The 288358-nt window shown below is 42.0% G+C and overlaps 4 protein-coding genes across 4 annotated transcripts; all 4 read left to right on the forward strand.

Moving 5' to 3' along the window:
- Positions 1–9895: 9895 nt before the first annotated feature.
- gabrr2a (gamma-aminobutyric acid type A receptor subunit rho2a) lies at positions 9896–65046 on the forward strand (the record flags this gene model as incomplete). The annotated part of the gene is made up of 9 exons (XM_083998963.1): positions 9896–10017; positions 13339–13445; positions 36534–36601; positions 41903–42126; positions 49267–49349; positions 55133–55273; positions 56544–56696; positions 58973–59181; positions 64711–65046. The coding sequence occupies 9 exons, from the start codon at positions 9896–9898 to the stop codon at positions 65044–65046; spliced, it is 1443 nt and encodes a 480-aa protein (XP_083855089.1).
- A 7814-nt stretch (positions 65047–72860) lies between these two features.
- On the forward strand, positions 72861–136869 carry syne3 (spectrin repeat containing, nuclear envelope family member 3). The gene is made up of 18 exons (XM_083997614.1): positions 72861–72920; positions 74315–74472; positions 77279–77451; positions 78410–78719; positions 82136–82291; positions 83513–83878; positions 92432–92568; positions 96186–96360; positions 100097–100279; positions 102616–102759; positions 103237–103371; positions 105219–105380; positions 109033–109205; positions 114535–115153; positions 117655–117798; positions 122923–123108; positions 123566–123616; positions 132257–136869. Exons 2-18 carry the CDS (start codon positions 74329–74331, stop codon positions 132437–132439), a joined length of 3441 nt encoding a protein of 1146 aa, XP_083853740.1. The 5' UTR covers positions 72861–72920; positions 74315–74328; the 3' UTR covers positions 132440–136869.
- A 14587-nt stretch (positions 136870–151456) lies between these two features.
- Positions 151457–202506, forward strand: clmna (calmin a). Its single transcript, XM_083998249.1, has 13 exons — positions 151457–151972; positions 187359–187420; positions 190166–190261; positions 190379–190462; positions 190547–190639; positions 191692–191888; positions 192443–192636; positions 193132–193214; positions 193303–195468; positions 197215–197393; positions 199257–199350; positions 199464–199525; positions 200331–202506. Exons 1-13 carry the CDS (start codon positions 151888–151890, stop codon positions 200452–200454), a joined length of 3519 nt encoding a protein of 1172 aa, XP_083854375.1. The 5' UTR covers positions 151457–151887; the 3' UTR covers positions 200455–202506.
- Positions 202507–207253: 4747 nt separating this feature from the next.
- dicer1 (dicer 1, ribonuclease type III) lies at positions 207254–235897 on the forward strand. Its single transcript, XM_083997895.1, has 30 exons — positions 207254–207376; positions 212047–212094; positions 212246–212353; positions 213257–213459; positions 213565–213727; positions 213826–213956; positions 214447–214581; positions 214703–214863; positions 215631–215799; positions 216976–217448; positions 217609–217741; positions 217836–218078; positions 218455–218609; positions 218710–218842; positions 219005–219080; positions 219172–219311; positions 219851–220030; positions 220131–220344; positions 220923–221076; positions 221191–221373; positions 221860–221965; positions 222350–222525; positions 224047–224815; positions 225867–226019; positions 227825–228466; positions 230105–230366; positions 232091–232359; positions 233624–233786; positions 233961–234036; positions 235562–235897. The coding sequence occupies exons 4-30, from the start codon at positions 213346–213348 to the stop codon at positions 235725–235727; spliced, it is 5739 nt and encodes a 1912-aa protein (XP_083854021.1). The 5' UTR covers positions 207254–207376; positions 212047–212094; positions 212246–212353; positions 213257–213345; the 3' UTR covers positions 235728–235897.
- The last annotated feature ends 52461 nt before the right edge of the window (positions 235898–288358 follow it).

Here is a 288358-nt window from a genome sequence, read left to right on the forward strand (position 1 = left end):
GTTTGGCTTTGAGCAGAGGTCCAGCAGAAACATGTGTTGTGTAAGAGTCAATAATTCAGCATCTATGAGGTCAGATTCCTCCTGTCATTGCAGCATGTCAACATAAAAATTGAAGTATTCTGAGGATTACCACCACCACACAATCATGACAGGTGACTTTCACATCACATTTTACATCAGCTGAAAGTTCAAGACATGTTACCAATGAAAAGCACTGATTTTCTGAAATTCATGCCAGGAAGGTAAAATCCAATATGGGAAATGCATTTCATATGTTTTTAAGTCACAAAAGAAGGGGAACCTCCTCAGCTGCTAACCAGCTATTCAAGGAGGAGGAGGAGCTCTGAAGCATCCTGGGAAAGACTGACCAGGATGAAAATGCATTGACAGGTGCACAGTTATCACACATGGACGGAGTGACCTTTTCCACTATCGAGTTGAAGCACACTGTATTGTGAGTTAAACCCAACACGTATGATTGTGTGTGTGATGGAGGGGAGAGTGTGTCTTTGAAGGTGCTGTGCTAGTCTTGAGTAGTGTATCTGCATCTGTCAGCTTGTATTTGTTTGACAGGCATAATCTCATCCAAAAGCAATTCAAATGCTTCTTAGAGTGATGACACGATTGGGTAAACTCTGAAAGCAAATGCAGACAAATAAAAAAAACAAAGTGAAAGCTAAACTTAGTCTTGAATTAATAATTTACGGCATGGTTCAAAAAGACAAGGGTCTTTGGAGGTGATTCAAAACTGTGGAGAAGATCTATTTGTGAATGAGAACTATCACATAATATTCAGCCAAAAATGGAAAAGTCTTCATCACCTTTTAATTTACGGCTGCATTGAGTGGTCAGCGGATCTGAGCCTGGTGGGACAGGGGATGAGCAGAGGGGACCTGGTGCCAGACAATGTAGTGCTCCAAATGAGTTCAATAGGAGCCAGCACAGAGGAGATAGGCTCTCTTTTCATGGTTTTCATGCATTTTGAACTAGCTGCAGGCAGTGTAGGGGCTGGACGGCTGAGTGACACATAGAGAGAAGTACAATGGTTGAGGCGAGAGGGAACAAAAGCTTTAACTATAGTCTGCAAATCTTAAACAGACAGGAATGATTTTAACTTTGCAGGTGATTTAAGATGAAAGAAGGCAGTGCTGACAACTGACTTGATTTGTTTATCCAACTTTAATCTAGAATCAAAGAGACTTCTTTAAGGAGAATTAACATCCAATGATGGAGGCCCAACAGCATTGTTGTGGAAGACTGGAGCCTCAATTTTTTCATGGTTTAGCTGAAGGAAGATTTGTTTTTCTTTTTTGCTGTCTGGGGTTTTACCTCCTCAATGCAATTTAGAAGGGAGCTAACACTGCATGGATCACAAGGTATCATAACAATGGGATGATGGGTTATCAGATAAATCAAGTAGAACCTTATACATTACATGAAGCCTGACTGCACTCCCCAGAAGATGGGTACAGAAATTAGCAGGGGCCACATCAACAAACTGTCGGCCCTTTGAATCAATGGTGCTTATTGTAAAGAGTGATTTTCTACAGGACACCAGGTGACCAGTAGTAGTAGTAAAATGAAAAACTTGAATATCATAATATCATATACAGGGTGAAGTGTGCATTAAAGCTTTCAACATTCAACAAGAACCATTCACCATTTAGAGTGCTGCCTTTTTCTGTGATGCAGTATGTGGCTAATGTAGTGATGCACTGAGCTGTTGGTGCCTAATGACTTTGTTCTCAAACAAGTTTTACCTTCACCTTTTTACTTGTTTCACAAATTTTGTCATGGTATCATGTAGCTACCTTTCCTCAGTGAGAGGTTTTACCTTGATCCTGATGCAACACAATACAACAAGCTGTTGAGGACAACGTCAGGTGAACATCTCCGATCATCTTATTTATAAAGCTGTGGGCATCCTTAAAAAATGTAAAGGTATTTGTTACATAATAGGCTACAGCTTGCACAGTGAGATTCTTTCTCTGCATTTAACCCATCCTTAAGGAGCAGGGGCAGCCACGATGCGGCGTCTGGGTACCAACTCCAGATCTTGAGCCAGTGCCTTTGGTCAGGGATGCTGACTGGAGGATTAACCTAACATGACATGTTTCATTCACACACAGTGATAATGTAAATGATGTTCTCAAGCTGGGGTAATTCATGAGTCATAGATAAATCCAAGTGGTATCCATCCAGGCATGATATGTTTAGTGGCTGTTACTCAAACACAACCCCTCATTCAGGACATAATTAGCATTGATGGAGGCTCATCCTTCTGAATGGAGTGTCATTCAGCTGCACATAGATTGAGCCTGCCACACACATAATTATAAGCAGAGTTTGTCAGGGCGAGTGGCAGGTTTGGATGAGCGCAGACCACTGCGGATCGTGTTGAAAGCACTTGAAAGAGAAAATGAGCGAGAGAGCAGCCCTCTCTGAGAGGGAACACAGCACTGCTGGTAAACAAAGAAGACGGGTTCTTACACTCCAGTTGCACTTTGATGGTGGGCAATCTGAAAAGGCTCCGAGTACTCATTAATGCAAGTTAAAGATAATTCAAACTTAAGTGTTGGGAACACAGAATTGAGAAAGTCTTTCATGTGGGAATTTTGCATGTCAAAAATGCTAATCAAGCCAAATGCAAAATCAAAGCGTGTTGGTTGTTTAATTATGTGAGACTTGGCTGTGGAGAAGCATGAACCTTAATTTCTTTCCATTGTGTATGCTTGTCAGTTTTTTTCCCATTCTTAGTATTCTTTTTAAAAATCCATTGTATTGTATAAGACATAACAAGTCTTCCCTGATTCATCCTTTTTTCTTTCTATATTTTTGGCAAATTGCAAAATTAGCAAAGTGTAGCTTGCTTTTCTGCAAGTGGGATTCAATTTAATAGATGTTTGTCAGAACTTTCACAACTTAATGTGAACAGCTCAATGAAAAGGTCAAGTCAGAATTGGAAGTCATTAACCACCATACCTGTTTCTAATAAGCCACAGTGGTTTATAACAGAACTTAAAAGTAATAGCAAATCATTTATTCAGCAGATTCGAATCTTTTCCAACTCACAGTCCACTTGAAATTCTCAAAAAAAAAAAAAAATAGCAACAGAGGCCAAGCACTTGCAGTACTATTTCAAAAATCATGGTGTAGAGCAGCCACTAACAACTATTAACTATTCTATCACTGATCAGCTATCACACAAGGATGTGGTCAATAAGCCCAGATTCTGTCTGAACATTTTCTAAAAACACTTATAGCTTGCTTCTCCCTCCATTTGTGTGTGTGCTCTGCTCCTTGCAGCTGTGTGTGTCTTCAATCCAAACAGAAAAGGTAAATGGTCAATCGGCACAGTACCTGCTGATTTGAAAAAGGTTAAAGAAGAACCTTAGCCAGCTTTTATTATCTTCATACCATAGCCCCTGAAGGTGCATGACCTGACTTCCACAAAAATCCAACTACTTCATAAAGAGAAATACCAGGTGTCAGAAACGCTGTGCGGCTGTGCCTGGAGTCAGCCCAGCAACTTAACTTGAAGAGTTACCCGAGTATGCTGCAGGAAAAAGCTAGTCCTTCTGCAATATTTCTAGGAAGCTTTGTGAAGCTTCCCTGTGTTTCAATACTCCTGTTCTGTTTCCCACTGTGACCCACGGTTCGATTTTCTGTTTTCATATCCATCGTGTGTCCCCAATGTCTCTGTGTTTTCATTGTAGGACTTACAGTAGTTCCCAGACCTGGTTTGTTTCTAGTCTACAGGGTGAGCACAGGTGAGACATTGGGGCAAAGAGGGAAAACAGAAGAAAGACAGGAAGTGAAATAAAAAAAGAGGAAATAAACCAAAAAGTCCAAACAGAGAATCAGCACCCTGTCAGGGTAGAACACAATAACAAGCATGTGGAAGTTTCCTCGGCTTCATTCAGCCATTCAGGATTTGACGGTTTCAAAAGATCTTAAAAGATCTTTATACAGGGATTAAAGGTGGACGTCTTGTAATCGGTGACTAAACACAAGCATATTGAAAATACAGTCAGACCTAAAATGAAGCCATCTATTAATAAGATACAGATATTAGTGATTGAGACCAACCATGTCAAAAGCAGCAATAGTCCAAAGATGGTAGTAAGTCTTTTTTTGACTCATGAAATGATTGTTGTCCTAGAGAAAAAAGTTACAATTGTTTCTATCCAAAAGACAATTTTTTGGATAAAAACAATAATTTTGGGTTGTGTCTTCAAACAAGCACAGTGTTAAAGACTTCCACATAAATATGTATAGTGATGAGCAACATGTCCACTGCTCCTTTTGTTGTAGCTTTTGTTCACCCATGACGAACCCTGTTGACAACAAGAGAATGGCCGCAGTGGGCACCTGGAGCTTTGCAGCTAAATTAACCTGAAGGATTCATCAAATTTTATTATGGAGATGCCAGACCAAAGTTTTTACATAATTCATTCCATCCCATTGGCAGTGCTGGCAACAAGCCAGATCATGCAGTGGTCGACTGAGGGGGAGCTGCCTGGCGTTTGGCAGGGAAATCCAGGATAAGCTGCATTTCTCAGAAGCTGCACAGTGGGTGCTGGGGGAGAGCGTGATGATGCAAATAGGATGATGACTCTGTGATTGTTAGGTGAGTCGTAAACATTGCGAAGCATGTGCACCCGGGGCTGCATGTGGAGCTCCTGCTGCGCTGCCATCAGGGTGGTGTGTGAGTGCGCTAGGTGGGCAATAAGGGAAAACGGGAAGTGATTAAATAGTGTATTAAATGAATATTTATTAATGAAAATGAATGAACAGTTTTCATATAAATTAAATCATCTTCATGTAAATGTTCAGAAATCAATGTATGTGTGTGTGTGTGTGTGTGTATTTTACCTTTTTTTGGGAGCAAATCATATTAATAGAGTTGGGTAAAGCTATACGTCCACACAATATCAGGTGTAACACAGTTTTATCTTTGTATCTTTGGCATGAATTAAGCATTCAGTGTTTATTTGACATTATTATCTTGAGCATTGACTCGCTGAAGAGTGTTAATCAATATAGATTAATGAATCTTTTAGCACAAGTTCAATGTGTCTCATCATTGCTGAGGCTACACCTCACCACCATTATCCAATGAGTTCACCCAGTTCACAGATCAGCTGCACCCCATGAGCATTTAACAGGACTGGAGCCTACAGTATGTTGCTTTGCTCTTCTAATCTTTCTGGATTCTGCCTATAACCCCGCATCACAGCTCAGAATTTCACAGATCCTCCTTCACCTTCAGCTGATCTTAAACTTCATTGAATACCTGCTGTTGATAGCTGTATCTGCATCTCAGCCTCAGATGATCGCCCCCAACAACCTGAGACTGGATACGTATAAACTCTGAATTCTGCTCATGCTCATTCCCTTTAAACAGAGATCTATCATCACTCCTTCCTTTCCCCTGATTCTCCTTCCTCCTTCAAAATCCACTCCCACAGCCTGGTCAATACTCTGCTCCGCTAAACTCGGGGCGGCTGCCTCAGCAGCAATGTGAACTCTGTCCTTGCCTCTGTACCAGTTTGGGTATCGGTCTTCTTTAGCGTTTTCTTCACATACAGTATTTGTCCAGACCAACGAACTATCATCACTGCCCAGCGATCTCTGATACAAACTGGCGAGTGTCATGCATCTAACTAGTGGTAGTGACATGTTATTTCCTCCCTTTTATTGTCTTAATGCAGGACATACTGTATGTATAGCATAAAAACATACTCTGGGTTGGCCAGGAGTTGAACGTATTGAAGTTCTGTTGCAGCTCACCACTTTTCATTTGTGTCTTTTAACCAAATAGAGGTTTTTGTCAAAATAGAGGCAGAATGGCACCAAGGTTAAATCTGGTAACCACTGTGTTCTCCGGTGATTCTTCTGTTCTGAGACTTTCTGGTCATCCAATAATCGTCTTAAAATGAAAGACATTATTAGTCTGTGATCCTTCTCACAACTTCACCTCTCAATCAACGTCCACCACCAGTGTCAAGGCACCATCTGGAGATCTCAAGGCTCTATCTTCTTTCATCAGTCATTGCCAAAATCTTTATTCAGTTAAGTTTCTCCTTTCACGTTCAGGGCTGACTCAACCATTTTATGCAGCATTTCTCTAACTTGTGAATGCCTTTTGAACATATGAAAGTACAAGAAATCATGCGACAGATTATTTTTTCGGGTGGGGTCATCTCTGTCTCGACTGTTGCAGGATTATATTTTCATATTTTTTGGTTATGCAATTTAGTCTTGGTAAAGATGATTATAATAAGAATACAGATAGATGATGTATATCCCTGTTTGCTTGGTTTAATGGCTTGGTGATCTCATGGTAAAACATTGGCTACAGTAGGTAGATTGAAAATTCATATTCATATTTTTTTCATACTCTCGTCAGATCACAGCACAGTTTTCCTATATCATTTTAGTCCACTTTAAATGAGCTGGCAGCAGAATTTCAGAAGTGAAAACAGCAACAATCTGTGACTTTCACCGTTCACTTCATTTTTTTTAACTTGTTGCTGAATATTCACAAAAGTGAACCCCTCCCCCTCTTTACTTCAGAAAGACTCGGCCTCTCTTTGATGCTCTTTTTATACCCAGTCATGTTACTAGCCTGTTGCCAGGTAACTAATTAATTGTGAGATGCTCCACCAGGTGTTTTCTTTTAGAGTTTCATTTCCCCTGTGTGTTTTTTTTTTTTTTTTTTTTACCACTGTCCCAACTTCCTTTTAATTGAAGATTATCATGTTCTGCAGGTGATGTGTGATAACTTCTGCTAGCGTGACAGCAACTAGTCCACTGCAAATCTCACATCATTAATAATTTAGTTCAAGTGGAGTGGAGTGTTGTGACAGCTCTTGCTTGGAACTGAACCAAAGAAGTGGTGGTGGTGACCTTTTCAAACAGGTGGAGGGAAGTGGCAGCAGCTTCCACCACAAAGATACAATGGGGAGCCAATACAAGCACTGTAGCTGGGCACCATCTTTGACTGCCAACTGAAATCCTCCTCAGGCACCAAGGAGATTCTCAGGAGATGTCAGCAGCTGCAATCCCTTCTGAAGAAAGTGAAGTCTTTTGGTGTCAGCAGGAACATCCCTCCATTTTCTACCACTACCACTACTACTACTACTGACAGCATCGTCACCTGCTCCATCACCTGCTGGGTTTACTCCATGAGCCTCCATAAGAGAAACCAGTGCAGAGTGTTGTCACAGTCTGCTCTAAGATCATCGGACTTCCCCTAAGACCACTCATTAACATCTCTGAGCAGGTGGTGTTTGAATGCAGGCTGGCTGTGCTGCCCCGGCTGCAGAACTCGGAGGAGAAAGACAACCTTTGATCTCGCGGCTGTTCAGCTCCTCATCTCCCCCACAGACACACACTAAAGTCACACACAATGGCACTGTCCCCCCTTGCCCAGGCAGAGATGCTGACTCACACACCAACCCAATACAGAGTTTTAAGCCAATGAACACTTTTACACATTTATTGTTTTTATTTATTCTATTCTCAATGCACTACCTTTTACTATTTTATGTTTTGCTGTTGAATGATTGTTTATTTATTGTGCAGCTGAGAAACTTAATTTCCTTCGGGATAAATAAAGTATCTATCTATCTATCTATCTATCTATCTATCTATCTATCTATCTATCTATCTATCTATCTATCCATCTGCTGCTATAGTTATTTATCTTTTACTTATCTACTGCAGCCTAAATATATATATTCATTCTTCACAATAGGCTTATAATATTCATATACAGCTACTTGGTCCTGTCTGTTTATCCCTTTAACTGTACATAGTGTTTGAAATGTATTTCTTACCTGCTGATTCCTGGACCAATATATGTTTTGTTTGCTTTTCAGCTATATTCAGAATTTTATTCAACTGCACTGTTTTAACTGTATGTTTTTTTTTTACTAGGCTATTATTTTAATCTAAATTTGAAAATGGTTAGTTAAATTGAAAACATTACAATAAAACATACAAGATAACAGGTCAATAATGGCAACTGGTCCTGAAACTGAGTGTTGGGAATACATTGTGTATGTTTTGTGAATTGATAAACACAATTGAAAGTGGACTTATTTTTTGATAAAATGTTTGTATTTGATTTGGCACTGATATATAAAACAGAAACTAGCTCTTGCTGTCAGCAGCTAAATTGGCTGTGATAAAATTGGCTGGTTCTTAAATTTACCATAAGTGTCTCCACAAGGCGAAGGGGGACCTGAGCCCTGAGGACGGAGCCAGTGATGTGAGTGAGACAGGCAGACAAGATGATCAACTGGTGTCAAGGCTAAGAAATGGTATGATCCAGTGAGGCTATATTAAAAGGCTATTGACATGTTTCAACCCCAACAGTTGTCCATACCTGTTTTGGGTGAGTCCATCTTATCAGCAGGGTCAGACTACTCAATCAGTCCTATTAATTCCAACAATGAGAGCTGCTGCTGAAAATGGAAGTTAATGAGTTAACTTAAATTCGGGAGCAGGGCCACACCTCAACCACACCTCTAATCACTGGTCAAGCCTACAAATACCTGGTCAACCCCTTCCTTCCTCTGTTGGTTTGCCTCGATTTCTCGACCCACCCTCCCTTCTTCCCCTTGTCTAAGCGCCTCCTGGATCATCCTCACTCTCATCCCTCCGTCCTTCCCTCCCTTCCTCCATCCCTTTCTTCTTAACCAACGCATTCCCTTTCAGTTCTCCTCCAAGGCATCGTCTGGGGGGCATGAATCCAGCTCGGGCGGAACAACGCAGAGACGGAACCCCCACTCTGAGTCTCCCTCCGCCGGTCTCCAGTTCATCCTCCCAGACGAGACGCGATGACATCAACCTTCCCGCACCTTTACCACTCTGTACAATATCATTCATTCATGTTCATCATTTCATCCCATTAAATCATCTAATGGCACATTGTTGTGGCGTGGTCCTTGCTAGTGAAATGGTCACAACAAAACACACTTATTCCCTATGTAAAGGTAAATTGCTGAACCTTACAATAAAATTAATTTACAAGCTGTCTTTAAAGACTTAAGGCCTGGGGACCCATAAGCTTGGGATCTAAAAATAGGATAGAGGAGATGTTCTGAACCAACACACTGCATGCTGACAGCAGGAAAATACAGAATATTTACACAATCCTTAAAAAGATATAGCCTATTAGTTTTATAGATACAGCGACAACATTCTGCAGACTGCTTAAAATAACACACTCAGACTTCGTCCTGAGAGAAAGTGCTGAGTGCTCAGCGGCTGCCAAAGCAGCAGTAGAAACTCAGCATCAGTGTATTGCTCAAGGACACTCTGACATTCTGAAAGTGGAACTGGGAATCGAACCAGCAACAGCAGCAGCCAAATGCATCCTCTGCTCCTGGACTAAGTGAAAATGGGGGTTGTGTTTAAACTGCTCCATCAAGTCCCTGAGTAGAGTGAAACGTGATTCCTATGATGGAGGTTTTATTTACAAGAGGGAGGAATAATCTGCCTCTCTTGTTGTGTCATGCCAGGCTGCAAATAATAATCCCTGTGTGTGTATGTGTGTGTGTGTGTTTTCCCTTGGAGCATGTAGGCTACAGATGTTCAGCCCCTCTCTCCCACCCCCTCCTCTCTCTCTCTCCCTCTCTCTCTCTCTCTGTGTATGTGTGTGTCTCGTGAGGGGATAGGTGCAGACAGTGAATAGGATCGCAGACACACACACATACACACACACGTTCCTCTCCCGCAGCCTCGCGTGGCAGAGAGTCTGATGCCATGACCGAGGACGCGTCCCTCCTCTGCTGAGAACCATGCGCTGCCGGCTGACCCCTGCTGGAATGAACCGACGGAAGGGGGCTTTCAAGGGACTCACCTGTGGATTTGCGCCGACACGATGCCTTATTTGACCAAACCTCTGATCTTACTTCTGTGTCTGCTCGTTACCGGTGAATGCCGTAAGCACGGCCACCGGGTGCGGAGATGGACCGGTACCGTGGAGACCCAGAAGCACGGCACGTAAGTGCATGGTTTCAGGGCACATGGGAGGGAATGCAAAGAACATCTAGTATATGACAGATAATTTAACATTTGAATTGTCATTATATGTATAATGTTTAGCTGATGCATCAGGCAAGAGGTGGGTGATCTGGGTGATGACAGGGTGAACTGAGCGGGAGGAGAGGGGGGTAGGAGAAGGAGGAGGAGGAGGGGGTAATGTGCTGAAGAAAAGCCCAAGGATGTTGCCAAATTTATTTTTAATTGTATCAAATAATTCCACAATACAACAATTAGTAGGCTAAACAAACTGAAGTCAGAAGAAACGTTGAAATTGAGTCAAAACTGAAAACGGGTAAAGATCAATTGTGGAGTCAAATGCTTTGTTAAAATACATGGAACAGAACTTTTTTGACACCTTTGATTTCTAAGTTGTAAGAACCTTTGCTTTGTTAGAGGAAACAAGTGAAGTGTGAAGTTGAGGTGTGGTCAGGAGGGATTTGTTCTGCTCTGGCTGCTGCCGAAAAGCAACAGTTGGTTAAAGCCTTTTCAACTCCATATACGAGATAATAAACCATTGTTTCCAACAGGAGAGAAGTCATAAAATAGAAAAAAAAAACGTTAAAATGAAAAATTACAACAGTAGTTTTAAAGGTAAATTTACTGCAGCTCTGTCTGTGAACAGTGCCCTGGCTGCCACACATTCACCCACACACATCCATCCATTCATCCATCCATCCATCCATCCATCCATTGGTGAGCTGATGGTGTGGGTCTGCCTGAGACACTGACCTCCTCCTCAGGGTGGAGGTGTGGGATCAGGACACTTTGAGGAGGTTCTCCTCAGAACAGCTGCGGCATCTGCCTCAAGCGACCAGACAAAGACCTCTAGTGGCTGAAGGGATTATGACCAGTGTGTGTCAGGAGAGAGGTGGAGGTAACGTGCTGCTGATGTGGTGCCTCAGGGTGGATGAGTGGCTTCACAGATGTGGTGACATGTAGGCCTACTTCCTGAGAATTTGAGCTAAAACCTCAACCGAGAACTTCTTTGTACATGTGTGGTCATTATAGAAATAATGTTGATTTGTGATGTAACAGTTGCATATCTCTTAAGGCTAAGGCAGCGACTTCTGCAGGAAAAAAAACGCATATTTTTACGTTGACTTAGTGAGGCCCTCTAGTGGACGTGTCGATTTTGTGGTTGTAGTTTAGTAGTTGTGTGTGTTTTCACTCTTTTCTGACATGAGTGCAGGAGTTACGTAGGTAGTGACGCTGCTGTAGGGACACACAGTCTACAGAGGGAGGAACAGGCGGTGGGGAGGTGGATAGAAACTGTCAAACTGTGCAAAAGTGCCTCAAAGAAATGACTGTAATTCACTGTATATACCACTAAATTGTTTTTCCAATGACACTGTGCCGAGTAAAGAAGCTGTGTATGTACCACACACACACACACACAGACGCAGAGAAGATGAGGGCACAACTTGATCCTGGATTCTGTCTTCAGTGTTTAGAAACAGAAATGGTTTGCAGCCTGCAGTCACCATCAACAGACACTGTGATGCAAAGAAAAACATTTCACCATCCATTCATGTTTTTTTTTAAATTGACACAGCACAGTTATGAATGCACTGTTTCTGTACAGTGATGTTAAATTAATAAAACTGGGGTTTCTCTCCTCATGATACATTTGGTATTTAACTAAATGTGATGATGACGACATCTGATGGGCCTGTTGATGGAGAGGAAACCCCCTCATCTGGCAGCGGCTGTGTATAAAGGATTTGTGGGAGATAATAGTCTGTAATGTTTTTGGATGTCATGTGACTTGCTTTGTGTGCAAGTGTGGAAAACACAACTGAGTGTTAGAGCGAGAAATGCTTTTGAGAGTTTTGATTTCATTCTCAATGTGTTTCCATTAACAGTTTACAATTGTGCATTTAGCAGGTTAAAGAGACACTGAGGAGTTTGCTTTTGGTTATAAAAGAGTATCATATTAATGTGGATTAATCTACATTACACACACTTGTTAATGGGTCCATTTTCAATAAATATATTGTTTTGTTGTTATAGTTATTTTGATATTATTATTTAGTGGTCGACTTGCCCAGCATTTCCTACTTTTGGTTTCCCAGCGCTGCCCAGCGGGTCATGGGAATAACGCTGCCGGATCGCCGTTTATGGTCGGAACTACGACGGTATCTTATTATATTATTAATGAAAACATTCTTGGCAAATGCTTTCGCTTTCGTCCGTCTTGTGCCGGACCAAGAATTGGTGCTGAATACAAGTTTACTGAATTTGAGCAGCGCAGGGATCAACTCTCACACAAAATACAGTGCCACTGTCTGCGTCTGTCTCACCACCCACAAAGTTTCTTTTCTGAGCCAAACCAAAATCTTAACCAGTGTTGTCATGTCAGTGAAGGCTAATATTAATTCATTTTGTAAGGTTCATATTGATTATGTACAGTGGCCCTGAAGCTCAATGCAGTGTAAATTAAGAAAACACCGAAGTAGCAAGAGACAGCAGCAGACGCTGTATCCACTTTGTCAGCTTTTCACACTTCAGCTCAATGCTTTGTGATACTTGAGGAAAAATGCATTGAACACAGTAAATGGGGATGCGTACATTTTATTAAGGATTAAAGTTGTATGACAAGGGTGTGGCGAGTGACAGGTAGGAGAGCGTACTTGACACAAATTGATATACTCCAAAGGCTCAGCTCCACACACGGCCCACCTCTGCGCCCGTTTTATGGACTAGCTGGGGAGTTAGTTTGGAGTCAGGAGCTGCCTGGTCAGTGATGGAGGAGCAGCTCGCTGTGAGGGTCAGTGTAGTCATGTAACGTGTGATAAAAGGTCTCGTATCCGTCTGCTGTGGTTCTGCCAGGTCAAGCCCACCTGAACCACAGAGGTAATCACACTCGGCATCTGGTCTCAGCAGCCTCACCACACACACACACACACACACACACACACGCGCACACAGCCCCCAGCATCCCGTCTGCAGTCAAGGGGGCTGTGCTGCTGGAACACAGGGTCTGATCTCAAACTCTCTGAAACACATTCATATTTTCTCCCCCCATCGCATAACGGTCGGTCTAACATTTCATGTGTGGAAACTGTGAAGAGAGACACTTTGATCTCACTTGAATAAGTGAAGGTGAGAAAAAGAAAGGCTGCATATAAATGATCAGTTGACACTGTTCTTGTTCTCGGCGGTGTCAGCAGATTGAATCAGTATTCCCCTGTGTTGGTGCGTTGCCCTTTTATCTCTTTAAAAAACAGTAAAAGTCTCGGAGTTGCTCATCCTCTGACAGCGAGTGTCCTCTTCCTGCAGCTCCCTGGCAAAGAAGCCTCCAGATGTGACCAAGTCTCGCAAAATGAAGACGGAGCATCTTCTCCAAGTAGATGATCATGACTTCACCATGAGGCCGGCGTTTGGAGGTAGGTGTGGAGACGTGACATCTCCCATTACACACATTATGATTTTAAGAACAGGTGTTTACGATCACAAAGAGGCAGTATTTGTGACAGCTCACTTGGTCTGTTTGTATGTATGTTGGTTTGTATTATAGGGCATATTGTAAATGTGACTTCATTTTATGAAGCTTGGCTCTTTTTGTTCTGCTCCATGTTGAATGTTTTGATATGCAGGTTTATTGAGAGTATAAAACAAACAGACTCAAACCCCTCGTATGTGTTCAGATGCGTGACTGACAAAAAACCATGACGGTAGACAAAGTTTCAAATGTGGATGTTGCTGCAACCACACCAGTCGAGTGCCGAAAGCAAAGGAAACTCACGCACCAAAGCTTCTTCACAGCCGAGTAAAGGCTCCTTATGGAGATTTATGATGAATATAAGGAGTGTACAACAAGAAAATGAAACAATGCTGCTGTTAACAAGATATCAGAAGAGGTCTGGGACAATATGACTGACAGGATCAATGAACGAGTGACACAAAGTTCCTTCTATTTAGGCATCATACTGTATGTATCAATGAACTAGGTTTGTCTTATACTTATAGAGCGGAGGCTGAGAAGTGTTTTAGTGAGTCCGAGTTTGAATCCCCCACTGCTCCTTTTCTGTGTGTTCCTCTCACTCCTCGTTTCCCGTCTCTCTCCATCTGTCCTCTTGAAATAAAGTTGTAGAAGTCCAAAAAGATACTTTAAAACCCTCATCAAAAGGTATAAAGTGAATGTAAATAGTGAAATTTAGCCCAAGACAAATACACAAAATGTATTCATTTTAACAAGTGATATTTAGGCTATCACATTCATCAACTATTTCATACTGTATGATTCATCACATTTATCACACAATTGACTGTAGAAAATCATAAATACCAAATCCATCAATTCAAGGAGACGAGGTGATAGTGAATAGTCGTTTTAAATGCCCCAGCTTCATTTTATTATTCTTTAATTAGTTTCATTTTATCTTTAGGCTACATGATTTTATTTTACTTTTTAATAGTAAACGTTTTTTCACGTATTACATTATTTTATATATTATCATTTTATCATTACGACGGTGAGTGTGTAGGCTATAAGCACCAGCAGAACTGTCTTTTGGACATTTTTTGAACATGAATGGAGTTAATCTTCACCTTAATCCTGCTCCAGACCAGAATTGCCCGGCAGCACGAGTCACCATGGTTACAAGGCTGGCATTCGACTGTGATGGAACGGAGTTGAGGCTCAGGTTGATGGAACGGAAAGTCTGAGCTTAGTCGAAGTGTCAGGCTTAGCCAGAGCCATGGTTTCCATGGTTACTGAGGTGGAGCTTATCTTAGCCACGTTGATAGAACCAAACTTATGCTAAAATAAGCCAGACTCGGCCATTTAAACCAGACTTTGAGCTAAGCGAGCTTGATGAAATACCTCCCAGCTTTTGTTTGTTACAAAGCAGAAGTCAGGGTGTTTTCATGTTCAGTACCTGCAGCTCCAAACTGAATGTGAGATCTAAGCAGCAGAACATACCAACCTTTGACCAGACGTGTCTCTTTGAAACAGCCTCAGGTGACACCTTCACATTATACAGGACTTCTTTTTGATTATTGTCTTTAAAAAAAACGTAATTCTCCCATAACTCATTCAAAAAGATCAAATGAACATTGATTTTGCTTTACATTTACTATGAAAAACACACATAACCACTCAATGTTTGATTGTAGTGTAAAAGCCGTTACTTCTTTTGCAGATATACTGGCTAATACGTGACAAGAAATGTCACCGATTTATTTGTCTGTGGAAATAGTTCATGCATCACAGAGCTGTGATTTTTTTTACTCTGTGAAAAAATCATAAATACAACAAAAGGTGAATGACAAAAGCAGCAGCAAGCTTTTCCTTCACAACAGCAGCATTTCTCCTACAGACAAATGTCAGCAGCCAATATGTTTTGCAGGAAAAGAAGTTGTTACTGGATCACACTGTTAATGTTATTTTTCCATTTCTATATTTTGGAAGTCTCTAATTCTTTGACACCGCACACAGCACTAAAATATTCACAACACAGGCAACGTGTTGAGAATATCTGATCTTGTAGTGACTCAGTTTATTCATAGTTCTGATCAGACTTTTCTCTCTTGGTTCAGGTTTTGGTTTCATACAGAAAAAGTTCACAGCCTGTTTATTTACATTTACCCCATCAGTATCAGTCTTTACTGATCCTCAACTGAAAAAATGTTGTCTAAACCCAGAGGGATTCCAGCTGTGAGCCTTGGCCACTGGTGTCCAAACCTCTCCTTTGGAATCTAAATGTCTGGTTCAGTCCTGTATTCAAAGGAAACATGCTGCCTCTGAATGTAACCAGTAAAAACGTATTTGCTATAAAAACATTTGCTGCAGTTTAGTTTGTAAATAGAGTTTCTAGGAGATAGGACCGGATCATATGTTGAGATCAGGGATCCACTGGGGCTAGACCATCTGCTGCAGCACTCTGGTCCGTCTGCTCTGACTCTAGTTGTATTTGCACAGGCAGGATGAACGTGGACCAATCAGATGCCTCTTCATGGTGCTGATGGCTAAGAATCTGAGAGAGTTTTACACAGTGCTGTGTATAAAGGCTGGTTCGATTTTCCTGATCAGTAAAGTGACCTAAAATCGGTGAACTTTTAACCTTGGTTTGGATGTGATGCCTGGACCCAGAGGCGAGCTGCATTGGGACAGCGATGGGAGGGGGTGGGGGTGTAGAAGGGAATGTCTGTCTGAGATGAGCTGTGTCACCTCTTCGCCCTCCAGCTTCAGGAACCAGTTGCATGTCTCCATCTGCCCTCATGTCCTCATAATTGATTGGTCTTTGGTGTCCCAGAGCCACTGACATGTTGGGCTCTTTGATGTTAAACCATTTTGAAGTATCCGTCTGCCTCCTGTAATCATCACGCAGAGCATGAAACATCTTTTCACATTAACCCTGCTCCATCAGCGGGGCCGGTTCGCACCGTGGAGAAGAGAGATGTTTTTTTTTTGTTCTGCTGGATCACAGGAGCAGCTTCATGTGAAGCTTTTGTTCGTCACTAATCTCTCATTCTGGCTTTTTAAGATAAGTCTTTCAGTGCGGCAGATGCTTGAGCATTGAGAAGTTGTTTCCTAACTTATAAGGCTTTTCTGACATCCCCCTGGTCCTGTTCAGAGTCCAATCTAAAGACCACAGTTCAGTGGATGGTTTATACCCATACATTGAATGCCTTCATATCTTTTCCAGGCTTGGGTTAAATGTAAAGACAGAAGTATTGTATCACTGGACTTCTTCAGAAAGTAGCTCAAGGCTAAGTCTTTGTTGGTTTCTTAAGTGTTTGGGCCTCTTATGTCTCTTTTGAGCGATCAAGTGACACTTATTGGATCTGCTGAGAACTCGACTGAGACTTTTAAAAAAGACACTTTGAGACTAAGATACGCCCACACAACTTCTCTGAAACACAATGGAAGAAGAATAAAAATCTTCCTTTGAGTCTTCTGGAGTTCTACTTTGATGGAGAAGACAATGAAACAGCAATTAAGAGAGTTAGTGGCTTCTCCGCAGTCACAGTGTTTAGCAGGAGGTCACAGTGGAAATGGCACTAAAAATAACAGTCACAGAGTCCCAACAGAGGATACATAGCTGCAGTCATATTAGTATAAAGAGTCTCACCCCGCATCCCTCCACAGGGTTGCTGCCTCCAGATGTGTTTAAAGCCTCAGCCTTTTCTATATTTAATAGCACTTTAACATGGATTTTACAGCCAAACAAACAAGTAACTGCATGAGCTGCATCAGAGCGGAAGAGGCTGGAAATTGAAAAAGCCCCCAACACCCCCAATAACCGACTCAGAGCCCAAACAGCTGCTGTTATCCAAATGACAGACTTGATGTGTCAGTTTAAATATAAACTTAAATAGATGAAGGATTTCTGACTTTGCTCTCGCAGCATGAAATGTGCTGCAGAATCAGTCTTCAAATAAATACCAAAATCATCTTCAACTTTGACCTTGAGTACGATTACTGAGCCATTACTTTGGGGTTTATGGGTTCTATTTTTGAGCTGTGCTGTTGATATATTTGACATTGTGATTGTGTTCTAAGTTGGGGTGTGCAATCATGCAAATAACATCTTATATGACAAGATTTTTTTGTGTAGAATCACAATCCATGCTGTGTCTGTTTTGACTTGTACAAGTCACGACTGGAAGTTGGGATTCATATCTTTCCACACTTGAATTATTTTATTCTGTTTGCTTGCTCGCCTTAATACTTACAAATTGTGTCTTTTTATCCAGTCCATATGAAGTATTTGCGTGCCCATTGCTGGAGTTCATTTATGAGGAGCTATATTCTATGTAAATATTTTAATTAGAAAGTTAAGACGCCACTTCCTGTTTCCCTGCATGCATCAGGTCTCTAGCCCTGCAGGCGGATTGTAACCACTGTGTTGGACTGCAGCTGGTGACGGTTGCTTTGTTCTTGTGGAGCTGCATCAAACTCACGGGAGCTGCAGGGCAGAACAAAGACTGCTGTCTCAGCTGCAGTGAGCAGCATAGATCTTAAACAGTTAACATGGGCAGTGTAGTTTTTCACATTGAATATTGTTCTCTTATAATGAGGTGATCTGTATGATTTCATCTGAAAAGCAGATCAAATGCTTGAGTAAGATTGTCCATGAAATGAGATTGTCAGTTCACCCCTTGTTCTGCTGATGGTGTTACCTTTGGATGTGCTTTCTGTTACAGTCACAGCTGACAGGTACTCATAAACTGTTGAGGCCCATTCAGGAGTGACAAGTGCCCGTGGGTGTCTGGAGTTTTCACAATAACACAGGGCCAGCAGAATTTCTGTAAGTCTCAGGAGTGAACGTCACAAAAGAGATGAGTTAAGACTAAAAACACGTTAGTGTGGATACAGCCTGAGGCTCGGTTTTTGCACTCATCCATATCACCAGCTTTGCTTTGAATGAACAAAACTAACAGGTGTGTGTGACTTTACACCAAATAGTATTTTTAAGGGGGCACATTAACATACCTTGAATTAAGTATTAAGCAAAGTATTTAACTGAACAGTGAAAGTTTGAACAGACATGTGAAAGATTACTCCAAGGCCAGGTCTGCAATTCTTGATTGACACAATCCAATTGACTTGAATGTGCTGTGGATATGGTTTTGGAATACCTCTCTCAAGGTCTGTGAGCCAATCAGAAGAGAATTAAACATTCAGAAACCAAATATTGCAAGGTTAATAGTGGGTCTAGTTGGCAGGGTTTTGGGCAGGGCTTAGAAAGATGACTGTTTTGTTGTGACATCACCACAACGTTAAAGATGACGGCTTGTTTTAAGGCTCAGTCTCTGAATACAGTCTGTGTACATTTCTCTTTGGACTGAAGCTTTGATATTTCCACAGTATTAGTGTAGCACAGGGACCAGTTGTATCATCAAAGTACATATGGACATCTACCTTTACACCATATGAGACCTTTAAGTCTTGCATAATTTTCTGGTAAATTATGCAGCTCTAGTGCAGATCAAAGCTGTATTTTGATCTTTCCAAGTTTGTCTTTTCATCCTGTGAGATTTTTTGAAACAGTGCCTTTCCCTTTATTATTGCTTTTACTAGCAGTTGTTACTTATAAATATTTAGTGCAGAGCTCAGCAGCAATAACCAGTGTTAATGGTGAAATTGGAGGCATTGTAGCAAATGGTGAATGATGCATTTGAAAAAGCACAGAGCACAAGTGGGACACAATAAGGTTTGTCATTTATTTTCACAAACACATGGTGGTGCAGTGGTTTGCATTGTTGCCTTACACCAAGAAGCTTCTCTGGACAGTCGACCCTTTGTTGGCTGTTTCCAGGTTCACCAGCTCCTCCCACAGTCCCACAGGGATGTGACCATGCCCCATAGGTGCGAATAAGAGTGCGTGAGATCGTTGGTCTCTATCAGACTGGAGACCTGTCCTGAAACAACCCTGCCCTCATCCAAAGTCAGCAGATATCACACAGTGTATCTGCAGAGAAAAACTCTGTATTGTTTTGAAAGTAACAGGTTCCCTCAAAATTGCTGCTCCCAAGGGGTACAGACACACAAATACACAAATCCTCTCAACAGAATGACACTGTGTTCACCAAAGTTATATCGAGACCTTCGAATGCAGCGAGAGAAGTCCAGTGGGGGCCGGAAAAACAAGCTTTTACAAGATCAAACAAACAGTTTATCCACATCATCTGGCCCACTTTATTTGGAGGTCAGACAGAAACTGATTGCACTCGTAATGTCACTAATAATCCCTCATTGAGCAGGAAAACGGGGTGGACCCAGCTCTGACGTGCAGTCTGTACATTATGAGTGGCTCAGTTTCTTTTTTTTCTCTTCTGAACTAGTCAAATGTCTCTTGGTTAATTTGTTTGACTGCTTGTGTTCTTTCCTTTTCACTGCACTCTTGTCGAGTCAGTGATTATGTCTTTCCATCAACAATAAAAACCAATCACAGGAACCACAGAAATCTATAATATTTGAATAAACGCTAGTTTTCTGTCAGCTTTTATCTCTTTGAGGTTGTAGTCAATACATCAGGGAAAACAATGATGCCACATAGTCAGTGCTGCATGTTCATGAAAGGGTTCATCCAACAAATTGAGCCTCAGTGTTCAATATGAAGTTGTTGTCCAGTTGCATATGGAGGCTATACGTTATGTACACTGAACTCATCCCAGGAGCTCTTCGAGAGAAATTGCTTCTCATTTAGCACAAAGATGCATTTGGACTCAAGATTTTGCTGGTCACAGATGCTCTGAAAAGACTTCAGCCACAACAAGACTTTTCACTGCAATTATGAACAGCATTAGGGTCAGTGAATTAAGGCTTGTCAAGATGAGCAAATCAGAAATATTTTTTTTTTTTAAGTTTTAAAAGCATCAGATTTGTTAAAACGTGCTATTTGTGTAAGTTTTCTGTCATTTTAACCATTTCTTTTAACAAAAGTAAGACTGAATGCCCTGAAAATGTCAAATGGTGTAACCACAAAAGAATGGTAACTATTAAATATTTGATCCACCTACAGTGGATTTAAATGTACTTTCTTCTGAAAACATTAAATTGGAATAGATTGTCTTTTTTTGCTTTGCTTTCTATATTTGAATTTTAATTCATTTTGGCAATACTGAGCCAGACATATTCTAAAAACACTGCCTTTTTTCTAAATATGTGATAAATTATGTAAAGACGAAAAAGTGAATTACATTTATTTAACATTTGAGTCAAGATTTATTATCCTGTATCGTGTCAAATTTTTATGAAAAAAAATACAGATTACACCACTTGACATTGCGTTGCATCACATCATTGACCCATAAACAAGGATGCAATCTGGTCAGTCCGACCTTTTTCTCCTGGTATCAGGAGAATTAGAGATTCTTTTCATGAAAATCTGTTTGTGATAGGGAGTTTATGACCCAGTGATGGTGCCAGCTGAATCCAACAGAATAATACAGATTTTATAGGGGGCCATGAATCTCTGCACAGGCCTGTGTTTGTCGACATCAAACATCTTATTCAGGATTCAGTGTTGGTCAGTGAATGATGCATATCTCCATCATCAGGACCTGCAAAGCTTAGATTCAAGGTTCGACACCCCTTGAAATTACTTTTTATGTTTATCAGTGGCTCTCTACCATATCTGTTCTCTTATGCAGCCAGTAGCATCTTTACAGTAGCCTACCCCCCTCCCCCAGTTGTAACCATCCATGTCTTTCATATCAAGCACCCCTGGTTTGTGAGCTGGAGCCGAGATAACCTCCGATTACACTATCAGCAGCACTAACGAGTAACGGCTGCCTGCGCTTCAAGATTATTACAGATCTACACTGTACATGGTTTCACTCACACATTTAAAAAGATCTGGATCAAAGTCAGAGGCTTCACATCTCTGAGTGAACAGAGGGGGGTGACGGTGGCTCGTGTGTGGGGTGTATTATTGCTCTTAATCCGCAGTAAAATAACACATTAAGCTTGTTGTTAATCCATGCAGAAGGGGAAGAGAGAGAAAGCCTGTCAGCCAAATCATTTGATGTATGGGCTCTGAGCGACTCATGTTATGATCTGTTAACTGCGAACCAAAGCCACTGTGTGCTTTTCAGAAAATGTGGTGGCTTAGTGGTGTTGTGGATTTACCACAGGTCACAAAGTCAGAGGTAGGGACTGTTTCATGCAGCCTGGTTCTTCTGTCCAGCTGATTCAGTGAATGTCGGTCTGACTCAGGCTGGAAAATATCCAGTGAAACGAACTGCAGAATCCTTCATTTAAGAGCTAGTGATCAATATTCCCATTATTGGGACAGGTCAGATTCCTGTTTCAACATAGATGCTTAGCCAGTCATATCATGAGTCGCTTTGCTCTGGAACAACTGAGCCAATGGAGTAGAAAGATGCTTCTTCAGAAAGTCATGTGGTCTGGAGGTTGCAGGGGGGCATGATGGGAACAGATCTGCAGCTAGAGATTTATATGCCTCTATGATTTCATCAACCTGATGCTATAACTAACACACACACACACACACCGACACATTTCAAGTGGCCAATCAACCTAGTATGCTTTTGCACTGTGGGAGGAAGCGTATCCAGAGAGAACCCACACAGCTCATATTGACATCCAAATGTCTTGATTGATTTCCAAATCTTAGAGAAGAGGCCACAGGCAAATTTAGTCAGCTCTGACAAAGCAGAGGAATGTACAGTAATCACATGTTGACCGGTGAAGAGAAATGAGCCGTGTTGTCCACGACAAACTCAGACCTGCTTTGACAAGAGTTCCAGAGAGAAGCTGAGAAGGAGATATAAAACTTCACTGAGATGAGTTTTAGGTCTGAAGAACACAAAAAGATCTTCTTATGGATCGATACCTTTTAAGGTTTAGGTTTCAGTTTGTTCCGCTGTCCCCAAGTGTTTAATAAAAATCTACTAATGCATCATTAACTATACGCGTCTGATTGAAAGCCAAAGGACAGACTGGGTGTCCTCCACATGGTCCAGTCTGTAGGTAAAACTCCTACAGATAAGAAGACTTTAGGACTTTCTTGGTCTTTATTAAGCCAGAGGGGAATGAACAGAGCTCTGGGTCTTTTCCAGAGATCCCGTGCAGCACCGTCGTCCACACTGGGAGCTCTGCCACTGATCAGTTTCTAATCTCTTAGTCTTGATGTAGAGGTCAAAGGGCAACTGGTGCATCACTGAAATGCACAGAGAGCCATAACAATTTCTGCTTTTTCTCGACCAGGGGGCTCTTCAGTGAAGTGATTGAATACCGTCCCCCCGCCAGTCTTAAAATAAAGCGGCGCTATTACAGTATACACTAAAGCTGTGACTGCTGCTGCTGGAGTTTGATGTCAGGACTGTGTAGATTCAATTAGAAGATTGTATCAATCCTGCTACATCAAAGCACATTGTAATATCTCATTGATTTTAGGCTCAGCACTACTTTTATTATTTCAAATCAAATTAAATGCCGTCTTTTATATGTGAAGGGATTTTTGTTTTGGCACAAGACGGAGATCAGCTTATGAAATATCACGAACAGCAGAAACTTGTCATTTGCTTTATCCCCAAGCACCGAAGTGACATGCTCTCCCCCGTGTGAGGCGGGGGACATGAGCCCAGGGGAACATCCCAGTAATCACGACAGTTTTTTTTTTTTGTTTTTTTTGTTGTCATTTTCTTTTTTTGGAGCAGTGCTCGTTGATGGCGGGGTTAGTCGCACCCAGATACCATCTGGAGAGGCTTAATTTGAGGTGACTGGAATATAGCTTCAGCCACCAGCTCTGCCCAGTGTAATTCAGCTTGCCTGTAGTGTCAGTTTAGCCTCAGCTCTGCATAGCTGCATAGCAGACTCCATTCCATCAGTGGAGATCAGATTAAGCTGGCAGCAGTTCCTCCTGCTTACAGCGTAGATTAGCACAGGCACCGGTCTGTTACGCCATCGGACAGCTGTTACCCCGCAAATGACACTTTGTCCAGACTCATGCCGAGATGAGAAACGGTCCAAAAGTGACTGTAAAAGTACATCAAAGTGTTGGCTACCGTACAGATTTATTAATCTGCGTGCGATTCATATTTTTGGCTAACATTTTTTTTTGTTTTTGGGGAGGGAGTGCCTTTATTTGATATGACAGATTGACAGGGATGGAGAGCAGGGAATGACATGCATTATAGAGTCTCATCAGGAATCCAACTAGGGACCTGCTGCTCGGGCATTAGCTTGCACCATAGATGGCAAATAAAAATGAATATAGACTCAATGATGAGTGAGCTGCTTCACCATTGGCTCACTGTTGGAGCCTGGTGGTCATTGGAGGAACTGCAGGGATGGATTCTCCTGTGTTGGCTTCAGAAGGTTGCTGCTGTGTGCAAATGGTGTTTCCCCACCATTTCACGAAGAGGTTGTTTTTTTCACTACATGTTTCCTCTTGAACTTTAGTGAGCACCCAGAAGATGAGGGTTTTCCAGGATCTTGTTCCTGTGTTCACTTTTTTTTTTTAGGGGTCAGTGTACAAACCCAAATGCAGCACAACTCAGAGAAGCAATAAACTTAAATGCATTTTTGAAACACAGCAGGGTTTTACTGTAGATAGACAGATAGGCTGCAGATTTCAGGTGGGTAACTGGCAACAAGTACAGGAAGGGCTCAGGTAAGTGAAGGCAGATCTGTTCTGTGGTTGTCAAATGATAGGGATGAGCGGGAGGAGAGCAGTAAAACCAGAAGGAGCAGGCAGATAAGGGTTGCCGTGCCAGCAGATAAAGTCAGGCCTGTGGCATGCACGGACATAGGGGACGGCTTGTATGCTGGCTTGATTACTGATGTAGTTCAGGTGGGAACAACAGGTGGAGATGATGGCTGACAAGGAGGTGTGGCAGGTGGAGTAAGGAGGCGGGGCAGGAGGGATTTTCACAGCAGCAGGGAGGGAAAACTTTCTGTCAAGCTTAAGTTTAAAAAAAAAAAAAAAAAAACCTTTCACATCACACCTTGATCAAACATTCTCACCGGAGTGTCTCCCAAACGTCTTCAAACTAGGCAGATGTAAATTATTACCCTTATTTATAGTAAAAAAAAAAAAAGACAAACAATATACTGTAGTTCAGCTCAGCTCTCAGACTTTTCTGTTCTGAGTGATACTGAGAAACTAATGCATGTTTTATATCCAGCAGACTTGACGACTGTAACGCTCTCCTACCCAAGAATATTATACTTCTGCTCTTGTTGACTCTGTTGAATCTGTTGGTAAGGTAAGGTTGAGAAGGACCAGAAATACAGAACATATCACAGCTGCTCTAAAATTCTTGCACTGGTTAACCGTCAGTTTCCTTCTTGGTTTTTAGGAGGTAGTCTTTTTTTTCCTTTGTCGTTGTTGTTTTTTACATCACTTTACACGGCCTTGCACCAGCATAGGCCTACACAGTATGTCTCACATGCTTACAGTGTGTGAACCATTACAGCTCCTCAGGTCTTTGGCACAAGCTGTTAATTGTTTTAAAGTGCATGAGTCAAACCTTCAGTGAAAAGCTTTCAGCCTCTATGCTCCGAGCCAATGAACCAGCCTCCCAGAGGAAGTGAAAACTACAAACATAAACTCAAGACATATTTCTCCAGCATGGCTTTTATTACACATAGTGTTTTAGTTATTTTACCTATGGGCTCTTTTGACATAATTCTGCACACAGTTATAAAGGAAAGCACTTTATGATAGAACAACATCAAGATTAACATAATAATAATAATACATTTTATTTAAAGGCGCCTTTCTCGTACCCAGAGTCCATACCAAATGTAATCAGTTACAGTTGACATGACTGAAGGACCTTGAGGACAGTGCTCCAGGGGGGTATTCCATAAACCGGAATAAAGGAAAAGACTTGCATATTAGTCTCGCTAATTTAATTAGGAGTTCCATTCCATCAATATGGATTATACGACTCCCCGCTGAGTTACCATGGTAACGTATGCCGGTGAACAAGTCTGCTGTCAACTGTCAAGCTTAGTTTAGCTGTGTGTCAAAGAATATCCGATAGGTAGAAACAGACTCTGAAAAGGGCCTTGAGTCAGGTGACTTCCTGTGCTCACATCTCTCGTTTTAACTCTAACCCTAACCCAAATCCACCAAAACAACCAAACAAATTTCCAAACAAACATCATGAACAAACTTGGAAAAAAATGTTGTCAGTTTAGTATAATCTGACGACACATTTGAAGTCTTAACAGTCACTTCTTCACCTCAAAAATAATCAAAACCTTATGAAATAGTAAGTGTTTCTGGGATAAGGGCCCGTTTGGTTTCCTTGAGGCCTTGAAGTCTAACTTTTTAGCCCAGGAAACATGTTGGGAGACACACAAAGTCCGACTGGACAATGTCACTGGTGTAAATCGTGAGGTTTGTCATCATACTGATCACAAACATGACTCAAGTTGAATGATTATGTTGCCCTGAGTGCTACATGGAAATAAAGAACTGTTAGTTAAGAAGCTCAATATGTATTACATTGCAACTTTCTTTCTTCAGTCATGTGTGTTTCTTCCACTCGCTGCTCTCCCATCATTCCCACCTGCACTGCAGTAAAACAATTACCCACAGCCACTCTCTCACCTGTTAACCATCACCTCATTAGTGCTTGCTCCAGTAATTCCCTGGTAGACTGTCCACCATGCTGCCTCTGCTGTTACATTCTAGCCAGTTTTTAAAGTCAGTCAGTCTTTGCCCTGTGTGCTGTGTTGGTTTGTGAATCTTACCTGCCTCACTTCTCCCCTGGCTTTTCCCCCTTTGGTTGTTTTTTGTCAGCAAAGTTTAAGCGTAGTCAGAACTTTAAGTCTCTGAGTAGTGCAGGCCATTGCCCTGACAGAATCGAACAGGTATTAAGATGGTCCCAGAGATGCAGGGCATTTAAACCCAAGCTTTTTTCTTTCTTCCATGATTTTTTTTGTTGAATTGGAAAAAAATATTCAGGCAACCCATAGACTTACACACCAGAGACCAGAGTTTTTATTTGACAGCCACAGGTCATACACAATAAGTCAGTCAGCATAACAAACTGTCAGGTTTAGGATACCAAGGGCCCAAAAGCAGACTCTGACTTTTCTTTTAAAGTAAAAAACACAAAGTTTCGCCACAGGGATAATGTGAGAATAGCAGGAACTTTAAGGCTGTCTTTACACTACAAGTCTTGATGCCCAATTCTGATTTGTTGCCTATATCCGTTATTTCTGATATCAGAAGTGACTCATATCTGATATCTGCTTTGCTTGCGTGAAACAACCCACTGAAGAGAAAATAAGCTAGTCAACTTTTTTAAAGATGGGAGATGTATTAGGTCACTGGTATAATTCCATAATAATTATTTATGAAGGTGAGTCTGGTGCTCAGAGTTTATTGTTGCTTGTTTCAGTTTTTGCCAATAGGCAAATGTGAAATCTGGTGTTTTTCTCTCGCGCTCTCTCTTTCACACTCCCTCACTTGCCCTCAAGCCACACAGAAATTAATGTTATATGAAAACAAGAACTAGTGTGGAAAAACAACAAATGTGTGGACACCATGAAAATGTAACACTGTAATAATTCTTGTGACAGTGACCACAGCTGGCCATGGTAGTCCAGGTCAGCCCCACGTGTCAATCACGGGCAACAGAGGTTCAGCAAAATGTGTGGGCATGGGAATAAATATTATCATTGATGATGTACAACACCATTGCCAGGGAAGATCCGATCTCTCTGTTTAGACTACAGACCTATTGGCAGATATCTGATTTATATCTGAATCTAATCTGACAATATCCGATTCTATGCGGGTTTTTTTTTTCCCTTTTACACGTTCATGTTACAGATCTGATCTGTGCCACTTGGAGGAAAAAATCGGAATTGGGCCACTTGAACGATGCCAAGCCTTAATCAACACAAAGGACACAAGTGTAACACATTTGGTCAGAGCAAACAAGACAGTGTGCCGCACTGACCGCACTGACCTTAGGGTCCTGGATACAGCTGCCAACCACAGTCAAACATGGAACAATACCATCTGGATGTTTTCTCTTTCAAAAAGGGGCCTATTCTGATGGGGGGAAAACACATCACTAACTAGGGCCTAGAAGACATTTGGGTTGTTGATTGTGGGTGGCAGAACCAGGGATATAGCTACTGCATGAATATTAAATCTGCAATTATTTTCACAAAACAGCACGCTATCTGCTGGACCACAGAGATGGGACTGAGGATGTACAACTGTTAGCACTATACCACATAAGCAATTTGCTCACTTTTGATCAAGTGTCTTAATTACTACACTGCTGTCATGTCTTGATTTATTTCCATCTTGGACTTGGCAAATGGAGATGAGTGAGTCTTTAGTTTCTGGGCTTGTTTTATTTGGTGTAGGTGGAGATGCAGCATTTCCAAGTGGTGAGACAAATTTGTGGAGCTGCATATTTTGCAGGTAACTGGTGTTATAGTTCAACATCTCCCATGTGATGTGAAGCCACTGCCAGATGATGGAAATGCCAAGTGAATTTCATGCCAAACTGCACTGCACCCTCACTTTAGTGTTTGGTGGAATCCTGTGCATGAACAGATCGGGAGCATCGGTCATGTTGTTACAAGATTCTTCCATCACACTAAAACCTCTGTGTATCACAGCACAGTTTGATTCATAGCAGTTGACATTTTATTTTTCTAACTCATCATTGCTTCCTATATGATATGGCTGGATGGCCCTCATTAACAATTAGAGAAGAAGCATCATTGTATTCATTGATAACTTCCTCTATCTCTGCTGTCTGCATTTATTTAAACACAGTGCTCACAAGAAAACTGACAGTATAAGTCATTATATAAATCGCACATATTTGATCAGTGCCTTTTGATTCAGTAAGTAATTTCAGTAAGATTATATGCAACATAGTTTTCACTGGACAGCAACAGACAACCCAGAAAAACCCATCAAGGAAATAAAAACAGCTTTATCTCTCCACAGAGACCATCAACAGCATGACAATCAGCTGCACTGATAACTCAAAAAACTGACCATGGCCCAATGTTAAAGAAATCTAATCATTAAAGTGAAAACAAGTTGTTCAATGTTCCAACTGATCCAAATCATAAAACAAGTCTAGAGCATGACTGAGGCAAGGATGTAACCCCCTGGCTCTTCTTGCACTGTCCTGCCCCGTCCTCTCCCACTCATGCATTTCATACATGCCCATGCATAGCCACAATAGTCAAACACTCACTTCTCTGAGGACTCAAATATAAAGTGACAATGACTGTTGCCAGTAATTACTGCACCTAAGTCTCATTGTCGCTCCAGTAAATACCATGACCTGCACCTCAGTTACTTTTGCATTTAGTTCTCTTTTTGTCACACTTGTAATTACCTGTGTTTTTGTGCCTTTTTTGCACACACGCATTATGCGCGCACACACACACACACACAGAAACACAGAGAGAGAGAGAGAGAGAGAGAGAGAGGACATAAGCAACCACTTTTCAGACCCAGAATAATTCTTTCAAAATGTCATTAAAGTTTCAATGGAATACTTATTGAACTAGTTCTCTGAAAATTACCTCATTGATTTAATATAAGAAACAAAACTCAGAATCTGATGACAGTCATCACAACGTACTCACTTATTCTCTATTCAGTTGGCTCAAACACTGAAAATCCAACTTTTTTCATGATCTTTTTTTCCTTTGTTTCAAAAAAGCATCTTAAGCCACCCAGTAGTAACAGAGGATGACTCTGTCACAGTTATTGATCCATCATTAGACAGTGTATCTGGCAGCTCACTGAAACCATGAATCCTTTCATGAACGATTCTGGTCTTGGTGATAGTTTGCAACAGCAGCCCCTAGCTAGAAGAGTTTTTCTTTTCAGATTTAAAAATCTCCCCCTTCCTTACCAGTGACCATGGCCCTGTAATGTTCACATATAAGATTCAGTCTTCACATAATGCAACACCAAATGGCACATTAGCACATCTCTCCTCAATGCTATTGACCTGAGTGAGGCCATCTCATTAGGAGACTGCAGGCTTCCTTCCTCTTCCTCTTTTTTTCTTAAAGTATAATTTGGGGGCTTTTTCACCTTTAATGGACAGAGAGAGAGACAGGAAATGGGAGGCAGAGAGGGGGGGAATGACACGCAGGGGCCCGCCTGCAGTGAGGACTGTAGCCTCAACACATGGTGCTCTACCAACTGAGCTAAACACCGCCCCTTCCGTCCTCTTCCTTGATATCAAGCCTTCTCTTAATTCATCACCAATCCTTTTATGGGAAAAAGGTTAAACAATTTGAAGATTTAATTTAATTCTCTGTTTACAAAAAACAGAAAATAAAAAGAGCAAGAAGCTGAACTGGAACAAAAAATAAATAGACATACAGTAAATAAAATCTTACATCTCTGATACAATATAGAGATATTTATCACAAAAGGAACCAAACATGAATTAATTTCTCAACAGTATGGACCTACCACAGCTCAGTAAAAAACAAGCAGACATGCTCAACACTGTTTAGTTTTCCTTTTTTTCTTTTCCAAGACAAGAAGTTGGTGTTACGGAGGTCTGTCACGCCTCCTGCTGTCGGGTTGCTCCTGTCAAACCTGGCAGGAAGGTCACGCCTCCGTAATACCAGCTGATAGGGCACGTCACCGTCTGACATCACGGTGACAGTTCTGAAGAAGGCGGAAGAACACGCCGAAACTGTTAACACGGTATGAGAAACAACTTCTTGTCTTGGAAAAGAAAAAAGGAAAACTAAATACTACATTCGGACATAATGAACTTCCACAATATAATAACACTCGGTGAACTTTGTGCTGCCTCCAAACTGATGCCCAACAACAAAGCACCAGGCTCTAACGGCTTCCCCACTGAGTTTTATAAGAACTTCTGGTCCATCTTAATTGCCATTCTCAAACTCCACAAAAAGCCAACAGGTCTAGATAATGATACTCTCCCTCCCTCCCTATTGATGTCATGTATTGAACCATTGGCAGCAGCTATTCATCAGAATGCCCACATTACAGGAATCCAAACCTCCAGCACACACCACATGGTAAATCTATATGCAGATGATATATTATTGTACCTACAAAGGCATGGAACAGTAAAACACACAATTGACTACCCTACACAGCTATGGCAGCCTACACAATACCCCATTTATACACAGGTCACATCACATTATTATTCCCCCCTGGTTGACCTGGTTCACCCCATTACTAGAAACAATAAATGATGACCCCCACATGAACCACCCACTCACCATTACGGGAAGAATAGCCCCTGCAAAAATGATAGTACTCCCCAATGTAAGTGATTTATTCACAGTGACCCCTTCTCAACCCTGGATCATCCAGTTTACATCACTAGACACAATAATTTAAAGTACTACTGGAAAAACAAGACAACAACAATTAAATTAGTGCCTCAGAATTACCGTTTATACTGTAAGCTAATATGTCAGACTTCATTCTTGATGACCTTCAGACTCAGACTCAACTTGGTTGCACTTTGAAAATGAATAATTTGCACAAATGGTGATGCATGGAACTGAATCTGCAAAAGCATCTAATGACAACTGGTGCAATATATTGGGCAAAAGATGTTTAGCACGGGGCTCTCTCTCAGAAATGTATTCACGCTGTACACAAAAAAACCCTGACAACTATATTCATGCCATCTGGCACTGCACACCCATCAAACACTTAGGAAGGAAATCATAGAGACACTATCCGTTTTTTCTGGCTGCCACATCCCATCAGCCCCTGCACTCAGCCTACTAGGAGACATTTCAACCATGAACCTGAACAAATCAAATAGCTGATTACTCTGTCTATCGCCAAGAAGACTACCCTCATGCATCTTGACATGCATATTGCCCACTTGAAAAACTTACTCATGGATTATGAATAACAATATAAATATGACTACATGAATCCATTCAATGGATATTTAAAATATCTGACCTTCTTTTGCCTGACAGTGAATTATCTGTGCATAATATAGATAGTTAAATTAAAAATGCATTCATAATACATACACCACACACATAAGAGGGAAAAATGGATGAATGAAGGTCTAGGATAGGAAAAACAATGCTGATAATAACATGTTATTCTATGACACAAATACATAACTAACGTTAATTACATTAACATCTTATTATCCAAGTTGAAATTACTTGATAAAGGAAAAAAGGCCTGTACTTTCTACCATGATCACTTTCATTCATGTGCATGCAAACAGTGAGGATTAATAGTTCTGCTGCTGACATGAAACCAACCACAGCCAAGTGGCTGGGCTTTTAAAGCCATGAAACAACACAACTTCATATATAAGCAGTGGCACAACAACTCTTTTGATAACATCTTTGATTCGCTGTGTCGAAAACATAAAATCATAGAGTTGGTGGCAACAGAAATACTTTAGCTGTGTTAGTGAGAACAAGAAAAAAGTAAGGGAAACAGACAAACATCATTTAAATTTTTTTTGTTTCATCAGATTCTTGCAAAACACTCAAACCCCTATAATCAACGCTGAAGCACTGGCATTTTTCTTGCTTTGCCCAAAACCAAACACCATTCAAAATCTGGCAGTAAAAGCAATTTCACTGTGCTGTATATATGCCATGAAATATTAATTATGTCCAAAACATCATTATGCAGAAGAGATTAATGCAGTTTTGCATATTTTAAGTCCCCTCTGATAACAAATAAGTGTTAAAGGAGACACATTATGCCCCTTTTCCACAAATTAGTTCCCAGGTATCTTAAAGACATATCTGCGACTTGCTTTAGTCAAAATACCCCAAGGATCAAACATCACAGCTTTTTTCATCCTCTCAAAACAGCCCTGTTCAGAACGGCTGGTTTCAGTGTCTGCCCCTTTAAATGCAAATGATGTTGAATGATAATGATGATTTGCCCCGCCCCCTCTACCAGTACCTGTACTCACAGGTTAGGGTGGGATTAAAGGGACAACGAGGAGTTTTGGAAAAGCGAAGCGTTTTCACACTACATTTATGAGCCTCCGCGCACACCGTGCATTTCTTTGACCGGGCGCAAGACGGACTCATGTTTTCATTCATCAATAATTAAAGTCAGAGGTTCAAAGAGGTTCACATACCACCGTAGTTCCGACCATAAACGGCGATTCAGCTGCGTTATTCTCATGATTCGCAACGAAGGAAACGCTGGTCGGCTCGACCAGCACTTCCGCCACCACTAATAATAACAAAATAACGATAGAGACAGAACGATATATTTATCGAAAATGGGCCCATTAACAAGTGTGGGTAGCGGAGATTCATCCACATTAACGTGAGACTTTTTTATAACCGAATAGAAACTCCTCGTTGTCCCTTTAAATTAAATAAAAAAATAATGACATCACTGTCAGACAACCGAGGGAACAGCTCATGGATTTCAACCTAGGGAGCCTTTTTTTTTGTCAATTCTCACATTTTGGGGGCAGGAAGGCAAGTTAAATATTAATAAATAAATATTCAGGCTTTATGATGATTTTGAAAAAATTGACATTTATAATGTCAAAATTTGGCGGCCATCTTGAATTTGAAGGTCAAAAATAGATCAAATCAATAATAAAATATATAATATAATAATAATCTTCATCATTTATGAATTTCTTGACCCTAATAGTCTCAGAAAACATGGATTATGCAGCACTGTGGGCCAAACCATTAAAAACTTAATTTCCAGCTTGCCTGACGGTAGCCATTTTGGATATAGGGCTCTCAAAATTTGAATTATTTTCTTTTACCTTTATAGATGACAAATGGTGAGAAATGAATGTTTGCTCTCCCCGGTCACGGAACTGCTATAAATGACCCAACTACAAAGAGCCTTCAAAATATTTCCATAATATTATGTCCCCTTTAAACCATGTCAACATCCATATGATGTTTAATATAATGCAACACATTATGAGTGAAATAATCTGTTAATAGCTACCATTAATAAACCATAAACCTCGTCAGTATAAAATATGACTTTAAATAGATCTCAGGGAATGTGGACCAGCTGTTTAAAGGAGAGTTGTAGGTGTGTAGGTGTCACAAAGGCAGCTAGTGTGCTGCTCTACTATCATGGAGCTTGGATCAGTCATGATCTGTTATCTGACAGTTAGCCAGTGAGTGAAAGCAGCAGTCACAGAACATGTTCATAATGTTGGTAACAGCACCTTAGCCAATGGCATCATCTCTACTATCGCCATCACTAATGCAAACAGATGTGGAACATTATGAGCCATCAAGTTAGTGACACATGGAGGAGAGAAATAAACTGTTCTGAGTCCAGCTGGAGCCTTCAGCCGCTATTAGGGTTTTCCTCTCTCCGAACCAGGCCAGCATCAGCACCACAGTCGGGCTGGGAGAGAAATTCAGCTTTGGACTGACTAACTGTTTACAGCTACACAAATGATGCTGATGGAGCTGGAAAAGAACATTAGGATGTTTGGATGGTCCACCGTATTTGGCCAATCCACATGTGCTCTTATCTCATGCCTTTATGTAGATATGACCAGCCTTGCGATCAAGAAAAAGAGGGAAGAAACTACATGATTACACACAAGAGATTACAGCACATAGCAGATTACATCACACACAGAGAGTGTGTGATTTATGCTGCGTTCAAAACAAGTCGGAACTCGGATCTTTCCGACCTCCGACCTCGAACGGCACCTCAAGTCGGAACTCCAGCTTGGGGAAGTCAGAGAAACAAATCTACCCCGACTTCGCCGAGAATCAGTTGTCTGACGTCACATAGCCACACCTTTGTAATGTTTTCATTCCCTACGCGAAGCACTTTGAATGCAAAGTCTGTCCCGGTCAGCCATGTTTTTGGTGTGGTACGTCTCAAATGCTTTTTTAGTTCTGACTTGTCTTGAACGCAGCATTAGTTCTCTGTTCATGACGCTGCTGTATTTTTGTTTAAAAAAATATTTACAGAACATTTAAATACAACTTTGAGGTTCTTTAACTTTTCCCAACATTTAGTTGACAATGTTAAGATGAACATTTTAGAAAATGGTTTTTAAATTCAACACATTATACTTCTACCACTGATCCTACCAGGGCAGAGGAGACAGGTGGTGGAACAGTTACCTCAGTTGATACAGCAATTTTCTGTGCAGGAAAAACACAATGTATCTTTGTTTAGAACCGTGTGTGTTCTCAGGTTATGGTGCCACTTTCGGAGGAGCACACACACACACACACATAGAGCTGTTCAATTATCAGACTATAGAGGGTTTGGTGTAACTCTGGACTCTTGCTTTATGTTGAATTAGTCAGACATTAGCTGAGGAGGTCAATGTTAGAACAGAAAACCATCTAAGCCTAATGTAACAAGTAATGCAACACACTGGATGCTATTGTTCCAGTTAGTGAGGAATAATCCCAAACACAGAGATCCCTCCACAGACCCTCATCTGAGGGGCTTTGGTGTCTCTTATCTAGAATTCAGCATCTCTGTGAATCTCTGGATTAGAGGCTCTATAGATGCAAAGTGGTTTAAATCGCCTTTAACCCCCCCACCCTCTATGCTAAATGTCACATAACACTGTTAGCCTTGTGTAGAGGTCAGAGGTCATGACAGAAATGACAAACAGATGTCACACATTCACAGATATCCAGGTAATGTAAAGCTAGAGTGAGACAGTAAATATATGACTGGCACCTCCTATGGGATCATGTCATGTACTGTTAAGGGATGAGGTGTTCAGTGAATCAATCAGGGAAAAGAACCAGCTTGTACAATAAAAATCAAACAAGCAAACAAAAACCATACAACAGAGGATACCCCAGCAGCACTTTCTCTACAGAGGCACACATTTCTCTGAAAACGCTGAGAGTTGTTGGTTTCTATCAGAGATCTCCACCCATACACACCCAACAAAGCTGTGAAACTATTAATAATACAGTACATGTGGGATAATGGACACTGGTCCTTTTAAAACAGTCTCTTGTCATTTCCCTCTATTCTCAAGTCATGAAACCAATGTGATGTCGTGCTTAAAGCTCTTGTAAAAAAAAATGATGAAAACTTACTGGAGAGTGGTTAAGTGGAGTTAATCCCCTGAGGGGTCATGGGTGTGAGTACAAAACAGAGGATTAACAAAAGCATTAGGATTCATTCATATTGTAAAAGTACAGTAGTTATTCTGATGCCATACACCATGGTTTCTCTGTGGCACCTGGATGATGGTGCCGTAGAGAACGTCTGTCTGTGGGTCACCACAGACGTAAAGAACTACTGACTGCAAATGATGAATAACCATGAAACTCTTAGCAGCAGATGCTGCAATTTCTTGCTCTGGGCCCAAGAGCTAGGCTGATGATGGACAAACATTTCCATCCACAGCACCTGAACAAAATGGAAATGTAAATCACAGCCTGCAGTTCCTCAGAGGGCCGACGGCTTGGTTATTGTTTAATCTCGTAAACAGTTTAACACAACATCAGCAGATTTGCATGTTTCCAGTGGGAATTATATGAAATGCAAAGACTTTGCCTCACCTTAGTTTGGGTTTGGACAAACAGAGAGTGTTTGACACAGCCATCAGAAATGGCTGCAGGAGAAGATACATTTTATTAAGCTTTGGCTGTTCTAGGTTCAGAATATTATAATGTACAGTATATTAAACTTTTTTCTATCTATCTATCTATCTATCTATCTATCTATCTATCTATCTATCTATCTATCTATCTATCTATCTATCTATCTATCTATCTATCTATCTATCTATCTATCTATCTATCTATCTATCTATCTATCTATCTAGTCTATGGTGAATTGTCACACTGATTGTTACGAATAAAAGTTTAATGCAAGTCCATTATTAATGCACAGAATATAAAGAATGTGATATATACCCAATTTCAAAACACTGACTGAGCTGAATGGAGGGGGGCAGCTGGTAAAATCCAGACAGCAGCTTGGCAGCAGTTTCGCCTCTGTTATATAACGCCTCACTTTCGCATGCATTGAGTTCATGATATACTCATTTGTTCGCAGGCCCTGCAATCCCCGTTGGAGTGGATGTTCAGGTGGAGAGCTTGGACAGCATCTCTGAAGTTGATATGGTAAGACAGCCGGTATTCATCCTCTCCTAATGGAAAAATGACCCTATAGGTTGTTTGTGCAATTGGCTCTCTAGGTCCAATTCTGTTGACAGTTTTTCTCAGTTTCTCACTTTGGTGCATTTCTCGCATCACTATTACGTAAAGCAGAAGTAAGCGATCCGGTCGTTTTGGCTAACTTCTTGTCAGCCGATGGAGTTAGCAGTACCCGCCCTCGTCCCTACGTCACCACATTCACGCGCATCCCTTGGCTGCACACACAGAGAGGACCGCCCCTTTATGCCGTTCTCTCTCCTCATTGGATAAAGGTTGTAGGATACAAGGAAAGTTTTCTCCTCGGCTTACAGCTGAGCAGAGTGACTGACAGACAGACCCGTGTTTCGGACCAAACACTCTATGTAAGTGATTGCTGTCGGAAGATATAACTATTTAAGACTTATATTAACACAAATATTCCGCTTACTTCTGCTTTAACATTTGCACAACAGTTTGTGCATTTCTCAGAACAATTAGTACAAACTGCAAAACCTATTTGATAAGCTGCAAAAGCGTGTCACTTGCTCAAAATAGATAGTTCATCCCTCAAATGCAAGTAGCCTATTCATGTCAATGAAACTGTCAGTGTCGATAAGTCCTGACACCGTTGATTATGAATGAGATAGTCAAATGGCTTTGTCATGTTTTTATTATGATAGTTTATTCTGTTTTCCAATGCTCTTTGCAATTCTAATTTGTTCACAGCGTTGTGCAAAAGAAAATACACTACAGTCACATATCTACAACAAACATAAGAAACAAGCTTTAGGTAGAGCTGTGTACAATAATGTGTAAACAATATTGCAGTACATATTGTAACTGAACATACAGAATACTGTAAATCATTCCGGCACATGGTTGGATGGATGGGTGGATAGATAGATGGATGGATGGATGGACAGGTGCATTTCATTCATGACCAGCATTAACCTTTAACAGCCTCTACAGAGCAAAATCTGTATTGATTATAATTATAAGACCTGTTAGTTAAGAGTTTCAGTGGTTGAAATCCTCAAGCTGGTCTTGGACCCACGAAATGGCGCCTTGTGGAAAGGAACAAAGAGTCAAATAAAACCAAACAGACTGCCTGCTGACATTAAAGCCAAACCGCAGCATTCTTCAATCAATAACATCAAGTGATTTATAAAATGCTCACATTTTTGTTTGAGCTCGTAATATTGAAGAACACAGAGCATTTTACGTTTCCATCATTTTATTATTGGTGTCCACAAAAAATTAGGTTTACAGTACATGCTTCAGTTTTCTAGACAAACTTTTTTTGAATACTGTACGTACATCTTGTACTGTACTCTGTTTACTCTGAGCCCAGCCCACTTCAAGGTCTCCTTTCCCCTCTGAAGCTCACCAATCACTGGATTCTGATTGTCCAGCTACACTTTTACACATATCTTTTGGATATTGAAGGCAATACACAAGTGTTAAGACACTAATGTACGATGGTAAGAGGTACATACTGAGGCAAGCCAGAAACTTTGAGGACCAACATACACTTATCCTTTCTGATGGTTCAATGTGAATTATAATTTCTAGTAAAGACTGAAAGAGAAGCAGTTTCGGAGTTTTACCAGTCATTTATATCACATCAGAAAGTGTTACTATACGAAGACAGAAGAAAAATAAATGATTCATACTGTCTATTACTTCATCAAAGAAAGTACAAACATTATGATCAAACTTGAACCTTCGTCATGTATCTTGAAAGACATACTTTCTTAAATGCTTTGAAGTCACAGTTCTTTTGTTTTTTAAGATGAAAGTAACTTTAAAAAGTTATTGCATTCTAGGCTGAATTCCTTTTTGAATCGCACAGAAAATAAAATGTGAGTAAAAAAGACATGAATAACCTTGTTTGGGAAATTATGTCCATTTATCATTAGTAGAGGGAGTTGAAAGAAGCTCTAGTACTTTTAGTGGAATCATTTCATTTGATTGCAATACTTGGAAATCAAACTTCATATAAAGAAAGAAGTTGCCAAAGTCAGTTTAATAAGTGCTTGACAGCCCAAACAATTTTACCCAAGCAGTCCTTGAAGAATAAAGCTGTGCTATTTCTAAAGAGAATGACTCTGCATTTCCAGACGGGATAATTTAGTAGGTAGTTTATGTATTGAAAAGTCACAACAGAAGAAAAGTGGATTTCATTAATCATTTAAAAAGAGTCTGTTGCTATAGAGTCTTCACCATTTGCAAGGTAGTAGGTATCACTTCTTAAATCTTTTTTTTTTTTAACCAAATGAAGTTAGAAATGTATGGGCTTATAAGTGATACTGTTGGAGAACATCAAAGTCACAGGCAGATCATCAGAACTTAGAAGTGCTCTTGCTAAATTTTGATGCGGTGTCGCTCCTTTGGCAATAGAAACTGGTAGATACACAAACACCCCAGTGGAGAGATGTTACTATATTTTATGTGATTCTGGCTCCATTGAATCAGAAGCCCGTGCTCTTTTGCACTGTGTTACTTATGGACATTCGCGCTGATCTATTTAGTACACTTTCTAAGTCCTATTTTAAAGCAGAAGTGAGTGATATATTTGTGTTAATATAAGTCTTAAATAGTTATATCTTCCGACAGCAATCACTTACATAGAGTGTTTGGACCGAAACACGGGTCTGTCAGTCACTCTGCTCTGCTCTGAGCCGAGGAGAAAACATTTATCGTATCCTACAGTTTTTATCCAATGAGGAGAGAGAACGGCATGCAGGGCTGTGTGTGCAGCCAAGGAACGCCGTGAATGTGGTGACGTAGCGACGAGGACTGTTATGGTGCGTTCAAGGAAACTCGTATTTTTCCGACCGTGAAGTGGTACCAGTTCGATCTGGTACGAGTTCACCGGTCGGAAGTTACGAGTGGCCGTTATAGTGACTTTCACCGGTAAAACAGGTCGGAAAAACACGAGTGGGTTGCCTGAAACGCTACAAAGTCGTAAGTTGTGACTTGAAGCTGTAATTTACGATTTCAAAAGCCTGCCTGGAACGCAGCATTAGCGAAAACGACCGGACCACTCACTTCTGCTTTAATTTTAATGAGCTTGATGATATGAATAAATTGTGTGTAATTTTAGCTGGCAAACATTGCATTAACGAATGTGCCAAAGCCTGCCACCTCATCCTCAATAGAAGACTGTCTCTCATGAGTTCCAGTTCATAAAACAACTCTTTTTTGTTTTGTTTCTATGGTACCATAATGTACGTTTTTATTCGTGATAAGTTGGTGTCTCACAACTCTCTTTTTGATCTATCTATCTATCAGTCTCACACTAATTTTGTGATAGAACAATTTTAGTTTGCTTAAAAATAATTGATTTATTGTAGATCATATTATCGTATTATCATTCGGTTCTAAAGGTGTTGGTGCCTATTTCTTTCTGTTTGGATATTGGTGAAAAACAAATCAATTTCATATCAGAAAGTCTTTATTGTCATTGTACGAGTGCAACAGAAGTAATAGAAACACCTGGATGCAGCAGTTATCAATCCCCCTGTCTGCTAACCAGTATCAGAATCAGCCCCGGAAACAAACCAAACAACAAAAGCCTAATTGAAAATCTACAGAAACATACTGCACCACACACAGCTCATACAGAAACAGCTGAGAGCACAGCACAAATACAGTAATTTGTGGAAAACCAACAGGTTCCTCCTTCAGGCTCTATGACTGATGAAGAGGAAGTAGCTCAGACTGGGCTTTTCAAATCAGTTTTATAACAAATTGGCACCTGTAAAGATTTTTTTTAACCCAATCACATAATCAGTTCATATTGTTTTTTGTCAGGACTTTGTTTTTGTTTTTCATGTCTAATAAAAGACCACTACAGTTGTCCAAACATGATTAAATGAATCATGCATGATCTAACAGTAGTTTTCTGAAGTTCACAATTAAAGAGATTCTGGCAGTATTCTTCAGATGTAGAAGTAAAGACAGAGTAACTCTGGTGTCTAATGTAAGTTGAGGCTGGAAGGGAACATCAGCCTTCTGACGGAATATTAGATATTTTCGACAGAATCTGTGTGTGATGGTCAATTGGATGAAAGAAGTCAATGTAAAACTGTTTTCACCACCATCTATACAGTCTATATATTATATCTATACTTAATGTGCAATGAGGAGTAAAATAACTTTTAGTGGGCCTGAATTCATTTTCTGGCTTTAAGTGAGTTCAAATCCAGAACAACTGATTTTTTATTCATTTAACATTTGAATAACTTGCTGTCTGTGGTCTTTCAGTTTAAGAATGTGCAGAGCTCAGGAGCTTTGAAAGGCTGAAATTGTTTTTGTTTGTTGGGCGGTTGCCAGGCAGACTAAAACTACTCATGATATGAAGTCAGTAGGAAGGGAAACAGGAAGCTGAGCAAATCTCATTAAATGCTGACAACTGAGCAGTGAGTCAGTGGCCAGCTTCCCAGCTGCTGGACTGTTTGTTGGTTCACACAGCAGCCACATTCAGCCGACTGTGCAGCTCCTGTCAGTCATATCTCACACCGCCTGACTGCAGCCTTCCTGGTTTTGGTGCATGTTAATGGATATGGATATTACACATTTCTACGACTTAATTGTTAAATTATCTCTATTTCTCAATCATGCATTAACCACATACAGTCCACAGTTTGCATAAAGCGAGTCTGTGTATGTTCATACAGATGAAATATAGCATAAGAATAATAAGTACACTGCCAAGAAGGGAAAATAAATGAAAAACAGACCAAACAAATGACATGTGAAAACACAACAACAAAAAAATGAAAGGCCTGGTAAATGGTCAATTGTTCACAGTCATATTAGTTATAAAAGAAAACCATTATGTGAGATTGTAAATACTTGAGAAAATAAGTAACACATGTTTCCCTTGTAGAAATGAATAGTTGAATTCTTCACCTGAGGTCTTGAGCGTCAAGGAGGTTGTAATCACGTGGATCAGTGATGCACTTTTCCTTAGAATTGATTTTATTCAAGCTGTTTGTGAAAGTTTGCCACGAAAGAGATGCCTGTCTTTTAACTTTTCAAAGATCGATGGCTTCCGTGTCTCATAAGTTGAAATAAAATTACTTCTTCTGTCTAATATCTTCCTATGGGAGGATGCTCAAATTTATCAATCAGGAGTTCCTGTGCCATTCAGTCAGGTCAGGGGAGAGAGATAAAAAACATCCAGGGTGCCTCGAAGTCATCGTAGAATAAGGAATAGTTTGGCAGGTAAGCAGGGAGAATCTTGTTGTCTTATTGCTGTCTGTCCTCTGCCGTCTCCACCAGGACTTCACCATGACCCTGTACCTGAGGCACTACTGGAAGGACGAGCGCCTGTCGTTCACCAGCAGCACCAACAAGAGCATGACGTTCGATGGTCGCCTGGTGAAGAAAATCTGGGTCCCCGACGTCTTCTTCGTCCACTCCAAGAGGTCCTTCATCCACGACACCACTACAGACAACATCATGCTGCGTGTCTTTCCTGATGGACACGTCCTCTACAGCCTGAGGTCTGTAAATGTTAGCATCATTTTAGCAAACTTCCTCTGCCCATGACATTTATGTACACATTTATTATTGTTGTAGGTCGTTGCATACATTTATCTTGTCTCGATTTGAAGTAAAAAAAAAAAAAAATGGATTACCTCATCCAGTGGGAAATATCAACTGCTGTGATGTGTTTGAAATGTGTTTCATCAGGGAAAAGGTTGTCAGCTCGAGGAGTGGCACAGGGAGTGCAGTGGTGCCATTGCGGTTTATATTGGGTTCCCCATAATCTGAATGCACAGTCTCCTCATCCCACTGTCCATTCAGGAAATGTGTGCGTTGGTTTGAGTAATTTAAAAGATCATTTCTCCACATTATTTATTAATGTCACAATTCACACGCTGGTTTATTTGTTTATTTGACATTTAGCTTTAAATGACATTTGAAGTCGTGATGGGACATAAATCACCTTCAATTTGTGAAGTGACACCCTGTTAATTCAGTGACTCACCGTGACATTAGGACAGAGAATTGATACAGATCAGATGGTCCAGTGCAAATTTGACATTCAGGGATGTTTACTAATCATCACATTCGAAGTTGAGAGAGCCACAAGCAGGCCTTACTGTATTTTTGCTTGCAGCAGGCAAACATTCAGAGACATATGTGTATTTATTTTTTGTTAAAATGGTTGTTTTATTTTTTTGAGCATATACATACATTAATGTAGGCTAGTTGTTCAATCTAGACCCAGAGTTAGATGACTTAAATGTGTTGTCTGTGTTTATGGCCATTTTTAAGGCAGAATTCAGCAGAAAGCTGAACATCACATACATTTCATTAAGCTGTTTTGGTTGATATGTCGCCATAATGTTCCCATTTACACATCCAGCAGACTCAGACCAACATTAGCATTCCTTTGAAATTTTACTGTCCTTGTAGCTCTGTGTTTGGTCTGCTCTCTGATTGTGTCTTTCTGCTGTTTACTGCAGAGCAGGTAGAGGATGGTGGGTTTATTACATCTTTTAGCTGCAGTTTTAACAAACTCAGTTCAACCTGAACTTTGTCTTGTTTAATACAGTGAATGTGTTGAATGAAAAATACTATACTCAACCATGGCAACAGGAAAATAAAGAGCAAAGCAATGAAGATGATATTAGATAAAGAGTCAGTGAAAGGGTGCAGTGTGCAGTGCACACACGGTGATATTAGCTCCCAGCAATTCTAATGAAACAACATTTCAGTCTGCAGGGATCTCTTTCAGGCTATACAACATACGTCAAAAGAACAACATTTTTACACATCTGTTTTCGACTTCAGTCTTTGCTCACAGTATGAGAAATTATCATAGATTAGACCAGTAATGCACAGTAAATGGTTTGGTGCATTGGAAACAACTGAAACAAGTTGTTTTCATCACAGAATCATGGGGTTATAAAGGTGGACGGTGAATAGATTTGATCTGAGCTGATGATGCGATGCTGTCTCTGTTCTGACATCGATTCATCACAGAGGATGTAAAGTTGGTAAAGATATGCCACGGTAACAAAGTGATATCCAACCAGGACTTTGATCTGCACCCAACATAAATGATTGTGTTGCCATATCCACTCTCCACTTTGATATTGACTGTATGGATGAGGAAATGCAGGGCTGTATCAGACAGAAATCTTTCTCAGCCCCAGCAGAAGAAAACCTGCCAGAGCTGGTTTTAAGTTAGGATTAGTCAGTCAACTCTAGATGAACAAACTCAAGACATTTACCTGAGGCAAACCGAAGGCCTGCAACTTTGATATTTAAAGCAGAAGTAAGCGATCCGGTCGTTTTGGCTAACTTCTTGTCAGTTGATGGAGTTAGCAGTCCCCGCCCTCGTCCCTACGTCACCACATTCACGCGGATCCCTTGGCTGCACACACAGAGAGGACCGCCCCTTTATGCCGTTCTCTCTCCTCATTGGATTAAGGTTGTAGGATACAAGGAAAGTTTTCTCCTCGGCTTAAAGCAGAGCAGAGTGACTGACAGATCCGTGTTTCAGACCAAACACTCTATGTAAGTGATTGCCGTCGGAAGATAGAACTATTTAAGACTTATATCAACACAAAAATTCCACTTACTTCTGCTTTAACAATTGTTTGGCTAAAATATAATGTAAAGTTACCATAATCTCTTGTTTATGACAGATTATTATTATTATTATTATATTATTATTATATTAACTATACAAATATATACCTTGTAACATTGCATATGTTATAACGTTATCTACCGCTCTATTGATTGTTTTCTAGGGTTAGCAAAACAGCAGAAAATTGACCAGACTTACATTGTTCCTCTTTAACACACATGGTTCTTTCGCTTTTCTGTCGCACTCTGATGTCATCTCTCCTGTGTTTGTATCTGACTCACTATGTGTGGTGTCAGAGACTGTAATAGCTAATTAGTTAATTAGTTAACAGTCAATAATTTACAGTACAGTATAGATTAGCAGTCTGAGCCTGGATAGCGACCTTTCACCCAGACATTAGAATAGCCCTTCAAGGCAGCTCTGCTCTTCCTCTCAGGTCAGCCTCTGGGCTAGCTGGTTAGCAAACTAACATCAGTCCATGTCTTTGCAACACAATACACAGATGTGTTTGAGTTTATCTCTTCACATTCTGTTGATAACTTTTTCTTCTTTCCACTGGAATTTGTTTGACCATCCACCCAGCTCCACAACATGAAGCTGACCTGGAGCTCAGTGGGTGGTCACAGATTCACATCTATTAACAGCCTGTTATTGGGAAAAGTGTCCTGGTTTCCCAGGGTCACTGTAGGATCTGGACTGAATTCAAAAGCCAATACTGAGGCACAGCAGGTTTCATCAGATGGGTTTACAATCAATCATCTGCGCAACTGACCAGATTTAGTCCATACAGACCTTTTTTATCTGGGGCTGTGAATAACTAAATGACTCGTGATTTCACATGTTTCTACAAGTCAACCTGTCTGATCACCACGGTCAGCAGCTGCAGCTCAGGATATCAAGGTACAGTACCTGAAAAATACTACAATTACTTTCATTTGCATAAAAGTCTAACTCTTTGTTGGCATTATGCACAGCCAAATTTCAACATAGTTTATAATAGTTTTGTATTCAGTTTCTTGACACAATATGTCTGATCAAGAGAAAATAAAAGTCCTAAGAATCCTCACCTTTACCTCTGTTTAGTCTGACTGTGATCTGTACACCTGTGTGGCACATCGGAGCAGCTAAAAGCAGTTTTCCTCTGAGGCAAGTGTCATAACATCAGACTTGAACGATCCCAAAGAAGGAAAATGAATTTAGTGGAGCTGACCTTTTGTTTTTATCAAGGTTTTACTGAATCTTCTTTGAAGAAGAACTGAAGGCCACTTCACCCTGGGCCTTATTTTTGCTTTTATTGCCATCATAAATCAGTTTTAAGCATGCTACCTTCAGCGAGACCTGAAAGCTGAGAGAAATCAATTTTCCACTTCCTCAATCTTTTATGTGAGGTGTTGTTCTGTAAGAAAATGTATTTATATGGTTTTAAGAACCAAAACCATTTCAATGTGGTTTCATTTCCCCTCTACAGACCTTTGCTAACAAAAGGACAGTGTCAGCCAATCAGGTGAGAGGAGACTCTGAGCCTCTCCTCTGATTGGATTATTGTTTTCTGAGGGATTCAATCAAAATCCAGCAGACCTCACAGGTAAATACTGAGAGAAACTAAATCCTGCAGTCCTGGGTACAGGTGGTGGTATTGGCTAAGTATAATATGTATGTATCCAACTGTTAAATTAGTATTCAAATGCAACTATTACAGCACACAAAGTCGCTACTGATGCTGTGCAGCCTTTAAATCAATGTCCAGTCATTTCTGTATCTGCTGCAGCCAGAGGAATCAGTGTGTCTGTCTCTTTTCGTGGATTACCTCATCCACGTATTTACTCCCAAACTTGTTTTGCTCAGATTTCTGTGTAATTACGTTCATATTCCTCAACTTGTCAGACTGTTGCGCGTGTGTGATGCAGCTGAGGACACAATGTTGAGAGTAGATACGTCTTCTGCAGATGTCTGAAGTTCTGTTTGTAGTTCTGATCGAGTCCAAAATCCCCAAAATCGTTGACGTGGAACATCATGAATTATTTTTTCAGACACTCCATGAGTCATACGGGAAGCTCACTTTAATGAACACTGAGCGCACACCAACCTCCTGGAAGCTCCTTTAGATCGGGAATGTTTGCAGTTAAGAGATTAACTGATTATAATCCAGAGCGTCACACAGCTCCATTTACATATTGTCAAACTCACAGCAGCCTGTAGCACGGTGTCTCATTCTATGACAGATTATTAGGGGGGAAAAAACATGAGGTGGATGGATTAAGATGTAACTAGTTTACTAGAGTCTGATTCTGGGTCAGACTTTAGACTTTTTTTAAGGACAGATTGGAGGCGGAGGAGGAGGAGGGGGATATGTTAGAAAACAGCAGAATGAGGAAATCCATATAAACACTGAGAGTGAAAACATTTGGTAGCATATTTATTTTGCATAAATTGGATATCTTGTCAACAACACTGCATCTGAAATGCCATCATTACATCCTAAAAGACAGAATTCCACATTCAGTAAACATTTCCTCCTTAAAATGTCTCATAACATCTGGATTTAGATTTTGTCCCCAGTGTTTAAATTGATCATCCAAGCAGAGAAATCTGAAATCTGTGATCTTAATCCCGGTGACGGTCCGTTTCGCTGGTCGCCTCTCAGTGACATCATATCCTCTATGATCATTTGTCGGTGTTAATTTTGTTTGACAGAAGCTCAACATTGACTTTGATCTAAATTCAAAGCATAAACATTTTTAACACCTTTTGTTTTTGACTTCATATTTGAACCAGATGAAGGATTTTCATCAGTGTGTCATCAGAGAAACAAGCTGAATAAATGTTAGACAGCTCGGCTCCCAGCTGCTGGAGACGTCCTGTTCTGTGTCCACTGAAGTGAATCTCAGATTTTAATCCTCTGTTCTGTTTGTTATGGAGAGAAGGAGGAGGAGCAGGAGGATGAGGAGGAGGAGGAGGACACCTCTGTGGAGAATTTGTTTAGATTACAAGTTTAAATCAGAGAAACAAGCTGAGCCAGCTCTCCCCTGACATCTCTGTCCTCTGTGCTGCATCAGTTAAACACTGAAGGAATCCTAACAGGGAGAAGCTCACAGCAGGAGAGCGGGGTAAAATGAGCCACTTCTCATTATTCAGGATCACTACATCAAGACAGCTGTTGCTAATTAATGTATCTACATATATTTCAGGATGTCGTGCACCCCTACAAACAAACAAATTAGTGTAAATGTAACTGTTTTGAAATTATACCGTGTACAAAATAAGTGGTCTCATGGCACAACACAGTTGAGCATAGGAGCAAGTTGATCCACCCCCCTCCTTCTCTTCCATCCATCTCCCACCTCCCCATTTACTCAATATTCCACCTATAGCGGTTACAGATTAACACAAACTGCTGGGACCTGCTGCTGAGTTACTAACTCAGTGAGGTTTGGGGAGTTTTGTGATTCCATTGCATCTTTCTCTTTGAAAGTAAAGCTTTGCTTATCATAAACAGCTTTACCTGTTCCCTGGAACTTACTTACGGTAATCGTAAACATCCAAAAATCTTAATTAAATAATTAGGGCATACAGCCAAAATAAACTCAGGAAGTATATCAGGCAGGTGGCTCAACTTACCCCAGAGCTACTGTACCATATTGACTTTATTAGTCCCCACAGTTAAAATGGTGCACTTTAATGCTGAGTTTACTACGTCATGTTGTAACTCATAGATACCACAACTCTTTTGGTCTAAACACAATTCTCATGAAACTTGTGATCGACTGAATTCACTTTCAAGAGTGAAAAATGTTTTTTTGGACATAAATGTCTAATCATTCTACCCATGTTGTTCTTACTATCATAGACTCCATGAAATGATGCCTTCCTTCTAAATCATCAGGATAAACAAGCGTCTATGTAAACAAGTGGTCCGCCAGCACGAGGCAAAACAATACAGGCGTGACAATATGTTGTCATGGTGATGTCGTATTGTTTACCTGACCCATGTTTGTCTTTCTCTCGTCGAGTAAAAAACAGTATAAGAGAAAAAAAAGGGGAAAAAAACAGTATAGTATTGGTAACAATAACAGTATTGGTTGTCAGTGAGAGTCCAGAGGGTTTGGATTGCCACTGAAATAAGCCAACAATATACACACATACACACACTATTCACCCTTGGGGTCACTGACATAATGTGTTGGTTTGCCGACGGCGTCATTCAGTGAGAGTCACATGCTCAATTTTTCTTGTGGTTTGCTAGTAACATGGGATGGCTCTTGCCCCTAAGCTCAATTTATCCCAATCTCCCCTAATGGTGGTGAAGACAACAACTCACCATTTATTGTGATTCTCTCCTCTGAAATGTTTTTCTGACAGCATGCGTCATATTTCCCTGTTAGGGAACCTATAGAAGCTATAAATAGTGTCAGGAACATTACAAGGATGTTATCAACAAAACATTGGGTGTCACACAGGGGATGAAGATGTTTTTGTTGCCATGACGATGGTTTGGTATAGGCTACTGTTTGCATTTTGCACATACTCCTATGGTTGCTGTATCCAATGTTAGGGACAAGTATGTTGTGTAGTTGAAGGAACTGATGCTACATCATGTTTGTCCACCTGGCATCGCCTCATTAATTATTCAACAAATCGTAGCATCGTGGGAATGTAACTTCAACTTGTAGCATCAACTGTGCACAGTAAATACCTTTCCTCCACTTCCTCCAGTGTTTTTTCAGCTGGTGCGTGAGAACAGTCTCAACTCTGATGAAATAGTAGAAATACTCAGTTAACTCAACACAAGCAGAGAGATCATCCAAATGATCCAAGGCGCAGTATGTACAGGTCAACCTGAAATGTTGTGAATCATCCACATGTCTGTTCTTTCCTTTCAAACCTCCACAAGTGACTGGTGTGCACTGTGCACCAGTGCTCTGTGTGATCATGTCTTTAGAAGAACCGCAGAATGCCCAACATATCACATGCCTCTATGAATTAGTTCCCCGCAAAATAAGTGATGATAAATATTATGTGTCTCTCTCTTGTTGACCAGGGTGACAGTGACAGCAGCCTGTAACATGGACTTCAGCCGCTTCCCGCTGGATTCGCAGACCTGCTCACTGGAGCTGGAGAGCTGTGAGTAAACGTCTAATCACATTGAAAGACAAAATGAAATGAGTCAAATTATCACACGGTTACTGCACCTGATGCTCTATGTCAAACACCTGATTCATGCAGGAAGCTTACCCACCAGAACACACAAAACCCCTATGACAGCAAAGCTCAACATTGCTGGAGATACATGTATATGTATAATCAATCTATCAAACAAACTATATTTCTATAGCACTTTGCATGCATTTGAAATGCAACACAAAGTGCTTTCCATAATAAAAACATCCTATCCCTCCCAACACACATAGCCTGCCTGATATGAGGTTGGAAATTGAGGTCTGAGTCAAAGATGACTCCGAGGTTTTTTATCTGTTGACATGGGTTTAGTGCCACTGATTGCAGTTTCCAACTGAATTCCGCTCTCACAGCTTCAGAACCGAAAACTGAAATTTCAGTTTTGTCCTGGTTTAGCTGCAAAAAACTCACTGCCATTCATAATTTGATGTCTTTAAGACAGTTTTGACAGGGCATTGATTGGACCTGGGTCATCAGGAAGGAGACACTGCAACTGTGTATCGTCAGCATACGTAGCTGTGGAATTTGATGCTGTGCCTCCTGATGACGTTCCCCAGCATATAAAGAAAAAGAGTATAGGACCTAAAATTGAACCTTGGGGAACACCACAGGTCATTGGGTGGTTCTTCGATGAAGATTCATCAATGCTTACTAAAAATGATCTGTCAGACGGGTAAGATTTAAACCAGTTAGAAACAGTACCAGATATGCCAATGCAACAAAGATCCTAGAGCTGAGACACACTGTGCAGGGAACTAATTAAGATACTAAGGAGACACATTTTATTCATGTGACACACATTAGATATTCATGGGCACACATGGAGGACACCAGGTCGCAGAGCAGTGTCCAGTGAGGCCAACCAATCCTCAAACCTGAATTGTCTCATACAACCCACTGATGTGTCAACTAGAATAGCGTGTCTATGGTAGCAAGCGTGCCACACCTTTACTAAACATGCAATTTACCTTATGGCTTGGTTGGGTTTTAGAAAAACATTACAGTTTAGGTTGTCGCCTAATAACAAAACTTAACTATGGGTCACAATAGCTGCTGCACAGACAACCTGTGGGCTCATTGTCGTATATGAGATAATTCGAGAGGTACATATTTAAAAGCTCAAAAGTCCTCATTCCCTGTCAAGACTGTGCTCAAACTCAAGATTTTGCTGGTTAACAGGAAGAGGTCTGAGCTTAATGCACCGTGACTCTGTAAAACTTCTCGCTAACAGAGGAAGCTTGTTTGAAAAAAATTTCCTTCGGAAACTGAGCGAGTCAGCACAAAGGAAGACTGATTTGGATTTCCTCCACAATAATAGAGTCGAGCTCCTGTGAGAGCTATTCCCAGATGAGGGCAGTGCCAGATGTAATGTGCACAAAACCTATAGCTGTCTCCTCCACGTGACACGGCGTGGAGAAAACCCAGGATAAAACACATGAAGGTAACAGGACGTGTGCTCATTCTGTTAGCCTTCCGCATCAGACCGTGACTCCTGTCCCCGGTCCCCAGCTCCCTCTCCCACACGCCTTTAATGCTGCCAGTGGTGGATGTGTTCAGGAACTGTCGTCTTGCATCAAGGTGGGACATGAATTTTTCATTGAGGCAAAACTCTTAACAGAAATGAGCAGAACGTATTAGCTTCAGGGAGGTGTAGATTGTTGGTGAAATGTCTAATCTGCTGAATCCTGATGCCTGAGTCTCACCAGCAGTGAAGCTCTCAAGGCTTTGTTTTGTGTGTTGAGGGACCTGGCCTTCCTGTGAATGTTACATCATGTTTTCCAATTTTTGATCATGAGAATTAATTTTATATTTGCTTTGTCCTGAATAGACCCTGAAATCTGTTTGTTTTTTTACTTTACACAATGGACTTTAAAGCCCCAGTATGTAACTTATTTGGCTTTTTATTAGCAAAAATCAAATATTGCTTTTCATAAATACGTATTTCACTGAAGTTGAATCACACCCGCATACAAATGAAAGCTTTCTCGTACCTTAGAATTAGTTGTTACAAATCGTTACAAATATACAAGGGGGGGCGCACTGAACCGAGGCCATGTTTCATCGCCATTTTTTACATTCAGGAGCAGCGTAACCACAGAAACTCACCGGAGCTGTCGGCTCGGGGAGAAAGTTTTCCAGGTAGCGCCTGTTAAAACTGTCACCACTGTGTAGTGTGAGGAAGGACGGAGGCACTGATGTTGCATTCAGGTGCAGTCTGGCACCTGAATGACGCCATCGGCAAACCAACACATTATGTCAGTGACCCCAAGGGTGAATAGTGTGTGTATGTGTGTATGTGTGTATGTGTGTATGTGTGTATGTGTGTATGGTGTTGGCTTATTTTAGTGGCAATCCAAACCCTCTGGACTCTCACTGACAACCGACGCTCCCTATACTGCCATTTTACTCAACGAGGGAAAGACGGTAAAATGTGGGTCAGGTAAACAATACGACATCACCATGACAACATATTGTCACGCCTGTATTGTTTTGCCTCGTGCTGGCAGACCACTTGTTTACATAGACGCTTGTTTATCCTGTTACAGTACATGCAGCGTCTGTTGTCTGTCTGACGTCTGCCCGATTTCACGTGAATGCAACATCAAGAATACGTTCCGATATGCAACCGCATGGGGGTAATTCCTACATACTATACCTTTAAACGGATATAAGATATATAAACAAGGATGAGCTGTAGACTTTAAACAAGGCAGAGGTGCACCATCAGGAGAGGCAAGGTAAATGCTCAACTGTAACCCCCTGCTGCACTTCTGCTGTTCCAAAACACCCAGAAGCATAGCCCCCTGCTGATGCTCCACCTTGCTCCACATACTGTATGTGGCATAGGGAGTGTCTGAGAGTCCAGAGGGTTAGGATTGCCACTGAAATAAGCCACACATATACCCACTTCACCCTTGGGGTCACTGACATAATGTGTTCGCTGCCCTCCTCCAAACATACACAGACAGAAAAGAAAACCGTCTTTAATGTGGGGTCAAAGTTTCAGTGAATCCAGATAGAATGTTGACAAAGGTGAATGAGAACCCGGAGGAGGGAGACCTCAGCGGGTCACCTTCCACACACTGAGCAGACGACCGCTAACGCTTAGGTGAGCTCATCACGCTGAGGTCAGTTCAATGCAGTCAAAACTTTTTTCACAGCGACATAGATTTCAGACAGAGTATCACAACACAGTGTCTCAGTGCTTCACTGCAACACGTCAGTCACTGCATGACAGTCAAGCAAGGCCGACCTCATTATGTCACACGTGCTACCAGGGACGTGTCACACTTGTACTCTTCACAGGGAGGTCTGACAGTTTGTCGCGCCGCTTAAAGGAGGCAAAGGTGCTTATGGGTAATCTGAGGTAGAGACAAAAAACACTGCCTACAACAGTCCTAAATCAGATACACAGAAGCAGTCACTACCACATGCTCCCAGATAAACAAACATATAAGCTAAGTGTAGTGTTAGTTCTTGCTTATTGTATTTATTCTAATTTAATTAGTTTAATTTACAAAGTTTTGGACAAGCAGAAAAGTTACTCAGTGAAATGTGATGTATTTTTAATATGTTGCAACCGCCCCGGATCTGTTTCAACTGTCCTCAGGGTTGAGCTTTCACTGCATCTAAATTATTTCATTCAAATATTATGAAAGATGACGGGTAATTAGCAGACAGATGTAAGTTTAATATTTAACAGTTTGGTTGGTCCCTGAGGGTAAGAGTAACTGAGGAAAAAGAGCAAAGCGTTGCTTCTGTTTCCCCGCGTAACCCCAGTGCTGAGGTGTATTCAGGCGACACACCTGAGCCATCGAGGGGAGGAGGGGTGAGCCAGCGAGAGGGACTTCACTTCCTTTATTTTGGAGACATCAAAGATATTCGCAGGAAGGGCCTGGCACACTCTTGGGGGCCACTTCACAAAGGGTCCCCATACATTTAGTTCAGAGGTGTAAAAAGGTGCAAGCTTTGCTGTTTCATCACTGGACTGTGAACTTTGAGCAGCTTCAAACATCAACAGCAAGTGGGAAAGACATTTGGCCATTTGGGGCTGCAATCAGGCTCTATTCAGAAATAACAGAGTGTAAAGATAGAAGTTTTTCACAAAGCCTCCGAAAAGGCTCGGAGGAGCTGCTCACAGCAGGGGTCGGAGCTTCCAGAAAGTTTAGTGTAGGATCATTAATCATAGAAGAGGAGCTCAGACTACATCCACAATTCTACACTTTCATTTACAAAGAGTTGTAGAATAAAAACAATTTCTCTCCAAACAAGCGCTTCAGCTTTGTAGCAGAAATCCCTGTGTGTGAACCAGCAGTACTGAAGACACATGATCATCCACACACAGTGGACATGTTTGAGCCTCTGAAAACAAGAAGCAGATCATCTACTCTGTGGTAATTTAGTGACACAAAACACTACGAACGAGGAACAACATTAGAATGCAGAATGTGACCGAACAACAGCTGCTAACAAAGACAACAAGGTCAGAAACACTCGTAATCATTGTCATCCATTATCATTAATCCTCTGGTGCAGATGTTCACACCTCACCCTGGTAAACAACCAGATCATCCCCTGTGTTTCTCTGCTTGATACAAACGTCAACTGAATATCCTCACAATCAAGACTTTGGGAAACTTGTTAGAGCATCTTGAATTAGTAAATACAGGGTGAGGCTGGTGTTTAACATCTATCAATACGGTTTGATGCCCCTGGGCTCCAATACATCTCCTTACTGGATCCATTGCCCAGAAACTGGTTGTGTTGATGCAGTTACAGATCAGCAGCAACATTTCACATCTTCTGCTACACAGATCATTTTCAGCTTTGATTATTTAAACTAAGTCATTGATTTTGCTGATTTATTTAGTTGCTATCGCTACAAACTCCAAATATTTAGTTATTTAGAATAAAATTATATTTATAATAATCAGTGATCCAGTCAACCTGACCACTGATATCAGACAGGAAAGAGTGCAACCTTGGCACTGGCAGCTCCTCTCAGCCCGGTCTTTATACTCTGATTTTGCCTTTGATTATAAAGACAGTAAATTAATGTTTGATTTCTTTCCAATATCCAAAAGGTTTTCCGAGCAAAAGAGAGAAAAGGGGAGAGAAAACTTTGCAAATGACATAATATAATTTGAGACTTCATCTCATGCACTTGTGTGTATTTTCAAAATATGTCCATGACTGACTGTTCATATTTCCACCATTCACTGTTGTGCTTTCAAAATAAATGAACAGAGTTTCTATGAGAAGTGCATTCACAGCCTGCAGTGTTGCCAACATAGTGCATTTGAAGTTGCATAACAAACTGAGATCACCTCTTGAGATGCGCTTCAAATCTGTGGTACTTTTCATTTTCACATTATACTGTGAACACAAAACAGTCCAGGTTAGCTTGTCCTTTACACATTGTGTTACAGTGCTACTGCCGACAGATCACATTCTGTTGCACTGGGACGCTCCGAAAAACATATTGACAGAATCATGGCTGCCAGCGCTGACTGACCCCCATGAGCAGAGAGAGTAGGAGAGAAACCAGCTGGCGCTAGGCTGAATGTAGATGTAGCCCAGCTCACTTCAGACTTACTAAAGTACTGGTACAAGGTCCTGACCTGGTCTTGTCCCAGGTGTTCGTGTATTTGTGTGCTTGGATAACTTGATTTGATTTAAAGTTTTGTTGAGCCTGTTTTAATGTGAACGCTGTGTGTCATGTCTGACAGACGCCTACACGGATGAAGACCTGATGCTGTACTGGAAGAGTGGCGACGAATCCCTCAGCACCGATGATCGCATCTCCTTATCTCAGTTCCTCATCCAGAAGTTCCACACCACGTCTCGTCTGGCCTTCTACAGCAGCACAGGTACAGTAAACAAGCATCGTATTCTATGAAACCTCAACAATGCTGCTTTGCTCTCTCTCTTTCAATGATAATTTGAGAGATAACAAAAACTGTTAAAACTAAATTGCATTCACAAATAATGTGCTAATTTATACTACAAATAATAATAAGTTACTGTGTTACTAGGAAAACAAATCAAATATCACCTTGGCAAGGTCGTTGTCCATTGATCCAACCCCACAGACCATGAACCTTTTAGATTTGAATGACATGACTGCTAAAAATCAAAAGTAATTAAATCAAGAAATTCCTGTCGCACATTTTGATGGGGCAACTACTCAAAGGCCCATGGACTCTGAGGGGCATGCCTGTGGGGGCAGGAGAGGTGTGGGGGATGGGCATGAAAGAGGAAACAGGAGCAGAGTCTGCACCAGAAGTGAATAGATGGTTTGATAAATCCCAGGGCCTTCAAACAGTGGGAGGCTTGGACTGATATTTAATTATTTGGAATATTCAAATAAGTTCAGCATCAGTAAGCACTTTCTTTCTGGACATAAGAGACTTTAAATTATTAACTGTGAAAACAGCAATTCAAATGGACTTGGAGACTTTAACACAGAGTGCAGCAGGTAAAAAAGACAAATACTAGATACTGTATAAAGCAATTTCAGACACTGGCGACCTATGGGCCCCAAACTTATCTTAAAATGTCAGATTTCCAGTCTCATGTTCAATGTGCCCTTCGCTGCATGTCATTCCCCCTCTCTCTGCCTCCCTATTTCCTGTCTACTGTATCTCTACGATTAAAGGCAAAAGCCCCAAAAACTACTAAAAAAATAAGAAAATAAAGAAATAAACCCTAAATAGAGAATCTGCCCACACCTGAGGACAATTATTAAACATTTCATTTTTTCTTATGACTGCTCTATTTGCTCTATTTCGTGACTGTGTGATATGCAAAACAATAATTATTTTGGCAAATATTGTTATTTGCAATTTCAGTTGCACGCTGAATAACGCTGGAAAATGCTGAAAAACACTGAAATACTTCACAATGTTGCGGATGTGATTTTTGCAGCTCCTTGATTTGGCACTTGGCCATATATTGTGACTGTGATTATATTTTGATGAATTGTGCAGCCCTGGTTTATTTCAAGGCATTGTGAACTTTTACTTTAAAAAGTTCTGACAGTTCCAAAGGTTCTGTCACTACATTGATAAAAACAAAAAAAAAGTGTCTTATCCTGGACTGTTCCACGACGTGTGAGCCTCCCTCTGTCTGTGTTCACAGGCTGGTACAATCGACTCTACATCAACTTCACGTTGCGACGCCACATCTTCTTCTTCTTGCTGCAGACGTACTTTCCTGCCACGCTCATGGTGATGCTTTCATGGGTGTCGTTCTGGATCGACCGCCGGGCTGTGCCGGCCAGAGTCTCCCTGGGTAAAACAAAAAGAAAAGAAAAACACAACCCATTTGAAATGTCCTTTGAAGAGATTGTGCCTGAGGAAAATCTGTCTGTAAGAAATGATGAAAGCTAGCTGTGACATGGCTCCACCAGTTGAGAACACACACATGCATGTGTGAATACACAAACCTCCCACACTCCACCACTCTTACTTTTCTTCTGATTTGTTTTCTGCATTGAGGCTGTTGCAGCACTTGTCATGCAGGCGTCTGCTTTCCCTCACTGAGCTCCTCTTATTGCTCTTATTACATTCAGCTGATATGATGGGATGATTGTACAAACCCCTCTGACAGGCTTTTATTCCTCGACTACAGAGTGTGTGCTGGGTCTCTTCTTCTCTGTGCATCGTATATATGGATGTTCCACAACATTTTTCCTCACATAAACTTTAGTTTCGACTCACACAGAGTACAGATCCAATACCACTGCTTTAAATTCATATTTTAACAGCTATATATATTTATATTTATGTATTATTATTCTGTGTCATAGCTGTCATTCCTATTCGGTATGGCATGGGGTAAAGGTCCAGTATTTGATTCTTCGTCTGTGCTTAAATTTAGTGTTGATCCATAAGAAGATATATTTTTGGTTGTAGGGACTAAAAACCATCTCAGTGTAATTTTACATCTCCTCTCTCAGGCATCTCTCTGGAGCTCTAGTAATAACAGGTCAGTGAGCCAATCAGACGAGAGGAGGCTCTGAGCCTCGAGTTCCCTTTTTCACTGGTTAGACTTCTCAGCGTAACACTTTGCCAAATTTGCTGACGTTCTGCTAACGGCTATTTATCAGAATCAATCCCACTGTAACAGAAGCTGCCAGTGGCTGCACAGCCCAGTTTTCTGTGTTTTACAGTGGTGAAGGGGAATATTGATTTCTGTGAAACTTCAAAGTTCATCAATAAATTACATGGTCTCAGGTTGGTGCATAAATGTATTTTAGACAGTCCTGATACTCCACTACATTTCTATGAAGTACTCTTACTTTGAAGCAGACCTTTGGTTCACTATTCCCAAATTTAAAAAAAGAATTGTTGATTGAGTTGTGTTTTTATGGCTCTCTTTACAGGCTTTGGACATAATTTCTGAACATAACACTTCTCCCTCTACAGGCTCTATTCAATCAGTCAGTCAGGGTCAATAAGTTCTCTACATGTGAGAAAGTAAAGTGTTTGGCATGAAGGATGTACCCTTGAATACCATAGTGGTTTTCAAATCCAATACATTAATACTTGTATTGGTGCTTTATTTTACCAGGAGACATACTGTGACTCTTACTGTATAATGGAACTACACAGACAAATATTATACACAGACGAATCCTGCTATTGAAATTAATTCAATTCGGAGATAAAGAGAGAGAGAGAGAGAACATGTAGGAAGTTACTCAACCAAAATGAATTTATGACCTTTAGTTTTAGGTGTTAGCTGTTGATTTATTAGAAAATTAGACCCATTAACCTTCATCAGTGAAGATGTTTTAGAGCCTCGCATCCAAGGAGTTGTTGTCATCAAGTTAATTGAATCACACTAAAAACAAACTTAATGTTTTATGACTCAAAAACATCATTAAATGTTTCATTGATCAGTATTCAGACATGCAGTCCCCTCAGTAATCCACAATCCCTTTCTTTCATCATCTGGGCCCAAAAAATATTAACATGAACAGCATCACATGTTGTTCTTTCAGTGTTTTAGATTAACTCCAGCACTCCATTACATTTTGTGTACTTTTGACTACACTACAAGTATTTTTATTGGATTAGAACAAAATATAAGGAATATATAAATTGTGATTTATTTTTAGAAAACATAGTGTAGTAGAATATGCAGTATTAATTAATAATTAGCTTTACCTTCCTCAGCAATAAAGTGATTATGGCGATCAATAATAACAAAGATTGCACATAATTGTGATCTAATATCAAATACCAAGTAGTCACTTGAACTTTATTTTGATGTTAATAAGTAAAATTAGATTTCTACACTGAGTCCTCGCCTGCTGATCTCAGACTGCCTGCTGGCTGCAGGTTTTACAGGACTATACGTTGCAGGGCTGTCAGGCAACATTGCATCATATTTTATAAGTGGTCATGTTATTGCTTCCACCCCCCCACAGCTTTAGCTGCCCAGTGCCGCCTTAGGTCCCTGGTTCAGTCTAGTGCACTATGTCTTCACTGAACACACTAAAAATACAGTTAGTAGAGCTACAACATTGTGTAGTCTGACCACATTGTGTTTCCTGTGTTTAGGCATCACCACGGTGCTGACCATGTCCACCATCATCACCGGAGTGAATGCGTCCATGCCCCGAGTGTCCTACATCAAAGCCGTGGACATTTATCTCTGGGTCAGCTTCGTATTTGTCTTCTTGTCTGTGTTGGAGTACGCAGCCGTCAACTACCTGTCCACCGTCCAGGACCGCAGAGAGCGCAAGATGAGGGAGAGGGCGCGGTCTCAGGTTGGTTTCTGCTGCTTGGTGCTGTTCATACACTGTTTTACAACCTCAATAGTAAGAGCCATCATTTCCTGCTCAGTAGGTGGAGGAGACCAAACCAGAGCTTCATGTCAGGCAACATAACATTCAGCTGGTGGACACAAACTTGATGATGGATGTGTACAGTATATAGGCAGCTCATCTGTTTGCTAACTTTTTAACATCAGCTTTCTAACATGGAATCAGGGTCAGTGTTGTTGTGCTGCCACCAAGTGGTCACACATATGACATAAAGCTGCTCTAACAATCAAACCATTGACTCTGAAATGGGCGTTGTTGTCTCATGCACACTGACCTACTGACTCTAAACCCTGGAACAGACGTCAGCACAAATCAATCAGTCAATGCACTTGTTCCAAGAGTTGGAGACACAGGACAAAACATACCCTGGAGAAATCGGGGAAATGAAAATAAACACCTCTAAAAAAAAAAAAAAAATTGATGAATAAAGACGATAATATCACAGAATACCAACAGTTTATGATCTAGAGCAGTGGTTCCCAAACTTTTTTGGCTCGTGACCCCATTTTGACATCACAAATTTCGGGCAACCCCGTCAATCAAGAGAATCAGATATTTTTATATGCTGCATTTTATTTGAACTCAATTTATATTTGAAAAACTGAAAGTATAGAATACAGTTGTTTAAGATTGTCTGTGGTGTTTCTAATTATAATTTTAAAAAGAATAATATTTAGTTAAAAAAATATTTTTATAAGTAATTTTTTTTTTATCAAGGCGACCCCATTTGAATTCCAGGCAACCCCACATAGACCGAGTTGGCAAGCAAGGAAACGTCACTTCCGGTCAGGGCCGTGGGGGAAACAAACCGTTTTCCCCATACACACTCATGCAAAAAGGCGGTATTTTAAACCTTTGTCAAACGCTTGTCCGCTGTCATTTCTTGGTTTGAATCACTTGTATATGCTGTCAAAGGGCTATATATTAAAAAACTTATCATGATCGGGTCGATTGTTGTCCGTATATTTATATTTATATTTATATTACGACAACAATCGACCCGATCATGATAAGTTTTTTAATATATAGCCCTTTGACAGCATATACAAGTGATTCAAACCAAGAAATGACAGCGGACAAGCGTTTGACAAAGGTTTAAAATACCGCCTTTTTGCATGAGTGTGTATGGGGAAAACGGTTTGTTTTCCCCCACGGCCCTGACCGGAAGTGACGTTTCCTTGCTTGCCGACTCGGTCTATGGGGTCCCCGACCCCAAGGTTGAAAAACACTGATCTAGAGTATGTTGTAGTACGTGTACGTTGCTGTGGTATCAAACATTTTTTGTCTAACGGACTCTAGTGTGAGAGTCAGAAGATAGTTCTGCATCACTGGATACAGGAAATGGAGCAACGGTCTCCGGAGCAACCACAGGAGACCACTGCTCATTTCCTGCTCAAATCTTATATGACGCACGTTTATTTTGTTTCAACAACTGTAACCATGACAACAAGGCTCTTCTAACCCAATAATAAGAATTCAATCCAACGTAAATTTCCCTGAACTTAAACAAGGATTTTAGTTCTAAACGAATCCACTCTATATCCACACGTTTGAACACATTTATCTGAGGAAGCAGTTATGTGTTAGAATGACCTACTTATACTTCTTACTCATTTTTAACTTTAGTCTTTTCTCCCAGTTCAGACTAAAGCGTGAGGGGAACTCCCCCCATGGAGGAAATCCAGTCTTTTCTCTGTTTTGTAAAAACTGAATCATTCCATATCTGGGCCCTGGAGAATCTTCTCATACGGAGCATAGCCTAGACTTTTCATCACACTGACAGGTTTAGTTTCCGCAGGATCATCTTCACTAATGAGCCACTTAATGAGGTACAGTCCGCAGTAGCAAAGAGCTAATGTTTGTCAATAAACCAACTGTACCACATGATGTCAACGTCACCTGAACTTCAGCTTGTAGTTCGATTTAGCTGAAGCCATTCCTCTGAGTTGGCATATTATAGGCCTACAGGAGCAAATAGGTAGCACCCAGCTGAGTCTAACAAGAAAAGGAGTGTGAGCTCCTCTCTCTCACACACACAACATACACACACAAAGAGGCAGAGGAGTCTCTGAGATATAAATGAGGACCAGCTCCTCGCCTGTGATCACAGGAACAGCGAAGTCAACTCGTCAAACCAGACACAGACCTGGAGGCAGAAACTAGCAAGAGCAATCTCACCTTTCTCACTGCTTTCAAGGCTCAGAAACATCATAATCAGCAAATACAGCAATGGTAAAAATAAAAAATAAAAATAAAAAAAGAAGAGAAAAGAAAAGAAATCCAAGCCACTGCATATACTTCAACAAAGTTTATACATTTATGGTCCAGACTTAGATGCTGGAGTAAGAAAGAAAAAACCCTCTGACTGTGAACTGTTATCTGCAGGGAGAGGGGCTGCAGCCACCTCTGAGGTATTATCAGTTTTCTTTTTCTCCAAGACAAACTGCCTGGGCAGAGAGCAGTCTGCTGTTTCCGTAGAGACAGTCAACAGGTTGTCAGCATCTCTGTGGGGCCTTTATCACGAAAAACACACAGACACTGATCAACCTGAGAATCAATAAGTTTATTATCAGGATTATAAGGGCACATGGAACAAAATCACTCCCTGTGCCAGAATCTAGAACAGACTAAACCTATTTATAGAAAAAGAATAAGGGACAAAGATATGGACACGAGGAGAAGAGAGGCTTCTTCACCCAATAATGAGAGCTCATTCATTTCTAATCACACAATCAGCAGAGAAATACATGAATGAATGGGTGATCAGCTGAATGCCTGAGAACAATCAGATTTCTATAGTCTGTGTTAAAATGATTAAGTAACCTTTTCTTCTTCTGTGACTGTCACTCTCTGGTTTTTATACATGTCCTCATCAGTTCAATCTTTTATTTTTCCTTTTGCTAAATAATAACTAAATGTCTGACTTTTCCAAGTGTCACTGAATCAGAGTTTGACAGATCCTCTCATCAGACTGACCTCTGCCCACAGATACACATTCATTTGAGGTAATCTAATTTCATTAGAGAGGAAAACACAAACCTATTCTGTTAAAAAGTATAATCTCTGGCTGGATCATGTTCAAAAGGAAACGTGTTCAGTGAATGAATGAAGCAGCTCATTTATCGTCAGGAGGTAAGAGTCCTCTCACACTGCGCAACACTGCCTTGCATGTGTAGGTCTGCTGCATTGCTGCTAATAAATGTCCTACAAAAGATATTTGCTGTTGCATTTAAAGGGATAGTTCAACATTTTGGCAAATTGGCCCATTGCCATAATCCCTATAGTCATAGCAGTGCGAGCTATTTTTAGAACGGCTGAACCGAGCCACGAGCTGTTATGCTAATGTGATTTCTCTGTTTCCTTCATCAAACTCAGCAACAACTCCAAAACACTCTCGTGGACAAGTTGTGACCTGCACATTCACCACGCTATGAGATAATAATGGAACATTACGAGGCGGAGTTGTTCTTGAGGCAAATGCAGAGATAAGATAAGAGATAAGACTGCTTGCCGGAAAATTGCCCCTAGCAGGACGCGCATCGCTCTTTTGCATGAATTTACCTCGAACGCAACTCCGTCTTGTAACGTTCCGTTATTATCTCATAGCGTGCTGAATGTGCAGGTCACAACTTTTTGAGTTGTTGGAATGTGTATTCGATGAGTTTGATGAGGGAAACCAAGAAATCCCATTAGCCTCCGTAGTGTAGCTCTGCGGCTCGGTTCGGCCATTCTAAAAATAGCTTACACCGACAGTCAAAGGTAACGAACCTACTGTACTGCTATGACTATAGGGATTATGGCAATGGGCCAATTTGCCAAAATGTTGAACTATCCCTTTGGTTGGAACACAAAGTTCAATGTGATCTGCAGTGGACTTGAGATGTGCCTCTATGAAAAATGTATCAAACTATGATTCCCAACCAGGGTCCAGATGGTCCTGACATAAAAGTGTTGTCAATGTCATGCATTACCTTTGTATGACTAGAACAGAGTAACACAGTGTTCAACAGGAAGAGCAGTCAGCTTCAAAAGACATTTAGCTGAGCAGAGTAGTGCAGAATAGAGTAATGACCGGGTTATCTGGGGACGTCGGAACATAACTGAAGTTCTGGCAGCATCACTGAATCAATGTCCACTGACCCTCCCACACTGATCCTCTGTCTGATGTCTGTGCTGCCGGGGAGTGAGCCAACTCATTATATCGACTGCACACTAACTGCTTCTAAAATGCTTTGTCTGTGGTTTTTTTTTTTTATTATTATTCATTTTAATTGATCAAAGAGCTCCAAAAAAGTGAGTGTAAGAAGTCTTGAATTATTAAGGGAGAGCAAACTGAATTTGTATGGGCTTTGTCGCTCTCTTTTTTTTAAAAAAAGTTTTAAAAGCAGCAAATACATGCTTATTTATCACAAAGTCTCAGAGTCTCTGAGTTAATAAAGCCAAAATGAATTAGGGCTTTTGATGGATCAGGCTGTCAGCTCAGATCAGCTGTAGTTGAAGCATCTGACATGTAGAGCAGACGTGCAGCCAACAGTGTTAAGATTTTTAAAGAAACCAGAGTCGGAGAGGGAGGTGAATAAAACAGGTAAGAACTTGCCTAAATGAAGATAAAACAGCTAAGGAATCAACAACTACTGATAAACACACTTCACCTCAGCATACCTATACCACAAGCCCCTCCCTCTCAGGAGTCTGCGGGTCCCCCATTAGATTTTTCTGCCCTTGACAAATGCAATCCTTTGTGAGCCTTGGGGCATTTTCCAGAAGCTCACACTGAGTTGAGACGGGTAAAAACTGGATTTAGAAACTGGAGATTGTAGGCTTAGGTGAAGCTGTAGGTAGGTAAGGCAGCTCTAAACAACACATAACTTGCTCTCTGTCTAAATTGAAAGCTTACAGGGAAAGCCATGGTCCAGACTCATGTCACTGTGTTAAACCAGATGGCGATGCTTAGAATATGGATACTGTGAAGAGAAACCATCAGCATGTTGGGGGGGGACACAGCAACACTGGTAGGAATGTTGACCCATTGACGGACCACATAGTCATTTCAGTTATATATAAGTATCCTTTAGGGAGAGTGACACAGCATCCCTGCCTGTAAGCAACCAGTAGATCAATTACTGCCATCATCCGCCCAACTGTTCATGAATAATAACAATTCATATAGTCTATAATAACGATTAATATATTCATATGTGGTAATTATCCACAGCAGGTCTCATCAAAAGGGTTGTCAGAAGTACCTTTTCATGGACAAACATGTTAAATGGGATTATCCTCTGGGGACTAAAGTATTGAAGCAACCAAAATGAGCAATTACAACAAGCACACATCCTGCCAAAGACATTGATGAGTTTTGATGCCTTGTCATCCAGCACAGAATGCATGATAATGTCCTTTCATTTTAATGTTCATCCTTAAATATCCCAACAATTGTAATGATTATATTGTGTATCTCTTCCCTGTCAGTCGCTGCCCTGCACCTGTGGCATCTCCCAGACACGAACCATGACCATGTTGGACGGCACCTACAGCGAGGCGGACACCAACAGCCTAGCTGGATACACCGAGGAGCCCATGGTCCCTGAGGTGGAACACGAAGAGATGCACGAGGTTCCGGAGAAACCCGAACACATGGTGGTCCACCTGTCGGTGAGCAGCGAGTCCACCACCACCAAGAAGAAGAAGAGCCTGCGCGGTCTCAACATCATCCAGAATACGCATGCCATTGACAAATACTCCCGGATGATCTTCCCTGGTTCATACATCTTCTTCAACCTTATCTATTGGTCCGTCTACTGCTGAGAGACACCTCCGAGTCAGGACTGCGGCAAAGAGAGAGTGACACAGTGACAGTATGAATGCTGCATCAATATGGGATATTTCTGGACAAATCATAAGAGCCATGTTGTACTGTATGTGTGGTGCTGGTAGATCATTATGTTTAAGGCCTTGGACGGTGAAAGAAAAAAAAAAAGCTCAGATGGAGACTTTGGGACTGATTGGACCACCCCTTTTTGATTTTTTTTTCCACATGCAGCACTTTGAATGTTCAGTAATGCTCTAAACAAAAACATAGACAGTAATCATTTATTAAGTGTTTTGAAGCTACTGATGCTAATTCTCAGTTATTTTCTCTTTGTCATCTGCTGTATAAAAGTTCTCCGTCCTCATTACTGCTGTTCCTGAAATAGTTCCTACTCACTTTTTGTATTTTACATGCAACATTTTGCATCATGCTGTTACTCAGTTAGGTTTCTGTAAATATGTCTCTGAAATGATCGTCAAGCTGAAAATCACTGATCGATTATGAAGGTTTTTGACCCATCGGTCAGCATGACTTTGTATGAACAGTAATTACTGTTTAATACCAAGGTAACAAACTCTGAAAATATTTTTAAGCCTGTTATGTCAGAAAATAACATTATCGGAGACTTTAAGTTGCTCTGTGACATTGTTTTTAGTGGTAGCCCTACTTTGAGCCAAATGCTAACAAAAGTAGGCCTAGGCTATCCTGTGCTAGCTTGTTTGTGTTCTAAATATCCAAAGTGTAGCCTATGCATCCACTACAGTTATGTGAGTATTAGGAGGTAAAGGCGTTTTCTGTAGGCTATGTTTTGCTTTCAACATTTACAGCTGTAAAAGGAAAAAAAAACAACTAACTAACTAACTAGCTAGCCCTGGACTGGCTCCTCACTGCTTGCCTGGCCTTATTTGCCCTGAGGATGATACTGCTCAGAGGAACTACTACAGTACACCACCTGCTACTGACAATAACCTACATTCAGCAGCAGAGAAAATGTCTCTAAACACACAGTTGGTTATGCTAATTGTATGCGACAGTGCAGAAGAAGACTACGAGATAAAGAGGACCAGTTAAAACTCTTAAAGATGGAAGCCTGTGTTGAAAGTGTGTAGGCTATTTCTGTTGGTTTTATTTATCAATTTGAGCAACATTATACAATATTACAGATATTTGATGATCTTGAGATAACAGGCCTAAAAATACCTGTGGCTTTGTAGACTTTACTTCATAACTGATTCAGTTATCATGTTATGGTGATTTTCTCTATAAGACTACTGTGACTTTTTGAGAAAGTGGCCTCTTGGTTAACTTTTGTGGCAAGTGGTAATTTGCACAACAGTGGATTGCATGAAGGACTGTTAAATCTTAGTCCTAGTTGCCTTACCATGTGAGAAGCAGTGGAAACCACATACAGTAGGGCACAATACTTGTACTATAATAGCTTGTTGGCCGATGGGACATTTTCTCCTGGGTCACTGTAGTGATTTATCCCAGTTAACAAAGTCAGTGAACAGAAGCTTAATGAACTCCACTGATGAATACAGACATTCATTCAGTATCACCTCAGAGCAACTGACCTATTTTCACTTTGACTGAAAAGTTTACTGCAGATTTGGGACACTTCCATATTGCACTAAAAGATGCTACAATGGCTGATTAATTTGATCTCTTGAAAAATACAAATTACCTTTTGAAGGTAGGCCTACGGTGTGACCCACATCTCACTCACATTGTGATGTATTGACTTGGCTTATTACTGTGAATCTGAGTGGCGATGAACACAGCTCCCCACTAAAAAAAAAAAAAAAAAAAAAAACTATGATTGTTCATCATTTGTGCATTTGTGAGTTCACATGTGTGCATTCAACGTGACAATGTTCCACAGAGAACCAAGATTGTTTTTTGGTTCTTGTTGTTTTTATTTATTTATTTATTTATTCTTTCTGAAAAGCTGCAACACATTAGTGAGGTTTTCTGTCGGTGAATATCCGCTACTGTACTGTTTGGTAAAATCTAAACATCTCATCACTTAACAAAGGCAAAAGATCCATTTATGTTAGCATTCAACCACTGGTCTGGTTACGATTCATGGAGTATACTGTATGAAGGCTAACAAACTAATTATACCGTTCACATTAATCATCAAGAAGGTGCTCAGGTTTTACTAACCAGTACATTGATATTTTATACACCAGTTTGTATTATTATATTGTTTTTTATTGTGTTTCGCTTAGAAAGACTTAAGACAGCAACAAAGTTCAGCTAGTGCAACAGAGGCTCGGAGTCTATGTATGATGAAGACCTCAGAAAAAAAAAAAAATCTTGATAAAACACATTAGCATTTCAGACAACTAAACTTTTACCAGAGCTGAAAACAGAATCTTGCATCTCATTTGAGCATATTTAAATGTCGCTGTCGAAAGTGTAGCCAGGATGTTTGATCTATTTAAAGTTTTATTCACTGCCATACTTAACTGTTGGTTTATTAATTCCCTTTGATAATCCAATGCCATTTATTCCTGAGTATTTGATGAAAATGAACCCAGTTCAATCAGCATTAAGGATGAGGTATAGGCAGTAGAAACACACCCTTTCAGTCATGTCTTCTGAAACGATATGTTTTCTGAAATCTTGTGTTTTATGCAATGGTTTCAAGAGACAGGGAGGTGGTCTCTAACTTTGGTCCCCTCTGTATGTTCATTGTATTATCTATAACCGCTGACTGTCCACATGATGAATGTGGTCATCAATTGGCTATGGATTTAAACCTAAGGTATGACAGTACTGAGCCACCGTACCACCTGAGCTGTCTAGACATGATTTCTGACATTTTGTTTTGCACCACAGGACCACTGCACTTCTACCAAAGTGAAATGTCAAAATTTAGAACACCTCCATTCTTCCAGCTGTTACTAAAAAGTACACTACTGGATTATAACTGCTGAAAGTTCGGTAACAACTGACAAAGTGGTTTCTTCTAAACCTTTTGACCGGTAGGCGTACATTCACAAGATGGTAAAAAAAAAAAAGAAAGAAAAAAAAGTGAAATTATTCCTGTAAATTGTAATATGTTGGAGTCATATATGTTTTAAGTTCTTTTGGCCCAGAGGCCCTCTTGAAAACAGACAAACAAATATTTTATTTATTCTTTAAGTCATTTCATATTCAATTGAATACTACAACATACTGGTTGTTTTAAAGAATGTATTATAACAGTGTACATATAAGCTTTACATAATGATTTGTATATTAGTGTAGCCATTTATAGATCAACCAAATTGCACTATGTCTTATTTAGACAAATACAGCCATTTGAATATAGATGCTATGATCTGATGATACATTAATTGATAATTGGGTAAAAGTGTTCACATTTGATGTCTGCAGTGAAGCTTTATTCATTCACACTGTTGCAGTATGCAGATTTATAAAAAGTTGTACCTTTTTGGAAGTTGTTGTTCCCATTTCATTAAATATGAAGGCTGTGGTTGAAATGTACTGTAGGTCCATCACTATAACACATCCATGAGTTGCTGTTGACACTTAAGAATGTTGCAATGTATTTATTGGGGGATATTAAAGATAATTATGATGAACTAATCATGCATTTGATTTAGAGTGTACACATGGGGCACTTTTGGTCCTGGTCTAGTCAACACCCAACATGTGAGTGCTAAATGGACCGAAGGATGCATGATAAAATGTTTGTTTTTTTTAGTGCTGGGAAAAGCTGCCTGAGTTCTTCAAGTCTTGCCACACACTGAGGCTGATGTGGAGAATGCATTTCAGATCCAGCATTTTCAGGTTTGCTCATCACGCTGCCAAGCTGCCGACAGCTACACGAAAATCTTTCATCTCATTTTCCAAATCATCTCCACAGAATCAGCATGTGGTGAAGCTCTGGGAAAATTACAGTTTGACTGATCTGACGCCCATACTTAAAGCTGCACTAATCAGAGTTTTATTCCTAACAATGGGTCAAATGTCTTGTGTGAAAGGAAAGGCTCGCAGTAATGAGCCCAACAGTTATCACCAACTCTGCAGCTCCCATCAGCTCCTCAGAGCCGTTCGGTCTCTTTGATTGTTGTGTATTTCATTGTTTCGATTTTACAGCAACAGCAATTGACTCAAAGCACAGACAATATTTGAGGTCAGCTGGTTAACACTGCTAAACAACTACATATTTCTCTTGGGATTTGTTGGAGACCAATCCAGAGCTGAAAAAAGACTTTAATTTAGCAGACATAAATATGCCTCCAGGTGAACAGTAATGTTGCTGTGTCCCTGTGTAGTTGTTTGCTAAGATGTTAGCTGGATCAACCTCCGCAATTAACAGGCAAAGTTTCAGCTTGTTGGAAAATGATGCATGATGCAGAGGTTGAAATAAGATAATACAAGTAATCAACAACGACTTCCTCTCTGGACCTAAACTGATTGTTAAAAAAAAAAAAAAAAAAGCTGATTGCTTTGTAAAGAGCAGTTTTGAAGCTGAGAGTGAGCTGGTGGGGCCTGACTCTGCCCCGCTCCCACCAAATCCAAAAAGGGGCAAAGGGCTGATGGTTTGTGTTGTGTATACACTCACCCACCTGCTTAACACCCATAAATAGTTGCAAACTATTTTACAAATTTCTTATCTGAGTGTTTCAGTTGTAAGCAGCTCAGCTTTGCCAACCTTTAGCATGGCATGATGCCACTCAGGTGGCAGAGACCCAAGACTCAAGTCACATTATGAGAGACTAGACCATAGACAGTGCTGGAGAAATAAGGTTTCTTACATTGTTCAAGACTCTGTTGGACATGTACTCCTGAGACCTGGTCTCTTGTTGACCCCTTGGCCTAATGGAAGACCCCAGGCCAGGCTTGATCCAACCCACCACTAAAGAAAGACGGATGAAAACGTGTAGTAAAACAGCTACCACGTTTAAATCTACCCGGGTACAGTCTGTCGGTATACAAAGTAAAAACGCTTGATGTTTTCTTGGATCATTCAATGTTTCTGTCACTGGAATCATAATGGTGGGGGCAGATGATGGACAGAACTAAGAGGCTCTGTATGAAGAGTGTAAGGAGAAGCCTGATTTACCTAACATGAGAAAAAAAAAGTGTCCAACATGAGAAGAAGTCACCATTTTCAAGCCAATGAGGCTCAAGCAGCTCTGTTCTGAGAGCTGACACAGTGTGATGTTGCTTTACCATACACCAGATACACAGTGGAGCTCCTGACAGCAGCTCAGAGCCCAGAGTGTGGAGCTGCAAGATGACACAAACAGGTGCTCATGAATATGTATCACATGAACACACATGGCTCTGAACCGGATCAGCTTGTGGGCGAGCTGATTTTCTGTACGTATGTCAGCAGCAACAGTCATCCACCTACGCAACAAGTAGAGATTCACCTGCGCATTCAGTGCAGTGTCCTGACATTTTATAAGACCTGGTTCTCATAAACTTCTGACATTCAGACTGACCCTAATCTCTCCAGCAGTTTTTACACTGTGAGATTTAAATCTGGTGTCCCGTGATGACTTTTACATGCTGTGCACCAGAAGCAATGCATTTCACCTTCTATGTGTAGCTTACAGGTGCCTCTCAATAAATTAGAGTACAACTGTCAGGTCAGCAGTCTTCCCCATGATAGTGTAGCCTACTGAACCAGAGGCTCAGGAAAAGGAAAAGTGTTTTGAGTTAATTAGCTGAATTGATAATGTGACACCATTAGGTTATAATAGTGAACTTTTTCATAATATTCTATACTGATTTTTGGGTTTTCATAAGTCATAATTATTAGGCTACAATTAAAAGAAACAGACATGCAATATTTCTGTCTGTGTTTAATTAATGTATGAGTTTCATCACTTTTTTGAACTACTGAAATAAATTAACTTTTCAACTTTTTTAATTTATTAGGATGCACCTGTATATTGTAAACATAGGGTTCACTTGTACCATTACATATCTTATAAACATACAGTAGGATAACTGAAATAATCCATCATGTGAAAATACAGAAAATCTATAACAATAATCTATAAAGCTAGTAGAATATGAATCAACACCTATAATTTCACATATTTGTTATAATAATTTCATTTAATACATCCTATAAAGACAGTTTTGTGAGTTGATGCTCTCCTATCTGAAAATTTGCTGAATCATATAGTCCTTGAAGTCAGCATGAACCATATAATCATACAGAATGTTCAGGAAGAATGGTGCTCATCCTCCAGGAGAGATCAGACTTAATCATACAGCCGTGTCTACTCTGTCTGCTGCTGTGTGATCATCTACGGATAGAGAGTCAGTGTCATGAACTGTGCTTTCCATTTGGTTTGCTCAGCCTGGCTACTCTAACATAGCTAAACAGGCACTGTTTTCATGTTCATCATGCCATTTTCATTTTTTTGGGGTTGGGCTCTTGTGCTTTGATTTTGTACAAAACTGCGTTCCAATTGGCGAAAATGAAAACAACTGGAGTTCCTGAAGATTTTGTATCTTTTAATTAGGACTAATTATTTCAATTTCTATAGTGAGTGTGATCAAATTCAAAGTGAACCTACTGGTAGCCTAGGCTAGTAATCTGTCATGTTGCCAGCAAGTCAGAGTAATTTGTTTTTCATGTTAGCAGCACGATAAGCCCAAATCAATTTAAACACCTGTGGTTCAATATTTTTGTCGCTGTGAACAAATTCCATCAAAAGACCAAAAACAATAACTTTTCTCAGTTAATTTATTTAACATAATAAATGCTAAATGCTTTAATATAGGCTAATTTATTGAAGAATGAAAATGTGCAGTCATTAATTCTTAGAGAATGTTTTAATTCATTATTTAGTTGTCTTTAGTGTTTAAATCTGGGAAAAGTTTTGGAGATCAAATGGAAAGTGGGCAGGACCTGTTGCTGTTCTTTCAACCAATAGGAACAGATGCATGTAAGGCGCCCTCCAGTTTGAATTTAGTGGCTGATGATCAACAGCTGTTGAGGATTTGTTATGGTACTTCTTCTGGTTCAATCTGGTCTGCTGGTGAGTTCAAATGCTGTCAGAAACACTTAAGTGTAAATATAACTTCATGAAAGAACAGTATGAACTGAACAGTCACAAATACAGAAACCATTTGAGCTGAAGTAAGTTTATTTCTTATGTATGTTTTTTTTTTTTTTGATGAATGACTCTCCCACATAGCAAAATAACTCTCTGTCATACTTAGGCCACATGCTTGTTTTCCTCTGGCCCAGAATGGTTGCACAGCACATGTCTGGCAAATACAGATGATTGTCAGATGCTGCCTCCAGATCTGTACCAAAATCTTCTGTCTGTCAGTCAATACCAGAGGATAGCTGGACTCTGATGTGGAAGCACAAAGCCATGAACCCTGGCAAACCTTTGGCTAATGGTTTATCTGATCCAGTATTCCTATCCTATAGATTTTTTTTTAAAATCATATTTTGTTTATTCTTGGAAAACCAAAGGATGCATTTCTATTCTATTAAAGACTTTAATAGAATAGAAATGCATCCTTTGGTTTTCCATTGTATTACAATCAGCACAATCTAATTTATTGAATAAACGTTGTAATGCGAAGCTTTGATGTTTATTTTATTATTACATTTGAAACACTTTCCAGGAGTTGAAATTTCCTTGGACACCGATCGTTTTGTGTAGAATAATCAACAACTGTTACATTTCTTTCTCATTTTCCGTACGGTGTTGTGCTTTACGAGATGTCCTTGAAGGCAGCATGACAGGCTGCTTTGACTCCAGCCCCCGGCGGCCTCGGCGCTCTCTACTTCCTGCCTGCCATAACTTTACTGTACACAACACAGCAGGCAGCAGTTGACAGCAGCGGGGTCATCTCACCTGATGAACACAAATCCGTGAGTGTTTCTACTCTTCCAAAGCCGAACCCGACCAATACATCTGACTGTTGTTTAGCTTAGCTTCCTGTTAATAGGCCTATCTCCACCCACCAATCCGGAGAACTCCTCTTTTTAGCCTCTCTCGCTCCCACCAGCTCTACATTAGATTACTGTTCTATAACGAGTCGCACAGATCTACTCTAAACTCCTACAGTATGTAGCCGGAAACGTAACCGTAAACCTATGCGGTGCTAACGTGCAGTGGACTAGCATAGCTCCAGACTGAACTTAACAACACTGCTATTCAAACAGACTGCAGACACTCAGTGACAGAGGACAGCACGTATGATGCGAGCTCGTTGCAGATATGTGAAATAAACACCAAGTGGTGTAAATGAAACACCAGCTGCAAGTATGAATGAGCTAATTTCACACCTGTTTTCGTTACAGTCTGCATGATTTACTTGGAAGTTGATTAAGTCTATTTAGAATGCTGAGGACGATAATTCTAGAATTCTAAGTATGCAAACATAAATTCTATAACGTAAATATTAGAAATTCTAGAATTCTAAATGAGGAAACATTAGAAATTTTACAACTTTATAAATAAAAGGTCTAGAATTCTATCTAAGGAAATAATTGGAAATACATAGAAATTCTATATTTAAACCATGCAAATGTTAAAAGAAAAAGGGAAAACTACAGTGGAGGTAGGCTATATTCCATCAAAGTGCTATCTTGCCAATAAAATAACCTTTTTAAATGGAGTGATGTTTGGTCAGCATTGAAGACATTGAGTAGTTAATATCCATGTTTTCAGAGTCTGAGTCAAAGGCAGCAGACACTTGGGAGAAGGAATGTTGTGTGAGGGAGAAATGAGTCATACAGGAAAATGGCTTGTGCCATCTGAGTTGTACTTTCCCTCAGAAATCTTGTGGTGCCTCTTTGTGCCTCTGCAGAGCCAGGACTCCTCCCTACACACATTTTATTGCAGGCTCTTGAAAACCTCTGTCAGTTGTTTTCACTCTCAGATTTTGCTCCCAGCGTTTAGAGGGGCCAAGTGAGTTCAGAACTGGCAGTTCCCATGTTCTTGTCAACCCATACAGTAATAATAAAAAAATACATAAGAAAAAAAAAGCAGTGTTTCATTAAAATCATTTCATGATCTCTATCTCTTATTATGTAAAGAAGATTGTAAGTAAATCTAGAATGGATACTATTCTCTTGAACAATGTCAAAATAAAAGGAAAGAGATCCTGACTTTTTGCTTGAACCTACATTTCATGATACAACCACTATCATCTTTATGTTGGCCCACACTTACCCTATAAATGGCCGTATCTTTTAAGACTTCACGCTCGCAGAATGATGTGTCAGCTGATGTTGAGTCTGACCTCTGTTGTTCTCCTCAGGCCCAGGACTGACCATGACACAGCAGGAACAGCAGGAGTTCACGGAGAGCCTGGAAGCAGCCCTCTGCTGGATGCGGGCCGTCCAGGAGAGGCTCAAGGCTAACGACAACACCCAGGGACCCCGAGATGCCCTGGAGGCCCGACTCAGGGAGACAGAGGTTAGATTCTTCGCCGACTGTTTTGACCCTTCACCTCCGACCCCTGCTACTACTTTAGTCTTCAGTCATCCAAACTGGAGACAGCTGCAGAGTTTGGACTTTGCACAGTGTTCACTTTCTATAGATACTTTTAATGGGGAAACAAACAAATGAAGAGAATCACAAAAAACTATATAGATATAGATAGAATTCATTTAAAAATCAATCTGAAATCAATAAATACAGTTCCCATAAGAAAATGATTTCCTTAGTGAATAAAAACACCTGAAGTAGGCTATCTCCCTTAGAAACCAAGTATCTTTGTGATATTTTTAATAACTATATAGATATAGATAGAATTAATTTAAAAATCAATCTGAAATCAATAAATACAGAAATGATATTATAATAGCATAAAGACTTTTGTTTTTAATTGAAACATTTCTTTGTGCACTTGTAAAATACTGCAGCACTGTAGATACAGTACCCTTGTTCACGGTAATGAGCAGGAGAAATGTGTGTCTGGCTCTCAGATGAGTTTTTTTTTAGAAAGTGCTCTTTTATTGATGATAATTAAAGTGTAATTATCACAGCAGTTACTAAAATGTATTGAACAATGAATCTATTTACTAGCTGCCATTCATTCCTTCAGTTATTCATTCTTAATTGTCCAATTTTTTCCAGCATCAACCTGCGTCATCACTCTTTTCCATTCATATGTGTATTTATAATATCTAGCCTATGTGAGCCGTGGCATTGACAGCTTTCATGTCTCCAGGAGCCCCTTGCATATGAAGACAATAAGTGCAGGTGGAACACTTGCTAAATTTGTATCAAGATGAATGTAGAGTTTCCTTGTGTATTCCTATGTAAAATTAGTGTTTAGTGTTTTCCTGATGGTCACCCAGTATTGGGGGGAGCAAAAAACAAACAAAAACCAAAAGTCACAGAGCGCCTGCCCTGCTCTCCCCGCATTAGAAACAAACACTTGTTGTGATGATTTCTTTACAAAACTAAACAGTCAGAGATATTATGGACATTACCACTGCACTGCTCGACCGTTTATTTTTGTAAAGAAATCATCACAACACGGAAAAAGTGTTTGTTTCTGTGGCGGGGAGAGCAGGCGCTCTGCGATCGGATAGTAATGTCTTTCCAGGACGTTTCAGAGTTCGGTTATCTGAGGTGAGTGATTACATGCAAAAACACAAAGTTTATACTGTTTATACTGTTTACTGTATTGAGTGTTTGTTGTGGTTGAAAAAATTGCCCCCATAGTTTAGCGTTGTGGCTATCCCGAGCGCCGTCTGGCGTAACTCTGGTTTGCCTGCATCAATTTTAGTTGCGTTTTTTGTTCCCCCCAACACTGGGTGACCATCAGAACAACGATTTAGGGGTCAAAAATCACCGGAATTCTCCTCTAAACCAGCTCTTGCTCCTAAGATGTTCCAGGAATTTCTTTGAGGATGTTCCCACCTGTCATTCTTCCACTGGACAGGTGAATGCCTCCCGCCCTGCTTGTGAGAACACACCCTGACTGACTGGATCAACCACTGTGATGTTGTCAGGCTGGTCCCTGTTTGCCTCCAGCCTGCCTGTCTGTCTGCCTCCAGGTTTTTGGCCAGCTTATGCAGGGCCCAGTCACGGCACCATCCATACCGATGCTGCGTCATTGCTGGTTTTATTGCTCTCCTCTTCCATCTTCACAACCCCAGAGATCCCAGGGTTTCTCCTTTTCCTTCCTGGTGACTTTACCACGGCCTGGCTGCAGTAATCAACAAGTTCCCGGTGTTTGAGTCGATTGATGGCCTGGTCTACTGCCTGTTTGTTTTACATTCCACTTGCAGTACGAACTTAGACCTCGGTGATTTAAGCAGACGGGTCGGGGGATTGTCTAAGCTTAAACAGGAGCTTCACCTCCTGCTGTTTGTGTCCAAAGATAATAGCCACAAACAGCCTGTTTCTGGTATTGACTGTTGGGGCCGTTGTGGTTTTGTGGAGCTGTAGTGGACCTGTTAGGAAGGCTGGGACTAAATACACTTGTTTGTGCAAATATCCTGTAAGTTTGACTTGAAGTTATAATCACTGCCCAAGGTGTTTCTTCAAAGTTTTCACTTTGTCCATATGGCTTATATTATTAAATGTAGAATGATGCAGAAGGGTTAAATCTGCAGCAAAACAAAGTGAGGAAGCAGTAGAAATACTTTTTCACAATCCCTTCTGTCTTTGAGAAACAGTTTATTTTCACATCTCATTTTATTTCTTTGGTTTTGTCGTTACATTCATTTTTAATCAAATCTTTAAGTTCTCAGGTATTTTAAATTTACTGTTACGGGGTATTTTGGACATCAAGTGATGACACTTACTGTCAACGATCTCCTTTTAAAGCAGAAGTAAGCGATCCGGTCGTTTTGGCTAACTTCTTGTCATCCGATGGAATTAGCAGTCCCCGCCCTCGTCCCTACGTCACCACATTCACGCGCATCCCTTGGCTGCACACACAGAGGACCGCCCCTTTATGCCGTTCTCTCTCCTCATTGGATAAAGGTTGTAGGATACAAGGAAAGTTTTCTCCTCGGCTTAAAGCAGAGCAGAGTGACTGACAGACCCGTGTTTCGGACCAAACACTCTATATAAGTGATTGCTGTCGGATGATAGAACTATTTAAGACTTATATTAACACAAACATTCTGCTTACTTCTGCTTTAAGGAAAGTGAGTCATTACTGCGACAAACATGGCAGGTTCTGTTCCACTGATACGGTTTAAAATGATAAAATGATGAAATAATAAGTAATGCTTTCTGTGTCCTTGTTGTGAATCCGCAGAAAATCCATCAGTCAGAGCACGAAGGTCGCGTGAAGATGGACATGGTGCTGGTGGCAGCCGAGAACCTCCTGCAGAGCGGAGATGAAGAGCTGAAGAACCACACCCACGCTAAGCTCAAAGAGCTGAAGAGCCTGTGGGAAGAGACCTGCACCTACATCATCCACTGTCACAGGTGCTGCTCCACCCAGTCCAGACTAACTTAGACCACTTCAGGTGCACTGCAGTGATTAGAGGGTGTCTGACATCCGATGGCGGCTTTGGTTGGATCCAGCGTTCAGCTTTTAATGCTGTGTTTTGAATAGTTGGGGTGTGTGTTTTCAGCTAACTGTCCCACACCAGAACGATCAAAGAAAAACCACATACAGCATCAACAGGCTCAATTCTAAAGGTGTTTGACTATTTACCTCTATTTGACTATATTTTATAGAATAAAAACCACTAGACTGTGAAAATAGGGACATTCTAAAATGATAGTTTCACTTACTTTCATTGTGATGTTTAAAAATTTTACAAACAGCCTATCAAATAAACACACATTTCCTGTGTGTTGCAAGGTTATTATAGTTTTACAATTTTCATTAGTTTTTATTTTCATTGAGTTTTTCCGTTTGCTTTTTTATTTCAGTTTAGTTTTAGTTAGTTCAACAAGTGATTAAGCAGGTTTAGTTAAATTTTTATTTTTGAGGAATTGACTATTTTATACTTAGTTTTTATTCAGTCTTAGTTTTTCAGGTATTAGGAGAAAGCCTCTGTGAGACCTCTGAAGATGAACTTCCAAATTTGTGAGATATTTCCCTTTTAGTTGCATCCCATAAATGTTTCCACCACTCCTCATCACGTTACATTCACTCTTATCTACCTGTGGGTTGTATTCAAAATCGTCCCATATTGAGCTATGGCGTTTTCTTCCTGCAACTTTAGCTATCTCTAAGAAACCTAAAACTAAGCTAATGTTATCTGCAATTGAGTTTAGTTTTAGTTAGTTTTGCATTGTAGTTTTTATTTAGTTCTCGTTTGGAAAAATGTGTCTTTTTTTTTCATTTCAGTGTTAAGTAATTTTTTTTCACTGCTAGTTTTAGTCTACTCTATAACTATAATAACCCTGGTGTGTTGTTTCACCTCACGCCCAGTCGAATCGAGTGGGTGTGGCTCCACTGGAGCGAGTACCTGAAGGCCTACGAGGAGTTCGAGCTGTGGCTGATGAAGCAGCAGCGCAGCCTGGACGTCGGGGCGGAGCTGCAGCTGGGGGTGAAGGAGAAGCTCTGGCAGGTGGACCAGCAGAGGGTGGTAGTGAGCGACATCCATGGCCAGGCGACGCTGTTGGAGAGGCTGCTGGACGAGGCCGCCTCGCTGCACAACAGAACCCAGGACCCCAGCGTGGAGCCCCAGGCCCAGGAGAGGCTGCAGGAGGCCTACAACGACGTCAGGGACAGAGCTGAGGTGAGGCCTGGAGCTCCTGCTGCTCCTCAGCCTGGAGTTGAATATGTTCATATTTCAGACTTTCAGTCTACAAAGTTTCAGGTTTGAGTTTGAGTTTATTTCGATCAGCAACATTTACCACTATCAGAAAACCCCCCATCCCATCCCCAAAGAAAGTGTACATAAGGCTGACTGAAAGGGTTAAGGCTGAAGCTAACTAGCTTGTAGATGCCCTGACCTTTAAACCTTTAAATCCTTTCTCCAGAATAATGTTTTTTTGCATTGCTTTGATCTCATCAGGTAACTTACAGTATCCCACAGCTTCACCCCATAGACAGATGCGCACATGCTTTTCAGAAGTATGAACAATTGGTTGTTTGAAATTTCGTCTTCCTCTTAGATCATATTCCCCTTCTCTATCACTAAATTTTTAATTAAAGTAATTTATACAAAATTTGAGTGATTTTGAACTCTACTAACTCTACTCTATCTTCCAGTGTCAGTGATTTTATAAACAGTGCATTGGTGTGTTCATGATAACCTGCATTGTTCATTATCCCCAGAGAGGGTGTATGACACACAACGCAACAAAATCTATTCTCACCTACAAAGTATTATCATACAGCTGATTTGCAATACAGCTGTCCTATAGATAGATAGATAGATAGATAGATAGATAGATAGATAGATAGATAGATAGATAGATAGATAGATAGATAGATAGATAGTACTTTATTAATCCCCTACAATGTACAGAGGGTGACTGGCATCACCCATGATAGCCAGTAGTTTGTTCAAGGATCTTCTCTCAGCAACTGTCACCAGAGAGTCCAGTTTCCTGCTACACAGAGCCACCTTGCCTGATCAGTTTGTCCAACCTGTTGGAGTTCTTCTTCGATGCGCAGCCACACCCCGAGGTACTTGTAGTTACCTACAATCTAGACCTTGTCGCCCCCGATCGACACTGGATGTGGACGTGGTCTGGACCTTCCAAAGTCTATGACCAGCTCCTTAGTCTTTGAGGTGTTGAGCTGTAGATGGTTTCTTTCGCTCCAGGCAACAAAGTCTCTTATCAGACTTACTTCAGAGTGTGCAGCATGTGGTGATGATTAAAGGAGGAAACAGCAGAGAGACTCAGGAGGAGCCAGTTGTGACCAGAATCGGAGACATGCAGATGTCTCAGAACGGTCAGCTTCTCTTCTGTGTTTATGTTCTTTGTTAGCTTGTAACTGTCAGTGGCTGACACAGTGTTTGTGGTTGTGCTAATTCTCTCAAGAAGGTTTCAGGTTTGTTTTGTCATAGTGGTGTGGGGGGCTTTAAACAATAGTGTAGAGTTCATGTTAAATGCAGATATATACTGTAAATGAAACAGTGGACTTGGGTGATATCCAGAAATAAACATCTCAGTTAAAGGGATAGTTCAACATTTTGACAAACTGGCCCATTGCCATAATCTATATCGTTTTAGGAGTAGGTTCGTTACCTTTAATTGTCGGTGCAAGCTATTTTTAGAACGGCGGATTAGAGCCGCAAGCTATTCAGAGCTACGCTATGGAGGCTATTGGAATTTCTAGGTTTCCCTCATCAAACTCATCAAATACACAATCCAACAACTCCAAAATGCTCTTGTGGACAAGTTGTGACCTGCACATTCACCACGCTATGAGATAATAACAGAACGTTACGAGACAGGTAGGTACAGGTACAGTAAATTCATGCAAAACTGCTGATGCGCATTCCCGTCAGGGACAGTTTTTCGGCAAGCAGTCTCTGCATTTGCCTCGAAAACAACTCTGTCTTGTAAATCCATTATTATCTCAGTGAATGTGCAGGTCACAACTTGTCCACCAGAGCGTTTTGGAGTTGTTGGATTGTGTATTTGATGAGTTTGATGAGGGAAACCAAGAAATCCCATGAGCCTCCGTAGCGTAGCTCTGAGCAGCTTGCGGCTCTGCTCCACCGTTCTAAAAATAGCTTGCACCGACAATTAAAGGTAACAAACCTACTGCTATGACTATAGGGATTATAGCAATGGGCAAATTTGCAAAAATGTTGAACTATTTCTTTAAGCACAGATATCATAATGTATGATATTTTGGCAGTAGTGGGGAGGTTTCTAATTATATTGTTGTATTTTACATTTTGAGTATAAGTGATGCTGCCACTGACTGCAGTTAAAAGTCGCATTTACCACAATGAATAGTGAGAGAAGTGGTGAAATGAAGGACGAACAGCAGCAGGACGGACTGATTCATATCATGATAAGTATCACTCAGAGCAGGAAATATTTGATATTGCCAATCAGTCCAAGCCTAGTGTGGAGCCTTGGTGCAGTGTGTTGTGTTGCATAATGCAGCTGTGGCAGCTGTGCAATATGTGTTTACAAGCTAGAAAAAACAGTTTGTTTATTTCTAATGTTTTATCAGTGTAGTGTGTAGCACCTCCATGCAACTGGAACCAGTGGAGCTCTGAGCTGTAAACAGCGCTGTAGTTTGTGCACGTCAGTGATCGGGGTTTTTGTACCCGGTTCTGCTTCTGCTTGGATGAAGGCTACACAGCAGAAGATTGTGGCTTATGTAAACTACTCACAGTTCAGCCAATGTGTGTGCGTATATATGTGTGTGTGTGTGAAATAATTTTGAAGGCAAAAAGCACAGGAGGAGAGAAATCAAAGGGAATGAAAAGAACTAAACAAACACTCACAGATGGAAAATAGAACTGAACCATGAAATGAAAGCACATTCGTCCTCTTGACTAAAAGTCCAAAGAGTCCCTTTGTTTGAATGAGCAACAACATCTTTGAAACAGGAAGTGCGTGGCTTGAGAAACACTTGCAGTTGCAACAGCAGTGTTGTTCTGTCATTTTTCCAGACCGCCACAACCACATCCACGCACACAGACACACACAACAACACGCATAATGCATATCTTTGTATGTGGAAGGTCAAATTTGTGGCCATGAAGTCAAACAGCTGAAATGAGGTGATGATGATGTGTGTGTGTGTGTGTGTGTGTGTATGAATCCCAGGGCCCACTCCACATATACTGTATTTAGTCTATTCATCTGGATGTTGGATGAATATATGTTGCTGCTCGTCCTCTTTCCTCTCAGACAGCTCTTTCAAAAGTCAGTCGCACTTAATCGCACGCCCACATCAGTCTTGAATTCATGTGAACAGCCAGTCTGCTGCCAAAGCTGCGCTTCTGATTCCAAATGGGAGAGTTGTGATCTATAATGTGTTTTAAGGTTCCCTAGAATCAACTCCCACCTGTGAACCATCTCTATCTCTGTTTTTTGTTGTCTTAAATTTTTTTTCAATGTGCGGTTGAAGTGACAGACAAAGAATAATTCTCACGGGAGAATACGGCACCTCACCTCACCTTTGATGTGCTGCTAAAAATTACCACAAGCTTGTGTGTCTCCTGCCGCACTATAGGAGCGCCTGACTCTGCTTCAGAAGATGGCTGAGGAGCACCAGACGTACCAGAGCTGCGTTCAGAGGTTCCAGTCCTGGCTGCTGTCAAAGACCAAGGAGCTGACTGATATGATGGAGAGGGAGGAAACGTCTGAGAACAAGCTGAAAGCCTTACAAGTAAACCTCACTCAGTCACACTGGTGTCGCCACATTCACACTCTCAAAGCCTGTCTGCTATTTTCAGCAGTGGAGAAGAGGGGATTGTGAATGAATATTCTCAGCTGCGCAACCTGGACTTTTTTTATACTCAGGAGCCAAACAAATATAAATATTACATATAAATATAAAACATGTGCATTGGTAAATGACATCACTGAATCAAATCATCTTAGCACAAAATATATAAAACTGGATTATAGCAAACAGAAGAATATTACACGAGTTACTTCTGCAGTGATATAGTACATGTCTTAATTTGAGTGTGACATTTCAACTCAGGCAGAATTATAGATCAGCGTTTTATTTGAAGCGTTGATCCATGAGAAGATGTACGGTATATGTGGTTTTACAGTAACAGCCGAGAAACATCTAAGTAGTTTTACAGCTCCTCTCTCAGCTTCTCTTTGGAGCTCATGTAACGACAGGTCAGTGAACCAATCGGAAGAGAACAGGCTCTGAGCCTTACTATGCAGGACTAGTGTTCACTGTGTTACCTTGAAAAAGTAATTGGTTCTAGTTACTAGTTACTTTCTCCAAAAAGTAACCTGGATAGTAACTAGTCACTACATGATAAAATAAATCAATTACAAGGAAAGTGCTCAAATATGTCAAATTACTTGGACTTCCCTCCCTAACCCTCGTTTATCTAACTACTGCACTAACCAACTCACTCACTATTCCTCCACACAGGCAGGCCCCACGACGCGATGTATCACTCCGCCTATCAGCTGTTGGGTCAGCGGCATGGAAGAGGCTGAGTGATACAGCGCGTCGCAGAGCCTGCCTTTGTGGAGGAATACTGAGTGATTCGGTTAGTTCCAGATAAACAGCTTTTTTTCCGACAAGTTGATGAACTGAAAAAAAAAGTGTATATAACGTCCTATACTTAAACTGGTGTATTAGTTTCTGATTGGACTTCTTCAGTCAAATAACGGCGTAGCGGCGCATTTTATTGTCAGTAACGGTAACGGTGTTGTAACAGGGGAAACAGTCATTTTTTTTGATTACTCGTCGTTAAACGTACTAGTGCCGTTAGTAACACCGCCGTTAACACTGTCATTCCCATCACTGTGCAGGACACATTGAAAAATACACAAAGGAAAATTAGATAATACATTTGGAATAAGTGAATGAATATTAGAAAAAAAATGGCTGTGTGGATTCTACTTCCTGTGGCAGGCTCTGGACGACAGCGTGGCCGGCGAGGAGAAGACCCTTCAGCACATCGAGGGCGTGGCAGAGGGCGTGAGGGGAAACACCTCTCCTGCGGGGGCCGAGGTGGTGGTGGAGGAGGCTGAGGAGCTGAGGCTGGGCTGGCAGAGGCTGAGGCAGGGCCTGTGTGAGGCCGAGGAGGGTCTGCGCTCCAGCCTGGACTCCAACACCCAGTACATGACCCGGTGCCAGAGGCTCGGAGACAACATCGGCCGCCTCAGGGTGATGCTGCAGGGGCTGGACCACGAGCTGGTGGAGGACCGCGAGGTTGAGGTTGAGGACTGCAGCGACCGCACCGAGGAGCAGATGGTGGGCCAGTGGAGGAAATACACGGTAGGTTCTTCTTAACATTTGATCATGAGGGTTAGAGGGAAAGCCGGCAGGACGATATGCTCACATCTGGCGGCTGGTATTCTTCTAATAGTCTGTGTTATTTCACTCATGGCCAGAACATACACAGGACCACCTAGGTAACTGCACCTTCCAAAAATACCCCTGTATATAACCTTCATAAAGAAGGATTAACAGAAGAACCCTTTTTAGACTACTCTCTCTTTCTGGCCCTGCACATACTCACTTAAAAACGGTTTTGAACCTGATTAAAGGGATACTTCACCCAAAATCGACAATTCACCAATCTTCTATTCACCGTCATGCCAAGGAAGGGTTTGGAGAACTTTCGGAGTTATCAAAACTCTTTAGGAGTTCCAGGGGGGGTCCGGCTGGCAACAGATTTTCATATAATGGCGGCGGATAGAGTTCACTTTTGAATCGTCCAAAACACACACAAACATCCAAATTCCTCCATACTGCTCGTCCGTACTGACCCAAGTGTCCTGAAGCGGCAACATGATAAAGTTAGTTTAACATAAATGTGGAGGCTCATATTGGAACTGAGCTGCTGCAGATAATCGTGCATGCACGTCTCTGCTGCAGCCCTGTCTCTATGTAAAGTTTGCAGGTGACCTCGGATGTTGGCTATCTTGTCATTATAAATCTAACAGTTCAAGTAGTTAGTATCTTTTATTTGATAATGGTCTTTGTTAGCTCGGGCTGACACAGTGTTAGTAGCTGTGCTAATACAAACTGTCTGCACTAACGATAAGCCTCATCAGGGAGGACAGTTTGAATCCTCATCTAAATGTAGGGGGGGTGTCTGCTTCCTGCACCCAGACTGGATCTGGATTCACAGGAGAGGAGCCTGAAAGCTGGAGGCTATGCCCCCCCACCCCACTCTTAGAGACACTAGGAAGCCCGAGTAAAACTGCTTTCAGAGAGATGGGGGAACTGGGGAACTTGGGGCTCCTAAAGTCATGAAGGTGTCTGAACATTAGTGGCTTTGTAGGTGAGGAGGAACATTTTAAAATCTACTCTGGATCTGTTCTCCTGTTGAGCTGCAGCGTTTTGAATCTGCTGGAGGCTTTTCACTGAGTTACTGAAACATCCTGGTAATAGAATAACAGTAGTCCTGTCTAGCGGTAACGTCCTTTAATTCTGTGTCTGTGTCTGTGCCGGTTTTCGGTGGAATTGTATGTTTACGTTTCCATGGTTTCAGTATTTGCGGTAAACGCATGGATTTTTTTTTTCTCATTGAAAATCTGTAAAATGCATGGATCATCACGCCAGCTTTTAACAATGGATATCACACAAATGGACATCTACGGTGGCCCTGAGGTGCAAATCACAACAGCAAATCAGAAAACACAACGGCAAAAGAGAACACACAACACAAAAAGATTTTTTTAGATTCTCTTTTGCTGTTGTGTTTTCTCTTTTGTCATTGTGTTTTCTGATTTGCCGTTGTGTTTTCTCTTTTGTCGTTGTGTTTTACTACTGAAACCATGGAAACGTAAACATACAATTCCACCGGAAGAGCAAAGCAGGCTTCCGGTTTTGACGCTTGGAAACTTGTGTAGAAGTGAAATAAGGACATTCTTTGAATTTTGTTTATGGGAGTAAATGGACATTTAACTTTAACTTAACTTTTCCTTATGGTGGTGCTGGGGTGAAGGAAAGAGAAATATCATTTAGTGTTATACAGTATCATGCCATTACAGTAGATTGTGTATTCCTGAGGTGTTTGGGCCAATACGTCAGTGTGAAAACCTGAAGCCTTTACCTTTTAATAACCCAATGGCTCAGCGAGGCCAGAGGCATGACTGACACTGACTGAAGGAAGTCACCACTGGTCAGTTTAACGGCTGTCGGTGAATATGACATCATCAGGTGGCATGACAGATAATTATAGTCCATTGTCTCTAGATTTATCTTCCTAATGTTTTTTTTTTTTCAAATATGACACAATGATGTCATTGTTATGTCAATAGCACAGTGTGTGATTAAGTGACTGAGACCTGCAGCTTCAGCTACTTTCCATATAAAGTGGTTATTATCATCATTACATCATTTCTACAGCTGATTTCAGCAGTGCCCTCAGTCTCACACACAGTGACCACACACAGTCCAGACATATACTGGGGTTTTGACTTGGTCATATTTATTTATACACAAAGAGCAATTTTTGAATGTCTCTATAAATCATAAATCTGGTCACACATTTGATGCCAGATTCAGGAACTATGTTTTGCTGCTTTGGGCTCATTTTGGTCTGGAACAACAGAGCTGTGAGTGTTAAGGTTTGCTTCCAGTTCTCTTCTGCATTGCTAATTTGACTCCACTCCTTCCCAGCACACCAACATAGTTTGCATTCCATCCTGTCCTCCACAGTCTTGCCATAATCCATTGTCCTGTGGTTGCCCGGCTTCTTCTTTTTCTTCTTCACTCTCATAACATCGCGTAATATCATTCATCCTCCAGTCCCTCGGAGAGGTGATATAACCTCTGTGCCCTGACATGATGAATCTTGACTCCATCACAGTATATTTCACATGCTGGAAACTCAGCCCTGCAGCCCTGTCAGTGAGTCTGCTTCATGACTTTAAGTGGATCCACTCAGTACCTCAGTGAGGTGTGCAGGCAGAATATTATTTCTGCCTGGGCGCTTCACACTGTCACATACACTGCTTTCTTCCACTTCTTAAAAAAAAAAAAACTTGACATGCGTTACCTCTGTAAAATTTGGTCTTTGTCTGTTTTATGTACACATTGTGATAAAAATGAGAATCAGCAGAGAGTGTGTTCCTGTGGACCTGTGGAGCCGCCTCTTGCTGGGTGTGACTGGAATGTGGAGTGAAGTGGCGGACTCATCTGTCTGTCATCTGCTGCAAATCTCGACAGGCTGTCACCTCGCCGTGACACAATCTGTTTTCACTTTTAGTTTCAAATGAGAAATGGGTTGTAAACAACTCAGGATTATCTACCTTGCAAATGCACCATCCTAGCTGAAAATCTTTCACCACCGAAAAATCCTCTCAGATAGGAGATGAAGAAATAATTATAGAATATGCTCCACTAATGGTCTTCACTGTAAAGAAAATATTGTATGCGCTGATGAGAGAAGTGCATTTAATAATTCATGAGAGCACATTTCAGTGGCTGGAAAGTCACCATCTGAAGCTTTTCAGCTTCAGTAAGAACATATTTTCACATTTATGTGTCAAATGCTCATGCGCTTTCATTAGTTATGCATATATCAGAATACTCCAGTAGTCTTAGAGGTCCTTTAAAAGATTTCCACTTTGTTATGTGTGAATTAAGTGAGTTATCGTTATGAAGATATGAGGGTCTGCCGAACCCCGAGAGGCTAATGTGATTAACTAATTCTAGGCTCTTGAATGCGGGAGCAAGTGTCACTAACCGGTTTCATGTGAAAAATGGAGAACAACTCGACAGCAGCTGCACTGTCACTTTTCTTTAGTTTCCCCTCTTTTTATAACAATGTTGTTTTTGGTATTTCGGCTTTATTGTGTAGTGATAATTAGAGGTGGGAATCACCAGAGGCCCCTGTGAATACGATATTATCATGAATTGCGTGTCACAATACAATTTTATTGCGATATGACAACTATCGCAATATGCTGCAATGATGAATGATGTCTCCAAATGAAAACTTCGTTAGCATCTGTTTTTTCTATGAGATAAAATTCTTAGTCTGTTCAGATTGATGCTTGATGTCTGTATATTGCCATGCAAAATATTGCGATACTATGTTGTATCGATTTTTTCCCTCACTCCTAGTGATAATAGGTATAGGCAGGCAGTGGAGAGAGTTGAAATGACATGTAGCTAAGGGCCTGAGCCAGACCACACCTGGGCTGCAGCAATTAAGGAGGAACGATGCAAGTCTGGTCGTTTTTAGCTGTTTTGCTAACTCTCGTCTTGGCCATGTGCATTTGTTTACAACGAAGCCGGCGAGAAATCAATCAATAGAGCGGTACATGACGTTATATATCATATACAATGGTACAACGTGTATATTTGTGTAATTTAATCTGTCATAAACAAGAGATTGCTGGTTACCGGACCCGATCTTGCAAAGTTGTTTTTAAGCCAAGAGACACAATTAAGTGACAGGCTAGATGGAAGGCAGAGAGCCTCCACTGTCACTCATAACAAGTAAAAGCATTTATTAAACTATCACAATTAAATTCAAATTCAAATTACTCCAAAGCTGGTTAATAAAGGTAAAAACGTAGCATAGTTAAGCTACAAATCATGCATAGTTCCTCTTTAAAAACATTGCCGGTAAATAGAAATAGACGTAACCTCCCGGATGTTTTGAAGAGGGAGCTTTTCTGCTGTCACCATCTTGGCACAACCACAAACAAAATAAATACATGTTGGTCTCCAGGAGCCAGAGATCCTGCTGATAATGGTTCACATATTAAAACACCAGGCATACATAATATTGAGAGGGTTTCAGAATATGAATACCTCAGCTTCTTGTGGGACCAAAATATTACTTTTAAATTCCACATCAGCGCACTCGTTTCGAAGTCATGATACAAAATTGGATATTTATACAGAAATGGAAGCAACTTTTCCATCTCCAGCAGGAAACACATTATTGAGGCAGTCTTCATGTCCATCCTCGATTACAGTGACATTATCTGTTGACATGCCTCTGCCTCCGCTCTCAAACCGCTGCACTCTATTTATCAATCGGCACTGAGAGTTATTACAGGTGACAGCTACTCTACACATCATTGCATTGGTTTTTATTCATCTATAAAGCCCTAAATGGAAACTTGGCTGATGTGTCACTTCCTTACGCTGGTTCAACAGTCGTTATTCAACACTCTCAACTTTTTGACACTCCAGGTCCCTCATGCAAATATTTATTTTGGAGAAACAGCTTTTAGCTTTTGCATTGCAAACACCTGGAACTCTTAACAACACACACTTTAAAACTCTGCACACTTGTACCTACAGTATGTAGGTCAAGAAAGCATGATTATAAATTATTCGGCTCCTGGATGTAGCTCTGTTTAACTGTTGTACTGTAAAGTTGGACATTTCAAGATAATGTCTATGGGGACTGAGTCACTGTTGGAGACAGTAGAGGAACTGCAGCTTTTGTCGCTTCAATGTTGGCTTCATTTTTGACAGGTTGTGTGTGTGGACTGAGCTTACATACAGTAGTACATGCTCTACATTTAAGCTACCAGAGTGCTCCAGCTCTTTTTTATTATAGAGTGAAATGGATTTCAGAGACAAATGATTGAAATCACAAAGCACATTACAAATATTCACACAGAAAGAAAGACCCATGTACAGTATTTCTCCACATTAGAGCAGCTCTGGGTTTCAGTGGACTCTTTGCACAGATGTGTCAGAACAGCTGATCACAGCTGCATCTAAATTAAAGGGGACATGTTATGGAAATAGCACTTTTTGAAGGCTCTTCTCTAACACATATTTGGGTGTTTGTTTTGCCTTCCGGCCCACAAAATGTGAGAATTGACAAAAAAAAAAAATCTGTAATGTGCAGACTCCCTAGATTGAAATCCAAAGCTGTTCCCTCGGTTGTCTTCCAGTGATGTAACATAATTTGCATAACACCACCCCTACCTGGTACCAGTAGAAGGGGTGGGGCGGGGCAAGCAGTGGCTGATTTGCATTTAAAGGGACAGGCACTGAAACCAGCCGTTCTGAACAGGGCTGTTTAAAGAGGATGAAAAGAGCTGTGATGTTTGATCCTTGTGGTATTTTGACCACAGCATGTGGTCTTTAGGACACCTGGGAACTATTTTAATTTGTGGAAAAGGGGCATAATATGGAAACTTTAAAGTAACTACAGCTACGTTTCATTTAGTTGGACCGCTAATGCCAGTGCTTTCATGTTGACACGCCAAAAGCCCACATACACATGCCAGAAGCAGGGTGCACCTCTGGCTGACTGCCACATGTCATTATTAATGTCATGTTATCATGCTGCTCCTGCCATGACTCATCATGAAGTGAAATACAACAGGCTGTTTGAATCTGAAGGGAAGGTAGAGAATAAGACGAGATGCCACCTTCAGAATATTTTTCTTCAAATATATTAATGCTCTTGTATTTCCAAGTGACGCACTGCACCTATTTTTTTCTTTGTGTTGCATGGATTTATTTTTATATTAACGTTATCAACATCAGTATTTAATACTTTATACAGTATTGTCTTTCTGGTTGCTTCAAGTCAGGAAGTGCTTCTCTGTGTATTTAGAGATTTTCCTTGTAGTTGGGTTTGGGTCTATATTCATTAATATCAAATATCATAATATTTCCCAATATACTGAATTTTTCATACTGTTTTTTCCTCCCGCTGCCTCGTCTCGTTTCAAAAAAACTTTGTCTTCTCTGCCTTGCTCCTTTAATGTGACAAATTAAACTTAAGTGGGACAATGAGGAGTTTTGGAAAAGCAAAGCGTTTTCACACTACATTTATGAGCCTCCGCGCGCACCGTGAAATTCTTTGACCGGCGCAAGACAGACTCATGTTTTCATTCATCAAGAATTAAAGTCAGAGGTTCGAAGACGATCACATACCGTCGTAGTTCCGACCATAAACGGCGATTCGGCGGCGTTATTCTCATGACTCGCCACAAAACCAAAAGTAAAGAATGCTGGTCGGCTCGACCAGCATCTCCGCCACTACTAATAATAACAAAATAACGATAGAGACAAAACAATATATTTATCTTTTAAGTGTAGGTAGCGTAGATTCATCCACATTAACGTGAGACTTTTTTATAACCAAATAGAAACTCCTCGTTGTCCCTTTAAAGGAGTACTTGGGGCATCTGGGCTTTCGAACCCCTGAGTAGTTGACTGACAACATACTGGTTTTGCTACTAGGTCACCATGTGCTATAGACCCTTTCAGAGAGTATGAACAAAGACAGGTGTGGCTCATTAGAAAATGCTCTGGTACACTAAATAGAATGGAGCCTTAATTAGTATCCTTGGTAACACCTGTCTTTGTTTATACTCTCTGAAAGGGTCTATACACAAGTTGAGCCAATAACATCACATGTGCAAAACTGGGGTATTTTAAATGTGTGGAAAATCACGTCATAATATCAAAAAGTTTAAGCAGCATTTGAAACACTTGGTATTGACCATCTGCACAATGCATGTGTCAGTGTTGGCAGCATTTGCATTAAAACCTGTGTGGAGATAGATGTCAACTGACTGTACATATTTTGAAAACTGTAGTAGCATACTACAACTTTTTGCTGAAAAAAGATCAGGAATGCACCTGTGCAGGTTGGACATACTGGTCCCTGACAGGTGAAGTGAATAACATTTTATCATGGCAACTGTTTGGGTGGGTGGGATATACTGGGCAGCAAGTGAACATTTTGTCTCCAAAGTTGATGTGTTAGAGGCAGGAATAATGGGCAGCGTGAGGATTTGAGCTGTTTAGACAAGGACGACTGGGTCAGAGCATCTGGAAAACTGCAGCTCTTGTGGGTTGTTCCCTGTCTGCAGTGGTTAGCAATCAAAAATGGTCCAAGGAAGAAACAGTGGTGAACCAGCCACAGGGTCATGGGGGCCAAGGCTCATTGATACACGTGGGGAGCGAAGGCTGGCCTGTGCGGTCCAATCAAACAGACCAGCTTCTGTTGCTCAGACTGGTGAAGAAGTTCATGCTAGTTCTGATAGAAAAATGTCAGAACACACAGTGAATCGCAGTTTGTCCTGTATTTGGCAGCAAAACACAATATTAGAATTAGACAGGTGGTCATAATCTTATACCTGATTCATCCAAACTAGTCTTTTTTTAAACCGTGACAATAGCAAAGACCCCCTAAACCAAATAAAATTATTAACATGTCAATTTAGTGTGTGGGCTTTGCTACAATTCATTCAGGAGCAAAATTGCTTATCCACGCCACAACTGAGCATTTTAGACTTGAAAATGCAGTTTCAAAACCAGAGTCTGAAAAAACTGGATTAAATTTTTCAAATTGGAGTCAGTTTTCATGCGTCACGAAAGCAACCAATTCTGTTGAATTTGTTTTGCATCTCATTTGGTGTTCACTATGATATGATCTACTTACACAGCTAGATGTTCAAGCCTGTTGTCATTAGTTGCCGTTGCCCAGAGGTTTAGTCGGCGCCTTGAATGCGGTTGAACCCCGGTGCAAACCTTGTGTTTTGACTTCACTCCTCCGTTTCCCCTGCCCCATTAATGCGCACCGCCGTTACTTAGCAACACAGTGGCGGTGGGCGGGCGCAAGCCATGATGCATTTGCATACACATGAATATTATTAGAATCTGGATTTTTCAATGAGGGAGAAATAGTAGACCTATTTTTTGCCTATTTGGGAGCTTTTTTAAACAACTTTTTTTGTGGGAAAGCAATTTTAAACAAAAAGTAGTCATAGAAGAGCATTTTTACGAATTTTAAAATGTCTCTTTAGGGGGACTTTAAATGTGGTGACAACCTGTTGTTGTGTCGAGCTAACTCTGTTGGTGTTGTGTATGTGTGTGTTACAGGATGTGAAGAACACTTTGGCAGGAGAGGAGTCCCAGGTGGAACTCCTCAAGGCTCAGCTCAAGGAGCTCTTCAGGTTCTCTGTGGACTCCCGACACCTTTCTGATGACGTCCTGGCTGTTGTCAAAGAGCATCAGAGGTATGTCATTCACCATACAGTAAAACAGCAGCACTGGGTGCCCTGTTGGCTCACCGGGTGTACTACATACAGTAGGCTGTCCTCATTGCAGTGGCCATTGGGCTGGAATCAGACCTGTGGCCTTTCCCTGCATGTTAACCCCTCTTCCTGTCCTTATGACTCTCCTCTTTTTAAAATAAAGGTAATCCCTAAGTTTTAAACTTATACTTGAAGAAATGAAACACTGACCTTTTTTTAACAGAACTAATTAAACATTTCCCATGTCTGAATTCAGCTTCCCTGCTGCAACTCGTCCCACGAAGCTTTTAGTGCTACTTTCAGAGATTTGTAAGGCTTAATGGACTCATCCATTTTGGAGAGTTTAAAACTCACACATGAGCCACCTGTTCCATTTAAGCTGGGAGTAATGATGATTTTCGTGGAACTTAAAAGGCCTAAAATAAAGTTGTGTGAAGACCTCTTCCTGTTTTGGCTCTGTTAGGTACAACAAACCATTAAACATGCCACTGTGAATGTTTTGGCTCTGATGTCTGTTTGCCCTCCGTAATAATAAATGGCAGCAACACTATTAAAAATGTACTAATAGTTTCATTAGTAATTTATTGAGTTTCCTGGAAAGAACAGTGTAATATGCTGGTGACTGCAGAGGAAATAAAGACAGTGTTCAGACATTCAGAGGGGTTGTTAGAGCAAAGTCGAGCCTCAGAGCCTCAGTGCCGGGTTCAGAACAAAATACTGGAAAACTGTTTGGAAGAGTGTTTCTGTAGCTGCTGTGATGTCAGACACCGGTGGATATTGGTTGTATCTTCTGAACCTCATACAGAATTCAAACCCCTGCATTTATATCTAAACTTTACTTGGATTTTTATGTGGAATGGCCACAATCCACCAGAAAGTGTCCAAATTAAGGGGCTGGTATTCTTTTTGAGGATGCGGTGTACAAGGCATTGGCCTTTCACAGCTGTCGTAGACTGAAGGCCAAACAGAAATGATACAGACTGCCCTACAGAGGATTTCAGCCTCACATCACCAGCTATGCCTGTCCTTACTGCGTCATTAAAGCGATAGTTCAACATTTTGGCAAAATCACCTATTGCCACAATCCCTATAGTTTTAGGAGTAGGTTAATTACCTTTAATTGTCAGAGCAAGCTGTTTTTAGATCGGCAGGGCAGAGACGCGTGCTCTGTCCAACAACTCCAAAACGCTCTTGTGGACAACTTGTGACCTGCACAGTCACCACACTATGAAATAATAATGTATCATTACAAGACAGAGTTGTTTTCGAGGCAAATGCATAGCTGAAACTAAATCCCAGACACAGCTGCTGACTTCAAAAACGCAAGTAGTTCTGAGTATTTGCTTCATGTGTCATAATGTTACATATTTATACGTTATCTCATAGCGTGGTGAATGTGCAGGTCACAACTTGTCCACGTGAGTGTTTTGGAGTTGTTAGTTTGTGTATTTGATGAGTTTGATGAGGGTGTTACTGTTAGCTGAGCAGCTTGCGTCTCTGCCCCGCTGATCTAAAAATAGCTTGCACCGACAATTAAAGGTAATGAACCTACTGCTAAGACTATAGGAGTTATGGCAATGGGTCAATTTGCCAAAATGTTGAACTATCCCTTTAAATGTGGCTCCTGTCTCCTTGACAACACCCAACTTTCCTGAAAAACTTTTTAAGGTCTTTGGTTTGAGTTGTTGTTGTTAGTAAAACATGTAATCCTCTGGCTCTCTGTTGTTGGGTTTGTTTGCCACGGTATTATTTTAATTAGAGGCGTGCAGTGAATCATGGGATAGGTCGGGTCAGTCCATTGTCCAGGAAAAGAAGGTCGCTCTCGAAGGAGCCTGTGAAATTAAACACTCTACATGTATTTGTGCCACTGTGGCACCATCAGTCTTGACATGCAGCCTCTGAATTGGAACACAGCTTCAGCTTGAATGTGCACTACAAGTTTTAAAGCTCCCAAACCAGTTATGATATAAAATCGTGTGGGGTCATGTAGGTGTTAAACGGAGATTTAAAATGAGCACAGTGATACATCAATCTGTTCTCTGAAAATTCAGACATCACAGTCAAGGCACAAACACAAACACATTTCTGAATGCACTCATCAAGGGTAATGGTTAGAAAGGTTTTTATAAATATCCACTTTGCTTTACTTTATCACTGGGTGCCTCATCCAGTGAAACATGACATCCTCTGTTTGTCACCAGATGATGTAAGTGTTTTCATCTTTAAACATCTGCACACAGATTATCAAACCCAAAAACATAACCTTGTAGTCTCCGTTAGGTTTGTGGTTCCTTGATGTGTTACTGCCACCAACAGTTAATCTGTGGAATAATGTAAAAGCTTAATGAGCAAGAATGTGTATCTGGTTAACCGCATAAATGTTTCAGCATGTTTGATCCTTGTGTACATTTGTATGGAAAGGTTTTTCTCCCTTAGAGAAAATTATAGTTTTGTTTATTTTTCACTTGAAAAGAAGTAAATACATTCAAGGCTCAGGCAGTAGATTACTCATTAGTAGGACTCATTTTTATTAAGGTTGGCAGCAGGCAGGGAAGACAGTGAATGAAAATCAGGTGAAGACGTGGGTGAGGAAGGTTAGGGGAAGTGCAGGAGGGGGTTGCAGCATCTGAGTTGACAGGAAGGTTAGTACTGTTGCAAGGGCAGACAAAGAATGAATGAATCATCTGTGATAAAAAACAAAAAGGCATTTCTTCAAATTATTGTTCATTTTAATTTCATGAATTGTAGTTTTTTGTAATAACTATAAAGCCACTCATGTGAATCATCAGCACTTTAAAGAGCAGGTCAAGAACTGTCATTAGTATGTGTCAAGTGGAGACAATTTATTTGGTGAACTCGTACTCTTCAAAACTAACAATCTGTGGATCTAAAATGAAGGTAACTGATGCTACAAAGTGGAGGTGGTTAAAAAAAAAAAGACATCAAAATGCTTCCAGTCTACAATATGTAGAAATGGAAAGCAAACCCCTCCATAACACACAAAGTTAACCTCTACAGACGGCTTCCAAAGAAAGCCAATGCTGACAAAACTGGACAGAACTGCGGGATTGAACATGAACAGGAGCCTGATGAATGCTGGCAGCTCATTCACTGGTGAAACCAGATTAAATATGTTTGAATCAGATGAGGTCCAGTATGTTTGGAGTGGACCTGGCCAGGATCACTACAAAGACTGCACAGTGCCAGCAGCGAAACATCGGAGTTGGAGTGAACTGAGATGAGGTTGCATGAGAGCCAAATGTGTTGGACAGATCATAGGTATGAAGATCATTCTGTGAATGTGACTTTGTATATTTAAGTACAGAATAAAAGCAGAATAGGAACTCTCCCAAATACACTGTGATAATCACCTGAGTTTTGAAAGAAACAATGAGGGAAAGCTGTGACTCTGCCAAGTTTGTCTTTGACTTGAATCCAGAAGAACAGCCTGAGAGGAGAGCAAACAACCCCCTGCAAACTGTATTAATAACCTAGGCTATGATCAGTACCATTACTGCCAAATATATGAAAATAATAAATACTTTACAGCTTTGGAAACCTTTGCTACAGTCTTCGGTGTAAATGTCTTATTGTTTCAGTGTGAAATCCAGAGCGACCAGGCTGTGTTCAGAGTCCGAGTCCGGCCTGAGAAACATCCTCCAGGATCCGCTGCTGGTCTTTGCCCAGTGGAGCCACATGGTCTCTCAGGTGCTGCAGGCCTCTGCTGAGGTCAGCGACTTCTCCCACATTGCCATGCTCGTCCAGAACATAGAGGTAAAATGCACACCAACACACACACACACACACACACACACACACACACACACACACACACACACACACACACACACACACACACACACACACACACACACACACACACACACACACACACACACACACACACACACACACACACACACACACACCACACAGACCAGATATTTCATAAGACAGAGATGTAGGAATCTTCACAAAGTTTTTGGTGCAGACAGGAAGTAATTGGAGCAAAATGATTTTTAAAAAAGTGAAGGTCAGGCAGGTAACATATTCATCAGTACGTTTTTGTCAACCTTGACTTTCTCATTGCTGAGAGAAAATCTCTGCATTCACCTGTTAACATTCATTTGTGTTACCATGGTTACTTAGCAGCTGCTTATCATTATATGAATGGCTTCTTTGATATTCAAAAGGAACAGATTATTTAACAGCATTGTTGCCACTGAATTCATGTTTCAGTTGCAGATGCAATATATTTTTATTTTTATTCACAGTATGGCAAACCAATTAACACAAGATGTGTGAGACAAAGAAGCATTTTACAATGTATACTGTATATGATTTAATAATATATTATAAAATGAATAAACTAATAGATCACGTAAAATCATACAGGTGAGTTTAAAATGTTTCAATTATGTTATGTAGAGGTGATTTTTATGGAGACAGCTTCTTTAAGTTTTCCATGTCAGTTTTATCAGAGTCTCCTGGCTTAGATACAACAGCTAGATATCTAAATTCATCCATTGTAAAAAGCAGTTTAGTTATTGACTATCATAAATTGAACTGTAGATCAGTGAATTCTGCATAAATTAACAATTTTATTCGAAGTAATAATGATTAAAAAATGGCCAATGGAGCAACTGAACCACTGAGCTCTGTTCACCCAATAATCACTGTGGTCTAATCTATTGACGGCCTTATTTTCATTATACTAATGTCTGAGCAACATTAAGACCTGCCCAACACGTCTGATATTTCATGTACGAGCTCTTGCTAAACAGAAAAAAACATGATAAACAGTGAGATCATGTCTCTGTTTCAGATATAATGGAACGTGTTTCCACTGTTGTTTTTGTTTGTTCTCAGCAGGAGCCTTGATATACTCCGATTTCTGTTGCATCAAATCTAACCAGTACAGTCAGGAGAATGATCAGAGGACACCTTTATTTTGTGTTGAACTCTCGAATAAAACAATAAGTAACAATGTCATTTAATACATGAGCTGGATGTGGAGGAATGCCTCTTAGGGAAAGAAACACAAAGAAAACCAGAGGGAGGGGAACAGGGCAGGTCAGTAAATTTTCTCTGAAAACAGAAAGATTTATGACTTTCTAATTCCGAGTCTACAGTAGAATAAATTTCAAAGTCAAAGTCCGTGTAAGAGTTGCATCACTGTGGCAGGACTGTAGTACAGCCATAAAAATTCTCTATGAAGTTCTCTATGAAGATCTGAATGAAGAAACTGGATCTCAAAAACTGTGTGTGGGGAACAAACCTAGTAAATATCTGGCAGTGGCACAGCTGCTTAAACCACACAAACCCACAATACAGCAGGGATAAGGGATCCGGGAGGGAGAAGACACTTTGACAGGGAATATATTAATTCTGTCTTTGCATCATTTTACAAGTCTTTATATTAATCTGAGAATAACAGCGCCAGAGAGGAAGTCGACAAGCTCTTCTCTAAATTAAATTGCCACAGTGACAGAGGAACAGTGGAGATCTGAGGCTAAACCCGTTCACAAGAGAGGAAGTCACTCGGTGGAAAAGCCCCTGGTACACACGGGTTTCTGCCCAGAAATTGTAGCTACATTTTCAATTCCATCTTCGATTTACCAGAAATTAGTGCCAATTTTACAAAATAAAGCTCCAGCTTCTTCTTGGCCTGCGTTAACCCATTAATGTTGATGCAAAGATTAGATTTGAGGTCTTGACTCCGAGGCTTGAAGCGCTAATATCAGTGCTAATAAAAGCTGATCAAACAGGCTTTATCAAAGGCAAGAGTTTCTTTCATAACATCAGGCCCTTGAACATAATGCAGCTAACCAGTGATAATGATTTTCAGAGTTTAGTGTCTTTGAATTCATTACCAGGGTGTGAGGGGGTTGAACGTAGGGAATTTCAAGTAGATACAGATGTTGTGTAGAGCAGTAAGTCTTGCTGCTCACATCCTGCTCCATCAGAGTGGACCCTGCCCCTTGATCCTCTTTTGTTAAGCAGAGCTCATTAGATTGCCCCCAGTGAATAGAGGTTTTATAGTTTAAGGCACAGTGCATACAATTATGCAGATTATGTCCTCCTATGCCAAGTCCAGACTGATACTGCCATCCATTATGTGTTTGAATATATAGTTTAGACGCATATCGGGTTTGAAGATGAACTGTGCAGGATCTTTACCTTAACTATGCTACATTTTCACCTTAATGAAACAGCTTTGGAGTAACTTGTAACGTGTTACAGGGAGAATGGAGGCTCTCTGCCTTCCACGTAGCATCTCCTGGCCGCTGCAGAGGTATAGATCCATTAGTGCCTCTTGGTGGAGCCCCTTCTCACTCAGTGAGACCTAAATGGATAAAATCACAGCAACCTCTGAGGGTCATGCTGACTCACAGGTGTTTTAGACAAGTCCTCCACTCGCTATCGAGACGATGATATATGATGTGAGTGAGGACATCTACTGTACTGTTTGTAAGTCTTGGTGTGTGTAGGGTATATGACCTATGTCTGAAACTTGGAACAGACCTGCCTCACCACCCTGAGCAGGTACAGTACAGTAGATGTCCTCACTCCCCTGATCTGTTCTATCGGTCTATGGCAGATCTCAACGGAACACTTTATAATAAGCACACACTATTAAGCATTAGTTAAGCATTGAATTCTGAATTCATCATTTATAACACATGAATACTTATTAGTATGTAGTTTATAAACACAATTAAAAATGTTTTAATCATCCTTGATGTATTTATAAACTACATACTAATGAGTATTCATGCATTATAAATGAAGAATTCAGTATTAATGCTTAACTAATGCTTAATAGTGTCTAGTTATTATAAAGTGTTACCCAAGAATGTATTAAATGACTACCCCTTTTTGCCAATGTTATGAGCACTCTGAATACAAGGAACAATATTAAGACTAGCTTGTAGAGGCTAAACAATCTAGACATTCTTTAACAGCCCATGCCAAGGAGATTATTTTTTTTATGTTTATGAAGCCTTTGGTTTATTATATTGAATTGTTCTACAGATAAAAATTGAAAGCAATTATAGATAACTTCCTAGAGTGTAAGGTAGGGGAGTGTATCTGGGCACCAATTGTACAGAATAAAAAAACACTCACAGTTCTGAGGTCTCAGATGAAAATATTGTACAGACTTAGTTAGATATCATGCTTGAGAGGCTCTGAAGTCTCTTAATAATAATACATTGAAATCAGAAATGAACATGTGTGTACATATGCTTTGGAAATGTGCAGAGATGTTGGGTGTTCCCTTACATCGATCTATGGGATGTGTATGTCTGAGCATCTCTGTGCAGCCCTATGGATTTCTGTTCTAAATGTTGTGACACATTCTACCTGTGTGTCTGTCAGCTGACATGCAGCTCCTGTGATTTGCATGTTGCACTTGAAAATATTGGGATTCTGGTAACGCTTCAATGAATTGTGCTGCTGCAGAGAGCTACATACTGACGGTTTTCTTCACTTCTGTCCACCGTGTTAGCGTCTCCTGAAAGACAGTGTCCAGCTGCAGGAGCGTTTCAGTCTGCTGCAGGTGAAGGGGGACCTGCTGGACTCCGTGTTTGGCCCTGAGAGGGCTGACGGTCTGCAGGGCGAGCTGAGTACCGCCATCAAGAACAGAGAGCTGCTGCACACTCAGCTGCTTCAGAGGAAAAGCAGGCTACAGGTACAAGCATAATGTGATGCATCTGCTTTCACCGGATCTGACATCTGAATAATATATACATATGTTGTATGAGGCGAAATAATAGAAGCTTTGAAACGAGGAACATGAATGAATGAGGTCTGTTGTTCGACAGACAATCAGCAGCCCCCAGAAACAGCTCAGGCTGCTCTGAATGTCCTTTCACCTGTTTGATTGGCTGCTTTTAATGTTCTGCAAATGGTGTTTACAAAATTATGAATAATACAAGTGATTTTTCCTTTGAAGAAATGTTATTATGTGTTGTGTTGCTGTCAGTTACAGCTCAGAGAGAGAAATCTGAATGAGGACATAACAAAAAATAAGGTTTAATTGGAGAAAAATGAAGAGACAAGATGGAAACAAAATCACAACAAGTCTAAAATATGGAGGTTAGAAAAAAAAACTACCTAAACTCAATTCAAAGAGTTCTACTGTTGACACAGACACAGAGAGAAAAGCACAGAGACTGATCAATATTATTGATGAATAAAGAGACAGTGCTCACACATTCCCTGTCCTCGGATACAGAGTCAGACTAAACCATTTTGTAGAACAAAGGACATAGAGATGGACATTGATCGGTTGATCACTTATGATTATTACCAAGAGCAAACAGCCAGGAGACACATGGTACCTACAGGTGTTTGCTATGGTGTAACTGTGCTGAGACACAATAAAGTCTCATAAAGATCCAGACCAGGTGCAGGATTTAATGAGGAGAGCAGAGGCTTCTCCAACCAATAATAAGAGTTTATTCATTTCTCATCACATAATCAATACCATGAGTAACACATGACGGGCAGGGTGCGATCAGATCAGTCTCTGCATCCCTGAAACCTACAGTTATTTAGCCTATAATGTAGTGGGAGGTGGGATTTACACACTCAGTAACTGGTTGACTTAACCTAAACTCATAAGTGTAAAGTGATCCTGGCATAGAGAGAGGCTTCTGTCCTGTGTATATACAATGTATAAAACACAGAATATGCATACATATGTAAAGTATACCAAACATAAAATATAATTATACTTGATTAAATACAGCTATGAAATAAATCCCACATGAATGAATTTGTTAGTATATGCATAAAATATAAATTCATATACAGTATACTATATGTTCTTGTTGCTTTGGTCTGGATCTGTGATATATAATATATATGTGATATAGAAATATAGATATAAAGAAATTAATAAATGTGGAAATAAAAAACATGATTCCCCTGAAACCCCTAACCCCTGCCATTTTAAAATATGAATCAGTTTATTTCTTATTATACTTTATTTATTTCTTCACCCATTTTTATATTGATTTGTACCAGATTTATTTATTTACTCACTTGTATATTTGTATTTACTTTTCTTTATATCCTTTCATATTGCATTTATTACTTTATTTATTTGGGGATTTATATCATAGCTGTGCTTATTTACTTATTGACCCCCTCTTATAACACAGCTGTAAAGATGGAGAGGAGAAAGAAAAAAGCGACTGATGATGTCGCGTGTCAGCACACTCTGCTGCTTCCTCACCCGTCACCTCTGCTCATGTTAAAGACAGCAAAGCTAAATGGTGGACATTTAACAAAGAGAAATGGTCCCTCACCTTTTCCAACTCGTGACCTCGTGATATCTTAAAAATGTCGGCGGCCCACATCTGACCCCGCAGGGATTCAGAGGCTAAATGCTTTCTTAAAGCACTTTTTATTTCAGTGCTGAAGTGAAAGCAGGTAAACATGTGGGAGGCTCACCTTTATTCTGTTCTTTGATGGAGTGAGATTACCTGTGGGTTCACCTTGTCTCCACTCTGTTTTTAACTCTTCTTTACCAGCTATCCATTTAGATACTCTACTTTTTTGCCATGCTATACTTTTCCTATCTCAGCAACGATCAAATATAATAAGTCTTTTACTGTCCGAAAAGATATATAGATTGTTTCTCCAATTTAGCTTTTTGTTGATTTGTTGATCATTTGACCAGTGGTTTGGTTGTGTATCTCTCTGACACGCCGATCAAAAGCCGATCTGTTTGAAACAGGGGTGTTTTGCCGTCATCAGTGAACAACACATGTGAATAATGACTGACAGTAGGCAACAGGAAACATCCGAAAATAATGCCACAGAGTTGACACATTAATATGTCCCTCCACTCCACTGGAGGGGAAACTGTAAATCAAACTTATCACATGAAGCAAAGTGTGACAAAGAGCTGTAGTGTAGAAACTAAATGAGCTCCTTGTGCAGAACTCGCTTCACTGCAGCTGTTTTAACACTTGTACACACTTGTGACAACAACACCTCTGTGTCTCTCTCCCTCAGGCTTTAATCTCAAGAACCAAGGACTTTACTGGCGCCTTCGAGTCGATTCGCTCTAAAATGTCCCGTCTCCAAGACCAAATGATGGCAGCAGATGGCCTCCAGCCTGACATCCTGGCCAAGAAGAGTCAGTCAGACCAGTTCAGGGTGAGTTAACTTCCAGCTCAGACCGGTCTGCTGGAGACTGTTATATCGTAGCCTCGAGCAGACTGAGCACAAGGAAACTTCTACAGAGTCAAAGGAGGGAAAAAGGAGAGAAATCTGATTCCAGTTCATGAGATTTGTTGGATTGAACCTTCTGTATAAGAGGAGAAACCCGATCCAATGTTTCCACAGTTTTGTTTTCAAAAACATTAGTGTTTCATTCCCTTCACTTCATTTCAGTTCACACACAGATTAAAAACCAGATTTAAGAGTCAGGTGATCAGTCAATGTGAACGCTGTGGCGGAGAGTTTGATTTTTCCATTATAGAGTATAATCATACTGGATACGGTGTCTGCCATCAAAAGATGAGTTCTTTTTAAATTATGCCATACAGTATGAAGTCTTATGAACTTTCACTTTCATGTCGCCCGAGGCTGAAATTTGGAGCCTAACCTCCTGTGGTCTCTGTGTGTCCTCAGGTAATCCAGAAGGACCTGGAGGACTGTGAAGCCCACATCACAGCCCTGGAGACCCTGGTCTCGTCCAGTCAGAGCAACAGGACTCAGTTTGAGAGGCTCTATGCCAACTGGAGATTTCTCTACAAAGTGGTCAGGGTAAGACAGATCCTTCTCAATACAACTTGTCCTAATGAAGGCTTCACCCAGGAGTCTTTGTACTGTATTTCATTGTTTTGTTTTGGTCTCATCATTCAGAAGCAGGAAGTCATTTCATCAGGCTAAATATTTGAATTGTGCAGCCAAAGCATTAATCAATTCCTCTTTATCTCTCTGGGGTCTAGATCACATGACGTCTTCAAAGTGTTGTAAAAACTAAACTAGGGCACCTGGAGCGCTGCTGTCAACTTCACTTGAAAGTGCAGATTTGAAACACTCTCCCATTTTTTATTTGACTTTGATAGACCGTATAAAACCAGAGATATTATGGTTTTAACTTGATAGTAAAAACAACATTTAATCAGGGTGTGGGATGGAAGGGGCAGGCGTTGCATTTCTTTCCATATATTCGGTAAAAAGTGGTCAAATCAGCTGATACTATACTGTATGTGATGAATATACCAGAGATGTCTACATGTACGTGGATCAGGGTGGTATATTTATTTCAATTCAGATTTGTGGGCCCAATGTGTAAATAAAGTAGGTTAAAGTGAAAAAAAGATCATATAGATGAAGTTGTGCTGAAAAAAAGATACCAAGCATGGGCATGTTTACATTTTTTTTATGTGGTATATAGATTGATTGATTGATTGATTGATTGATTGATTGATTGATTGATTGATTGATTGATTGATTGATTGATTGATTGATTGATTGATTGATTGATTAGTCTTTATTTAGAACATATTAAAAAAAAAAGTCATATAGAATAAGTAACACATTATAGTGTCCTAAAGAACAAGTCCCATATTTAAGTCAATAAACAAAGACTTAAACAAGCTTTTCAGTCCCCACCCCTTTATCACTACTCCATCATTCCATAATCAATAAAACCATATGTATATACTATATACGTATATATAAAGACAAAACCAAAAGTATTCAAAAATGGCCAAAATAGGCTCAGATCCCTTTGGTTTAATATAAGATTCAGTCATGCATTTCATTAACACATTCAGACTTAGAATGAACAATTGTACTTGTTCCTCTTTCTTGCTAAAGGAAGACGTTTATCAGCTTTAATTCAAATCTGTCTGGAGACAAATGAGGCTTAAAAGATGTGGCATGAGTGCAACTTCAAGTGCTAATCAGAAGGCGTTGGCTTCATGTGCAGCAGCAGCAATAGTAGATAACATGGATTGTAAATTACCAGGTGTGGTGATGAATATATTCTGATATTTCTCACAGTCTTTCCTCCTCACCAAGTTTGCATGTTCTCCTCATACTGTACCTGCGGGCGTTTCCTCTGGGTACTCCATTAAGCTTTTGTAGTAGTTTTTTTTTTCTTCCCCTACTCTGGTTCTGTCAGTCTTACTACCAACATTCTGCCTGCACGTACACATGAACATGCATGGGCGCTATTTAATTTAGCAATCTAGTATCCATGCTCCATTGATACAGTGGTGTAGTATTTTTTTAAAAGGGTAGGAGGCAAGTGGAAATGGTGAGAGGTTGCAACTCTGATTTTATATAACTCTGACTCTAACAGAGCCAGAGGATAAACTGTCTCCTTCAATGTCATATCATCATATCGCCTTAGTGTTTTCTAGGTCCTCCTGTAAACCTGCAGAGTAGCACAGTCTCTAAGAGCACAAATAGCATCAACACTCGCGCACCAGACAAGAGAATATAGCATTGAGAAATATCCATAAAGCTATTATTGTCATACTCTATCACGCACGTACATGCGCCAGAGAGTTACTTCACTTTTGGCGACGCTCTGCTACTATTGTTCTGAAAATTTGGAAACGTTTGCCATCCTATTGATTATTGTACATTGTTTGCAGGCAAAGGTGGATGAGAGTGAGGACAACATCACAGATCACGAGAGCTTCCATGAGAGCCACCTGAACATGGAGAAGTGGCTGATGATCATGAAGCAGAAGCTGGAGTCCTTCCGCAGCCCCGCAGGAGTGTGGAGCATAGAGGGCCGTCAGCATGAAGCTCAGGTGTGTTAGCGCGTATCCCTGCGCCTCCATGCTCACTATGATCGGTCCGGATGTATCGAAGGGTTTTGTTGAACACCAAGATGTGAGAGAATTGTTTTATTCTACCAATTAAGCTAGGGACTCATGCACTACACGATTTTTATTTTACCAATGATTCACAGTTGGATCTAGTCCGCACCAGTCGGTACTAGTTTGGGGACAGTCGGCATGGCGAGTTGGCGCAGAAATCTGTTAGTGTGTGATGGGGAACACACTCAAATTGGTAAGTGGCATGTGGCAAGTTAGACTTTTTTTGAGCCGATTCTGGAGGCAGTCAGGTAAACGAGTCACAAGTTAAAGGGATAGTTTCACATTTTGGTAAATTGGCCCATTCCCATAATCCCTATAGTCATAGGAGTAGGTTCTTTAATTGTCGGTGCAAGCTATTTTTAGAACAGCGGAGCAGAACCGCGAGCTGCTCAGAGCTACGCTACGGAGGCTAATGGGATTTATTGGTTTCCCTCATCAAACTCATCAAATACATTATCCAACAACTCCAAAACGCTCTGGTGGACAAATTCTGACCTGCACATTCACCACGCTATAAGATAAACATAATGTTGAACTATTCCTTTAACTCAACTAACCACACCTATGGAAATCACTACACACTACACTCTTAAACTGTCACTCCCACAAGAGTTTTTTGCGAAAATTGGGTGCGTTCAGCAGGCTTCAGTTGGTTTGACAAATAGTGTAGTCCGTGCTCCCTCATCTGGTGCAGTCGTTAAGTGTGTCATAAAAATCTGCTGAAGCCAGACGGTTAGTGTGTACTCCAAGTCTTTTTTAAATCGGCAACAACTGTGAAAATCCAATAGTGTGTCCCCAGCTTTAGTAGAAAAGTTGTACCAGCACCTCGTTCCAACCAGCCTCTATTAGAAGTACAGTATCATATATATCATATCCATCCTCCTTATGAGCACCCAGTCAGGCGAACTCTTATCATGGTCAGGACGACTTGATAAAAGTGTGAAGTACCAATTTACTAGGATGAGAAATGATAGGATCATTATAGCCTGATAGCTTGGATTAGTTATGAGATGAGCTCTGAGAGTCCAGAATGAGAGAATATATAAATAATGTTTTTCTGTTGGATAAAACCGGTGCCTGTGTGTGTTTCATTGTGATGTATTAGTCATGCTGAGCAAATTTCAGGGCTCTGCGAGTTGATTTTGAAGGAAGGGAAATGAAGTGAATCCAATGAGCCCTGGAATGCAGAAATTCATTTGCATGGACCAGGGAAATGGTTTTCAGAAATGTCATTTTGCATGCTCATAAAATTCACCTGGACGGTGAAGGTGCAAAATCACTGGTGTTGGTGCCCTAACTCATGCTGAAGAGGTGAGGTCTTGTGAGTGCGTTTCTGTCTTAGTCTCCTTGTGTTATCCGCTGTTAATTAGGAGCCCAGGGAACATGCTGGTCTCATTTGTAGCGAGGCAGTCCGGACCTGCAGGTGTCGGGGGGTTCATCCTGGACCCATCCAGCTCATCACTCCGTTCAAATCCGTGCTCTTGATTTAATACCAGTGACATGATTGGTCCTGTCCACCAGCTCTGTAAAAGAGCTGCTGGCAGCTCACAGTGACCGCAGTCTTGGCCTCAGTCATGAATTTTAATGGGAAGACCACAGAGACTCTTTATAATTACACTCTTCATTACTACACTGACCTGGCTGCCAGTCTAATCACCGGCATGAGCCGAGACTCTTCACCTCTGCATCTCATTAACTGGGGGCGTTGTTGAATATGGCTGTAAGAGAGATTAGGCTGCACTCTGTTAAACCATGTGGTGGATATCGAATACACAGAGGAGTGCCTTGGAAAGTTTCAAGAGTTCCGATTTTTATGAATAAAAAACCAAAGCAGGATTTCATTCCGACTAAATTACACTGTTGCTTGAGTGTGTTTGTCCACTTTTAAACGGCAGTTGACGTTTGAATGCGTACACTTCACCTCAGACAGGAAATGATATGTTGGAGCTTGACAGAAACATTTATCCTCTTATCAAGCAGCAAGTGAATGTCAAAATAGATGCGGGTTGAAAAGCCCTGGGCGTGCCTGTGGTTTAAAGCCTCACAGCTGATGCTTCTTAGCAGCGTGTTGCCTGATCTAGTAACACAACTTTACTCATTAATTATGATGGCAGTTTCTCCAATGTCAGTGATCCACTGATCGTCACAGCCTATAAATAAGATTAGAAACCCTTTACAGTTGGTCAAAAGTTTAGTGGTACTGATCATGTTGGATGAGTGCTACCTGGTCGGGCACCAAAGTATTACAACCCTAAGAACTTATATCTCATGTCAGAGTTTTCCTTCTCTGCTTTTAGCATGCTTTGGAGATTAAGTTTGATTAAAGCAGAAGTGAGTGATCCGGTCGTTTTCGCTAATGCTGCGTTCCAGGCAGGCTTTTGAAATCGTAAATTACAGCTTCAAGTCACAACTTACGACTTTGTAGCGTTCCAGGCAACCCACTCGTGTTTTTCCGACCTGTTTTACCGGTGAAAGTCACTATAACGGCCACTCGTAACTTCTGACCGGTGAACTCGTACCAGATCGAACTGGTACCACTTCACGGTCGGAAAAATACGAGTTTCCTTGAACGCACCATAACAGTCCTCGTCGCTACGTCACCACATTCACGGCGTTCCTTGGCTGCACACACAGCCCTGCATGCCGTTCTCTCTCCTCATTGGATAAAAACTGTAGGATACGATAAATGTTTTCTCTTCGGCTCAGAGCAGAGCAGAGGGACTGAGAGACCCGTGTTTCAGTCCAAACACTCTATGTAAGTGATTGCTGTCGGAAGATATAACTATTTAAGACTTATATTAACACAAATATATCACTCACTTCTGCTTTAATATGGATCATTTATTTTATTGGATTGATTAGACGATAATATTGGTTGAAATGCCTTGTCTCTAGACTGACCTTCCTATTTCCTTTGCTCAATGCCCAAACCTAAAGTCTTTGTCATCAAATCGTGGTTTTTGTTTTCATAAATATTATGCACTAGACTCAGAATAATCAATACCTGATAAAAGTGAAAGCCTGTACCTGCGCATGTTGTGTTTTACACAGCTTTACCATCCTATAAGCTAACCCAGTGTGCTCTCTGTAGCCGAGTGGCAGAGTAAAGGCTTAATGATCATAAGGTCATGGGTTCGATTCCTGCCTCAGTCATTTCACTGTAATTTCCCAGATTGGGATCAATAAAGTATATCTATCTATCTCAACAGGGAATGAGCCATTTTGCATTTACTCTTTAGTTTGGGTGCAGATCGACATCATATTCGGTATTATTTGGTCTAATCTTAACACCTTTGCGATGCTAAATTGCAAAAGTCCAAAACAGTCCAAACTCAGATTAAGATGATATTCATATACTTATACCAAACACTCCAACCAATTGCATAAAACATACAATAAAATCAGACAGTGATGGTAGCAAGGTGCTGGTCTGACCGTCAAGAGCAGGACATGAGGAACCAAACCTGGCACCAGGCCACTGCCACAGCTTTAATATTCTGAAAATGATCATGTATTCATGCCTTCATACTGATGAGGCTTCTGTCTAATTTTCATTAATTGTATATCTTGCCTGTGTTCACAGAGAGCTCTGGGAGAGTTCCCAGAGAAGGAGCTCCAATTGCAGCAGATGGAGGTCCAGGGTCAGCTGGTTTTGGAGAGGACTTCAGAGGAGGGACAGATCCACATTCGAGGAGACATGAAGCGGCTACGAGAGTCCTGGTTGGCCCTCTACAACATGAGTCTCAATCTTCACAGGTAGCTGAGAGATCGGGACAAGAGGGTTGGTGTTCTCAGTCTGTGATGGTTTGACTGCTCATTCTGCAGCAGCTGCTGTTTATTAGCAGCAGGGTCGGTCTTCTCTCTGTGTTAAAAATGTTATCAGTGACTCATTACACATTGCTCACTGAGAAACTAATTACATTGCACCCGCCTGGTAGTTCACCCATACACAGTCTAAAGTCTGAGTCCTTGCTGCAGCTCACTGAGTTTGAGTACAGCCTGGACACTCAGATTCATGCCCTAATTAGCATAAACAGAAACCTTAAAGCAGAAGTAAGCGATCCGGTCGTTTTGGCTAACTTCCTGTCAGCCGATGGAGTTAGCAGTCCCCGCCCTCGTCCCTACGTCACCACATTCACGCGCATCCCTTGGCTGCACACACAGAGAGGACCGCCCCTTTATGCCGTTCTCTCTCCTCATTGGATAAAGGTTGTAGGATACAAGGAAAGTTTTCTCCTCGGCTTACAGCAGAGCAGAGTGACTGACAGACCCGTGTTTCAGACCAAACACTCTATATAAGTGATTGCTGTCGGAAGATAGAACTATTTAAAGCAGAAGTAAGCGGAATATTTGTTTTAATATAAGTCTTAAATAGTTATATCTTCCGACGGCAATCACTTAATGTTTGGTCCGAAACACGTCACTCTGCTCTGCTGTAAGCCGAGGAGAAAACGTCTTGTATACTTCCTTGTATCCTACAAGCTTTATCCAATGAGGAGAGAGAACAGCATGAAGGGCTGTGTGTGCAGCCAAGGGATGCGTGTGAATGTGGTGACGTAGGGACGAGGACCAATAGATCCATGACGAGGGCGGGGGCTGCTAACTAACGAAGTTAGCCAAAACGACCAGATCGCTTACTTCTGCTTTAAGACTTATATTAACAAAAATATTCCGCTTACTTCTGCTTTAAAGAAAGTAAGTAATTCTATTAATATAAAGATAGAGTCTATAGGATTTTCCTAAAAACTAAATATATAGGATTATACAAAAGAAATCCTGCTAAACATTGCATCATCTGCTGGAGAGGTGAGCAGAGAGCTGCTGCAAAATAGAAAAGGGTGAAAGCCAGTGACTGGAGAGACTGTATGTGTGAATGTGATGTGTGATCCTGATCAAAAGTGCAGGAGGAGGATGGTGAATCAATCTTCCACTGACAGTAGCAGGAGGAATTGATTAACTCAAAGAGGCCGTCGTGAGATCTCATTGGTTTAAACAGATGAAATTTAGAGATGATTGAAGCTACTGTGGTGATTAGTCTCCGTTGTGATGTTCCTAAATGAGCTGTACAGGAAAAACCCTCCTAACTCACCAGGGAGCAGCGGATTTCTAGATAAGATACATAATGTATGAATTAGTCACGGAATAAGATAAAACTGACAGACCACTAGAAGTAAAATGAGGCCAATAATAATGGAGGCCACAAAGGTCCAGAGCTGAAGTAAAGAGGTGGTGAAGCAGCGGTGGAGGTCAGTAATCACCAGTGTAGATGAGCAAAGCGAGGCAAATTGATTTGTATAGTACATTATACTGTAGTGCTGCACGATTTGATAAAAATGTGCGATTGCGATTATGGTGGAAAATACTGTGATTTGCAGTTGCGATTACGATATTGTAAAATAATGCTGTAGTGAGTCTATTTGCTTGATTATCAAGCACAACACAGGGAATAACCATATTTTAGGAGTGTATTTCTCAGCTCAAACATACACATTTTAAGTAATAAGTGTTTGCTTACAGTAGGCTAGCCTATCTTTGTATTAAATAAAAATGGGTAACTTTTGTGCAGTTATAGTCTACTGCTTGCCATAATTTATTAGGCTACAACGCATTTCTCCTCCCTCCCTCCTCTCTCACAGCACACAGGTGCTTCTCACACCGGTAACACAGACACACCCACCCACACACACAACAGAGGAGAAAAGAGGAGACGACAGATGAGTGTGGCTCAAACACCGGAGCTTTCTGGTCGTTCGCCTCAACGGGCAAATACATCGTCGTCTTTTTAAATGCACCGCACATGTCGCGGAGGAAAACCAAACACTGTTCGCTCCGTGTAACACTACAAAGCTCCAAACCTGCTGCAATCACGTAGCGCGGGGAGACGGTCCTGCAGCATACGGCGCGCTGTCAGCTCAGCTGTCTGCCGGCCGCTGGTCACACATGCACACATTAGCAGCTCCGCTCCACACACTACAGGAGAGATAGTCCCATTTACAGGCTCACGCTGTCGCACATTTATTTACTTTAAATCGCAAATTGCTGACTTTCGTGCGATTGCATAATTGCACAGCGTGACATCGCGATTCGATTACCGTAATCGGGCAGCACTAGTACGTTATCATAGGCTACATTAAGTTCATTCAGTATTCTAGAAACCTAAGGAAAAGAAACAGTGTAGAAACACAGATGATTAAAGGCATCACATCTCATTAAAATGCAAAGATTAAACATTAAGAAGTTGTGGTTTGGGAGAAGTACCGTCCACTGGGAGCTGTTTTCCAGCAAGTGCAGCACAGTAGCTGAATGCAGGTTCATCCTGTTTACCTTCAGCCCTTAAGTGACTTGTAAAACTGAGTGAGTGGAAACAAGTGACCTGACCTGAGAACTGGCTTCCACTCTGACACAGAGTGCTGCAGTAATCAACTGTGGAGGATATAAAGGCATGAGTGTGAGTCATGGTTTAGACACAAGGTCCCTGATCCCAGCTCTGTTTTTGAGACGCCAAAAACACAGACTCTGTGAAAGCTCTGATGGAGTCGAGATTGGGAAAGATGGGTGTCTAGACTCCAGGAAGGCGCTGAGTTTCATCCTTCCCAAACATCACCACAACCGAATATGAAGAATTCAAGGACTGCGTTGACGTCAGGTTGGATATAGGAGCCGTAGTTAGATGACCTGCTTGATGAAAGGCTGCGATCGCCAGCGGAAGCAGCCGCACCTCAAGAAATGTCCTGAGTAATGGGGAGTTGCCCCAGGTGACGACTGAACCGTGTTTCTGACACGGGAATGTTTCCTCTCCTGAAAACACATGAAGACTCAGACAGTGTTTTTGAAACAGAACAACAGAAACACACAAGATAGAAAACATATTAGGGGGAAGATGCTGAGCCTCGTCTCATATACTCATGTCACTGCCGACTACATGAGAAAGAGGTCTGATTCACCAAGCTGACACATCCCAGTCCAGTCTCTCCACACCGTAACGTGTTACTACACAACAGAAGTGTTTTGGCATTGCTCACAGGCCAACACACAATTAGTCTTATTTACATTAAGGGCGAGTGAAGTGTGAGATATTATGCAGCAAACCTGTTTCATCAGATGTGAGACACCGAGGACTTAACAAGACCAACTCATTTATTTCACTCCCCCGTTTTAACATTACCATTTATTTACTAATTAATAAAAGGTGTTGGAGCACAGCACTGTCTCAATGGATAGTAGATATGATTTGTACAAAGTGTTGCCAGAGCAGGTGAGGAATGGGGAAACTCACAACACTTGGACAGCCGGCCAGTGGTGTTATTTAATCTCTGTCTGTCAGTCAGTCAGTCAGTCAGTCAGTCAGTCAGTCAGTCAGTCAGTCAGTCAGTCTGAGATATTAATGATTTAGCATTTGAAGGGCTGGGCCTGCTGATGTAGTCCAGTCAAAAACACAACTGATATGCTTGTTAATGTATGATTGATTGTTTGACTTATATCTAGACTGATGAAGCAGTCATAATTAGGGATGTCACGATTATAGATTTCCTTTGTACAATTATTGTCAGAGAAGTAATCACAGCATTACGATTATCACAATTATTATGCATTAATTAATTTCACAATATATGAAAGTGTAAAATCGAATACAGTCAAAATATAATTACATTAATAATTATTTACAAGTAGCTACTGTTAATATATAACCAATTATTACTCCTCCAGGGGAAGTGTTTAAATATTCAAATCATTAAAGCAGATATCAGCTTCACGGCCGTTTCGGCTAATGCTGCGTTCAAGGCAGGCTTTTGAAACCGTAAGTTACAGCTTCAAGTCACAACTACGACTTGGTAGCGTTCCAGGTAACCCGTAGCTCGTGTTTTTACCATCCTGTTGTCTGTGAAAGTTCCCTATAACGGCCACTCGTAACTTCCGACCCGTGAACTCGTACCAGATCGAACTGGTATGACTTCACAGGAAGGAAAAACACAAAGTACGAGTTTCTTTGAACGCACCATGAGTTAGCAGCCCCCGCCCTTGTCAGGCATCAATTGGTCCTCGTGCTACGTCACCACATTCACGCGCATCCCTTGGCTGCACACACAGCCCTTCATGCCGTTCTCTCTCCTCATTGGATAACACTTGTATCCCACAAGGAAAATTTTCTCCTCGGGTTACAGCAGAGCAGAGTGACGGAGAGACTCGTGTTTAGGCTGAAATACTTCATGTAAGTGATTGCTGACGGAAAATAGGACTATTTAGGACTTATATTAACAAAAACATTCCACTGATATCTGCTTTAATTGTCATCTATACCAAATGTTTAAGTTTATTTTGATTGTTCGTTTGTTTTTATCACAAATGACACGCTAACATCTAAATTCCTACCACTTGTATGTTACGTAAATGGACCAGTATTTCTTACATTTACATTTACTTTGGTGCACATCTGCCTCTGTGTTTCCAACATAATCTATTTTGGAAAGTCACGGTACTTGGGAATCTTTACGATTAACTAATTGTGGCGTTTAATACCGCGATTAATTGTGAAAACAAGTAATCGTGACATCCCTAGTCATAATAAAAAGAAGAATTAGAAAAAGTAAAACAGGAAGGTCAAGAATCAGAATCAGCAAAATAAGATATGTTTAGGAAGCTTTTTCTTTTATATTATTGTAACTCATGAACACATTTTAAATATGTATGACCGAATCAAGAACAAAACACCATCACCCACCAGCCACTGGAGTCTGAATAATAAGTTACTTGGTGTTTAGCTTTCAGAGACTTTTTAAACTGAGAGTCTTGCATCAATTTTCTTGTCAAAACTGTTGTGTGAGGTCAAATAAGAGGACCTGAGTTCAGTCACTGCAGTTCTGAGATAAGTGGCTGTGGTACAGAATATTGATGTATGCAAACAAACGGAACAGCAAGAGCTTTTCTGACCTCCAGTGTACTGCTACTCAAAGAGGAAAACAACCCGACGGAGGCGAGCGATGTTCCTTTGTTGTTCGGTCTTCTCCTCATGTGGTAGCAATGGATTCAGGTGACGACCTGCTGAGGCAGAAAAACACTTAACCTTTCCCTGCCTTTTGTCTTTCAGGCTGTTGAACGAGGAGCATACAGGATCTGACTCACGGAGGGCTGGAGGAACATCCATAATAAGCGTGGGGAAGGAGAGCGGTCAGGCCAGGGCCGGGGCCTCCAGGAGTCAGAGAGGCCAACGACATGATCAGCCAGCAGAGGCGTACAGAGCTTCAGCTGGATCTGGACAAGGAGGAGGAGGAGGAGGAGGAGAAGGCCTGGAGGAAGAGGCCGGAGATAACAGGGGGGTCATGACGGGGCAGGGAGGGTGGATCCAATGCGATACAGAAGATCAACTCCTTCTGGGTGGACCAGTTGATGAACCTCTGAGTCCACCAAGGACAGACAAGGACAGTGGGCAGTCCTTTGTAGGAGATGATGTAGATTCCTCTGTTTATAGAAGAGCAAGCCAGGGAAGAAGCCCAGACAGCTCTAAATCAGCAGGAGGAGACAGCAGCATCCTAGTGGGGGACGGAGGAGGGGCAGCGTCAATCAGCTACAGCGAGGAGAGGAGAACCAGTCCTGGAGAAGGCTTCGTGGAGTCGGGAGACGGTCGGGGCCCAGGAGGAGGAGCCTTCACTCTGTTTAGACGGGGCACAGCCAAACAGACACCATCCACGCCTCCTCAGCACACAGCGGTAAGATGTTCACGCTTCTGGGAAAAGGCCGCCACTGAGTAGGGGTGGGCGATATGACGATATTAGATCGTGAAGGATTAGAGCGTGTAGACGATCTGCCAAAGTGCAGAGATCGTAGGATCGTCAGGGGCACATTCTATAAATTGCAGTTCTATGCTGATGCACCGACGCACCAGACGTGTTACGTCGTCAACCTGAACGACCAATAGCGAATTACGGGCAGTGACACGCTTTGTTACCCGCCTCCTTGTTTGTGTGTGTAGCGGTAGCAGCATGGAGAGCCATGGCTAAAAGCCAAAGCAGGAGTTGGTCGCTTCTTTTTTTTTTTTTTTTTTTTTAAACAGCATTTTACTATCTCTCATCTCTGCCAGTCAGCCCCTCCACCTGCCGTCTCTCTCGTGTGCGGGCGCGGCCGCTAATAAACGGTAAATGCGCTAGCCTATATCGCGCTAATTGTACAGTGTTCAAATTACCGCGAACGCCCCCCCCCCCTCCTAAATAAAAGCTACCTTTTATGTTGCAAGAGTGCATTTTATCAGAGTATGTTTACTTGCACTTGTTGGCAAAACTGCAGCTATTTAAATGGGCTCTATGCACAGCTCCACTATTTCCTGAATTTAAGGCAGCTCCCAAACTGATTAATCCAGGTGTGTCTGACCATTATGACTGCTCACACCTGGATTAATCAGTTTGTCCAATAATGTTAGACAGAAAGGAGCTGCCTTAAGTTCAGGGAGTAGTGGAGCTGTGCATAGAGCCCATTAAAATCTGTTCAGAAAGGCTCTTTGACCTAAATTGTCTGTTTTTCAATTTTTGATTTAAGATCGTGATAAAATCGAGATCATTATTTTATTTTTTAAAAATCGTCATATGATATTTTTGCCATATCGCCCACCCCTACCACTGAGATAACTTTATTGGCAATGTTAGCATGCAGTTTAGAGGGATAGTTCAACATTTTGGCAAATTGGCCCATTGCCATAATCCCTATAGTTTTAGGATTTTTAGAACGGCGGAGCAGAGCTGCAAGCTGCTCAGAGCTACGCTACGGAAGCTAATGGGATTTCTTGGTTTCCTTCATCAAACTCATCAAATACACAATCCAACAACTCCAAAACACACTCGTGGGCAAGTTGTGACCCGCATTCACCACGCTATGAGATAATAATGTAACGTTACGAGACAGAGTTGTTTTCGATTGAACTCGCCAGCTCAATGAATGTAAAATTCAAATCTTGCCAGAACACTTCAGTTTGTTGATGGGGTAAATTACGAATGATTTCTTTAATTTATATAGTGCAATACAGGGCGATGACACATAATCTAATAATGCAGTGGTGCAACATACCCATAGGTGATCAACAAACATAAACTAGACACAAAATAGACAAACAGAAAGAAAAACATAATAATAATCAATTTATGTTAAAGCAGAAGTAAGCGATCCGGTCGTTTTGGCTAACTTCCTGTCAGCAGATGGAGTTAGCAGTCCCCGCCCTCGTCCCTACGTCACCACATTCACGCGCATCCCTTGGCTGCACACACAGAGAGGACCGCCCCTTTATGCCGTTCTCTCTCCTCATTGGATAAAGGTTGTAGGATACAAGGAAAGTTTTCTCCTCGGCTTACAGCAGAGCAGAGTGACTGACAGACCAAACACTCTATATAAGTGATTACCGTCGGAAGATAGAACTATTTAATACTTATATTAACACAAACATTCCGCTTACTTCTGCTTTAATAGACAACATGGAAAGTTACACAGTGGGGCTTTAAGGCAAAAAAAGGAAAATAATAAGAAAGTTAGTTAAAGTTCAGAGTTTATTTCTGTCACAATCCAGGAGACAGAGGCCACAGCACGTTAAATACCAGTCCGGTAATGAAACGATTCCTCTACAGTCTGTAACAGATGTTTTGACAGTTTGGCCATGAAACAGCTCAAACAGCCAACCAACATGTATGAGCTGCCAGCATCTAATGTGATCATCAAGCAGCCAGCTCAGAGATTATTCAGGCACATGCGTATCATGTCCCCCACCCCCTCCACTGAAAGCATTCATGACAAGGTTATCAGTATTGGATCTGCTGCACAGCTCAGTGGACTTATTATTTCAGTGAATTGTTCTAAATAAATGTTTCCTGGTTGTTTTGTGGGACTGTGGGTGAATAATAATCAAGTTTGTAAGTGTAGCCTTTGCTGTGCCTGATGGGTGAAGTGCAGCAAATTTCTAAGTCAATGAGTAGAGAGTGAGGAGCTCATGTTCTCTCCTGTGCAGCTGTCATTACCTCCACAGCCAGTTTGCACTTGACCCGCAGAACAATTGTCGATGAAATGAAACAACATCGACAGGAAGGCAGAGAGACACGCAGGATGATTGCTGTGGTCAACGTTTCCCTCTGATGGATTTGTTAAGAGTCCACACATCAGTAGTACCACTACTGAGAAGATCAAACAACCGATTGTTGACAGTGTCGGTGTGGTTGTCCTTTTTTTTTCGCAGGAGGGCACAGGATGCTACAGATCCAGGAGGAGGGAGTTCGAGGCCTGGCTGCGCAAACAGAACAGCCTCCTGTCAGGGATCCTCAGCATGAAGGGGGCCGCGCTCGGCGCCAAAGAAGTCTCGATCCAGCAGGACACACTCAAAGTGAGTTCTCGTCAAAATATAAACACACTGGGGTTTTTCTGAACTGCTCCGTCCCACCAGCCGCTGGCTATATGAGGTCTTTCCAAAATTGACTGATTGAAAGTGATAGTACAGGTTATTTGATGTTGGCTTGTTTGAGGTCGTCATACATAGCCAGTAGCCATGTTTACATGTGCATTGATTATAATCATTCTGATCGGAAATTCCAACTTCACCATTTACATGGATCTTGATCTGAAAATCGACCAACATAAACCATCTTGATGGGAAAGAAATGTATTTCCGAATGAGCCCGTTCGGATTTAAATTTTCCAATAATCGTGTTTACATTACACAGTTTAATTTGGATCGGCATTTATTCCGATTATCTTTGTCCATGTAAACATGGCTAGTGTTGCACTATGCAGTAGGTTTGGGTTGTAGCACACCTGGTTTAAAGAAGCAAAGAGGAGAAATCACCTGAACCATCACTGAGCACCCAGCTATTTGCATATCTTAGCTCACTCGTGACAAATCACACCGATTTTGGGCTAAATCTTACATTCAGAGTAAGGTGTAATTCAAGTGTTTGTAGCAGTGTCAGACTGTTGTAGTTGTCATTTTCCTGTCAAGCACCCACTTTTTTAAAATGGCGAATAACGCGCACCCATGGGCCTGAAAATGTGGTGTGATCAGAAGCATCTCTTATCTTGTGGCAACAAAAAGCAATTGACCAACAAAAACCTGATGTTAAGTCACTGGCTCAGTATTTCACTGTTATTTTAAGAACATGTTATCAAGAAAGCAACTTGCACCTACGCAACACGCATACACTCTGCCTGCTACACACAAGCAGGCATCATCTTGACTAAATGAACGAAACAACGTGTCAGCCATCATTTGTGCTAGTGCTTCTCTGCAGAGCTGAGTGCAGAGCATTGTCTCAGTCTACTGGTCAGTCACAGTGCGTCACCAACTCTCCAAGTCTGATTGTGTGGAAAACACTGCTCCATTATCTGAGCCTGCCTGGCTTGTAAAGGGAATGGGAGCTGTCACTGTGATTGGTTTTTTGGATGTTTTGACCAAAACACTGACTAAGAGATGAATAACAATATGAACATGCACCTGGAACAGCAAATGTTTTTTCCAGCATTGAAATTACAAAAGTGATATGGAAATGTTTTAGACCAGGAGCTTTGGACTGTTACAATACTGAAACCAAACAGAGTTTGTTAGATTTATGTTTATTTTTCTTACATGCAAAACAGCTGTCGGTGAACATATCATTTTATTAATATGATTAAGTTGAAGGAGCTAACATTGGGATTAGCAGCAGAAACAGCAGTGTTAACATCTCTGAGGTCTTCAACAGAAGTTTGCATGCTAACCAGCTAGCTCTAGCTCTTCTCATCATTGTAGCTTCTAGCCTGCCTAGAGTACGTAGCTGCCCAGAAGACGTATTATAACCGTTAATATAATACATCCATGATTATAACCTACTATATAAAAGCTCTTGTCAAACATCAGCACTTCCTGTTAAGGAGCCATGTTGAGCTGCAGAGAAAAAAATGATTTAACCTTTAAAGGTCTAGTGTTTAATAATTGGCCAGGTTTATTGGCCAAATCGAAATATACAAGGAATATATACTAGGAAGAAGGCGGAAGGAAAGAAGTAGTAGGAGTAGGAAACGGCAGACATACTGTACTGTATCATGGTTTAGATCGTCACCTCTTCGTTCCATGCTCCTGAAATACTCCCAGTCATCCCACCGTCACTTTGCCGACCGGAGGGGTGAGTGCGAGCGAGCACCTGAGCACTGCAATCTAGAATCTGAATGCTAGACATTATGGTTTTCCCCCCATTTTACACACTGGACCTTTAAGGTTTGTTTGAGTCAAGTGGTCCATGAAGGAGAGAGAAACCAGCTAGTGAAGGTAGTGTATGTAACTGTAGAGGTGTCAGGGTCATGTAGGGATTCACTTGCATCTATACTCAATTATCAGCTCTTTACCTGTTTGTCATCAGTTAAATCTCACTGTGTACAGCGAGAAGAGTTTTGCATCTGTACAGTCAGAAGTTGGAGGCCAGTCTGCAGTGTGTGTCTTCATTGATTATTTAAATCTCGTGACACAGGAGCAAGACCTGGAGAAGCCGAGCTGCTGCATTTTGTTCACACTCTTGATTTCGTTCCAGGCAGAGAAGTTAACACAGAGGAGTGACTCAGAGTATATCTGCCCTTTTTTTTTTTTTTAACTTACCGCAAATCTCCAGACTCCATTTCCTCTGAATAATCAGAATACATACGGAGCCTGTATTTATCAGGCGTCTCGGCATCCCTCTGAGGGACTGGTCTAAAAGTGAGCCCAGGGCTGAAAACACTCCTACATCACAGTGTAGCTGAGTTATTTATGAAGCATCCCACACTTCATTTCAACAAGGAGGGGAACGGCTTCACAGAGAGAGAGAGAGAGAGAGAGAGAGAGAGAGAGAGGAGCTGCTGTTTTACAACACTCAGAGTCGCAGAGGAGAGGACCTAAAATACTGTTGGCAGCTAACTTTTTAATCACCATATTGTGTGTGCACAAATTAATTAAAACTCAATATTTACAACTATCCCATTTACACAAACTGTAATTAAATGTTTGAAACCTACTAATTTGGCTTAAAGCACAAATGTCATCATCAGGTAAACAGATTTAATTTGACTCGCTGTCTGTAATCCCATCAGCTCTAACCAAATGTCTGTACAGGCTGTAAAGCTAATAGCCTTTAATAGTCACTCACAGTGATAAAGAGGAGGATGCCATCCTCTCCTCCTCTGACCAGGTCCCTGTGGGCTCATTTAACCTTCACGTCGGTAAAGTGTCTGTGGAACTAAACACATGAACTCTATAAGTGTGGCCGGCTACTGTCGCCTAGCAACCTAGACGGCACATAAGTTGTTTTCACAGAAGCAAGAGGCTCAGAGGTCTTTGGTTTTAACAGTCGTACCGATATCTGTTGAACTGAGCTGAGCACTTTTGCATTCAACAGTGTGATTCCTCAGGCTCAGTGCTCGACGTGTTGTTGGCTGCTGGATTATTTTCATTGAAAACACAATGTGGAGCCGGGGATAGTTTGGACCACAAAGGATCCACCTGTTGGCGCCTTCATTGTCCAGGAGAACAACACACAGTTAATCTAGTTACAACGCTATGAAGACTCATTCTGTCTTCAGTTGCAGCCTCTGAAGGATGAGATCCTGAGCTGGGATACAGCGAACATTAGAGATGACTTGACTCTTTCATAGGCAGAGGCAGACATGAAACAGTTTGAAATGAAAACACAGTGATCAAAGTAGAGATACTCAATATTCAAAATTTTTTGGCAAATACTGCAGCATCATTAAGAACGATCACTTTTGCATTTCATCTTCTATGGTAAGTTGAGGGACACGGGAAAAATACTGTTTCTATGTCTAGAGAATATGATTTGTAGGTGTCTATGTAGCACCAAAACTGTTGTGGTGTGAACGATACACACCAAAGTTCTGACACATTTCACATGGGTCAAAAAAAACTTGCAGTTCCTGTGATTTGAGTATTGCACTTGGCAAAATTTGGATTTGTATTTTTATTCATTGTACAGCCATAGTTAAAAGTGAAAAATGAAACCTTAGTGACAATCCTGTGGGTTTTCAGTTTAGCCTTTAAAGGTAGGCTACATTGTGTAGGAATTACTCCCATCTAGCGTTGTGGTTGTATATCGCAAGTAACTCCATCGTATTTTTCATGCTGCATTCACATGACGATGGGCAGACGGCAGACGGACAACAGACGCTGCAGGTAACAGCATAAACAAGTGGTCTGTCAGCACGAGGCAAAACAATACACGTGACAAATTATGTTGTCATGGCGATATCGTATTGTTTACCTGACCCACGTTTTACCGGCTTTCTCTCGACTAAAATGACATCTGGTTTGTTACCGACGGCCGTCTGCCCGACTGCACGTGAATGCAGCATCAGTGTAACGCTCCATTCCTCCTCACTGCGTTACCGCGGTGACTTTTCACAGACGCCACCTTGACCTGAGCCGACAGCTCAGCTGTTTCTTGTCTCTCTCAACTGTACTATCAAATAAAGGCAAAAAATATACTTTAGGAAAAAAAAGGTTGATATTGGAGAAACAATTAAAGAGAGAAACTATCCAAAGCGTTTTGGGGGGAACAAAAGCCTGATCTTTCCTCTTAGCTTTAGAGTAGGGAGTAGCTGGTTTGAAGATCTGGGATTGAAAGGGGGAGAGGAGCTCTGACGTGCTGTAAAATCCACCTTAACAAGGTTTTAACTTTAAATCAGCAGATATTACTTTCATACTTTCTTAAACTGATAAAATGCTTTTACTTCCTAAACATGCAACACTCTGACAGTTAATGGACTGCATTCATAGAGAGCTTTTCTACTCTTAACAACTACTCAAAGCACTTTACAACAGAAGTCACATTCACCCATTCACACACACTTTCTCTCTCACACACATACACACAAACACAGCACATCTCTATCATACTCACTCATACACTGATACATCATGGAAAATGTAAGGTTCAGTACTGTATCCTGCCCAGGGACACTGACACATGGATTGGGGGAGCTAGGGATCAAACTACCAACCCTCTGATTAGTGGTCAACATGCTTTACCTCTTGATTGATTGAACGAATTATGATGAATCACTGGAGTAAATGAAGGGTCTGTGCAGCAGCAGCAGCAGCAGCAGCAGCATCATTGTGACTAACCAGGTCTAGGCTGCCATCTACAGAGAGTTTGAGATCAGTGCATGGCTCAGCAGTTTCTTACAAGAGCAGATTGAACAGGTCTGAAATGTATCATAACACACAGTAGTAATGTAACTGACTGGAGCACGAGCATACATGATGGTCTCTGCAGGAAAAATGAAACATTCAAATTTCCCTTTCTTTATTTGTAGTGTAGATCAAAAAAAAGAAAGTGTTTTAAAGTTCTCTCAGGAGCTCTAACAACAAAAAGAGACTCTGAGCCTGCCCTCTGGTTGGTCTCTGATTTAGAAAAGCTAAAGGAAACATTGTGTTTTATCCAATGTCCCATCAAAACAAGAAAACATCTTAACAGCTGGACTTTCCTTGCAGGCTCTGAGGGCAGGAGTACCCTGGGGTCAGGAGCAGTTCCAGCTTTTGCTCCAGGAGAGTCAGCTTAGTGGAGCTGATTCTGGGTCAGAAGATGATGTGGACCTGGAGGAGCTTCGCTACCGCTGGATGCTCTACAAGTCCAAACTAAAGGACGTGGGAGAGCTCAGGGCCAGGACCAGGGCCAAGGTGAGTGGAGAGTTTGTCTGTTTATTTGCATATAACGCAAGAGGTGATTACATATGGTCACTGAAGATCCATTTTAAAGGGCCTGTGGTACAGGCATGAAAAACATAGGCACATGTGTAACTGTGTATGAGTTGGAAATAACTGCACAGTTTTATTTTTCACCACAAGGTGGCAGTGGGACATCATTGTTGTTTGCACAGCTACAGAAGACTCTGGTCTACTCTGGTCTACTACAGTGTTCAAATGAACCCAATGAAAATAATGAAAACAAAATTCAAATTCACAAGATTTTTAAAAACGATCCATGAGGCTGTGAACAGTCACGTGTTACTGTAGTACCACAGTGTTTCTTGTTCATCAGTTGTTAAACTTCAACTGTGGTTGGATTTACTGTCATGCAGGGTTAGTGTCTGCATTGTCAGTGTTGTGATATGACTGAAATATTTTGTCTCTGCAGAGACTCCAAGCCAAACCAGAGGAGCCAGCCATCGCAGAAAAGACACAAAAGGTAAAAAGTAATTTATTTTCAAGAGTGACCATGTTTGTTGTGTGTTGAGAGCAGGAGACCACTCATTTAAAGGGATAGTTCACCCTAGAATGATATTTCGCTCATTATCTACTCACCCTCATGTTGACTAAGGGCTGGAAGAATTGTCAGAGTCCACCGTCCCTTCTCTGAGTTACAGGGGGTCTTGGCGTAGCAGTGCATTTCAATGCAACGGTTGCAAAGGGACACCAGAGCTCTTCGTAAAAAAACACACACAAAAAAACATCCAAATACCTCCATGATGCTCGTATGTAATGTCCGTCTTGTGCTGAAGCCCCAAATTGCGTAATTGTCCCGAAAAAAATTAAATAAGTCTATATTTTAAGCTTGTTTGTAGCGGAAGCTTCTCGAAGCTCCTCTTCCTGGTCCGTCCAAATCTCGCGTGATTTGCGCCGGCGTCAGTGCGGTTACTGCGAATCACGCGATATTTGGACGGACCAGGAAGAGGAGCTTCGAGAAGCTTCCGCTACAAACAAGCTTAAAATATAGACTTATTTAATTTTTTTCGGGACAATTACGCAATTTGGGGCTTCAGCACAAGACGGACATTACATACGAGCATCATGGAGGTATTTGGATGTTTTTTTGTGTGTGTTTTTTTACGAAGAGCTCTGGTGTCCCTTTGCAACCGTTGCATTGAAATGCACTGCTACGCCAAGACCCCCTGTAACTCAGAGAAGGGACGGTGGACTCTGATAATTCTTCCAGCCCTTAGTCAACATGAGGGTGAGTAGATAATGAGCGAAATATCATTCTAGGGTGAACTATCCCTTTAAGGTTTACCAGCCACTAGCTTTACCACAGATGTTGTGATAAGACCCCTCATTATGTTGCCTGTGTTTGTTTACACTGAACTGAACAAGGCATTATGTATATGTGTGTTTTAAAGGGATAGTTCAACATTTTGGCAAATTTGCCTATTGCCACAATCCCTATAGTCATAGGGGTAGTACCAATACCTTTAATTATCAGTGTATGTTGTTTTGAGATGTGCAGGTCACAACTGCATCTTCTCCACAAGAGAGTTTTGGAGTTGTTGGATTGTGTATTTGATGAGTTTTGAGGGACAGGGGACCTGTACCATTAGCTCAATTGTGTTCGCTGAGCAGCTCGCGCCTCTGCCCCGCTGATCTCAAAACAACATGCACTGATAATTAAAAGTAATGAACCTACCCCTATGACTATAGGGATTATTGCAATAGGTGAATTTGCCAAAATGTTGAACTATCCCTTTAAAGATGCATCATTCCCACTTTGAACGGGCTGTATACCACAAAGCCTGTAGACCGATCTGCTTCCTCTGATCAATCATCTCAGTCGGAGGTATTGTAGGTGTCCTCGGCTGACAGTGCCAACAGACTTATTTCATACGGATCTCTGAAAGTGCTGTGTGAAGAGCTGATTGCTGTTGTAGTTTTTTTTTTTTTTGTTGTGGTCCTTTGTGGCACTCTTGTTAGAGACGTAACCAACCACTCTGCAGCAAAATCCCCTGGAGGTATTTGGCCTGTGGAGAGTCAAAGCCCTGGGCTGATCAGCCAGGACAAACATCAAGTCAAGCGTATCGAAGCAACACTGAAACCCACCATTCACTGTGTGAGCTGTGGGTGGTGAGCTCCCCTGAACCACCTGTTGAGACCCCCCCTTCTCCCCCCGCCTCACAGTCTTTACACACTGTCTTTACTGGCTGCATTTATAGCTAGTCCTGACTTCAGCAGAATAACTGAGGAGATGGAAAAACCTCTTTATAAACCTTTGAGTCTTGTAAATGCAGACTATGTTTATTCACTGTGGAATGACAGACGTCTTTGTGCTGAACGTCGAGTCGATTTAAAGCAGAACATCCTGTCTGCTTTGTTCCACTTGAGCTCTGTGTCTTTGAGCTGTCACTTCACTTGCCGGCCTCTTCAGCTCTTTTTCATCTGATGTTTACCTGTCATCTCCCAACGCACTTTCGCCAGTATCCTCACCTTTTGTCCCCCCCCCTACATTAGAATACTCTGTAATAATGACTTATTAATCAGCTGTTAATGATTACGCCAACATGCTAGTCAGGTGACACAAGCAGCGGATCTGTGACTCTTGAGGAGAGAAGAAGGGCTGAGTGAATCATCAACGTGCTGCTCACAACTCCACAGTGGAGCAACACTGCAAATCACAATATTAGAGTTATTTTTTATGATATGTGAAGGTGTGCGAATAAATCTTTAGTTCATTATGAAACTGTGGACAACTTTAGGTGATGAGTGGGGAACACTGGTGGATTTACCAGGTAGTTAGAGCTTCACTGCAGAGCCTCCTGCAAGTGACATTATGATAGATGATCATGATACAGCACATAACAAGTTCCTGAGTGTAAGTCTAAGTGTATTTGTTATTTACACACCATGGACACTAGGTGAGAAATTGACAGCTGGGTTGCTGTGAACTAAGCAAAGTCCCTTGTGTTGCACTTTGCCCCACTTTGTGTCAGGTGTAATATAGTGTCAGGTTGTAAAAGTCAGGCCAGGTCATCCATCCTAAAGCACTTATTGGTGCAGGGTCACAGCTGGAGCCAATCCCAACAGTCCAGCAGCAGCACAGTCCAAGGTAGTGATAATGTGACTGGTGTATAGGAACACACTTAACAATATGTTGGTGTGTGGATCACCTGAACACCTGCTGTGTCATGCAATTATCCAATCAGCCAATCACATGGCAGCAGTTCAGTGTATTTAGAGTTTGTCAAATAAAAAATTATCCTGTGAAATAAGTTGTGACCTGTTGACCTGCACCTCAAAGAATCGGAATCGAGAATCGTTTAGAACAGGAATCGAAATAGAGAATCAGAATCGTTAAAATCCAAACGATGCCCAACCCTAATTATTATTATTATTATTATAAACTTTATTTAGACTTGGAAATATATTGAGGTAGCAACCTCATTAAATATAGCCAAGACAAAGTAGTAGATTCAAAATACACAAGTAACAGAAGATCACATTCACATTCAAAATAAACTGACAATCAGCAACATGAGTCAATAAAAACAGGAGCAGTTGGTGGTAAAGTACAGTAAGATAAGATTAGGGGTTAAATTGCCCTAATGATAAAAAGTATAAACTTGTCGATGTTCACTTCAAACTTCAGAATGATGGCCCGTGTGATAGCGGATGTGTTATTGTTGATGGTGTTAGGAAGTAGCCACTGTTAGCGTGGTGTTCCTGATGAAGTGCTCAGTGAGGAGGATGTGTCTCTGCTGAAGTAGCGTGTGCTGATTCAGTAAACATTTGCATACCTTTGGCCTGTTCGTGTTTGTCATGTGGAGGTATGAGGAGCTGGTTTCACTTCCTCTTCCATCGATCATTAACCATTGTGTACACAGTCCAACACACTCTGCCTGTCTCCCTCCCTCCCTGTCTCTGTGTCTACAGCAGAGCAGACAGACCCTGTGTTTGGCCACAGTGGTAGGTTTGTTTTCCACCACACTGTGAGTCATGGCCAATATTTAAATGGCTACAAACATAAAGGCTTCGCTGATAGCGGGGATCTGGTGCTCCAATAAATCATTGACATTTTGGTGAAGTGTGAATGACATAACAAACATAGAAAGAGCTCGTAGTGCTCGCATCTGCCCTGGTTAAATAATTGAACTCGATCGATATAACACACAAACACTTATGCAAACAAACCAAACACATAATGCACATAATGATGGCAGCGGCGGCTTTAACCACTTTGGAAATCAAACCACCGGGTGACTTCAAATCTGAATGTTTTTCCAACAGTTACCAAATTTAATTTAATTTTGAAGCCTCAGCGCTGAGGACAGTCAGGGTCAGAGGCAATATGTCTTCAGGTTGTCCCTCTGTCCGTCCCTTTTATCATGGACACCATGTCTGAGGAACACCTGGAGGGAACCTCTTCAAATCAAACTCTGACTTCAGAACATGGTTTTGTCACAATTCATGAATTCACACACTAATCATGATACAGTTGGACTCAAATCTTGATAAGGGTGAAAATAAAGGGATAGTTCAACATTTTGGCATAATCCCTATAGTCATAGCAGTAGGTTCGTTACCTTTATTTGTTGGTGAAAGCTATTTTTAGAACCGCCGAGCCACGAGCTGCTCAGAGCTACGCTACGGAGGCTAATTTCCCTCATCAAATTCATCAAATACACAATCCAACAACTCCTACAACGACCTGCACATTCACCATGCTGATAATAATGATGAGATAATAACGGAACGTTACGAGATGGAGTTGTTTTCGAGGCAAATGCAGAGACTGCTTGCCGGAAAACTGCCCCTGACTGGAACGCGCATCAGCGGTTTTGCATGAATTTACCTAGAAAACAACTCCGTAAGGATTATGGCAATGGGCCAATTTGCCAAAATGTTGGACTATCCCTTTAGGTGGTGACATTTTATATACCGGTATATTAAAAACACTTGTACACTGTAACCCAGGCAGGGGAGATTGTGTTCATATAATCTGAAGCTTGGCTGGGTACAGAGGTGTTTGCAGAGACACCTGAAAGTCTCTCCAGTCTGATGAATCAGTGTTTGATGTTGTGATTTGACAGATTAGTGTGGGTGGAACAATGAGTCACAGAGAGACAAGCCTGAGAGACCTGGTCAGCTCTTTGTGTTTGGAACATGATGGTTCTGACTGTGTAGGTGGTTCAACAGGTTCCTGTTGCCCACATCTCCTTCACTTTATTATCAGGATTTCTTACTGTGACAATGAAACAGGTTTCCTGTGTTTCTGAGCAAACCAATAATCACAAAATCCCCACATCGTTAGTTGAAAAAAAAAACTGTATTGTTTGACAGCAACAAAAATATACAGAAAAGCCAATCAAGATAAATGTATAAAATACAAATATAATATATATATATATAATATATCAGCATACCGTGTAATCCGATTGTTTTGCTGCTAAACGATGACTCTCAATTAGTACTTAAGTTTACTCAGAAGAAACTACTTTTCTTAGGCCTGACGGCAGCTAAGAAGATGTTAATACAGAGGTGGAAACCGCCACACACACTCAATATCTCTCGATGGACTGCCTTACTGTACGACATTACTTCTCTGGAGCTTTCGATTGCTCGATCGAATGGGGCTATAACGAATAGCATTGAGGTCCTGTCTAAGGCATTGGAGAAGATTAGACTTAAGTTACATAGACAAAACTGGTTAGTCGATAGGGCTTAGTCCCCCATGTATGAACTATAAAAGTGTATGAAGATGTCTGGGTAAATTTGTGCATAGGGAATTGGGAGTTAAGGGGTACCTGTATGGTATGTTTGGTATGTATGTATGTTGAATATTTGGGGGATACTACTGGCAGTGTGAACTGATAAGATCACCCTTATCTCAGGATGGTCATTTTTATTTTTTATTTTTATTTTTTACTATTACTTAATTATTTATTTCCATTATTACTGGTGTACTCTTTGGACATTTGTTAGTAGAAGAGGAGAGGGACAAGGGGACTTGACACCTCTGTGTTAATTAATTGAACTGTATGTGATGTACTTCCCCCTTTATGTTTAGAGACTAAATCCAGCAAGGGGAAGGGGAGGGGAGGGAAATAAGCCAGAGGGGTAGGGGTGGTATGGGTGGGATAAGGGTGGGACAATAGCCCACATGGTTATGACATACTCATTTTGTATATGATGTATGGTGGTATATGTACGATGTACGGTGGTATATATATATATATATATATATATATATATATATATATATATATATATATATATATATATATATATATATATATATATATATATATATATATATGATTTAAGGTGGTGTATGTATATATGTCAATTAAGTAACTGTGAATTTGATTTAATGTGGGCATATTGTAAAACGGGCGGGGGGGATGAAATAATAAAAACTTGATCACACAAAAAATACAAATATAATGTAATGAAACCCCATGGCAACATAATTATAATTAAAGGTTATAAAATGATGACAGTTTCACAGCAACAAGGACGAAATGCAGATTTAAAAGTCCTTGGATGCCACTTTCATACTGAAGGACTTAATATTATTGAAACACAAATGAGTTTATATTAGGTTGTAAGTGCATTCTCTCATAATATAAGGTTGTCAAACCCCTTCACATTTTCCACTTCATTGTTTTATAGATTTTTCGTATGATAAATGTGTTACTTTCAAATTTGTCACTGGGAAAATGTGTTTTTGGTGGCTTCCTATTTTCTTCATTTGCTGTCAAGATGAGTGTAAAACTTGACAGGTGACCTGAACTGATTGTGCTTAAAGGGATACTTCACCCAAAATCAATAATTCACCAATTTTCTACACACCGTCATGACAAGGAATGGTTTGGAGAACTTTCAGAGTCATCAAAACACTTTTGGAGTTCCAGAGGGGGGTCCAACTGGCAGCGGATTTTCACATAATGGTGGCGGATTGTGGTCACTTTTGAATTGTCCAAAACCAAGGGGGCAGTTGTGGGTCTGAGAAGTGAAGCTCACTTCCGCGTTCAAAAAACTGCAATCCCCCCGGCTTCCTCTGGGGGCTGGTGTCAGAAGGGAGCATTCTCCATAGACCCCCATGTTAACTCATTGAGTGCCGCGCTCCTTTCCAAAGTTTTAGTCAAGTGTACCGGCAATTTAGACCATTTTTGACTTTTTATGTAGAGCCACAGTGTATTCTATATTATTGCCACCAACACATACTGTGGCTCAATTGAAAGGTTTACCTTAATGCTTCAAGTGGCCACAAACCGTTTGTTTCTACGTGCCTCTGTTCCTGAGAAAAGTCAAGCTAAACATGGCTGGGTTTCACCAAAATCCCTCCTTTTTTTCTAGAAAAGGAGATAGAGCGTCTTTTATGAAAGGTGCGCTGTTTGTGTCTGTCGCTCTTCTCACACTCGCATTTCTGGATCAAAGGGCTCGTATCAGTTGTTGTTCTATTCACAAAACCACCATCGGGGGCGGGGGGGGCGCCACTAAACAACAATAACACAGACGCACCGTGCCGTGTCACAGCTTCTCGCCGCGGAGCGTGAGGGTCAGTCGGCCACCGCGGCTCGGGAAGACCGGTCCCGCCGGTGGTCGCGGTCCTTCTGTGGTTCGGGTCGGTGATGCCGGTCTGCTTTGGCCCAGAGACCATCAGATTTTACCGCGGGAGGACTTTGGGGAGGACACGGTGTTGCTCCAGATGAAGACCGGGTGGGACTGTCGGCTGAGAGCTTCCTGGTTCAGCTCCGAGCTGCTGGAGCAGCTGGAGCAGCAGCGCGGGTGAGAGCAGAGCAGCTGCTGCATCTGCATGCAGAACTCGTTTGCAGAAGCCGAGTTATGATAAAAACTTCCAGATCATGAGCTGTCATGTGACTTTGATCGTCATCTATTTCAGTTCTCCTCGTCGTAGAGTCCCCAAATTTACATATAATGTGTATTAAAGTGTCTATTTTCATAATTTAAAAAAAAAGCAAAAAACGTAAAATTACGTTTTCGGCACTCAACGCATGGGAACGAAAAACGAGAAATTACGTGGTTGGCACTCAATGAGTTAAAATCGCCGCTTTTACACCCTCAATAAACATGTTAAAAGCCTGGTGTCAGAACGTTTTTTTTTCTCAATCGATAGTTTCTACCCCCGTACACACTCTGAGGGGGGTGAATTTTTTTTTAACTCTACCGTTTTACTGTTATTAGGTTAAAACTCTGGCCAATTAGGGCGCGGAAACGTTGAGTGACAGGTCCGAGCAGCTCCGTGGACAGCTGCTTCGAGGCCAGTGGGCGGGTTCTCGGCCGGCCAATCCAACATGGCGCTGTCCAAGGCCGCCATATTTGAGTCACAAAAACGACTCCCCAAAACCAAAGGGTGACGTCACGGACGCTACGTCCATTCTTTTTACAGTCTATGTCCAAAACACACACTATGAAACATCCAGATACTGCCATACTGCTCATCCGTACTGACCCAAGTGTCCTGAAGACGTGACATGAAAAAGTTGTTCGGAATCTCTGTTTTTAGCCTTGTTGTAGTAGAAGCTCCCAGTGACTCTGTTGATGTTTGTGCGTATGTGCAAGGTTTCCTGCGAGATGTTCTTCCGTGTTTACATCATACATCCAATGGTTTACAATGAAGAACGAACATCTCGCTGCAAATCTTGTGAGCACTATCCACCGCCATTATATGAAATGTTGCTAGCCGGACCCCACCTGGAACTCCAAAAGTGTTTTGATAACTCTGAAAGTTCTCCAAACCCTTCCTTGGCATGACGGTGAGTAGAAAATTGGTGAATTATCGATTTTGGGTGAAGTATCCCTTTAAGGAAAGTTCAAGGTGGGAAAAAGGTTTTCTGTTCTGATGAGGCCAAACTGATCAGAACTCCAAACAGCTGGCTCACACATGTTTCCAGCCTGTCATTATGGCTGAGTGAGTGACGACTGATCCATCTACAGTCAATTTACAACATAATGACATGTTGTAAAAGCAAAGAGATCTGAAAACTGAAGCTTGTTTGATATAAAAGGCTTTCACCATCACTGAGTGCTGTTCGTGAAGGTCTCACCAGTGATCCAGAGGCTGTGTGTCATGTGCTGTTGGTGTTTGCTTCGTTTGCAGAAGCCCGGTCTGATGCAGCGCGTGTGCCGCCTGGCTCTCCCTCTGTGGCTCCTCCTCCTCGCTCTGCTGTTCCTGGCCTTCCTGTTGCCGTTCATGGACGAGGGCCACAGCTGCTCCCTCACCAACAACTTTGCCCGATCCTTCAACATCATGCTCCGCTACGAAGGACCTCCACCCACATAGGAACCGCTCTTCTGGCAGCACAAGATCCAGTAACACCTAATCTCCCTCCTGTGACGGACCACGGCTTATGTAGGACATGTTAGCTGTACTACTTGAGACCCTGCATCCCCCTGCCCCCTGATCATCATGCATGAATCTAACAGACCGCACAGCATCCAGCTTCAAACCCCCTGCAAAGTATTTCACATTTCACATACCACTCTACTACAACTACTACAGTACTGTAAAAAAAATATATATATATCATCCTCCTTAGGTTGGAAACCACAGCCTAGAGTAGCACACACATCTGAAAAAGTCAAATCCAACTGTCTCTGACTACCAACCACAAAGGAACAAGAATTGTACTACAAATCACTCTTAAGACTGTCCTAATACTGTAACAAGACTAGTAGATTTAACGTCTGTACGCCAAAGTCATTTTCTGTCGTCTCTAAGTGCCATAACTTCCTGTCAGGCTCAAACAAACAGTAGTAGTACCACTAGACTCTAAATCCCATTATCCCCTCCCTCAAGGAGTCAGTTCTACTGCAGCTCGACCCTGCCTCCACGACCACAAGAAATAACTTGATTATTTCCTAACAATTGCTTATTTTCTTTCAACACTTCACTTTAATGAGACTCATTAGACTCATTATTACAGTCAGCAAGCCTCATTAAATGGTAAAAGCCTTTCAATATGACACCAATGTATCTCATTAGAAAATAAACTTTTCTCATTAGAGATGATCAGGCCACATCTGTATGTTAAAATTATAAGCTGTAGCAGCTGGACACATTAACAGTACCTGATTGATATGATTGAGCTGACAAATGACATATTTAAGCTGAGACAGAATATAGTATTATTCTAAATTATCATAAGAAATAGTATATTATTATAATGTTTTAATTGTAGAGCTAAAAATATCTTGTCATAACATGAACCTATTATAATGGTGGTAGTAGTGACTCCCTGGACTTGAGTTCATCAGCTCTACCTTTAGAATCAGGCCTAAAGTCTCTTTGATGGGGACTGAACACGAATAATCATCACCATCATCATCATCATCATCATCATCATCATCACCACCACCAACCGTCATCATCATTTCATATGAAACCTGTTTAGCACTAGTGCCTCAGAGAGGAGGTTCAGATCTCTGCTCAGCAGGTGACTGGACCCACTCTCTCCCGGTCAATGTGTATCAGACTGTACAAACCCAGAGTCAGTCAGTCCACAGATACACATGTAGACTCTAAACCAAAGACTACAGCAGCGTAAACGGTCCTGACACTGCAGCTATCACTGCATCTGTGTCAGTGATTACTGCAGCTCTTGCATTTCCTCAGTTAATGTTGTGTTAATGATGGAAAGAAATCATGTCAATGTCATTGTTTAGCTTAATAATGGGTCAAAATGTAACTTCTTTGTGTTCTTGGTTGTTACAACATAAGTCAGGACTGTCACTGTATGTTCACACTGAGAGAGATGTGAAGCAGAGTCTGTGGTACTAATAAATATGTTAGCAGCCAGGTAGCAACCAGTTAGTAGTCATTAGCAACCAGTTAGCAGTCAATTAGCAACCAGCAGTCAATTAGTAACCAGTTAGCAGTCAGTTAGCAACCAGTTAGCAGTCAATTAGTAACCAGTTAGCAGTCAGTTAGCAACCAGTTAGCAGTCAATTAGCAACCAGTTAGCAGTCAATTAGTAACCAGTTAGCAGTCAGTTAGCAACCAGTTAGCAGTCAATTAGCAACCAGTTAGCAGTCAATTAGCAACCAGTTAGCAGTCAGGTAGCACTCAGTTTAAAAGCCCAGTGATGCACAGTGCTTAGTCAGCACGTCACACTGAGCCTCTGGACCACATCCAGTCTGAATGTGTTTGATAGAAACTGAGGGTTTCTATTAACATGAAACTTTCCACTGTGGTTTGTTGTAGCTACGTCTGCACGTTGTTCTCTTAACACACTGAAACCACGGTGATTATGCACAATGATCGTCCCACATCCATCACCTGAGCTAGACACAGCAGGTGGAGGCCACTGCTCAGTCGTACAGAACATCATGATACTTCCTACTGAAATATTTTAAATAACACTGAGCAGATGTGTCACTGTGTTGATTACATTACGTTGTGCCTCAACATGTGACAAAAACTTGACACTGATGTTTAGTCGCAGCATCATTCATATAAACCCTGAAGTGATATTGTCTGTCACCCTGTCCACTCTCATATTTGACTGTTTTCAGTGTTGACAGTGTTTTAATTCATCATTCATTTAAACACAAGCTGATGTGATATTAAGCAGGACCAAAGACTGGAGATTTGGTTTTCTTCTAACGTCTTAGAAGAAACCTGAAACTAGACTGGTTCACTTCTGTCCTCTGTTTGAGAGTTCAGGCTTCAGGCAGACAGCAGCTTCCAAATAAATATCACAGACCAGACCAGAGGCGGAGACGAGGAGAACCTGTTGGAACCTGTTGGGTGACACAGTGTTTGGTATCCAAGAGCCGATCATGTTGATGATCAGGTCTATGATCATGTTTCTCACAGTGTGAACAAACTGAGGCCGACTGAGTCAGGAACAATCAAACATAACAGAGTGAGAGCTTTACTCCGAAAAGACGATGATCTGTGTGTGCGTGTGTGTGTTTTCTCTCAGTATGAACCGTTTAATATTTGTTGAATGTACTTTGAAGAACCAAAAATCTGTTAGATGTTTGTTCCTTTCTGTTCTCACCATTGTTCTTTCTGTTTAACTGTACAATCACCTCACCAGGGCTGATTTGTTTTGGCTTGGACAGAGTGGTCGGTGTTTTTCACACCCGTGAAAACAGCCGCTCGGCCTCTGATGTTTTACTGGGCCCAAGTCTTCTTCCTGATGCCAGTGTCTGAGCTGTAAAACTTTTCTTTTTTTTTTTGTTGAAAATCCAAAATAACCCTCTTTTTATCCCACACTCTCTCTCTCTTCACACCACGCACAGCACTAAAAATATACACAAACACCTCCACACACTTTCACAGCTAGTTTCCCTAGTTTTTTTGGCTGTTTTTGTGTGTGTTATTGGTTTATCATGTTGCCGCAGCAACAGTGGCCAGATCAGGTTTGCCTGTAACAGATTCTTACACAACGAGAACCACAGCGTGTGTGTGTGTGTAATGTGTTAAATTTGGCTTTTAAAGAAATATTGATAGAGCTCAGGTGATCTCAGAAGGAAAACCTCAAGTGATAAATATCAGATTTCCACCGTCGGGTCCAAGTTTGCTCGAGAGCAGGAGTTAAGCTACCTGCTGATGTCCCGTCTCTGACCATGAATAGGCGAATACGTTCCTACTCTGAAGTGATAGGTCATCTTATTCTGTGTGAGGCACTCATCTGTAACTCCTGTGGATAGGATCAGCAGAAAAATGTGTGTTAGCCACTTTAGAAAAAACTCTTCCTACGCACAAGTCCACAGGCATGGGCTCTGTCTTCCTCAAACAGTTTGATCTGATCTGTTGAGTAACTCAGTAACCAGTAGGCTATAGGTTTTCTTTTCTTTGTTTGTTTGTTGTTTGTTCTGTGGCTGGCGCTAAGCCTCTGTGGTATGAGCTCTACCAGGTGAACCACCAGGAAGCCTCAGTACACACCAGATTTACTGTTTTGTGTAGTGATACTGTACTGCAACGGTTGAAAATTTACAGTATTTGCAAATGAAACATAAAAAAAAAACTGCACCTTTAATGAGGCAGCTGCCTGTTAAACCTTTAAATCCAGTGTTTCTCAGATAGTTGAGGATGAATGAGGTGATGAAGAAGAAGATAACGATGGTGAGTTGACCACCAGGCATCTCACAGGTTTCAGCTTCACCATCAAACTTATTTTGACGACGATTTTGAAAGTGTAAATACGTTTCATTGCAGCGGCTTTAAAAACAGGCGACATGACTGAAGATGATCCGTTCTCATGGCCTTAAAGCTCCGTGTTAATCAGCTGCGCTCGGTGCCATAACTACATATACACATATTTATTAAGTCAGCTGTATAACAGTTATATAACAGGTTAAATATAAGGTGTCATCCTGCCGTGTGTGTTGATGTTGCAGACAGAGTCTGCTGCTTATTGCACTGCTCTCCTCTGTCTATGATATGCATGAGTCCCTTTAGAGAAGCCTATGCAACCTCCGCCTGGTCAGATCCTCTATGTTACATTGAGACTATATGCAACATGTAAAAGGACTGGAGTCCTCCGAGCACAGCTGGTCCTGAAGAAGAGTCCACTCGTTATATGCAAAAATGTCCAGAGCACTTGTGTGTTTGGTGTCGGATCATGAAAAGGCACAGATGAAGACAAGTGAGCTTTTTTTTATAAAGTGATATAATTATATTTTATTAAGGTTTAGGAACAGTAGAAATGCTTCATATTATGCAACAGAGCTTGTATTTAACCACTGATTGTTTTCATGTCTTTTGTTCTGAGGAAATAAACATACATGAGTCCTGAAAGGATTCGCTGAAAAAACAGCTGGAGCTGGAGTCTGTGTGTTTACTGTAGTTACCAGATTTTGAGAAAGTGATCATCATCAGACTACTGTTGACTGTTCTGTTCTCCATCACCTTCAGAGGATCAGATGTCCTCTGAGATCAGTTCTCTCTCAGGACTAACAGTTTCCTACCTCCAGTCTTTGTGTATAACCCAAAGCCCAGAGTTTAGCACTTAAAGGGGACATGTTATGGAAATATCATTTTTTGAAGGCTCTTTAGCATTTGGGTGTTTGTCTGGCCTTCCAGCCCCCAAAATGTGAGAATTGACAAAACTGTAATGTGTAGGATTGAAAGAGCAGTGCTGGGAGCTTCCGCTACAAACAAGCTCGAAACATAGACTTATTTAATTTTTTTCAGAACAATTTCTCATGTTGGGGCTTCAATACAAGAGGGACATTACAGACGAGCACTATGGAGGTATTTGGATGTTTTTTGGTGTGTCTTTTTGGACGAAGAAAAGTGAGCTCTGTTCGCAACCGTCATATGGACATGCAGTGCTGCGCTGAGCCCCCCTGTAACTCCGAGAAGGCACTGAGGACTCTGAAACTTCTCCCAGCCCTTACTCGACATGAGGGTGAGTAGATAATGAGTGAAATTTGAATTTTGGGTGAACTATCCCTTTAAGACACCTGGGAACCATTGTAATTTGTGGAAAAGGGGCATAATATGTCTCCTTTAAAGTTCTTAAGCATGAAAGTAATGGGCTGCTGTCCTTATGTCAGCTGTATCCTGACCAGCAGCAACCAGATTGGGATCTGGTGCCAGTCCATGTGGTCTTAGTTACCGGTCCAAAAACACCTTATCAGACAGGAACACGGACATCTGCCCACACTTTCCTGCCACAACAGCATGAAACAATGTCAGCTACTAATTATTCTGCAGTGGACCAGAAGCCATTCATGTTTTTATTCCTTACATATTAAAACTAAAGTGATGAGTCGTTTTTATTTATCAAATTGCTTTATACAAAGTGCAGTAAAAATCACATCAGCATTTGCCAGAGACTGTAAATGAAGAAGTTCAGAGTGAGCTCCTCCTCTGCCGCCATCTTTGCAGCGCCTGACTGGATTTGGTGTCAGTGAGTCTGTCTCTTCCTGTGATCCCAGATCAGTTCCATCTGCTGCAGGACTCCTGGTTCTCCACATATCTGGAGATCTTTTAAGTGCAGAAAATGTTTGCTCAGTATCTTCACCATGTCTGGGCTTTGTTGAGATTAAGATGTGTAAACATACTTGTGATAGTGCTGATGTTCTTATTTCCTCATCCTGAGTCATGGTCAATATTTCATCAGAAATCATGAAGTGTAAATGAATCTAACACTGTTCCAGCTCCCTCTCTGTTTCCTGTTTCCACCTCCTGCTTTCATAGTCCAGTTTCTCCACAAACACCGTCTTATCTACAGGAATCATGTCTGTGTGTTTCTGTACGAGTGTGTCCAGCGTGTGTGTGCGTGTGTGTGTGTGTGCTCACAACCTCCCACGCCGCTCTCACCTTAGCCTCCCAGCCGGGCCCACCGAGCTGTGCCGCAATCTGGAGCCCACACTCTGCCAAGTACATGGAGCTGGAGGAGGATCCAGTCGCCGTCAGTCTGCTCCGCTCTCACCGAGAGACGATCTGAGCCAGTTCAGTCCAATGTGAGTCTCTGCACCTCCTCTACAACCGTCACCATCAAGCCCACACACACTCTTGCTGCCCCCACACCTCCTGATTGTGTGTCAATCAAACATCAACAGAAAATGAGGTATTGATACAAACCTTAAGAAAATCCACCCATCCTATAGGAAAAATAAGCCCATCAAAAACAAAACCAGAGAATCAGACCTGACTATTAAACTTCAGGTCACACTGATCTGAAGCTGTGTGATATTACATCATCACATTGATTTATTCTGACTCCCTGTGTCATGATTGATGTGTTACTGTAACTCGTCCCTCGGTCGTCAATACTCTCACTCCTCCAGGCTCTGGCCAAGGAGATGGAGTTCAACTCATCACTATGCATCAGTGTAAACCCAGAGGGAACACATGTTACACGTCTTCTTCCTCAACTGTCTTTGGTTGGTTTTAGTTTTTAATCAGAATATGGATCAAGTGCCTCCTAAGGAGATTCACATCGAAGAGAAACAACCATGGAGAAGGTGGTCTACAACATCACATTAGCCCTTTAAAGATAGATAGATTAGATAGATTAGATAGATTAGATAGATTAGATAGATAGATAGATAGATAGATAGATAGATAGATAGATAGATAGATAGATAGATAGATAGATAGATAGATAGATAGATAGATAGATAGATAGATAGAGAACTTTATTCTTCTCTTTGAGGAACTTTATTGGAAATTTGTCTTGGGCTTGGCCAATCACATCACAATTGTTCACACACATTCACATACAGATGTTACTGTAGTTAGAGCAGCGTTTTGGCCCAGTATTTTTAGAGTGCTCAGCAATAAAGAGATAAAGGATGTGTATCAATGTATAAAATGTATCTTAGATCAGATAAACTTTATTGATCCCTGACTGGGAGATTTGGGGAATGTGGGTATCAATCCCACTTCCTCTTGCATTGCAAGCACTCTACCATTTGCCCTAAATTACAGTATTTGAGCCCACTCCCATTGAGACCATGACCCAGGTGACAGTTACCACTCACATGATGAGCAGGTGGGTCAATGACTCTTCTCAAATGGTTGGAGCTATTCAACTACAAGAAGGGAAGAGACCTTTTAAATGAGTCTTCAAGACCCTGAAGAAAGTGCAGTCGTCTTGGTAAAGCTCAGAGATCACAGCAGGAGTGTGATGTGTTGGTACCGAGCCCACTTAGTGGTCAGATATCACAGCAGAGCTAATACTTTATTCCTGTACTCTGCTCTTCACACCATTACCGACTAAAAGAGCAGAAACAGGCAGCTGTCAGCGTGAGGGCAGCACTCGGTGTTTGAAAGAGGCGTTCAGGGACAGCGACAGTGATTATCTGAGCACTGAGAGTCCTGGACGAGGAGCTGTGATGGGGCTCAGCTCACATTGATTTGGATTGGACTGAAGCCCAGCAGAATGACATTGATTAGTCAGAGAGCTTTCAAAAGCGGCGCTGCTGCTGCTGCAGACAGCAGACAGCATAACAATGCTTGACAAATCTCTGTAAGCAGCATAATGGAGCCTCACATCAGCTCTACTGTTGACTCAGGATGAGAAAACAATCTCCAGCACAAGTAAAAGCAAGAGCGGACAACTGGTCTTACTTTTCACCGATGGCCTCTCAGATTTTTTAAAAAGGCTCTTCAGGTGTCTTTGAAACCCTCTGACCCTCCAGCAGGTCATCCACATTAGATCGACAGCTACATAATTTGTCAGTTCCCTCCAGAAAAACAGGCAGACACTGCCAAAAGCAGGGTTTGGCTACAGAGAGGAGGCTGGAACAGACTCATAAAGACAGAGGGACATCCTGGATGGAGGTGCCAGATTCACTCTGAGGGTGCGTTAGTGACTTAAATTTGCAGTGGGAAGCCATGAGCAGCCAGCATTAGAGACCTTAACCCCTGTAAGAGTTTCACTGTGTGTGGAGGCAGGTTCACCAGAAATACATTGTTTATATCTATGGCCTTCTGGCCCCAGCGCTAGTAGGTACAGCCCATGTGTTTTCTGATATACATGTATGACAACCCTGAGACTGGGGCCAAGTGATGAAAAGGTGATGTTGATTTAGGAAAAAAATTGGGAAAGCAAAAGAGGAGACATATGATGCCCATTTCCCCCAAATTAAAATAGTTCCCAGGTGTCTTAAAGACATGTCTGTGACATGTTTTGGTCAAAATTCCCCAATAATCAAACATTACAGCTTTTCATCCACTCAAAACAGTTCAGAACGGCTGGTTTCAGTGCCTGTCCCTTTAAATCCAAATCAGCCACTGCTCACTCTGACCTGCCCTCTCTACCGGTACCAGTACTCACAGGTAGGGGTGGTATTATGCAAATTCGAAAACTAATGACAACATTGTCAGACAACTGAGGGAACAGCTCATAAAACCATGTTGATTTCAACCTAGGGAGCCTGCACACCACAGATTTTTATTGTAAATTCTCACATTTTAGGGGCAAGAAGGCAAGACAAACACCCAGAAGAGCCTTCAAAAAGTGATATTTCCATAATATGTCCCCTTTAAATAGATGATGCAAAAGGAGAAAATAAAAATAGCAGTTTGGGTCTCAGCACAGCTAATCACAAGATCAGACATTTTAAGCAGTGTCTCAGTGCAGGAAGAAAAACATAGAGCAAGACGTTTCATTTAATCATCAAATCCCCACCTGTCCACAAATGCATTACAATAATGTAATCTCAAATCAAATACTCTAAAGTGAGCGTAATCCAGACAGTGCTGATGTAACACCATCGGAGCTGATACACACCACACAGACTGTGGACACAGACTGAGCTGCAGCTGATTTGACAGTGAAATGATTGTTCTGAGGGATGAGGTCAGCTACGACCAGAGGTTAGAGGACAAGGAGAGGAGAGAGGAGACTCGGTTAAGGTCTAACTGAGGACGACTTCTCATTATGTTTGTCCTATAAGTGTCCTGCTTCCTGGTGGATCTGCCTCCACAGTCACATGTGGCCCCTCACTGTGACGGTCGCTCAGATTTCTCTGTGTAGCACAACACTCAACTCTATCAACTTTGTGTTTGTGCGGTCAAGTGTTGACTCGTCCTTCCCCCAACTGCCTGTGGTCTGAGTGCATGGGAATGTGTGTGTGTGTGTGTGTGTGTGTGTGTGTGTGTGTGTGTGTGTGTGTGTGTGTGTGTGTGTGTGTGTGTGTGTGTGTGTGGCTGCTTCCAGCCTTCTGTATCCAGGCAGACACACAGCAGATGGACAGGGAGGCTGTGTCTGTGGTAAGGAGGGGAAGAATTTGTGTGGAGATGAGGATAAGGAAATGAAGTGCATGTAACCTGATGAACCTGTATCTGTGCTATGGTTGCATGTCCTGATTTAGTTTTTCTTCAATAGAATTTTACTTTGTAAAATGTGATGCAAACGACTGATTCCTACACTGTGTGAGCTTCACAACAGAACCGAGTGTACAGAATGAGTGTGTGTTGTAGTTACGTCCTCCAGCTTCTTCACAGATACCCAGACTTGACTTTGTGCTGAAGAAACTTCAGCATGTCCTTAGCTTCAGATGGAGCCGACAGGTGAACTGTCGTCCTGGATCCTTCTGTATCTGGCTGCATTCATCTTTCGCTCAGATCTGACCTCCGATCTGTCTTCCTGTCCCCACAGGACCTCATACACACAGGGCAGGGTGCCTCTCCAAACAGTGTCCACTCAGTTCAGTTTGCCAAGTTTTTGGCTGATTTCTTTTCTTTTATTTATTTACAACTGAATCTACAGGACAAATGCAAAAAGTCTATTATTTAAGTGTTTGCGACACTTCCTCTTTCCTTTACGACCTCTGACCTGCAGAGCTACACATCGTCTTTATTCTGTTTAGCTGTGAATTTAATGTGTTGATATTTTCACACTTTTAAAGCTGCAGTTTGATTTGTTTCTTCCACAACACTGCTAATTAGTAACAGACGTTGTCAGCGCTGCGGTATAGTTTGCAATGTGCTAACTAAATATTTAGTTAAGCCAGTGTAATCAGAATCAGATTATTGATCTACAGGGCGAAATCAGGTGGAGTTACCGTCGCTCCCTTCACAAAGAACAGATAATATGAAGTGGTTTATAAAGTGTATATATATTTAAAAAAAAATCAAAATAAAGATATGCAAACATGAATGTAGAATACGTCAAGAATTGTTAAGTTTTAAATTACACTTTCCAAAATTCAGCATCCAAAACTAAAACTTTGATTTTTAGAATCAATTTAATATTTAAATCTAACATTAATGTCACAGAAAAAAATAAGACAAGTTAATCACGAGAGGTAAAAACACAGTGCCACTGGAAATAATCATGATGAGCAGTTCAGGACAAAAACCAAAACACTGAACCAAAAGTAGCTCAAATCAGTGAGGCAAAGAGCAGAGTGGAGAGTTCATCACTATCAGCTGATCCATTAGCTCAGTCATTCAGCCTCTCTGTGACACTCAAAAACAGATCATCTCTCCAACCAATCAGATGGCCAATTGTGATTATTTAGTTTGGTCTTATGAGCACTGAAGGCCCATTGATGGATTGAGGAAATGCTTTATTACTCTTCCTGTGACACCAGTCGTCCTTCATATTTCCAGTCAGGGGTCATCTTGCGGCTGATTGGCTGAGTGTCCTTCAGGCTGTGGAAGGACTTTGCCCTGTTAGTCCTGTTCCTCTGTCCTCTAATGGACACGTCAACATTCAGCCTGTAGAAACACTGCGTCAGATACAGCTGGGGGGCAAACTGCACTTCTGCTCAGCTGGACCATTCATATAGAAATACATATAGATGGATACAGATCTGGAGTCTGCTCTGTCTAAATCTCCTTCATCTACACAGATAAAGCAGAGTAGATGAAACCCACAGGTCAAACTATGCAAATCTTAAACACAGAGAAGAAGAATTGGAGAGTTGTGGCTCATTTCCTGTTTATGTGTTGAGTGCCAGCTCTGTCACAGCTCAGTGTTCTGCAGCAAATCACTCCATGTTCCTGACACAGAGACTGTTAAACCCTCTCCCTCCTTCTGTGACAGCAGAATGTGACACGTTTAATCAGAGCTGTGATCGATCACACATTATTATTGTTCGTTCTGTTGCTTAAACTCAGTTATGTCACCGTTGGTTCTTGGACAGAGGAAGGGAGGGTTTTCCTTCTCTTATTCTTTCATTCTTGAGGTGCATGCTGGGAATATTGTGTGTTTCAGCTTTTTCCTTACCCCAATGAACTGCAGAGCATTTTTTTTTTCAGAATCAAGTGTTGGCCTAACATATAACAATTCATTTCTAAATGAGGCCTAATGCATGTGATTGCTATAATGAATTCCAAATTTAGTCTTTTTAGTTCTTTGGCATTTGACATTTCTCCTATTTTCAGCAACTTAAAAATACATGTTTAAAAATACCCATGACACACTACTGCTGCAAACTCTTACCACCCCACCCTTTTCAAATGTTTTCCAAAACGTACGTTTCTTAGAGGATAATTCTGGGAGAGCATTATTATATGTGCAGCGTACTGAGGCAGGATTTATCTTATCTTCATCTTATCATCAGCAAGGACTTGAATTTGGTTTGTTGTCTAGTGTCGGACCACTCAGTTCATAACTGATGATGCACTCTCTGCAGGGAATTCAGAAATATTTAGCTGTGAAAAGACTTTTAATTCTAATATCTACAATTCATAATTAGTTTCTATCAAATATTGAACCAGACTCTGTTATTTCTATTCTCTCCCCATTTAAACTGACATGAAACAACACAGTGAAGGTTTCACAGCACACTGATGGAGTGGTGACTGTAAATGTGATGGTGTGGGAGGCTTTTACAGTAACATGCAGAGTGTGGCTCATTAGTTCCTCTGCTGCAAAACACAGACTACGAAGCGAAAGAAAAAATACTTTGATGATGGAAGTTGAGAATGCATAAAAACAGAATAATATGAATCTCACAAACATGATGCTACACATTAGATCAGAGTTGTGTTCATGTTTTCATGAAACAAAACAACAACCAACATTCGCTTTGTGCAGATCAGAAAATAACGAAATTTAACAAGCAGTGATGAGGCAAAACTTGATGCCTTTGTGGATATGTGAACCAAAACAAATTAACAAAGATGACACCAAATCAAATAAATTGTGATTTAAGTTTAATGCACCAAAACCAAAAGTGTGATCTGTCTCATGCTGACCGTAGGGTATCAATGTCCTTATTTGGTCTTTATCAAAAATCTTTAATCTTGACTTGATCTTGAATATATTTTAAGTTTTAATCACAATCAAATTGGATCACATTCTTGAAATGTGGATTAAAGGGTAAAATGAATTCAAATAGCAAGTGAATGATATGTATATAAATGCTGGTGTAATTTTGAAATTCAGCAACAATGACACATGAAACATGTCAACTTGGTCTGAATTAATTTGACCTGTATGTGATTTCAGGTGTTGAAGATGTTTGATTCTGCAGAACCTCCCTCCACCTCCTCAGCTCCAGCTGTGTCGACAGCTTCCATACAGCCGTCAATCAAATCAAACATGGCCACAGATTAGAGAAAAAATAGAAACTGCAGACAGAACCGAAAATTGGAAAACAGACAGACTTGGGGAGGCATGAAATCCTGAAGGAAATCGGCTACAAACCTAGATTTAGAATATTCTACCACTGAGATCTTTCTCATGCTGTCCCAATTCCGAGTTATATTGTTGAAATTCATTATTCAGGTTAACGCAAAAGCTACCTAATGACTGCAGCTGCCTCCAAACGGCTGGTGGGATGTAGGTTTTCTGTTCAAAATGACGTTTACAGCGATGATTCATTTTCCTCCCGGTTGAGTTACAGTCACAGTCAGAGTGGATGGATGATCCTCTCTCCCCGAAAACATCTATCTTCTGCAGGAGATCGTCTTTCAGGGCTTCTGTGGCAGGGTGATGATGACTCTGCTGCAAATGATCTGGTCACAGTGTTCCTCCGTATCACCATGATGATGATCTGCATCGCTGCAGCAGCGACACATTGTCACTGTATTTTAGCATCTTATTAGTGCAGTTTTAGCATTGAGCTGAGAGTTTGTTGTGGGCCTGCTGTAGTTTCTTGGCTTCGCACATTAATGTAACTCACTGTTTATGTTGGCTGTGAGAACCATGACAACCATCATGAGAACAAGGTCGAGAACCTCTTGGCTCTTCCTCGGCCTCGGTACACAACTTTCTCTCATCTGTGGCATTCCCTGAATTCCCCACCAGCAATTACAGGGCCGATGCACTTAACAGATAAAAGCCACACACACACCAACTGACTGACATGTGTATGAGATTACACATTAACCACATAAGCATCCACATCACAGACATGCAGAACCATCTTTAGCGCTGTCACCGGTTGAGATATGTGGTGTGGTAACCGTCTGACAGTAATTATAAGAAATAGATTGTTGTGATGGAAGTATTTGCTTGTGTGATTTGATTATTTGTTGAGGACAGCTGGGGACTGTGAGATGTGCCAGATGGCTTTTAAACAGATTACTCCAGATGATGTGCGCCGGCCGTTTGCTGATTTTAGCTCAGCCAAGATCAGGATCAACTTTAAAGTTGATACATTCACTTTAGGAAGAAAAAAAAAGGATCCTGTTTATGTCAGGAGGAGGAGGAGGAGGATCACTTTGGTTATGTAACATTTGCTTCTGGTTTGTACTGTGTGGGCTTACATGGACTCTGTTTAAACGACAGCATCCGACAGGGAGAAAATAACCTGGGTTGCATGTGGGTCAGTATGCAAATGTCTCTCTCTCTCTCTCTCTCTTTCGCTCATCTGTGTTTATTTATAGAAATCCCACTTTGTGTTAGCTTGTGTGGGCTGAGAGATTAAATATACAGTATGTGCTGTAGGAAGTGGAACCGGACTTCAGTTCTTACCCCATTCAAAGGTAGAAATGGCAATTTTAGAAGTAGCTACACATTCTGTTTTCCAGGTTGAGGCAAGAAGATCACATCAGTGGTTAGCTTAGTTAGTATAGAGCATGAACACAGACATGAATTATCATTTCTGTGTAGATGTGAAGAAAAGTAGACACATGTCAATCAGCATCTTCAGATGTGTTGGTATGGATATAACTGATTGGACACAGCTCCAGTAGCCCATGTATGCTAAGCTAACTACAGCCCGTCATTAACACAGACTGACTTATATCATTCATCTCTTAAAGCAGAAGTAAGCGATCCGGTTGTTTTGGCTAACTTCTTGTCAACCAATGGAGTTAGCAGTCCCCGCCCTCGTCCCTACGTCACCACATTCACGCGCATCCCTTGGCTGCACACACAGAGAGGGCCGCCCCATTATGCCGTTCTCTCTCCTGATTGGATAAAGGTTGTAGGATACAAGGAAAGTTTTCTCCTCGGCTTACAGACCAAACACTCTATAGAAGTGATTGCTGTCGGAAGATATAACTATTTAAGACTTATACAAACACAAACATTCCGCTTACTTCTGCTTTAAATTACAAATTTCTTTACAAAATATGTGTTGCTACTATTCTCCATTTAGCAATCTGTATCAGCAAATTTTTGAGGCCCCTATGGCCACACAGACCTCCATGGAAACTATATAGCAACTGTAAACCTCAGATAAAATTGTTATATTGGCTAATAGAAAAATGAGTATCATTCACATCTTAATGTAATGCAGGAAAAATGTGGCAGAGTATATAAAGTTAAATTTTCACCACTGGACAGAACTGCATCTTGCATTAGAAAAGATGATACCAAAATTAGATTGAGATATGAGCCACAGACAGAGACACTGAGGCTGGAAACAAGGAGTAAAAGAAAAAAGAGAAGCAAAGGAAAATACAGTAGGTATGTGATACTGATGATTTGAAGACATGTCTTGAACATGTATATCGTACTCATCAGGCACAGCTGCCTCTGACAAGTCTGATCTTGGTGATGCGTTTAACCCTCTGACATATTTTTTTGTCTCCAGCACCTGCCTTACTGGATGTGCTCGGCTGCTCTGCCTTTAACCCTCTGACATATTATAATGAAATTAAAGGGATAGTTCACCCAAAATTGAAATTTCACTCATTATCTACTCACCCTCATGTCGACTAAGGGCTGGGAGAAGTTTCAGAGTTATCCGTGGCTTCTCTGAGTTACAGGGGGTCTCGGCGTAGCAGTGCATGTCCATATAACGGTTGCAAATGGATACCAACTGTCTTTGTAACAAAAAGACACACCAAAAAACATCCAAATACCTCCATGCTGCTCGTATGTAATGTCCCTCTTGTATTGGAGCCCCGAAATGTGAAATTGTCCCGAAAAAAAAAGAAGTCTATATTTCAAGCTTGTTTTGTAGCGGAAGCTTCTCGAAGCTCCTCTTCCCGGTTCGTCAAATTTGGACGAACTGGGAAGAGGACAGACCCTGGTTCGTCCAAATTTGATTTCAATTTTGGGTGAACTATCCCTTTAATAATGAGTAAGTGTAGCCTTCACTGTATGTATAGGAGACAAGCTTGAACTGGTTTTGTATCGCCTTTTGAGGATCTATCAAAAAAAAGGAATTTGAAATTGACATGAAAAGGTTTTCAGTTCAGTGTCGGTCCGTCTCCACCTGCAGCTCTGAAGCCTTGTAGCTCAACTGTGAACTGAAATATGACTGTGTGCCTGAGGGGTATAAACACACTGCACTAATATGATCCTCATTTCCTGTGGTGACAGTGTACAGAGAGCAGACACAGCTTCAGCCTGGACCTAATGATCACAGCACAGACAGAAACACATTTATTCACTGTGAAGCCTCGCTCAGCTCAAAGCACAAAGTTTTTTGTGCTCACTTTTTCCTCTTTTCTTCATTACAGACTGTGACAACTGTGTAAAAGGCTAATATTACAGCAGTACATTATAAGTATTAATCAGTGAGCAAAAAAACAAACTCTAAAAGTTGAATACATAATACATCTGATCTGGCAGTTCAGAGAGACACTAACACCACAGCCACTGCCAGTTACAAAAAACTAAATAAATAAAAGATGCTAACTGCTAATTGTTCTGATGTGTCTCTGGTTCTGGTCTCAGAAGACTCCTCCTCTGAGTCTGAATCTGAGTCTCTCTGATGTTTCCTCTGACCATCTTGACGCTCTGCTCTCTCATCTGGAGGTGGTGTTGGGCGCCTGAGCTGGGCCGCAAAGTCCTGATCCAGGTGTCTCAACCAGGATCAGGCCTTCAGGGTTACACACATACAGTAAGAGTTTCCTTTTCTGTGTATGAATCATTTTAAACAACATAATCCTTTCAGATGATGTTAACTGTGTGACATTTTTCCTAGTCTTTGTTGTATGCCTTGCGGTCACTTCCTGTTTTATTTTGTAGTCATGACCCTTATGTAATTTGTCTAAAGTTACTTCCTGTTGGTTCCCGCCAGTTTTTTCCCCACACACCTGTACCTTGTTACTTGATTAGTCTTGACCTATTTATTCCATGTGTTCTCTGCCAGATTGTCACCGGTGCCCTTGTGTACATGCCCTGCTAACCCTAACCCTCGCTTGATTTTTGCACTTTTTCCCTGATTGGATGTAGTTGCTTTCTCTGCCTGTCTACCTCTGTATGACTTCGGACTGGACTATTTTAGTGTCTCCTGTGTTTTTTTTCTCTGCATCCGAGTCTAAGTTTTATGCACAAGTGTTACGAACTTTATGATTAGAGAGGAGCATGAATCCTTATGCAGATGTACGGTCACACATCAGCTGGTTGAAAAACACAAGATAAAGGTGGCATTTTAGTGACTTGAATAGTGTCAATGCTGTGCAGGTGGAGGACCATGTCACATCCATTTTGCAATGCACCACTGAATCTGCATGACCAAACTCTCCTCTGCACCTCTTCTCTTCTCTCCTGTTCTCCAGCACTCACTACAAATGACTGCACCTGATTTTCTACCATAGGTTGTCTTTCTTTTTTTTAAATTCTATTTTGTTTTTATCCTAACAAATGCCAGCAGCAATAGGTTAGAATCCAACCTACTGCTGCTGGCATTTGTTATTTCTTGTCCACTTGTCTACGTGTACTGTAATTCTATGTGGGGGAGCCAAACACAAATTTCCACTCAGGTGGACAATAAAGGTAAACTTAACTTGACTCCCACATTATGTAAAGTCACCAAGACTCCCGACAGACACGGTTAATGGGAGAATCACAGTGCTGCGCAGGAAATCGCCAGCTCCCTGGAGAACTGCTGCATTTCACAGCATTCACATCTGCGCTTCCTGATTTGAATAAACCTCCCACCTGTTTCCTCTCCTCTCCCACCTGTGCACCGTGTGTCAGGCGCCACCACACAGATGGGCCGAGTGAGTTTCAAGGTCATGAAAACACCAAACTGTGAGAGAGCCGGTTGCCCTGGTTGCTGCATGTGCCCCGACAAAACGCACTCTAGATGCCCTGCTGAGTATCTGGGCCAGTGAGAACATACATGTGGGACCGAGCCACATGAACCACTGTGTAAATGTGTGTGTTCATGCTTCTGAAGGAATAAGTCTGAGTGTGAAATATAAACTCGGAGTTTCCTGAGCTTTTGCTCATATCTTCATCAGTGAATGTTATCAGTGACTGTTTCATTCTGCCGGTTCAATACTTCACCATTGTGGAGTTTCAGAAACAGCATCAGCAAAGGCAGGGCTTATCATCTCCCCATTCATAAAACTGTCTCTTGTCCCACGACAGAAGATCACATGTGATAAGAAATGAGCTATCTCCATGACAACTAAACAGACTCCATCCGTTAGAGGCTGTCAACACTCCAGAAAACTCATTAGTTTTTCGTCAGTCTACACTAGTTTCCAAGGCCAAGACCTAATATCCACTCTCCCCTGCAGTAACATGCAAGTCCACGTTCTTTCATTCAACACAGTTCAGTTGTAGTTAGGTCACTGCAGTTTTTGTGTATCCACTTCAGGCACGCCATCTCATCACAGACATGCACGGTGGAGGAGCTGAGGACGTGGGCTGACAGTGTGGATGGGGCTCAGACCTCTGCATCTATAATGAATGACTGTTACATAATCTGCTGAAGACAGGAACAAACTAAACAGACCTCTACCACCTCCAGCTAACACTGGAAATCTTTTAATCTGCCTTTACATCAGCGCCTGGTTCACAGGTTTGACAGCAGAAGCAATGATGAACCAAGTGACATCAGTGGCCTTGATAAATGAAGATGTGACCTGTTTCCTGTTGGTGTGGTTCAGCTCATCAATCCAGATAAAAATCAATATACTCTACTATGCAGTAGGCTATTTCTTAATGATGTTGTTCAACCTATTCAGACAGGTCTATTGCCCAAAATCCATGGCCGATATAGCCTACCTAAACATCTGGGTGCAGTCCAGCTGTTATCCTTCACTACTGACTGATAGCCAGAAAAATGTGTGCATAGCTACACCAGAACCGGTCCAGTAGATGTGGAACCAGATTGGACCAAAACCAGCAGTGGTCAAGCCATAGACTGTATAAAAAAAGGGTCAAGCATAGGCTATTTTTATTCTGGCTGCAAGAGAGCTAGGTTTAACTTGTTTGATGTCTCTGGTTTAATGAAATGGGCTACATGTAGATATTTTGTAACAAATGGAGCTGCAACTGACTATTGAATTATTCCAGACACAACCACAACTCAAAGATAATCAGTGTAGCTACGATGTAGGCTAAAACAGAGAAAATATTCACTTTGAAGCTGAGAGAAAAGCTCCTCACTCTATGGAGGAAATGATTCAGAGCTAAATGAAACTGATGAACGGGTTTGCAAGTAGCCTAATTTACTAAAAATGTGAGATTCATGGGAAAATAACATTGCTGGTGACTGGTGGTGTGTTTTCTCTCTGCTGTTTACTAGTGTTGTCCGTGTGTGTGTTTGTGTGAGTGAGCGAGGACGAGAGAGAGAGAGAGAGAGAGAGAGAGAGAGAGAGGTGGGCGGGCTCTGGATCAGCTCCATCCCACCTCGGAAATACCAACCAGGTGCTGCGGCTCCTTCCTCCCCTGCTCTCCACTCATCTCTCCGGGCTTCAGTCACAGAGCTGCTCCGGGAAGAAGAAAGCCGCCGCAGTGAAACATCAGCGATGTCCGGTCACTGACTCCCCAAAACCCACTCCCGTTCTTCTCACCCTGAGTTGCCCCGGCTTGCATGGCCCCTGGTCGGCCGCCCGGACAATAGCCAGCCCGCTGCAGCAGCAGCAGCTTCTCCCCTGCAGCCGGGGGAGCTCTCCTCTCCTCTCCGTGCTCCTGCCCAGGATCCTGCAGCACTCTCCCGCGGCTCCAGATGGCCGGACACGAGTGGGAGGACTGGTTCGAGCGGGAGGAATTTATCGGACAGATCAGTGACATCCGAGTGCAGAACCTGCAAGGTAAGAGCAGCATCCCGACCACCGTTGTTGCTTAGTGTTTAGTGACACAGTGAGTGGGACTGTGCGCGGGGCTCGCCGTGGCCTGGCCACGCATGCACAACTTCACTGCAAACTGTGTGCGCGCTGCGGCGGACTTTCACAGTCGATGTTTTGGTTTTTGGGAACTTTTGATGGTGTTTTTTTTTTCTTTCTTTCTGCGCCTCAGCCTCCGGGGCTGCACACTGAGGCTCAGAGGGTCTTGGTTGAAGTCAGAGCTGCAGATCTCAAGTGTAGTAAAATGCATGAAGCGCACAGTGAGGAACAGAGAGGGGCTCTCCCCGGAGAGAACTCTCTGTAAGGTGCCGTTTCAACACAGGAGCTCAAAGTTAATGTGGAAACACAAAACTCCCAGTCTGTGCTCAACATGTTCTCTGTGGAGCTGATAACCAGTTTTATGTTTGATTGGTGAACTGAGCAAATAGAACAATTTACCACTATTAACTTTAACGGTGTTGATTGCTGATTAGCCTGCTTCTCTGAGTGAAAGACTCGGTGTGATCCCTGAGGAGCTGCTGCTGCTGCTGCTGCTTTGTTTTCTCATGATGGTGAAGGAAGAGCCTGCAGCTCTCTGTCAGTCTCTCGCCTCCTCTCTTTGATTCTAGCCTGATGATCCATGGATTTCTAATGCTCCTCAACACCTGTCACAAACAGTATGAGTCAGTGTTATGTCTACAGGTTTTCAATTGCTTCTGTTATGTAGCCTATCATTGTCATCCTGTGCTTTGAAAACAACTTTAATGGCATTGCTGACTGTGCAATACTTCTGTTCAGATGATGATTGGAACTGAGGTCCTTTTTCAGCATCATTGGCACCGATAGGTGATCAGTCTCAGATATCTGACTGAACATCATTGGTTTATATGTCGGTATTGGCTATACAGCTAATAAGTGTAGCCTCAGTTCCCAGAATTTCTCTTGAGAAATCCCAGGCTGATCTGGGGGTGATCCTTTTGCTTGTAGCCTACTTACAAGTGAATCAAAGCAGGAAGTGTGAGAGAACTGAGTCAGTTAGTGATCCAACATCCAGGTCCAGCTCCTGTGGGTGTAGATGTCGTTCTGCTTCTCCTCCACTGAATTGATTCCTGTGTGACTTTAAGAGCAGGTTAAACTTTTTTAAATTCCATGGACTAACTCCAGGATTCTGCTCAGTGTTGTGACACGGTTTCAGATATCAAACTCCTGTAGCCCCTGGACACGTTTCCTCTTGTTTTCACCAATAAGAGCCAAGCATGACAGCATGAACCCTGAGAAGCAAGTTACTTCATCTGAGCATGGGGTGCGGGGGTGCAGGGTATTTTTTGATTTTACGAGACCAAGAACCACAAATCTGTGATAACATACCCTGAACTTTGAAAGGTGTAGAGTTCACAGTGGACTTTAAGCCTGCATGAACTCTTTTGGAAAAGCTTTGCAGCTCTTATCACATAAACTGCACAATCTTGCAATCTTAAATCCATCCATCCATCCATCCATCCATCCATCCATCCATCCATCCATCCATCCATCCATCCATCCATCCATCCATCCATCCATCCATCCATCCATCTCCTTGGGCTAGTCCAGGCATCTTTTTCCAGTTCCTCCAGATGTTCCAAGCCCAGATGAGGTGTGTTGTTCAGCAGGTTCTGGGTGGAGGCTCCTACCAGTTTCAACTTAAGTGCCTGTAAAGCTACTTGTAATGAACACCACCCAGGAATCACTCTGATCCAACCTCTGCGGCTGACACCTTTTGACCAGAAGGAGCTGTGACTCAGGCCACTCCCTTAGAATTAAAGTAGTATAGTCAAAAGCCACATTATGAGAGACATTGCAGAGCACGCCGAAGCACACAGCCCTTAACTTATACGGGTCAACAACTCAGTAATTACATCACATATACTGTAAGATACAATGTAGATTGTCCCAGTGTACCATGCTTTTTAATTGGTCTGGTGTTATTGCATATCGACAGCACTCTCTGCTCTGCTTTTTGAACTGCGGTGAACCTGTGGGAACATCTAATACACTGTAAGAATTGCCAGTTGCCAAACAGGGCTTTACAAAGATTAGAGGGACAGACCAACAACAATTGCTCTTTAAAGTGGAAGTAATTGATTTAATGAGTGTGGTGAGAAAGGGGGCTTTGTTCAGCTCTAACCCAATTCATCCCACAGACTGTAACAGGCAAGAATAGACATATCCTTATGCATTCAGAGCATCACTGACTGTATATAATATGTTGGCACAGAACACTAGAAGACTAGTTTAACAGCAGAGAGAGGACACATTAATATCTCAGCCATCCTTAGTATCAGTAATCCAACATCAGTTTCAGTAAGAAAAATATTAGTTTGCACTTTTCACACTGAAGTAACATCAGGAGTATTTGTTTTTGGACCTTGCGCAACTTTAAATGGATTGTGTAAAACCATGGCACTGGCGTTTGATTATTCAGTAGTTGTTACTGTAAAGCTGCATTATTCAGAAACCCTATGACAAATTCAAAGATCACACATGGTGAGTAACTGCTGCTGCAAAAACACAACTGCGACTGTCAGAAAACAAGGAATCATGGGCAGTTCTTTATCTCATCCAGCAGCTGAACTCACTGATTTTCTATAGTGGAAATTGAATATGGAGGATCTTCTGTCAAATCCATCCCAAACCAGCTCCATGTGGTTCAGATCTGAAAACTGAGCTGGTCTTCTTCACTGTGTGTCTGGTCCAGTCATCATCATGAAGCCTTAAGCGTTCAGACTGTCCTCCTTCCCTCCACCCTGACAGCAGAACTCACTCAGTCCTGTCCTGGACCATTGATGATGTATCATGAGGTGTAAGAGACAGTTTGTACAGACAGAGAATTTAACCTTCTGCTTAGAAAGTGCAAGCTGTGAGGCTGTTGTTTGATGCCTGAACATTTTATAAAGCTGAAATTCACATTACCTTCATCTTTATATTGTGTTAGGTGGTAATTGCATAACTTTGTGTCACGGACATTTGTTCAATAGACCGTTGGAATTTCAATCAGATCTTGGGTGTTGTAAAAGTCACAGTAGTAATTCAGTTTGCTCTTTTTCTGTACAAATCCCAGGTTTGATTGAACTGAGGAGGTTATAGAGAGGAAAATCTGAATCAGATAATTCTCTGTTGTAACAATTATTTTCATAGATAACTCTTTTTCCCTCGGCACTTGAGTTTCTCACCATATTACTTTGTTCAGGACAGTGTTGTCAAAATCAATAATATTAATAAATAAGAATGACTCATATTTATTAAAGTGGTTACATAATATTTATGTTTTTTCATGTCTGTGTCATATTCAGATTCAGCCTAGACAGAGACAGTTATTATAAAAGGTGTCAGTTTTATGTTGCTACAGTATGATGTCATTGTGACATCAGCAGGTATCTCATGCAGCCAGTTTTTCCGCTCCAACCGGTTAACGCATTAGTCAAAATGAAAATCAGGATGTTCCACAGCTGCCACACACGCACATCCAGTTTGTTTTAGGCCCTATACATTGACTAAGATGCCTTTATCCAAAATATACTGTACAAGTTTGGGATGTCAACTCTTCTTCTTCTTCAGTGCAGAAGGAGACTTTGGAGAAAGTGCTCATTACTAGACATGGAAGACATGCACCCAAGAGATGTTGGAAAAGGAGATGCTATCTGAAGACTTCAACAGATTCTTAAAGGGATAGTTCAACATTTTGGCAAATTGGCCCATTGCCATAATCCCTATAGTCATAGCAGTAGGTTCGTTACCTTTAATTGTCGGTAGCCTATAAACTATTTTTAGAACGGCGGAGCGGAGTGGCAGGCTGCTCAGAGCTATACTATGGAGGCTAAAGGAATTTCTTAGTTTCCCTCATCAAACTCATTAAATACAAAATCCCAAATCTCCAAAACGCTTTCGTGGACAAGTTGTGAGCTGCACATTCACCACACTATGAGATAATAACGGAACGTTACAAAACGTTTTCGAGGTAAATACAGGGTAAATACAGAGTCTGCTTGCTGAAAAACTGTCCCTGAACGCAACACGCATCAGCGGTTTTGCAAGTATTTACCTCTAAAACAGCTCTGTCTCGTAACGTTCCATTATGATCTCATAGCGTGGTGATTGTGCAGCTCACAACTTGTCCACCAGAGTGTTTTGGAGTTTTTGGATTGTGTATTTGATGAGTATAGCTCTGAGCAGCCTGCTGCTCTGCTCCTCCGTTCTAAAAATAGCTTACACCGACAATTAAAGGTAACAAACATGACTATTATGGCAATGGGCCAATATGCCAAAATGTTGAACTATCCTTTTAAATACTACTCTGTCTCTGATGCCAGTGGCTTGTTCCACCTCCAGGAGCCACAGGGCAGAACAGTCTGGACTGAGATTGCCTTGTGCAGGTTGTGATGGGTGATGATGACGGTGATGGCAGACCACCGTCACTGGAGGAACAGCATTGGAGCTCAAACAGACCCAGAAGTCTCTCATGGCAGCATTACTGCATCTGATTTGGGTGGCCAGTGTAGGTCAGCGTGTAGCCGAGGGACATGCTCTTTTGTGCTGATCAAAGACAAGACGGGGCCGCTGCATTCTTTAATGAAACTGTAGACCCATGAAAGTATTTCTACAGGATGCACTGGACTGGACAAAGGCAGGATGATATGCATCTAAAAAGAATGTGCTAATCATCCCACCTCAGCCCCACAACCTGCTCTTATGCGCACTAATGAGCAGGTTGCATGTTCTTAGCACACGTCAGCCGCGTCAGGGTTTTCAGCTTCACCGGACTAAAACCGAGCTTCTCCTGTGAACTTGGACTTTTTCCAGCCTCCTTGAAGCGAATCCGAAGTTCAGCGTCTTTTGTCCGTCTTTCTCACAAATGAGTCGGAGCCGTCTGATGAGGGGCTGCGATTCTCCGCATGAAAGCTGGAAGAGCTTTGAAACAACGGCCTGGAGGCTGTTACATAACACACGATGAGACGAGGAAGGAGGGAGAGCGGTTCCCTCTGCTGCACAGAGTCCCTGAACATTCCCACATCCCACACAGCTCTCTCGCCCTCTCTCTTTCTCTTTCTCTTTCTCTCTCTATCTCTCTCTCACTCCCTCATACCCACACAACCACATGCTGCCACCCACCTCTTTGTTATGCAGGTTTCTCTCTGAGTGCAGTTAAGATAACTGGTATGAGATCAATCCCAGCGCTGGTACGGCTTGTTTAAATAGCTGTTATATCACAGTATAAAACTGGATTCTGATTGGGTGAATAATGTTTTATTTTCAGATAACAACGCAGATGACATCATCCGAATTATGTCAGTTTAGGCTTTTATACTTCAGAGTTCTAACGGAAAGTCTGCGTTAGGCTACAGACCACAGGCAGAGCTGTAGAGGTGTGTAAAAAACACATTAGAATTGCAATTCTGTTTCCAACACTTCTCTCCAGTACAGCTTCACAAGTAATAAAATGAATTCAAAGCACAAACTACCTGTTCCTTCACCTGCTGCTAAACGCTGATTACAACCTGATGAAACAGTTTGTAACATCAGCCTAACTCCTGATCATGTGATCACAGCCGACCAGTCAAACTTGTCACCGTAGGAACAGTGGTTGTCATAACCTTAGAAAATGAGCCACAAATGGTGCCTTGGACCTGTGTAAGTCATAGGTGAGCTCCAGCAGTATGACCACTGTATGAAATAAATGCTGTCTTATACTGAATTGTCTATTAAAGGGGACATATGATGGAAATATCACTTTTTGAAGGCTCTTTAACATATATTGGGTGTTTGTCTTGCCTTCCGGCCTCCAAAATGTGAGAATTGACCAAAAAAATCAGTAATGTTCAGGCTCCCTAGATTGAAATCCATGTGGTTTTATGAGCTAGTCCTTCAGTTGTCTTCCAGCGATGTAACTAGCTTTCAAATTTGCATAATACCACCCCTGCTTGGGACTGGTAGAAGGGGCGGGGCGAGCAGTGATTCATTTGCAGCACTGAAACCAGCTGTTATTAACAGGGCTGTTTCGAGAGGATAAAAAGAGCTGACATGACATGTCTTTAGGACACCTGGGAACTATTTTAATTTGTGGAAAAGTGGCATCATATGTCTCCTTTAAGATCATTTTAAAATTGGGCATTGATTTTTTTTGGGGGGGTGTAAGCATGACCCTGTATCCGAATGGTGCATCCCCCCTCACAAAAAAACAGCCAGAATTTTGTAGTTCAGTGTTGGGTTCTGCGTTGAGAAAAGCAGCAGGTCAGTTGTAGAGGAGCTCTAGAGTGAGAGGCTCCAGCCGCTGTGAGGAGCAGTTTGCAGTTAGAGCGACCTGATGATACGATGGTAAGAAAGCGGAGGAGGAAACTACGACTGTGCAAACACTGAGCCTTGTTGTTCATGCTGTAACAACACGTCTCATATGTTGGCTCATCTACAGAGTGAAGAACATGCACCAAGGTTCCTATAGCTGCAGGGTTCCTGTGTGCCATTAAGTAAAACAATAGCCTGAGGATCGTAATTACTGAGTCGGTGCAATAAAACCTTTGCACATAAAAATCCCAAACTTCATGAAAAACCTGTTCAACCTGCAGAGATGTGAACGTACAGAAGGAACTAGTTTAATGATGACAGAGATGCTGCTGCTTCATCCCTCTCAATGCAGAGTTTAACTAGTCTAATATTACAGAGATGCATGACCATCTTTATCTTAAATAGAATGAAATAAATAGAAGGACTACAGCCTAGCAACATATATCTATCTGGATTTATTTAAACCTAATGCTGTATTTCTGAAAGAAAAAGTCCTTAAAGTCTGAAATATAGCAAAAACTAACTCCCGTGTGCTTCTTTAAATTCAGCCTTTATTGGAAACATTAATCAGAAGAAGCAAAGACAGAAAATGAATTCTCATAAAAGTGAACAGGACCTGAGAGCAGGAGAGATGTGAAACTGTGTAGGTAGGATCGTCTATTGCGGTTGTTACCAAGCTGCAGCCTCTCACAGTGAAGTAACATTAGTGCATTTGATGAAAACGCTGCCGACGCAAAGTTACTATTTAAAGAGGGTTCTGGCTCTGATATGAGGCAAAGCTCCTCTAATCTGTGGAAAGTAGTCAGGTGTTCATTTCTGTCTGTCCTGTCCCGTCCTTGACCTCTTCCTCCAGATGCCTCTGGTGAACACGGCGTACGTAACTGAAAACGCACATTCAGGTGTTTTTCTGCCCACAGTGTCCACCTGCCTCCTCCCTCTGTGATGTGAAACAGATATTATCAACCTGCTCTTTAAGGCCGAGTCATGAGTTTTTGCCCCTGGTCACACAGTGTGTTTATGTAAATGTACTGTTCACTCTGTTATGGGGACGTTTTCTAAATGTAAACTGTCCTGACACCTTATTTGTCAGTCTGTTACAGTGGCTGACAGTGTGACAACTGTAGTATGTGGTTTTGAAAAACACCTCATTTTTTTCCTAATCAATACAATCTCAATAAGCCAGAATTAGCCTTTAATTCAGTGCTTTCTACAAACTCCCCTGGCAGCAGTTTCAGTTTCAAGTCTTCACAAGTCTTCACAAGCTACAAACACCTGGAATTGGGACAGTTTATCCCATTCTTCCTGGCCGATCCTCTCAGTGTGTGTCAACTGAGCATCAATGGAGTTTAATAGGTCTCAGTGTCAGGTCTCCTGGTATCTAAAGTAGGTTTTCTTCAAGGTCTTTGTATTTCTGACCATTCTCCTCCCTGACCAACAACCCTTCTTACCTGGTCACCCACTTTGTTCTGACGACCAGCTCTACAGGAGTCCTGGTGTTTCTACCCCAGTTTCACAGTAATCGAGGCCACTGCTCTTCAGGGAACACTCAGAGCATAAGAAATGGTTGTATACCTTTTGATCTATGTCTTTGACACAATTTCCTCTTGGTGATGGTCAAGGTGTTTCCTGGACTTCATAGTTTTGTACTGATGTGCAGTATGAATGATGAATTATGTGACAATTTTATCAATGTAAAATTGAGCTCAGTAAGGTGAGCAGAAAGTTTCTGAAGTCGAGCAGATATATCAACATTACTGAGAGAGGATGGTTATTTGTCTTTATGTATCAGACCTGTCCAGGGTGGACGCCCACCCTCAGCCAATGTCAAGTGGGTGGCATGGTGATACAGCTGGGGCCTCTCTGTGTGCAGTTTGCATGTTCTTATGGGGGAAAACTGGAAAACAAGTAGTAATAAAGTAGAATTATCCTTTAAATGTTCCCATTATAAAACCTCCAGTTTAACCCAATTAGATCCTGGGTTTGGACTGAAAAAGAATTTACTACGACTATTACAAGTTTTTATTGAAGTACAAAGAAAAATACAAAGAAATGAAGCAAGCAGTGTACAAAATGAAGAATGATGTCAATTTCAGTTTAAAAAAACTTCAGGCATTCAACAACCTACAACAGTGAATAGATGACTCGATTAGATGTTTGTTTGTTTGACTGTCAGCTTTGTGATGGACCAGTGACCTCTCCGGGATTTATCCTGCCCCTGCCCTAATGTCAGCTGGGATTGCTCCAGCTGCCATGACCCTAAACTGGATAAACAGCTGACACAAATGTTGCCTGACAAGTAACACATCTGCACTACGTGAACACAAAAACATCTTTACACTAATTTAGATATATTAATACTCGCAAAAACTGTCACAAGATGTGTTGCCATGTCTCTGATAACATCATAATGATGAGATATGGTGAGGTGTTGACTGCAGCATTTGTGTGTGTGTGTGTTGCACACAAATGAGTGTGTGGTTTCAGTCTTCACTTTGTCATGTCGCCTAAACTGAACTTTAAAAAACCTGCTCTGTGATTGTAGTTATTTGCATATTTGCACCTCTTATAGCGCACACATACATGACATACCCATCATACCTGCGGAGCCTCTCGAGTCGTGTGTGTGTGTGTGCTCTCTTAGACGGTGTCTGTACGTGTGCAGTCTCGCTCGGTGGAGATGTAGGACATAGGACCCCCCCCCTCCTTCTCCCACAACCCAATAAGCCAGTGAGTCAGTAAGAGTTCACACAGGCCAAACAAAGCTCTGCGCTCTGTTGACTCTCCTCTGTCTGCAAACAGCAGTGAGAACACAGCTCACACTGGACCGTCCCCCTCCAACCCCGGAGTGGAGTGGGGCGGGGGTGGGGGGCAACAAAGGTCCCCTCTCTTCCGTGCATCCCCTCATTCTTTGTGAATCGTCTTGCAGCAGGGCTTTTATAAACTGTCTCAGATGTTTGTTTCACTGCAAATCAGCTTTTCTGTGCGCAGCCCCCGGGCCGATCTCTGGCGAGGAGCAGCGGCAGCATGACAGTCGACCGGAACACCTGCATTGTGCTGCAAATTTAAATAGCATTGCTCATGCTCCCAGATTGCTCTCAAATACAGCGCCGTGGGACCTCTGGTACCCGGTCTGTGCTCACAGAACATCCTAATTATTAAAGGAGCTCCCACCTGGCTCGCTAACACTCCTACGTCTTGTAATTCAAAGTGTTTCAGAGCTCAGACTTGAAGTTAGAGGATGTGAGTCACTGTGACCAGCAGCACCATCAGAGATACGCCACAGGTAATCAGCACCATGATGCTTGTGTGATGGAAAAATATAAAAATGAACATTAAAGAGACCCCGAGGAGTTTGCCTTTTGGTTATAAAAGAGTCATGTGGATGAATCTACATTACCCACACTTGTTAATAAGTATATCGTTTTGTCTTTATAGTTATTTTGATATTATTTAGTGGTCGACTCTCCCGGCATTTCCTGTTTTCGGTTTCCCGGACGCTGCCTGGCGGGTCATGGGAATAACGCCGCCTGACCGCTAGTCAGCATCGTTTATGGTTACGCTACGTTTACGAAGGTATCTGATCATCTTTGAACCTCCAACTTTTGTTCTTGATTAATGAAAACATTCTTTGCAAATGTTTTCGTTTTTGTCCGTCTTGCGCCAGTCCAAGAATTTCACCGTGTGTGCGGAGGTTCATGGGAAATGTAGTGTGAAAACACTTTGCTTTCCAAAAGTCCTCGCAGTCCCTTTAAGATGTGAATTGGAGTTTACATCCACACACTTTTTCAAAGCTCTCTGTTATGCACCTGTTGTCCTTTATTCTCAAACATTTAATTATTACGCTACAGTACCCAGACTCCTCTACCTCCACCTCTTTGGTGGCCCACAATGTTTCTGGCTTAATTACACTGATGATATAATAAACTAATTGGCTGATGACAACAACCTATTCAGAATTCTGATTAGGTAACAAACCCATTACATCATCATTTCGAAAAATGCTGCCACCCCCACCTCTTAAAAAGTGCACTGTCATTTCTTCCTCCACAGAGAAAAAAATCAGATGGTTTCATGCAAAGCAGAGTTTTCCTTTCACTTTCACGCTTTGCATGTTGTCCTCATTTGTGTAGATAAAGCAGCTGCGGTACAGTATCTCTCTGGGTTTGTGTCTGTGATGCTGATCTCCGGCTCAGTCAGTAGACAACTGAGGTCAAAACAACAGAGGATCCAGCTCCTGGACTCATTTTATACCAGTAGTTTTTAATTCATTAAGCAACTTTGAAGATGAATTTCATGTAATGACTAAAGGCTACAGTATAATCCTTTCTCAGAGACACTCTCTCATTCCCACAGGCTTTAATTCATTAATCTGGAGTGCCAGGGTGAAATAGGCAAAAGAGAAAGCAACGGATAAGAAGAAGGTCTAAAGTTGTGCCAGAAATGATATCTGTAATTAATGATTATCAGAACAATGACTGATAGTTCATGACAGTCTCCATTGTCTTGGTCAGAGGGTAACGTTATGTTACCTAACCCCCAGGTTTATTTGGCCCCGCCCCCATCTCCACTGGTTCCTTAGTTTGTGACATACGAAACGCTGTCTGAATCAGGGTTTATGAGTCTGTCATTGGTTCACTGCAATTCGAGGTGGAAAATCTCAGTCATGGTACTGATGGTTATTTCCCCACTTTTACTAAAGGCTGACACCACTCACTTCTCATTGGAGGGGCCTTTTGATATTTTAAAAACAGCGAGTGATGAAACAGAAACAGTGGCAGTTTGAGCTACTTCACTGTTTCTGAGGCCCCGTCCAGACGAATTCGTTTTTTTCGAATCCGGATAAATACTTTATCGGATTGGCCTCGCGTCCACACGGATCCGGCGTTTTCAGGGGGTGAAAACGGTATTTTTTGAAAACGGGTCCCAGAGTGGGAAAATTTGAAAACGCCGCCCCAGCGTATCCGTCTGGACGGCCAATACGGATTTTTTCAGAAACGATGATGTCATGCCCCCCGCCGCTCTACCTGTAACCTGAGACACACACACACACACACACACACACACACACACACACACACACACACACACACACACACACCCCTGCAGCAGCTGCTGCACAGTCTATGCACGTAACAACAACAACGGCCGACTAACGTCGCGTCGCTCAGACGCTGCAGCTGAATCACGGCTGTTTAATCATCACTGATCATCATATTTACTCTGACACGACTCCATGTCAACATTTAATCCCATGTCTGAGTTTGAATACAGCGGGGAACTTCTTCTTCTATTGAATTACAGCGGGGACCCCGTCTTCTTCAGCTGTTTTAAGTGTTTATGTGTGGCAGGCAGCGCTGCAGCGACACACACACTCCACACACACGCCTGCAGTATGTAGGTACTACAGCGTTTTGGGTCGTTTTCACTGGATCAGTGTGGACGCAGATATTTTTGAAAACGATGCCGTGTTTACGGAGATTTTTTTCAAAACGATTAAGAAAAAGATCGGATTCAGTGAAGCCGCGTTTTCGTGTGGATGGGGCCTGAGTGTAGGTGTGTTGAAGTGTGGGCTGATGGGCCTGGTGATGAGCAGCAGAGCAGATGATGAGTAAGCACCTGGCTTCTGTAGAGGAGGTGATGAGAGATCAGTGATGTCACCCACCTGGAGGAGAGGAGACGGCTCTGAAGTCAGAGAAACGTGATCTTCCAACAGATCTTTAGCTCAGTGTGCCTCTGTCTGACTGACTGAGCAGTGACTGGATGGATGAATGACGCGCACGTGAGCTTGTGTTGATAAGATGTTGACAAAGGACAGAGAGGCCGTGTCAGTGTCCTGCAGGTGTCCTGCCTCTAAGAGGATGCAGAGCAGGGAGCACATCTGTCAGATTACATAACTTCAGCAAACAAGTGGAAGCTCTTTGTGGCTTCCTCAGTGACTGGTTTTCATTTATGTCACAACTGAATACAGAGAGTGACAGGGTGGGACAGTGTATGTATATCAAACATACACAGACTCCACAACCTAAGTGATGTTTGATCAAGGAGAGCTGCACTGAGCTGGAGAAGGTCCAAATTATATTCTCCCAACAGCTGCAGCCTGAATATGAGGCAGGTTCAGCACTGAGCTGGTCAACATCTGGATCACTTAACTCTGGGCTGTCCTGCCCAAGCTTTTGATTATAGTTGGAATAAAGGAGAATACTTTATATGATAAGAGAAGAAAAATTCTATAGATCAGTACACCGTTAACAAATACAGGCATTATTATTAAGGGAATATTCATGCATATATTTTTGCATGTGATTTGATTGGTTAGAAATTTGACTGTTGGATCACCTCTGATCCTCTGAGGTGAGTTACAGCATCGGTTACCATGGTGGTAAACAAATGAACCACTGTCACTCAGGTTTGTGGAGGAACGCGCTTGGTGCATTTCAGGTACTGAATGGTTAAAATTTTTCACAGGGATATTTTTGGGTGTAACAAACAACAAGCAAACACCAGTGCAATGTTAGAACAGCAGTATTCATGGATACCAGTGATGTCACGTCGACGAGACCGCCGCCATATTTGTGTCGGATTTGACAGTTCTCCTCAAATGACAGCATGAAAACCGTAGGATGGAAATGGCAGTTCTTGACAAATGACTGGGTAGGCTACTAACTCTACATTATCCCGCTTACACGGCCAACGAGTGAAATAATTAATTTATAGACATAATGTTGATCAAAATCCAAAGTCCGGTCACTTCTCCGCTGTTTTGCTAACCCTCCTCCCAGTCGTGTGCATTTGTTTTCAACGAAGCCTTTGATAATCAATCAGTAGATTGATGGATTAGGCTACATGTTACGGAATAATGAAAGTAATGGCAAACAAACACTGCATATCTCCAAAATCAGGCAGGTTTCCAGGATGCCAAGTCGCCTACTCATTTTAATGTAACAATTGCCAATGAGAACCGGTGTCAAAAAGGGAAAAAGGAGGAAAAAAAAAAATCAATCACAGACTTTCATGATCGATTACCATGGCAACGAACGAAGCTTCGAAGCTTCGAATTTTTTGGGTCAGCCCTAGTAAATAATATCCTGCATAGTTCTTCTGCTCTGTGTCCTCTGATCACAGCGACAGATAGACGACCTGTTGCAAGTCAGTCCTAAAGATGGCGCCGCGACTGCTGGCTATTCATAGATACCTTGTGTGACGTCACAAGGTATCTATGAATAGCCAGGGAGTAAGAAAGGGAAAGCAGGTGGCCAACAGTGCAGTGCATGGTTAAATAGTATGAATTAAATAATAAATGCCAAGTGCACGGCCCAAACCTTGCCTACAGCACACCTGGACCTTCCATCCACCTTTGCAGGATTTGGTTTGTGTTTGCCTGAAATCTGTTTCCTGCAGCAGTCAGCCAATCATAGGAGAAGAAGGAACATTCATTCATATGCAATGATGTGCTCAGTGTGTGTGTGTATTTATATCATAGAGTACATATGATATGTATTAAAGTGTAATTGGGAGAATGTGACTCTAAAAATGAACCCAATGTCACACTCAATCTTTGGCCGAGCACAGATTTGATTACAGATAAATTAAATTTCCTTCTGTCATTGAGTTACTCACCATTCGGCGCCATTTGTCATTTCAAACAGTGGAAGTGATAGATAAAAATGTGCTGCCACCACTTAAGTGTTTAGTTTTGTAGACTCATGTTTGCTCATATGAAGGAGAGGAAGACAAAGAGGCAGGATGCAGCAGGTTCGTCAGGGTCGGAGCAGCTTTCACATTCAGTGGCTGATTTTCTTCGGTTTGATTCAGTGGATTCAGACATAAATTCCTCTGACTCCCTGCCTTGGCCAAACATTCACCTGTTAACCCACTGCATCAGTAAGAAAAAGGTCTGGAAAGTGCTTCTCTTGTAAAAAAAAAAAAAAAAAAAACCCCAACCCCAACCCCAATTCCCCTCTAAAAATACCTCTGTTCTTTTTAAAAGGTCACTGGTTATATTGTGAGATAAACCTCCACGGCGGGGTGACGTAATTCTGGGTCGGCTCGCTCTTTGTCTCCAGTCTGTGTTTGGTCTGGTGGAAGGCTTGTTTTTTTTTTACGAGGCGCACCGGCAGAAATGGTCTGGAACTAATGTGAGCTGCTTTCAAAGGGTTAACAGCAGCGATGACAGAGCGGCGTGCCTCGCCGCAGCGTTTCTAAGAGACGAGCTCTCAGGTTGACCCTATGTGGCCCTCGGGGGTGTTCACTGTGCAGGTATCAGCACTCCAAAAAAAGAAAAAACACCCACCCACCAGGGATGGCTTTTCAGTTTACCAGTGATTCAGCCTCCTGTATGTCCTGATGTTTCCCCTCGCAGGCAGAAAAGTTGAAAACAATTAAGTGAAAGCCTGTTTTTTTATGAATGTATGTATTTAGCTTTGATTTCTGGTTAAAAAACTGAAGCATCTCTGGATTGCTTTTATCTCTGAACTCGTTTGTAATGTGCTGGTATGTGGAAGACGTTTGGTATGAAGTGTATTGTTCCCATTTGAGTCACTGAAATAATTCAGACAGGAGCCCTGTCAAAAGGAAATCACCTTGATTGTATCTGAGGATCAAAAAGCCACTATAGCTGTGTTGTCTGAGTCTTGAGTCAGGTAGAAGAAGCTCCAGGGAAACGTATCAAGGTTGTATCACTCCTCAAGTTTTCTTTTGTTTGCTTTCAACTATAGATGAGTAAATCCTGATAAAGAGTTTCCTCTCTTCTTACCTGATGATTCGGCGTCTGTCTTATCTCTGATGAGGGAATGTAACGTGTGGTGATTTGCTTGTGTTTGTTTTTCCCATTTTACTGAAGAGGATGAAACAGTTTTTGGACACACTGACTGGACACAAACAGCTTCTAATCCTTCAGCTTCTGAGTGGGTGTTTCCCACGGCATCTGATGAGTCACAGCTAAGTGCTGGTGTTGCTAGGAGATATGCTGTCAGGTCTTGTGGCGCACTGACTGAAGAATATCCGACTGTACATTATTTGACAAAGATGTTTTTCTTTCCCCGCCTTTATATTAGTAGTTTGAATAAATCCAGCCCATATTTGGGCTATTGGCCTGTTTTGTACCCCACCCCCCCCCCCCCCCCCCCCCGGCCCACAGCCCAAATCTAGCTTATATACAGAGTGATTGTCAGATGCTGCTGCCTCCACATCTGGACCAATTCTGGCGCTCTGGAAAATCTCCCAGCTGTTCAGATGCAGGCCGGGGACCCAGGCACATGTGGGGCCAGAAGTCTCATTTTGCCATCTGTCCCTTTACAACAATTTGGACGACCGTCCTTCAGTTTCAATTGTGTTTCACTCAGAAACTAGAATTTAATTAACCTAGCTTGCTAATGTTATCACTTGTTAGGCATTTCCATAGTGGAAACTGCAGTGTTTCATGGCTGATGAATATAAGGAAGGATTAAACCTTAAATCCTCTCCCAGGGTTGTTACTCTGATACACTTGAGCTAAACATTTATTCTCTCGGAGCAGGACACTATCTTTGTATCATAAGGCTACAACAAATCCTCCACCCTAAAAAAATGGACAAAGACAGTGGTGTGTGGAGTTGGGACTGATTTATGCCGATTTAATAACTGTAGCCAGCATACATTCTCTTTAATTAGCATCATTAGCACACTTCAAGACTAATTTGCTGACAAATTCGCTAGTGAACAAGCTAATTTTTGATGAGCACAAATATTGCTATCTGCTAATTAGTGCTAACATCAAATACTACTAGAATCACGCCTTTCTTTATGTTTTGCACGAGTCAAACATGGCTGTGGAGACGGTGTTCAGTGACTCGAATGAACTGAGGTGACACAGCACACAGCTGCTGCTTGGTCACAGAGTGGCTAACTAAATGTGACAGCACCCACCTGCCACTCTTAAGTGGTCCAACCATCAATTATGTATAACTGTAAGCCTTAATAAGATGTAGGCTACAGGTGAGTTACACACTGCAAAAGCTCAAAATCTTTCCAAGAATATTTGTCTTATTTCTTGTCAAAATGTCTAATATCTAAGTCTAAACTAATCTCTTTTCACTCAAAATAAGAACCATCACCTAAAAATGAACTTGTTTTTAGATAATTTCCCTCTGTTTCAAACTAATTTTCACTTGAAATAAGTAGAAAAATCTGCCAGTCAAAGCAAGTTTTTTGTGCTTGTAATAAGAGAGAAAAACTTGCTCCACTGTCAGATTTTTCTACTTATTTCAAGTAAAAATATGCTTGAAAGAAGTAAAAAGTGTTTAAAAACAAGCTACTTTTTAATGTGATGAGTCTTATTTTAAGTAGAATGAGATTTGTTTTGACTAGAAATTAAATTTTGACTAGAAATAAGACAAATATTCTTGGTAAGATTTTGAGTTTTTGCAGTGCATAAGAACTCATCCCTGTACAGTCATCATGAAGAAAGACACTTCAATTGTGATTTCTCTAGTTTGGCCATTAATTGAACTGCTGAACTGTTGGTTTCATTTTTCACTATAGTGCTTGGTGTCACTCACCTGTGTACCTGCTTTGTGGAGCTAGAAAATGACTTGGCCTCATGGGGCATTGACTACTGCAATGGCAACATCCTTAAATGCCTTGTAGCTAAAGTAAAGCATTAGAAAGTATGATAGTGTTTCTGTAGGGGATGATCTTATCAGTATTACATTACTGTCTCATCAAACCTAATGTGTCACTCTGCCATAACTGTAGCATTTATCTCATGTTAAACCATTCGTTTGTGCAGATATCATCAGACGTTTGGTCAAGGTAATAACATGTAAGCGAATGAACACTTGGTTTGAAGATTTTTAATTAAATCATTTATCATCCTGCTCCAGGACACTGCAGACATCACGTTGCCTCGCTAATGCTTTTTAAATGTTGACTGAAGAGAACATGACAGTGGTGAAAGTGTGCTGAGAATGCAGCGTGCAGTCAAGGGACAGTGACAGAATGAGAAGCACCACCCCCCCCCGAACGTGCTGAGTGGATTACAGGGACGGATCATGTTTCTGTTGTGCAGCGGTAAAGAGATGATTCGGATGAAGGAAGGCTGTGATTACGCTGTGGTATTTTACCTTTTCTGAGACATAACTGATACTCACTGGTCCAGCTCCAGAGGACACAGACTAAAAACAGCTCACTGTGCAAGAAACACAAGCTGCTACATCGATGTTTAAGGTATCACAAGGCGAGGAGGAAAGCTCCGGAGTCCAGTTTGACTAATAGGTCCACTCTTCTTACAGTGAAAGGGAACAGCAATGGGCACTTACTGTACATTGCGCTATTACAGGGGTCAACGAGTATGTTTTCTTTCCAATCTATTAGACAGCGGCCAGAGCATAATTAAATGTCAATTTATTAATAGAAATTAAACTGTAATTTACTCTTCTATGATTTAATCATAGAAAATAAATCATTCCTGCACAGACCTTTCAGAGAGTTACTGCCATGACTCTGAGTATCTGTACCTGATAAGGAAACTAAAAGCAAGAAATGAAAAAGATTGCTCCTTTAACACAGTTACCACTGTAATCCAGGAGGGTAGTGTTGATCCAGTGCGTATTATCACTGCAGCACTCTGGAAGTGTGATACCTGCTCATTATCCAGCACCAAAGTAACACCAAGAGCAAAAAAAACCTCCGCAGTCTGTGTTTCTGTCGTCTGTGTTTGGTTTTCTTTCCCCATGACTGATTAACCCTTTCCAACTTTGTCTGTAACTTTGCACAGATCCTGATTGGTTCCTGTCTTGTTTTTCAGTTCCATCCAATCATTCGTTACTTTGTCTACTTCTTTATTAGTTTACGGATGTCAGGTTACCATGGTGTTAGTCAGGTGACAACTGTCATAAACACTGTGGTAACAATGGCACTGAGACAGTAAAACACCAGTGATTTGAATACAGTTTTGTGAGATTCAATTTCCATGTTATTATCTACTCTTATTTTGATGGTCATATTGCTACTTATACATTCATGTCACATCACTACAGCATTTTCATAGTTCAGCTTGTTCTGAAAAATATTAACTTACTTCTACATTGCAGGGTAGAGGTTATACAAGAATTATTACATAAAGAGCAAAAAAGGAAAAAATAATTTAGACCTGAGCAGGTTAATAATTAATATACAGTGTTGTAAAGAGTGGTTCAATAAATAAGTATAGATAGCAGTCAAATAGAGGCAGTGATCAGTGATTCATATACAATACTATTTCCAGTCATTCCAAAGCAAAATAACCTGATCAAACTATGAAAGGTGGGTATACTATAGGTGAGCACTGATGAGTGAGGGAGACATGAGGATTGTGTGTGTGTGACTGTAAGTAAATGATTAACTCCCCAGAGTCACTGCCACAGCCTCATTTTTTCTACCTCCTGGCTTGCTCTCGCTCTTCTTCCTGAGTTTGGTTACGTAATAACGCTCTTGTCACATCAACCATCTGTTCTCGACGTGTTGCTCGGTCGCTCCATCTGCTCCGCATCTACAGGAACACTGCTGACAACTGTTGATCAAAGAGCTGGTATATGGACAGTTGCTGTCTCCAAGAGGATATTATTGACTATGACTGTTAGTGTTTATGTTCAAGTCAATGGAACAGTTTGGGCAGTTTGATTTGAATGATCTCAGTTTGGGGATGCTTAATTTGTTTCTTTAAAATAGTGAGGCTGATACACAAAAGGTGTACAGGTGGGAGGTATACAGATGTGAGACACACAGGAGTGACAGTGACATAGACAGATCTTAAATATACCGGTACAGGAGGTGTGACATAGGCGTGAAGCAGTGGCATTAAACAGGTAGGAGCGAGAGCTGAGGGGAGGAGGGGGAGCCTCTCTATGAACTCTGTTATGTAACATCTGGATGGTGCTGCACTGCAGTCTGAAGGGAAGCCCCTGTGAGAGCTGTGAGATGAATATTTCAATAGAAGAGACCTCCTTTAGTTTTTTTTTTTTTCTTTTTTTCATATGCACTGAGGCTACAGTCAGACAAGAAGCGAGCAGTGATATTCAGTTTATTGTGATGTTCGGTAGCAAACACCAGGGCTCAGACACACATCAAACCTGACTCATTAGACTCTCCCAGGGAACATCATCCTCGCGGTGTCTTGTCTGTCGTCTCCTGCCTCTGCGTTCAAAGTGAATGTGGGATTTTTTTGCGGAGGTGGTTCCAGAACATCTGCCGTTTTTATCAGAGGAGAAGAAGTCGTCTCTGTGGCTCTAACTCGGAGCTGTTCGCCCTCATCTTAACACTGTGCTATGAAAAGAGTGTCCTCCTGCTGCCAGTCATTATATTTAAACAGAGCACTGAAAGCAGAAATTAAAAAAAAAACCTTTTCACATGGAATTCAGGCTCCTACGATTAAAGATTTTGTCACGACTCTAAACTGACTCAGATTATACCCACCCATCTGGTAAGACCTGTGCTGTGAGACGTTTAATACAGAAAGTATTGTGTTTAAATACAGAGAAGGGTGGATCTCTGGATCCTCCATTATTAACTTTTTTTTATACCAAAGCCACAGCACAGTACTGCAATACAGTGTCATGAATATGATATCTCATAACTGCCTTGAAAAAAGAAAACCTTTCAAATTTGGCATAATCATTAACAAGGGTCTTTTTTACACCCATCACACTGTGACCTCACCAAATATTTTTTTTGCTGTACAGTAAATTGACAAACTAATTATGACATAATTTAAATTAAATGTCTGTAGTGGTAAAATGAAGTGATGGCACTTGATATTATCCAAACAGTTATAGATCAACTTCAATGTTCTGCAAAAACACTTGTGGTCATTATTCAGCGCTGTAACTCAGGGAGAGAGTTCACTCTGACCGCACTTCCTGCAGCTTGACTGGAAACGACCACGAGGTGCTGATTATACTTTTATATGAGCTGTGAATTTGGCAGACATCCATTAACATTTTACAGAGTCTAGTCTTGTGAGGTTGTTACAGACTGTCTCTTTTGTTTGTTTGTTTTTGTCTCTCAGTCGCTCGAAAATAACCGTAAAAAAACTTTACACTGAGGCCTGTGGGTCCTGTCTTCCTCCATTCATTAAAATTTCTGTCTGTTAATAAACTCATCCATCCATTAGCTGTACCGCTTATCCATGCAGGAATGTGGGGGTTCCAGAGCCTATCACAGCAGGCGTAGGATCAGGGTGGGTTACACCTGGACAGGTCTGCTCTAAACTGATCCAGGAGCAGAGAAATGACTGCTATAAAGAGCCAGGGTGGTGAAAACATCTCAGTCATTATTGTGCTGGTAAACGTCTGTCCTGAACTCTTGTACAGTGGGTGGTGACTCTGGCAGACCACTGGCTGGTGTAATATTTACATGGTGTGTAGTGGTTACCATAGCTGCCATTGTATTTATTCCCCATGCAGTCGTCTGGCTGTGTGTATGTGTGTGTGTGTTTCTGAATGGTTTTGATACAGCAGGCGAGCTCAGGTGTCCAGGCTCCTCACCTGCTGGTTTGTGCACACGCCGTGAGACATGAACGACTCTTTGTTTCACCGGCACTGATGTTAAAAGAGCTGCGGTGGATAAGATGCATGCTGTGTAATAATAACCACTATCTCTGTCAAAGGTTGATGTATTTATCCATTAATCCTCCCCTCTGACAGTGAAGTTGAGACATAAAGCAAAGAGAGACTGACGCCACAGACGTCAACGGGGAAAAATCCCTCTTTGCCTGTCAAGCTAATTGCCACTTAATTATATTTGCTTGCCTCCGTACCCTCCCCTCCACCTCCTAAGCTGAGAGAAATGCAGCGAGGCACAACATTCAGGTTTCAGTCAAAAGGCGGCTGCACTCAGCTGGAGCTCTTGTGTTTGCATGGCAAGCAAATGAAACCACGCCGAGCCCTCAGAAGTTTTTTTTATCTTAGTCAAACTCAAACGTGAAGGAAAGGCAGGTAAAGAATAACACCCATGTTTGGTAACAAGCTTAAATCACTCTTTACACAGTGTTACATTACCCAGATTTGTTTAGACTCAGGAAATATCTGTTACACATGCTCGGGACACGCGGCGGCCTGGATGATGTTGTTGTACGGCAGGTCTGGATGCACCTGTTCCTTGATTGAGTCATTTGAGAAGTACAGAGCAAATCGTGGCGCTTGTGAAACCATGATGTGCATTGTGTTGACAAGCACATGCAGGGGGTTGTACAGTACAAATGGTGTACAAATGTTGTACAAAAGACAGCACTGCAGTCAGGTCTTTGCCTGTCTAGACCTAAACCCTGGAGAACTGAAGATGGCAGTTCACAGACACTTTTTATACTCTTTGACCGAGCCTCAGAGGAGCTGTCAGGAGGAAAAAGATAAACTGGCTGAATCCAGATGTGCAAAAGGCTGAAGCCTGTAACTCAGGCCATAGGGGCTTCCTCAAAGACCTGAACTAAAGGTATAATAAATAAAGGTATGCTTATGTTAAAGCTTCATACTAGGGCTGTTCGATTTTGCCCAAAAGTAAAATCTCGATTTTCTTCTCTCAAAAATCAATTTCCGATTACGATTACGATTTTTTTGTTAAATGACAAACTATTTTGTGTCTTTTTAAATGGACCTAGAGTCTAATTTAAAAAAAAATCTATCTATCTATCTATCTATCTATCTATCTATCTATCTATCTATCTATCTATCTATCTATCTATCTATCTATCTATCTATCTATCTATCTATCTATCTAATTCAAAACTTTGTTTCACAATACAAAACTGTTTTTCAAAATAATATGCAATATATAAAGCACATCTGTCTATCTGTCTATCTATCTATCTATCTATCTATCTATCTATCTATCTATCTATCTATCTATCTATCTATCTATCTATCTATCTATCTATCTATCTATCTATCTATCTATCTATCTATCTATCTATCTAAAAACGTGACGTCAACTGACTGCCTTCCACTGATTGGCCAGAGCGTTGTCACCGGAAGAGTCGCAAGCGCGACGTCCGACCATTACATCCGTCACGAGAATCAATACCGCTCATTTTACAGTAAAAACACACCGACAAACTGTTGTTATTCTGTCACCTGAGTTAAATGTCTGCTGTGTGGAAAACCACGCGGTCCGTAATCGAGACGACACGGCTGTAGCCGCTGTTATATGACGACCCCGCCCCCGCTGAAGAAGTCAGCTGTAACTTAGAAAATCCTTGTCATATCACACCGCTGTGATATCATATGACGGCCGAGTCGAGCCGAGCCGAACCGAGCAGAGCAGAGCTATAACTGTGTAGTGGAAAAGGGCTGTTGGTCTTTTCGGCAATGAAATCCTCACTGGTCATAGCAGAATGCCGACATGCTTGTTTACAGTGTGTGGGGAGAGCAGTGGGAGAGCATGATGGGAGGAAGGAGGCGGCAGTCATTAGCCTACGGTAATTCAGCGCAGCGCAGATTCATGAACGGGGGCTTACCGTAATTACCCTAGAGTAAAAAAATCGATTTTTAGAATTTCACGTTTTTAACATCGTCCTAGGCAAATCGCGATTACGATTTTAAATCGATTAATCGAACAGCCCTACTTCATACTGTCTAAAGGTAGATGTCCATGTTTAGTGTGATTATAAAGCAGCTATAGGTTCTTTATTAATACTGTGAAATTATCAAAGCCTCAGTTCACAGAGAAATGCACACAGCCTATATTCAGAAACTGAGCTTTAAAACAAGCGGTCACCATGCAGTCATCAACCCAACCTACTATCCACTGTCAAATTTAGCAGAATTTGGTTAATCTGAGTGTTTTACATTTTTATTGGATCACTCAGAATCCAGTCAGCCAGTCAGAGAGGCTCAGAGCCTCCTCTCTTCTGATTGGCTGACACCGACCTGAGAGAAGCTGAGAGAGGAGATGTAAAAATTCCACTGAGGTTGTTTTTGGTTCTTGTCATGGAGACTTCAAATGAAACACAGGGAAAGTGTTAAATATGGAATTTGAGAGGGTAGAGTTTTTACATTTTTAATACATTTCAAACAAAACAAAAAATCATATTGCAGTAATTTTGACAGATGTGAGCCACGGTAATTGTTAGATTGGTCATTTTGTGCATCTCACTTTAACTGGAAAAACCCCCACAAAGGATGATGTGATTTTTATTCAGTCTTGTAGCTACCAAACAAAACCAAATGATTATGTCTAAAGGATGATGTAAGACCAGAGGGCATAGCACTAAAACACTTCATTTACTGTATTTTACCGGCATCAGAAAATTGCAGCTCTTGTAATGCAGCTCTAATGGATATGGGACTTGGGCCACATGTCTTATATTCTGATTTATTGCTCAGTTCTAATTTTATCCATTAACAATTGAATTTAAAGCCAGGAGGAAGTGAGCCCGTTGTAAACAAAGCACTAATGAGGTGGTACATAGAGAGGTCACACAGAGGTCTCATTAGGACTCTCTCCTTCATGTTGCTATGCCACAAATGAATGCATCTTCTTAAACTGCAGTGATGATCACAGATTCATTACAAATACATGTGAGCACTTTATATGTGTTTTTGCAAAGCCGTCATTTTTCCATATTCAATTAATGTCCACATTTAGTTGCATAATTAGTCACTGTGGGGAAACATGCAGTAAGAGCAGTATAATAAAACCAGCAGTGACTTTAAAAGAAGCCCATTATGTGCAGTGAGAGCAGTGTGTCCTCAGCTGATGTAATGTTTCCAGGTGTGTTATCCACAGCAGAGCTCTGAGAACAAACAGCAGCTTCAGTCTATTTGACGTTTTTATGACGGATGAGGTCACAGTATCCGTAAAGAGCTCACGTACCTCAGCGTCTCTTTATGAATGGACTGTATTATAAACTGTGCTGATTTATTTCATGCAAGTTGGCTGAGAGTGCGGTCTCTCACGTAGTCACTTGTTGGCTGCTCCGGTCTCACAGAGTCTCTCTTCACACTGTGCCGTTGGTTTTTAAAATCTGGTTTGATTTCTCAGGTTTGGAATGATGAAAGACGCAGCAACACGTGATGATCTTCACCATCCTGTTGTTTTCATTGTGTGGTTGTTTTTCTAAGGTGGGAGGAAAGGCCAGTGCTTAAAATGTTTTCTGCATAGGGAGAGACATTTAGGATGAAACAGGCTCCAGAACAAGCCTGGATGTGGGAGATCCTGCACCTCACTCACTCAGCCTAGAGTCTACAGTTTGTGTCATCATTCAGAAAGTCTCTGCCCTGCTGAAGCTTGTACTAATGGAACTGAGGCCAGGAGGATTCCCCCCCCCCCCCTTTTTTTTTCATTTTGGTGCAGTGTTTGTTTCATCATTGTTCTTTTTCATGTCTTCCTCCTCTCTCCCCTCAGGCTCCGTCTCTCACTCCCGCTCCATCATCTCCTCTTCTTGTCATCCTCTTTCTCTCTGCTTCCTTCCTTTCTTCCTTCTCTGCCACCTCCCTGTGTCTGCTCTGACAAAGATTCATGCATTAAAGCCTCAGCTACGCCTCCTGAATACCAACTCCAGCATTCTCTGCGAAACAGAGGGCAAATTCTCTGTGTTTGAGGCGTTTCCCCGTGACTCAGGACGGATGGAGCTCGGTGACAATGAGTGGCTCATGGCTCCACCCTGACGACATGATGGAGAGAGATAATTCCTCCTCCTGTACCTGTGTCTATTTTTTTTTCCAAGTCTTTCCCATCAGGCCTCAGTGACGTGGTTGTGATCCCACTGGAGGAGGAAACGATCAATATCACTACAGCAGCCAGCGTTGGCCCCTTCGCCTCCAGTGAGCCATACTGGACATAAAGATGAATAACAGCTGACTTTGCTACCATGGCAACCCCTCCAGAGCTCCTCCCACCCTCTCTCTGTGGTTACCATTCCCCCCATATGTGTGCCTTGTGTACTGTGGTGCAGCAGAACCAATCTGAGAAGAGCAAGACCTCAGCTCCTTCAGGGAGAAGAGATCCACTGAATGCCAACAGGCTGCAGCTCCTCCTTTATTCCTACCTGCCCTTATAATAACTGACAACAACATACGATATAAACTTTGTTGATAAGTTATCCATCCATCCTTCCATCCATTTTTTGCTGCTTATCCAGGGTCACTTCATGGAGGTAGCATACTCGATAGATATCTTGGAAACCATAGTGGAAAATGACAAAACAAAAAATCTAATCTTTATTTTAAAGGGGGCATATTATGGAAATATCACTTTGAAGGCTCTTTAACATTTGGGTTTGTCTTGCCTTCCAGCCCCAAAAATGTGAGAATTGACAAAAAAATCTGAAATTTTCAGGCTCCCGTTTGAAATCCATGTGGTCTTACAAGCTGCTCCCTCAGTTGTCTTCCATTGATGTAACTAGTTTTCGAATTTGCATAATACCACCCCTACCTGGGACTGGTAGAAGGGGTGGGGCGGGGCGAGCAGTGGTTCATTTGCGTGTAAAGGGACAGGCACTGAAACCAGCCGTTCTGAACAGGGCTGTTTTGAACGGACGAAGAAAGTGCTGTGATGTTTGATCCTTGTGGTATTTTGACCGAAGCATGTCACAGACATTTGACACATTGACCAGAACACTGAGAAAACAAGCTTTTTGTGGAAAGAAACATGTCAAGCAGAACAGTGACTTTGAAGTTAATATACAACATGTCGAGGTGTGTCGTGTGAATAAGTGACTGGTCCGTACTTTAAATCAACCTCGGTGCTTTATTTAAGATCTGCAGCAACCACACAGAACATGCACTCACAAACCGGGAAGCCAGTACCGCCGAGAATGTAAAACAACAACTAACACGTACTGCGCATGCGCACTTCATCAGACTACGGTGTCTGTGAGGTTCATACAGAACACCAGAATGGTCTACATCCTCCCTCTTTAGTTACTGCTTCCATGAGGAGACAAAATTAATGATTAAACATTGATACACAATTGATAACATGACTGCTTTAACTGGAGGCATTTCTGTAACCAAGGAAAAACAGCAGTAATTTCAACAACAGTAATTTCAACAACAATCTGGATACAAACTCGACCAGCCAAATTATATTTGCATATTGTAGAATGTTCACTTCCTGTATGCATAACATGTCAATAAACATAAAATGGATTTAATACATCAGTTGTGGCTGTGAATATTTCGATTCAAGAATGATAGTGAAAACTATTTCCCCAGTGATTTTTTTTTTCTTTTTTTTTTTTTTTTTAAGTACACATGAAAACAATAGTTACACATAAGAGTCCCTTAGAGTCCAGTGTACTGTTCTGTCTCTCCTCCTATAAAGAGTGTCACAGGTGCGTGGGCTAAACACCCAGAGTTCATTGTCCATACTTTGGATTCGGCTTGCAGATCCGACCTGCCCGTGTCACATATGGCGTGTTAGTGTGTGTTACCTGGGCAGGAGAGCTAGCTGCAGGTGACTGCTGCTCGCTGGTAGAGTGCTGAAGTATCACCTGAGGTAGACGCGGCGTCTGCAGCGTCTGCGGCATGGAAGGGGGAATGTCTGGATGAGCTGCGTCAGCTGACTGGTGATGAGAGTCTGCAGGGTCGATCTCTGGTGTTGGTGGCGGCTCAGCAACCGGAAGGATGTGGCGGCGATTTCTCCTGTAGACACCCCCATCAGATTGGATGATGTAGGAGCGTGGTTCTCTGCACACTTCCTTCACGATGCCCAGGCGGTCGTGTCCCTTGGCTGTCTGCATCCTGATGACCTGTCCTTCTGCCAGCGGCTGGAGTGGGTGACTTGAGGCATCGTAGTACTGCTTTTGAATGAGCCTTTTCTTTTGGAGCTGGGCAGTGACCTGCTCTGTGTTCTTTGGGGCTGGCGCTAGTAGTCTGTTGTTGACAGGAATAGTTGAACGTGTCTGTCGTGACATCAGACGCTCCACAGGCGAGCCCAGTGTTTTGTCGCGGGGGATGTTCCTGATGTTCAGCAGGTTGAGAAAAACATCAGTCCCGTCTCGATGAGATCTCTCCATCAGCTGTTTTGCGCTGCGGACTGCCCGTTCAGCTAGCCCATTTGACTGTGGGTACTCGGGGCTGCTGGTAACATGAACAAAGTCCCACTGTTCGGCAAACTCCTTGAAGTGTTGGCTTGTGTAATATCTTGCATTATCAGTTATCAGGGTGTGAGGTGATCCATGAACAGAGAAGTGACGCTTGAGCTTTGTGATTACAGCTGCTGAAGATGTATTACTAAGGAGGTCAATTTCAAACCACCCTGAGTATGAGTCTACCAGCACCATATGTTGTTGTCCATGCCACTCAAACACATCAGTAGCAACTGTGGACCAGGGCAAAACTGGAACTGGGTGTGGCTGCAGGGGTTCTTTTTGTTGGTGTGCGCGGGTGCTGTTGCAGACTGAGCATGACAGCAACTTCTCTGTGATGTCTCTGTTCATTGTTGGCCAAAAGACTGTCATCCTGGCCCTGCACTTGGTTGACTCTAAGCCTGGGTGACCTCTGTGCATGATGTTGATGTATTCCTTCTGTAAGGAGTGTGGAATGACAGTTCTGTGACTCTTAACAACAATGCCATCCTCCATTGCTAACTCGTCTCTGTAGTGGAAGAACGGACGAATGGAGAGGGGAAGCTGGCGCTCTTTGTCAGGCCAACCGTGTTGAATGACAGTGCTCAGAGTCTGTAAGACTTGGTCTTGTGCTGTGTGGGCTCGTAGCTCCTCTAGCCTGGCAGTTGAAATGTAGCTGACTGACATCACTTCAAATGTGTCATTTGTAACTGATGCTTGGGAAGCACTTGTGTCTGGGGACCGTGACAGGGTGTCGGCTATGTACATGTGCTTACCCTTCTTGTAGATCAGTGTGATGTCATAGGCTTGTAACTGCAGCAGCATTCTTTGTAGTCGAGCAGGAGCTGTGTGGATCGGTTTCTTTAAGATTGTGACGAGGGGCTGGTGATCCGTTTCAATGACCGTTGCTTTCCCGTAGATGTAGTCTCTGAACTTGGTGCAAGCAAACACCACCGCCAGCAGCTCCTTTTCGATCTGAGCGTAACGGGTTTCTGTGTCTGTGAGCGTTCGAGACGCATAAGCTACCGGCTTCTCATCCTGTAGACACGCAGCTCCAAGGCCATAACGTGATGCATCACAGGTCAGTCTGACTGCTTTTCTCACGTCATAGTAGGATAAAACAGGAGGGCTGGATAAACATGATTTGAGGTGGTCAAACGCTTGCTGGTGCTGTGGGAGCCAGCTCCAGGCAGTGTCTCTGTGTGTGAGCTGTCTCAGAGGTGCAGCAAGCTCGCTTAGTCTTGGGATGAACTTCCCTAGATAGTTCACCATGCCGAGGAATCGCTGTATGGCGGGGACATCCTCTGGGACTGGCATTTTTGTGATCGCCTCTGTCTTTGTGGGATCAGCCTTCAGGCCCTCTTTTGTGAACACATGACCCACATAGCAGACCTGGTCGAGGCGAAACTTGCACTTGAGACGGTTTAGTCTGAGTCCTATCTCTCGTGCTCGGTCTAGCACTTTTTTTAAGTTAGCATCATGCTCTGCAGCATCACGACCCCCGACGATGATGTCATCTACTATGATGGCGCATGGATAACCTGCGAACAGCTGCTCCATTGAGCGTTGGAAAACTTCACTTGCTGAACTTATACCAAATGGCATGCGGAGGAATCGATAGCGACCGAAGGGTGTGCTGAATGTGGTAAGGATGGATGACTCGTGATCAAGCTTTATCTGCCAGAATGAGCTCTTTGCATCAAGCACTGAGAATAGTGCTGCACCTGACATCTGGGTGGCAACTTCTTCGACACTGCGCATCGGGTAGTGGGGTCTCTTTAAGGCGGTGTTTAGATCTTTAGGGTTAATGCACAACCTTATTTCCTGTTTGTCCTTTTTGTGTGCGACGACCATGGACGAAACCCAGTCTGTAGGCTCGGACACTGTGGTTATGACACCTTTGTGTGTCATGCTGTCAAGCTCTGCTTTGACTCGTGCTTGCATCGCCAGGGGGATGCGGTGTGCTGGACGGACGACAGGCTGTACAGCCGGATGAAGGGTCATGGAGTATGTGATTGGGAGTTCTCCAAGCTCATCACTGAACACGTCTTTATACTGTTCAAAAATGTCTTTGGTGAAGTCGTCATTGGTTTCTGTGCTGATCTGGTGGACATGTGGGCTCAGTGTGACAAGTCCCAGGCGCACACATGCACGAAATCCCAGCAGTGGTGATACATCACGCTCCACCAGGAAAAAAGGAAGCATGTGTTGCTGTCCATCTAGACGACAAGGCAGTGTGACTAAACCAGCAGTCTGTATTCTGCTGCCTCCATAGGCCACTAGGTTGGTGGTTTTGCTGCATTTTGCTATTTGCCCCTTTGAGAGTTGTTTGAAAGTGTCTTTTGATATTACATTGCATTTTGCTCCTGTGTCTACTTTCATCTCGATGGGCTTGTTGTGTACTTGCAATGTAACAAATCCTTCATCTCGTTCCTCTGCCCGAGGATTGACAGTGTCCACACACACATCAATTAACTCGACACCATCCACGTAGAAAGTGTCATCAGTGGCACTGTATTCTGGCTCTTCTAGCTCTAACTGGTGCACTGATTGTCTGTATTGGTTTCTCTTTGCATAGCTTTTCATTTCATGACCTTGACCATGTGGCGTAGACTTGCAGCATTTCTTGTAGTGATTCCATTTGTTGCAGTTATGGCATTGCTGGCCAAACGCAGGACATTTATTTCTCTGGGCAACATGGCTGTTTCCACAATTGCCACAATTTGAAATTGTGTTGGTGTTAAATGTGCTTGTTTGGGGTCTGTGCATTGTCTTTTTATATTCCCGATTGAAGCCTGGTTGAACTGCATCAATGGTGGTAGCTGTCTGTTGCTGCGCTAGGGCCTTGGTGTTCATCTCAGTCATCTCATATATTCGGCAGATTGAAATAGCTTTAGCTAAGGTTAAGTCATTGTCACGTAGCAAAGTCTTCCTTATGCTGTCGTTACTGATCCCACACACTATTCTGTCACAAACCAGTTCATCTGTCAGGTCTCCAAAACGGCAATTTTTTGCCTTAATCTTTAAGTCACTGATGAAAGACTCTATTGCCTCACCTTGCTTCTGGTTTCGTGAGTGGAACTTGTGTCTCTCCACGGTTTTGTTGTTTTGAGGGTTACATATTTCCCGAAATTTCCGTTTCAAACACTCGGGGTCCTCTCTGGACTCAGCTGGACTGAGGACGGCTCCGTTGTCACCAGGCGCTCGTACTTCTGCTGCGTAAACAAATGAACGCTCCCGTTCAATGGCCTCCGCTCCTGCGAGATTGAGGAGGATGTATGCCTTTGTTTTAGCAGGCTTGCCTGAGTGCGCCGCCTCTATGAAGATATCGTACTCTTGTTCGAAAATCCTCCAATTTTCAGCAATGTTCCCGTCGAAAACGAGAGGGTCGGGTCTGCGGAATCCCTCTGCCATGGTCTCTCTGCACGTGAGGGCTGCGTAGAGTCGTCCACCCCGCTCGAGACGAAAAAGAAAAAAAATTCACGGGAAACTCACAGGCGATAGGTCCGTGGCAACTTCTGACACCATGTCGAGGTGTGTCGTGTGAATAAGTGACTGGTCCGTACTTTAAATCAACCTCGGTGCTTTATTTAAGATCTGCAGCAACCACACAGAACATGCACTCACAAACCGGGAAGCCAGTACCGCCGAGAATGTAAAACAACAACTAACACGTACTGCGCATGCGCACTTCATCAGACTACGGTGTCTGTGAGGTTCATACAGAACACCAGAATGGTCTACACAACAGAAACAACATGTCTATAGACATCAATGGCAGCCAATGAGTTAAAGAGACACTGTCTCTCGGCTCTGTTCGTGGCACTAGTACACCACAGCCGCTTGTTACTCTCTCCCTGGCTCTCAGGCTCCGGTCCACTTGGTGCTCCTCCTCCTCTATCCTTGCCTGACTGAGGGCTGCCACCGTGCCCCTAGTCCACCGGTGAGGGATGAGGGGGACTGCCAACTGGGGGCCCACGCCCTCAGACCGACAAAAGCTTGGATCATGGGCTGACTTTCAAGAGATCGCAGCGAGGGAGCTGCTCTGCTACGTACAAAACCCTGACCCAGAATCAGGTCGTCTGCAAGTGATTTAGCACCAGGTTCTCCACAAACATGCGGTGCGAGATTGGAGAGGACCGGCGGACCACCATCCGGCCACGCGCCAACCCTGTCACCAACGGCTCTACTCGCTGTAATCAAAACCCGGTTGTCAGGGGGTTTCGCTAGATAGTAGGTAGGGACAGTGGGAATCTCGTTCATCCATTCATGTGTGTCACTAATTAGATGACGAGGCATTTGGCTACTGGGTCATACGGCTTTCCGTGTTTACCTGCACGTCAGGCGCCATCGTGAGTACTACGACATGATACAGCCCATACGGACCCATTTCTGCATCAGCAGCTGGTCCGCCACCTTCTATCATTACGAGCCCAAACTGCCCCCAGCTGACCGCCAGCCGGTGGGATGCAGCCAGGCGGGGTTCCCGTTATAGAGGGCCAGCCAGCGTCGTGTAGAGGTCCCCTCAGGGCACCAGCCACCCTTGTGGCCGTCCCTCATCCCTTTGAGGACCAGCTCGGCTCCTGGAGAGGGCCGTAGTCCTCAATCCTGGAACGGCCATACCTAAAACGTGACGTCAGCCGACTGCCTTCCACTGATTGGGCAGAGCGTTGTCACTGGAAGAGTCGTGAGCGCGATGTCCGACATGAGAATTCATCTGTACCGAGACCGTTGTTATTCCTTCACCCGAGTTAAATGATGCTGTGTGGAAAACCACGCTGTGGTCCGTAATCGAGGAACAGACAAGTGAGTTTGGAGCTGACGAGAAGATCGAAAATAGAGAGAGAAACAGTGTGGCCTTGCGATCCCCCCACCCCTGCTGAGGAGGAACTAGAGAATTCAGCTGTAATGGAAAAGCACCTTTACTGAGCCGTGCCGTGACTGTGTAGTGGAAAAGTGCCAATAGTTACTCCGTTTACCTGCACTTCATTAAATTTCTTCACTTTGACATTCAAAGTAGAGTTCTCAACGGGCCTGAAAATTACAACCCGACCTGACCCGGCCCGTGGGTTTTAAGCCCGGACCCGACAGAGCTCGATACACCAGCATTAGTTGTCTGGCCAAACCCAGCCCAGCCCAACAAAAAAAAAGAAAACTAAACTAAAAAAGTGACATGCTTTCTTTGCAGCGAGAGCAGATGGTGCCAGTGACGCAGCAGCACCTTATCAGTGGGTGAAACTGATTCAATTTCGGCCACAAAAACATTGTGGTTTTTTGGAGATACACACAGCATCTCATGCCAAACCAACCCGACCCATCGGCCTTACTCGGGTTTGGGTTGAAATTGAGAACTCTGATTCAGAGTACTGGGCGAGAGCACATTGTGTCAACTCCCCTCCATGGGCCTTCGCAATGCTTCCACACAGCGTCGGACACCACCCCTCTCTCCGCGGAAAGAGGAGGGCGACAGTATTATTAAATTGCAGATTTGCACCTTTACATATGCATTTTCTTGAATGTGTTCTGGTCAAAAACAGGTGTTTTTGGCGAAACCAGCCAAACCTGTTCTACTGCCGTTTACTAAAGAATGGAAAAAGGTAGAAACAAACTTTTTTTTCCTAATGAAAGAAGAGAGTCTACTCTTTCTCTTGGTAGTTTTGGTGTTTACATGTTTACATGAACACAATATTCTGTGGGTCTTGAAAGGGTCTGTAAAAAATGCTCTAAAACGGCTGGCAGTATGCAGCTCTCTGCTCTGAAAATGGCTGGCAGCCAATGAGTTAATAATAAATCAGTTTAAAAAAAGAGCTTATTATGATAATGATTATTATTATTGGCACTATTATCATCATTATTAACATCATCATCACTGTTAGGCTATTATTTTGGAAATAAACTACCTTTTTGAACTGTTCACCTCCCTATGTCTGCATAATTTGACCTCCACATTGATCTAAATGCATTTTTTTGAATTCTATTGGTCTCAAAGGTATCACCAACAGAATGGGCACCCAAAAGTTAGTGGGAAATGACACCTTAAGTGTTTTTCTACTGTGTTTGGTTCCAGCGATAGGCATTTTTGAATATTATTGGCGGCCATCTTGGATTTGACCTCTCCCGGGCCTCAGAGGTCAAATCTGACTTCCCTCCCGATCTTAAAATAAACCTCATGGCATAAACTAACTATGGTAGAAGTTTCATGTTTCTTTCAAAAAGTGCACAATTTTCATGCTTAGCCGCTGTACTAATCTCCTTGTCCTTTGTGTTGTTTTTTTGTGTTTTAATTCAAATAGTTTGTTGGGCTAGTCAGCAAAGAGTTCCCATTGAACAATCAGCTGAATGAGCTGCAGCTGTTAAGGTTGCTAAGTAACACGAGCCACGCTTTGGGTAGGCCCGGCAACACAGCAGGAGCTCCTCTCCAGGCTGGACCGTCTCTTTTACCAGTGATCTGTTCCAGTCCATGTGGTCCATGGGGGACAAAGTCTTCATAGACCACGTCCATGTCCAATACCATGACTGAGACACTGCTTTTCTCTGGTCGTCGGCCTCGTTTGAAAAATAGCCTACTTCCTAACAGAACTTTTTTCACTTTGGAGTAAAACTCTTCACAAAGACCCTTCAGCAGCAACAGCAAAGTAAAGTTAGTTTGATGTGGCTCAGTGTCATTAACATCAATGGGTGTTAGCTACATGTAGCTATGTGTTTAGCTGCTACCAAGCAGAGGGGCTGTGTGAAGTTGTGTGTTAACTGGATTAAGTGAAGATGATAATGTTTGTATCAATATTGTTGCAAATGATAATCAAATCTAATACTATTTTTATGTCTTGATTCCATAATTATAATAACATGTAGCCAACACTGCAGTACCACAAACTGCAGTTCCTCTACTGGCCACTAGAGTAGCTATGTCTCCAACAGTGAGTCAGTCTCCACAGTCTCCCATGTCAAAATGTCTTTACAGTTGGAATTAACATGTGTACAGCCTCATACTAAAGCAGTTGTGGTTTTTTTTAACAAATTTTCTCCTTTATTACAAAACCTACCTATTTAAAATATATTAAGGCTTAACGTTTGGGTGGGTGGGGCCTCTTTTGATCAGTGTGGGAGGTGGGGGAGCGCGTGCTTTGCCACAAACCAGCATGCACTGAAGTCTCGGCTCCACCTCTGACCATGTGTTGATTATCTGGGAGTTGGGCAGCGTCAGAGCCTGAACAGATGGCGATGGTGTAGTAGGAGATCACTGTGAGCTTCAGTGCACCTGTGGGTGACGTCACAGAGGTTATGTCCAGGTTACATTTGTTTACAGTCTGTGGTCCAGCTCTTCTGTCATCTTGAGGAATCTGAATATCGGAATTGCATTAAATTAACACCACTGTCATCAACATCCAATTCAACAATCTTTCTAAATATGTCAGTGGAAATCAGTGTTGAGAAGATATTGATGAGAAGTATTTTTTACAAAAAGCTGTCATACCATTTTTGTTAGTGTGGTGTAATTTGCCAGCTTCGATTTGCACCCACCGTGCTGGACTGACGTCTTCCTCATGGCACTGTCAGGTGGAATTTTACTTCCACCTCACAGAGCAATAATATTTGCTCTTCTCTTTCATGTAGAGACAATGCACTCTGACACCTGACCTTTGTTATCAATCTTATTTCAAACTAGAAATGAGCAGAACCTTTACTGCTCTCCTGCTTTTGGCCACACCACGAGTGAATTTAGCCAAGTGGATTCAGCTTCAGAGTGCGCACTGTAGTGTAAGAGGAGTAAGTGGAAACACCTGTGAGGGTGTACAGGGTGTACTTTTGCTAAAAATACCAAAGCACAGTGTTGAGATTTGCTTTTTTTTCTTTAATTATCCTAAAACCTGATCATTTATGTGTGAGACTGCATCATTCTGTCACAATGTTTAATCTCAGATGGAGTCTGTGTGTATGTGAGTGTGTGTGTGTGTGTGTGTGTTTTATACTGTATGTCCTCAGGCCCTGGCTCTGTTTCCTGTTGACTACAGCCTTTCTTCTTCTTTTCTCTCTGTGTTGCAGTTGAAAGAGAAGTTGTCCAGAAGAGGACCTTCACACGATGGATGAACCTACATCTAGAGAAGGTTTGTTGATGCCTTCATGAAACACACAGTCACTCAGGAGAAACAGTAATCATGGTCTCCACACTCAGTTATTACAGAGCTGCTTCCTGAGCCTCCATTCTCTGAGCCGGCCGGGTGGAACAAAACAATTTCTTTTATCGGCTCCTCCTCAAAGCACAGAGTAGCTCCATTATGACCACCCCCTCCCCTCATCTCTGTTGGGGTTCTACTCAGCAGCTCACATGTGATGTAAGCTACATAACAACAGTCGCAGCCTCTCTAAATTATACATGTGGTTGTGTGGTGCTGCATTAAAGTTTCATACACTGTAAAGAGTTCATCTGAGAGAACAGTGGTGATGTTACACGTCCACGCCACCCAGCTAGCTGCTGCCGTGTGGAAACCATGACAACCCTGTCAGTGAATGGGACGAGTATGGAGGCCCAAGGGGGACACACTGAGGGATAAATAAATAGGCCTATATAAATGTGACTTTGTTGTCAACTACAGTACACAGCTGTAGAGCTGCTCACAAGGTGAAAACAATCCTGCACAGTGCAGGCGTTTGCTTCAAGTGTTACTGTTCATGCAGCATCTTAACTGTTCAACTGAGATTTTAAATAAATGGAGTAAGGGACTCTGGTCAGGGTGAGTCAGAGTTAGCTAGGGGTCTGATCGGGGGGAGTGAAGGGAGAAGACAGGGTGAGTAGGGATGAGTTTCGAATCCAGTGGTGGATGGGGGTCAGGATGGGTTAGGACTCTGAACAAGGGGGAGTCAGGGTGAGTGGAGTTTGTTTAGGGGGAGACGGGGTGAGTTAGAAATCTAATCTGGGGTGAGACAGGGTGAGTCAGGGTGAGTTGGGGTGAGTTATGAGTCCGATGGGGGGAGTCAGGGTGAGTAAAGTCTGTTTAGGGGGGAGACAGACAGTTGGGTCGAATTAGGAGTCCAGTTGGTGGGAGTCTGGATCATTTAAGAGTCTGATCAGGTGGGAGTCAGGGTGGGTGGAGTTTGTTTAGGGGGGAGTGAAATCTAATCTGGGGTGAGACAGGGTTAGTTAGGGCAAGTTAAGAGTCCAATGGGGGGAGTCAGGATCAGGGGGGAGTTAGGGTGCGTGGAGTTTGTTTAGGGGGGAGACCGAGTGAGCCGGAGTGAGTTGGAGCGAGTTAGGAGTCCAATCGGGGGGGAGACAGGGTGAGTGGAGTTTGTTTAAGGGGGAGTGAAGTCTGTTTAGTGGGGAGACAGCGTGAGTTGAGGCGAGTTAGGAGTCTGATGGGGGGAGTCAGGATGGATGAGGAGTCAAGCTGAGTGGAGTCTGTTCAGGGGGGAGACAGGGTGAGTTGGAAGTCTGTTCAGGGGTGAGACGGGGTGAGTTAGGAGTGTGATCTGGGGGGAGACGGGTTGAGTGGAGTCTGATAAGGGGTGAGTCAGGGTGGGTGGCGTCTTGTGTTTTCTCTCACACAATGAGCCTCTTCTCTTACACTGACTGGCCCTGCATCAAATCTCTGACCCAGTAACAGACAATCACACATTGTGTTCTGTCATCTTGGAAAGTTACAGTGGCTCTAACCTCGTCTACAGCCCCTCTCCCCCCTCTCCCCCCTCCTCCTGCCACCATTCAGACAAGCTCACTAATGTCTGTGTTGGTAATGACTTGTTGTCATAACAGGCGTCACACACAGTGGGTGACTGATGGATGTTTAAAGATAAACCGAGTGTTGTGTCTCACTCCAGTTCCACAGGACGAACCAAATGTCATTAGTGTGTTGCAGTTTGTATCTGCTGACGATGCTGCAACGTTTCCTGAGGGGATTTCTCCAGAATGTGATTTTCTAATTGACTGGCAAAGGACCAAAGGCCAAAGGTCAAGATCACTGTAGTCACAAAGATGCACACCATCATTTTGCTGCAGGGGGGAAAAAAACACTCATGATTCAGATTTGGGTTTCAGTCTAACCCATCAATGATGAAGATTTTTTCTGAAATTATATCTCTACTTGTAAGTGTTTTCTCAAGCTGCATTGTGTTGAGCTCTCAAGGCCTTTAGTCTCAAAAGTCACAGGTCAAAGCCATGGTGGCCTCACTGAACACTGTTTGACTTTGTCAGCATGATGGCTCCATAACATCCTGAGGGAACTTCATTAAAATTGTTAATGAAGGATGAACTGATTAGTTCATTTTGCTGGTCAAAGGTCATGCTGACCTCACACAACATTTGTAGCCATTGCCTTAGACTTCACATAGCAGCAATGACAAAACACTGGGTTTTTATATTTCATATGACTGGGTAAACAGCAATGTGAGCTGGGACTAGTCTGAGTGGTGGCAAACAAACAGGGGGAGGGATGGTAGTCAAGTCTGTGGCCTCATTTAAACACACACACATTATGGGTTTTTCTTGTTTAGCTGTTTGGTTACTGTAAAAAAAAAACACTGGAGGAAGAATAACTCGTACACTTTGACTGTTTAGTTGTGACACAGAGAGTTTATCTGAAACACATGCATGTATAGTGTTCGGAAGCTCTGAGCTCTCATAGTCACACAAATCATTCCACCTGATCAGGAATCAGTTTATTACCATCTGGTTTTAATGTAGTTGGACTTGAGTCTGTGTCTGATGTTTCTTATACTCAGCTAGTAATATTCAGTGTGTAAACAGGGTCAAGGACAAAATACATCCTTTTTACAGTATGATATCCTGTTTCATATTCTTACCTTTCTTCTCTCCTGTCCTCCTTCCCTCTCTCTCTCTCTCACTCCATCCTCAGTGTGACCCACCCATCGAGGTCCAGGATCTTTTCCAGGACATCCAGGATGGACGCATCCTCATGGCGCTGCTGGAGGAGCTCTCCGGCTGCAAGCTGGTCAGACTCTTCTTTACACTTTGTTTCCCAGCACCACATACAAAAACCACAACATTTTATTGACAGCAGCAGTAATTTATCTTGATTTCATGATTATATGTTTCGTGTATCTTCCAGCTTCATGGATTCAAGAAGTCCTCCCACCGTATTTTCAGACTCAACAACATCGCCAAGGTCCTGTCTTTCCTGGAGGAGAGAAACGTAAGTACCACAGCCAATCGGCAGCTGTGCTGCGCGATGACTGGCTGCCCTGTTCACACCAGTTCAACATGTGTGTGTCCTCAGGTGAAGCTGGTCAGTATCGATGCAGCAGATGTTGCCGATGGAAACTCCTCCATCATCCTGGGTCTCATCTGGAACATCATCCTCTTCTTCCAGGTAGTCTAATTTCCTCCTTCATCTCTTAAAAGCCCTTCATACCCCCCTCACCTGCACTCTGAGTTTCTACCTCCTGTCCTTTCCTTTGCCTCTTTGCACTTAGAATGAGGTCAAGTGTCAGAATAAAGTGTCTGCTTCACAGCCTGTGCACTTTCCATTCATAAAGACCCTATCAAGGTGCAGCTTGCTGGGTAGTTTATGTAATCCACTCTGTGGTTCACTGCCTTGGACAGGCACCATGTGGAAACGCTGTCCTGTCACTCCGCGGTTTGAAGCTGAAGCTGCGAACGCTGCCAGCTCTCTGCTGGGATGAGTGGTGATGATCGGCGAGATGTACCGAATTTTTACAGAGCCAAGAACCAACCACAGAACCCTGTGTTTTTCTGTCTCGTTATATTCTCTCACTCTTGTCAGACTCACTGCAGATCTTGCATACAGAACCCACTATCTTGATAAAAGATATGAATATAAAAAATTCAGAAGCAGCACAAAAAGGCTTTGTATTACATAACATTTTAGCTCCATATCAGATATAATCTTCATACATACAGCAGGCCTCAAAACACATACAGCTGCACATAAACTGTACTTGTGGTGTAAACAGGAAGCAGATTGTCTGTCCATTGAATAGTTGCAGAACTTAAATGAACAACAAGAGCAAAGACAACAAAGTCAGTCATGCTTGTAATTCATCATCCATGTTGTATTGACCACTGGTAGTCGAGGCTGATCAGACCCAATCAGGGAGTGGCCGGGGGTGTGTGTGTGTGTGTGGGCATTACAGACATAACTGTGTTGGTCGTCTGCTGAAATGTTTCCATCATGTGTCATGGTTGCTGTGGGAAGCATTATGTAACAAATCTTGTTGACATAGCCTTTTTTTTTTGTTTGTTGTCTCTTCTCAGATCTGTGAACCAGAGCAAATTCTTTTTTCCACCTTGAATAGTTTCTGAGACAACATTTGCCTTACACTGATCTTTTTTTTTATCAATATTCAGCAAATGTTTACTCGTGTGATCCAGAAATCCAATTTTCTGTCCCTCTCTCTCCAGATTAAAGAGCTGACTGGGAACATCAGGAGTCAGTTCCCATCCTGCTCCAGCCTGTCGTCCATCCCCACCAGCTCCGACTCTGACGCATCCCACTGCAGCACGCCATCGGATGAGAGACAGTCGGCCACCACGGCCATGAGAGAACACGGCAGGGCCATTAAGAAGCTGCTGCAGTGGGTGCAGAAGCGAACACGCAAGTGAGTGCTGTCTGACATTTTCAGTTCAATCTAAGAAGTCTGACAAATTGCAGCAATCTCTTAGTAATTGCTTTTTGTTTGTTTTATAATGGAATTGAGCCACAGCTATTTTGTGCCGTAGCATCCAAATGACACTTAAAGGGATAGTTCAACATTTTGTCCTAGGAGTAGGTTTGTTACCTTTAATTGTCGGTGCAAGCTATTTTTAGAACGGCGGAGCAGAGCCGTGAGCTGCTCAGAGCTACGCTATGGAGGCTCATGGGATTTCTTGGTTTCCCTCATCAAACTCACCAAATACACAATCCAACAACTCCAAAACTGTTGTTGTGTCCTGCACATTCACCACGCTATGAGATAAGCCTCTGTAGCGTAGCTCTGAGCACCTCGCGGCTCTGCGCCACCGTTCTAAAAATAGCTTGCACCGACAATTAAAGTTAACGAACCTACTCCTAAAACTCTTTTTTCCAAAATGTTGAACTATCCCTTTAACTTGCTGACCTCACACTTACCAAACAACGGTGTGGGATGTGAACTCACCGTACGTCCTGTCATAGGTATGGTGTCGCAGTTCAGGACTTCGGGAAGAGCTGGACAAGTGGTCTGGCCTTCCTGGCTGTCATCAAGTCCATCGACTCCAGCCTGGTAGACATGAGGAAGGCCCTGCTGAGGAACGCCAGGGAGAATCTGGAGGATGCCTTCAGGATAGCTCACTACAGCCTTGGTATCGCACGCCTCTTGGAGCCCGAAGGTAACAAGGAAATAACTCTTTTTAAATATTCACCTTATCTAGTTGCTGTCCACATCAAAGGATAAAACTATTGTAGGGACAACAAATGTTGTTTTCAGTTATTTTCCCCTAAAGTCCTTCAGTTAAAGGGGAGACAAATAACCAAAACTTATTGTTATGTTGGCCTATTTGACAACTTCTCAACAATGGAAAAAGGTAAAAACACAATGTGCAGTTGATATCTGTCTCTGTGCTGATGTAATCCTTCTGTTAATGTCTTCAGATTGGACTTGTGCAATGTTACAAAGTGTTACAGAAATGAGCCATATCCAACCCAGACAGATTACTGTCATGGTTTTGACAGAGGAGGGATGAGCGCTACATGTCATATTGCCAGCATATTAGCCTGATAAAACACAAGCCTGTACAGGTCCTATGATTGTTAGGAGAAAGCTTCCTTAGTGTGGGAGCCTTCATGTAAAACGTCAGTGTGATGATTGTTCTTTATTTGCACAGATGTGACTATCAACCCACCAGATGAACAATCCATCATGACGTACGTGTCACAGTTCTTGGAACACTTCCCTGGCATAGAGGAGGTAAGAGGTCCTTGATGAGCAATTTGTGTCTGACATCAGAATTAGATAAAACATAATGCACTGCCAACTTCTTTTGTTTCTTACGCAGCCGGAGGAGCCATGCCAGGTGATCGAACGAAGCGTCTCTATGGGTAGACTCAACTTCCGCGACATCGACTCCAACCACATGAGGAACGGCGCTCACCGAAGCAGAGTGAAAGAGCGGTCGTACTTGTTTCAGGGGGATTCTGCCAAACCTGCGCCCAAAATCCTGATTTCCTCCGTGTCTGAGGACAGGAGTGCCACGTCACCCCCATTCAGAAAGGCTGCGGCTCGCTCGTGGTCCATTGAGGAGTTCCTTGCGGATTCCTCCCAGGTGCGAGACTCTGGAAGCGCGGTTAAAGACACCAAGGACTCTGTCAGTGAGGTCGTAACCAACTCACCCTCTAACTCCCCACAACTGTCTTACTCTCACTCACCCACTGACTCTTCTGTGCCCGAGTGTGGAAACACTGAGTCAGTAGTTGGCGACTCGGCGATCAGCTCACCGGACTCCTGGGTGGAAAGTGAGTTTGGGGTGACGCCAGAGAGGTTTTGTGAAAGCCGAAGTGACAGTTCTTTGTGTGACAGTGGGACAGCCTGGGATGTGTACCGGGCCACCCCTGTGGAGGTTACTAATCTTGATGAAGGATTTGTCCCATCCTTAGAGGAGGATAGAGCACCTGATGAGCAATTGATTATTAAGGCATATAAGGATGAAGGGATTTACTCACTGGAGACAACACAGGAACAAACTCAGGAGCATTCTGAGGAAAACCGAGAGGAAGCACAGAAAGAGAAAGAGGAGAACCTCGAGAGCAACAAACAGGACATGATACCAGAACAGACACTGGATCAGAGCAATGCTGAAGAAGAAGAGAAGAAACGGATGGATACAAATCTGCTTCTAAAAGAACAAGAGCCTTCCTTTGATAAAGATATCCTGGCTGACTCTGTTGCTAATACTAATCAGGAAACCAATGAAACCAACAAGTCCCTGAGCTCCAACACTGAACCACCATTCCCTGATCATTTTGAAGAACTTAATAATCAAACCAGTGGTGGAGAGAGCATTTTAGAGGAATCAAAGGAAACGGTGGATGCACAGGACCACAACGGACAGAGTAATGGTCAAACTGAAAGTCCGTACGAGAGAAGCAATTCTGAGGAGGTTGCAGTGGAAACTCAGTGTCTGAAAACAGATTCTCCTGTAGAGGAGATAAGAGAGGACCCAGGAGATGAATCACTAACTGTAAATGAAAGGGGTGAAGGTGTTAAAGAAACACACGATGAAACCAATGAAGGAGTTCTAAGAGACTATCCTGATCCCCAAGAAAGCATTAAACCTCCAACCAGCCAAGGGGGAGCACCAAGCATTCCTCTGATCTCTATCTCCAGTGAGCCAGAGGAGCATAATGAAGAGGGAACATATGACCCAGAAAGACAAACTCATGCTGCGGATGAAGAGGTGGACCAGCCAGAGGAAAGTGGATTTAATGGAAATGACAAAAATGTCAATAGCCCACAATATCCAGATGGAAAGAGTTGTGACTCCAGTAACATTAATGACAAAAAACCTGCCGAGATTCCTTCCATTGTAATATCAGAGGATGTTAAAGAAGAGATAACAGACATTGAAAATGGGCATTTAGATGAAACGTATGATCAGGACATCAGAAAGTCTTCAGATACAGACACAAGTGATCCACACACAATGGATAACACCGGAATGATAGATAACAAGGAAATGAGTGAAGCCCAACAGGAACATGAGTCTCTTCACAAATCTCAGACAGATAACCCTGATGAGGATTTAATTGCTCAGACCTCTACAGATGGTGAATTGCAACCTGTCAAACTGGTTGATGGTGAGATAACCGACGCACAGCGGAGCACACTGGATTCAGTCAACTCAGACCATAATGGTAAGATGGGGATTTCATGTCACGGACCAGCTAGTGCAGACATGGACTTCTTTTCGGACTTTGACCGAAGTTCTCCGACAGAAGATCTCGTTGGTGACCCTATTGAACCCATGGATCTGTTCTACCCAGACAAAGAGGAGCCAATGTCAACAGACCCACCTGACACTGAAATGCAGAGTTGGCCTTCTGTTTTGAGCGTATCGGCTCTCCAGCCAGCACCAGCCTCAGAGAGTGGACCAGATGACCAACCATTTGACCTGCTGGGTGAGGACTTCAGGAATGGAATGGATTTGATGCAGGAGAATGACAAGGTGAATTTAAATTTATTCAGCAGTGCCTTGTACAACCTTTGTTAACACTTAACAATAAGGGTCCCTTAATTAACATTAGTAAACTAAAGGTCTGTGTTAATTAATGCTGAGTAATGCATACATAATGATAACTAATTACATTATTCAAATTTTAATTTATTAACTAACTTTGAGTAGTAAACGTTAATTAACTGCTTACTAATAGGCTACATTAATTAATGTGTTTCTTAATCCTAAGTAATACATAATAATGGTTGTTAATATATCTGTAAACAGTTAATTAATGCTTAATAATGTACTAACTAACATTAATTAAGGGATCCTTATTGTAAAGTGTTACCCCTTTCACTGTCCATTTAGATTCATGTTTAACTACACTGATATTTCACTTTATTTTTATTGCAGTTATGTTTAGTTTCTGAACTTTGTTTGGTGAGGTTTCATTGGCCAAGCAAGTGACAGGGAGCTGGTCTGTTGGTTGATATACCATTTTGTAGCAGACTGAAATGGGAATGAGCCTTAAAACCAGCCGTCAGGACTTCTGTAACTTGTCACAAGAAAGCAGTCACCTTACTGGTTTAACCCTATGTTTATCAGAAGATCACGGGACGGGATGATCTGAGCCTCCTCTCCTCTGATTAGCTGACACTGACCTGTTGTTACTAGAGCTGCAGAGAGGAGATTAATTGCAAATTGTGGGACTTTGAATTCATCTGAGTAGTTTGTTTCAGTAAGTGACATCATAGAAAACATTGCCTTCACTCTGACTGCGTGTGTGTGGGTGCATGTGTGCGTGTGTGATGATCTAACTGTTCAAACAGAAACATGAAGCAAAGTGACACTTCACACCTCCACAATATCACACCTAACAACCAGATGACCTGCTGATGTTCATTAACCACATTATTCTGTTCCACTGATGGTTCAGGGTGATAGGCTGGGGTCAGCGGTTAGAGCTGTGTTGTTGTTATAAAACATTTATTTGAAGAACAAGAAGGAGAGAAACAAGAAAGTTGGAGGCAAGTGTGAATACTGGGTGACAACTTCAGGGAACAGGAATAAACTCTTTCGTCTCTGTGTGTATGTGTGTTCAACTAGATTCAGGTCACACAACTGTAATGCGTCAGTGGTATTATAACATTATGCCTTCAATTTGTCTGCCCCATTCTGTTTTTTGTTAATGTGCTATCTCATTAACACCAGCGAAGTTAATCAGATCCAACTAGATGTTTTAGTCTTTTATTGGACTGATGACTCATCAAAGTCAACATAAAAATAAACAGAAGTAGCTCAATAAAGAGTTTAAACTCCACCCGCTTTAATACCCCCACAGTCAAGAGTGTGGTTGTCTGCCTGTGCCTCCTGTGCCAAGAGGAAAGGTTAAGAGTAGCAAAAGGATCCATGGCTTTTAATGAGATAGTTATTGAAAGGGTTTATCCTCATGAATCTGCTCTGAAAATTATGGTAAATGGATTTGGTCTGAAGGTGGTGCCAGGGGAAAAGTTAATCAGAATATTGAGATTTATCCCCAGGGGACCATGAATATTTCATCAACTTCCTGGAACGAGTTTAAGAGATGTGTAATTAACCAGTGGTTGATGAAATGGCCAGTGACCCATACCCATTATAGTTCCAAATCCTGCAAATGGTACAACATCATACAAAGATGCTTCTAACTTTAAATACTTATATTTTCCCATTATAAATCTAAATGGTTTCTCTCTCACTGTTTCCTGCTCGTGTTAGGTGATCACTAAGACCAACCAGGATACAGACAAAGCATCCGAACCCCAGGGACAGTCTTTGTTGCCCGGGGAGAAGACAGGAGGACTCTGGGGTGATGCCGATCCAGCAGATGGCAGTAGTATCAGTGAGGCTGAACAACAGAGCCAGGGCTCTGCCAGGAAAAACACAGAGCCTGTGAGGTAGGTTTTCTATTCTTAGCCAGCTCCCTGGTACACTGAGAAACACGCTTTACCCAGGGGGAAATCAGTGTTATGGCAATGGATGGGACTGCTCTGACCCGGCCTCTCTCCATTTGCTCATATATTTCCTTAAAAGTACTGAACACAATCTTTGTAGGTCCGTGATGGAAATGAAGACAGGCCTTATTAGGGGTTGAAAGACTTCGGCTTAAAGAAAAGGAGGAGGCTTACAGAAATTAATGTTGCAGGATTAATTAATACCAGAGAGCTTGATTCTGTTCATGTTCAACAGTGGAATTAAAATCATAATCCCAAAGACTTATATCAAACCCACTTTTGATGCTTTTGGTGCTTTGTATTTTTCAGCCACTCACATGTTCTGTTACTTCCTCTTCATAAAGTTTTCATTGTCGAGTCTTTTTTCATGTGTGATTTCGAGGAAATGGTAAGACGAAGCTCAAAGACTTTACTTGATGGGGTCATTAAGTCATTTTAACCAAATTTTTCTACAAAAAAAACAAAAAAACCTCCAGGGCCCATGGTCATCAATGTTTCACCATGCTTTCAATTTTCACCACGTTTTTAATTTGTTCCACATAAAAATATATTTCACGAGGCTTTACACCTAATAAAATCAACGAAAAACAAATGTACAGCACATTTTGCTGTCCAAGAAAATGTATTTTTACTATATGGGAGCCAAAATCCTACTAAAATATTGGAGCATGTAACCTCCAGGTGTATCTCCCCCTCCCTCCCCGCTCTCATGGGTTTTGAAGCAGCACAGAGGTTCAGGCCTAAAATGACCAAGAGGTACTGACACATTAATCCTTAAAGTGATTTGTAGTGAGTTCCTGGTGGATGACAAAAGCCATCCTCCAAGCTCAGTATGGACTTGGAGGGACATGGAGCATGAGCCAGTGAATTGTCCCAGTGTAATGAGGTCCAGTGGACCAGACTTACATGGATGTAGAAGATAAAGGCAGTTTTTCCAGTAAGGGTTTAGTAAGTAAACAAATACATAGTAACTCTCACCTCCAGAGTGAGCTGCCTGACTGTGTGAAGCTCTCTGTGGGACAGTTTGACGTGCTCTGGGGGGACATCTGGTGGCCACAGGGGCCCTGAGCAGGTGTCTAGTTTGCTTGCAGTGTGTTCCTGTTTCGCTCTGGTTTCTCCCCAATACATATGTCAAACTGATAAGAAGCAGTTAGTTTCCAGTTATAGTGCTTTGCTTTGCTTTTGCCCCAGTTTATTCCTTTTTACAGCAGCTTCTTTGTTTTATTTTTACTGACACGTAGAAAATCTAAATCCCTCAGGAGGAAGTAATAGGTTCACTTACACATGTCTTGTCTGGTACAGCAGTGTGATGGCTTGTTGTGCACTGTGGACACAAACATCAATCAGTGTCTTTCTGTTGTTTCTCGGATTGTGTTTATTACCAATATGTCAACTGGTATGGAAGTATTGGGATCAAGCTCTGAAAGCTCTGATGAACCCACTTTCCACTACCTGCTCAAACAGCAGATGCACACACACACGCACATACACACACACGCGCGCACACAGCGACCAGCTGGTGAATGCATCGAAGCATTTAGCTGAAGAGACAGTTATTACTCTGAGAAATACCAACCTCAAGGCCACAGTATGTCAAACGTGTCGCTTTCGACTTATGGACTTGTATGGTCAAAGTAGACAAAGAAACATTGAACTCCTGTTGTGGTGAAAGAGACAGGGACGCTTTTTTTTATTTTTTACATTTGGGTTATGATCTGAAGATCCAGTCTAAATATAATGACTTTTCCCTCTGTGTTTCCTGTACTCTGCTGTTGAGATTCCAACTTATGGATTTTGTCCTTTCAGGAGTGACACTGAAAGTCCCAGCAGACCAGATGAAAGTGAGATCGCTCCGGTCCTCCGTCACAGAAAGGGTGCTCACGTCACGGACACGTCTGTGGTTAGTCTGAAACCCTGTTTCTTCTCCATGGAGATCTCACTATCTGTGCATAAATCATCTGTGCTGATGCGGCGCACTGAAGAATGACTGTCTGGTATTTTCTCCACTCACAGGACAAACGGAGAGCTGAGGCTGAGGTGACCAGGAAAGCTCAAGGTGACACTGGAGACTTCTGGTAAGGACATAAAAATACTACCTTGTGTTCTATATGTTATTGACTTGTGCTCTTACATTATTAAAAAAACTGTTTTTATCAGTTCTCAAGTAAAAGAAACCTGTTTTATTTTAATCACAGTTAACTAAACATTTCATTGGTCACTTACTGTAAAAATAATGTCATATCCTCTTTGATCATGTTCGTTTTGAGTTTGACTGACAGAAGCTCAACGTTTGTCAAATAAATTTTAAGCCTCATTATATTTTATTTTATTTTATTTTATTATATTATATTATATTATATTATATTATATTATATTATATTATATTATATTATATTATATTATATTATATTATGTTATATTATATTATATTATATCTGTTCGATTCAGCATATAAAACTCTAATGCACTTTTTCTAGATTGTGGTGTTGGCCACATGGCAAGCACTGTTTAAAAATTAAAGGAAATTAATTGTGGTATAACTTAATTATTCAGAGGCACTAGCTCCTGCTGTGTTGTTAGAATAAAAGATCACACGTTGACTGGCCAAAAGAGAGCATCAAACAGGTGATCAGTCTGCAGTGCACTTTGGGACATTGAAGCCCAGATTTGGACAGCAGAGAGAAATGTTGTCGACCTGATTGAGTCTGTGCTTAAGGTCAAACAACCGAGGACACAGCAGCTGGGGAAACAACTGTATCCTGAATATTAGACTATAAAACTATACACTAAAAATGTTGATGTGTGTTAAAGATGAGAATCAATCCAAAATGTTGGAGGCTGATGGCATCTTATCTTTGTGTCTCCTCTGTGTGTGTGTAGGAGGACTGAGAACTGGGAGCTCTATCTGCTGCTGCTGCTGTGGCTGCTGCTCTACTGCGCGTGGCTGCTGCCACAACTGGACCTGAAGACGCTGCCCAGTCTGCTGCTGAACCTCGACCACTGAACACACACTCTCTCTCACACACATACACACACACACACACACTTATAGACACACGTACAAAAAAGAGAATACACACACATAGCTCAACTGCCACTCATCTCTGATGTATATTTCAAACTACTACAGCTTTTCATGAGGTTTTGCTTTTTAGCTTTTGATGTGTCTTGAAGTGATCAGAGGGGATGAGGAGCAGATGAGGCCACGTTTGAGGGGGAAAAAAAGTCATAATGAAGCCATGAAAGTGAAGTTAGAATTTCAAAAGTGTCACAAGATTAAAGTCATCATTTTACAACATGAAAGTCAGGGTAGACAAATTTCCAGGCTGAAGTTGTAATATTTTGAGAACAAACTCACAAAAGTGATGTAATCAGAAGTGAAAGACTTAGGCTTTTCTTTTTAATCAAATTTAGTTGTTACATTTCATGAAAGTGAAAATAAAAATTGAAGCAAGTTGTAATTTTATGAGGAAAAATAACATTTTAGGATAATGTCATTTTACTTTTACTTTTTTTTTTTTTTTTAATAATCATAATATAACAAGACCACTTGTAATTGCCTGGACTGCCTATTGTTAAATCTTGACTCTTTAACTTCAATGTTATCTGACAAAATCACTCAGCACTTTGCTGATCATTAGTGGAAATATGATCAGTCACTCAGTCAGTCATTAGGACTGTCCCTTTTGTTATGATCTGCCAAAAAACAATGCACAATATTGTGAAAATTCATTTGTAATTTCAGTAAAAATGTTAACAATAATTATGTAACATATTGTTAATCAAAATTACACCTTTTTCGTTTTCAAAGAAACAACTTTATTCTCAAATTACTTTTTATCTGACCTTGTCTTTTGCAAAATTTTCTTAAAGTTCCTCTCATAATTTTACCTGTTTATCAAAATATTACAATTTTATACTTAAAAATTTCCAGTGGCTCTGACAACTCCACTGCAGACCTGCTCCTGTTTTAAAGACACTGTAGAAGTTTTGTACTTTATTGCTGTGCGAAGCAGAACGAGCTGTGGGACGATAAGACTGTACAGGACACTCTGATTTGTAGATAGAGATAAATTCTATGGATGTATGTATGCAAAGTTGCCTGAATCTGAATAGCCATTTAATCCAGATGAAGAGTTTAAAAGTTAAACTGACGATTTAAAAAGTGAAGTTAGTGGAGCTGAAGCAGGAAAATGGAAAAGAGAATATCTTTAATTACATAACTGGTCAAACTTTTAAGAACACCATCATTTTTCCAGCTGTTATTTAAATTTACACATTCAATGTCTCTGTTTCTGAGGAAATAAACAACTGGAGATTTAAAAAGAATGAATCATGAAGTAAATTTATCTCAAATTTAAATAAGAACTGGAAAAAATGGCTCATTTAAACCTTTTGACCAGTGTTGTAAACACTTAGGTTAAGCCATTTGTACAAGAGATCACATGAGTCTGAATGAAGGTGGGAGTGTATTAAAGAAAGAGAATGTCAACTGCCAAAGATAGTTTTGGAAGTGCTCATACAGAAAGTCCACAACTCACCACGTCCAGTAATGTTGTTTTTAACACATAGGAAATCTATTAACTCTTGTACTAAAGCTTCACCCCAGCTCTCTGTTGTATAATAGCTGAGGCAGAATATGTATTTGTAATATTTTATGGGTCATAAGATGTATGAATGGATTTTTAAAAAAAGTTTTATGATCAAGAAGTGTTTTATGTGACTGAGCTATGCTCGAGCTTGTCGATGGAAAGAGAATGCTTTACAATGAAATATCTTTCTATAGGCCTATGTTATTTTTGAACAATGTCTGTAATGAAGGGTTATGACAAAGTGATAGTAAAAACTGTATTTCTCACCTCCACATGTCCTCCATCAACAAGCACAACTCTGCGCCTTCCACACCAGCTGAACACTGGGTGAAGTCTGTTTACTCAAGGCCATTCGCTCATTTATTCATTCGTTCATTTGTTCATGTACAAAGTGGGTCGGCCCTGCAGCACAGCACAGCGCATCATGATCATGTCTCATGTGTGTGATTAGATGTGTTCTTGCACTTTTATCCTTATGAGAACTAGAGCTGTGTCCCAGTTCTACTTGCTGACAGCCTGCAGTGTGTGGACACAGTGTGATAATCATCGCACTGTGCTGTTTGTGTGTGTCGTTCACATCTGGGCTTCATCGTTTTGTACCGACAGGAAACTTGTGAGAGCCACTACCAACTAAACTTTACAGAAAGGTTTCCTTCGGATTTAGGAGTTTTATTTGAAGCGGGGAATTATTTTTTTCCACTATAAGTTGGTTTGAAAAGACAATCCCGTCTAAAGCTCCACCTGCTACCACCACCACCCACCGTTAAATTTCCAACTGTCACGCAGTGGGAAATGGGCTTTTTGAAGCTTCCATCGTCCTTCCTCACATTTAAGGTCCTCTTACTGAAACAAGGATGAGGACTTAACTAACACTTTGAGTTACCACAGAGACGGTCAGTGGTGGAAATGATGAGCAGAGGTTGGGTTAGTCACAAATGCAGCTCACAATTTACTGTGGGCAAGTCAAGTCGAGTTATTGCTAAGGATAAGCAAGTTTACAAGTCGGATCCTTCAAGTCTTATGTTGTGAGATTCAAGTCAGCTTTACTAAAATTGTGGTGTTCATCCTCATTTTCCACTATAAAAACAGCTAAATATGGAAGCCATGAAAAATGTAGTTTACTATTAATGAAATCTGCTGCAGCCTGATGAACCTGACTGATTGATTTGACATTGTGTCTGATCCGTGACTGCAACTGCTCACTGCCAAAACCACTCTCGTTATTATCATTACGACCTTCACCAAGGAGATTATGTCATGATCTAACTGTTAATTCTAACAGGATTGCACAGAAAACGATTTGCACCAAATTTGGGGGAGGGGCCAGGGAAGGTGTGTAGATCTAGTTAAAGGGCCAGCTCCAGGAATGTCTTCTTATGCCTTTATTTATTAAGTATAGGTAGGAACTCCACTGAGTGTCGTATACTAACCATAATACTATGACTATACAGTACATCTAGTCTTCTTTGAGTGCCTTGTCCCAAGTCAAGTCATGAAGCCTAAGTTGAGTCTTTCAGCAAGTCTACAAAGTCCCGTCCTGTGCTAATTAGTGCATGGAAGATCAAGTAGCCTAATACAGTCATATAAAAGTGTCTTCTTTGACATAAAATCTTAATCTTTTGGCTAACTGGTAAACATGGTAGTGAAACAAGTAAGTAGACATTAAAGCCTCAACACTGTGCAGTGACCTACTTTGTTATTTTCCTTAACTGGACATCGGTGAACAAATTAAGTGACAGTCTCATTAGTCTCATTCACTCTTTGAAATGTGTTCACGACAGTGTTTCCTCATTACGGTGACAAAAGAATGTAATAATGGCAGCACTACATTTCACAGCGTGTTAGCTGTCCTGAATTAGTATGTAAATGATTTCCTAAGACACACGCTTACAACAGTCAAGTGGGTTTAGTCTTTTAATGACTTATTTGAACATACTAGATGTTTTTCATTTTTACAGTGTGAACACACACTCCTGCTGGTGTTTAGTATGGAAATGGGACACGGCTCAGTTTTACAGAATAAATCATCAGTCCTCACTTCAGCCAAGGGCTCCTTTTAGATTTTGCATTTGCCTGAAGGGTTGTACAGAAGATCAGTAGAATGACAAATGAAACAACAATGAGATGATGGTAATTCAAAGTGCATATATTTCCTCTTATGATCATTAGATAAAAATGTGTGTTAATGACTATGATTAGACACAGAATAATATAATATTTGCCATGCTGTTTACCCCCCTAATATTTCCAATTTTTACAATATACACAGTAAAGTGAACTCCGTCATTATGTTACAATCAAATCTAGGTTTTTAAATCTTCCAGGCATTTGCAATCAGCAGTATAATTATACTGTAATATGTTCAGGAACACTCTCAGTCCCAGTCCCAGTAGTCATAATAGAGGAATAGTACACCACTTCACAACGTTATTGCAATAACGTCTTTAATCATTCTGTGATTCTGCTAAACAAACTAGAAAGAAATGACCATGTGCTTGACAACTTTATATTTATTTTTTTCAAAGCAGGGGAAACATCACCCACTGAATAATTTTAATTCAGTTTGCAAATAATTTGTTGGCCCACTCACAATATCAAACTGTCAGGTTGGGCAAAATTAGAATGATAAGATTTTCTTACCAAAACTATTAATAGCAAAAACTATTAATTTAAACCGGATTTACCTTTCACATCAACTCAACATGCTGTATGCAGAGACAGTCTTAACGTTCTGCAGCAGAGTCTGGGACAGGACTTGAGGAGAGAGGGAGGAGAGTAGTTTACAGTCTGTAAGAGGACTCTGTCTGTATGTCTGTTTGTGTCTCCAGTGGCCACAGGACCATATCAGCTCCCCCACCCCCACCCCCACCCCCACCCCCACCCCCACACCACCACCACCAACAACAACACCACCGAAAAGACTGACCTAGTAAAAGCATATTAGCTTTTGTATTGGAACCTCAATCATTCCCATTGGTTCAATAGCACCAGTCAAGTGCAATAAATGATGTGCTAAACCCTTTGTCTGTAATGCTGTGTGCTCTGTTTCTACTCCCAAGTTATTCATACGTAAAATGTCATGCAAATTTGATGTTTGTCACATAAGGGTGAGATTTGTAGACTTGTACTTAGATAAAGTACATCGGGGTTACAACAACTGTCTGTCTATAACTGTACCTAGGCTATAAGCTGCGCCAAAATACACAACACTTGCACATGCTCACTATCAAGCCATATGCATGCATACTTTACACACACACACACACACACACAAAATATAGGCCTACCATTATCATCCAGCCAGAATGTTTATTTCAATGGAAAACCACAACACAGAATATATCAATGTATTTCCCAAAACACCTCTAAATGACCAGAGAGAAGAAAGCATGTGTGCTTAATATTAATGTATAATCTATGAGGTTAGATGTCTGAAAGTCCATTTTAAACATATTGCGCTGCCATCTAGTGTTAATAAATGTTACTACAAAACTATCATGTCGTGACAGTTAAAAGTTGTCGTTAATGGCATATTAAAAGCAGTGTTGTGTGTTGTTAAGCAGCAATGTTAGGCTGATTAAAGAACTTACAATCATATCCATAATATTTAAGTTACTTCACATATTTAACTTAATTAGATTATAAATGGTTTGCATGTTGTGGACAGTGAGTATGGAAATGGTTCATTCTTTGGAAACTTGCATGGGGACCCCAGCAACACTGAAGACCATGCTCACATTTCATCTCATTAAAAGAAAGACTTTTAGACCTGATTCATAAACATCTACTCATATAGCCTACAGTATGAGAAATTGCATCCTAATTCAAAAAGTGCCTAAATTAGAGTATTGTAGTCAAAGCAGGTCAGCTGGGCCTTGCTGTCTTGGATGCATGGGTAACGGGAGGAACTTCATAGGTGGCTCCAGGAGCTGATCTGGTGGGTACAACTGCACAGCACAGCACAGCAACTGCCGGAGGCTGGTAGCAGAATCTGGTGCTTTGGTGAGTTTTGTTTTCTTCTCCTACTGAGTTTTTCACCCTGGCTTGAACCTTGTTCACAGACCCGGGCTCAGCAGGATGTGTGGAGATGGAACGGTAGACTGGTGGTCCTGTGGATTTTATAGGTTCTTTTAAAGGCTGGACTCAGGCTCCACTTATGACTGTTTCTCCAGATTCACTCAATTTGTGTTTTACACTGTGACTGGAGGACTCACCTGATCAGCCTACACCACCTCTGCCAACAAGGCAACAAGATCTATATTTGGCCTAGTATCCATTAGCCCCTTATTAACGCCTGCCTCCATCTCCTGCTCTATAACCGTCCTGTTTCATTTGAATGAATGGACAGAGGAAGAGGTCAGCTTTAACCTGTGATGTTGCTGCTTTGTGAATATGACATCAACTGGTCTATATAGGAGCCACATTCATGAGAAATGGCAAGCAACGTGCATGTCATCAGTGTGTCTCCTCTACTAACATGTGCACCACAATAAAAGTAGTCATTTCGTCAATGATCAGCTGCCGATCTTGCACCACCTCAAATCCAGTGTTCCTGTCCAAACAGTAGAATGGGCTCATTATTTGGCAAACAGGCCATTAGCCTAGGCACCTTTTATTCAACTAATGTGCTCTAATTTATTGTTTTAGTGTTAACAATTAACTCATCTAATTATAAACCATAGGGGTAGCTCACCCTAACTCAATTTTTGTGTGTGGCTTTTTTCATCTGTCAAAAATAATTAGACTACTAGACAACAACAATTAAGTTTTGCACACATGGTCTAACAGGTTGTTTATCAGTGTATTCTTTGGGCAGGCAGGAGATTATTAACCCCCCGTTTTTCTACTATGATATCAATGAGCAAAGTAGGCTATTCATGGGGGTGCATGGCATACTTCAAGGCAAATGTCTCCGGTGTTAGTTTTAGCTGTTTGTTTTCGGCTTATATCGACAGATGGGAAGATTAGACATACTGTCTCGTTCAGCATATTTCAGCAGAGACATTTTAATGTGCAGCTTTAATCTGACAACCCTGTCTTCTCGGTCCTCCTTCAGACGAGGCCAGTGACAGTCTCCAGACTTCCTGCACGGTACGTGAGACCCGGGATTCTCGGACACGTAACTACGCTGGCGTGCCACGGTAGCCACCGGCAGTTACGTAGTTTACGTTTTTTTCGGCGTAGCAGAGGCCCAGGTGAAAGGAAGTGGTCCCACCGTGGACGAATAGCCACCAAATTCGGGACAGCAAGGGTGAATGGCAGTGAGGATATTCAACGAATGATTTCAAGTCTATTTTAGCCAAGACGATCAATCGAAAAAAACACACACATCGGGTGAGATTACGCGCCGAGTTGTACGATTTGTTTTCCTGGAATATACTGTTTTTGGATGTTTTTGGCCTTGCTAACAGTTAGCGGAGCTAGCTTTCTAGCATTGGCTGACATGGTGATGGTGCGTGGTGGCAACAGTTACTGTTCACACATTGTGTTGCATTAGACGCCATGAATGAAGTTTTGGTTTAGCTCTTTATATCGCCGAGTCGGGACCGGCCCGGCACAGCTCGGCACGCTGCGGTAGCCTCGCCGTTAGCTGGGTCCGGACAGGCGCGATGCCTTGGGTTTAACACTAACGTTAGCTAACCATGCTAGGTGTATGTACCCTGTTGAACGCTGGAGGAGGTTTTCCATTGCAGTTTCGAGACTATTTCCCCAGTCGATAACGATGTGTACGAAGCCAATAGCCTATCAAATACATTACTTACTGAATTTGTTTCAAGTCTTTCTTCACACCATAATACCAGCTAAGCTAACGCACCCCAAATAATATGATTTGTCATTAACTGGTTTGTTACTGTTAGCCAACGTCACGACTCACACTTTTCCATCAGTTATTAGGCCCGTGTCTATGAAAGGCTTAACAGTTTGAGTTACTTTAAAGAAGGTATGTCTAATTCTAGTCCACAAAACCAAAACAAGACGGTTAAGTGTCTGTCTAGTATCTGTAAACGTGTGGCACAGTTTGAGCTGCTTAGTTGCTAACTAGCCCGCTAATGTTAGTCAGCATGGTCCCTGCTAGAGACTTGAGCTGAATGATCCAGTGTCCTGCTGCCCAGCTATTAATTACCACAGACGAGTCTATGCTTGTATTTAAGTGGATTGTAATGATTATACTGCTATTATACTGGCACCGTGTCCACGCAGGTTATGATTGCAACTGGCTATGATGAATTGAAAATGTATTATTGTGGCTGATGATCTGAACATTGTGTTCAGCTGCCTCACTTGATGCAGCTGTCAGAGACATTTCCTCGTCTTCATTGACAGAAAGCCTTGAGACAATGGCAGATAGTGGGGGTCTGTTTTGTTGTGAGCACCCCCCCCCCCCCCCAGGTGTGAAAAAACTGGGCATTTAAGGCCAATGTTGGGGGTCAAAGTTCTTGCAGCCTCTGCCAGACCAGCACTTGTTTGTTATATAATGTTGTCCTGTCTGTTGGAGAGTAAACCTGCAGAGAACATGGGCAGATACAGTGTGCATTGTTGTGGTCAGAGCTGACAGGGAAAAGTGTGTATCAAGTTATTGAGTCTCATGCTATCTGCATATGGTGGAAGAACAGATGTTACTATACTAGGTTCAGGTGACAGAGATTGATTGGCTTATTGTTTGCAACTTCTGTTTAAGTTGAGTTAATTCTCTATGTTTGGTTGATTCCCCTGTTGCTTCATATGGAAACAGTGATGTTTCACGGCATGTCACTTGTGTTCCCTTGACTGATAGCACTTATGTTACCATCATATGAATGCGGTGCGCCTAGTCTGTTTTATTGTCAAATGCCTAAATCTAATGATGCACTGGCTGAACTGGTGATATAACACTGTCTGATTGTTACTGGCAGTCTTTGGCATACAGCTGCTCTGGTAGTGGTGCGCCAAATGCAAGAATATCCAGCTGCAGCTGCAGCTCAAATATGAAGGAAGATGAGCTGCCAGCGTGTGGCCGGGGTTTGGGCTGCTATGCTATCAGCCGCAGTCTGAAGGTGTGATTTCTAGGGTCTGCAATGCTGCAGCTGGACCATTCCAGTTAGATGCACAATATGCAAACGTTTCCATCGATGTGCACAATTTATTAAATGAAAGTAGGATATTGTTAAGGGGAGTGTTAATGGATAAACTTCCTCTAGTGCACGCTAAGTGCTTGCCATACAGGGAGATTATGTAGCAGGAGCCCTGCTGGTTTAGATACCAGAGAAATACAGTAGTCATCAAATGAGTGAGAGTGAAAGTAGCTGTCCTCCAGTGGTTCACTGGTTCCGTTAACTGATTTCACAGGTGCAGGGTCACAGGGTAACACCACTGTGTACTTGAGAACATAATATTTAAACAGGGTGCACATTAATGCTGCCTGCTAAACTAAATACTGAAACTGTTTCCTTTTTGCAGCTGAGCTGTCTGTGTTGTCATGGTCTTTTCAAGGGGAGACAGTGGGGGACAAAAGCAGTTATTGTGACATGAAATTAAATGTGTTGTGTAATTCATGTTTTGACTGAATGCACCGACTGACTGAGCTGTCTGGACTGCCAACATGTAATGTGCTTTTTTTTTGTATCGGCTGATCAATCATCTGTCGGCTTTTTCTTCATCCAAACTGTCATTATTATTATTATATCGACCTTTAAAAAGTCCATTATCAGTTGACCTCTAACTCCAGACTACTCACTGTTTGTACAAAAAGCCAAAAAGGTTTGAAACCACTGGTTTCATCTTTGTATTCTAAAAGCTTATCATTATAATCCATCCTTCAATTTAAAGGTAACTGAATGAAAAAGTTTGGTGCACTAAAGAGTGAATCTGACTACTCTTCTACACCAAATGAAGCAAGTCAAAGCAAGATTTGTAAATACAGAGATTGATTCTTCATACACTACAGACACACAGCTGCAGGGACCAACGTCATCACACACACAGTGCTGTGGGTCGGCCTCTCCATGCCAGACGCTTCAGTTGGTGACGGAGTGTTTTTAAAACTTATTGTGAGGCTGCTGCAGCTCGAACGTTGGTGTGGTTGATAAACCGTCACAGCTCGGAAAAAAGGCAAAAAGATGAGCAGGTTAATGTGGATGTTCTGTTTACATCACCGCTGATAAATACCTATAACGCCAGTGAATGCATCTAGATCCCTTTCACATTGAGTACAGAAGCTGGATGTTAGCACGTCTGAGGTCCCGTTGGACATAGATGTGTTGGTGGGTGTGTTATTGTTTTAATGTTTGAATGCAGGTATTATTTACATGGTTAAATGATTTCAGGTTGAACAATTTTAGTTTGTTTAAACGACACAGTGATAATCCTGATAACCATGATCAGTTTGGTCACTATGATTGTGATACTACATTTCTATATCTTTTAATACCTGGATATAAACGGAACATGCTAATTTTCACCTGTGCAACCAGAAACGCTGTAGCTGCACTGCACTTGGGGATGAAAGTGAGCTGTGATCTGTAAGATTTAAAAACACACCATCACTTCTATGGAGGTTCAAACTGTTTTAGACCCAGATCCATTTGACCAGTCTGCGTGTAGGAAAGCAGTTTTCCCTACCCTGTGTCTGTGTGTGCTCTCCATAAGTGGATGTGATGCCATCACTCCTTCCAGTTGCATGTCCTCACTCTGAACAGGAAGACAAAGTTGACTGGCAGGGAAACCAGTGTTTCCGCTAGGATTTTTTGAAGTAGTGGCGGTAACCCCCCCTTGACAGTAGCAATCCTTCCCTGCCCTATAATAACGTTATGTTTATTGATAATCAGAGCGGGTTATTATTTATGGTCCTTTTCCACGAGCACTCAAGCGTGACATCCGACAAGAATCAAACCCACTAAGTTTAAAAACACAGCAGCAGAGGCCACTGATCTTAGCCTATACTGAGACTGTTGTTATTCTTTCACCTGAGCGAGGTGTAGACGAGTGAGGCGACGTGGCTGTAGTCACCGTGATATGACGACCCCGCCCCCCAGCAGGAACTGTGAAGGACTCGGCTGTGATGAAAAAGGCCCTAAACCGAGTCGAGTAGAGCTGTAACTGTGTAGTGGAAAGGCCATGCAATGTAATGGTAACTGGCAGCGGAAACCCTGCTTTACATTGTTTTAGCATCTAAAAGAAAAGGAGTTATCTTTAGCGAAGAAGTCTACCTTTTCTCCGGTAAGTCGCTGCCCTATTTTCCACTCTTGGGTGCTTGTTGTGATGTCACTTTCAAGGCCACGCCCTCGCGAGTAATTAACGTCGTATTAACCCCCCCCCCCAAAAAAAAGCAAGATAGTTATCTGTAGTTTACCTTTGTGACAATAAAAAAAATAATAATAATAATTTGAAGTAGCGGCCCACGCCCCCTAAATGAATGTAGAGGAAACACTGGGGGAAACAGGGCCCAGTTGAGTTCTATCGAGTGCTTATCACTTCTAATTTGGGATGAAAATGGTTCGTGAGGTTTCAGGTCCATGGGACCACAGACAGCCTCCATGATGTGTCCCCAGCAGGCACTGACCCACATTGAACAGAAGGACAAAGCGAACGGTAGAAAAGGAACCGAGAGAAATGTCGCCCTGCATATGAGATGTAGGCTACTGAAAGTAGAGGACTAATCTGTTTCTGGTTAGAAACACCTCTTAATATCAGAGAGCTGTTGACCCCTTTGGCACAGAGCAACATGTAATTGTGGATTTGAATAACTTGTTTGCTTGGATGACACTCCCCAGATCATCGGCGCATCAGATTGTTGCTCTGTTTCCAATCAGCTGCTCCATTATCATGAAGACTCTGGCCTGCTTTTAACAGGCTGACTGCTAGGATTGGTTACAGCTGTGGGGTCTTCACAGTAGAGCTGTGTGAAATGGTGGTGATTGTGGGATGAGAAGCCTGTCTTACTCCAAGGGTGGACCTCTCCTCCCTCCCTCCCTCCCTCCGCTCCGTGTGACTCCCAACATCAAATGTGTCTGTTTTTTGTTTTGCAGGGCCGGAGGATCCAGCCACTGTTCCTGCCACTTCCCATCTGCGCAGAGGTACGAGGCCTTGCTGCAACATTACCGTCACTGTGTCATAATCGGCACAGTAGTCTCTCTGGCAAACAAGCTCGCTAGAGTGTTGTTGCCAAACATATGATGACTAAAGCGATCCTGGTTCTAATTATCTGCCTTGTTCTCGGTTTGACAGGTCTATTCCCGCTTCAATGTGGGGGAGCATCAGGGGTTGATTAAGAGATATTTTATCATGAAGCCCAGATTAAGTGTCTGCTTATTCAAAAAGTCACATGTACTACCTGTAAGTATACAGTATCTATACATCTCTTCTCACAAATGACACACATTTAACAAGTTCCCAGAGAGCTGCACAGGGCCTGTCACCTCTGGTCTAACTCATAACTTGACAACTAACTAAACTGAAAGCTCTGTGCTCAGACTCCAAACTCCTATTCTTCAACACTGTAACTCAGGAGGGAGAAAGTGTAACCACATTTCCAGGAATTTTAGCTGGATTGTGGAAGAAATGATTTGGAGGTAGTGAGTCCAGTTTTTTGTTGTTTGTTTGTTTTACTTCAATTCTGAGCTCTCTTTTGTTTTCATGATATATTATTGTATCTTGTGTTAAGCAGCGGTTTTATTTGTCATTTGCCAGAAACGATGTGTAACAAGCAAAGCAGTAAAACGAGGGTCAGACTCTCGCAGCTCTGCAGTTCTCAAACCTGTATAACTAGGCCTGGGAATCGCTACTGATTTAGTGAATCGATTAAATTACGATTCACAAGGTCCTGATTCAATTCGACATGATTCATTTCAAGATATTTCAGTTTTAATACCAATTTTGATTGGTAATGAAAGAGATATGAGCAAGATCTCGTCCTGTTAGTCTCGCTATCTGTGATGTCGTCCGGTTTGTCTCGCGTGATCACACAGATCTTGCAGGATAGGAAACAGGAAATGGCATACATTAAAAGATCAATATAAGGATTTTTATGAATCGATATAGGATCTTTCAAATGAAGTTCAATATGAATCGGAAAATAGATTTTTTTAAACCCAGCCCTATGTATAACTGCAAAAAAAAAGACTTTCCATTCTCCAATTATGAAAACTATCACATTGTAAGGAAATGTATGGCTAGTGCCTATTGTAGCATCTGCTCTCTGTTGTCCATTAACGCTGCATCCTCCTCTCCCCCCTCCAGTGAACTTCTGAAAGGAAGAGGATAATGAAATGAGATAAAGTGGACGACTGGAGGAGCCCAGCCCCCCCTCACCTCCACCTCTTTGAAACATGGCAGGCTTACAGCTTGTCACCCCTGCTACGTCACCCATGGGGCCTTTCTTCGGTCTGCCATGGCAGCAGGAGGCTATACATGACAACATCTATACACCTAGGAAATATCAGGCAAGGAGGCGTCCTCCATGTGTTCACAAGTTGTTTACAAATGTTCTGTTTTTTTGTCCCTGTCCATCAGTCCACCGTCTCTAAACCTGAATCCCCTCTCCACAGGTAGAACTTCTTGAAGCAGCTCTTGAACATAATACTATCGTCTGCTTGAATTCTGGCTCAGGGAAGACCTTTATTGCAGTACTTCTAACAAAAGAGCTCTCCCACCAAATCCGTGGACATTACCAAGAAAATGCGAAGAGGACTGTTTTTCTGGTGAACACAGGTACACACCGTGCCACAGAGGGTTTCCACCAGGTGGTTTATTCCTCATACTTTGTAAAAAAAGAAAGAATTTAACTTGAACTTTCCCATTTTGTCCAGTGTTGTCTGTGATTCAGCAAGCAGCTGCAGTCAGGACTCATTCTGACCTCCAGGTGGGAGAGTACACAGATTTGGGGGAAACCTCAGCATGGACTGACCAAAAGTGGAGTGAAGAGATAATCGAGAATCAGGTACGACTTTTATCACCCGTGGTTCTGTGCCTCTATCCTGTGACATACACATTTACACATTTTATCCCTGGTTTAACGGTGGGATGAGATGATGCTTCAACACAGGTGGCCGTTTACAGTTGACAGCAGCCAGGTGCACCGTGATATAACATCTACCACAGCCTGTGCATTAAAACCTCTAGCTTATTGAGTGTCTCCTTTCATCAACATGTCACTTCCTCAATATCTTTGATGCAAAAACATCTCATGTTCCATCACTTGAGGGGTGTGCAAAAAAAATCGATTGCATTAGAATTACGATTCTCTCTCTAGAGATTCAAAATCGATTTAATATTTTTTGTCTTGTTACAGTGCTTGTTCAGTTTTCTTTTTACAATTTAGCCCACCAGTCATTTGATAGGTCAGACAGTCTGTTCTACATGTTCATTGACCTTCTTCATAGCTGCACTGAATCACACTGTTGAATGTGTTACTGTCTTCTCTCGTACAGGTGCTGGTCATGACCTGCCACATATTCCTGCACGTTCTGAGGAATAAAATCTTACCGTTATCTAAAATCAACCTGGTGGTCTTTGATGATTGTCACCTGGCCATCACAGACCACCCCTACTGTGAGATAATGAAGGTGAGGATCTGGTCTAGAAGCCTAACTCGTCTTTTCTCATCCTCCAAACACTCATATAATCATGTAATGGGACGGGTGAATGAAGCAGCTCTCCTCTCTCTCTCTCTCTCCCTCTCTGCAGCTGTTTGAAGGCTGTTCATCCGGTCCTCGTATCTTGGGACTCACTGCCTCCATCCTCAATGGAAAATGTGACCCGTCAGAACTGGAGCAGAAAATCCAGAATCTGGAGAGAATCCTGAACAGCAATGCTGAAACTGCCACTGACCTCGTGGTCCTGGACAGGTACTACGAGCCAATTTAATTCACACTGGGTGAACAGTACACTCTGTTAGAAACACCAGACTAACACTGCATAGCTCTCCTGTCAAACCATCGTCGATTGGTATTAAAGCCAGAAGTGTGAGTCAAAAAACATGTCCTGGACTGCTGACACAGAGGAGGTTGGCTCAGAGGATTCAGGCTGTGACTCTGCATCTGCTGGATCCAGATCCATCAGAGCAGGTCTTCATCTACCCACTCTTGGTGAATCTGTATCCCCTCACTGCCGTCTCAGGTTTCTGGTTTCAGAGATAGGATGTGGAACCTGATGTGATTTCCACTCCATCCATCCATCCAAGAGTTGTTCACTCTGAAGCTTTTAAAGGGATAGTTCAACATTTTGGCAAATTGACCCATTGCCATAATCCCTATAGTTTTAGGTTACCTATAGGTTCGTTACCTTTAATTGTCGGTGCAAGCTATTTTTAGAACGGCGGAGCAGAGCTGCGAGCTGCTCAGAGCTACTTGTCCACAAGAGTGTTTTGGAGTTGTTGGATTGTGTATTTGATGTGTTTGATGAGGGAAACCAAGAAATTCCATGTGCCTACTATAGGGATTATGGCAATGGGCCAATTTGCCAAAATGTTAAACTGTCCATTTAAGCTCCTCACTGGATGTACAGCAGTTTATACACTACAGGTGTTCTTAATAAAGTGATTGATGATGACTGAAACACAGTCTAGGTCTGTGCTGAGAACTAACCCGTGTTGGGTGTGTCCCCCTTGTTTCAGATACGCCTCTCAGCCCAGAGAGGTGGTGTTGGACTGTGGCCCATACTCGGATAAGAGCGGCCTCTCCTCGCGCCTGCAGGTGGAGCTGGACGAAGCTCTCCACTTCCTGAACGACTGCAACATATCCGTTGCCAGAGAGGATCGCGATCCCACATTCATCTCCAAACAGGTCAGAGCAATACGATATTCTGCTCGGTTTGATCAGTGGCTCAGTTTTAGCAAAACTTTAACTTGAAACAGAAATGGCCACAGATGACAGGTAATGGTCAATATCAGTTTTTTAATGGCTGTTGCTGTGATTTAGAGAGCAGGGTGGCCGATGGCTGATACATTAGCCTATATCCTTTATTTTTTCAGTTTCTATTTTTAATCTGATAAAATACAAGAATTACATTGTTTCTTAAGGGGAATAATAAAGACACAACAAAGATTAAAGTAAATGAACATTGATTGACCTCTGTTGTTTGCAGTAAATTCCCTCAGCTACAAATAATGTGTCTGAGCTGAGTGATTCAGGCTCATTCTTGGCAGTCAGATGTTTGTATATGCAAATTAAATGAGAGTAAAACTGTTACGATCTGAACTCATAGAGATGAGTTGTTCTGAATTAGTTGTAGTGACAGGAACAGACAGCAGTGCCAGTGACAATATTCTCAGTGATGCCTTGATAGGCAAAAAGCTTAGGTTGAAAAAACAACTACCCTGGGAGCTGTGGTTCCCAAAATGTGAGCTGCTGCCTCCTGGTGGGCTGTGAAGGTACTGCAGGTCGGCTGCAAAGAGTTCTCAATGTTCAGTTTGTGAGTTTGAAACTACTCAAAATGATCATCACATATTTATATTAAAAAGTAATCAGAGCTGATAAAATAGGCTGATACAATTCCATGTCATCATTCTTCCTTAATCTGTTTTTTCATGTTGATATTGAGTGATAAATTCCTGTGTTTTATAAATATGGAGTATTATCAGAAACCCCCAGGCCAACAACAACAGGCCAAATGTTCTGCTTTTTTTTAAGTGGGAATGGCAGCCCTAGAATAAGGACTCAATTGTGCAACATATCACCATAACACCAGCACCTACTAGTGCAGTATTCTGCACTACGGCACTTTATCTCATGACCTGCTATGTTTGTTGTTATTTTTTTTTTTACCTTTTTTTTAAAATCTTGTGCAGTGTTGTGCGCCATGTGTCCCGAAACACCACTGTGATTGACAATTGCAATTTTATTGTGTTTTAAACACAGTGACAATAAAGGCATCTTATCTCTTATCTTATCTTAATGGGCAGGGTTAAATTGAGGGAAAAGTTACCAAGCTTCTGTTTCCACTGTTTGTGTCCCCTCCAGGTCCTGAGTGACTGCCGGGCCGTGCTGCAGGTGCTGGGGCCCTGGTGTGCAGATAAGGCAGCGGGCATCATGGTCCGGGAGCTCCAGAAGTACATCAAACACGAGCAGGAAGAGCTCAACCGCAAGTTCCTGCTCTTCACCGACACCATCCTGCGTAAAGTGCACGCCCTCTGCGAGGAGCACTTCTCCCCCGCCTCGCTGGACCTCAAGTTCGTCACCCCCAAGGTGCTGCGGCTGCTCGAGATCCTGCATGAGTACAAGCCCTTTGAGCGGCAGCAGTTTGAGAGCGTGGAGTGGTACAACAACCGCAACCAGGACAACTACGTGTCCTGGAGCGACTCGGAGGATGAAGATGAAGACGAGGAGGTGGAGGCCAAGGAGAGGCCGGAGGCCAACTTCCCCTCACCGTTCACAAACATCCTGTGTGGGATCATCTTTGTGGAGAGGCGTTACACCGCTGTTGTCCTCAATCGGTACGGCCATGTCTTCAGCTTATTCAGATGAACTTTTCAATGATTTCCAATATGTAATCGTTTTTTAAAAAGAAAGAAAAAGGCTTGCACACCGCAGGGCTCCTAAATGCAGTCCAATATGTAATCGTTGACACACACTCACCTTGTGTTTATTCCTCAGTCTCATCAAAGAGGCAGGGAAGCAGGACCCAGAGCTGGCTTACATCAGCAGCAACTTCATCACCGGCCACAGCATCGGCAAAAACCAGCCACGGAACAAACAGATGGAGGTGGAGTTCAGAAAACAAGAGGAGGTACTGACATCCTTGTTCATGATGTGGGACTTTTTTTTTTTAATAATTGAGGCGGTGCAATCTAAACAAGCCTCTCTTCTTTTTCCTCACGCAGGTTCTCCGCAAATTCCGGGCTCATGAAACCAACCTGCTCATCGCCACCAGCATCGTGGAGGAGGGTGTGGATATTCCAAAGTGTAACCTGGTGGTGCGGTTCGACCTGCCCACGGAGTACAGGTCCTACGTCCAGTCCAAAGGCAGAGCCCGGGCGCCCGTCTCCAACTACATCATGCTGGCCGACAGCGAGAGGACCAAAGCCTTCGAGGAAGATCTCACCACCTACAAGGCCATAGAGAAGGTGACGCATTCTCTTTGTACGCTGTGAGTTAGTGAGCGCTGGGGGTTTACAGTTGTATTTCATGGTAAATCAATGTAAAAATGCAGAGCAGCTCGTGGCTCTGTTCCATCGTAGCTTGCACTGATAATTAAAGGTAACGAACCTACTCCTAAGACTGTGGGATTATGGCAGTGGGAGAATTTGCCAAAATGCTGAACTATTATTTAACAGTGTTGTGTTAATACAGATAACCATGATCATTTTGGACACTTCTAATCATGAGATTAAATTGTTATAGCAATTTGGTCAGGAGTAATTTCTAATCAAGGTTATGTGAGTAGATGAATAGTGGAAAGGGAATGAATTATTGATAATGATCCATTTATCTCTTGAGCAGATCTTAAGGAACAAGTGTTCAAAGTCGGTGGAAGTGAGTGAGTTTGAAGTGGAGCAGGTCCTGGACGACGACAACATCCTCCCACCCTACGTGCTCCGTTCTGAGGATGGAGGTCCGCGGGTCACCATCAACACAGCCATTGGACACATCAACAGGTGCGAATATGCTTCTTCAAAGTCATTGGTTCACCTAAAACATAAAGAAATATCAGACAGACGTTTTAATTTCACATCTTTTTCCTCCTCTGGTGCTCAGGTATTGTGCTCGGCTGCCCAGCGACCCGTTCACCCACTTAGCACCCAAATGTAAAAATATGGAGACGAGAGATGGACGCTCCCAGTCCACACTCTACCTACCCATCAACTCCCCTCTGCGAGCGCCTGTTAAGGTGAGGACATGAATATTTTAATTTATATTTTAATGCTTAGACTCAGTGTCCTGAATGTGTAGGATTAATGTGATTGATTTCATCAGCCTCCACTTGGATGTAAATCATAAAAGTGTAAATGTTGATGTCATTTATTTGATGGATGTGTGTCTGTCCTCACAGGGTCCCATAATGGCCTGTGCCAGACTGGCAGAGAAAGCAGTTGCACTAGTATGCTGTGAGAAACTCCACAAAATAGGTAAAAACCAACTAATATTTACCGTCAGCATCTACAGAGCTTTTGCCTGCGTAGATCTTTAGCTTGTTTGTCTCACTTTGTTTCCTCCCAGGTGAGCTGGATGATCACCTGATGCCAGTGGGGAAGGAGACGGTTAAGTACGAGGAGGAGCTGGACCTTCACGATGAAGAGGAGACCAGCGTCCCAGGCCGGCCCGGCTCTACCAAGAGGAGGCAGTGCTACCCTAAAGCCGTAAGAAAGCCGCTCTGCTGGGGTCGTATCTATTACAATTAGTCAACTGCCTCATTGGATGCTGACAATGAGGTAGTGAGGAACTTCTTTAGTGGAATATCAAACCAAAGCCAATATTCAGACGACTTCTCCCTGAAATACCTCAGTCTGTTGGACTTACTTCAACTTAACTTTAAAAGACCTTTATTGTCTGTCACAGAAAGTTGTTCAGCTCCACAATCCTCACAATTTTCTCTCAACATAACTGAAGACACTTGTATAAAAAAAGAGAATTTAATTTACAACAAATAGATACAAATAACAGCAACTGTCAAGCCTGACTCTGTGAATGCTGATTTGATTTTACATGTACACTCTCAATCAAACAATGTCAGAGGTAGAATTGCTACCGTTTATATAATCATAGTATTCAGTAAAGTTACAGAGAATCCTCATGTCTCACAGAGAACCACACAGAAATTATGACACATTCTTTTCTGTTACATACATACGCTACAACTGTTTACAGATGTCTGAGATGTCCTCTTCCTCCTCTCCAGATACCAGAGTGTCTGCGGGACAGCTACGCTGTGCCAGAACAGACTTACTATCTCTATGTGATTGGGATGGTCCTCACCACCCCTCTCCCTGATGAACTCAACTTCCGCAGAAGGAAGCTCTACCCACCGGAGGACACCACCAGGTGCTTCGGCATCCTGACTGCCAAACCCATACCTCGAGTACGTCACCCGGTTTCAGACCTTCCTCTATTCACTGTGGCTGTTTTTGATTATTTTCAGGCCGTCACTGATGGTTAACGATGCTTTCCTCTTGATCCAGATCCCCCATTTCCCGGTGTACACCCGCTCGGGTGAGGTGACCATCTCCATTGAGCTGCAGAAGTCCGGCTTCACGCTCACTGGCGCCCAGCTCGACCTCATCACCCGCCTGCACCAGTACATCTTTTCCCACATCCTCCGTCTGGAGAAACCTGCACTGGAGTTCAAGCCCATGCTGGCTGACTCGGCTTACTTCGTTCTACCTCTGAATGTTGGTGAGTACACCAGCAGCTGTTTGTTGACTACTGCCACCACTACCATGTTTACCACAGACTGTGGACACTTTTAAAGGGATGGTTCAACATTTTGGCAAATTGGCCCATTGCCATAATCCTTATAGTTTTAAGAGTAGGTTCGTTTCCTTTAATTGTCGGTGCAAGCTATTTTTAGAACGGCGGAGCAGAGCCGCGAGCTGATCAGAGCTACGCTACGGAGGCTCATGGAATTTCTTGGTTTCCCTCATCAAACTCATCAAATAGACAATCCAACAACTCAAACACTCTCATGGACAAGTTGTGACCTGCACATTCACCACGCTATGAGATAATAACGGAACGTTACGAGACGGAGTTGTTTTCTAGGCAAATGCAGAGACGCGTATCACCGGTTTTGCATGAATTAACCTCGAAAACAACTCCGTCTCGTAACGTTCTGTTATTATCTCATAGCGAGGTGAATGAAATGTTGAACTATCCCTTTAAATGTGGCCTGAAAACCCACCTTTTTGAAAGAGCATATTACTGCTGATTTTAACTAATTACGTTCTTCCCATTTTCCCCATCACTTTGATCAGTTGGAGACTCTAACACACTCGACATGGACTTTATGTTCATGGAGGACATTGAGAAATCTGAGGCCCGCACTGGCATTCCTACCACTCAGTATACCAAGCAGAACCCCTTCACCTTCAAGCTGGAGGACTACCAGGATGCTGTCATCATTCCAAGGTACTGCTGCACCACATGACAATACTGGACTTATCTCTGCTAAGAAATCAATCTTTATCAGATACCACAAGATCTTCTGTATGATGTAATAACATTCACTGGTCCTCTTCCCAGGTATCGTAACTTCGACCAGCCTCATCGCTTCTATGTAGCTGACGTGTACACAGACCTGACGCCGCTCAGCAAGTTTCCTTCGCCGGAATACGAGACGTTTGCTGAGTACTACAAAACCAAGTACAACCTGGACCTGTCCAACCTGAACCAGCCGCTCCTGGATGTAGACCACACCTCCTCCAGGTCAGCAGCTCAAGGGTCATTGCAGTCGAACGTAGCTGTAAACTAATCTCCACCTTCCATAAGTGGGATGATATGGATCAACTGATATTGGAAAGTGTGTTAACTGGCCTTGGGGACCATGCATATGGGACAGTTGTGTTGTGGAGTTTTAAAAAAAAGTTAACCTCTCTGTCCTGCTGCTTGCACAACACACCTCATTCTCTGTCAAGTTGCATTGTGGGTTATGGAAGTACCAGGTTTTAACAAGAAAGAAGTTATGGAATAATTATGTCAGGTCTCAATATTAGTAAATTCTTTTGGGGGGTTTTTGGTTTTCCGTCGAAAATTCACTGGCACTCAAGGATAAAGTGATTAGAGAAACAGATTGAGCACCAACCAAACTTCACGGCACTGTATCGTGTACTCACAGTGTAATATCAGCGCCTCTCAGTATTTATATATACAGTCTTTGGACATGGATTAAGTTGGGACTCCTCTTGTTTCCAGATTGAACCTGTTGACCCCTCGGCACCTGAACCAGAAGGGCAAAGCTCTGCCCCTCAGCAGTGCAGAGAAGAGGAAGGCCAAGTGGGAAAGTCTGCAGAACAAACAGGTAAAGCTCAGGTCAACACCCCATTCTGCCCTGCTGACCATGTGTGTATCCCCAGATCTGATTTAGATGCAGTTTTATCAGTCTTTGGATGACGAGTGTGATGTGTGTGTTTATTCATTCACAATTTAGTTTTATTATTATTTCACCTATTTGAGGTGTTTTTTGCTACAGCTGTAGAGATCATTCAGATGCATCGACCCGCTTACTGCTGTTAGGTTATGTTCTCCCCTCACATCCAGGAGAAGATTTGGATGCTTGACACTTGATCTAACCAAACATTACAAAATGTCTTATAAATGAAAAAAGATATTATTTAAGCCCAGATCATGTTGTCGTCTCTGGACTGTAACAGCCCCAGTCTCACAGGAGTGTTGTGTTTGTCAGATCCTGGTTCCAGAGCTGTGTGCCATCCACCCTATACCCGCCTCCCTGTGGAGGAAAGCAGTGTGTCTACCCAGCATCCTCTACCGCCTCCACTGCCTCCTGACCGCAGAGGAGCTCCGATCCCAGACGGCCACTGAAGCTGGAGTCGGAACCCAGACCCTCCCCCCCGACTTCAGGTTCCTGCTCCACGTACACCACATAAAACAGTGAATCGTTCACAACGAACTAATAAGAACATTACAGTTATTACAACTCCTGAATCTGGAAGCAACAACAGCTGACCTTTTAAAATCTGTCAACCTTATCAGTTGATGAATCTCCTACCCACGGTTCAGGCAGCTCCATGGCACTAAACCCACAAGTACTTGAGATGTTTTTTCCCATAATGCTCACTTTAAAAGTACACAAACTAAGATGGCTGGATTCATTTCCATGTGGCAGCAGTAAACGTTTGACTTAATTGTGACCTGTGTTGATAGTTGTGTGTAAAACAAGTTGCCAGGTCAACACAGAACGAAGGTTTGATTTGACACAAATGTCTTGCTGTTCGTAATCCTCCATCGCTGACTTCACAGGGCTGCAACTAATGATTCTTTTCATTAATGGATTCATCTACTGACCTCAGTTTCTGGCTCGTCCATTTTCCATGGGCACAAGGTGATGTTTTCACAGCATGTTGTCTGGAGAAACTTCAGACTTTGAATTCCAAGTCGGAGATATAATTAATATGCCGTGAGCTGACAGACACATGGACAGAGTTTCAGCAAAATGGCTGTAAATGCACTACCATTACATCAGAATATAATCCAGTATTAGCACACAAATGCAATTTAGAAAATCTCACAGGAGGACGCCGTTTATTTGTATCTAGTTTTATGAACTACACATTTTTAATGACAAAAGTAGCTGTTAATCTGGTGTGACTTCTCCCCGGTCTGCCAACATCATGCGAAAGCAGCTTTGACCTCAGCCCTCATGTTTTGCTGTTTGCACTTTGACAAGCTGACACTGTTGGCAAGGGTGCCAAATTAGCTATTAGCAGTTACCATTTTACATTGTAGCCATGATTGTCCTGACAGCTCTCACTGATCACTGTGATATTGAAGATCACACATCCTTGGAAAGTTTAAATCACACTGTCAGATTTGACTGTTGTCTTTTATTTTTAATTAACTAAATCACTGCAATGCAACAACAAGGGTTTTATAAAGGGATAGTTCAACATTTTGGCAAATTGGCCCATTGCCATAATCCCTATAGTTTTAGGAGTAGGTTTGTTACCTTTCATTTTCGGTGCAAGCTATTTTAAGAACGGCGGAGCAGAGCCACGAGCTGCTCAGAGCTACGCTACGGAGGCTCATGGTATTTCTTGGTTTCCCTCATCAAACTCATCAAAGCGGTGAGGGGTATGACATCACCGTCTCACAAAAGATCTTTTTGGGTGTCTACATGAAAAACGCAGGGGTGACGTTATCAGATTTTCCCATTCTGGGACCCGTTTCCAAAAAATACAGTTTTCACCCCCCCAAAAACGTTGTTGCGTAGTCTTCATGTCCTCTAGATGTTATTTACATTACAGTGAAGAGAGGTGTTTTCTATGTGGCTGTTGCATTCATTTAAACATACCTCAGCATGTAGCTCAACCAAACGAGCCTCTCAACAGTCTAAAGTGTGGATGGTCTGCTTGTGTGCTGCAGGTATCCAAACCTGGACTTTGGCTGGAAGAGATCTATCGACAGCAAAACCTTCATCTCCTGTCCCGAGTCCTGCAGCGAGGATGGGGACGATCACTGTAAGCACCAACAGACTGTAACCCCCGACCACAGTCCCCCGACACAACCCAGTAGTCACCACTCTGCCCCGCCGGAGCAGGGGCCCGCCGCGGCCCCCGCGTCCGGAGACGCCGCCACCCGCACCAGGAACCTAATTAACGGCACCGCCCTTGTCGCCGACTGCGACGACAGCAGCCACCGAGACGAGCACCTTCACCAACATGACAATTGCCAATGCTCCCAGCCCAGCTCTCCTGGGCCGCAGAGCTCTGAATCAAAACAAACCACTACCTCAGTTCCTGTGCAGCCCTCTCACAGCTTGAAGAAGCCCAGCTCCAGTCCTCCTCAACCTAGTGACGAATGTACACCTGGGAGGACCTCAGACCACACAAATAAAGCTACCTCAGTCTGCATATGGGCAGCCACGGGTCCCAACGCTCCCACAGCACCTTCTCTTGATCTCGCCACTGGCCCCCAGCACAGAGCCCAGACGGGAGACTCCCCCAAAAGCCTGGGGCCCAACCCGGGCCTCATCCTCCAGGCCCTGACCCTATCCAACGCAAGCGACGGCTTCAACCTGGAGCGGCTGGAGATGCTCGGCGACTCCTTCCTGAAGCACGCCATCACCACATACCTGTTCTGTACTTACCCCGACGCTCACGAGGGACGACTCAGCTACATGCGTAGCAAGAAGGTGAGACGACGATTGATAAGAAATAAAGGGAGTTACATTGGACGGTTTGAACACATTTTGGGTGAATTCCTTAAGCTCAACTTAATTATTAATTAATCTTAGTAGCCCTCAAAACGAAGTGTTAAGGGCTATTAGCCCAGTCATCTTATAACATTATCGGGGCAAACATTTTACATAGGCTGTATCTTGATAAAACAACTTTACAACTATATTACAACCGAGAACAATGACCATTTTGTAACTAAACGATAGCAACATGGCTTGTCCCCGCTGGCCGGCTATTGACAAAAGATCGTAAAATAAATGTTATGCAACAATGAGGTAAATAATCCATAAAATGGGCCTAAACTAAGATAATACAGTGGTTTTGGTAATATTTATATCTCTATTAACAAAGAAAATACTTACTGGGTAGCCTTTGCTCCCAAGTAAAGGGTGGTGTCGGAGAATCTCAATATTGAGGGCTACAGCCTCTTAAACTTGTCCCTCAACTTAACATCCTGAGGATCGGGACAGCACTAGCACTTTGCGGGAGTGCGCATTTTTGAGATTGAGGGTTAAGGTAGGGAATCGAAATCACCCTTTATCTTGCTTACCCTTTGAACATTGAAGTTGTAGAAGTATATAATCATCACCTTTATGATCATTTACATTTAGTAGTTATTTTGGAGCTTTCACTGATATTGCATGATCATCATCACATCCTTCCTGGGTATGTGGACGTGTGTTTTGTTTTCTCTCTGAACACTTTGACGTCTCGTAGATGTTTGTTCAAAGAAAGTCTGAAGAACTCTATTCAATTCAATTTAATTCAATCACTCTAACTCTATCATGTGTCAGTGATTACAAAGACAAAACATGAAATAATGACAACTCAGGGCCCATCGCACCGTCACAGTAATTATGTGTGTAAAGTTAAAGACAACAGACTTGAAGTGTAAAACTAAATCAAATCAGTGCCGGTAAAATATAAGACATGTTCTCCTGTCCTACACTGAGGGTGAGGGGGTGTTAACAGTGGGTGACGACAGCGGTCTGCCTTGTCCTCCAGGTGAGCAACTGTAACCTGTACCGTCTGGGGAAGAAGAAGGGGCTCCCCAGCAGGATGGTGGTGTCCATCTTCGATCCCCCCGTTAACTGGCTGCCTCCTGGCTACGTGGTCAACCAGGACAAGAGCAGCTCGGACAAACTGGATTCAGGGGAGGTGAGTGAGACCACCTGCTGAGCTCTGACTTCACATCACACACTCCTCCACCTCAGGGCTGTGAGGGGCAGCTCTTGGTGTGAGACTGACCGCAGGTGCTGGAGTTTCACATGTGTATGTTTAGGGGTTAGACCAAAGATATAAAGTGTGTTTATACTTGTTGAGTACTGTATAGTTTTGTTTCTGTTCATTTATGGAGTGATTTGATGTGATAAGGCCACTAGAGGGCAGGCTTCCACTTTGTCTGGCAACACATTTTCCTCCACAGCCCCTCACAAAACTCCTACATACAGTATAACATTATTACTGTTGTAAGTGAAAAATTATTTAAATAAAGTTGTTGTCCTTCGCTCTTGCAGCAGTTACAGTACAAGAAAGGCAGCTCGATGCATTAATGTGGACAACACAATGACAGGTTTAGACAAGAAGGAATAGTAGAGAGAACGCAGCAGGGAACAGGATTAGTCGGCTCTGCCCACACACTCACTCACTTTTATACAATAATATATACAGCGTGTGACGGGGTCTCTCACCTGCTGCTGGTTTTCTCTCAGATTCTCAACTATTAAGCTCATTCAGAAAATAAATGTTGAATATTAATATTAATATTAAAATATTGATAAATAATGATTATCCTTAATGATGGACTCATATTTTTGATTAGTCAGTTTGATATTTTAATCTTAAGTAAGTAAAAAGCCCGAAAATAAATAATATATAAATAATTTCCTGCAGATTGATTTGCTATCATGAGTTATTGATTATTTTTAGTTTCAGCTGCAGTTGAAACACTCGACATTCCTCAGCGACAAAGCTGCATGATTCTTCTCCTTGAATTTTTTCATGAAACTGTAACAGTTGTTCTTGACTTCAGAGTTACTCATTCATGCATCAAGGTGACCACGATCCCATCATCAGGCATCTTTATCATCCCAACTCCTTTTCTCCACCTCCGTCCTGCCATGAAAACTGCTGTCCACATCTGACTCATTCAGATAATACTTAGCACTTTGGCTTCATTGAAGGTTCATACTCAGCATTTGATTCTAGGTCAAAATTAAAGGAGGTTTTTCTTCTTTTAACAGTAACACTATTGTGCAGTCGACCCTCGGCTGACTGTCTGTTGTCGTGCCGTTTCTGTTAATCCTTTGTTAGTTGTTTGTGTCGTCTGTCTTCTGCCAGCTGCTTCTCGTCCTCAGGTCTCTCTTGGAAAAAACAGATTTTAATCCCGATAAAGACTACATGAAATGAAACAAACACAGAGACACAGGTTAAATCGCAACCACAGAGTCAGAATTCACTCTCGTACCTTTACTAAGAACAAAATGTTTTGACAGCAGAGGCAGCTGTGGTAAAGGAGAGCGAGGCAACACTGGCAGTTGAGGTAAACATTACATTAGAGTATTTGATCCGTTTGGTTCTAACTCAGATGTCTCCATCAACTGTAACTGTGACCCTCAGGACAAAACACCGTGGAATATCCTGTTTCAAGCACGGACAATCACTATTGTTGTTAGGTTAGATGATATAACACTTGTGGGTTGCCGTTTTCTTTGTTCAGTGCTCTGTTTATTTATTTTGTCACCTGACTTACAGATAATAAATGAAGGTTTTCCTTAATGACCTCATTGTAACTGACACTGTTAACCGCTGTGGAATAGTAGCTCTGAGTCATGGCGGCGGTTTGGCAGCTTGTCCTCTCACAAACATAGAAAACTCGGCTTCACATGAAACTCCTGTTGTTTCCTGTGCAACAGAAAGTTTCACTTTCCTCTAATTCTGCTTTTAATTCCTCCGTCGTCCAGGCCAAAGAGGAGCTTCTAGCCAACGGGCGGTCTGAGAACGACTACGACGAGGATGAAGAGGTGGACGAGGAGGTGGACGAGGACGAGGACGGCGAGGTCATGCTGAAGGACGAGCCAAAGGACGAGGTCAACATGGAGGACGATCTGGAGTACTACAAGGAGCACATCAAGTTCATCGACAACATGTTGCTGGGGTCCGGCGCGTTTGCGAAGAAGATCTCTTTAGGCGTCTTCCCTCCCTCCCCCACGCCGGCCGCCGGTCCTTCCCCCGCCATGGAGTCTCCGTACGAGTGGAAGGCCCCCAAGAAGCCCCTCCACCCCACCACGCCCCACTTCTCGCCGGAGCCGGCGCACGCGGCGCCGTCGGCCGAGGAGTTCGACTACAGCTCGTGGGACGCCATGTGCTACCTGGACCCCAGCAAGGCCGGAGAGGAGGACGACTTCGTGGTGGGCTTCTGGAACCCCTCGGAGGAGAACTGCGGCGTGGAGCTGGGCAAACAGTCCATCTCCTACGACCTGCACACGGAGCAGTGCATCGCAGACAAGAGCATCGCCGACTGCGTGGAGGCTCTGCTGGGCTGCTACCTGACCAGCTGTGGAGAGAGGGCTGCCCAGATGTTCCTCTGTTCACTGGGCCTCAAGGTGAGTTACAGCCTTCCCCAGTATATTAATGCTACAGTGTTTCAGTGATGTTATTAATTGGTGCCAAATGCAAACCTGGAATAAACAAATGAAGCAGCATAGGCACAAGAGTGATACGTATTATAGATTTGTAATGTGTTGATTAGCGAAGCTACTGTTCATTTGGGTCCACGCAGACATAATCATTAAGATCTTTTAATGGATTTACTAGCAAAACAGTATGAAACTAATAAAAACCATAAAGAGAGACACTTATTAACATGTGAGTAAAAAGCTGAATTTGCAAAACAGTTTGAAACAGTTAAAAAAAGTGACAATCCATTCCTGGATTCCCTCCCTCAGTTTCCACTTTCTTCTTTCCAGCTGCTTTTCCTTTTCCTATGAACTAATCCGTTCGCTTAGTCCTTTAGCTTCTTTAACCTCTGTGACTCTCACTCTGAGAGCTTATTACATCCAGTTACACCCATTTAGGATAGTTAATCCTGTTTTTACCAGCACTGAAATCACTTTTATTGTAATTATTTATTTATGAATTATTTTCCACCTCTGTTTTTATTGACTTGTAAAAATGCTAAGGGTTTAAATAGTTTCACAGTCCAAAGACAATGCACTGTGGTGCAATGATAATAAAACAAGCAAAAATACAAAGCCCCAAAAAAGGCCTTAAAGGGATAGTTCAACATTTTGGCAAATTGGCCCATTGCCATAATCCCTATAGTCTTAGCAGTAGGTTTGTTACCTTTAAGAGACGGTGCTATTTTTAGAACGACGGAGCAGAGCCGTGAGCTGCTCAGAGCTACGCTACGGAGGATAATGGGATTTCTTGGTTTCCCTCATCAAATACACAATCCAACAACTCAAAAACGCTCTCCTGGACAAGTTGTGACCTGCACATTCACCACGCTATGAGATAATAACAGATCGTTGGGAGACAGAGTTGTTTTCGAGGCAAATTCATGCAAAACCGCTGATGTCACGTTGCCGTCGGGGGCAGTTGTTGGATTGTGTATTTGATGAGTTTGATGAGGGAAACCAAGAAATCCCATTAGCCTCTGTAGCAAAGCTCTGAGCAGCTCGCAGCTCTGCTCCGCTGTTCTAAAAATAACTTGCACCGACAATTAAAGGTAACGAACCTCCTCCTAAAACTATAGGGATTATGGCAATGGCACAATTTGCTAAAATGTTGAACTATCCCTTTAAGGTCTTAGGTCAGTAAGTTTGATGTCTGATGTTCAGCATTTACCAGGAGGGAGGGTTTGGGATGAAGATGAACACGGCACTGACACAGCACTGTCGTGAGTGGAGAGGAAATTGTTCAGTCAGATGTCTTCAACCTTGCTCATTGGAAAAAGTTGTGGACACACTGAGGCTGGTGTTGGGATAGATGACGGTACTGACTAAAGGAGCAGTTTGAGGTTTTTTGACATGAGGCTGTGTGAAGTCATCATATGAAGTCGGTACATTACCAGCTGTAGACTCTAATCACTGTAATGACAGCTGAACCACAGCTAACGAGAAAGTCAAGAAGAATGTTTTTGCAACATCACCATGCATGCATCTCCATATCTTTATCTGAACCTGGGTACCCACAGTTCCCTGCAGTCCTGAAGTAATGATTTTTTTTTCTTTTGGTGACAGGTGTTACCATTGGAGAGAGGGGCCCTGATAGGAGCGTTGGTGCAGAGCCGTCAGACCACCATCACGACTGTCGACCAGTGCTACGGCTGGCTGAAGATCCCGCCCCGCTGCATGCTGGACCATCCGGAAGCGGAGAAGACGCTCAACCACCTCATCTCCGGCTTCAAGAACTTTGAAAGAAAGATCAACTACACCTTTCAAAACAAGGCTTACCTCCTGCAAGCCTTCACCCACGCTTCCTACCATTACAACACCATCACAGGTGAGACCTCCCCACACAGCTGATGTCAGCTCAACTCACACTGCAGTCCAGATAAGTTTGGTAGTCGTCCTAGCAGATGCTTTTGATAGAAAATAGGAGTCAGATTGGTTTTCATCACTCAAACTAGTTACGTATTGGATTTACACCTATACCAACTAACACATATGTAGTAGCTGTGCCTTCAAGATTAAATCTCTAGTATTATACTGAGTCTTTTACCTTCTTACTATGGAAATAAACAGTGACCCTTGACCAGTATCACACAGAAACAAGAAACAGGCATACATGGCTCATAATTTGTTTGCACAATAACAATAATATGGAGAGAGCTGTAAGAAGGGAACGAGTTTTTAGAGACAGCAGCCATGTTTTTCCCAGATCAGATGTTTCTTTTTATTTCTGTTCCCCTTTGCGTACACTCTTGAAACTATTAAATTCTTTTTAAGGACAAACATTTTCAGCTGGAGTAACCGGAACCTGTCGGCCATTTGATTTTTATTTTGGAAAAAGTCTTCTTTTACCCAGAATCCATTGCACCACAGTCCAACTTAAGATGGACTTCACAGATGAATTCTAACATCCGGCTGAAATCTGGCCGTTATATCTACGTGTCTTTGTGAAACATCGGACCTGACACCAGATCAGATGTTGCTTGATAATTTCAAAAACTTCCACCTGTTACCAGGCGGAGTTGAATGGGATGTGAACCTGATCCTGGTGTTAGTAGCTGTCGTTCTGTTTCTCCAGTTTTGCCCAAACCAACATCAACAGTGGTTGCAATGGCTGTGTGGAAGAAAAGAAAAACTTTTAAAACACTTTGAAATAGATAAAAATGTAACATAGAACAATTACCCTAAGACCAATCAATTAATCAATATTATAGATGTTATAGAAACAGGATCTTTGAGGCAGATGGATCGTCTAAAATTGTGGTCAATGTAATTTTGATCTCCTAAAGTCATGTTTAGATCATTAAACTAGTTGGAAACCAATTGAAATAAATCTGTAGGAGAAATATGCATTTTCACATGGGTCAAAAAAATGTGTTTGTGAAAATGTGAGTTTCTCCTAAAAAATATAATGAAAAATTGATCACACACCAAAAAAACAGCATGTGAATCTGCACACACTGTATCAGCACAGAGGTTACACCACAGGCTCCAAGCTGTTTTATTCTGAGAGCTCCCTTGATAAAATCAGAGGGGCTGGGAGCATGGTTTGTACAGACTATATTCTCTGAACCTTTGGCTGAGCTCCTCTGAAACTTGGTGAGCTACTGGTAGCTCTCCAGCCGCCTCATTTTCTATAATGACACCGTTACATATGCTCTTTTTATGAACAGTGCTCAGATCTCTGTAAAGATACAAAGTTACTTCTGAAAACTGATCAGACTCTTTATGGCAATCAAGCTTTGTGTGGTGGTGAGTTTACATAAAAACATTCCTTTTTTTTGGAAACTACAATTAGAGATTTTGACCCTGACTGCCGTCCACAGATCTTCTTAGACAATGGGATTGTGTTTTATTTCATTTTGTTACAAGTAGAAAATGAGACAGGTGAGCAGTGAGGTGTGTTTAGTTATGAGAGCAGTGGAGATCAGTTAGAGTTTAGCTGCTCTAGCTTGTTTCTATAAAGGACCTTATTATTTTTTCATGTTACATTCCCACAAAGTAAATGATTAATGTGAAACCCGCTCTGTGTTTTCCGCTGTGCCTCCTCCTCAGATTGTTACCAGCGGCTGGAGTTCCTTGGCGATGCAATCCTAGACTACCTCATAACGAAGCACCTTTATGAAGACCCGCGGCAGCACTCCCCCGGCGTGCTGACGGACCTGCGCTCAGCGCTCGTCAACAACACCATCTTTGCCTCTCTGGCCGTCAAGTACGACTACCACAAATACTTCAAGGCCATCTCACCCGAGCTTTTCCACGTCATCGACGACTTCGTGCAGTTCCAGCTGGAGAAGAACGAGATGCAAGGCATGGACTCCGAGGTGAGTCCTGTTCCTGGGAACAGATCTCAGCATCAGTGCTGGACGACAGAGCCCTGCAGGGAGAAACATAATCTTCGCTGTTGCTGTTGTTTTTTTCCAGGATTCAAAAAAAAAAAAAAAAAGATCTGCCTGAACAACAAGGCCGTCAGCTTTTATGAATTTGTTTCAATGATTTCAGTCCTGAAGAGAAAATGCAGTTGGCTTTAATTTGTCTGGAAATGGCTATCTTGGCACCAGATCTCCTCTCTCTGCTTGAGAGGTACTTTTCTGCCTTTAGGACGACAGGCACACACACACACACTGCAGAACGCAGCTGAAGGAAAAGAAGAGATGTGTTGCAGTAACCTGGTCCAGCTCACTATTCATCAAATAAAAACAACAATAACAAGATGAAGCTGTAAACGCAGCAGCCAGTAGAGTCTCTAATTGAACACACTGACCCTGGATCAGACCAACAAGGCTGGAATGGCAGCAAAGGTTTGAGCAAACAGAGAGAGAGAGGATAGAGAGTCACACAGTGACGTGTTGCTGTGGTGCAACAAGGCGGAGGATTTCTATTGATACTGATCTATTAAACTAAACCAGGGCCTTTCCAGACTGCACACTTAATCTACTGAGATCTAATTATCGTTTAGCTTTTGCCTCAAATGTTTAAATTTTATTAAGCTTCACCACTTTAATGAGTTTTATGCCTCCGATCCCGAGGCATATTGTTTGCAGATGTCTGTGTCCATCTGTCCCATTCCTTTGGCCAGAGTTTGTTGGTCAAAGGTCAAACTTCACATTACAATTATGATACAATTTTACACAGTGGGTTAGGTTCATATTTTAAACAACTGAATAAACAGGAAAGGAACCTGAATATAATATAGTCTTAAGTACAGGAGGCAAACAACTATAAGTGGTGAGTCTAGTTTTCCATATTATGCAGCTGACACCTGTGTGTTTGTGTGTGTGAAGTGTACTAAAATATGTACACGTGTAAATGTGCAATGTTTTCCATTTAAACGTATACACGGTAGCGTCCATCAACCCAAAAATATATGTATAGAAAATATACTGGTATGTATACAAAAATGTATAATAATATAATAGCCTATATATAATAATATATAATATATATTTACTAGCTCCCGGCGCCATCACACTCACTCACAAAAAAATGTGTGTATCGGTTAAGGATTTTTATTAAACGTTCCCCTTCTCATTCCATGTAAACGTTTACACATGTACACTGACACACCCCTTATGTGTGCACTCGCAGCTGCGACGCTCTGAAGAAGACGAGGAGAAGGAGGAGGACATCGAGGTCCCTAAGGCCATGGGGGATATCTTTGAGTCGCTAGCCGGAGCTATTTACATGGACAGCAGGATGTCGTTGGAGACGGTGTGGCAGGTGTATTATCCAATGATGAGGCCGCTCATAGGTGAGGAGGAGGGAGAGCACGTCTCTCAGTGTATATATCTATATTTCTGTTTTCCACACTGTGTTTCCAGACGTTCGGGATTTTTCCCACTGTGTTGACCTGTTGTGCTGAAGTCATGAATGTTTATGATGTGCTGTGACCCGCTGACCCCTCTGTCCGTACCCCGCCTCACAGAGAAGTTCTCAGCCAACGTGCCACGCTCTCCTGTGAGGGAGCTGCTCGAGATGGAGCCAGAAACTGCCAAGTTCAGGTATCAGATCAGCAGATTTCTCACGTCTTTATCATGTCCGAAAGACAGAGGCTGAGTTTCTCTCCTACTTTTAAAATGCTCAGATGAAGAGTCAGGCCAATCCTAACAGACTAATCTGGTGGTAATAAGTACAGCCAATTCTGCCAGGTCCGCTATGGTTCAGTTTGATGTGATGCACTTGCAATCTTAGGTGTTTAAAAGTTGTCATGAAGACTTATGAGTCGTGGCTGGTCTGAAATCAGCCACAGTCAGAGTTTATCTTGTTTTTTTTTCAGTGAAATGCCTTCCTGCACGTTTTATACACCCAGCAAGCTGAGTGTCTTTTAATGTGAAAAATATCTGTGCAGGAAGTGTTGAGTTACTTTCCATCAATTTAGCAGCAATTCAAAAACGGTTCGGTGGAAGTGACTGAACTCTAAGCCAACTGAAGTGTGGGCTGGTGTGTAAATATAATTTCGGCCACAAATGGCACTATGGTCAGAAGTATTAGAAGAAACCATTTTTCCAGTTTTTATTGAAATTTCAGCTCCAGCCCAGTTAATGAAGTAGAGTCTGTGCAGGTACAAAACTACACAAGCTAAAAGAAACTCAAAACTTCAATGCAATGTACCCTGCAACAGTGGAGGTGAATGAATCTCAAAGGGATGGTTCAACATTTGGGCAAACTGGCCCATTGACTCCCTATAGCTTTAGGAGTAGGTTTGTCACCTTTAATTGTCGGTGCAAGCTATTTTTAGAACGGCTGAGCAGAACCGCAAGCTGCTCAGAGCCACGCAATGGAGGATAATGGGATTTCTTGGTTTCCCAACAACTCCAAAATGCTCTCGTGGACAAGTTGTGACCTGCACATTCACCACACTATGAGGTAATAACGGAACGTCATGAGACAGAGTTGTTTTAGAGGTAAATACAGAGACTGCTTGCCGAAAAACTGCCCAGACGGCATCAGCGGTTTTGCATGAATTTACCTCGAAAACAACTCTGTCTCGTAACGTTCCGTTATTATCTCATAGCGTGGTGAATGTGCAGGTCACAACTTGTCCACCAGAGCGTTTTGGAGTTGTTGGATTGTGTATTTGATGAGTTTGATGAGGGAAACCAACAAATCCCATTAGCCTCCGTAGCGTAGCTCTGAGCAGCTCGCGTTCTAAAAATAGCTTGCACCGACAATTAAAGGTAACAAACCTACTCCTAAGACTATAGGGATTATGGCAATGGGCCAATCTGCCAAAATGTTGAACTATCCCTTTAATGAAACCCTTCCTCCATGTTGATGAGGGACAAAATATCTGTCTGTCAAAGTCGACAAAGGACAACACTGAAAGGAGGTGTTAAGGCTGTTATAGAGCTGTTTGTTTTAATATTGCATTTCAGAGGGTTACCCTTAGTTTAGTGTTTAACTGACGTAAATGATCCTTAATAAGATCAATTGTGCAACAGGTTCATATTTTAATGAACTTGGACCTTTAGAGAAATGTACAGTTTGTGTGGTCCACAGTCTGACCGTGGTCTTCTCTGCTTGCAGCCCTGCAGAGAGAACCTACGACGGGAAGGTGCGGGTGACGGTGGAGGTCGTCGGTAAGGGCAAGTTCAAAGGAGTCGGCCGCAGCTACAGGATTGCCAAGTCGGCGGCGGCACGGCGAGCTCTGCGCAGCCTCAAAGCCAATCAACCTCAGGTCCAAAACAACTGAGCTCCTCCTCCGAGCTCTCAGCATATTAGCACCGAAGCTACAGACGCTAACGGAGAGAAAAAAAAAAAAAAAAAAAAAAGCAACGTCGGCTTCCCAACACAGCAACACGATGCTAGCCCTGTATCTTCAGCCTGCGATGGCACAACCGAGGCAGCCAGGAACACTGTGTGGAGATGCAACAGAAGAAGCAGACTGATCTCACAACGGATTTCACATCGGATTTTTTTTTTCTTTTTTTTTTTTTTGCGCAAACACAATCTTTACTTTCCTTCTCTGCTTTGTGTAATCACATGAGTGCTTTATTAACGTTTAGTTAAGTGTTTAAAAAAAAAAAAAAAGGTCAGGTCGCTGTGTCTGCTCAGTGGTTTTTTTTTTTTGTTAACTTCTATGACAGTGAGATGAGGCTTATGCTTATTGTGTAGTATTAGATTGTACATAGTTCAATCAAAGGTGTAAATCAAAGTATGTAGGAAGAAAAAATAAATAAAAACAAAAAACGCTAAACTCCTCAGCCTGTGCACTAGTGCCAGTCAGTTTTAAAGCGGTTTTTAAAACGCTAACGGCAGACGTGGCTAACAGATACCACTGGAACAAACAGCTGGTGGCACCTCTGTCTGAAATCTGTCTTGAAATGGTATTCTTAATAATTTTTTGCACTTATTCCATTAGGGTCTGTTATTTTGAGAATTGTGTGGTCACATTGACACCAAAATCATATTTGTAGCAAAGTATATAGATATATATAATTAAAAAAAATATAAAAGACATGAATGAAATTCTCGGCCTTCGATGCTAAGGCTCACCCTCGTATCCTGCAAGACGGATAGGAATTTCAACATTCCCAGTTACTGTAATTTAAACTAGTTTTTAAACCGCACTTGAGGTTGCATGTTATTGTAGCTTACGTATAAACCACGACAGCTGAACGGCTTCTCTAAATGTTCTAAATCTATGGATATATCCAGAGCGACGTTAAGATGTTTATGGCATTATCCTGGTGATTCATACGTTTTGATACCAAGAGCTGAATGGAATTGAATCAAGTCATTCTCTCGCACTAGATGTCTTTCCACGGAGTGGCTCATCCAGTTTTGATATAAAGAAGAGGAAGACATATCACACGTACAATATGCTGCAGACTTTTCTACTAATTGGATAGAACCAGAACCTTTTCAGATACAAGTCTTTGTGAAAAAAGGCCAATTCATTTCAACACACTAGTGTTCCTCACATCCCGTACCTACCAAAGCTATAGCAGATGTGACACTATGAGGTTGAAGTCAATTCCTAGGGATAAGGATACCAGCCTTTTTTTTTGGTTTCTTTCCTGACAAAAAATTTTTTTTTGCTTCTTGCTAAATGTCTTTTTGTTTCTCATCAATAAGCCCTTTTTTCACTTGAATACCTCAGTTAATTGCATGCATTTTTCTTTTATTATTTTTTTTCTTTATTTTTTGTTTGGTGCTATGTTTTTTGTATTAAGCTTGAATTTCTCATCTTTTTTGCACTGTAACTATAATACCTCTTTATTTGACTTTTTTTTTTTTTGAGAAATCTGTTTGATGTGGTTGTCCTGTTCGTCAGCCATCAAGCTGTAGAGGAGAGCTGCGTTGTCGTCCCTTCCCCTTCCCATACTTGAGGTGATGATTTCTTTTCTTTTTGTTTTGTTTTTGTTAGTTTTTGTTTTTGTTTTGGGGGGGCGGGTGGGGGGGGGCATAGGAAGTGTATTATCTGCACATAACTCGTTTTATTTAGTCATTCAGTAGCTCATAGTTTCATCAGTTGAGAATCAGTTTGAATTCTGGGTAAAGACAAGACGGACGGGGATCAGAGGGTCGGAGCCTGGAGAGGTTTTATCAGATTGCACTCGACTTCAACTTGAAATCTGACACCAGGCAGAGGGTAAAACTGCAGAATCAAATTGTTTTCACTTGAGGAAAACAAACTGCTATTTTTTGTTCCTTTTTCTGAATTTATGACATGAGTATTTCACAATTGGCAAGATTATTCTGCGATAATTATCTGTAGAAAACTCTTAAAATTCGGAACAATGTCATTAATTCATAAAAGGGGCAGGATTTTTTTCAGAGAACTCATCACATGCTGAATATTGAAGAAAAAAAAGCAGATGTTTTCTCAAGTGGATGCATCTCTGTGGTAGAAAACACCTCATCCATCAGAGGATGGGTGGATGTTTCTCAGAGGACGGAGCACTCAGTGTTTGTACTTTAACTGCAACACACTGACAGTCACACACACACACTGTGGTCACTGTGACAACCTGCTGGAACTTAGAGCTCTCTCTCTCTCTGTGTAGGAGGATCTGGATCATACTGACCGGTCTCACCAAGCAACGGTCTAAGTCCAAGTCTCTGCGCCCCCATGTGGTCATTGTTTGCAGTTGTTTGGACTTGAGTGTAATATTATAACTAAGGTGATCGGGGACCTTAAAGCTGCATTTTTTCACTTTTTTTTTATGAATTAATTTATCACCAGCAGCTCCAATGTGATCCCCACCCTCACTCGGACCTTAACTCTGTTAGTGTTTGTGCAGTGGACACAGCTGAGACGCTGGTGTGTGAATCCTGTCATGGAGTATTTATTGATGCAGCTTTAAGGTGAAACATGACTCAGGGTTAATGTTGGGATGAGTTAGAGGAAATCCTGATGTTTGGAGGTCAGCTAACGACTTGCATTCACCTTCATGTTGTAGCTTTGTAAATGTCTGACTTGTATCTGGGTTCAGGTTTGTCCTTTAACCGGCGCGTCCTGGTCTCTGGGTGCCAAACACTTCATGTGTGAATTAGTGAAATCATTTGCGTTGAGTTCAGAGTGCAATCTGTCATCACCTCATCCAGCACACACACACACACACACACACACACACACACACACACACACACACACATACAGAGAGCCCTTTAGACTTCTTCTCTGGCTCAACACACTAATTATCGGTGAGACGCTGGGGAGGGGGGGTGGGGGGTGTTACAAGAAGAAGAATGTGAAATCACTCGTACGGTGCCACGCCCACTCTGTTTTTATTAGTGACTGACGAATCACAGGATCAGAAATAACCTCGTCAGACACAAGTGGCATCAGGATCCAACCACCTTGTCGTTTTTCTTTTTTTAATTTATTTTCTTTTAAGTGAGGAGGGAGTGTTTTGGGGGGGAGGGGGGAGGGTCCTGTATTATTCAGAGCGGCCTACGTTTTCTCGTACTGGTAGTTTTTTTTTTTTTCTCTTTTCTTTTTTTTTGTACATGTAGCACAATTGAGCATTGCACTTGGGCGCCATACTTTACCTCATGTCAGAGTGTGAAAGGGAGTGAAAAGGTGGAGGACAAACAGAAGAAGTGTATATATGATGCCGTAATGTTAAAGAGGACTAACTTGTGGTTCAGTCTTTGCTGCTGTTTCAATCGCTGGTATTACACAAACTTATTTAAGAAGAGAATAAGGGGCTTTGGGAGGGGGAGACAAAATGTGCCTGCGACTTATCATCTGATAAATACACTGTAAAAAAAAAACTAAAAAAAAACTTTGCAATTTGGGGCTAAAACATGTGGACGTGGCGTGTCCTGACGTCCTGCCTTAAACAGCTGTTGTGAGTCAAACTTCCAGTCACTTGAATGATGAAATGATCTTGATTTGATTCTCCTCTGACTACTCTGATGTTCCCAGCCTCTTTTCTACTCCTGTCGTCTGTCAGTTTGGACTTTTGAGACAAACCTCCCCCAGCCCTTTATTAGGACTTAAAGGAAAAATCCACTCAAACCTGTTCCTGGAGAAATCACACGCCACAATGACGTGTTGTTGTTGTTACATGCTCACACTGAATGATTCCTGTGAACTGGGGCTGTCACTTCACCTTTCTCTTCCTTTTTTTATTTTTTTATTTGACAAATTAAATATTCAATCTGTTTATTAGTCAAAATTCTCAGTGGACAAGTTTCAAATTGTTATTTTCGTTAATGTGAAATACCGTAGACTGAACAGCTAGTGACGTATTATAAAACACACATTTGAAAGAAGTTTCGCTGCCTTCTGAAGATGCACCTGCCTTACAGTCGTGAATGTAAATCTTTTAAACACATTACAAAAGTTTGGTTTGTGTGCTGTGACAGCCCCGATGTTTATTTTCTTTTGATCACATCTGTACATGGAAAAAAGGAGCTTCCAGCTGTGGCCGAGGTCTGTTCTCTGGAAGCTTCAGGCTGAGGCGACAGACAAACGGCTCAGACTTTTGTTCTTGAACATGGGAAACTGAATATGGATGTAGATGTTTGCTTTTTGATGGTTTACATTGTTTAACTCAACCACGCATCTCACCACTGTACAGTCGCATTGGTACAACATGAATCACTGTGGATGTAATCGGGTCTTTTTGACAGTCATGAGTACGAGTTGTCATCAGTTACAGTCTGGATGTGGATCAGTGTGTAGATACAGGCTGTGTGCATCTCTCTTTGGACTGATGCTTTGATACTTTCACAGTTTTCATTTTCAACCTGTTTTATAATCAAACAACTCATGGACATCTACCTTTGTACCATATGGGCCGCACTCTGTTTGGAATATTTTTACTAAGTCTTATCTTTACCTGCATCACCATCTCCTGAACTGTCACCAAGCAAACTCCCCAGAGGATGTATCTGGGTTGGTTAGGTAAAGGAATCAATGTCTCAAAAAGTTAAAAAAAAAAAAAAAAAAAAAAAAAAAGAAAGAAGGGGCTGCATTCAAACTCAGTCAAACTTCAGTACAATGTTTAGTTTAACAGCTGCATTTACAGTTGGGTTTAGTCCATTGTTTTCTAACCTGGGGGTTGGAGCCCCTTAGGAGGGACGCATGAGACATCTGTGTGGTCATGTCAAGAAAAACCAGTCATTATTCACAAATTCTTGGAGACTTTTCTTTTTATCTGTGGTATTTATGTTAAGTTTTGAGAACATGTCTCTTTAGTACAACTGTTAAATGTCAAATGGTTCCAGATCCATAAAAACTGACTCATTTCTGTTTTGCTGACACGAGACAAAAAGACTGTGAATAGTAAGCATTTTATGACCTCATCTGTTTTATTATAAATAGTTTCAATCTGAAAAGTACCTGCAGCCACCAGCTAAATGTAGTGAGTGGGGGATATAATAACAGAATGTCATATAAAACAGAACATTTTAAGTAAATGTACTTAGTTTCCTCTCACCTGCAGCTTCAGTGTTTTATCTGTGAAACATCTCTTCTGGTAAAAAAAAAAAAAAAAAGTCGACACAGCATGAAATCAAAAATGGTGCAGCATGTCGTCTGTGCTCATTGCTGCCCCTGGTGGCCACAGGCCGCCACACTGCCCTCGAACATCTGTTACAGAGTTTTTTTCATTGGCTTTGTTCAGGGAGATGCTGATGCAGGTTTACACAAGACCATGGTGCTGGTCCTGAGTCAGGCCAAGACTTCTAAACCCAGGAGTGACATACTCTCACTCAGAGTTTCCAGTGAAGGTTGTGTCGACAAACCCTGTTTACATCCACTCCGATTCAGACGTGCATGTTTCTGTGATGATGTCTCTGTGTTTTCCAGCAGTAGTGTGTGCGTTTGGGTGGATTTTTCCTTTGCGTTCAGACAGTGAAGCTGAAAGCCTCTTAACAGACAGTGGAGGCGGCTGAGATAAGGAACTCTTTTGGCAGCAGATGTCGGTCTCATGAAGCCAGCATGGAGCACGGGCGGAGACTGTTCGCCAAGCAGCAGAACACCAGCAGGGCGGAGCTAAACGGAGCAAGCGATGAACTGTTTTCAGTATGAGGAATTATGGGCCATTACAACCTGCAGCAAATGTTAAAGGGACATAGAATATGGAATAGAAATTGAACTCCTCACTCATACTGTAATACCGTGCTGCAGTGGTTTGCGGTCTGCACCTTATGGATCACAAATACCTTTAATTTTTTTTTGTTTTGTTTGAATTTTGTTTTGTTTTTTCTTTTCTCTTTTTTTTTTTTTTTTTTTATAATTGTAGCCCAGTATATCTACAATAAAAGTAATGGTATGGTCATTCACTGCGGCTCCTGTGGGTTTATTAACATGATGATGATGACCTCTATTACACAGATGAATGGAATTGTGTCACAACGACTGGCCAGCAATTTGTGTTGCTTCTACACTACTGCAGCTGAGTGTCTGTTTTGTGCAGCGTCTGTAAACTATGTAAAGAAAGATAGGCGTAACCTCTAAAGCTCAGAGTGAGCTACTTCATCGTCATCATCTTGGCAGTGTTTGACTCTGCCCCCAAATTCCCAGAAGGAGAGGTTTGTGTGAGGAAATTATCTTTGTAGGTCAAAACTGTTTTTGTACCAGGCTGAAAACATGTTTATTTGTGGAGTCCATGGAAACTGACTCACTGTAGGAGACACGCTCTAGTGGTCAGTAGAGGAACTCTAGTTTTTGTCACTTTGGTGTTGGCTTCATGTTTCCTTCCAGTAGTTGTTTCTTCTTAAAGGTGGTAGCTACAAGTTTAATTCCTCCCAGCCAGTAAGTGTCGCACTCACACTTGCCCGCTCTCGCGCCAACCTTACTGGTTGCCAGGTCCCCCTATTGAGAGTGAGGAGTTGTCGTCACAGCTCAGAGCCCTAATAGAGTGCCGAAGCGGAAGCAGGAAGTAACGGCCCCATGGGTCCTCAATTCGAAAAAAGGCTCCATAGAAATGAACGAGACTCCAAGATTTATTTCGTGATCCGTTTGAATTGTGCCATGACAAAAAAATATGTCCTCTACCTGTTTAAAACATCACGTTTCATGCCGAGAAATCAGCAGTTTGTTGTAAACCTATTGTAAAATAAAATTCCGAAGAATCTGTAAGCAGAAAGACTACAAGTCGCGTAGGTGACGTCAGACTCCAAATGCCGCCCTTTCCCGTGTCAGTTGGTGACGTATTTTCTGTGGGACACAGATCTGTAGTCCGCAGAGCGTCGTCACACAAAATACATTCTTCTGTTGCCGTTTTACGATAAACGGCTGATTTCTCGGCATGAAACGTGATGTTTTAAACAGGTAGAGGACATATTTTTTTGTCATGGCACAATTCAAACGGATCACGAGATAAATCTTGAAGTCTCGTTCATTTCTATGGAGCCTTTTTTCGAATTGAGGACCCATGGGGCCGTTACTTCCTGCTTCCGCTTCGGCACTCTATACATCCATGTCAGAGCCCCGCCCCCCTTCTCCGCCATGATGGAAGGATTCCGGTGGCAAAAGCCATACTAGTCTATGGGCAAAACAAAATCGTCTACTCCGTAATTTACTGTTTTACAATGCCGGAAATCACTGCTGTGTTAAAAACTGCTTCAGTGATTTACTTTCTCCTTATTCTTTCTAGTAATTTGTTGATCTGTTGGCGCAAAAAAGAGCTAGAATTTAGTCCGTCTCTGTGCTGTTCTGATGACGTTGCCCCTGGCAACCGATAGCGTCTCCTTCCATCATGGCCGACCATCGGCACGTGACTCCTCACTCTCAATAGGGAGCGGCTAGTAGCTAAAGCTAAACTAACGCTAACCGTATTTAACGAGCAGCAGCTCCGGTGTTGACAGCGGACTGGAAACACATCTGAATCATTTCACACTAACCCGACAAACCCGCAGCATCACACCTGCACCAGAAACGTTACAGTTAGCAGTAGCATTAGCACAATGCCATTTTCTCCACAGAGCTATCACGATCTGGCACCCCCTGAGCTCCGCCTCTCGTGACATCAACGTACTAATGCTTTTGGCACAGAGATCAATACAGTAAAATGAATAGCTTACTTTTATTCTGCACCCCTCTAAACATTCTGTGGGTGTATTATTTTTGAAAAATTAATTAATTAATTTTGATGAAAAAGTTGTAGCTACAGCCTAACCTTTCACACTCAGGTCAACAAGTCCAACCAAAACCATCATCTAGAAATTTGCGTTTTCAACTGGACACTGTGCAGAAGTCGGCAGACGAAAAAATAGTTCTGTAAGACTTTAATTGTTCGACTTTTACATGTAAGATCAGTTTATATATTCAACAAATGAGATTACATTTCAACAAACAGTAGCCTATCCAGGTATCCATCCCAGTTTTGTGCAACACGAGTGATTTTAAAGAAAAGTAAATTGTTTTAGGCTGGGTCATCTCCTCTCATGATATTGTTGCTGTTGAAGAAGCCTCTGCCTTCTGTTTAGCTGGGCCTGATGCAGCAGGGCCACGTCTTCAATGAGGAAAAAAAAAAACATTAGGCTATTCCATGTCAATTGGTTGAATAGTCTGAAAAATCACCTCGTGTGTGTATATGTTTTTGATGACATGAGAGATTCATGTGTTTCCACTACTCTTTTAATTTTCCCTTACTCATAAAATTGCAATTTCAAATTGTGCAGATGAACTGATTTATGGGTAATTTAACCGTAGGCTACATGCCTCTGACTGATCGGTGAATGGTGTGATTGGGTCCAGCCTTCACTCCAACACACTTCTTCCTTCTGTTAAACAACTTCCATGCTTTAAAATGAAGTTCTACCCCATCGAGGACGCTCAAACATCCTCTCTTATTTCGTGTTTCACTGCTCGAATCCACAAAACGATGCATTAATCTTCACTCTGGGCCCACAATTTGTGGAGAACTCAATCTGCCAATTTACAAATGTGTGAATTAAAGCCAGAGCGACAGTTCTGTACAGTCTGTATCTGAAAAATAAACAATGGACATAATCATTTTGGAGCAGCTTTTTCTCCCTGCTTAGGGGTGTTGAGTGTAGACTGATGAGGGAAATGGATTTAAACTGTTTCAGGCTGCAACATAACAAAGAGAAGGGCTCTGAAGACTTTCTGAATGTCCTTTGTGTGCTGTGGGTATTCTTTGTTAGTGGGTTCTGAACAGTTTTATGAGGAAAAGGGTCCAAGTGAAAACTCTCTGCAGGATGTGTGAAGGTCCAGACGTGTGTGCATCATCTATGACACTTCAAAACCATCTGACTCTGAGTGGTCCAGCTCTAAATGAGCACAGTGTGTCTTCATCTTCTGGTTCTGAGCCTCGTCAGCATCACCCACTATATTGGCTCTGCCTGAGGCCATGCGGGGACCAACCAGCCGGGACCAGCCAGAGAGAAGGTTCACAAATAGGATCGGGTTCAGGATCATTTGTTAGCAGAAGTGCCCTGATGCTGCTGCCCTGTATTATTACTATCAGGCGTTTATTCACACTCATTGATGAGTATCATGTGTACGGACTGGCAGGTGCTGAAGTGGACTGCATGTCCTGCGTCGATACACTGAGCTGAGACCTGGTTCAGTTCAGCAGCTGTTTGCAGATCAGATCAGATCAGATCAGATTATATCTGACTGTTCCCTGAGAGTTGAGTGTGTGTTTGATCTGAGGTGTCAGAGTCAGGGAGAAGAACAGCTCAGGTGTAGAGAAGAAGAAAAAGAGGTGTTCACCACATCACAGAAGTCGAATTAGCAGATTGAGCTAATAACTACAGCTACGGTGGCCCAGAGAGCTCAACATGATGCAGCTAAAGAAAGCACAATGCAAATAGACAAACCACAACGCTGTATCACACCACTTCCTGATTCACTCAGCTGACCATGGGTTGGACTTGAACCTGGGTCCCTGCAGCAAGGACCCTAGATAGATAGATAGATAGATAGATAGATAGATAGATAGATAGATAGATGGATGGATGGATGGATGGATGGATGGATGGATGGATGGATGGATGGATGGATGGATGGATGGATGGATGGATGGATGGATGGATGGATGGATGGATGGATGGATGGATGGATGGATGGATGGATGGATGGATGGATGGATGGATGGATGGATGGATGGATGGATGGATGGATGGATGGATGGATGGATGGATGGATGGATAGATAGATAGATAGATAGATAGATAGATAGATAGATAGATAGATAGATAGATAGATAGATAGATAGATAGATAGATAGATAGATAGATGGGCGGACGGACGGACAGATTGATTGATTGATTGATTGATTGATTGATTGATTGATTGATTGATTGATTGATTGATTGATTTAAAAAAACTTTATTGATCATTTGGGGAAATCCCTTCAGAATGGTTCCAGTCGCAGCACCATATGTTGAAAGATAAAAGGGAAAGAAGAATATGCACAAACAAAAAACACAAACACAATTCTAACAAAAAATAGAGCCAATATTGATGTCAATGGTCTAGCAAAAAAAAAAAAAAAAACTGAAGTAAAAAGGACTTTCTAGTAGCCTTGTAGTACCAGCTCACATTTCCATTCTGTTGTATTTTCTGTTGAACTCTCAGGGCCACTGTATTCAGTAATAGGAGTTCATGCCTCATCTCTGGACAATGTCCTGCATTCAAAATTTGACTTATGGATTATAATGGACACATACACAGCTTTTTACAACATGGGACCTTGACGGATTAAAGGTATGTTGAATGTATTTAAGTGAATTATCAGCCCAGTGTTCCCTGAGCCGATCTGTCCCGGTGTCAAACACAGCGAGCTGTTATCTGTATCACATCAGTGTGTTTTTAATTTCATACTGTGTCTGGATCCAACATGTCAGAGTCTCTGTGGAGCTGCAAGTGGTAAGGGGAGGGGAGGGGGGGGGGTTACCGTGTGGGAATGAGCAGGCTTAATGGTGACTTATGGCCTGTGTTGATAGTGAGCAGACTGGTGCTGTGTCACATGAACCATTTATTCTGTTCTGTAAAAACAAGAGAGAGGGGTGTGTGTGTGTGTGTGTGTGTGTGTGTGTGTGTGTGTGTGTGTGTGTGTGTGTGTGTGTGTGTGTGTGTGTGTGTGTGTTGGGGGTGGGGGGTCTGTTGTGTGCCGTGACCCCAGTTAAAGTGTGTGTGTCACTCAGCACACACAGCTGGCAGCAGGACAGTGTTGCTGTATCTTAGTTCCTCTGTGATGAACTGTTAGTTCGGAGGGTCACTGATGGACCTGGTCCCTCTCCAGTCCAGACCTCGTCCAGCTGTGTGTGTGTGTGCGTATGCGTGTAATCCCTCTGCTGCAATCCCCCTCTGTCTCATTCAGCTGAGTCACAGTGTCACATAAATTTACCCAATCAGTGCACTGAAGAGGGAGCACAGCTTGATTGATTATAGAAGTGCTTTCAGTGCAGAGAGCTGCTCTACAGAGGAGGACTTGGACTCCACGGTGTCATCAGGACTGCAGAGAGGAGAGGGAGCTGGAGCTAGAGGAGTAAAAACCTGCAGGTCCTGGATTTCCATAAGGTCCTGAGAGTCCAGTTAGTGACGTCACCTTCAGACTAGATTCACCTCTTGCTGGTTGTTTCCTCCAGCAGCTAGAAACATGGTCACAGTCTGTCCTTCCTGAGTTACAAGTGGCTATGCAGAGGTTATAGACATTTCAATTAAATTAGGCTATGTCATAGTGGGTGAAAAAATTATGCCAGTCACGTTTTGAATTGCATTTAGATTCTTGAAATTTCACATTTATTGTATTTTTTGTTACTGTAACATACAGTACATCTCTTCTAATCTCTGTTGTGTTGCAACCATGTGTACATATAATTATGTTAAGATACTGCTATTAACTTTTAAATTCTTCTCTCATCTGCTTTTATCCATTTCTTTTAGGTGTTTACCTGGACAGACAGGTGTGTATGAAGCTGCACAGCAACACAACAAAGTGATAATAATATCAATCTATTCTATTCTATTCTGAAGGTGTTTCATTGTTTTAGTGTGGTTATTTTAGTAAGATTTTTATTTAATTCAATTTAAAAGTGAAAACAAATTACAGGATTTTTTTTCTATTATTATATATACAGTAGGCTATATATATATTATATAGCACCCATCGTATACACGTACACAGAGTGCTTCACAGAAAAAAAACATTCAATCAACACAAACATTATACATCAATAAAACACAAGGCATAGGACTGTGCATAGATAAAATGTAGCAATCACGTGGTATTGCAAGGCCACAGGAGGTTAACGCAGACAGTTTAGTGGCATACAATGGTAAATAGGCAAGACTGTGACCTTTGACCTCTGACTGTTAATGACTTCAGGAGTTGTGGTTCGATGAACTGCCTGATGCTTCCTGCAACACCTACACTGATTGTACAAAGTGATCATGTATGTGCATTATTATCAGTAAGCTCTATAACAACAACACAGTTTCGTCTGTGTATGTTGATTAATCATCTAAGTGTGTGTTTGGGTGCTGGTGGTGTGTGTCCACCCACTCTGCTTTAACTCTCCTGCTGTTGTCACTGGCTTCGGCTGCTGTTGTCCTCTCCGCATGTTGCAGCAGCTTTAGCCTTCCGTAATGAAAACCAACACAAACCAGAAGTAAATGAGAATCAAGCCGCTGATTGACGCTCTTGAGAGTGTTAGTGAATAGGAAAATGAGCCGGCGGCGCCTGCTTAGGCAGATAATCAATGCAGTGACAACTTTCCGCGACGCTGCGGACACTGCTGTTTTGATTTGTTTGTCTCTGGGAGAGGACGCTCGCTACCCTCCACCCAAACAGCTCTTCCTCCACCACTCAAATCACTCTTCCCCTTCTCCTCCGTCTGATGAGACGCAAATACTGAAATGAGACTCGGGCCTCGACGGCTCGGCGAACAGCATGGGGACGGTGGGAGAACTGCTACATAATTAAAAATATCATTTCAGCTCCTGCTCTTGCCTATTTCCATTCAGCATTACCACGTCTCCACAGGTAAATTGCTCCCTGTACTCCAGCGATGATGGTAATGAGCGGTGGTTAGGTCTGACACCACGTCTCTTTGATTTAACCTAAATGAGAAATATGCCATCAACAGGGGGGACTCAATCATAGCGACTTTAAATATGATATGAGCCCAGCTGAACAGAGGGGGTGAATCACAGGGTAAAAGTATGATATTAGTTTGGCTGATGGAAAGGGATACTCACACCATCAAAGGCGTCTGTGGATGTGTGTGTTATCACTTGGGTCATGTCAACTCTCCTGGTAAAAAAAACCTTATTATACAGATAATAATATATCAAAAACATATCAGTTTTGGCCCCAGGCTCATGTTAGCAGACGGCGGCTGTCACTGCGTCTCACTCTCACTGTGTCTCAACTAATTGTGCGTTTCATTCCACAAGAAAAAAGAAGATTTGATCTCCTCCCACAGCAAGTGTATTCAGTTGAGGAGACATTTTATGGACTCAGATCTGAAACTCTCTCATGTCAAAACTCTATTAATCAGATATCCATCAGCGATATCAAAAGAATCAAAGTTTTTCTTGCAGGAGCACTCCAGGCTTTTTGTTTAAAGCCTCAAGCAGTGATCCTTTAATATTGACTTGTTGAATTTTAACTAAATGCCATTTTTTATTCTAAGTGTTGTTCCATAATAATGGTTTAACAACCAAAAACCATCTCAGTGTAGTTTTACATACCTTCTCTCTGGAGCTTAAACAACAACAGATCAGTGTCAGCCAATCAGAAGAAAGGAGGCTCTGAGCTTGTCTTCTGACTGGGTGTGATTGAATAGAAATTGAGATTGAGAAATTTTGGGTAAAACACATGAAGGAACCAAATCCTAAAAAGCGAGTTGGTGGATCCATGAGGGCGGGGCTTGATCACTGCTTTTTTTTGTGACATCACAAAGTTACAGAGGTCCTCTTGTAACTTGAGCTCCAGAGACAAGCCTGAGAGATGTAGAGTAAACACTGTGTACACTAAGATGGGTTTTAGCTCTTCAAACCACGAGTATATCTTCTTATGGATCAGCAATTAAGATAAAACACAGGAGGAGAGGAAATCATGTGCTATATCACTACAATAGTACTGTAATATCAATTTGGCCTGTGTATTAATTTTCAGTAATCAAATAAAATTTCATCTAATAATAATAACATTATTATTGATATATTAGCACAAATTGTAATAACAACTTGGGTCTTGGGTTGATATCACATTTTTGTCCTTATTGTGATTTTACTTTCTTTGTTTTCTACTCAAAACATGTATTTCTGTTCTTGGGGGGGGGGGGGGGGGGGGCTGTTTTGCCCCACCTGCCCACCCACCCTCCTATTCCTTCACGTTTCCCTTAGATAAATAAAAGTTAAAAGGAGATTACTACACTTTTGGTTGCTCTATCTTGAGGTTAAGGGTTGTGTTTTGTCTGACGTTCTCCAGTAAAACAGACAGTTCGTAGTCTCTCCCACACTAAAAGGCACGTACTGCACTTTATTACACTTACCATCGTGAGCCAAAATGGCCTCCTGCCTCCGCAGAGGAGTGCAGCCCAGCCCGGCTGAGTGGAGCTGAGCTTAATATTTCCACTATGTTAGCCTATGATTATTAGTCATTAGTAACTCAAGACGAAAATATTAGCTTGATTGTGCACGGTACTCTGAAGGCGCAGCACGCTAGCAGCAGACATGCATTATTATAAGAGAAGCTAAGTCGAGTGATTGTTGTGCGCTTTGAGCGTCGGACCACAGCAATTGGTGTGTCGCTTTAAATTAGACAGTGATCACTTAAAGCTGCTCTGCCTGAGTATCATGTTTACACGGCAAATCATGGAGCACCACGGGATAGACGGATTGGCAGTGACATAGCAGGGATTTGATTCTGTGTGTGTGTGTGCGAGGGTTTGACTGCCGTTACACTGAGTTAACACAATGTCATAGCCTACTATGAGGAAATTAGGGAATGTTTATGCGATAAAATCATGACTTGGACACAGTTGTTTAATGACCTCGTCTTATAATAAGTGTTTCAGATGTGCACAGACCGTGATATTTGCATGTGAAGAGATTTTACCAAAGAGAATGACAGTGTGGGTGGTGGGAGGGATCTGATTGCTTAGTGGTCTACAACTGGAAAGTCAGGCAAACCAACCTCTGACCCAGAAACATATTGCAAACATTTATTAAGTTACCATTTTGCCATTTTTTCTCTGTATTAAAGGTCCAATGTCGTCAGGATCTTTTGCAATTATAAAGCTGGACTGGGCTCTGTATAAACACAGAGAGAGTATCACAGAGAGTATTCTGACTCAGAGTGGCTAGAAAAAGAAGGAATGTAAAGGAAACGCTGCGCAATCAGACACAATATGACCTGTTGTTAGCTGAGCTGCAGAGAGACGCCTCAGGGAGGGTTAGGTTAAGTGAAACTATGCTGAGATAAGTCTTAAAGCCACTAATATATCTTCTTATGGATGAACACTTCAAATAAAACACAGTGGACGTTTAAATACAGAGCTATAATATCTTATATACTATGAATATATGAGTATGATCTCATTTTCGCAGTGTGAATTAATAAGAAAATCAGTGCCCTACTGTCCCCAAACACAATTAAAACAGTGTAGAAGTTACAGCTGATATCATGAGTCATATACCAGAAAACAACATCCGCAGGTGTGTGTGTGCAGTTATGAAATAGCAAAATATTAAAGGTACAATATCATAACAAAAGTATAACCACAAAAGTGGATGAATTACAATACAATATAATTTAATAATATTTAAAATAAATTGTGATGATAATGATTACATTTATGCTGAATAAATCTATCATATGTTATTGCAGTTGGTGATGACAACAGCTGACACAGAGGCGCTTTAAAATTCTGACGAGCCCACGCAGATCCATAGATTTCCTATCAGGAGGAACTGTGATGTTGACGCATGATGACTGGAAGCAGTGAAGCCGTGGACATGAAGAGCTCCTTCTTCACGTTGGCTGAGCTCTGGGCTCTCAGAGACTTGTTAACATGTTGCTTCAAGTGTTAGTGAATCATGAAAAGGAGCATGAAGATGGTATAAAATCTAAAAAAAAAAAAGAAAAAGAAAAGAAAAAGCTAAGGTAAAGCCCCTGGAATGCGGGGCTGTGGTAGCTGCAGCCTGATGAGGATGAGATGGAGTTATCAGTCCAGATGTTTCTGCTGAGCGTCACAGTGACATTGATACGGGCAGAGATAAGCCGCAGCATCTCCCCGCGCAGAGAAACCGCAGCAGTCTGCGTCGAGCTGTTGTGATTGGTAATACGCTGCAGCTGTGACCATGAAATCAGGACTTAGCGTAATTAGCCACTTTGAAGCGGACATTTAATACCAAAATTTTCAACAAAATACCAGGGGTTCTGGTGCTACTTGATGATAATCTGATATCCAAGCCTCTCGTCTCATGTATTTTCCTTCTTAACAACCGTGCCATTCTGGGGCATGGAGATGGGTCGCGGGCTCCATTTGCATCGTCTGTTCGTGAGCCAGACAGAAATGCCGCGGTGCAATACCCTCAATTCCTATTTGTAGCAGGCAGCCCAATGTGACACATGCACTTTCTGAAAGAAAAATAAGGAGCACGAGTATAATATTACAGTGTTATTGGGGTGGCGTAGATACCTCTGTATTGGCCCCATGCAGCTTAAGCATTGAGTTGATTTGTGGTGATGTATTTTGTGTGAAGCCTTTGACAGGCGTGCAGGTTCTGTCAGTGTTCAGTGTGTGTGCTAATATCTATTACTTTCCTTTTACCCAATATGTTTCCATAGCGAGCTTTACTTCCTGCTTCACCCTTGACCCTTAAGTTCCTGCAGAACAAGGGTGGACTTTGCAAATAAATGCAAATTAATGTTACTTGCGACATTTAAGCTATACCTTCACCTTCACCTCTGGGTTTACCATGTGATAAAGCAGTAAAATGTTAATTATGCATGTACAAGTTATACAAATATCACAAAGATGTTATAATATTGAAAAAGTCATGGTGTCATAAATCTATATTATGCCAGAATGCAAAGATGGATTAATAATAAGAAAAAAATCATGAATGAAAATGGATGAAAATATATGAATGTACAGTTAATAATAGGTTGCATTAATAATTTATACATGTTTTTATTTCACATGTACATATTTCATGTATGTAATTTAAGTGTTTCAGGTTACATCCAGCTAAAGGCTGATAGCACAGATGAATGTAGTTATCATTTTCTGTAAATGTGCAAATTCTTAAAGAAAAAGATCTTTTAAAAACTTTTTTTTTTCTAATTCACAGCATTATTTCTCAGAAACACACGGCCTTGGCGAGTCTCTGCTTATTTGCACTTCTCTGTTTTTGGTGGTTCTCAGGCTGAATTGTTTCAGACAAAGTAATCCCTCTAAACTCGCAACTGCTTGTTTGCGCAATATCCCTAAACTGCATCAAAGCTAATTTGGCCGGGGGTAACCCGCCACCAGTGATGTAAGCTGAGACCCCGACGACTGATGATGAGGCATAAAAGGACCAAATCAAGACTCCACTTTGGCCAGAATTGGCTCGGGCCTCTCAGCTTTCGCCCTCAGCTGTTTAATACCTTCCCAGAGCGGGCCGGGGCAGAGCTGCAGCGCAGGGAGGGGAGAGGAGGGGAGAGGGGGCTTAATGAAGTGCTTTCAGATGGAAAGGCTTTTCAGGCCCTGCACTGCTCCTACACCCCTCCACCCCCTCTTTCCCTCTTGTTCAAGTCCAGAATAAGAGAATTAGCTAAGCCTTGTCCAGGCCCTCACCCTCACCACCCCATCCTAAACACCAAACTTACAGGCCCCCACACCACCCTTCTCAAATCCCCCATCCCATGAATTTTTCCCCTCCAGTGTTGTCCATGTTTAATGAAGCTGTGATATATTTATGGCCAGCCAAATCCCGCTCTAATCCCACCCCTGATAATAACGGCTCAGTAACTGTTTTCCTTAAACATGCTTCATGAGCACTGGCTGCAGACCCACGGGCCCCGGCTCTGTGGATATTACTCACTAACCTAATTTGCACTTGCTGTATGTAATGCACACCGATGTGCAGAGGGAGGGGAGGTAGCTGCACAGGTCAGTGGCAGGCTTCTGCATTAACGGAGGGAGGGGGGTGGCTGTTTGCGTCACGAAATGGGCACCTCGAGGAGGTTGAGGGGGCAAAGGCAACAGCAGGGCCACCTCGGCGAGTAACGAGGTGTTGCTGGACCTGTTTTTTAGAGTCGAATTACATCAGAGCTCATGAGAGCCATTGTAAACACGAATAAACCGCACCGGGCTCCAAAACGGTATTTGAGAGAAAACAATAATATGCCTGTACAAAAATGACGTAAAGACATTAATACTGTGTTTTGAAAAACATTCAGAGATTTCTGTTGGCAGAGATAGAGGTGATTTAACATTTTATTCTCCACTATAAACAAAAATGTAATGGACATAAATATGCTGCTGCTCAGCCAGGGCTCACACCACTGATATGATGCAGGAGAGACCCAGAGTTTCGGGTACGGAGTCTTAATTAAGTAGACAAAATAAGTCATAACTGGTGGCGTATGATCTTTACAGTGTCCAGCATTGCTCAGATCCACAGAACATTATTCTAATTCTAGTCAAGATTCTGACGGTTATGAAAAAGAGTATAAACGTTGCACAGACTTCTGGATTGTCTCACTCTGATAGAAGCAGAAGCCGTGAACGATGGTTTGGCCTTGGGCGCCGTGCACTGTGGCAGATCTCCCACATTTAAACATCGAAATTTAATGGAAAATTTCAGTCTCGAGAGGTTTGATAAAGGAGCCACAGTGGTAACTTTCATTATGCAGATACCACAATATAGCACCATCTAAGATTTAATCATAGAACCATAGTTACATACTGTATTTTCAGTGTAATCTGAAGGATCGATTCAAAGTTAAATCCTCAATAAGATAAAAGTGATTTAAAGCTCCACATAGTAAAAAAAAAAATATATATATTTATGTTAAAGCTACATTCAGTATTATATTAAAGCTCCACATAGTATAAAGGTAGATGCTGATCTCTAGTGTGTTTATATACTTGAGTCTCAAAGCCTCAGTCCACAGGGAAATGCACACAGCCTGTATTCAGAAATTGATCCTTAAAATTGTAATTTTGGGGTGTCACAACAAAGCAGCCATCACCCCCAGCTATGCCCCCAAGCCCCGCCCACTTGGACCCTTCCCAAACCCACAAATATATCTTATTATGGATCGACACTTCAAATAAAGCACTAGAAAAGTACAACAGTGGACCTTTAAAGGGAGTATTCATGTGTGTGTTTCTGTCTGAGGTGAACGGACTTAGTTAAATCATATTTAATGAGTAGATCTCTGAAAGGTGTTGACGGTGGATTTACCTCCTCTCTGAACCGACACTTTGAGGTAACCTGGTTTTTTATTCTTACTGCTGTCAGCTAATACTGTTCATGTAACACACTAAATATCATGTGTGTGTGTATGCGTTGTAACTTTAACACCAAATTACAGACTCTAAAAGTAAACATTTAGCTCAGTTACAGACATGTGAGTCATAGGTAAACTATAAAACTATACCACAGCAGCTCCACTGAATGAAAGCAGGTTTTACAGTGTGATGAATGACGAACAGTGAGCTCCTCCTCGCCATCCCTCCGTTGTTGGAGTCAAACGGTCGGCGAAGCTCTTTGATTCTGTGTGAAGGTGAAACTTTCACACCTGAGCTTGTCAGTGTAGGGAGAGAGAGAGAGAGAGAGAGAGAGAGCGCCGGGGGGGGGCTCCGGCTTCCATGCGACGTCAGCGCTGGTAGTCCGGACGCCTGAGAAATCCCAGAGTCCCCCTCTGTGGACTGTTGGTGCCATTTCAGGCATGCTGTTTATTTTCACCGTTTCACACAAGAATTTTAATTTATTTCATCGTCCTTTCATTTTTCTCAGCCACGCTGACCGTTGTTTAAGGATACCTCGCCACCACCCCCACCCAAACCCACCCCCCCCCCCCCGTCCCCCCCCCCCCCCCCTTCCATTGGGGCAATTACTGTGTCAGGAAGAGTGAGCTTAAACATCTGCAGCCACTGAGGGAGATTTAACTGCATCCTGTAAACTCGTCCATATGAAGCAGCTCGGTGCGTGGAGCTGTGTGAGAGCCGCTCATCCCTGTCATCACGTCCGCGGTGATGGTGATTTAACCTGCTGCCGAACGAAGACAGGAAAATAGTTCCGCTGCTCTCGATAATATTAAAATAAAAAAAATGTTCTTACCTCCTTCAGCGTTTATCTGCAGAGCCGCTGCAGGCCTTCCACTGGCCACGGCCGGAGACTGAGCGTGGATTAGCATTCTTAGCTGAGAAATACCTCCCTATTACCCTTTTACACTGTGACAATTTCTGGGGCAATGCCTTTGGAGTATTTCTTTGTTTGAGCTCTGTGCCTCTCCTATAGGAGCGACTCAGCCAAACACACATGGGCAGTGTCAGCCGTAATTAGCTTTGACAGGGGCATTTAGTGGTTGTAATTCAAATCTAATTCAGAACATCTTAACCCTGAAGTCTGTCAAGACGCTTGAAATGCACTGGAACGCTCATGGTCCCAATCAGGTCTGCGTTTGTGTGGCAGCACGCTGATGTGTCAACAAGGCCGGTTAGAAAAACAGGCAGAGAAATTCATTTACAGAACAGAGCGGCAGCAGAATGTGCACTGTTTAAATCCTCCGCCGATAAATCTGCTTCACATTTCCTGATTATACATTGAGCCTCCTTTCAGCTTCATGCTCACAACAGCCCTTGACCTCATCTACGATACAACAAAACATCTTCGGTCGATGAGGACGGTGGGAACGCTGTCGACCTTCAGCGGAGGAGAGTCCTGGACCTTGAACAGCGCCGAGCTTTGTAATCCCCTTGAACTACACACAGCACTTAGCCTGCCGCTACGAAAACTACTGCTGTAAAGTCCAGGTCTGAATTAACTAAATAACCTGATGCTGCTGCAGTTTCTCAGATCCTCGGCTCCTGCCTCATAGGTACAAGTGTTTACTGTCAAGCCTCCCCTGGAAATACATGAGTTTAGGCTTTAAACTCGGCCACAGCGAGGTCACAGAGCACAGTGCACTTTAACTTCAGAGACACCAACATTGTCTGGCAGTGTCCATCGGTGGTTGAGGTTGAGTGAACTTTGAGTTACATCTGTATGGAAGTTACAAGATGCCACTGTTGCTAAAAAAAAAAAAAAAAAACCTCTTTCATTTTTTTTCTTTTTTTTGCTGATGATGGAAATCTGACTTTAACGTGTCAAAAAAGTGTCATAAGTAAACCTGAATAATGCAAAGAGAGATTTTAAATGTACATATCCCAAACTTGACATTAGCTAAAAACTGTATTTCAAAGCTAGAGTCAGAAATTAATACATTTGGGGATGCCTTAAACATTTAACTTTTCTTGTATATTCTTACCTTTGCTTGAAATAATGTATGGATAAAAATACAAACGCTAAAATTATTATTATTTCAGTTATATTTTAAGGTGTTTTTTTTTTAATGCAGATGAGCATTTTTGTTTTAATAAAAGCCAAATGTTTATGACACTGCATCCCAGCTTTGTTCAACAGTTATTATCATCTTGAAGTAGATGAAAGCAAGGATGGTCCATGTTATATAGGCTACCTGAAAATGTTTACTTTCTCTTATTTATTTGTTCATTTAATTTTAGCTTTTGACTTACTAAACTAAAAACAACTAATCATTCTCAAATGAAGTTTTATTCTGCACAACATTGAAGGAAACTTGTTTGATTTTCTTTCTTTCTTTCTTTTCTTGTTTCTTGCATCTTGGTGGCTCATGGTGGTGGAGTTGGATGAGCTCAGGTGTGGAGGATTAACAGGAGGCAGAGTCGGGAGTGTCAGTGGTCAGCAACAAGCAGGAAGTCAAAACAGACAGACACAAGCAGGTGGGTGAGGCTGGGACAATGAGCTGGAGGACTGAAGGTGGACATGGACAGGTGTACATACCAGGAAGTCATTAGAGACTGAAGAACAGGTGAGTAGGCCTAGGTGGACGGAGGAGTCAGGTCTGAACACTTTCTGAATCATAGCCTGCATAACATCTCCAACATGTTTATATCTACAAAGGCTATCTAACACAGCACTTTTTGTTCTTTTTTTTCATAACTGAACATTCAGTGAAAGTTCAAAGATTTCTAGACTTCACAGCCACAATAAAGTGAGTTTTTAAACACAACACATTCTGTTTTAAAACATTTAAAAACACTACATACACTTTTGATTTCTTTGACCCACCTGTAAAACCTTCACCTTGGGAAGTGCTGGTATTCACGTTAAAAAAACCCACAGGTGGTCTGACTCTGTGCAGCAGGTCATTCATTAATTTAGTTAGTTTTGGTTTGTTGCTAAGCAACATCTAGTGGTCAAAGTCCACATCAGGAGGTTGTGATGGATTAATGAATATGTTTGATTCCCATGATTTATGTTGTTCCTACTAACCATGATCATTTGACAAAGTTAACCCCGTTATTATTATTATAGCAACCAACGAAGACCGTCAGATGTTGAGGAAATAGTTATTTTAACCTAAATCACGATCACAACCCAATCATGGCTGTTATTACAGAAACTATGGCCATGAAGGTATGGTGTTCTTATTGTAACCATGACAACCAAGGTCCTACACCTGCTGCCATAGGGGTGCTGCTTCAGGAGACACTGCTACAGGTGGTATCAGAGACTTCAAATGCATGAGTGTGTTGATGGCGTTCATGCGCTGACCCCCTGACCCCGGTCTGAACCGGTCCCTCCAGTGGTCTGACCTGGATGACCTCTGCCTGTGAGCCACATGTCTGGATCCATAGTTCTGCTTGGCCAAAAAAAAAAAAAAAAAGAATAAAGTTCAATATCCAAAATTATAGTGAGTTTATTAGACCAAATCCTTATCATCGATATTTTCCTTACATTTCCCTGACGTTCTGTAACACCCATAACTCAGATATTTGATTCCCAGAGCAGAGCACATGCCCTTCACGGGGTCTGTCCTGTTTAATTACAGCCTGCTCCGAGGCAGCGACGTGCCTGCTGCCAATCCTGTCCCTCTTTCAGCGGAGACAAATCCTCTGCCAGATGACTACTTGTAATTTTCTTTACAGTGAAAACAGTAAGCAGAGATTCAAAGGAGCCGGGAAAAGCCAGCTGTCAGGGAGCATGCATTTAAGCCGGCATATTTGCATTTCTCCCATAATATAACACTTCTGTTAAGTGACACATGATTGATGATGGGGAGCGAGGTGGCTTTTCTAACCCCTGTAAGTGCTCTAAAAACAAATTAAAGCTTTCATCATTGTAACATGTCTATTACAAGATGTGGTAATAGCCCCTCGTTGTATCAAATTATTTGTGTGTCTAAATAATTTTGAAAAATTAAACTATTAATCATCCCGGAGAGCGTCTGACAAAAGATCATGGCGAGCTCCCAATGGAACGTGCTGGGCCCATTCACAATACACTTAGAGGTGTTTATGGCTTACTTTGTGAAATGGGTGTAATTGCTTAATTGCTCATCTGTTGGTGGCTCTGGTGTTTTTGGAGTAAAAGTTACCGTCTGACTCGAGTTTCAGTGGAATTATCCAAAGTAAAACCAAATGTTCTCTTTGAGGTTTTTTCGCTGCTAATTTGAAAATGTGAACGTGTTTGTAGGATTTTTTTCCCCTCCCTCAGAATATGGCTCACGCTCCGCAAATAAATCCTCAAACCGAACGGAACAATGCATCAAAGTAGGAGTAAAGAAATTCACAATTAACTTTCCTGAGCCTCATTTAGAGAACATGATTTATCCCAGCAACAGTGTGTGTTGTGGTACAGTAGGTCGTAGCTGAAGTCCGAAGAAGAGAATGAGAGAGAGAGAGCTGGGGGGGAGGGGAGAAGGAGAGAAAGTTCACACATGGCGGTAAGTGGAGGTGTCAGCTCTTCATGCTCCACCAGCTCTCGGAGACGTCCGCGGGCTGAGCGACCGCCCGTCCCCACACTCTTTGTTATTAAGCAGGTCCAAGCAAAACACAAAGGGATCCTGTGTTTTTTATATGAGTAATGCATTAACCTGCTGAGGAAAAGTTCATGTTAAACGTATGGGCTCGGACAGCACAAGATTTATGGCGATGGCTACAGAAATTATGCTTTTCTTCCCCCCAAAGGCACTTTAATTGTGTAATTATTGCCAGCTGCTTTTCATTTGCGGTCGCCGTTAATTAGAGCCCGGGGTCCACAGTTCAAGTGCTGGGTCTCTCTCCCTCTCCCTCTCTCTCTGATAAGTCCAGTTGTCCTGGGGCGGCGGCGGCGGCGGCGGCTGTGGCGGCCTGAGATGATTAGCCAAATCCTCAGAAAAACTCATTTGTTATTCAGGCTTTACCCAGCAGCCTCCCACCGGGCGCAGGGACACCCCCCCCCACCCCCCCCACAGCCCCATTTCCTCCACATCCTCCGCTGCTTATCCCTCCAACTCATCAGCAACAATTGTCCTCAAATAAGAAACAGTGATATCTGTGTTTGCTTTCCTCATTAGGCCCCAAATGCAGGGAAAACATAACAGAAGTGGGGGGCCGAGGAGAGGGTGGGGGGGGGGGCCCGGCACCTGATAATTTGAATTAATCTCCTCCATCACGTTTTACAGTGGATTCCTTCAAGCGAACAGCAGGGGGTGCAGAGGTGGATGGAGGGACAGGACAGGAGGGAGGCGGAGGCCTAGACGGCAGCTAATCGCTGGATTGATATTCAAGTCAAACTCGTCTGAGGCCGCGAACGAAGCACGAGCCTCCGGGTCTGAGTGTCGTCCTGCTGCCACTTTGTTTCTGTCTCTGTCACAACCGGGATTTAAACTCACGGATCAGGTCTCTACTCAGACTCCGGTCTCCACGTCTCTTCATGTCTGCAGCGTCACAGTGTCAGGGACCATTTTGCTTCGGTATTAAATCTTGCGGACACCACCTTAAAAATGAAGGTAGACGATACAAATATAACGTAGAAATATTCAAGGTTCATTTTTCACCTTGAACCTTGTAATACACACACACACATCCACACACACACATGTAGATACATACATATTATAAGTGTCTCCTGGACACATTAGCATCAATAACAATTCAATCAATAAAAATGTTTTAGTTTCTTTGGTGGTGCTACTGAAATGACTTTAAATATAGGGTTATTTATTGTAATAAATGAATAGAAAATATTACATTTCTTTGAACAGAACATGGGTAATATAATAAGGTTTGTCTTTAAATATTTTTTTTGTTTTACTTTTACTGAATTACGTGATGATTGAAAAAATAACAATGAAAGCAGATTCTTTTTTGTATTTTTTTCTGTCTCTATTAAATTTGTTTTTTTACATTATAAATGTCAACAGCTATAATAGCAGGATGATCGGGGTCCAGAAAAAAAAAGAGATGATTCATGTGGCAAATGGAGGCTTAGAGTCAATGAGTATCACAGTCTGGAGTTTTATATTTTAATTCACCTCCCTCTGAGACGTGAGATCAGATGATCAGCAAAGTGGAGAACAGAATTAAAATGAGAAGGAAAACAGAATCGTGGTCTCGCTCGGAGATCAGTTTCATTTGAGGTTTATAGCATTTTTTTTTTTTTTTTTTTTTACAATAAAACACACTTTAAAACTTTGTTTGGCTTTTTTAACTCAGTATATTTTATCCTGACTGAGCAGTGGATTATTACACCAGATATGGCTAAAAAGCTTTTTAGTTTCCATAAATAAATGGGTAAATAAATAAAAGACTGTTGGCAGTGTGGGGACAAGGAGACACAGCTCTGGTTTGTTTTACATCTCTGTAATTTCCTCGAAAGTTTCTTGAAACAATCCACAGTGTAATCTGCTACTAAATCATGTGACGGTTATTCCACCTCCAGATTAGTTGATGTTTAAAAGGGATTTTTATGTTTATGTGCGTGAACGCTCAATTTAGCTGAAACGTCCAACAAATACAAGGGAATGAATCAAAACAGAACCGATCCAAATCATAAAAAATGTTGAGGCTGATTTGAGGAAGTGGGTGGGACAAAACCAGTGAGTTCAGAATTTATCTGATATCTTAGAATATCACGTTTCTATATCCAGTTTATGAGCTCCAGTCGGTGTGTAAACACACTCTCTCAGGATGCTTGATTACCGTTCGCACGCTGGCAGCAGCCAGTGGCGGCCCGGCGATTTCAGCTCGTTAAGAAACATATAAATTATGACGTGTGGTCTGCACCCGACTGTTTCGAATCTGAATAATCACAGCGGCAGAAAAAATAAACAACTTTGGAGAAATAGTCGCCGTTAATGAAAGAAAACAGACAAAGCTCTGGATTTTTTTTTTTTCCTTCTTTGTGTTTAAACGGCACCAACAGAAAACAAAATGGCTGGTGTCGAGGTGGGGTGGTGGGGGTGGGTGTAGGGGGTGGGGGCTAAGTGCTGGCATCTCTCCGCTCTGGGCTCCGGACAAATGGCGAAGCACCTGACAGTGAGCGAGGAGCAGCATCCCCCTCTGTGTCACATGTGAATACGAATGCTTTCATGAGCCATTTGGTGCACAAAAAGGAAAAGTCAAGAATGAAAAAAAAAGAAGAAGACGACGACGAAGAAGAAAAAAAAAACACATATCTGGGGACGTTGCTCAGGCTTCCCAGCATGCTTTGAGTCTGTGTATGTGTGTTTGGGTGATTGTGTGTGGAGGGGTTGACAGGTCTGACAGGGGCTTGATATTTTACTCATGGAAATGATGCCCTCAACCAGCCATCAGTGTCACACTCTCCCTGGGTGTCCATCACAGGCTTTGGAGGAAGAAGAAAAAAAACCCCAAAAGGAGGGAAGAAGCATGTTGTAAAAAGGATGTTTTTAATGTTCGGAGTGCCCGGCCGATTGGCCTGTCAGCGGGGGGAAGTGGCGGGGACTGACACACATGTGATTACCTATGCATTAGGGGAGATGATAAGGGCCTTACAGCTCAGGGAAAGCTTCAAAAGAGCTGTGAAACATTAAGGCAACCTAGCATCGAATGCATTATAGTATAGGCCTGTTTATCTGAAGCTTATGTATTCCAGCTTTCATAATGCTGGATGAGATGTCTGTGGTTTGCAGTTGTTGAATAATGCACCAACACAAGTGGTGAATTGTGAGGCTTTCTGCTCAGTCTGCTCTCTCTGCTCCAACAGTCTGCAAAATGTTTGTTGTGGTTAAAGCAGCTCAAAAGAAAAAAAAAAAAAGCTGCTTTTTGTTGCTGTCATTACAAACCTATGAAAATGATGCACAGAGAATCTAGCTAGTGTGATTTATTTGTGGTAAATTGGTAAATCAGTAGGATATGTGATATTTTTCATTTTAAATAAATTGTAAATGCTTTTTTTCTGGCTGAATTAACACTAAATGTGGAACAAGGTTCATAACGTTAATTCCTTTGCACACAATCCACACATCTTCTAATGATAAGTGCATGACTCTGCGGGTCCACTCAGTGGTTTTAGTTTTTCCGCCCCTCACCTGGAACCAGCAGAGATCTCTTCAGCCCATATGAACCTGGGCCAGGTTGAACAGATAAATCAGACTGGTCTGTTTGGTTGGCTCAGTCCGAGTCTCACTCATCAGACTGATGTCGGTCACACTGACTCATACCAAGCCAAAAAACATTAGACGCCTCACCCCCACACTAAAACCAATGTTACTAAGGTAACACTCAGTGACACCTACAGTACGCTGACCATAAGAACAAACAGGAAAACCTGGCTCATAATTAGTGGTTTGCAAACTGGAGTAAGTAGAGAGGAGAGGAAGAGCTTTTATAGAGACCACAGTCATTTTCTTTTTATTGTTTCACTTAAATTTTGCTAAATTTCCATAGGGAACTGTTGAATTGTGTTGAATTGTTTATATTATCACATTATGGTCCAGTAGCACCACCTAGAAAATTTTAACAAAATAACTCTCGCCCTGTGTTTCACCTATCCTACCCCACCTATGCTTGAAATTTTATAGTGATATATCTGGCGGTCATATATACTCTGCCTGGGCCTACAAAAAACCTGAAACTGACCTTGACGCTAAACCCAAACAGGAAGCAGGCCAAGTTGATTTATTTCTTTTAATTATGTGAGAGTTAACATGCAAAATTCTATTTTATTTGTTGGCACAGTTTTTGTGATTCATGTATTTGACCTATATATTACCTTAACCTTGCCTAATTGTCCTCCAGGATGATCATTTCAGCATCATATTTGGTGATTCTCATTTTTTTGAGTTTCTGTCGCATGGTCGTGCTTGTGATGCCGTGGTGAATTTCCCTGAAACAGGACATTGTTCCAACTCAATTCTACACTGTCCAGCCTGGTTTAGACATGTTTGATGACTGTCCCACATGGACACTATTGGAGTTAACGCGATAAATGATTCGTCCATGCACATTCCTTTTAATGCCATTATTTTTTAACAATATTTGTCATTGTTTATGGTTAATGTTTAATAAAGTTACATTTGCATAAAGCAGCATATTTGTCCATTCAATGATTGAAAAATAAAACACACTAAATAAAATGACAATAGACACTCATGCAATCCCATTAAATATCTTAATCAATTGGCAGCCCAAATACAAACACACACATATGCACACACTTATATATGCTTTAGCTTCATAATGGAAAAAAAGGGATTAAGTGTTGTATGAAGAGAGGCGAGATCTGGTTTCCAGCAGATATACGATAGCTCTCACTGGAATTTTTCTATCCACTTAACCAAAGCTTTTCAACAAGCAGAGTTATCAGTACAAGTCCACAGATCACATTCATACACAGTTGGACTGTGAATGTAGTGGGAGAAGGTCATTTAAAGGGAGCATTCATCAAATGGAGGCTGACTTGTGCCTGATGGCCATTTTCAAATACCTCATTAAGAGTCCTCAGTCTTTGGGACATTTTGACTGGTTCACATATGTTTTAGGAATCAGCCTCAGGTTCACTTTTCCCTTCAAGTTGCTGCTTTTAAAAGCTGATTGTCTCCAAATCAGCAAACAGGCAGAGTGTGTTAATACGCGGACGTAGTGGCTCAGGACTGGATGAAGCCAAGTCTGGGATATTTTCTGACACTTACATAACAGAGTCAGGAGAGAAAAAGGCCTGGGGCTGTAGCAGTACGGGCAAAGATATTTCCCTACCAGCGAACATCCATTAGTCAGGTCATCTTTGGATCCCGCTCAGAAAAAATACTTAAGTTTGAGCTGCTCTCACTCCTCACCATGTGCTGAGAGAGCCTTGCCTTGCTCCGCTCTCACTATGAAAAGTACCATTGTTGGGAATTAATGTTTAAAAAAAATGGAGCAAAAAAAAAAAAAAAAAAGACAGGGGGTGGGAAAAAAAAGTATATACAGAGATGAGGGAGGGGGGATCTTGATTTTTACAAACTCCAGGCCTCCAGAGCTAAAAGTTGGGAGAAATACCCTTGATAGTTCTTTTTATGAGGGGTTTGAAGTTCTCCTCTTGTAATAATATATAATGCCTGTCTGGGTCATCTGCAGTGAAGCGGCGGCCGTGACCTGGGGCAATTACAGACAGGCATCAGCGAAGCCTCCCTTTAAGTCCCGCCGCGTCTGAATTCTCCTGACAGTGCATATTACTCTGCTGTCAGGGCACAGTCGCTACGCGCCGCGCTGTTCGGGGCCAAAACCCTGCAACTTGCTAATGTTTGGCTCTGTCTGAAAGTGCAGAACATTATAAATCTAATAGGGAGAAACACCTCTGCATTAAAAAAAAGAAGAAGAAGAAAGGGGGGCATATGTCACAAACCGCCGTCCAACAGCCGACTGTTAGAGTTTGGGCTGATGGAGGGGTTGACAAGGTCTGCTGGAAATCTGACAAACAAATCTTGTTGTTTTTACTTGCAGGCATGTTTCTCATTTGCGTTGCAATTTGTTAATTCAGCTAACACTCTCATAAAGCATGGCTCTTTCACTGTGAAGGTGTTTGCCAAGTGGATGGTGGTATTTGGATTGGATTGCTCAGATAAGTGCAGCTTTTTATATATACTATAGCTATATATCCACTTTTTCCCCCTTTAGCCTGCGACAAAGGTCAAAAGGGCGTTTTTTTCTTCTTCTGAATATCCACATGCAGCTGTCTACATCTGTGTGGCTGGCCTGCACAATTTACACCATCTCTGTCCAGCCACCCAGCGAGTATAACAGAAGACACGGCCGACTCGTTTTGACAGTAAACGTATGATCCCTGTTTTCAATCCTAATCCTCGCAGATTTATCGGTGCCTTCCTCTGCGTCCGTCCTGTGTTTTCACCCTACGCTCAGGAACCTATAACAGGGTTCAGCAGCTGTTTATTAGCTCCAGCTGCCTGACTCCATATACTTTTATGGGATAGCAAGGATCCTCATCCTCTGGTCGCTGTGTTACAGCAGCAAAGGTGAACCCCCGGGCTGAATTATGTAACAAATACTACCTGGCTCAATCCATCACTCAGAAGAGGTAGAACAGTCTATATGTGTTTCTATCTATAATGATGACTATATTCTCATTCATTTTTATGATGTCTATTTTGGACCCTACTGGTTAGTTTCTTAAGGAAAATATAGAAATTGAGTTTATAAACATAGACAGTTGCCCATAAGGTTGAAATAATATTAAGATACATTCCCCTTTTTATTCCAATTATAAAGGTTAATTGTGGTTTAATTTTCACAGTGATATGTTTGAAAGAGATTGATCAATTGAGTTTTGAGATACACTTTACCTATCAAGAATAAATCCCATTGTCACAAATCATTTTATGAGAGGAGGTCAAATTTTGTTCCAACTTCATGGGCAACTGTGCATATTGGTTGATGTCTATATATGTATGTAAGCACTATATAAATGTAAGCCATTGTTATTGTTATTATTGTTATTTTAATTATTATTAACAAAATGTCAATTTATTAAATTGTTCCAATTTCTAAAAGCTTTCATGTATAATTTTTTACATAATTATCTCATACATAGATGATACATTGAGCTGTCCAGTGTGTGCCCCGCCTTCACCCAGTGTCAGCTGGGAACTCAGCATGAACATGCTCCTGTCTTAGGCAAAAGTACTTCCAATAAAGACTGATCATCTGTGTAACATCTAGAAATAGTGCTGTGTTTTTCAAACAGCATTCACCCACTGTTCACTGTAAACTGTCCTCATGACAGTATCTGTCCATTCATCCAAATGTAGCTCTGCAGAGTTACATGAGGATGCATGAGCAGCCGTGCCTGTTAACAATTCAATTAAAACCCTTAGTTGTTTAGTTGAAATGTTGTCCTCGTTGCCTATCACAGAACAATATAAGACATTTTTTAATTCAGGAGGACATCATTTAACATGGGGTGTACAGGCCTAACTAGAACCACAACGCGTATCTGTCTCCACCATTCATGTCATCCCTGATAATCAAATAAAGTCAAATAAAATATGAACCATTGTCTGTGAGACATAGTTTAATTAAGAGTGTTTTGTGCAGTCACTCTGACCTTGACCTTTGACCTTTGACGACCAGAGGAAAATCCCTCCGCATGTCCACAAGAATAGGATGAACAGAGAGATGGCACAAAAAACTAAAAAAAAGTAGCAGTAGTTCTAATAAGTAGTAGTTTTTAATGGTTGGCTTAGCTGTGTATAAGCTGCTTAATAACTTTATTTTGAATGAGGAAAATATTGTATGTGGTTTTGTTCAATATTCAAAATGCCAGGGCTTGCCATTTTATGGTGTTGCCTTTTTCAGAAATCCAGTCAAAGTAACCCAGGCTGCTTTCCTTCCTTTCCTGAGTGTATTTTTGCGGTGGTGTTTTAGTTGTGTATAAATGTATGGGTTGGCTCAGAGAGAAGGAGCCTATCCAGGCTTGGAGAAAATAGAGCTTTGCTATGAATATGTTGGAGTAAATGATCAACTTGTGAGTTCAGGTTGGGGAACAGAACCACACATGATGTTCATAATCACATTAATGTAGTGTGACAGCTCCAAAAGGATCTCAGTGCTCTTCAAATAAAGTGTCTGTCACATCATCTTACATCGTCTGAGTCTCAGTTTCGATGACGGAACTGGGTGGGAAGCCAGTGAGGGATCAAACAAGGCCGCCTGTACTTCCTGTCTGTGTTTTTTTGCTGTGGTGGTTTAGTTGGAGTGAATGTTTGGGTTGGTTTCACACAGTGACTGGTCAACACACTGGTGTGTGTAAGTTATTATGGTTAGCAAGGTTAGCAGGTTTTCAACTTGTTTGCACCAGTCAACTCATTTCTCTGAATCTTAATTTTTTTCATGATCATGGCAAAGTCAATGACGGTGTGTGCTGTTATCTGCATTTATGCAATTGACTGTCAAGAGAAGAAAATACACAGACTTTTTGGAGAGAATTCAGAGAGTTGTTGAGGCTGAGGAAATGACTGCAGGCCATTTTACCCGACTTCCAGTGTGTCAGCCATAAACACTGTTTGGCTGCGGACAGGCATACATACTGTAGATGACACATTATACAAATTACTTCATCTGAAACATACAAGCGTTTTATACCTCGGGGCTTCCTCACTCAAAAAATGTTTGTGGCCAAATAATACATTCTCTGGACACGTTTTTTATTTGAATAGCGTTCTGCGGGACTGAGTCCTAAATCCCGGATATTAATCTCTAGTTTATTGAATGGGTTTGTGATTAGATGACTGAAATGAGGTCTGTGTTAATACAAATTCAAGACATTTTCATGTTTTATCCTACAGCATAAAACACATCACAAAATAACCCACTCCCGATCTTTTCTTTTTCATCTGTTCTTCTTCATTTCAATGACTGGTTGCTAATAAGGATGAGATCACAGAGGTTCTCTGGTTTATTGAAAGTCATCACAGCAAACTATAAAATATATTCACCCTTGTACAGTCGTCATGAAGGAGGAAATTGGCTGTAGAGACCAAAACTGTTTTGGTACCAGGCTGTAAACATGTTTATTTCTGCTGTAAAGCTGGGCATTTTAATATGGGAGTCTATGGGGAGTGACTCATAGACTCCAGTGGTCAGGAGAGGAACTGCACCTCTCGGCCCTGGAGGTCACCGCTTGCTCAAGAGCTGAAAATCCCCCTTAATACTTACAGAAGAATATGTTGATAATATGTTAAGCTGTCTAGAGGAGGCAGATGTGAGTTGACACAAACATAAACTTTGATTCTGATGTTTCACATTGAAGTTGTGGATAAAACAAATGCTGCAGCTCCAAACAGGTCACGGTGGTTCGCACGATTGACATCCTCTGAAGCTCGGATTTGTTTGATCACCGACAAATCTAACTCGACAAGCCCTCTTCTGCCCACAGGTTCACCATGTTCATGATTATGTTTTTCAGTTTACCCTGCTCCTGGTATGTGATGATTGTATATTTATGTGTGTACTTGACTGTAATCTGGCGGCGGATTACATCACACCCCTGTGGTTTTCCAATTATCCCAGTAACAGACCACGCAGCGGTAATGACCTGTGAGAGCTTGGGTTCTGCTTTCTGGCTCCGCCGACCCTCCGTAAACCAGTTTGACTTTGGGTGTCTGTCAGAGCCTGCCTGTATTTACACATAACTCAAACAAGTGGGGGTCTGCTCCCTGTGTGAGGTACTCTGGATCTCACTGACAACACCAAGGTTGCTGAGCCTCCCTGAGCCCAGACATGCTAATACCAGGAGGCTACGCTGATGGAAAAGGATAATAAAGCAATTTCTTTGTCAACAGTCAGACGCGGATGATGTTGAGCTGCTGCGTTTGGAGAAGGAATGCAAATTTCTTAAGAGCTGTTGGTCTTTTTTTTTTTTTTTTTTTTTTTTTTTTCTCCTCAGGCCCGATCAATAACGCCCCCAAGCCCAGTGCCCTAGAAAATAATTCAGATGAAGTGGTCCCATTTTGAGCCTATTCATCCCCTCCCATCCTCATCCTACTGATTTGTAGGTAAATCATGGCTGTCAGTATAGTAGCAACCCTGATTAAAGTTCAGGGGTTTAATAGATCATTTTAAATAACCCCCAAATTACTCCCCTCTCCCCAGCCGATCCACCTGGACCCTTGCCCTGGGTGCATGGCAGTTTTCAGCCGTCGCGGGGCGAGCCAAGTCCAACCTCGTGGTTCCTGCTTATTCCCCCAGGATGCAGCGCTGCAGGCCTAGACCAACATTCTCAGCTGTGTTCAATCTGCTCTGAGACAAGCTGGCTATGAGAAAATGCAAAGGGTAAAGGCACTTGTGCGCGCACACACACACGCATACACATACATACATACACACATATACAGGAGGAGAGACATGGAAAATCTGGACAGTTAGCACGCTTTGTTCACTTGGTTCAGCTGGAATCTGTCCAGAAACACCCTGACACACACACACACACACACATACACATACACATACCCACACACACACACCGCTCCACCACCATCACCTCCTCCTCCTCCTCCCAGCTCCCCGGGTGACTGGAGTCCGCTCCAATTAATCGTGTTTAACCATTCTAATCACACTTTAGCACATTAATCCTATTTTCAATCCAAAACACATCTGAAACGACCGGCATGTGGCCCGCTGATATTTTCTTTTTTTTTTTTTTTTATTGCCACCGCAAATCAGATGAAACCCAGAGACGGCTGCAGGCCCCGGCTTCAGCCTGCACTCTCACTGAACTTGGACTTCTCAATCTCTTTTTTCCCCTCCTCAACTCATAGGTAGAATTTATAGCATGATGCTGATGCTTTCACTCAAAATATGCCCCTGCAGAATTTAACAATTACCCTGGATGAGGTAATAAGTAAAAGCCTTGGTATGAGGAAGTCCAGCCCACCGCCCCCCCCACTCCTCCTGCTTTGCTTGATTATGTTGTATTATTGTGTGTTGTGTGGATACAGTCACAGTATCTTATCAGTTTGACATCCTAAGTCACCAAGACAGCCAGATAATTTGAGCCCAATCCATCTGCTATCGGAGTACCCCTGGAGGCAGGTCATGATACTGTATTTACACTCTCATTTAATGCTCTTGGAAAACATCTGAGCTGTATAATTTCACTATGGATCATCTAGAGGCTAACAGTTATCAAGAAGAGGGAGGTTGTTGTTCTGTGAAATTACGTCTTTGGGGTCCTAAAAGAAAAAAAAAGAGGGGTTTTCTGCCTTTTTTTGGTGTGTGTGCTTTCACATTGGCAGCAGTGAAGGTGTTTAGCGCCCCCAAAGGTTCCTCCTTGGAAAGCTCTTGAAAAATCACAGATGTAACGTCTCCTGGAGCTCTTAAAACCTCACAGCCCAGGGTCCTGTAAAAGGTGCTGGTGCATTGATAATTGAGCCTTGCAAAGCAAACAAAGCATCAGAGATGGCGTTTTAATGGGCACTTTTCGGGGAGTCTATAACGGCAGCAGCACCGGTAGAAAACGCACGAGACATTAAGCTAATTGAGTTTTAGAGTTGATATAAAACTGGCAGAGTGATATTCAAAATTATGAAAATAAACAAAAGGGCTACTCATAGGAAAACAAATGGCTTGGACGCTGAGTAAACCAGGTGACATCACCGAGCCCTCGCTCAGCATGTGGGTAGAATGATGTAATGGGAGCTGGAGCCGCTCGCCTGCCATTGACTCCTCTAACCTTGAAGCCCCCCACCCCTCCCTCCTCTCCTCGCTCCCCCTCCTTATAACCCTGCCACAGATGTACTTTAATTAATCATAGGTTCATTAGTGCACAGAGACAAGCTTTTAACTTCACGTATTAGACACAGGAAAAAACAGTTGTGATGGGGAGACAAGTTCTCCTCTGATTAACATAATGCTGAGAAAACAGGCATTAATCCAGGAGGAAGTGGGAGCAGCACATCTGCGCAAGACGTCTGCACGTGTCTCCGTTAGTAACAAACACACAGGGGTTAAACTCACAGTCAACATCTGTCCTCAGGATGAAATGTACAGCGGACAGATCCTCCGTTCTCGTAGTTTTTTTCCATTTTGATAACTTTAGTCTGCAGAGTTTGTGCCTTTTTATATAAATTAAGTAAAGATTCAGAGATCTTTATATTTAAATACATTAAAACAAATGATAAAACACAGTTTCCTTTAATCCAAACAGAAGGAGTGTATACGATTAGCTTCAATTTAGTTTAATTCCATTCTATGTCAGATAATCTGAGATACAACACAGTTCTTAATGCCTTATTTATTTATTCCAGTCGTACTTCACTTGTAATGGTCTCAGCTCAGTGGGCTGCCAAGCTGCCAGATCAAATGATTTAACCCACACGACTCAGCAGCGCTGTAGGCATCGCACCTCCGCGCAGACCCTGCAGCTCCCTGTACTCAGTACCCGTGAACTCGACTGGATTTTCTCATGCTGTCTGTCCCGGGGCGATGCGATCGGAGTGCTTCCTCATGACATAATGCCCACTGGAGTGGTGCTGCTGGTGCACGTGGTCAGACACAGTGGTATTGGATCCCGGCCCCCTTGGAACAGACTTCCTCTCCTAAATTGCACGCTGCAGAGAGACGTCCAAATAGAAACAGATCCAGTTACCTTTGTTTGGTCACTGAACGGTCAGCAGGACTCACAGTGGGAATGAAAAACAAGAACTCACTACTTGTGGTTTGTTTAACCATGGCCATATAAAACAATTGGGGCCGGGGCTCTGAGGCAAGTCATCCTGAACATCTAAAAGCTCAGGGATGATCATGAGTGATACGAAACATCTAAGATACGGACAATCGCTTAGTGTGTGAGCCTTGAAAGAAGAAACACACAGTCCCTCTCTCGCATATGAAAAGCTGAATTTATAAGCAATAAAACACACACTTGCTCAGTTTAATAGACTCAGGGGTTTTGCTGCTCCAGTCTCTGGTGTGGTATGACCAGTAGCTAATAACTGGCAAACCTCAGGAAGAGATTTCTGAGGAGCTGAGTGAGTTTATGACTCTGCTCTATTTCAATGTGTTCAGCGTGTCACACTTGACATGCTTTGCTATCTGCCTGTGGTCGCCTAGTGATGATGATGTTGAGGATGATTTCACAGCAGCTGACTCAAGAGAATCTTGGCAAATAACTTTAACATAAATTCACTGTGACGCAGTCTAATTAAATTGTGTCTGACATTTCTACATTGAAAATACAATGTTGAAATGTACACCGCAACTATCAGGTGCAATTACACTTCTTAGAAGAGATACAATTATAAAATCACATGAATGAACAAAACAAAATAATAACAGTAACTCTTGTCATTTGTTTATGTGGGTGCACACAGGAAGAGCAGTGAACTGAGACACTGGGAGCTTCCGCTACAAACAAGCTTAAAATATAGACTTATTTAATTTTTTTCAGAACAATTTCTCATGTCAGGGCTTCAATACAAGAGGGACATTACAGACGAGCAGTATGGAGGTATTTGGATGTTTTTTGGTGTGTCTTTTTGGACGAAGAAAAGTGAGCACCATTCACAACCATTATGGACAAATACTGCTGCGCGGACCCCACCGTAACTCTCAGAAGGGACGGAGGACTCTGAAAATTCTCCCAGCCCTTAGTGGACATGAGGGTGAGTAGATAATGAGTGAAATTTGAATTGTGGGTGAACAATCCATTTAACATACACAGTTCCATGAATTAAAAAAATGGTTACAAAAAAACAATGTAAACTAAATCAGATTAAATAAAAACTATTTTAATTTGCTCATGAAGGGGCACAGTCTGGTGAGGCTTAAAGCCAACTTTGTATTTATTTGCCTACTACTAATTGGTTATTTGAGTCAAGTTAAGTTAAATTAAGTATGTCCACATAATATGTTTCAAAAGTGTGTAAGAATAAAATTGTTAATGAGTAAAACATGTGAATGTGAAATCATCAAATACTTTTGTAAAGTAGAAATAACAACACTCCAATGGGACATATCAGACAGTTTGTCAGGTCTGCTTGTTGTTGTCACTTTATATTTATACCAAGTGCAATTTCTTTGCACTCACGCAGCTGCACTGTGTGAAGAACCACAGGCAGAGGTGAGACATCCATGTTCAGCTCCAAATACTGAGTTTATGGTCATAATAGTACCCAAAAACGATATAACAAACAACTCATAAATTATTTTTAACAATACCAGAATAATCACTTATTTGCAACTATTTATTCACCAGAGATGACACCTCTCACAAAGAGCTGGGCCTGGAGAGAAGGATGACAGACCCTCCGCTGCTCTTTATTTATTTGCCTCATTTTGAACACTCTGGGCCTCCGTACCCTGTAAGGTCATATTTATTACATACCAAACCTGTGGTGGTAAAGTGACAGCATTTCAACACAACAGTCACTGATTGGCTCTTAAAAGGAAACACCGCTCAGTCTGTCCAAGTCTCACAGTTTCAATGAGATTCATCCAAAACATTAGTGACGGCTTCAACGTGACTCAGTCATTTAAATGGATGATGTTAAACGCTCTGCAGTTTCTCAACTCTGACTCTTTGAAATATTCGTGAGCTGAAAGAAGAAAAAAAAAGAAAAAAAGCGGGGCTTAGAGCAGGCTACATTTTCCCACTCAGCAGTGGAACACCATGAAAAAAACAGATCTATATTAACTTTACACATGGTCTGAGAATGACTCTTTGTTTCCTCCCTTTTCCACAGCCACCACTTAAAGCTGTGCAGAATAAATAAGCTGGCAACACAAGGAAACACTGGAGAGACAGAGTGTGTTCTCTGGAGTCGTGCCACCGCTCAGTTGTCAATGTGAATGTAAGTAGGCCGCAAGTGTGAGCAATCACTGGAAATTATATGCTTTTAGAGGGATTTGATATAAAGGTATTAAGCCGGTCTGAGATGTTTGGCAGCCCAAATCGATGGGAATTATATTCATGGACATGATATGCACCACAACTGTGGCTTCTTGTCAATTCCACCGTACTGCATATTTTCCGACTGTTTGTGAGTGTATGAAGTGGATCCCAGCAGATTGGTGTAATAGGATAAATGCGTCTATGGAGTGGGCTCAGGCCCGGTGAGGGCACCACATGGTAGGTGGGATGGAAACTCTACCCCTCAGCCCGTCTGCCTTTCCCAGTGCCTGTGCTCGGCGCGTAGCATCTCTGGAAACTTAAGAAAGCCTCTAACAGGCTGCTGAAGGGCGGATGGTTAGGATGAGCCGGGCTCGTATCCACTTAGACTCCACTTTTCTTCTTCGCTTTCACCAGCCTTTCTTTAGACTTCAAATGCTAAAAGGCCTCTATACGACGAGGGCGGACAACAAGTTAAAAATGAGGTCTGCTGCATTTAGCATGCGGGACGCCATGGTTCAGTCTACCATCAACTCCCAGTGTGGCCAATTGCAGTCGGCACGCAGCCATGCAATCAGATCCAAATTTCAAGCTCGGTTTAGCTCAGCGTCCGACGTGGTTTCTTGCGAGCACGCGATACAGGGGTGTTATGACAGCGGCCGTCCTGGTTATCAGCTCGTGAAACGGCTGAGATGGAACCGATGAGATCAATCACTGGTGTCCATGTGTGTGAGATCACCGTGCAGCTGGGGAGGCGATCTGCACCCGCTGTACCTCAGGTTTGATTGTAAACGGTCGACGCCGAGGCTCAGGAGGCCTCTGCACCGCGGCGTCCGCTGACGAACACACACTCGACAAATGAAAAGTTGCTTTCTGGTGTCTTTGCTCTCCTCCTCTTTTTAGAAAGTGAGCTGGAGCAGGAAAAGCACAGTCAGTAACTCTGATTGTGCCCAGGAAAACCTCATGAACCATATTTTATTTTCTGAAAATGTAACAGTGAAATATTTTGGTTCTGCTCAGGCTGAGATTTATTAGATGGGTAAAATATCGCAATATTTTCATAGATACATTTTTTATTCTTTATATTTGTTTTCTCTTTTTTCATGTAATTTAAATTTTACTTTCCTTGCTAATTACAGCAGGTCTATAGCTTCAGTTAATCTAATACATTTTAAATTCACATAACTTTATGCCAGCCAGCCTATTACTTGAAGACTTTTTAAGCACTGAAAATCTGACACCCTCTCACATCAAAATACATCTCAGAGAATGTAAAATTTAGTAATTTAGTCTTGCAGACTTCCTTAATTTCTTTTTCTCTTTCTTTACAATTCTACATTATTATTGTTTTTTCTCTAGTGAGTTGTCTTTTTCAGGACCTCATCAAACTTAGCTACTCATGAAGTTTTACAGACATGTCACAGTGATGCAACCTAGAAAATTCCAATGAGGTAGCATCAACTCAGTGTTTGGGTGCCTCTGCCTCTGCCTTTATTATATAAGGTTATTAAGTCAACACTAAAACGACTGTTTAGACTTTGTATTTCCTATTTTATTTTGAAAATATTTCCTTGCCTCCCTCATTTAGAGGATTTAATGCCAAACCAGTCGCATTTCTCCCCCTCACTCCCCTACGTTCACCATCAACTCAGTTTATTGTTGCATAATCAATAATGGCATTATAAATTAATATGTGACGTTTGGTGTCAGGTTGTTTGATGAGTGTCTGGCTCCTTTAGCTGAACACACAGGTTTCTCTGGGGCTCTGCTGACTGAGGGAGACAAGCAGAAAATGTTCAAGGTGATATTTGGAGCTAACCTCTGTAGTCTTTGGGTGAAAAAACACAAGTTGAGCGAAAAAATTGCTTCACGTTGAAGCACCTTTAAATGTCTAGAGTCAGACCCAGGAATGTACCACGGCTGCCACAGGGGGGGGTCCAAGGAGACAACACTTTCAATTTGCATATTTTTAATTTGGCTTTTCAAGTCATATAAAAATTGTTTTGTTGTTATTTATGTGCTTAATATGAAACTAATTGAAGTTTACTTATGCTCTGTCGACTACCCCCCCACCCCCAAACCCTCCAATGTGTTATAATGGTTTGGCCAGACATTATATGTTCCCCTTGTGTGTCATTTAGTTAGTGTATGTCAGTTTGTTCCACTCTGCAGCAGGTCAGCTTCTCTCTGTTCAGTGTTCAGCTCAGTTCAGTCCAGTTTATGATACTGATACTCTATACAAAAGGAAAGGACAGTGAAAATCAAGAATAAAACTAAAAACTAAAAAAATATTCTGTAAGTCCCGTTCTATTTATTTTGGAGGAAGGTGAAGTGTTGGGTTAAAAGAGTCAATTCTTTGTGTATGTGTTTTCAGTTTGAATTAAAGGGAGCAGCATCGTTTGTGCAGAAAGCTTCTTTATCAGGTCCTTAATTCCACAATATCTGCAGCTGCCATGATCGCATTTCCTCTCTCTTCAAATGGACGACCTCAATATTAAAAAAAAAAAGAAAAGAAAGGAAAATGAAAAAACATCTTATGCGACTAAATAAAAGTCTGCCGCAAGGAAAAATAACAGCAAATTGAGTAACTCAGACCACATGTAATGAATAGAAAGCAAATGAAGCATTATGGCAGGAGGTATGCTCCTTTAATTCTCTATCTCCAATACATCTCTATCAATACAATCGAATCCAGCCGAGCCGGAGGCCGAGGGCGACTCTCGCTGAGAGTGGGGAGGTGCACGTTTGTGCTGCTGGTGGACTCGTGAGGTAAAGTTGACAAATGAATAGGTTTTTTTTCTTTTTTATTCCTCGCTGACATGCTGTTATTAAATTCTTATGTTTGCTACGTGAAGCTGACATGATGCAAAAGCTAAAATGCATTTGTGGAATTACAGCAGACGGGCTGAGCCATTACTCTGGATAACAGATAGCCTGCGCCTGATATGCATCTCCAACTTTCATTTCTTGCTCAGAGACTAGAGATTTCCCAAGCCTCATGTAGGGATAAGAAACTTTCATATTGCTTGTTCTGACTTGTGGGTGTGTTAAGATTGCCTGCCATTGAAAAGCTGTTCACCTTGTCAGAGATCTTGTAGCTGCAGGAAAATGTATTTACTGTTGTGTTATGGATCCTGTGACTTTTCATCTCCAGGGGACGTCATGGAGTGAACGGTTCCAGGTGTTTCCAGGTCGCCTTTTACTTTTTGCACATGTGCAGCACCGGGCGACACTTTAATCAACTCACTAATGCTTCTCCCAATGTGGGTCTGTGACAACAATAAATAATGATTAAAAAAGATAGTTATAATGATCTGATAGACAGATATAAAAGCATCCAAAATTAAAAGTTATTATTATTTTTTGAGAGAGAGGATGATGTAGCAAAGGGCCTAGATCCAGACTACCACGGGCTGTTTTGGTAAGGACATATAGCTTTAATGTGTTCTACCAAGTGAGACACCAGGACAAGCCACCAAAAGATCATCATTTGTCCACAACTGAAATGAGATGTGTTAGAATAAATATAGTCCAGTAAGTATCAACACAGTCCAAGCTCCTGAGCCATTTGCACCTGCCAGCCTGTTAAGGTGTGGTGCCCCCAGTGTCCACTTGGTGCCACCTTCAGAGTGATATGAGGAACTACTATCCTAAGTTTAGAGATAAATAATCTTCCCCCCAAAGCATCCAGCTTCCCATTTTCCACGTGAGGTTTTTAAATTAGTCACTTTTGCTGATAGGAAGAATAGAAACATTTAAAACAATTAGCATATTTTGACAGCACAACAGTTTCTTACTCTTGAACTCAAGGAAACTGAGAATTTCCTCACTGCAACGATGCTGATGTCCACAATCTATAAAAATGATAATAAGATATTAGATTCAATTCATGCCAGTTGGGTTAGTTTCACAAATTCAAAGCATTAAAGCAGATATCAGCTTCACGGCCGTTTCGGCTAATGCTGCGTTCAAGGCAGGCTTTTGAAACCGTAAGTTACAGCTTCAAGTCACAACTACGACTTGGTAGCGTTCCAGGTAACCCGTAGCTCGTGTTTTTACCATCCTGTTGTCTGTGAAAGTTCCCTATAACGGCCACTCGTAACTTCCGACCCGTGAACTCGTACCAGATCGAACTGGTATGACTTCACAGGAAGGAAAAACACAAAGTACGAGTTTCTTTGAACGCACCATGAGTTAGCAGCCCCCGCCCTTGTCAGGCATCAATTGGTCCTCGTGCTACGTCACCACATTCACGCGCATCCCTTGGCTGCACACACAGCCCTTCATGCCGTTCTCTCTCCTCATTGGATAACACTTGTATCCCACAAGGAAAATTTTCTCCTCGGGTTACAGCAGAGCAGAGTGACGGAGAGACTCGTGTTTAGGCTGAAATACTTCATGTAAGTGAAAATAGGACTATTTAGGACTTATATTAACAAAAACATTCCACTGATATCTGCTTTAAGGAGACTTCTGCACTGTGACACCTTTTAGCGTCCTGGGAGGAGGAGGCCACTGCCATCATGCAGTATGTTCTTCTGCATCAAGATCATGAAAATGTCATGAAAATCTAATGATTGAATGAAATGATGATTGTTACTCTTACGTCCTATTAGATTCTTGATTGTAGCTGCAATAACAACACAACAAAGGTTATATAGCAATCCTCTGGAGCGGTGCGTGGCGCATGGTTAAAGCGGCCGCCCCATGTCGAGGCTACAGTCCTCAACGCAGGCGTCCCGCGTCGGGCAGACCTTTCCTGCGTGTCATTCCCCCTCTCTCTGCTTCCCCCTTTCCTGTCTATCTCACTGTGCTATCAAATAAAACCGAAAAAGCCAAAAAATATACTTAAAAAAAAAAATATATATATATATCTTTCAGGATATAGTAAATAAAGTACATAGTATAAGTAGTAGTAATAATAGCAGTAGTAAATAAATAAAGCTATAAAAGCAACAGATCCTGAGGCAACGTAACAGTCATTCATAACAGTGGAGAGAGTGGAGGCGGGGCTTAGATATGATGAGTAAATACACTGGCCATGACTGAGGTGCACAAGATTTATAGATATTATTTCTGCGAGTTTAGGGGCTGTGTTGATGAAACCATTAGTGTAGTAAAGAATATGAATCTCATATAATGAAACTTCACCGAATGGTCCATGATTTCAGTCTGAAGCAAAAGACAATCTTGTGAAACTATGAATGTTAATGTTTGTATTGATTATGTATTAGCTCTCTGCCCTCAGACCTCCTTCCCCCTCATCAAAGCCTCGTCTCATGCTCCATAATTATTTTCACATGGACGAACCTCTGAGAAAAAAAAAAGCTGGTTTCATCAGCCACTCTCATCTTTCACCTAAAGCAGGAGAAATGTGGGAGTCGTTCATATGCATGTAAAAATTTCTGATACATAAGCCAGCTGGGTTCACTGCAGAGGCGAGAGCTGGTTTCCTGAGATCAGATCCATGTCGGTGCGCCAGCTGCCGGGGCCGGCGTCAGGACGGCTTCGCTCCCCTGCAGTGGAGACGTGATGGACGTTAGAGCTCAGTTAACGTGAACACTTCAGATGGAAATTAAAAAGACTGTTTTTACCTGTGATCCTAAAGATCCAGTCAGATACAGATAGTAAGATGTAGATGTACCCAGAGATGAATGAAAAGGAAGAAGTGAAGGGACAGGGAAATTAAAATCAAGACATGATCTAAAGTAAAGACAGAAAATAGATGAGACTCTTAATCTAATTACTTTCTAAGAAACACTAAAGACCATAAATAGACATGTTTAGTTTGAGGTTAACAGGGGAGAAGACATGAAACTTCAGACTTCTGACAGTCGTGTTTATTTTCAAATCGTAGAAGAAATGCATTTCTACACAATGAAGGAGAAGTAGAAACAAATAGAGATTTAAGATTAAATTGTACTCAAATGTCCTTCTTAAAGAAAAAAGGATGAATGAGACTAACATGGACATATGTAACATAAAACTGTCTAGAACAAGAACTGTCTGAACCTCAATGTAAAGGTAAAAAAAAAAAAAAGAATGGTGAGCTCAGGGCGAAAACAAGAGCCAATCAGTGGTGATGAAATGGAAAAGCAAGTGAAGAAAAGAAGGGGAAATTTAAGAAGAAAAGTTAAAGAAAATATGAACAGATGATTATTCCTTAATAAATGTGACATGAGACATCAGACATCATCTTTGCCCCTTATTTTATTAGTTTTCTAAATGAGCCTGTCTGGAAAATGCATCAGCTTACAGAACATAATATACTGTGAATGGAAAGATATGAAAAATGAAGAACAAATTATGAGAATATCATATCAGAAAACCATACCCACTGCGCTCCCTTTGGGTTACTTCAGATAATGCAACTGTCTTTTAAAAGTTGTTTTGGTCAAACTATGATAATGTTATTCATGACATGCTTTATTCAATTAATCTAAATTCAATATATTTTGCTGTGAAAGTATAAAAACATTCAGTTCAAATGAGTGAATCACTGAATAACTGACATAAATAGTAAAGTTCAGGGTCAACCTTGATGGTTGGACAGAAGTTCAGTCCGGAGAAGGGATACTGTTTGTGACAGTACAATAACACAGTCTGACAGAATATGTTCCCCTGTAACTTCAAAGAAAGAAGTTTTCAACATTAGCTACAATTACTCTGACTGAAGCTTCACCCTTGCACTTCTGCAGACAGAGGCACTTTCAGGAGAACTGCTTGAGCACAACATTGGAATGCTTTCAATGACGCTCAAAGGTCAATTTCAGAAAATCCACGCATTATTTCGACAGCCCTAGCTTAGGTAATTCTTACAAACATTTATCTGTGTGCCATATTTAGTAGCATCACTCTTGTTTTATATTCAGTTCCTGCAGTATATTCGTATGACCTTGATAAAATCAAGGAGATTGATGTAGTGGGTGAGTTTTCTTCATGAAATAATTCAATGAAAATGTAATTAAAGAGATAAATAATCAATAAATAATCAATAAAATATTTCAGATATTACCACAGTCTTCTGTTAGCTTGTATGTTCCTTGGAGGTGTTGCTTCTCTCATGACACTAAGGGCCCTAGTTTCGTCGACCAGGTGAAGTCTGTGATCAGCGCAGCTTCGCCACGTCAACGGGGTGTGGCCCAGGTCCATTTCGCAAGATTCGTGGGCCGCGCAGTCAGACTTAGACCGGCGCAACCCCTCCCCTCGTCCCTCCCACCGGCGCAAACGGCGAAGAGGGAGGAGAGAGGGCGGGAGGGAGACAGAAGGAGGAGAGAAAGGCGTGGAGTGGGTTTGACACAGCCGAGTCAGATCTTCACCAATCAAAGGAGCTCCTCTCCTCACCTTTAACTGCGCGGCGGGTGATGCGCGCTGCAAGTTTGTCATTTTATACTTTGACATGGACGGAGGAGACAGCGACGCCAGAGGCCGAACCTCTCCCCGGAGGAAACAGCTGTTTCCCCGGAGGTCCGAGCTCAGAGTGACCAATAATGAGTTTACTAATATACTTAACCAGGATTGATCTGATACACTGAGAACCCCTACGCAATCTAAGAAACAACAACTAATAAACTAATAAAGAAACTCACATTTATTCAAACCCTGTGTATAAGATCAGAGGTGTAGGCTACACTAATCACAACATAAACACACACCATGTGGATGAAATCAGCAAGGACGCGCTCTCTCTCTCTCCCTCTCTCTCTCTCTCTCTCTCTGTCCTCCTCTCTCTCTCTCTCTCTCTGTCCGTCTCTTTTTTTCTCTTTTTTTTTCTGTGATAGAGATGCTGAGTACTGTAGTAGGCTATATACTGACTATCTGATACCGAGGCTGTTGTGCTGGACTAAGAGAGATGATGATTTGTGTTTTGTTTTTCATTACGGCCGCGTGATGCGGTCGCACGTGCTTATGAATTAATAAGTAAATAAATAAATACAGCGATCATCACAAGGGCAGAGTGGTATCTCAACACGGCAGCGACATGCAGTCATCCACCCTCAGTCCTGCTTGGGACATCCACAGCTGCTTTTCAGTGCCAGTTCGTCCCTGCTGTGTTAATTCAGGTGGAGTTTCCATTACGCGCCGACAGCCTTTGATCTCTGCTTTGATCTGACGTAAGATGTGACGGGACAATCTATATAGATATAAATTCACGTGTTGATTCCGTTAGTTGCATTAAATAGTGGTTATTGTGGATATTTATTGCATTGAAATGTGTCTGGAACTGTGGAGATCTGCCTGTGAGGTCTTGGTGACGTGTGTGCACTGCAGGTCAGTCAGCCAAACTTCCACTGCACCTGCTGCGCTCCGCGCTGCGCTGAGACTAGACCTGGTTGGAGGTGGCGAGCTTTCAGCGCAACCTCGGCGGGACATTTTCGGACGAAACTTCCACTGCACCAAGCTGAATCTGTGACGCCTCCCCCTGCTGCGCCGCCACGCCTATCTCAGTGCAGCGCGATCTGCCAATCTTCCAATCTGACTTTGCGCTCGGCTGCGCTGGTCGAAACTTGCATTAGACCGGCTGCGCTACCTTGCGCCACCTGCGCTGCGCCAGCAAACTAGGGCCCTAACTGTAAACCGTGAGGTAAATCCTGTAAGGTTGGATGGTGGTCCAAGGGGGCGGGGCTTGGGGCGTGGCCGAGGGTGGTGACTAATCAGTTTTGACATCACAAAGTTACAAGAGTCCTGACGGCTGTTTTTAACGCTCGGCTTCTGAATACAGGCTGTGTGTATTCATATGGAACCTATAGCCCTGCTGTATAACCAAAGATCACATGGACATCTACCTTTATACTGGATGGAGCTTTAACCCCACGTCCTCTTCTCTTGGGTTTTAAATCTAAGAAACTGAATTATCCTTTAAAACCAGCTCATAATCCTCTGCAGTTATTGTTAACATTCACCGCCAAAGAAAAACTCCTGACATTTCATGTTTTGTGTTATCCTTTAGAAAAAAACACCCTCATGTCCAAATCAAGCAAATAGAAAACAGCAGCATTTAAAAGACACACAAGTCCGGCTCCCAGTCCACAACCACATCTATTTCCCTTCCCTCCCTTCTGGATCATTCCGATCGTTCCTGCAGCCTCGGTATGAATCCGCACACCGAGCCGAGAACACGTCTAGATCTGCGAGGTTTAGACTCCAACATGGCACCACTTCTCGGACCACCCGTAAGGATCAGATAAGTGTATGTGGCAAGCCTGGCCCAGATCAGCATGGCACATGGAATTACACTGATGTTGAAGTGCTGCCCCCCCCCTTCCCTCCAAACCCCCAGTCCGTATAACCACACTGTTCCCTTGTAATAGATTTCAGCAGGTTTTTTGCTCTCCTCGGCGGTTGTTTATTATTGTTCCAAATGACAGAGTGCAGAGTTGAAGGGTGGAGGAGTCGGGGCTGATGGTGGCGGTGGTGCGTTCGAGTGTGTGCCTGTCTTGGTTTCCCTACACTTATGAGAACCAAATGTCACAATGTCAGGGATCACGAGGAGGGGAAATCATCCAAGGTGTGGATGGCTGAGTTGAAGCCAAGGCCTTCAAGTACAGTAATACAAATCTCTCTGTGTGTGTATGTGTGTGTTCTGCTAAAGAAAAAAAACAATCATGGTGAGACCAGAACACACAGACTGTCAAGTCCACACTGAGAGCTGAGCTTTAGCCCCACAGCTCAGGAGGGTTATGGCTTTTTTAAAAGCCACATATCATGGAGGTGCCATCCATCGGCTCGTCACGCCGTCCTCAGCCTGACGGGCAATTTCCTGCTGACAGTGACAACAGATGACCACCACCTCTTTCCTGTTAAACACACACAAACACACACTCTAGCGTAGGTATAGAAGCGGCTAACAGTCACACTGTGAGTGTTGCTCCAGCTACGCAACAATAACCGAGGACACTTTGGCTATACGCTGTCGTAGAAGCATCAAATTCATCACAAATAAATATTTATTCAGTTATTTTCTTAATGTGTCAATGTCAAATATTCAAGTCTTGATGATTTAGTTACACCTGTACACAGGTTACAAAATAGCCTGACTGTGTAAACAGCAGCACAGTGAAGGGAGCTGGTTATGTGGCTGTATAGCAGACTTGTTGCCATGTGTTTTGTAGAGATGTTTGATGAGTTCACTGACAAAAACATTGCATTTCATGTATAAATGTGAAACTGCAGCAATAGGATGTGTTCAGTTTGCATTAGCAGCCACTTAATGCAGTGTCTTCTTTGGTAATGTTGCCCCTGACACCCACTTCAAAATAGTGCACTGCAAATACAGTGGAGTAGTACATTCTGCTTCTTTCATCAGTGGGCTATTATAGGCTCAATTAGGGTGCGTGTGTGTGTGTGTTACCTAATTCAGTGATAGATAGTCTCTTGACAAAAATGTATGTAATTGAATCTCTGATATCGGCACCAGCTTTGTTTCATCATTTTTTATCACATTTCTACACAAAAGAAAGCTTGTTTTCCAGAACATCTGATAAAACACATTTGTGAATGGTTTGTGCTTGTTTACGGAATAAAGAAATGATAAGGGTATTAAGGGTTTGTTGAGGATAATAGTGCGCAGTGTGCTTGGATATCATGTGACAACTCAAGACAACTCACTTTGATGCAGTAAAGGTGTCTCCAGAGACAGAGAGGACAGGATTGGAGACGGGGGCATGGGTTAAATAAACCTAATACCTTGAGTTAGTATTAGCACAATCACTAACACTATCAGCCACTAAGAGTTACAAGCTTATAAACAACATAAAGAGTGAAAATGCTAAGTCTGCTAAGTGTTCTGATGCATCTGCTGTAGATTCTGGTCTCAACAAACACCATCTCTGACTCTGTGACTGAATGAGGTTCAGTCATGTGGCTATAAGTCCCTCTGACCACCGTGACGCTCTCTGCCCTCTCACCTGGAGTAAGCAGGAGGTGGGCGGGGCATAAGGTCTGATCCAGATTTCTCACCCAGGAAGTAAGATGAGATGTGCATCAATTTTTTATGAGTGAAAACCATGTTTAAACATATAATAGAATAGGATTTTTACAGAATTTACCATTTGTCTGCAGAGTAGGTTTAATAGAAAAGCAGCTACACTGTTGGTTCCACAGTTTGTTACATTTATTTGGTTCCAACAGAAAAAAGAAATTAAGGAGAAAAAAAATCAAGAAATAAATCTGAAGAAATGCTCGAGAAAGAAAAGCTAAAGTGATTGACTGCTGATTGTACTTATTATACTTATAAGTATAATTTTAGTCTACTCGAGTATTCTATTTTTCTATACTTTTTACACTATGAATAATTCATATTTAATAATTCAATGTGACTTTTCTATGTACATTCTAGTATTCTTAAAATCCTAATTTGAATCGAATTCTACATACGCCCTATTGCTCCCTAAGTAAAATGAAATAAAAATGGAAATTACATTGACAAATTATTCCCTGGAGTAGTGCTGTCATTAAGTCTTCATGACAGCATAACAGATCCATCAGTAAAAATAATGGTCATTTTCAAATTGTACCCTAAACTTGAAATATAATTGACATTGCGAATTAGACATTTGTGAAGATGAATTATGTTGTTATTTTAGCTTTTTTCCAATACAATTGTTCATCATGGAAGAATTCTCCAAGGCCTATTTGGTAAAATCTGCTTAATTGGCCATTATGGAAATGAGCATGAAAAGGTCTGTTTCCATTTCATCTGAAGTGATCTGAAATCAGTTCAATTCAAATGAAAAAGTTGAGATGCAGTTTGATTTTGACAGCAGGTCCGATTATTATCTCCTAAAACCTGAAAATGAAAAGTTTTATTTTAGAAGTTTTACATACTCTTGTCAACCGTCATTCAATAATGTGAATAAATTATTTCATTTTGCCCTGATTTGTTTTCCATCAACCATGACCAAATATACGACTCTTCAGCTATACTCATTATTTAGTTTAGGCTACTTCCTGTCTCATTTGTGGTTCTAGTTTTTTTTTTCTTTTTCCAGGAAAAGCTGCTACAGAAAAAAAGTGGCTGGACTTTAAAGTTATAATCTTATTATCTGTACATTTTCCACATTAAAACGTCAAGAAACATCTACCTACATTCTAAATGTTGTTGACTTGTTTTCTTATTTTATCCAAAGAGTTTCCAGTAATTTTCAAACCAGGGAAATATGTTATTTTAATTGTGGCCATGGTCTCTTTCATTTGGTCGCCTGTCAATGACATCATATCCCCTATCCATGTAGTGTGTGTCAGTCAAACAAGCTGAGGAAATATTAGACAGTGTCTGGAGACATCCTGTGTTGACTGAAGAGCATCAGGAAAACACTGGTTTTCCAAATGCTCAGCTGTTTGGAGGAGGAGGAGGAGGAGGAGGAGGAAGAGGAGGTGAAGAACTCTGTGAAGAACTCAGGTCCAGTTCAAAACCATTGTGTGAACGATTCACATCCAGACTGCGAGGAGCTGAGTAGACAATAGTGAGGACCACCACTCTCATGCTACTTCATGTCATGACGCTTTTGTCATACTTTTGATGGAGAGACCTCTTTAGCATCAGTGACATACCTTGTGTTTTTAAACAGTTTTAGGACCTGATTCTCAGTGGGCGTTATCCTGTCTGTAGTCAAGGGGCACAGGGGCCAAAACGGAAGCGAGACAGGAAATGAATTTCAATAATATATAAAGGAATTTGATTTAGAAAAGAGACTTAATGAAAACTGACAGCCACATGCTGAGCAACAAAAATCAATTACAGTGACAGCCAAAACAACCAAATAGAAGAATATGACAAACCACACGTTACCACGATGGCATTGAGCAACTCTCTCTGTCTCAACCAGTCAGCTGACCAGCTCTGGCTCCATCCAGCCTCCACCTCCAGCATTTATACCTTGGGTCCTGGTTGGGAAATGGGTACAGGTGTGTTAGGTCACCTGCTGGAGGAGAGAGGGGAGCACAACACACACCCACACACAAATAAAAATGTGTAACAGTGGGTCCCTCACCTCATTTTTCAAGCAATCATTGTCAGCCACTGTTAATAAAAAAAGTATTGATTTTCTGCTGTCAACACCACCACCACCACCACACACACACACAAAGCTGTAGGTCTAATGGATTTAGCGCTTTAAGATGTTTGTTCCCCGGTCTCCTCTATTGTCAGATTAATTACTGGGCTACTTATTAGTTCATTCTAATTGAGATGGGATTAGGAGACTCCATGGGGTTTAAGTCAATTGACTCGTCTCTGTGTTTCTCAATGGGCTCCACTGAGGAGGCAGCTGTTTGCATTTGTATTGACACTACACCTACTCAGTGCAGCGTCGTTTGTGACTGCAGCTCCTACGAACCACAGAGGAACATTGTAGTGAGTGAAAACCTGCTATTATTCACCAGCCCAACAGGGACAACTATGAAAAGCAACTGCCAATTACAGTAAAAGAGAAAAATGGCTGGTTCCTGAAATATGTCTTATTTATCCCAAACACTGCGTGGACCCAGGCGTAATTAAATTAGCCCGAATCCGAGGGAGAATTAAAGTGCAACCTGATATGGAAACTTCAGCAACAATTGAATTTTCAAAATATCATCGTTCACCACCAGAAATTGGCCTGAGTCTGTTTAGCAACTTGAGGAAACTTTAGCCCATGTCCACCCCCCCATGCCTCGGCTGGACAGGACGCTTGGATTTCACTGCTGATTTAATAGAAATGAAACAGGATGGATTTCGGGATATTTCATTAATCTTCCTTCTCTTTCATTGCGGAGGAAATGAAGGCGAGTAGAGTCCAGAACAGACTTTTTTCCCCTTCCGTCCTCTCTCAGTCTGAAGCCTGCCAGGGACTATTCTCTATCTCTCTCTGGAAAGTTAAGACCCAATTAGCCGGCCAAATTCCTGGCTGATCCCTCCGACTGAGTGGATGTGTATTCTGCTGCAGGTGTAAACACAAGCTGAGGGGTTAAACTACCAGAGTTTACATGCACTCCCTCTATTGACTAGAAACAAGGCATCTGAAACATACCCTTTAACATACTGTTGTTGC

This window comes from Trachurus trachurus (assembly GCF_905171665.1).
Source record: "Trachurus trachurus genome assembly, chromosome: 22".
NCBI classification, from domain to species: domain Eukaryota; kingdom Metazoa; phylum Chordata; class Actinopteri; order Carangiformes; family Carangidae; genus Trachurus; species Trachurus trachurus.

Bases quoted from the DNA above. Each gene is read 5' to 3' on its own strand.
- clmna (XM_083998249.1), top strand. From the start codon at position 151,888: ATGGCCGGACACGAGTGGGAGGACTGGTTCGAGCGGGAGGAATTTATC. The intron at 190,463-190,546 runs GTAAGTACCACA...GTGTGTCCTCAG, and splicing joins CTTTCCTGGAGGAGAGAAAC to GTGAAGCTGGTCAGTATCGA. The intron at 190,640-191,691 runs GTAGTCTAATTT...CTCTCTCTCCAG, and splicing joins ACATCATCCTCTTCTTCCAG to ATTAAAGAGCTGACTGGGAA.
- dicer1 (XM_083997895.1), top strand. From the start codon at position 213,346: ATGGCAGGCTTACAGCTTGTCACCCCTGCTACGTCACCCATGGGGCCT. The intron at 218,843-219,004 runs GTGAGGACATGA...CTGTCCTCACAG, and splicing joins CTCTGCGAGCGCCTGTTAAG to GGTCCCATAATGGCCTGTGC. The intron at 219,081-219,171 runs GTAAAAACCAAC...GTTTCCTCCCAG, and splicing joins TGAGAAACTCCACAAAATAG to GTGAGCTGGATGATCACCTG.
- syne3 (XM_083997614.1), top strand. From the start codon at position 74,329: ATGACACAGCAGGAACAGCAGGAGTTCACGGAGAGCCTGGAAGCAGCC. The intron at 83,879-92,431 runs GTAGGTTCTTCT...TGTGTGTTACAG, and splicing joins GCCAGTGGAGGAAATACACG to GATGTGAAGAACACTTTGGC. The intron at 109,206-114,534 runs GTAGCTGAGAGA...TTTGTCTTTCAG, and splicing joins ATGAGTCTCAATCTTCACAG to GCTGTTGAACGAGGAGCATA.